Source organism: Desmodus rotundus, chromosome 3 (genome assembly GCF_022682495.2).
Source record: "Desmodus rotundus isolate HL8 chromosome 3, HLdesRot8A.1, whole genome shotgun sequence".
In the NCBI taxonomy this organism is placed as follows: Eukaryota; Metazoa; Chordata; class Mammalia; order Chiroptera; family Phyllostomidae; genus Desmodus; species Desmodus rotundus.
The window spans coordinates 61,769,378-62,057,735 of NC_071389.1; the positions used below are offsets into that span (position 1 = coordinate 61,769,378).

Genomic DNA, 288,358 nt, shown 5'->3' on the forward strand with positions numbered 1-288,358 from the left:
ATTCTTAGATTCATGTCTTTCCCTTAAAACACAGGTTACAGGTTAGGGCCAGATGGAGACATTTCACACAAAGATGTGACTAATCAGTAAGCATTAAAGCGTAGCTACCCCCTACCCCAGGATTGGTGATTTTTTTCTTTCTTCAGCAAGGAAACAAATCCGTAGCTAAAGAGCTGATGCTCCGTGGGAGAGAATGCAGATGTGGACCAGGCAGTGGGTGGCTGGGGGCTAGTTTCCTGGCTATGGAGCCATCAGATCTTCCAGACTGCAGCATGTATGGATCTTTAATACCCTGGCAGAGACTTGGCCTCCATTTCTAGTTTCAGCCAGAGAGGGAGAGGCCAGACCACAGAATCTGCCCAGGCCAGGTCCACAGCCACATCCCAGGAAGGCTCAGTTTACCCAGGGGTCACCGGTACCATAACCACCACCAAGTCAGCAGCCACAGCATTCCTACCTCCTTCTCCCCTCCAAAAAGGCTCATGAGAAAACATAAATGGCCAGCTGAGGGCACTGTTACTCCACAATTTTTCTGTACAAACTGCAGTCAGCTAACGAGGATGTCTAAGATTTTCTTTGTTTTGGGGGCTCAACCAAAGGATGCCTCTGGGAAAGAGGGGCAACACATGGTCCCAGACACTCACTGAAATGGGAAAATAGAGGTAGAAAAACTATATATTGTGAAATACCTCGATGTGTGATGATTTTGAAATTTTAATGGGGCACCCGCTTCATTGTGCAGCATGGAGTGATGTTGAAGCACCAGCCTTGCTGCCCCGACGACATCGGGGTGTGGGCCCCAGTGGCACACCCACTGGCTGGGTGGCTTGTCCAGTGACCGCGTCTCTGGGCTTCAGCTTTGTCATCTGCTTCAGAGGGCACTGGTGAGGGTGAAGGGAAAGAGGCATGGATCACTTCCTGGCATCCTGCCAGGGGCACAGAGCTAAAAAAGAACCCAACGCTATTATCACTAAATTCTATTCACCAAAATAAAAAAGAGACCAAGAACGTAACAGCTGCCTGCCAACCAAGTGGAGGTTGAACTGGGGTTCCAAGCTGTCCAACTGCACGAAAATGAAAGGAGTGTGTGGACAGAGGGATCGGCCAGGTCAGGCCAAGCAAAGAAAATGCCACCAGCAAGGGTATTTCTTCCTCCTTCTCCCGCATAACATTTTGCGTGGGTGCTGCATTCGTAGGCTTGCCTGGCCAAGACCAGGCTTCTTCAATATTGCTCGCAACCGTGTCACCTTGAGCGACTTTCATTGTCACCCCCCTTTCACTTACTCAGACAGCTGTTCACCCAGCCAGAAGGGCGAAGTGATGACACAATATAATGCGGGTTTCGGAACTTAAGAGGAAAGGAACAATGATCAGTTAGCAAATTATTATACAGCCATGTGGACTCCAGGGTGGGTTGGTATAGGAGAACTTGGTATGTGTGGTAATTATGCGCATTGAGTTGAGTTTTAGAAAACCATGTAAAAGAAACAGTATTTCCTCTTTGAAAAAGGCTATGATGGCAAGAAGCATTCTGTCAGCAATCATTATGCCACGCTATTTTAAGGGCTGGGCCTCTGTCAATGAGTTTTAACCACTACAGAAAAGGAAATCTAATTGGGGGGTAAGGTAGTTGCAGGAATGGCAGCTTATGAGTTTTGTACTGACAGGTGCTGGTGAAAAGCTGATTAATCCCATTCAAGAATATAATAGGCTACATTTGTTTAGCACTGCATAGGGTACCAAGTACTTTTATATAAACTCTCTCACTCGATGTTCCCAACCATCCTTTGCCATATGGAGAGGACAAAGTATTATTCCCTTCATTAAGAAAAACAGCTTTATTGAGATATAATTCACATAGCAAACAACATACCATTTAAAGCGTCCAAGTCAATGGTTTTAAGCATGAGTGCAGATATATGCAACCATCGCCACAGTTAATTTTAGAACACTTTCATCACATCAAAGAGAAACCCCGGTAGCCGCCACTCCCTCTGTCTTCCCCCTCTGCGCTTCTTCCCCTCCTCCTGGCCCTAAGCAGCCACTAATCCCCTTTCTGTCACCACAGATTTGCCACTTCTGGACATTTCATACAACTGTGTTCATATCATATGTGGTCTTTTGTGACTGGCTTCTTTCACGCAGTGTGATGTTTTCAAGGCTCGACCATGTTGTAGCCTGTGTCAGTACCCCACTCATTTTTATGGCCGAGTAACAGTCCAGTGCGTGGAGACAGCACACTCGTCAGTTGGTATACATCTAGTTGTTTCCACCCTTTGTTTTGCATAATGTGTCTATAGACATTCCCGTGCAAGTTCTGCGTGTGTGTGTTGTCATGTGCTTTCATTTCTCGTGCGCATGTGCCTAGGAGTGGAGTTGCTAGGTCTTATGGTGACTCAGTGTTTGAGGCACTCCCAGACTCTTCTCCAAAGGGGCTGCATTTTACATTTCCCTCAGCAGTGGAGGAGGGTTCTGGCTTCTCCACATCTTGCCAGTGCTTGTTATTATGTAACTTTTTCATTCTACCCATTCTAATGGGCATGAAATGGCATCTCATTGTGATTTTGAGTCGCACATTGTACAGGCCAAACATCGGTTCATGTGTTCATCGGCCACGTGAATATCTTCTTTGGATATATGGAGAGATGTCTTTTCCGATCTTTTGTCCACTTTAAAATTGCATTGTCTTTTTTACTATTGAGCTGTGAGAGTTCTTTATATATTCCATACATAACACCTTATCGAATCTATGATTTACTAGTATTTTCTCCCGTTTGGTTGGTTGTCTATTAACTTTTTGGAAAGTTCCCTTTGAAGGATAAACATTTTCAATTCTGATGACAAGTTTCCAGAGATCTGAGAGGTATTTTTAAAAGTAGTCTTCATCAGTTTTGTTGGGGACCCTGTTCACGGATCTCCTCATGCTGTCGTGGAACACTTACTACTGTTATTTAATAGATGGGAGCAACGTTCCTCTATCTGGGAGCCTGGGGGTGGCGTGGAGGAAGGAAAGTCACCCAGGACCATGGACTTTCAGGGGGGTGAGGGACGTTCGATGTTATCTGTACCGGATTTTATTGGATAGAGCAACCTCTCCACAATCACCCTTAGATGTGGTCCTTCAGTCTCTACGCGAACACCCCCAGGAGTGAGGAACTCCGTGCCACTCGTGTGGACTAAATGTGATCCCCATGAGCAACATAACTGTGGAAAACCCAAACAGCATGTGCCCAGCAAGGTCTGCTGCAGGTACAAACGAAAGGGGAACTGGAGAAAATAGGTTCTCTGGAACCCTAAGCAACCTTATGTCACCGGCAGGTCCTGGGCATGCTGTGAAAGGTGGCTCGCTGTCCTTGGACACCAGGTGCCAGACAGACCGCTCTAATTTTAGAATTAGCATAGTGCTTACTAAAGAGGTCCAGGACTCATGGGTCTGGAATGTGATGTCCTTTCACCCTCGGGCTCCTGTCCTGCTGTTCATTCTGCTCCCATCATTTTCTGATATCGAGAGGGGGAGAGGCAGACCATGGACCTGGCATGTGCTGGAGGGATTTGCCAAGAAGTATAATTCAAATGCCAGCCTTGAGAGACAGAGTTGGTGATGGCCACTCTCGGATGGGCTAAGAGCTTGTTTTCATGGTGGCATTGTGCTGATGAGCCTCTACACATTCCAGATCCTCTCTCTGCCCTCCTCTGCCAGCTCTTGGTCCCAGAAGGCTGACTCCAACCGGAGACATCAGCTTGCAGTTGCGGCCATTCTATGGGGGGCACCAGCAAATCAGAGAGGAAGGAGAGAGAGGCTGAGGTACTGCTCCTGGCTCTGGAACCTGACCTCTGGCTGGAGCTGTGGCCCCTACCCTCTCCCAAATCTAGCAGCACAATTTCCTGTCCTTGTCCTGTTGGGCCTAGGAGTGCCGCTGGCAGCTGGTTTCTGGGTGTCTCGCCATCTCTTAGTTTGTACGTTAACATCTATACCTTTGAAATAGACCTTCACTGAAGTCTCTATTAAATTCAAGTGTGTGGGGGGGAATTCTATATCCTATCTGACAGATTCCTTCTTACCATCTTGCCGTGGTAACAACGTTCCTTCCATCTCCTCCAATGGGGAAAGCAAGCCCAGTGTTGTTGTCCCAGCACTGACTCCGGGGGACCTCATAGGCCCATCTGGGTCCCAGGTAAACAAGACAGATGACTCTGTTCATATCCCACACTGGAATCTCAAGCCTCTTTTGGATGCACGAGTCTGTTTATTGCAGAAGCTCTTCCAGAGGTAGAAGAGCTGACATTTCTCCTTGGAGTCAGAGCTTCTTTTCCCTGCCTCAGTGTGAAATATGCGGAGTCTTTGTATCATCATAGGATAGGGGGAAATTTCAACACATGGCGCAAGGCATCCTCATTTAATTTTGATCAGTTTTCCTCTGAATTCTGTCCCCAAATCTGAGCTAATCAGTATGTTTCCTTTTTCCTGAGCAAGAACTAAAAGTATTATTTTTTAAAAAGTTTAGGCAGAGGAAAAAGCAAACTGCCTTCTAAGGTTGTGTTAATTCTCCGAAGCTTGTCCTTTGTGTTCTCAGCCAAATGACTAACCTTCTGTTTATAAATAGAGGGGGCTTCCCAAGACCTAGGGACCCATCATGTCACAAGCTAGCACAGGCTATATTTTTACCAAGTGGTTCGCTGGCATGCTGGCTTGAATCTTTTTATTTATTTATAGTGACAGTAACATATTTGGCGCTTACACATTCTCCTGAAAGCCCGATAACCCCAGTTATCTCATGCTGTAAGTGGCCCAGTTTTCACTGAGTTAGAAATGGGTGTTTGGAGGGGAAGGGAGACGGGGAACATCTTGATCTGCCCCCAGTTTCCTAATGGAAGTGTGCCTTTGGAGCAGCCCTGTCGGCTGCCACGGAAACCTGTGAGTTCTCCAAGGAAGCTGTCAGGTCAGCTTAGAGGCATCAGTGATGAAAATCTTGAGCTATTTCTGGAGTAGGTGATTGATGTTTCACAAAGAAGATGACAATTTGATGGGATCCAGGCTAGATGGGATAGGAGTTAATGAGGATAATGATGATGATAATGATATTTACATTACACCTTTCTTCTGAAGAACCTCTCAGCCCTTTTATCTCATTTGTGTGGAAAATGTCCCTTTGGAGGAGGGAAAGGTGAGAAAATATAGAGTTAATTGCCCAGCTTTTCAGTGAGAAGAGATGCTTAAATGACACCTTAAACGTGGAGAAATTAATCAGGAGAAACGCCAGTCTCAATTCCCGTTCATCCAATACAATGCTGCCATACCAAGCTCCAAGTAATATCCCTCCCCCGCCCAAAAGTCTTCAGGGGCTCCGCACAGACTGCAGAATTCAGTCTACCTTAGCAGGCATGGCCCGGGACATGCCAGCCTACACGATCTCACTGTGCTCTTATATTTCCCCATGTTTCAGCCAAACCAATCCACTCGCCTGTCCTGACCGCCTGCTCTGAGCACCCTGTTCTCCTTTTATACTGTTCAGCACACTTGGAATTAACTTGTTTCATACTTGTCTTCCTATTTGGATGTAAATTCCAGGAAGGCAGGGACTGTCACATTGTGTTTCCAGGGCCTAGCAGACTTAACTGGCACAAAGTAGGCGCTTCTGAAGTGCACACCCACCGCCATGCTTTTGCTTGGGCTCTTCCCTCAGCTTCCAATGCCTGTGCTCCCATCTCTGCCTGTTGAAGCCAGAGCTGTCTGTCAAGCTCAGATCAAACCCGACTCCTCCTTGGGAACCACCGCGCCGCTGTGTGTTCTGGTTTTTACCTCACCTTCGGCTGTGTCACACTCACTTGCGCCCCTGTGCAGTCTTCCTTCCCTGCCCCAAACTGTCAGCTCCTGAAAGACCGGAGCTGTACCTGGAGGCAGGCACACAGTGTGAGCATGTTAAACGTGTTTTCACTTGTTGAAAAAAAGGAGGGGGGGAAAGCAGCTCCCCCCCCAAAAAAAAAGAAAAGAAAACTATCGCTGGCCAGCCTTCTTCATTCAGAAAAATTCCCATTTCCAGAGTCTGCAGCTCATCCCCAAAGGGAATTTTCTCCCGCTTATCTTCCTCCATTCTACTGGAAGTCCGGGAGGAGGGTCAGCCAGGGAAACCTTGCCAACTCGTCCTTCACCAAGTCTCTCCCTTCTCTTTAAGGAGCAACCTGGTGTGGGGGTAGGGGCCCAGAGCAAGTTTGCAGGGGTAGCCGTTGGCATTTTTCCATTTCGTTGCCCATATCATTACCAACCTCAATAGGGGAGAACTAATCAACTGAGGAGATGTGAGTAAATCAGTGACCTCTCTGAGGAATGTTAGTACTGGTCTGTGCTAACAAATGGGGAGCATTTGCAGGCACCGTTCAGTTACGATAAGAAGACACCAGATTGAACTAACTCTGGGTATGTGTGAAACCTTAGAAGCAACACATTTTTTTGGCAGCTTGAAGACCACCTCCTCCCGCCCCCAGCTACTGGCAACACAGGCACACCGACATCTGTGTTATAACACTGCATGTAAGTTAGACAGAGCTGCTTCAAAAGCCGTGTCATGGAATATTCAGGGCTGTTAAAATTGATGCTGTGGATCTGCATTTATTGACATGGGGAGACGCCCGCAATGTATCGGTAAGTGAAGGCAGCAGGCTATAAACAGCATAATTATGTCAAATTATTTCATATTTATATCTGTATCTGTTCATGGATGTGTGGATATTCTCCAAAATGTTAATAGTAGCTATCTCTAGGTGATGAAATTTTGGGTAACTTTTTCTTTCCTTTTGTTTTTATAGTTTCTTTGTATTGTTTGAATTTTATTTTCATAGTGGGCAGCTATTTCTATTATCAGAAAAAGAAAACAAAGCTACTTTTAGCTAGAAAAAAATTGTTGAAAATAAAAAAGCCTTATTAAAAAATCTTCACATTTCCTTTTGATGTAGTCTCATTAATTTTCTTTTGTTTCTCTTGTCTGAGGAGGTATAGCAGAACAAATTTTGCTAAAAGAAATGTCAGATTTTAATGCCTATATTTTCTTCTAGGAGTTTTATGGTTTTGAATCTTACATTTATGTCTTTAATCCAGTTTGAGTTCATTCTTGTATGTGGTGTAAGAAGGTATTCTAGTTATATTTTTTGCATGTGTCTGTCCAATTTTCCCAATACCATTTATTAAATAGACTGTCTTTATCCCATTGTATGTTCTTGTTTCCTTTGTCACACCATCTGATTTCATTTATATGTGGAATCTGAAGAACTAAATAAATGAACAAACAAAACAGAAACAGACTTCTAGATACAGAGGACAGACTGCCGGCTGCCAGAAGGGAGGGGGTTTGGAGGACCGGGTGGAAAAGGTGAAGGGATTGAAAAGTACAGATTGGTAGCTACAGAAGGACGTAGAGTACAGCACAGGGAACGTAGTGAAAATATTGTAATAACTGTGTGTGGTGCCAGCTGGGTACTGGAAATACCAGGGGAAACACTTCGTAAAGTACATGATCGTCTAACCACTACGCTGTGCATCTGAAACTCATCCAAAATAATGTTGAATGTGAACTGTAATTGAAAAATAAAATTTAAATTCTAAAAATCTTCACATTTCCTAAAAGATGCTTCCTGTAAACCAAACAAAAACAACCCCCTCAAACTCCTGTATGAGAGAAGAAAATAATTGTTTAACTGCTTCCATAACTGAGCCATATAATGTACGGACCACAGTTAGGAGCCAAGTGAACAAGGGAAGCCTTTTTAAGCAGGAGCATGTGTGCAATCGAGCCCCCGTCCTAGCATGGGGCATGTGCATCCTGTTTACGTGCCTAAAGTACAAAGTATCTCTTCAACTATCATTTCACTGAAGCCACTGATAGCAGTTGATTCAGAGGTGCAGTATTTCTAACTCCTTAGCTTTAAGAGAAGAGAGAAAACTTCCCATCTCTGATAGCAAAGAAATGAAGACTTAATTCACCATTGCAGTTTCTGTTAAAAAACAGAGAGACAGACGCGGTTGGTCACAGTACAACTGACACTTTATTCCATTGCCATTGGTATACTTGTAGGGTCAGGACAGCAAGGGACTAACTCAGTGCAGAGCTTCTCTGGACTAAAGGGCTGTGAAAGGCATTACTGGTTTTGGCACACGGAGTGGGTGACCGTCCACTGGCTGGAAAAGATGGTCAGTGAAAGGAAACGCACAAACCTAACACCATGTGGAAATCATATCTGAGTTCTGTAGAATGTTTGAGTAAATAATTACCAGGACTAACATGCAGCTCTAGATAAGTCACAGTATTCATCTACAGGCTATTTGCTCCCCTTAGAGACGAGGAGACGGCCTCAGTAATCTATCTGTTCACAGTAGTTTAAAAGAGCAATCAATACACATTAGCGAGATCGGCCTCTTGATTTCTGTAGCAATCCATCACAGTTGAAGAAATAATGCTAAGTAATGTGCTTTCTCTATATTGTCCTCATTAAATTGAATCTGACTGACCGAGTAATTCAACTTTTACCTACTTAAACACAACTACTAATGTCTTTAAACTGTCACAAAGCAGTTTTTGTTAGTTTATCCCTATAGGTCACAACGGACGAGAGGGGGACCTATGCCGCAGGTTATTTCTCTCCTGCAAGGATGACGCTGTGCTGACGAGGACGCGAAAGCAGCACCGTTACCATGCTGCACATGTTCTAGGTTTGCACACCATCGCATCGCACAGGTAGCCCGGAGCGCCGGCCTCGTCGGTGCCGCAGCTGTGTGCAGCAAGATTCTGTGGAAGATTCTAAGTGATTTCTTGGGACAAAGCGAAGGGAAGAGGGAAAGCAGTAAAGGAGAGGAAAAGCGAAAAAAGCCTCCACAGGACAAACTGTTCAAGAGAAAAATCTATTCGCTTGCAGTTGACGAAACATAATAGAGGATAGTTCTTTAATTTGGGATGATACAAATAAAGACATTGAAAATTATGTGCCCAAACCAGCTGACTGGGTTAGTTTTTCCATGGTTGTTTTTGAGATGTTGAACTTTCCCAAAGGGATTTCTGCTTTTGCCAGCAAAAGGTCACATTGAACCCCCAAGGGCAACCCTAACTGCTGAGGATAATTGTTCTTTATTAACCTGGGCATCTGGGTAACATTCGTTCTCTCTCTGGTGCAAACGTATTATTCACCCATGCCAAGGCAGGCGGGAACATGACATTGACCGTTTGCTCATAGAATGTATATAATCAGATATTTGCATGTGAAATAAAATTTGAAGTTAAACAACAAGGGGGAGAAGGTGGAGAAGGAGGAGAAGGAATTTCTTTCAATTCTGGCAAAAAATCATCAAATCAATAAAAAGACAGAGAGTGGCTGAGGATGTCCCATTTACTAAAGGGGAGATGAAATGAATGAAGGTAATTATCTCTCAATCATCAGACATAAGGAATGTTTGATTACAAACATGTAGGTGAGCAGAACAAGGCTTGAAGTTGTATTTCTTAATCTCCCTGATTCTTATTTTTTAAAAACAAGCCACAGGCAATGTAGGAAAGGTGGAGATGACTAGAAAATTCAGTAACATGCCTGGATCAGCCACCATGCCTTGGAAAGTCCCCTTCCCCTGGCCTGCTAAAAGGCCAATTCTTTCAGACTTCAGTGAAAGACAATGCTCTCTCCCTTCGCTGTGGCATTGTTTACGAAAGAGCTCCGTGCCAGTGTAAGGTTGTGTAACTTAAAGGCTAGAGAGGAAGGAAGTTTTCACTGAATTCCACAGTAAATACTCATGGATATTTCAAAGAATTGTCCATTGTCAGCAGCTGGTTTCAAGCACCCAGCCTATCACTTCCTGAGCATGCTTCATCTGGCTCATGCTAGACCATTGGTAATCATTGAAATTTTAAAATTTATTGATTTCTAGAGAGAGGAAGGAGGGAGGGAGGGAGAGAGAAATATCCATTTATTGTTCCGCTTATTTATGCATTCACTGGTTACTTCTTGTATGTGCCCTCACCTGAGATTGAACCCGTGACCTTGTGTGTATCGGGATGATGCTCTAACCAATTGAGCTACCTGGCCAGGACCAATAATCACTTTTAAATGTGAGATCTCTTTTGAAAGAAATAACTTTGCTTGGCTGGGATAATTGCCAAGGGAAGAAGGCTGGAAATAGGATGAGTCACAATGGGGGGAAATGGGAATGAGCTGAAGAAAAAAATAAGACTCTTCCCCAAGGTCTATATATGGCCAGTAATGAAGCAAAAATCTGTGGAATGTAACTTAAAGACTCTCTAAGACATTGTGCCCATGCAGTGTTTCCAAGCTTCTTGATCTACGATTCCCTAGCAACCATCTCATGCTGAATTTACCTTCCTAGGTGTGGTGCTCGGCTTCTGGAATTTAGATCTCTGGGAACCCCTGCCAGGATGTGCCTCTGTGCCGTTAACTCTCCTCCAAACAGCTGCTCTGGGTTTGATCGCAGTTCTGTTGAGGGACCCAGGTGCCCTTCTGAGGGACAGTGGGGGGTGCTGGGAGATGTATCCATGAGGCAGAGGAGACTGACGGCACCCAGGGTGAACTTGCAGGAAGGTATCCAGAAGGCAAGACCCCTGATTTTATCCGAGGTGAAGGTGACTGCGTTAGAGGTGAGAAAAGCAAAAAAAAAAAAGGAAAAAAGTTTACAGAGTTTGCAAGAGAAAAAACAGAGGAAGAATCCATGGACCAGTGCATTTCACAGGAAGCTAAGATGAATAATGACATAAAGAAAAAACCCAGCTTATCTGACTGATCAAGACATTCTTCAGCATATATTGCAACTAAATGATTTTCGCACTGACAACGCAAACACTAACTGCATGTTTCCTTACGATCATTAATCACATTTCAATAATTCATCAGCTCTATATTTTCTAGGCTACTTAATTCATTTAGCAAATCCACAGTTTAGGTACCACCGTGAGGGGAGGGAGGGGAAGGTGCAGAACGAAGTAATTAAACTTAAAATCAAACTTTTGTACATCAGAGTTAGTAGCACAGTGGCACAGTAGATTGTCAATGAAAACGACAGGAGTGGGGACATTTGTCGGCCGGCCTTGTGAGCGCAGTATCGCTGGCTGTAGGCAGGCACTGCCACTCAGGAGTCTACCTTCTTGTTAATTAAAATCGAGCAGCAGGTGAGCAGCCCATCCACCTTTTCCATTTCAGATAGGCTCACGGGGATCAGCATGTGGTCCTTCAGTTTTTCATAAACCTACGGCAGGAATCAAGGAAGAAGAGAGAAGACTTATGTTCCTGCTCCTGTCTTACCACCTGCTCCCCACCTGGTGCAGAGAATTACCGATAATTTGTGAATTTAGGCTTTTCACCCATTTAACCCCAAGATGCGCATGCAGTCTAGACCCCACACGTGCCCACAGCCGTACCCACAGAGCTAGGCGCACTGGTTTACCACTAGCTCTGTGCTCTTAACCTCAAAGTCAGAGAGGTGTCAGAAAGTGGTCGGAACTGGAGATGCTGTCATTGCCAGACTCAGTGACATGGGAAAGGCGGTGGCCATGTTTTCAGTCTCAGTATTACTCTCTCTCCACACTTTTAAAACCCTCAGCTATATTTTAATGTTTCTTTCCTTATCAACACCACTCAGAAAAACTGGAGAGAATATAATGTAAGTGAAGCAATTTAGGTCAAACTGCCTTTTAATTACAGGTGAGAATTTTATAGCATTTTTGACCTTCAGAAAACATGTGTCAAAACCTCAAATTAACAGTCCACACATTTTTGTCTGATGATCAAACGAAAGCACATTAAAAAAACACTTGAACACACACCACCTGAAAACAATCTACCGTGCTTCTGCAGGAAGCATGTGCTCCTTGAAATTCACACTGCGGTTAAACGAGGGCTGGAGCCGGATGGAGTCGGGTGCGAACGCAGTTATGTCACCTGACTACCTGAAGCGTGCCTTCGGTCGGATTGCTTCCCGGAAAGGCCGGGACAAGCATGGAGCCCTTGCAGGGCTACACGCTAATGCATGGAGCGTGCCGGGCACAGTGCCTGGCGCGGGGAGCCCTCCACAGATGTGGACATTAGCCTTTCTGGCGATGCCAAAGGCTACATTCAGAAACCGCTAATGGTCATCTGGTTGTCAGCTGATCAATGTGGCTGGAAAGGCATGAAGGACCCAGAGCTGGGAAGCTCCGAGCGAGTTCTGTGATGCGAGTGCTTGCTGATATTGCAGATTCTAGGGTGGAGGTCCAGGCACCTGTAGTTTTAACAACCCTGATGCACATGAAAGCATGAGACCCACTACTCATCTGGAGCTGGTGAAGCCCAGTCCAGGACCAGGAGTTGTATGCTTTTCTCAGGTTCGCACGTTCAGCCATAGAAATAGAGGAAAACTGCCTATGGATGCCCCACCCTTTTCTTTCTACATGTTAAGAGGGAGGCAGATTATGAAGATAAGCCTAGAAATTAAACAGTATTGCATATTTAAAAGGTGGCATAAAAAATCTAAACATTTTAAAGCTTGAGGTGTAAAAAATAAGACAAATGGTCACTTTGGGATCTTCTGCAATATTTAGTATGAACAGCTTGTTCCTCTGGGCAGAGACGAAGATGCTGAATGCCTAAAGAATAGAGATACTTGAAACATCTGTGGATGAGCACTGTCTTATATGCTTGGTAGGATTAAATTGAAATACCAAAGTATACAGGTGAGACTGGCAGAGCACTCTATAGACAAAGAAGATTTTGTCCAGGAAAGAATTCCGTATCTAGGCACAATTCCCTTGTTGGAACACAAATGCAGACTCTTGGAGGGACCAGTTGGTTGATTCCAAGTGTACTCTGTTTCTTCCTGCTCTATTCTTTTGACAAAGAGTATTTTAATGCTCATTAGCTTCCTAGGATGTGCAGCCCCTTTTCTCTGCAGCCCTGACAATGAGCACCCACCTCTCTGGGTATGCCTCTGCCTTGAGGACCAAATGACCTTGTGATAAGGGGCAGCTCAGAGTTGTCAGAAAGCAACGACACAGTTGACCATCTAATTGCAGGGGTCTGTGCTTGTGTGGAAGCACATTTAATCAGAGCTTGAGCGCAAGCACTTACCGAACTGCTCCGAACACCAGGCACGGTTGTCTCAATCACTGTGCACGCATTAGTGACCAAGAACATGAATGAGAAGAGTGAGTTATATGCACTTTCCTTGTGCTCTAAATTATATTATCCTTTCTGCTTTCCTAATAATTTGGTATGTATAGAGGAGAGAGGAACCCTTATTATTTGTTATTCCATCATGAACTACCCCTGCACCCCGACAGGAAAATTATCAAGGAAGCCTGCCTGGCTGCAGTGGCCACAAAGGATGGTTTCTTACCTTTGCACTTTCCGGATACTCTTCTGGGGTTCGGTGCAGCAAGACGTGGCCTTTGCTGGGGATATTTAGATATATACAGTTTGCAGCTATGTCATCAGGCACAGTGAGTTTGTCATAGCGATGGTCACTCATCTGTTGCATGATCTATAAAGAGAAGCACGGCGGGATTAAGCCTAGCGTCCCCCCACACTTTCTCACACAAGCAAGGAGCTTGGGACAGGAGCTTGCGGCCAGGCCTAGGAGCACTGCTCTGGGCCGAAGCTCCCATCCATCACCTTCGGTCACTTAGAGCCAGAAGAGGAAAACTTGATGAAGCTGTGACTCTGGCAGAGCTGTAAGGGTCCTTGTTATTGTTGATTTTTTAAAAGTATTGGGTCTCTAACTTCTAAAAGGTTTTAAAACTATAATTTTTCTGGTTTTTGTTTATAAGACCTATCAGTAAGACACAAAATAACCACACATATAAGAGGCCCAGTGGGGTTTTGATATGCTTGGCTGAGGAAGGAGAGCTAACCAGGTCTATAGGAAAAAAAGACTGGAACAGTAATCAGAATGGTCAGAGATCTGATTTCGCAGTAACCACACACACACACACACACACACACACACAGAGGCACTTTCCTCTTATATGAACATTTAAACTGAATATGCTTCTCTGTTAGCACGTATGCTCTTAGTACAATTAGCGTAAAAATCACCTGGGCAGAATATGAAACTCATATTCTTAGACTTCATCCTCTCCCCCTTCCCACCACCTGCCTGCGGTTTGAAGATTTGGGGTGAGGCATAGAAACTTGCACTCTGAAAGGCCCCCAGGTAACTCTGAGGCAGGCCCCTGGACCACACTTGCCTAAAAACTGATTTAGCAGGTCTGTTTGTCAAATGATGGGTTTATTAATGTCTTAGTATAAATAACTTTAAAAATAACACAAAATGAATTCTGCACAAATTTAAATTATTAACGCCTCAACCTCACTTCCTCAACACAATTAAAATGAAATGCCCCCAAATAACCCCGTACCCAAACCACACACACAACAAAATGTCCAAACATCAAAGCAAAGCAAGTATTACTTTGGGCTTAGTCATTCAGACTTTTCCATTCTTTATCAATACCCATATGTTTTTTAAAAAATATTTTATTGATTTATTTTTAGAGAGAGGGGAAGGAAGGGAGAGGGAGAGAAACACTGATGTGCGAGAGATACACTGATTGGTTGTTTCTCACATGTCCCCACCTGGGGACGTGGCCTTCAATCCAGGCATGTGCCCTGACTGGGACTCAAACTGGCAACCTTTTCAGTTCACAGGCCACTGCTCAATCCACTGAGTCACACCAGCCAGGGCAATACCCATTTGTTTTAAGGAATCTATCTAAAAGTCATGTAATGAGGTATTAAAAAGACCTTTTCCACAAGCTGGTTCTAATATTCCTTTCCAGACAGGTGCCCCTTTACCCTTAAATATTTGTGTAACAATGTGTTTCATATTACTAGACCCCAGAAGTAGGTAGGCTTGCCCACTTGTCCATGGCGGCATAGGACGGTAAGATCTGTGGAATGGAAGCGTGGAAGAGACTGCATGCTCCCAAGAGAATGTGAAGAGTGGTATGTAGTAAGCCCTTCCTGACTCACCTATCAGGCAAACTGTTCACTTCTCCTAGTGAAATATGTCAAGGGCCGAGGGAGGCTAGAAGTATTATGATCCTTCATAGAGAAGGAAATGGGATGCGCTTATGTACTACATCAAGGCTGAGAGACACAAAGATGAGCAGGACATAGATCCAGGGTTTTTAAAAATTGATTTGAGAGACAGAGAGAAAGAGAGAGAGCATGAGATTTGTTGTTCCACGTATTTATGCATTCACTGGTTCTTCTTGTAGGCTCCCTGACCAGGGATGGAACCTGCAACCTTTGTGCATCACATTGGGACGACGCTCTAATCAACTGAAGTACCGGGCCAGGGCCTAGATCCAGTTTTGAGAGAGGCCACAGTCTAATCTAGTGGAGGAGACTGACAAAGAGAGATTACAGTACAATAAGAACAAGCAGGGCACCATGCTAAATATTTTACATTGATTATCAAATCTCAAAATTTCTATTTTATAGATGAAGAAACTGGATTTAAAAAGGTCAAATAACTTGCTCGAGGCCACCTAGATGAATTCAAGCCCAGATCTGTGCAACTCAAAACCTTCTTTATTAGTCCTCTCACTTTGCTCTCTTTCCTGACTTCCAGAGCTGCAGCGGCTCTCTCTCTCTAAACTACCATTAACATGTACTTTTTTTTCATTTGTTTAGTACTTATTATTTTATTTATTCTCTTGTGGTACCACGAACTCTTTCTTCATTTGTAATCCTCTTAGGACACGGTACAGTTTGGTGTAGCTGTACCAAATTTGACTAAACAGCTCTCTTGCACTTTCTAATTTGAATTGTTCTCTGAAACAGCAGGTCCACAGAGTACAGCAGCTGTAGGGTGGCTCCTTTAGAGCCCTGATAGAGAAATATTAGATCTTTTTGAATGTGTGAATTAAGAAGTTAATGACACTCCTTAAGATGAGCTATTCTAAGCAAATAAACAACATATTCAATTTAGCCCTCTTTATAAAATGGATATGCTCAAAAATAATATGAAGAGGCTGATACCAGAGAAAAAAATCTAGACCCAAAGAGTTCTGTTCTATTATGAGTTGCTATTTAATGCAGGCTTCCTTTTTGGCTGTTTTCAAAACACAGTAATAGTAGTTTCCATTTATTACTGTGTGGTGGGGGGGCACATTAAGGCCATCAACTCTGGAGTAAGACCTGGATTTGAGTCTCAGTTCTAACCTTTATGAGCTATGTGAAGTTAAGCTTTTTGTGACTCCTTGGTTTCCTCACCTATAAAACTGGGATAATAATAGTCTTTTATCCTCCCTGTGACCATTCAATGGAGATAATGTATATAATAAGGCACAGTAACAAGCCCTTAATAAGCCACTAGTATTTTATGACAGCATGAGTAGACAAAGTTCAAGTTTCCAGTCTGCAATCTACTCTTCTGGCAAGGTTTAACTTTTAACTTCAGTCTTAAAATAGCTTGTTTTGGAGGTCTATCTTTATCCTTAAAACCACATAACACTGTATCTGTCATATTCCTATGGTGATTTCTTTAGCGTCCTCCTTTCTAAGGCCTACATTATTTAAGAGGTAATTCAATGGTCTTGCAGGGTTAGCATCCCTTCTGCCTGGATCCCCTAGAGATAATTTCTAGAAAGTTCCCAGACTTTTCAAAACTGGGACAAATTTTAATATGAGAGTTTTTTATTTTTATAAAGTTTCTCTTTCATTTCCAATGGACTGCTAGCTCCTTGAATGCAGGTTTAGCCACAAACCTAAAGCAGTGAGCAAAGCGTGGGCTGTGGAGTCAGACAGTCCGGGTCTGAAGCCTTGCTCGGCAACACACGAACGCTGTGCCCTTGAGCAAGTCACTTAAGCTCTCCGAGCCTCAACTCCCTCAGCTTTAAAGTGGAGCAGCATTGAAGATCATTTCTTAAAACAGAACAAAACAAAAACGGATCATGTACATAAAGTGCTTAAATAAGTTTCTAGCGCATGCGAAGTGTGTAATAAATGTTAAGCATTCTTCCATCTTCATTTCTTGCAAGTCGCCTGGCATGTAGCAGGTGATCGAAATGAGTTTAAAACTAATGGATTAGTTTCTTCATTCCTTTCAAAGGATATAGGGAACTTCATAAGCACACTGGGATGCACTATGCGATCAGTTACCCATGTGAACAATTGCACTCTCTCAGGAAAACAAGGTATGGTCCACATCCAGAAATATAAATGTGATTCATTACTTAGAGTAAACCAGGCTCAACTCAATGAGGCCAAGCTTTGTCTTTTTCTTTATGCTCTACAGAAGGGCATTATACTCTGTGGTCCCAACCCAAATGACTTTGGATGTAAGACAATAATGGTGGACCTGGGGTGAGTGCACAGCACTTAAAGCATTAAACCAAAGGAAGGACAGAAAAAAACTTTGTGTATAGCAAACTAAATACATATGCCTGTGTCAGTCTGTAACCCCTGATTTAGTAAAATGGTACAGGAACCCAAAGAACAGACTGGTTTCTTCAGGATATAAATGGGGCTCCTTCTAAATGCAAGACGCAAGTTAGGATTTGTGTGACGTCAGCAATTACCCTGGGTCCATCTGGCCAGTGTCCTTCTTGCCTGGTACAGGGAGTAGGATTGCACTACGTCTGAGTCTCTGCTTATTGTGCCCTGTTGGAGGTGGGCCAAGACGGTCAGGCCGCCCGTGTTTGTAGTCAGACCAGACTGTCATCTCTCGCAGGGATTGGCCCTAATTTACCCAGGAGTTCTGGGTTTCTTCCAGACCAGGAAGGAGACAGTCCCCTGGGCCAGACTCCTACTAAGTTGAACCCCAGTGATCCAAGGGCCTCACAAAGATCCTTGAAACACGGTATATATAGCCATTACTTGGTCAACGGTGGACACAAATAAAACAAAACCCAGAAAATCTCCTATTTTCCATTGACTTAATTTTGTAAGCTATTGAGACAATTGTGGGTAGCATATTTTGGTCTATCCCATTCAGGCTAGTCGCTCCCGCCATTCATTAGCACTAGATAATTGCCAGTTGTTTTTCCAGGTTAATTCATGGTTCATAGATGATTCATTGCACTCTTTTCTCATAGATAAAGAAATCTCTTATGTATAAGATGAGCTGAAAGAGAAAGGAGAGTGGCAAGAGCACAGCTCACAGGCTGACTATACCTTCAATGGCCCTATAAGCAGTCTGGGCAAATTTCCCACCTCTTCATCTGACTCATGCATGTCCGGTGGGGACTATGAAGCAGGAACATGGAATGTTGTACATTCCAGAGGAAGTGTTACCAAGGATGGTTATCGGCGCTGAAATCTTGTTTATCAGCAAGGGAACTAACTAAAATTCCAAAGTTGTACCCACCTCAGAAAGTGCCTAGTTTTTTTGGAGTTAAGGAAACTGTATGTTTCCTTTCCCTATGTGCTTTCCTTTCTTGGGCTCTAGCTCTCTCCATGCTCCCTCCCATCACTCACCCTCACCTCCGTTTATTTTTTAATACTCACCCGAGGATATGATTTTTATTGATTTAGAGAGACAAGGGAAGAGAAGGGGGAGGGAAGGGGAGAGAGATAGAGAGAGAACAGAGACATGGATGTGAGAGGGAAACATCAATCAGTTGCTTCCCATATGCACTCCAACAAGGGATTGAACCTGCAACACAAGTATGTGCCCTTTCAGGGAGTGGAACCCACAACCTTTTGGTTACGGGATGATGCTCCACCACACGGAGTCACCTGGCCAGGGCCACCCTCCCTTTCTTGAGTGAACAATCCTATCCCTCTCCCCAGTTCCTATGTGCTGGTTCTGTTCTTCAGGTAAGGGCATTTATTTGACATTCTAATTGCTGCTTTTCATCCCTCTTTAGTGTTTCTCTATTTTCTGAGCTTTAAAGATACAATTTACAGCTTCTAGTGGGGGCATTCCTAAAATTACTGACATAAGGGCCAGGAATCTTGGAAACTATGGCATTGGAGAAAAGCTTTACAGATACCCTGGACCACCAGAAAGATGAACAAGTGGGTCCTAGAGCAAATTAAGCCCAAAAGATCGCTGGAAGCAAAAATGACAAAACTGAATCTGTCCTAATTCAGGCACATCATGAGAAGGCAGGGTTCCTTGGAAAAGACAGTAATGCTGGGAAAAATAGAAGGCAGCAGGAAAAGAGAAAGAATAAAGATGAGGTGGGCTGACTCCATTAAAGAAGCCATAGGCTTCCGAGCAGGAGTACTGAGGACAGGCCATTGTGGGCACCACTCATTCATTCATTCATTCATTCACTCACGGGGCTGCCAGGACTGGACTGCACAGAACACACACTCAGCCTGGCACTGTTTCAGGATAATTTAATTTTTTTCATTACTGTGAAGAATTATAATATCCTTAATGGGGAAATAGTTTAGTGCTGGGAATACATAAAGTAATTCACTGATAAATTCTACTGAGGGTTACTCTTAAAATAAATGTCTTAACAAAACCACTAAAGCCACCTTAGAAGTTTTTCAATTAATTTATCAAGGCCCCAGGGTTATCATTTTAAGACAGGTTAGAAAATATGGCAAAAGAAATGACTTTTAATAATAGAACAGGCCCCATTTGGAAGGGTGAGTGGTTTTGCTTGACTGTGGAAAGAAAAAAATCACAAAAGCTCTGTCAGGCATAGCTTTTCTATGTGAAAAGGATTTAGGAAGTGGTAACTATAGACAATAAAGAAAAACTGTTTTTCATGAAAAAGCTAAAGGTGTTTATTTTATTTATTTATTTTTACCTTCTTATCGAATTTATTGGAGTGACATTGGTTGATAAAATTACATAGGTTTCCGGTGTGCAATTCTACGATACATCACCTGTATGTTGTATTGTGTGCTGACTACCCCAAGTCAAGTCTCCTTCCATCACCACTTAAACGTGTTTGTTTTAAACACAAAGAGGTTCTATCTCTTGGGACAAAGAACAGGTTTCTTTTTTCCTGTCAGAGCGATTATTTTCCTTTCTCTTATATGTTACTGTCTGAATAAAACAGCTTGCCACTTATTTATAGCTGGGTTCAAAAGATACATTTATATGCACAACGCAGAGTGCTGGCCATTGGGGGGGAACAAAGGACAGAAAAAGATTCTTGAGGCTGTACATCTCCAACACCTTTCCCCTGTTGTGTTTAAAGGGGCACTTGGCAGGATGCGCTCACATGGCTAGCCTGGCAGGGCGTCACCTCAAAGAGCTCGGGCTCCCCAAGAAGAGCCAGGCGAGGTGGAGGAACAGGCTTTGTTCTGCTTTGTGGATGCACAGAAGCCTTTGTTAAAAGATGAGCATCATTTCCAATATCCCAAGAATGTGCTGTTGGGCTGTTTAGTTCCAGTGTTCCAACATTTTTTCCTAAAAAAGGGTGAAGGAGGCATATTGCCCCAGACATCTATGTGAAGAGCTCTTTTAACCACAGGCACTGTGCTTAGGGCTTCACACTGTGCTCCAGGACAGAACCAAAAGGAGAAAGCCCCCAAACCTCCACAGCAATACAAACTCCCCAGAGGCCCCAGATTGCGAATAATACACAGGAGACTTAAAGTACTTTGGGGAGGATCTGAGAAGTGTAGAGGAACATTGATTTCTTGCTCCACCCATTCATGCATTCATTGGCTGACTTCCATGTGCCCTGATCGGGGATCGAGCCTGCAACCCTGGCATACCAGGACAATGTTCCAATCAACTGAGCTACCGGGCCAGGGCTAGACGCTACTTTAAATGCCTTTTCTGACTTTTGCCATTTCTCCCAAGAAATTATTCCATGTAGAGTAATTATTATTGGGATTAGATACAATCATTATTCGGTTCAATTTGACAGTTCTTTATGGAGGTTCCACTTTGGGATAGGAACCATGGTGTTGGAAGGTGGGAAAGGTAAGATAGTCACAGACTCTGCCTTCAGGAGACAACCTGTACTTTAAGACAGGATGAGCATATGAAGGCTATGTTAGCAGGAAAAAGAAAGCGAACCTCACTTCTATCATAGGCGCCTCCTTAACAAAGAAGGCACGCAATAGAGAGGAAGTGGCTGTGAGTATCATCTTGGCCACGTCGTGGTCTGTTACACAGCTGGCGGTTTGGAGGAACCGGACTTGCTCCCCAGAGTGGAGCTGTCACAAAGCAGAGTGGGAAATGTCTGGCTTTCCGCCCAAGAGAACGTACATAGCTGGTTGCATTCACAACCAGGCATTTCCGGCAGTTCCCAACACTTCTGGGAATTTTCTCATCTGAAGGACTGGAAGGCAGCTCCGTTCTCCCACTTGTTTGTTACTCATAGTTTCTTTGTATTACACATTTAAAAAATCTTGGACTATGTTGTTTCACAGACCAATTTAGGCCTTACTGGTCAAACGCTGAAGCGAAGGTGTACAGAAGGTCTTCAGAGATATTCAGAGCACATTTTTGGCCTGCTCATGACTGACCTTTCTATGAAATATACATATGCACCCATCTCAACATACCGAAACTGAGCCAATATTAAAAGCAACAGATTATAGTTGTATTGAGATATATAATATATGATGCTCGAGCACACTTTTCACTGCTACTGGATATATAAAATTATTCATTCATTTATTTATTCATCCATCAAGGGTTTATTGAGAGCCTGACAACAGAGTAGGCATCAAGCCCGGGCAGTCCTTTTAAGGCTGAGTCAATATAGCTATGGATAAAATGTTAGAATTGACATCATGTTTTAATTTTTCCTAGTACTGCGAATCAGGTCAAAATGAGCAGAATTTGAGAGAGGATGGCTTTTAAACATTCTGTCTGAATTGATGGGCTGTACAGATTCTAAGAATGACGTTATTTGGTTCTTCTTGGTTCAATCTGGGCATACTTTCAACATCAGCTATTCCCTTCAAAGCTAGCGGCCATCTCCACAAATTCTCTCTCATATTTGGAACTGCTGCTTTTGCTCAGATATACAACCCACTGAACATGTGGAGGAAAGATTTCTGTCATTTAAACTACAACCAGAGTTCACACGAACTATTTCTGGAAGGGACCCTCAAATACAATGGTTTCTGTGGAAGGCTGGGAGAACCTCCCACACGGTTAGAGAACCACTCTGAGCATTCTGGGGAGAAGGCGAGGCCAGGAGGAACACAGGAGGCTCTCTGGGTGAGCCATAGCCCTACGTTTCCACTTTCAGGGGTAGAGAAGAAAGAAATTCAGGCCAAAGCAGCCCTTCCAAAATGGGAAATCTGGGATCCTCCCCTCCCTTCTAACCCCTGCCCATGCATTGTTTAAGACTAGCACTGCGGTAGAGGCAAATCCCCCACAGCCTTACCCTTGTGTTTTGTATGTAAGCACAGTACACAGCCCCCTCCCTGGCTATAGAAGCCATGTCCTGGTTACGCTTCCCCAGATAACTGCACCCTAAATATAGCACACTAAATGTCATCATCAAACATTAATTCTGGGTATTGGGGGCTTGGTGATCTTTCAGGTCTCCTGGGGGCATTTAATAGCAAGAAACACCTGCAGCATTTATTGAGCTATTTTTTATTTATTGATGGTTCACCTATTCTTCATTAATTTCTCAAAACAATCTATTTTTACAGATGAGAAAACCCAGGTCCTGAGAAATTCAGTTATTTGTTCAAGGTCACATGTTAAGGCAGTAAATCCAGAATTTGATGTCTAGGTACATCAACCTCCAAATGCCCACCTTTTCTTGTCACACCAAAATACCATGTTCCTAATACCCCTTGAGAGACGAGACTCTGGCCCTGGCTGGTGTAGCTCAGTGGATTGAGTGTGGGCTGCAAAACAAAGGGTCGCCGGGTTTGATTCCCGGTCAGAGCATATGCCTGGGTTGCGGGCCAGGTCCCCAGCAGGGGGTGTGTGAGAGGAGACCACACACTAATGTTTTTCTCCCTCTCTTTCTCCTTCTCTTCCCCTCTCCCTAAAAATAAATAAATAAAATCTTTTAAAAAATTAAAAAAAAAAAGACAGACGACTCTGGGCTCATGAACTGGCAGCCTGTGGGTTAATTTTTCCTATACATACAATTTATTTAACATGCATGTATTTTTAAAAAGTTTGCATTTAATTAATTAATGAGAGAGACAGAGAGAGAGGAAGAGAGAGAGAGAGAGGGAGGGAGAGATTTGTCATTCCACTTATTTATATTTTCATTACCTGATTCTTGTAGGTGCCCTGACTGGAGATTAAAGCCTCAACCTTGGTGTGTTGGGACCATGCTCTAACCAGCTGAGCTATCTGGCCAGGGTCTAGAGTTTGAGTCTAATTTTAGAGAAGACCTGGCCCCTGAGGCCACCTGAGTTTGCTACTGGACTCCACGGGCTGGTTTCCTCAAAGCTAGCTATTATGTCCTTTAAGTAGACGAAAGAGGAGCAAATTCATTGGGAATGCAAAGAGACAATGGGTGACAATGCATTATTGTTTCTTGAGCAGCAGAGCGGTGGGCTCCAAGGTGAGAGAGGAGAAATGGCCAAACACCCTCACAGTGATGTCCAGGACCAGCCTTGTTCACTCTGAGCTGCCACTGGTGGATGAATGCTTGTTCTCTGAATGAACAAATGATTCCTGGGCTAGCTCATCAGTAGGGCATGCATTTAAAATTTTTTTGCAATAGTTTTTGAGATCTCAGAATAATTTCTGAGATCCCTGAGATCTCAGTTCCAGGATGGTAAAGGTGGGGGAAAACAGAAGTACAATATACCCACATAAGTTTATTATAAATCTTACTAATAGAAAGGGTGGGTAGCATACAATTTATAAATGATAATATAATGTTCAATACTCTTGACTATACATTTTATATTGCCAGTTGATTCTCACAGAAAGCTTTATTTTTGTGTGTTTTCAGAGCTTGTGTCTCTGAAGCCAACCTATTGTTGCAATGGACAAGTCAGTGTAGTTTCAACATTGCTGTTGACTAATATTTTTTACACTAATGAGACAAATGAAACGAAGAAGATATACATTTGAACTTTTCTTGTTTGGCAATGATGTGAGTGACTGCTTTAAAACAAAATAGTTTTTAAACTATTATGGAACACTATTTTCTTATTTTTTCCAATGGCTACACACATCACTCACTTTTAAGTTTAATCTTCAGGTTTAACATTTTCTCCATCACTTTCTTATGTCTAGATAATCAATAAAATGATAAATCAAGCCCTGTAGCATTTGTTGATCTCTGTGATGAAATATTTCCCCCCATGGCCAAATTCCAGCTACCAACACGACATTCTGGAATATGGTGTTCCATGGCACACCATTACTTACTGTTACCATCATACATATACGGCAGAGGGGGGCAACCTTAAGAGCATGGCTAATGGTAAAATATCACATACTTAGGAAGTAATGAGTTTTAAATATTTGTAACTTTTTTGGTATAATTTATTTAACTGTAAGTTATATAACTTAATTTTTAATAATGGCTATATTTAACAATGAGCTGGCAAAATTCCTGAAAACTTGGCAATTGGCCCTTAGAAGCTGGCAGAAGCTAGCTTCAGCAAACCACTGCAGTACACGGATTTTGTGGTTTTACGATACTTGGTTCCTGGAGTTCGGTGTAAGTTGGCCTTAAATAGGAAATTACTTTAAGTTGCCCTCCACACTGTTAATGCCATGGAGAATGCTAGCTTTAAAATTTGGCTCTTGTAACCTTTGCTTCCTTACAGGCAGACAATATTTGAGGATTAATCCTCAATGAGTTTATGAAATACACTGATGGTATGAGGTATCATGAATCTAGGAAGGAAGGATGGCGATTGGATTTGCTGAACAGGAGCCTAAATTAGTCGAAGCCCTCAAACATACAGAAGACGGTTGGGTTCCCTCTCGACATGGACTGATTAGAACTTGAAGTCTTATTGATGGTCCTGTGGGTAAACAAGGGACTGAGCAACTCAGATCACCGCTTCCCCTCTACAGCACCTTTTCCTTTCATTTCTGGTTGTGCTTTTGCTATACTTCATGATTTTTTGTAAGAAGCTGTTATAAAATGAGGTGAGGTATGATTATATAATTTCAAACAGTTCTTCTAAAAACATGTTTCTAAACTAGAAACAAAAATACAAATTATGAACAAAATTATAAGCTTCATGTAGAAGATTCAAATATGAAAAGTTAAAGTTCTTGCTGGAGTTAACACAGCTGAGTACCTTTGTCAAAACTCATTGAACTGTACTTTGCAAATTTGTAAATTTTATTGCATAAAAATTGTATTTCAATAAAGTTAATTTAAAAAGCACAAGTCCTCTTTCTTCCCTACTCTGTCCCATCATTCTCTTCTCTCTTTCCCTGAGGGTAACCATAGGGAAAAAAGTTTGATATGGGTCTTTCAGATCTTTTTTCCTACACGTGCACACTCAAAACAAAACTTGTTTACTCCCCCCACCCCCCCATCCCCCACTGCATGGGGTAGTGAGGCAGCCTGAACAGCAAACGTCCCAATCAGAGTCCCCAAATTCCCCTTCTCTCACAGGCTGGTCACAAAAGCCTCTGGAGGCTTTGCACCCACGAAGGCAGTTCCGTGTGGCTGTGAAGTAATCTCTGTGATTACTTCACATTTATGAAATTTTTGCTCAGGTATACTAAATAGTTCCAATGCCTGAAAATAATATGTTACACATAAATCCAATACATATTGGGACTGTATATAGCTATTTAATTCCTTGCTATTGAAAAACACTCTTGCTGGCAGGGGCTCCGTGATTTTCCACAGTCACTGCTGCCCCTAAAAGCATCAGAAAAACATCTTACTCCGATGTGCTGAGAAATGGAAATTTCTGTGAAACTGGGTCGACAGATCTCCTTCATATTTTAGGACGGGGTTTCTTATGCTCAGCACCATTGATATTTTGGGCTGCGTAAGTCTTTGTTTTGGGGGCCACCCCCTGTGTTTTGCAGGGTACTTAGCAGCATCCCTGGTCTCTACCTACTACACACCAGTAGCCTCCATCCTCCCCCCCCCCCCCCCCCCCCCCGCCATCTCCGGTGTTGTGACAGAAGTACTTCTGGACTTGCCAAATGCCCCTGGGGACAAAGTTGCCTCTGGCTAAGAACCACTGTCTTCAGGAGAAAGCCACAAAATGTGCTCCTATTTTAGGAGAAGAGTAGATACCTACAGGAAATAGGAGAAAAAAACAGAAAAGGAAAGAGAAAGAAATCAAACTTCCCAATAAAGATACTGTTTACTCTTTATTCTTCCTCTGAATTAATGAGATCCCTGAAGAGAAATAGACTGGTGTTTAAGAAACAGCTGTTGTCCCCACGTACTTCTTACAAGAAACCCAAATCCCCTGTAAGTGACTGCAACTAAACCATGGCCAATGAAGAAAGCAGCCATCTGTACCTCGCCTACTCTTACATGGGGGAGTCACTGGGGCTCTCTGCATTTCAAGGTTTACATTTCCGAAATGGGGAAGCAAAATCTTGGTTTCTGCCTGGATACGGCCTTTCTTAGTGTCATCCAGTGAATGTTGATAAAGGACTCTGAGCACCAGGAAAGTGACGTCATTTTATAGAAAACTAAAAATTATATGTTTGGGAACTAGGCAGGAATTTGGAAATTATCATGCTCACTTCTCTTTTACAGAAGCACAGAGGATGAAAAATTAAGTGATTTACCTAAAATCACAAAAAGGTAGTAAACTGTATAATGAGGACTAATGCCAGATGACTCAGTTCAGGCCATTTCTCTTGGTCTTGGTTTGGTGGAGAGAATTTAAGAGAAACACGGAAGAACAATGTCAGCTCTTCCCGAACCCCCTCTTTCCCTCCCAAGTTAAGGGGTCCCTCTTCTCCTAAAGATCAAATAAGATTGCCTTGCACCTCTATTCCCTGATTACGGAATGTCCTAGGCCACTGGCTCTCAACCCTGGCTATAAATTAGAATAATCTGGGGAGCTTTCAAAAAAGAGAACTACACATTTCTGTGCCCCAATTACAGAGACTTTTTTATTTACTTGGTCCAGAGTGGGGCAAAACACTGGTATTTCCTTTTAAACTGTCCCCTCACCCAGGACACTCTAATGTGTGGACAAGATTGAGAACCACGACCCTGTGCCCTTTCCATAGTTTCTGCCAATTTGGGGAGTAGAAGGCAGGAGGAAGAAAGGAAACAGTTTATATTCTCATGTTACCTCTGGCCCTAGCTCCCACTGAGTTAGGTTCACTTAGAGATAATTATGTTTCAGGTGCTATCCGTCTTTTAAACCATGCCAACATAAGCAGAAACCTCAGCCATTCCTTACTGCCCAACCCCACCAAAACCCCTATTCATGTAGGACAACAGAGTTTTCCCGCGTTTGGCAGTGGGAGTGCTGCAGTCATAGAAACGCAGAATATGAGGCACTGGTGTGCTCAAATATTTGACAACCCTGCTTCGTGGTTCAGACCTCTCCCCACTCCCCTTTCTCTCCTCTTTTCCAATCTCCACATTCCCAGTGCTGCTGACAGAGGGCATTTCTGCTTTCTCTTTTGCTGCTCTGTCTCCCACTGACCCCAAGCTTCAAAGGTCTTTCCTTCACCCCAAAGGACCTGTCTTTTCCTAAACAAAGACAATTCTCCGCCTAAGAGGGGTTGAGGGTTTAGCTCTTCTAAGGGCCTAGTGATTGTTGTGGCTGCTTCCCCCACAACAGTTCCCCACTTTCTCGGTAACCACCCCAGTTTTCATCTGTATACCCACACTTCCCTGTGTAGTCCATATAATTGGGGAGAAGCTGATTTTACCCCTGACTCCAGGACTGAGGCTGCAGGCCAGAAGTTCCTTCCTTGATTCACAGTACCCATGGTGTCTCAATAATATGGTCATGGTGCTGCTAGGCCAAAAAGCAAACCCAAAACCAAAAACCAAAAAACCAGAAAACCCATCCCCCCAAAATAAACAAACTCCATCCCCCTCCCCCGCCACCCGGCAATCTAACACTTTTATTTATTAAGCAGTTAGGTCCAAACAACCTAATAGCAGAATTGTGTGTGGTACCTGACAGGTAACCTGTTCTTTCTGAACACTTAAAACACGCCATAGTGGCCCAGGGAGTTTGCTGTGGTGCCCCGCGGGCCTCAGTGCGGTCAGGGGGCTGTCCACCCCCCGCTAGGAGTCAGTGGTTCGGGACTGGGCAGATGACAATTCTGACTAATAAGAATGGATGAGATCTGGAAGAAGCTTCCTTCCTTTTCTGAAGGACTGTCGTCCCCCTCCCCGAATGTGGGTGAGGAAGCATGTAGCCAGAAGCTTCTGGCAGTCACTGTACTCCCCTGAACAGGAGCCAGCTTTCTAATGAAGCTCATCTGTGAAAGAAGAGAGATAAATGGATCCGGTTCTTCGATGACATCACTGAGCAGACAGATCAAACCTAAAGTCTGCATTACTTCAGAACTACGTGGACCGATAAATCTCCTTCATTATTTCGGTCAGCTTGAATTGGGTTTCCTGTTAATGGCTAGTGAAGACAAACCACCTTCATCAATTAAGATGACATCTGGCTGTTACAGAAACTACCTGCCCCCCAAAGAGACTTTAAAAACTTTGTTTTTCTCTCCTGTGAAAGGAGTTTTGAGGTCATAGTGTAATGTAGTGGCTTGACAGGCATCAGGAGTCCGGGGTCCTTCTAGCTTTTTGCTCTGTCATACCTGGGATACAGCCCTTGTCCTCATGATATGAACTAGCTGCTGGTGCTCCGCCCATCACGTCCTTTTTATCAAGTAGCATGATTCGGGAAGGGGAGAAGGCACAACTCCCTTTCATTCCAGGCTTCCTGGGTTTCACACCCAGTGCTGCTACTTTCACCTCACTGAGCAATACTTGCTCTCACTGTCATACCTAAAACAGAGGAAGCTGAGGAATGTGGACCTTATTCTAAGGGGCAATGTGCTCCTTTGAAATTCAAAGTTCAATTCAAAATGAAGGAAAGGTGGAATGGAAGTTGGAGAAGGCAACTAGCTGACTGTCATCAATTGATTCAGAGAGTGAAGTATATATATTTTTTCCATCACCACTATAGTACATATTTTGACCTTTGCTCCTTTAGGCAATTGTCATACTGTTTGAATTCAGCTGAGTGAAGGTATCCAAGTCCTCCCAGAAGCATGGATGATTAGAGAAAAGCTTCCAGCGAGGCAGAGTCCCACCATGGCCCTTTGTGCTTTGCAGCAGAGCTCGGCACGTGGTAGGTGCTCAGTACCTACCGGGAGCCCTGGGTGTGAAACCCAGGAAGCCTGGATTTGAAAGGCAGTTGTGCCTTCTCCCCTTCCTGAATCATGCTGCTCGAATGTTAAAGGAATGAGTGATCTCTTAGCAGTGCATTTCAGCATTTCATTAACTCCTTACATCCTCCTAAAATCTCCTGATACAATTTCCTAGAACACACACTCACTCGGAGCTCAGCCTTCAGTGAAGAGCAGAGAAGAGCTGTCAACCAGTACCTGTGCTGTGCTCCTCTGCGCCATCAATACTGGTCCCTCTGTTTGGACTTTCACCAACTCTGGCTGCTCTCAAAAGGCCCTTCTCGAATTCTATGTAATCAGCTCTGTGATGGGACCAGGCAAACTTCTGATAGAAAGAGAGATCTGGGCTTCCTTCCTCCTTCAACTATTCATCCTGCTTGAAGAATTTAGTATCATGTTTGTTTTCAAGCCACAGGACTTCAAAGTAAGGAAGGAACACTGACTTTAAAAAAAAAAATCTCACCTGAGGGTACGTTTTTATTGATTTTTTTTTTTTTTTTTTTTGGTGACAGCCAGCGGCAGGGAGAGAGAGACAGAGACAGAGAAAACATTGATTTGAGAGAGAAACATTGATCAGTTGCCTCCTATACACTTCCCGACTGGGGACCAAACCCACAACCTAGATTTGTGTCCTGACCAGGAATCAAACCCACGACTTTTCGGTGAATGGGTTGATGTTCCAACCAACTGAGCCACCCAGCCAGGGCAGGAACTCAGACTTTTCTATTCAAGTCCGAGGACCTATGTGCCTAATGAGAATTAGAGCAATAAGCACTCACTGCAGAGAGGCTGTATTTTAATATACAAATATTATCAACAGAGAGAAAGGCATTAAATGGAACACAAGATAAATAACTTTTATTCTGTATTTATTTCCCTAACAAGACACAGCATTTTAAAGAATAATTAGTGCTTCATAAGTATTTGTATTTCAATAATCTAGTAGAGTCCTGCATGGTTTTCTTCCGTACGAGAGTTATTTCTTTGAAGTGCCAGTTATTTTACTCAATACAGTATTATTCTGAGTGATATTAGGTGGCATTTTCTGTTCAAGGACGTAATTTACTTTTGGGAGTGAATTTTATCCCCTGCCCTCAAACGCTAGTGTAGGGACAGGGCCGGAGTGTCTCCCAGTGCGGTGTGTGCACCAACGCCTGCTTCCTTCCGAATCACGCTGCGCTCTGGGCTCCGTCCCAGTCTTGCCGACACAGAAAGTCTCGTGGTGAACCCCAGGATGTGATATGCATTTCAAATGTGTACCTTATGTCATTCTTGGGCACACTGAAGTTTGAAACCACTGACTTAGACTTTTCAAGTTAAAGAAACATGATTTCACACCTAACGGGTATTATTACCGCTACTGATGTTACAACTACTAGTAGCTAATCTATATCAAGCTCTTATCACTTGCCCAGGTATGGATGAAAAAGAAAAGGTTGACTAGGAAATGCACAAAATGTAATAGATTTAACACCTTTAATTTAACTTCTAAATTTTATTTTAAACTCTGAGCCATGAGTCATCTCTGGATGTGTGGTCACAGCTTCAAACTTGGCCTCACTTCGGAAAGAGATAAAAGGGGATGGCTGTTGCAACCTGTCTCCAAAGCTGACTTTCACATTTCAGACAGATAGAGTTTGAGTAACACTGGGCCCCAACCGCAGTATCCAGTGACCACACATATAAAACAGGCTTGGAAATATTCTTAAAGGCTGCTGGACCCATATGACATTTCGAAAGATGAAAACAAGTGCTTATTAAGAGTATGACGATACTCATGGAATGGTTTTGTAGGGAAGTAGTGGCAAATCCACTTTGTTTTTCTCGCGTGCCATTATTTCTAAGGATGGTCCAAATCCCAGTATTGTATTGGGTAGTGTGAATGTTTTCCCTACAGGCTGCAGAATAATTCACAATTAAAATATCACTTCTAATTTAGTGTCTACATTTTACCATATCCTTTATTAACCTTCAGCCAAGCAATGGGATACTCATCAACAACTAAGGTACTTAATACATGTGATTTCTGTGGCAAAACAGTAACCCAAACCTCCACCATCCTCCCTCCAGCTCAACTGACACATTTCCTAATCCCTTCAACATCCTGGGCGCTGGTGTTGGCAGGGCTGAGAGTGTCACACCAGTCATCCTGCAATGCACAATTTCAGCCCATGAGGCAGAAATCATCCTGGCTTTTTTCTTTTTTTGCGCTCTTTGGCCAACTCCATTTAGCCAAGAAACAATGGGATTCGGCTGGAGATGAAGTGCATGCAAATGTTGAAGTGATTTTCTCTTCTGGGTGTGCCCTGAGAGTGAGTAGATAAAGATAATAACAAATAAATGGAAAAGGGTAAAGGACAGAGACTCCGAGCTCAGACGAGCCACTGCCTGCTGCCAATGGAAACTGAAGTGGGAGCCAGCCTCGTTAGTGCCGCACAGGCTCAGCCTGCGGAAGTCTCCCAGAGCTGCTGTCAGCTGGATGTGTCTGAGTATAGCTCAATTCCCAAAATATGCACCTAGATCAGTGAAACCCTTCTGCCCACTGATTTCCTACGGCTTGTTCCTGTAGGGATGAGGTGAAAGGGAGAGTTTGAACTCTTTTCCAAACATTCCACCAAAGGCACCCTGTGTGGTAGTCATTTCTGAAGTCACTTTGTTCATCATTGTCCCCCAGGGCCTAGTACAGTGCTGGGTACACAACAAGAGTTCTACAGGTATCTGTCAAAGTGTGGCTCTGCTCCTTTTTATTCCCTTGCCCCCTCAAGGCCATCAGTCTCAATGCCTTGTTACTTCTCTAAGTGGTCCTCACCTTGCACGGCCCTTTCCATGGTCACGGCTACCTTCCTAGTCCAAATCCTGCCTGCCTTTATTTTCTGGACTGCGTGATTGTATCTGACTAGTTTTATTATTCCTAATCCTTCTCCTGTTAAATCATTATAGGCATGAGGCCAAACAGATCTTTCTGAAGGATCTGCAGCTTTACACCTCTGCTGAAACTCTGAGTGGCTCCCCACAGCCTGCAGACAAGAAAACACAGATGTCTTGACCTTTGGACCAGGATCAACTTATCCAGACCTTAAATCTCTTTCTTTCCCCACATACACCCCTTCTCTAGCCAGTTAGTGTATTTTTTAAAATCCCCACCTGTGTTTTTTTTTAATCCCCACCTGAGGATATGTTTATTGGTTTTTTAGAGAGAGAGGAAGGGGGTGGGGACAGAGAAAGAAACATTGATCTGTTGCCTCCTGTATGTGCCCTGACCAGGGATTGAACCCACATTTTAGGCATGTGCCCTGGCTGGGGATCGAACCACAACCTTTTTGGTGTGTGGGATGATGGTCCAGCCTACTGAGCCACACCGGCCAGGGCTAGCTGTTGTGTTTTGATTATAGAACAGGATGTTCTCCTAGTTGTCCTGTTAGCAGTGATCACTCCTCCACTGTGCCTGTCTACGGCTTGCTGCTCATTCAGGTCCACTCAGACTTTGCTTCCTGCCTCTGTGATCACTCCCTCCTCAGGACTCCTATCCTCTGCTAGGACCCTGTACCATTTAGTAATCATTGACCACTGTGACATTATTTATCTTTTAATGTCCCATCACGTTCATCCAGCTAAGCTGAAGGGGCACTGACGACAGAGGCTGTTTCTTAGGACAGATCTTTCATGCAGTTGCTGCTCAGTCAAGATTAATGTATCGTGTTCTAAAAGCCCAAGCTTCAAGCTCAACTGTGATCTCTTTTCAATTGCTGTTAAAAAGTCTTCTTGCTGAAGAGACAGTAATAAAGGGTTTTGGAAACCTTACCTCTTTTTCCTATTAGAATTTTATGTGGGCATTAGAAAGTGATGTCATCTGTTAGATAACCAATTTAATAGTTACATATGCCACTGAAGCCTCCTCAAAGAAAAATGGAACTAGCTAGGCTGGAGTCATCTGTAGTTTCCTACCCTCAAACAGGCATGGTGCCGTTTAGTAAGCACGTCTTCCATCACCCTCAGCCCCTGAGAGGACGATATTACAGTGGTCAAGAGTCTACGGTGACCCCACTTTGGAACTATCCTTATCACTGGTGCTTTATGTTATAATTAAACGGCTGCTACCTTTTGCCAAGTACTTGTTCACCCTCATGTTCAAGACATAGTCTTTTCACCTTGACTGCATGCCATAAAATTTCCGATGGACAGGAATGAAGCTCTCATTCCCTAGTGAGGCTGATTCAACTTTGTTTTTCCAGGATGAGACTGAGTACAGGAGACAGGGGTCACACAGGGAGAGCTGGAGGCAGAGCCAGAAACACGACTCGTGAATTAGGATTCTAAATTCTCTGCTTTGCCCTCTTAGCCATTTTAGCCTTCTAGACAATTGTGCTTCTTTAGTAGAATCAACATGTGATTATTGAAAAAAATAAGTTCTTCTCTAGTATCACTAATAGCATGCAGTGTAACCACTTTTTTCCCCTGGCACAGATCTTCACACATTAAGATCAGGTCATGCTAGATTTCTCTCTCTCTCTCTTTCTTTCTCCTTCTCTCTCTCTCTCTGTTTGTGTTGGGGAAGGGGATATGGAAACCTGAGTCAAATGCTAATATCCTGTTCCCAGAAAATGATAACATTAGCAATTTTTGGTAACTAAGGATATTTTAATAAGGAATATTAGCATGCCAAATTACTGAATGATGGCATCCAAGTTATTACTCAGTTAGGTATTATATTTAAGTTTATGCAATGTTGAACTCTAAGCCACAAAAAAAAAAAAAAAAGATAAGGAGTGTCTAGCTTTTTATGGCTTTAATTTGGATACCTTCTTTACTTTTACTCTACTTGGAATATATTATTTTGTACCTGTGGATGAACAAGGGCCCAATGCTAAGCCTGAGGAGCTTGGGGAGGCCTGAAAGGAGGCCTTACAAACACAAGACTGAAAGTAACCACACAGGACGGTCTGAACATAAAACCCCTAACTAGACCTCTACCTTCCTTGACAAAGGTCACTCTCTACCTTACTGGAGCCTGTCGATTGTCTTCTTTAAGATAACATACCTTTGAAATGTCATCTTCTTTCCAGACTCAGGACATGCCCACCACACCAGAGCAGGAGACCATGGAGCCCCTCATTGTTATCTTGCCCCCCTGCCACATCCCATCTCTCTGTGCTGGAAATGTTAATTATTGACTATCCTGGACCCACCAATGTAAAAGAAGTATGTGTTTCTCTGTTTTACTTTATATCCAATCCCAGAGATTTCCCTGCTTTGCTTTCTCCTGCCTCCTAATCTACCACCAATGGATTTCATGTAACTTCCCTTACATCACCTACTTTGCTTCTAATATATAAAATAAGCTGCAAAACTGCCATTCTCTGGAGCATTTTTGCAATCCATTGAGATTTTGTTTCCTGGCAATTGTCAGTATGGCTCAGATAAACTCATAAAAAGTCTCTACAGGTCAGGATGTTTCTTTTGACATACCTACAGTGCACAGTGCTTGGCTTCTTTGGGGCACACTATTCGGGATTCTGGGCCGGATGCTTTCGGAACTTGCAGGAGTCCTTGAAGGCAGTGGCTCTCAACTTAGACTGCGCCCCAGAATCACCGGTGGAGCTTTTAAAAAATGAGGCTGCTTGGGCTCCACCCCACACCCAGAACCCAAACATCAGGATTTTCTGACAGAGCCCCAGGGCAGTGTGTTTTCAGAAGTTCCCTGGGTGATTTTAAACTGCACCTCTCCTTAGGAACCACTAATTTAAGGTCGCTTAGAAACTTTCCCTTTTGTAAGCAAGAGTCTGAGATCAAAAGGCCCCTTAAAGGCCATTTCCTCAACCACCCAACAGATGCCGGAATTCCTCCTGCAACATCCCAGAGTCTGTTGAATACTTTTTGGTGTCCCAACACATAACGGACAAAATAAATAACACTTTAGAACCAAATAACTTCATCCTTTTCCCCCCTCTGACATTTTTCTTGTAAGCTCAAGGGAAAAAATAACGTTATTGTTCCCTTTCTCCTACTTGGCCAGTTTTGCCTTCTTCCTGCCTTGAGGCTAGGGCTGAAATTCAGAATGGTTGTTTGGTCTCACAGCTTCAGATTATTTATGGCCCTATTATGCCAAAGCTTTTTTGCTTTGGCCCCCCTCCCCCCTCCCCCAGTCTTGCTGGCAGACAGCTCTGGGAATAGTGTCAGATAGGGCAAGGGCTGCCAGGAAAAGGAGCATAAACAGTTGTTACAAACTCAAAGGTTATTTAGTTTTATGTTAATTTTTAAATTCAGACATGGTGGTTTCCTTTTGTGGGTCTGGTGACTACAACTGGACCAGACTACCAGATAATAAGACTGAATGAAGCCCACAATGGGATTGGCGGTGTGCCCTTCACAGCAGAGACCCAAGGTGGGAAAGCGCGTGGCTGTGCAGCATGGCTCCCTGTGACAGCGGCTATGGAGTCAAAGTCTTTCTTTTTCCATTTCATTCACGCTGTTGATACCAGTTAACTCGCATTCCATCTTTCGGTTTTTGCTATTGCCGTTCCAGTGTCATTAAAGGAAATTCCCGGCAATGAAATAACACACAAAATCAAAACACACTGAGGGTTTTTCCATTTTCATTTTTTATACGACCACCTATAAAATAACACGGACATTTCTGGACACAAAACCAATGCTGAAGCTGAGTCAAAATGAGAGGAAACGCTGTCTGAGTGACCTCTGTTATGTAGTCATTCAAAAGAAAAACACGCTGTGTGCTGTGCCATTTAAATTAGTTGCAAAGCAGCCCATGTCCTCATTTAAAGAATCTTACAAATGCTGGTTAGTTATTTCAGGAAGAAGATAAGAAGTCTAAAAGACATTTCCACCAAGGTGCATTATGAGGATTTTAATTAAAAATTACAAGTCTGCTAGAATTTTACTTACTGTATTTCAGCTCTATTTACCTGACCAAGAGACAAAAAATGGAGTGGTGATCCCATAATTCTTTTCTTACCACATCCTTTTAGTATTTCTATGAAAGGTATTTAAAAATAATAATTGCCTGTGATACAAAAGAATAGAATTATTAATAAAAGAAAGGCCACTAAATAAAACTGCCAAGGCCAAAAGCAGAAAATAACTAACTGGTCTCCAGCATGGGGTTAGGCCAGTGAGAATGCTCCTCTCGTGGCCTGGCCAGCAGATGGCACAGCCCCACAACCTGTTGGTACCACCTCCCCTTGAACTCTACCTCTGAGCCCTGGTAGGTCAGCAGCTTCTTCATCTGATTAGTTTCAGGAAAGTTTTAGCTAAGAGTCTGTTCCTTCTTACTTCCTTGCCTCCTTCCCTTTGTCCTTCCTTCCTTTCTCCCCCTGCCCCAATTTACTGGAGGGATGAATGCTTTCAAGGAGATTGAATTAAAAATCGTTACTGTGAGTCTCTCCCAAGGGCAGGAATTACAACCCATCCTCCTGTGACAGGAGTGTGTAATTAATCCAGGTTCCTGGAAACACAGTCGATTTGGGAATGCATCTAGAAAAAGAATGGGTGACATGTGGGGCAAATCTACTCTTTACCGCGTCATTTTCCCTCCCCACTTCATTGAAGTATAATTTACAATCACATATTGTATATATTGAGGGTGTAGAAGGACTGGGGGAGGGGAATCGGGAGATGCTAGTCAAGGGGTACAAAATTTCAGTCTTTTTTACCTTAATAAAAACAGGCTAGTCTGGAAAAGACAGGCATAAATGTAGATGGGGAAGCAGAGGTTTGAGAGTTAGACCTTAGCCAGTGGAAAATTATTTCTGTAAGTTAATCATAGCCCATTTCCAACAGTCTTATACATGTATTTTCCCCCCTAAGCTTTAAAAATTAAAGTAGAACATACAAAGTGGTTGTTTGGACCACAACTCTCTCCCTCCTTCTTAAAGTAACCATTCTTCTGATGGCTAACAGCATAGAATAGTTTTGTCTCTTGTTTAAACAAATGAAATAATAGAATATGGTTTTTTTTTTAGGTTGACCTCTTTTGCTCAAATTATGTTTGTGAGCAGTGTTCCAGTGTGCAGCAACTGGAGTTTTCTCTCATGTCTTGAGAAGGCAAACATTCCTTCTGCGAGACACAGGTACGTCTATTGCCCGTGCATGAATTAATTGTACACTATTTTCTTTTGTAGCTGCAGAGGGAGGGTGAAGGTGGTAGTTGCCCAAGGTCATGAAGGGAATAATGGAAAGTCTGGGAGCAAAACTATAGAAAGGACATATTGCTCTAAAGACTAATTTTGCTTAGATAATTGTATTTCTAAGATAAGACTCGATGTCAAATATCTTTAGGAATCTGTGGGTCAATCTAACCTCTAGGACCTTGGCCATATCAATGGTAAAATGCAGTAACAATATGTCCTCCTTCCTTCCTTCCCTATATTAAACATGCTCTGTGTTAAATGTGTATTAAATGTACCCTGTATTAAAAGTGTTCTGGGTTTTTAAGCACAGAGTTGCTAAAGTCTTCCTGGATGGATGATTTCATTGAAATATCCAGAGCACACACTACTAAATCTACTACAGCCTTAGACAGGTATGATGACTATCTCTATAAGAACCCACTTCATTAACCAAGAATAGATTGCAAGCCATTACAAAGTGTTTTAAAGGCAATAAGAAACCCTTGGGCGCTCAGCTTTGCATAAATATGTAAGACGTGGTTTTCAGACTCTGAAGGAAGCAAGTACTCTGCAAGCAGTGACAGATGTGGGAAGCAATCAAGTTTTCAGTGTGTGGTGCAGGAAGGCACAATTCACCTCTGTTTAAATGCCTCGCCCTTCAAAGAAATGCCCAAGTGGCTGGAGGCTTCTCCACAGAGGTAAGATGGAGACATCAAGATTTGCAAGCGGAAAACAGATCTCTGGGAACAAACTAACATCTTTACTGAGACAGGTCAGATCCTGGATACAAGCCAAAAATCAAAAAAACAAAGAAACGGGGTGGGGAGATGAGGGGGATAGTTGGAGAGAAGGCAGGGGAAAGGGGAAGATTATCTAGAACAAATCCATGGAAAATAATAGGAAAGGTTTTGAATAGAAAAAGAACGGGTGGACAGTTGGAGACAGGGGAATCAGGGCACAGGAAATTTGATTCTGAAACCGTAAGATCCTATTCAAAATGCTTTATTTAATCAGATCTCAGTATTTTCACTTGTGAAATGGAAAAAGTAAAACCAATATGCTTTCATTACTTGCAAATGATGTATCTGTTTCTATGCGTTTGTCTTCTTGCTTATCTACATCAGACTTTCTCTCTCCAAATTAGTAGTCAGACTTACCTCACTATCAATTTCATTGATTGTTCTTGTACAGGGAGGGGCTCAAGCTGTTCTCACATATATAAGAAGTGCTGTTCACTAAATCTGACTTTCACCAGCCCACCTAGTTCTGACCTGAGAACAGGTTCTCGCATGGATCTTGTTAGTCGTCAGTTCTGTTCGTCGTCCTGCTTTCATTACAAGGTAAGAGGATCTTTTTTGATGCTAGGAATATGACAGGTGATCATCTGCTAGCTCCACGGGCCCATGGTTTAGGAAGCACATTCACTGATAGAAAATATGATCTCCAAAGAATGCCTTTGTAGTCAGGGAGGATTATTTATAGCCTCTGACACAGAAGGTTTCAAGTATAGAGTGAACATCACTATTAACACTAACTCAAATGGGCTGTACAGGAAAGAGAACTATAAAGTCTTGGCCTTTTTTTTTTTTAGGTCATCATTGGTTCTTCTTTCTGACTGCAGGGTCTTCCCCCTCTGATTTTTTTTCTTTCAAAAGAAATCATGGTCCAACATCTCTGAAGCAATACAGACACTGCTTTTCAGAGCCTTGTGGGTACCCAGACTACTGCTTCATGGATGTAAATTCATCTTCTTCCACACTTCTAAGTCCCTACCTCTTCAGACTTCACCTACCCCATCCAGCTGTGTTTCCAGGAGCCCTCTGGAAAACCCTTTATTAATTAGTTGGACTAGTTTGTTTACATCTCATGTATATCCTTTGCTCAGTCTTTGTTTATACTATGTCCCCACCGGAAACATTCCCTCACTGAATCCCACCCTGCCAGAACTTTCAGACCCACAGCTAGCCCCATCTTTTCTCCATGAAGCTTTTTCTGAACACCTAGCCCTCAAGGAGCCCCCTTCTCTCCTCTGAATAACAGGGCTATTTTATGTAATGTAGTGCTTGTAAACCATATCGGATTATCTCTTCGTTTGTTTGTATTAGTTTCTCCAGGCTATTTGAGTTAGGGAGCAGGTCTACCCAGAATGGCAGATGGGGCTACTTTTTCCAATTTGTCTACCGGAGGAGGTGCTCTCTGCTGATTCACACGAAGGCACAGTATAAGCCAGCTCCAGCCTTCTCCTTCCCTAGTAATCACTTCTAAATGTGCACAGACCAACTCAGCTGCTACAGGCAGATACCACAGACAGTCCCCCGAGGGGAAAAATAATCTTCCTAGAGCCCCATGAGTGACACCATTCATCAAATTCTCTCTCTTAAGACACCATCTTTTTTATATGCTGGAAGTAGACAAAGCCTTCCAGATAAAGCAGAATACAAGGAAGCAAAGAAAAAGCCACCAAATTTGATTTCTGAGTCAGATGGCTCAGCAACACTTGTGAAAAGTTCTAGAAATACAATCAGATATACAGTTTGCGAATAGGAAGACAGAAAGGCCAGGTAAGCTGGCTGGAGAAATTGCAGATAATGCAGAGGGAGAAAAACAGCAATTGGGAGGCAGTGATTGCTTCCCATACAAACTGTAGAGGCTAGTACTGAGGTAGAAGAGTGAAGACCTGAAAGGGCAAAGAAATAAACTATGCACCTCGGGGCACACAGATTTCCTCTCTTTGCCTAAAAGGAGTTTTTGTCTTTGGTCCTTTAGTAAGTCATGCGACCACCTGACAGGAAGGGGGGTAGTCTCGACCCACCATTTAGTATTAGTCTTGTTATCTGGGGAGTCACTCGATCTAGTTCTCCTGTGCAAAATGGAGACCATATCCCCTCTCTTATTCATTTGTTCATTCTTCGTTCACCTACTCACCAGATGTTTATTAAGGCCTGCTGTGGGCTGAGCACAAAGGACCACAAATGGTAAGCAAAACAGACACAGTCTTCGCCCTCACGTAGAGTGCAGATCATCTCACGGGGTCGTTGGTTACAGAGAAGAAGGAAAGTGTCTCTGGGCTGTACGGCACTGTAACCGGGAAGGGCCTCTTCATTGTCAATGGCTTCCGCTCACGTTCTAGCTGTGCGACCTGGGCAGGTCACATTTTTCCTGGGCTTTCCTAGTCTCATCCATGAAATGAGAAAAGTTCCTGTCCTAAAACGCATGCATATGAAGAAGTTTTTAGGTACTTCTGAATCATGGCTCTAAAAGATTGCTATGGAACAGGTCAGACATACAAAAGGATAAGAATAATATAATGACCCCTTTTGTACCAACTAGTTGACATAAAAGGAACATTACAAGGAGATCCACTGAAGGCAGCCTCCTTTCCCCAGGGGAGATAACTGGGACGAGTTTGATGTTTATTCTTCTGAATCACGGCCTTTCTAGGATGCCTGATGTGTGGGCAGGAATGGTTCACCACTTAGGGGTTCCTGGTGCCGGATGAACGAGGAGCCATGACAGTGTCTGTCAGAGAAAGCTCAGGTGCCAGCCTGTTCTCTCCCTGCCCGCTCGGCAGACAGAATCAGGAAAACCATGTGGCAGGCATCACCTGCTGCACTTAGAAGGTGCCTAGTTTTTGCATTTACCTTGAGGGCCTTCTGCGCAGATTCACTGGATCCAATTGCGATTAGGTTAGGCCCAGCCATGCTGCAGAAACTCTTCAAATGCAAAGCGTCAGTCACTGGGACTGTGGAGACTGCATAGTCCTATGCAAATAACAGAAACAAGCAGTTTGGCATTGCAGAATCCTTTGAAAACACATTTAAACCTGCCTGAGTCATGCTCGCCCCTCTGGAGGCTGCCAGGGGCCTGCATGTCTGGAAGGAAAACTGGGATTTGCAGGTTTCGGTATTGCCAGGTAAATGAAGACTGCTTCTAAGAAGAAAGCGCAGAGCTGTCTTCCAGATGTGTGACTGTCGAGCTATGGAGTGGGCTCCTCTGAAAGGATGTGTCTAATATCCTGTGCAAACTAGAGCCACCCGTCTTCATGGGGAAGAGAGCTTTCTGGGGTTCTGTCCCTTCCTAAGCCAACCTGTTAGTGATCAGTGGAGTGAAGGGAACGTGAGAGGATGTATGTGCGATACCTAGCACAGTTTTCAGCTCCTAGCAGGCAACAAAGTACAGGTGATCCTTGATTCCAATCTGAAAAATCCACATCTTGGGTTAAAGTCAACTGAGTCTCCAGACTTTTTTTTAAGTCACTGATTGTGCCCTGAACATCTGTGGTTGTATGGTTATATATTGGGAGAAAACAGATGTCAGTGATGACTTTGTTGCTGGTGTGGTGGCCTAATAAAGCCTACTTATTGAGAAACCTGAATGTGATAGCTTCTGAAACATCTAACAAACATACAAATGTTCAGAATTAGTTTGCAAAGCTGGTGACATATAAATATCATTCATTATTCATGACTTAAGGACTCAGTGGTTCTATGAATATTTATTAATTACTCTGTGCCAGGCATACATTATCTTTCACTTACCTTAAAGGTATCAGCCAAGATTTCAGCACCCCGTTGATTTGTCCTTTTGGAAAGACCCACAAAAAATTCTCTGCCTATAACAAATGTCATGGGACATAGTGAGTGGGTGGCACCAGTGACAGCACACTATTTCTTCATTTATAAATAATGACCGTAAAGCACCACACAGCTCTTTCCTACCCAGAGGGCAGGTGTGCTTTCACTCTGACCTCGGCTCTTTTTACCCAAATCTGATATCAAGCCATTGCCCTTAGAAATAAACTTTTTCAAATTCATAGAGATGGAAAGTAGAACAGTGGTTGCCAGGGAGCAGGGGGTGGGGGGGGGTGTGGAGAGCCCCTGGGGAGTCCGCGTTCAGTGGTGGGAAGTTTCAGCTGGGGGCAGGGAAAACGGGCTGGCGATGGGCAGTGGCGATGGTGGCACAGCCACGTGAATGGGGTTAGTGCCTCTGAGCTGGGCACTGAAAAATAGTTAAATGGTAGATTTTATGTTAATTGTATGTGACCATAATAAGAGAATTAAGTTGTTATTTAGGAAACAATAGAATTAAAGACGTTAATAATCTGCAATCTGAAATTAAGTAATGATGGCAAGTTAGCAGTGCTTCCTCTTTCTGTTCCTAAAAGCACAATTCTAGACGTTCTTCATGAAGCTGGATTCCTTTTCTTGTGGCAATGAAATAAAGGCTGGAGAAACCGTCTGGGCATAAAGCGAGTTTAGTGCCCACTGGTTTTCAGGTCTGACTCAGAACTGTCTTTAAAGAAACTATAAATCCATTTATTTCAAACAAAAGCATCAAAGATGCCTATCTACAAATACTAAAGTTTAGGAAAATAAAACTTTCTTCTTCTTGGGTTTTCTGAAATTCCACAATTTTTCTTCTCTGAAAAGAAAACACTAAAGGAAAAAGGTCTCCTAGTTATAGGCAAACAAGCAATTATAGTAGATAGAGTTATGTAATCCATTAAGTGTGGGGATTTTTATCCTCCCTTAGTTCTCTGAAAGAAGAATTCTACATGAAAGGAGACACAAATAGTTAAAGAGAAATCAGTATATATTTTTTTGGCCCAGAAGAATAGGGTAAAGTGTAAGAAGAGTAGCCACGTAGAAAAAACTGCTTGATAGATTTTAGAAACGCTATGACCTTAACTTTCATGAAGTCCTTATAAAAGGGCTAAATAACATGGGTCAACTGATGTTATGATAAATTTCAGTGACTTGTGCTGTTGGCGGACACAGGAATCTTTGGTGGCAGATTGACATTTTGGGGGTAATGGTATGATTGTGTTGTCCCTTGAGAAAATTCACTGCATACAAGTGAAAACTTAAGTATAGCAAAGGTCTTTTACTTGACAAAAGTATGACTCAGTTTATTAATAAGTTAGCTGCAATGAAAAACAACATTAAATTTCCTTAATTAAGATACACATAGATTTATAAATTATACTTAATTTATAATGAAAAACATTTAATGCATTAAGCAAATTCAAACACATTTATAATAGGGCTTGCACACTATTTCCATTTTCAAAGACAGAGAAAAGATAGAGAGGAAAGATAGAGAAGTACAAAGAAAAGCACACTGTTTACCTCTGAAAAGTAAGTTAGACTTCTGTTTCTTTTTTTTTTTTCCTTTATTTTTATTGTTGACACTACTACAGATATTTCTACCCCTCCCCCCTTTACCTGCTTCCGCCCAGCCTCCAACCCATCCCCCTGGCTATCGGCACACTGCTGTCTGTGTCTACGGGCTATGCACGTATGTTCTTTGGTTAATCCCTTCTGTTTCTTCAGTTGGTGGATTAGATCCCCTAAATGGCCTTTCTGGTAAAATGAACTGATAAAAAGTGCTGAAATTGAAATATTTAAAAAATTGTTTTGGTTGTATGTTTCTTATGTCATTTTCTTCTACCAATTCACCCTCCTTTTCTTTTCCTCCCTCACGCACTCTTTTGCAGGAGAAACCAGGTCACTGGGTCCTACTGACTACCCTACATTCCAGATTTGGCTGATTGCTTCTGTGTGTGTGTATAGCATCTACCATTCAATTCTTCCTTTATGCTTGGTATTCTTGGTGAACAAAGTTTTATGGAGATACTTAATTAGATTCTTATATAATTTTCTGGCGGGGGTTGGGGATCGGACTACTTCAGGGGTGGGGCCATGTTTCTATTGCATCTCGTCATGAAGCACACGGCCGACTCACGTTTTCAGTGATACTAGGATGGTCAGTGTGTTCGGGGCTGCCGGCCTGCTTGCTCCATTATGAATTCCCCGTGGAGCTTTCATAGGAAGGTTTTAACATCTTCTGATAATCATTGAACAGATCCATTATTTTATTAGGGATCTACATTTACTGGATAGAATTGTAAAGAAAAACTTCCCTCAGTCAAGTTTTTGGTCTACTTGAAATAGAACTTATGAAGGAAAGATAGGCCACATGCCTGAGTTTTTGTCCCAGCAATTTAAAATAATGAATGATATGTTTTTAAAAAAACCCATTTTTATCCACTAATGAGCCAAAGAATAAATCACAATGGAAATTTAAAAAACATTTAGAAGTAATTATAACAAAAATATTACTCTCAAAACATGGAAGATTTAGCTAAATCAGCACTTGGAGGGAAAGTTACAAAGATGAAAGTTGCTTTGCATGTTTGCCCTAAGATAAGAAAAGGTCCAAAATTAAAGAGACATAATTCTATCTTGAAATGTAAGAAAAAATAACAAAATAAAAACAAAACTGAAGGAAGGAAATAAAGGTAGAAAAACGATGGAGAGAAATATACATGAGAGAGAGTTCAACAAAGCAAAAAGTTGGATCTTTGAAAAGATTAAAAAGATTGACAGATTTCTGGAAAGAAAAAAGGGAAGGCACAAATAAACATTATGAAATTAAAAGGAGACATTTCTACAGTTGTTGTGAAGTTTAAAATGGATATGTAGAGGATATGAATAATTATGCCAAACATTTGAAAACTCAGATAAAAGACATAAAATCTTAGAAAACAGAGTTCACCAAAACTTACTCAGGAAAACCTCATTAATCATACAACCATTAAAGAAACAATATGAATTTAGAGAACCAAGATGGCGGCGTAGGTAGACACACTGCGCCTCCTCGCACAACCAGAACTGACAGAAAATCTAACGGCAAGGAAGTCCGACACCAAGTAGATAAAAAAGAAACATACATCCAGACTGGTAGGAGGGGCGGAGACGGGCACTGGGGTGGACAGGACTCGCGTGGCCGTGGCGGGACCGAGACTGGCGGAGTGTGGGACAAATGGGGCAGGCAGTGTGACCACTAGCAGACCCTGCAGCCCCACATTCGTGCACAGATAAACCGAGAGGGCCGGACTCAGAGTGGTAGAGAATGGGGCAGGCAGAGTGGTGGGTAGCACCCCCTGGCCCCACATTCGCGCACAGATAAACCAGGACGAACAGTGGGGAGCAAAGCAGACCACGTAACCCAGGGCTCCAGCGTGGGGAAATAAAGCCTCAAACCTGAGTGAAAATGCCCGTGGGGGTTGGAGAGACTCCCAGCCTCACAGGAGAGGTCGTTGGAGAGACCCACAGGGGCCCAGAGTGTGCACAAGCCCACCCACTTGGGAACCAGCACCAGAGGGGCCCAGTTTGATTGTGGGTAGTGGAGGAAGTGGTTAAAATCCGGTGGAGAGTGGAGCGGGCGCCATTGCTCCCTCTCAGCCCCTCCCCCACGTACAGCGTCCCAGCGCAGCCACCAGCGTTACCCCACCCAGGTGAACACCTAAGTCTCCGCCCCTTAAAGTAACAGATGTGCCACGCCAAAAAAAAAAAAAAAAAAAAAAAAAAAAAAAGGCCCAAATGACAGAACACTTCAAAGCTCCAGAAAAAATACAACTAAGCGAGGAAGAGATAGCCAACCTATCAGATGCACAGTTCAAAACACTGGTTATTAAGACGCTCACAGAATTGGTTGAATTTGTTCGAAAACTAGACGAAGGCTATGCCAAGAGAAACAAAGGAAAATGTACAGGGAACCAATAGTGATGGGAAGGAAACTGGAACTCAAATCAATGGTGTGGACAAGAAGGAAGAAAGAAACATCCAACCAGAAAAGAATGAAGAAACAAGAATTCGAAACAATGAGGAGAGGCTTAGGAACCTCCAGGACATCTTGAAACGTTCCCACATTGGAATTATAGGGGTGCCAGAAGGAGAAGAGGAAGAACAAAAAATTGAAAACTTATTTGAACAAATAATGAAGGAGAACTTCCCTAATCTGGCAAAGGAAATAGACTTCCAGGAAGTCCAGGAAGCTCAGAGAGTCCCAAAGAAGCTGGACCCAAGGAGGAACACACCCAGGCACATCATAATTCCATTAGCCAAGATTACACAGAAGGAGAGAATCTTAGAAGCAGCAAGAGAAAAGGACACAGTTACCTACAAAGGAGTTCCCATAAGACTGTCAGCTGATTTCTCAAAAGAAACCTTACAGGCAAGAAGGGACTGGCAAGAAGTATTCCAAGTCATGAAAGGCAAGGGCCTACATCCAAGATTACTCTATCCAGCAAAGCTATCATTTAGAATGGAAGGGAAGATAAAGTGCTTCTCAGATAAGGTCAAGTTAAAGGAGTTCATCATCACCAAGCCCTTATTATATGAAATGTTAAAGGGACTTATCTAAGAAAAAGAAGATAAAAAATATGAACAGTAAAAATGACAGCAAACTCACAGTTATTAACAACCACACCTAAAACAAAAACAAAAGAAAACTAAGCAAACAACTAGAACAGAAACAGAACCACAGAAATGGAGATCACATGGAGGGTTATCAATAGGGGATTGGGAGGGGGAGAGAGGGGGGAAAGGTATAGAGAATAAATAGCATGGGTGATGGGTGGAAAATGGACAGGGGGAGGGTGGGGGTGGTGTAGGAAATGTAGAAGCCAAGGAACTTACAGGTATGACCCATGGACATGAGCTATAGGGGGGGAATGTGGGAGGGAGGGGGTGGGCAGGATGGAGTTGAGTGAAGGGGTGGAAATGGGACAACTGTAATAGCATAATCAATAAATATATCAAAAATTAAAAAAAAGAAGCAATATGAATTTAAAAATCCCCCCACAAAGAAAGCACCAGCCCACAGGGCCTCTTCATTGGTAAGTTATGTCACAATTCCAGGAACGCACAATTCAAATAGTATTGACTTTACGGAACAGAAGTGTAGGAAGTATTCCCTAATACATTTTGTCAGGTTAACATAGCTCTTTTACCAAAGCTGGACAAGGATTATAAGAAAGAAAAATTATAGGTCTCAGAAACAAAAGTCTTAAAATACTAGCGAACTAATACTGCAGTAAAAAGAGAATATATCATGACTGAGTTTGTTTTCATCTCAGGGATGCAAGTTTGGTCAAACATCAGAAAATCAATTAATGTAATTAACCACAGCAATACATTAAAGAAGAAAATCATATAATCAAACTGAAGCAAAAAAAAAAAGTTTTTCACCTGAAATTCTATTTCTAGCTGTTTAGAGAAACTCTTACGCATGTCTCCAGGAGACAAACATAAGAATGTACACAGCAGCACTGAAGAAAATAGACAAAAACTGGAAAAAGTCAAGCGGACATCAGCAGTACACTGAACATATCCATCATGATCTATCCTTACCACAAAATACCACGCAACAGCAAAAATGAACTACATGCCTCAAATTAGCTCGAAAGCAGAAAAATCACGCATATAATTTAGGAATGCATGTATTGAGGTGAGACTCCAAGAGAGGCAGCTAGTGGTTAACACCAGATTTGGGCCAGTGGTCACCTCAGGCTGGGAGGAGAGGGAGGCTCAGCCTGGGGTCCTGGGTTAGGCAATGTGGTCTGTCTGAAGCAAGGGGGTAGGCACCCAGGTGCTCATTTTATTATTGGTCTTTAAAGTGTACATAAACATTTTATAACTCTTTTTATATGCTCCTTGTTTCACAAAAATAAATACGTAAAAGGAGAAGTGAGCTGATGTCTATTTAAGGGAAGTAGGACTGAGACAATTGCTGCCAGCAGCAATGCACTGGGCCCACAGATCTCCCAGTGGGACTGCAGCTGGAGAGCTGCCTTGCATCTGTGTCCCCTGATGTATCGTTAATGAAGCTCCGAGTCACAGAAGGAAGAGGACGCAGAGCACAGGGACACACTGCAGATTTTGTTTCTTACCCGACTCTGCCTAATTCAAAGTTTCAGTGGTGACGGTTGTACGATATTGCGAAAGTAATCAATGCCACTTGAAATGTACCTTTAAAATGGTTAAAATGGCAAATTTTATGTGATATATATTTTACCACAATTTTTAAAAAGGAAAAAGAAATGAGAAGTAGGAAATAGAAGGCAGGAGTAGGTCTTGGATATGAATGAGGTGCTGAGCATAGATTTCAATATCCTAACTCGATCTCGGTTTTGAATAAAGGAACTTTTAAGATATTAATTTAAGTATTGTATATTACACAAATGTGTATAGACAATGTCAAAGGTGAGCCTCTGACACTGTGCCTGGTACTGAATCAGAAACTGGGGCAAAAGCATTAGGCTTGAGAGGCTGTGGAAAGGCCTTTGTCCACTGGGAGAGGTCTCTGGTACAAGTTGTGCCGTACAACACTGATGAGCTGTTAGGGAATCTGTTCGGCTGAGCTGTTAGGGTAACTAAATAGCTGTGAACACAGCTTATTTTAAACCTACTTCAAATATTATCAGTACCTGCTTACAAGTTATTGATTACATGGCTATGTTGTGGTAAAAAAAATAAATGAGCTTTATTGTAAGGAGGTGTGTTTTACACATCTATTATTCCACAAAAGCCTGTCTTCTAAGAGAAACAGGCTGTTGTTCTGTGCTGCCAAAAGGAATGAAAGTGCCATCGATGGGAACACAAAGAATATGCTCAGGGGAACTTTCTATGCAGGTTCAGAGAATGCCCGTGTCTGCGAGGACACATCCAGAACCAGGAATGCAGGGTAGGCCTCCTTGGCTCCTCGTTCTGTGTCCTTATGGCTCATGGGTATGCACACCCTACCCCAGGGGCAGCGCACTGCCCATGACAGTGGCCACACAGGCTGTGCAGTGCATAACTACAGAGATATTGCTCACAACCCTATGATAAGAATGATGTCTCCTGGAGCTTAGCAACACAGTGGCCCCACCCACAGGGATGTGATACCCAGCAAGGAACTATCCAAGTGCCAGAGGAGAAACCTCTTCCTCCGGGAATGTTAATTATATCAAAATGTAAGTATTACAAGATTTATTTAAAAAATTCAAAAATATGTTTATTGAGTTTAGAGAAAGAAGAAGGGGGGGAGAGAAATTGATGTTAGAGAGAAACATCGATTGGTTTGTTTTCCTCCCATATGCACCTGGACTGGGGATTGAACCTGCAGCCTAGGTGTGTGCTATGCCTGGGAAAGGTAGGCGTTGTCCCCCACCTTTTGGTGTATGGGACAACATTCCAACCAACTGAGCCACACTGGCTGGGGCCAAGATACTTTCATATTGAAATGAAGATGGCTATGTTTTGTCTATATACATGGCATTCAACGTATAAGACTCACAGCAACTAAAATATTAGACTTCCAAGAAGCTTCATGCTTTCAGTGGGCCACTTGGGGTGACATTCCCAGATCCCTGGGGATCAGCCTCTGTTGTCAGGCTGCATCTGTGAAACATGTATTTATTCACTGACATATGGAGGATAATAAATTATTACTATAAATTAAAATTATTATTGATTATCATGCTTATCAATACAACCAGGATGAATGTGGGCATCCAGAGATTGGCCCATGTGTTTACAAAACCATGTGATCATATAGAGTTGGGAAAGTTAAATGCTAAATTTACTCTTTAGTAGCTATACTAAACTTACTGTAAAAACTGATTCCAGTTAGATTAATAATATTAGGTATTTATATTTTGTTAAATTCTGCTATTATTCATTTGGCAGTAAGCCAAGTAAATTTGCATTGATAATTATTTAAATTCATCTTGCTAACTGGGAAGAAAATTATTTGTAAATGACACATTTTGAATTAAGAATCTTTTAAACACAAACTAGATATATTGTCACATAATGCAAAACCATGCAACCCATAAACTCATGTTGCAGAACACATAGATGAAACTTACAAAATGATACGTACATGCTGATAACATTCTTGTAAAAATATGCAAATACATGCATACAAAGCTACTAAAAGGACATATATCCAAATATTGAAATGTTTATCTTTGAATGAAAGTTCACTTTTGTTTTTTTCCCCTTTTGTGCTTCTGTATATTTTCCAATTTTTTTTGCATTTAGCATTTTTTACTTTGGTAATTAAAAAAAACTATAAATAAACAAATGAATATTAGCCAGGTATTAGAAATATTTTTGGATAGGTAAAAATAAATACAACTGTACCTGTGAATAAGACGTCTCCACCATCTAAGGTTGCGTTTTCATCTTTCATCTCTATTATATTGAGCTGAAGTTTTTCTAATGCTTCTTTCATCATGTCAACCTGTTGAAAATGATTCAGATTAATATCTTACCATTTTCTAAAAAGAAAACCAATCATCTAAAACTTCTGAACACTGAATCATGCTCCCATGTGCAAAACATGCACCCCCCCCCCCCTTGTGATACATGAATGTATGTAGTACATGGTGGGGTGTGTCCAGAAAGTATCCAGTCACGCACTATGAAAAAGACACATTTATTGAAGAAGATACAATATACAAGAAGTCACTGTACATAAGATAGTGATGTGTCAGTCCCCTTCAAAGTAGGCACCTTGGGACCTCATTCAGTTCTTCCAACTTCACCACAATGTTCCTTCTGCTCTGGTAGCAGAAGCCACAGAATGAATTTTGCCACAACACGTTTCATGCCAAGATCCTGCACCAAAATCTCGACACAATAGTTTTTGGAATCCCCAGATCAGCTTCTAGTTCTCACATTGTCAGCTGTGATCTCTGTTGATTGCAGCCCATATGTGTCCAGCATTCTCAGGTGTTCTGCTTGTTGCAGGCCTTCCAGAACGGGGTCACTTTCAATAGATTCTCGACCATCTTTGAAGCATTTTTGCCACTTTTATTTGTGCTGCTCTCATTGCATCATCCTGGAAAGCCTTCTGAATCATCTGCATAGTTTTCATGGAGGAATGTTCAAGCTTAACACAAATTTGATGCAGATTTGTTGCTCTACTGGCTTAGTCATTTTGAATGTGACAACCACACAGTACACATGCTCACTCAATGGCATCTACCACCCTCACTGACTAGTACAGTGAAGTTGTCATTGTTTACTCATGCACATTCCAGTCCACTCTCCTTGGCTGCCAGGTTACATCAATGTCACGCAAACCATTCTCATTATATTAACAATGGCTGGACTTTTTCCAGACCGACCTCATCGTTTGGACCACCGCAGTCATTTGCAAGAGAAGAAAATTATCTGTTAGAAATTGTCCATTTTGTCTTCTTCTAGTTTAAACTCAAGTCAATATTATAGTCCCTTTTTCTGTGGGGAGGGTAACTAGTTAGGACACTGTTGGAATAGCGAATAGTTAGGGCATATGAGTCAAGAAAGGTGGGAGGCAGAACAGCAGTCCTCCTACCCTTGCCAGAAAGTACAAGATTTAATTTCAAGCATTAAGTAACTCTAAGTATTGCACACACACAGAGTAATATGTGGAAGGAACACCAATGTCAGTAACCAGTACCTTGAAACCTTAGCACATAGATAGTCATTATTTTGTATTCAAATATTTTTTAAAATGTCAGACCATTTAAAGCTTCTCTGTAAATCTGAACTGTTATTTAAATTTAACCTAGGTCTCTAGAGGTGATGAACAAATACAATAATTGCAATCAAACCAAAGAACACTTGAAGATGAATTTTAGGGTCTGTAATTCCAGGCTGTAGTCTCAAGCACAGAGATATTCTGGGCTAAACTAGGGAATACTTTTAGTGAGGTCTACTTTAATACAAGAAAACAATTTAAGACATAACAAATGCCCTTTGAAATTCACAATTTAATTCAAGTCCTTCCAGTGGCTGAACAAAACAATTTATATATTTCTGGAGGTCTGTATAATCTTTAACATGGTAAAGACATCCATGGAGAACACATGAATAGGGCTATGGGATCACGTGACATTGAGAAAAGTCAGTAGTTCTACCAAAATACATGCTCAGTTCACATAGTATGCTGTCAATAAAGAGACATAAATACAGCAGAGTACCCTCTAAAGTAATAAAAATATGGAAATACTTTGACAACAACCCTGACGCTCGTGCAGTTAAAACAATGAAAAGGATACAAAATAAAATAAATATATCATCTCATCCTTGTCCTGGAACTCATGTAAAAATTCCACAAACCAGAGTGACTCAGAACAATAAAAATTATTTCCATAGATGAAATAGCCTTAATGTTGTAATAACTACACCTAGTGACTTCTTTTAACAGCGGAATAGGTTTTGCTATGAATCAGGAAGTGGAAATCATTGCTATAGCATAAAAAATAAGCAAAGCAACATTTACCATGACTCGCCGGGCTGCAGTGAACCCAGGAAAACACACAACTGTTTCTTTCTGGCTTCTGCCTCTGTGTCTATGGAACATTCATTCAGCTTCAACAGATCATGAGAACTGAGCTACTGTTACCTTTTGTTTCCATTAGGCTGTGATTGCTTCTGTTATGACTAACATTTCAAAGATTGCTAGGAATTCAGCAGTAAATATTTTGGTGTGAAAAGTTTAATGTAATATCTCAACTCAGGAACTTCAAGAGTTTAAAGAGAACAGAAGAAGGTTAATGTACCAGTTTAACAAACACTGTATTTCTTTAAAAGTCCTATGTCTTTCAAATTAAAGTTTTAGAGGATAAAATGCTTGTGGTTTCTTAAAAGTTAAAACAGCTGCACTGACATTAAAAAACTGGCTTTTGTACAAGGGCAGTACTTTTTAAAAATATTCATTCACATCTATACAAACAAAGTCATCAGGACAGGTCCATGGCACAAACAGTGATGATACTATATTACTTTCAGAGTTAAGGGTATGGACAAGTGAAATAAAATTAAAGGTCAAGTAAACAGTTTCGAGAATTGCAAGACCACATGGCATCAGATCAGCAATGCTAACCACCGGGAGATTTCTGGAGAAGAAACAAGAGAGCCCGAAGCGGAGGCTGTCCACAGAGAACTGCATTCTCTTGGCACAGGGGCTCCGCGAAGCCGACAAACTAGGCTGTAAACAAGGCCCAGTGTCGCCCTGACACAGGGACCCATCGGAAGCCAGCTTCTCTGGCAGTTAAAATGCTAAATATAACTATGGACGTGGGAATTTTTCAGGAGAAGATCCAAACCATGAGCCTTCAGAACTGCCCATTCTGTGGTTACATAGCCATGGCTAATGTTGACTTAATTAACTTTCAAGAGAGGGAAAAAAAAGACGAAGCAACACACCCACCTTTCACGGAGACACCTTACAGAGTGGAATTTAGCATTACTCAGAGTGGGGAAACCTGTCAGAACAAACAGTGTTAACTCCCAAGGCTGAGTTGAATGGGTCAGTGTAGCCCATGAAATCAGAAATGAAAAGGGTAAATTAGAGAAATGACCTTAATTAGTGAAAAAAGTAGCCATGAAACTTTCATACTCTATTGTAGAGACTCACAAGACATTTCTCCCTTCCCTTTTCACTTTACATGCTTGTTTCACCTTTTCACTTCATACTTGTATTTCTTCTTGTCCCGTCTTTTCTCCTCTCACCCTTTGCTACAGATTCCTTTCTGGCCACAGCGGCTTCAGATGACCTCTGCTATTTCTATTTGCCCATCTCACAAATCTTTCTTTCCAAGAGCTGGTACTAGTTTTGAGGTAATTACTTTTTTCTTTTCTTCTTCCCTCCCTCTTCTTCTGTATACTAATGTCAAAAAATGCAGAGTTACCGGCCACACACTCAACGTCCCACCACTGGAAACACCTGTATGGTGTGGTGTTCACATCAAGGCCCTGCGATTCCAATCCCAGCCCTGCCACTCACTAGCCAAGTGACCTCAGGTTGTGGAACTTTCCGAACTTCAGTTTTCTCGTTGTTAAAATGGGTGGTTAACCATAATGGTACTGGCTTCCTAGGCTCCTCCTGACCATTAAACACATGCAAAGCATTTAGTACATAGTAATCACTCAGTAAACAGGGGATATCTCTCTTTTTTGGATGAATACCAGCTTGTGTGCACCCAGTGACAAAGACTTGTGCTATGAAACTGACCCACAGGAGAAAACGGTTTCTTCTTCTCTTTACCTTTGGACAAGTTTCTTGAGTTGTGCCATCCCATGACAGAGCCCACCTGCTCTCTCGTAAATTAAAACTAGTCTTTTCCGCAAAACTGATATAAAGTTAGAGCACAAGCACTGAGGACACATTTAAATTTAAAGCATTCCGATTTGATTTCCTTCCCGCTCCTGGAAGCTGTCAGGCTATGTCTTGTGTTTCTCTGCTTTGAGATAGTCCCTGGAGGTACTACGTATGGTGGCAAATGGGCCTGTCTGGTAAGATGTCCCACAGGCCTCAAAAGAGTGTCAACCAAGATGATATAGAATGATTACGGTTACTAACGGCACTGCCACTCTACAGGACTCCGTCTAAAGAATGTCCCCTTTTTCTTAAAGCCTAGTCTCCCTTTCTTACCTTTTCTGCTCTACTCTCTTCTTACCTCTTTACGGCCCTCATTTTTGTTCCTTCTTTGTCCTATCACGTTTACATCATCGCCCCGTCTTCTCACTTCACTCCGTTTGGGTTCTCACGGTGAATAGAAAGAACTGGGGGTTTGAATACAGTTTCTGTTACTTATTAGCTATGTGACTTGGGATGAGTTAACCTCTTAGGGCCTTGGTTTCCTAATCCAAAAATGAGATAATAGTTTCTCTCCAACAGGGATTCTGTGGGTAGCAAATAAGCTAACACATGAAAAGCATCTAGTTCAGCCCCTGGCACATTATGATCAAAACCAGTAGTTGCTAAAAACAATCAAACAAACCAGTAGTGGTTGATATCGTTATTATTTTGTCCTAAATTAACTCAGTGCTTGGTTTAGATTACTTTCAAAAAGAAATAAAAGATAAAAACATACCCATATGCTGTGTTAAATCAAACATCTTTTATTCCCAATTTTCTTGTTCTTCTTGCAAAATTTTCCCCCCAAACAATATACCAAAACAAATATAAAACCTTATATATTTTTATTTGGGAAGCTATATTCAAAATAGCTTGTAATAGCACCATAATTAGTTTAATACTTTATTTAGGTGCCAATGTTGCCCCATTGGCCTCATCCAAAGTTGACTTTGCTGCATACTTTAAACGATGTCCACTTTGAATGTTTCACAGCTTCCCTTTGAATGTTGTGAATGTTCTCACGAGGCCTATGGAACAGTCTGTGCTGAGCTTCCATTAAGAACCTGCACCAAACTCTGTTTGCCAAACTGCCTTCCTTTAGCTGCTTTTGCTCACTGAGCTGCCAGATGTTTTCACTACAAACGAGGCGCTTGGCATCGGCCTGTCTGCAGCTGCTGAGTCCCAGCTGCCGCAGGTCCGCCCGGCGCTGGGGGCTGTGCCGTCACCAGCACCACTAGGTTTCCAATGCCCTTCAAGTGTTCTGAGTCCTTTTTAACCCATCCTATTATAAGAGCTTTAACATCACACTCACCCTTTTTATGTTCTTACCTAATTCTAAAGAGATGAACGGCAGCAACATAGCTTTGTTGGTAGTGAGGCGGTTTCATTTTGTCTACTTTTTGGTGATTTTGTTTTGCCTTTAGTGCAAAGTGTGACATGAAGATAATGCTCAGGAAACCCTTCAAGAAGCTGAGGTGATTGATGTCTCTTGAATGTCAACGGACAGCTGGCTTGGAACTCCCTGGTACATCGAAGTTACCCTGTCCTGGTCATACTCGAAAGGCCACGTTTCACTTGTTATGCCGCCATCGTGTTCTTTGTTAACCAGCCCATCTTTGCTCCTGTGGCCAATTAGACTAGTACATTTGGCTGATTTTATAGGAATACCTAATGCCCATATCATGCCTTCACGTCTATTTCCTCACTTGATTGACATTTCAGAAGTTAACAATCTGGTGCGGCAGACACCTTATGACTATATAGTGATGATAAAATGACATAGTTGTTGCGATGCTCACGACAGCCCCACAAGGTAGGAAGGGCAGGCATTAGTATACCCATTTTACAGGGCTGAACCGCGGCTATGCGAGGGACACTGACTTGCCGAGAGGTCTCTTGAGCCCACGCCCACGTGCACTCTCACTGCACTGTGTGATGATGACTCCCCCGAGGCCCCGTCATAGAGCACGGCCTCGTCAGGATCAGCTCCTGCCTTCTGTTTTCCAACTCCGTACATTTAAGTCCCCTGGGTATTACAAGACCCTATGCCAAGGTAATTTTGGCTTCCATGTTATATTCACATCAGAGAAGAATGACATTTCTGTAAATAAGGGTCTCAGGAGACTAAGGTACAGTGTGATTAAAATGTTAAGTAATATGGACAGAATGTACAAACCACACCAGGAATGGTCACCCAGGATGGGCTGCGTGTTAATTACTGCACTTCATCTGGGGGGATGCTTTAGGTTCATCTTCAAGGAATGTTCAGCGGTTCATTCCTCAACTTCTCCTCATGTGCTGATTAAATTACTAAAACTAGCCAACACTACCAAAAAAAGAAAAGAGAGGATCAAAAAAGAGGTTTCACATACTAAATGACTCAGTCATAAAAATTCCTAAGTAAAAACATACTGGAACCCTCTTCTAAACTCTAATTTTAGGACAAAGCTGTTTGGAAGAATTTCATTAGCAATACATTACAGCAAACACGAAGGTAGTCTTCCTGTGCGCCACTCCACTAGGAACTCCCATTTACCTTATCTGACCCCGGAAAGCTGACGAAACAAGTACAAACAGTACTTCTCTCTTACGGATGAGAACAGTGAGACAGGGCAGTTGACTTACCCAAGGTCTTCGAGCAGCGAAGCTGAGATTTGAACCTAGACAGCTGTGCTCTGAAGTTTGTGTTCTCTTCTATACCATTTGTTACTATCAGAAATACAATTTAGATATCCACTGTGTGGTCAAAGGAAAATAAAGGTTGAAATGACTGTGAGAATCTACAATACCTCTTAATTTATTTGTTTGAACAAAATGTAGACTCAGACATTCTGGGGGGATGAAGGACAGGGGCTGCAAATTGCAGCAATTTGAACTGAATTTTGTTTTCCCAAGACTACACAAACTAAGGTTAATGAATTTTGGGAGCCACTACTTCATCTTTCCAACATCTAGATCAGCTTATGAGAAGGAGCTATTTGTGGAAAAATCTTTAAACAGTCAACAATGAAGAGGGTATTTTTACTCCATTTTATGCTGCTGCCCCCTTTGTCAAATATTAATTGACCATAGAGACTTGGGTTTATTCCTGGGCTGTCTATTCTGTTCCATTGGTCTATGTGTCTGTTCGTATACCAGTATCAGGCTGTTTTGATTACAGAGGCCTTGCAATACAGTTTGATATCAGGTATTGTGATCCCTCCTACTTTGTTCTTCTTTCTCAAAGTTGTTGCAGCTATTTGGGGTCATTTATGGTTCCATATAAATTTTTGAAATGTTTGTTCTATATCTGTGAAATATGTCATTGGTACTTTAATAGGGATTGCATTGAATCTATACATTGCTTTGGGTAGTATGGATATTTTGATGATATTAATTCTTCCAATCCATGAACACGGTATATGCTTCCATTTGTTTGTGTTTTCCTTAATTTCTTTCTTCAGTGTTGGATAGTTTTCTGAGTATAGGTTTTTTACCTCCTTGGTTAGGTTTATTCCTAGGTACTTTATTTTTCTTGTTGCTATATCAAATGGGATTTTTTTTCCTGATTTCTGTTTTTGATATTTCATTGTTGGTGTACAAAAATGCCCTTGATTTCTAAATATTGACTTTGTATCCTGCTGCTTTGCCAAATTCATTTATTAGGTTGAGCAGTTTTTTGGTGGAGTCTATAGGATTTTCTATGTACACTATCATGTCATCTGCAAACAATCACAGTTTTGTCTCCTCTTTTCCAATTTGGATGCCTTTTATTTCTTTTTGCTGTCTGATTGCTGTGGCTAGGACTTCCAATGCTATGTTGAATAGAAGTGCCCATCAGTAAATGAGTGGATCAAAAAACTGTGGTACATTTACACAATGGAATACTACATAGCGGAAAGAAAGAAGGAACTCCTATCCTTAGCAACAGCATGGATGGAACTGGAGAGTCTTATGCTAAGTGAAATAAGTCAGGTGGTGAAAGACAAATACCATACGATCTCACCTTTAAGTGGAACCTAATCAACAAAACAAAAAAGCAAGCAAAATAGAACCAGAGACATTGAAATTAAGAACAAATGGACAGTAACCAGAGGGGAGATGGGAGGGGATATAGGGGGGAAAAGGGTGAAGGGTTCTCAGAAACAACTACAAAGGTCACATGGACAAAACCAAGGGTGGGGGGTGGAATCAGGGGAGGGAGGTGGGGAAGGCTGGGGTGGTGGGGAGAGAAGGGGGAAAAAGCAGAAAACTGTACTTGAACAACAATAAAATTTAAAAAATGGAAAAAAATAAACAGTCAACAATATATTTAAATTACAGCAGGGTTACAAAAGTATATGGACATGTAGACACACTTCAAACCAAACCAATTAACCTGGAGAGATGGGGAGGGCTTCTGCCACACTGGGAAGTATGGCAGGCAGAATTCTGAGATGGTGCCAAGACTGCCACACCCCAATGTACATGTTGAGCACAAATCTCTCCCTTTGAGTGTAAGAAGAAACTGCAAATATGATATCACTCTTGTGATTAGGTTACATTTCATGGCACAGAGAATATATTTTGCAGGTGTAATTACAGTTTCTAGTCAGCTGACTTGAGTTAATCCAGAGGGAGATGATCCTGGGTGGGCCACACCTAATCAGGTGAGCCTTTCAAAGAGGGTTTCACGGTTAGAGGTGGAGGAAGTCAAAGAAATCTTCTACTCTATGGAAGAAAGTAAACAACCATGTTGGGAATGTTTATGTAGGGCCAGCCTCCAGGAACTAAGAGTAACTTCCAGTTGATAGTCAACAAAAACCCCCAGCGGTCTTAGTTCTACAATTACAAAAAACTGAATTCTGCCAACAACTTTAATGAGCTTGGAAAAGGGTCTAAACTCTAGATCAGACCACAGCCCAGGTAACAACCATTTACACTGCCGAATAATAAATAGGTGTTTTTTTAAGTTGCTATGCTTATGGTTAAGTGGTGACATTGCAACAGAAAATCAATACAGAAAGCCCAAATTTATACAGACTATTTTTAAAAAATGCATTTGTAAAGTCCTGTTGTTAGGAGCAAAAAAGTTCACCTAAACATTCATTTCCAAGTTGTTCAAAATATAGCTCAACGATTCTTAAGGTCTTCCTAAAAAATTACCAAAAATACAATGTTTTAAATGACTTTGGGTACCAGACCCACCAACTTCCTTAATCTGTTATTTATTAAAATGTTGTACAGTTATACTTTCAAATGCTGAAAACAAGTTGCAACGTTATTTTTTTGGCTACGATTCTAATACACACTCAATAAAATTAACATGACAAGTGTGTGTAAATAGTGACACAAAGCAAAAATATGCCTTGAATCATCCCAATCTTATTCTTATTCTCACTCATTCAGTAAATATTGGGTGTCTGTTGAGAGGTAGACATGATGATAGACAGTGGTCCGTGACCATAGAAAAACAGACGTGGCCCCTGCCATCCAGTGTCCTTAGGGTGATGGTCATGAAAGATTCACACAAGGCAAAGTACAGTTATACATTATAATAAGGGCTTTGAAGGAAAGCAACAGTGTGCTTTGGGAAATAAGAGGGGACATGCTTCAGGGGGTCAAAGAAGGGCACTCTGAGGAAGTAACATCTAAGCTAAGAAATCAAAATGTTAACAGTAGTTACCTATTCCTGCTGCTGGGTCATCTGGAATTCTTCCTCAGAACAAAAGGGGCTTCCTGGATGACACTTAGATTATAAATGGCTCATCTTAGTCTATTAGCAAATGTAGTGAAGGGCTTCTTTCTCTGTTAGGAAAATGGTCAATAGAACTGGAAATTATTTAGTATATTAAAATCTTCAAAAATTATCAGAGTTAAGTAAATGTCACCAATCCTGTAATCATTCTGGGAACTCATGACATTTATAGGATGGTTAACATGTATGAAAGTGTTTATAGCCGCCTACCTCATTTTCCTCTTACTGAACTTTTATAATAATAACTGTTGTTAGTACATGAATATGATCTCCTGAAACATTTCCCACACTACTAAATATCTATTGCATTTTTTCCCGTTGGCTTCTTGGATTTTGAAACGTACTGGTTTATTTCTAGTGATAAGTTCTAAAAATGAACCAGGATACTTAGCATCTTGGTTTTCATATTTGTCAGATGAGGGGACAGAGCTTAAAAATGAGGTCATTTCCAGTTCTAGATTTCTGAGAGCTGTAGTCCCAAAACAATTTTTGGCATTTGTAAATGGGACTCTAACTGTAATTTTATCTCCCTCTCATGGAGTTTACTGAAAAATCCCAGGTGATTATTCATGAGTAAAGTATTCTGCTGTTTACTGAAATTCAATCAGAAGCAATGAAGCTGGGTATATGAATGGGGGGAAGGACACGGCAAACCCAAAAGTGGATAATAAAATCCGAGAAGGATGGAAATCCTCAGAGGTGAACAGAGGGGGATTCCGCTGCAGTAAAGAAAAACTACATCTAGAAACCAAGGTGTGTGGGTGTCAACATTAACTTATGATACTTATGTTTTATCTTATTTTTTCTTGAATAATCCAAGGTGCTTCTAATTACCTGCCAACAGTGAGTATAATTGTACTCTACAGAGCACCCATAATGCCTATCCCATGAGAAGAGAGATGTCAGGCCTGTTTCATTGCTACCCTCTCACACTTCCTCATATCTGTATATAGTATAACAGCGTTCATAAACTTTGGGCTCACCCGTGCCCAGTTCTCAGGATCAGTCATGACCTGAGAAAGAAGGAGCTAACGAGCTCCAGGCTCACGCTCTGGGATTCAGCCCTAAGTCGTTCTTTACGCTTTGTCCTGCTCTAACCACATTCCTTGGCACCACTACGGTTATTTTCACTGGGGTCCTATTCTAACAATTTATCCCAGTCTCGTCCTGTGAGAAGGGTACTTCTGTATGCTCTCCCTAAGGATTTGAACATTGTTCCTACAACCCAGCCCTGTAGGTGAGCTTTCCAGGTGCCTGCTATGTGCAAGCGGTCCTTGTCATCTCTCTGTATCTCAACACAGAATCAGTATCCCCAAGATCTGTGAACCCACCTCTTTACATTCACAACTCTGACCATCTTTAATAATTTTAATGCCACAGATTTAACTTATCATCATTAATATTAGGTAAAATGTATTAAGCTCTTTCTAAGGCCAAGCATTGTGCTCAGTGATTTTGCATGGATTATACCTTCAGATACCTTCTAGGCTAAATCAGTCATTGCTCGGGACTGGTGCAAATGACGTAATTTTGGCCACTGAGGGGGTGTCTGTTGAGAGGTTCCTGAAGGAACAGAGGTTCCTTTGGACATTGTCCTGTCTAAAGATGGCACCTGGAACTGGGGCTGCTCTGAGAAGACAGCCATCAAGGATGGCAGGGTGGAAAGATGGAAAGAACCTGGGACCTTGGTGACATCGTTGAGCTGACGAAACAACCAACCCTGGAGCCTTGGAGTTCTTAATACAAGGTGGGCAAAGGAGGTTGATAGTCGTGACTATGGTAAACAGAGTTCATTCTTATATAATTATTTATTAGTTATAGTACTATTTTCCATATGAATAACATTTTGCCCCACCCTGTATATGAAATTTTTATTTCCTTAACTACTTTTAATTGATTTTTCTGTGAGCTGCAGCTAAAAGCAACTCATTTACTCACGTAACGGCATTGACAAGCTGTATCCGAAGAGCCCGTAACAACAGGCCACATTACTAAAACTCTGCGTCATTCTGACGCAGACACAACTTCTCACGGAGCGTTTTTCTTTCTTTAGGAACATACCATGACTTGCCATTCCACAAATTAAACAATATCTAAGATGTGATTTTAACTGATAATACCTACTCCCTTGGCTGATAAGAATTTGATCAAATGACACTTATAATACTAAGACAACTCTGCTCACAGAAAACAGCAGATTACAACTAATAATTTGTAGGCCAAAGGTACCCCAGGAAGGAATATATACTTCAATTCCGTAGGTAAAACACAAGTATTACAGCTCCCTGTGTCAGAGTTGGAAGTTAACGTTGCGACACTCCTCTCTGAACCAGCGCTCAGACCTGGAGGACATGTGATTGGGGAGGTTAGACAGAAATGAAGAGGGAAAACCAATGAGGCCAGAGCACAAAGGAGAATGAAAACAGCTCTGAAGAAAGCTGGGAAAGACTCCTCTCAGAGCCCGGAGTGGACAGGACAACAAAGTGCTGGCTGTTCAAAGGCTGCTCCATAAAGAGGCGGCAGCAAGACAGTTCCCTAGAAGAAGGCTGGAAGCAACATTCAGCACTTTAAATGAAAACGGGCAGGGGCTCTGCTGGTCTCGTCACTCTTGACATATAGTGTACTAACTCAAGTGGTCCATCTCCTTGCTGATGTTAATGACACAACACGTGTATTGAGGATCTAAGATCAACTGAAATTCTGTCTCTGGAACACAAATAAAAATATGATTTTTCACCAAATACCAAATGAAAATCAGTGTCAAAAGGCCTGCAAAATTTAGTATGTTGAGAACTAGGAAACTGACAAATTCTTAAACTAATTTTCCTGAAAGTCAAAAAGCATACAAATTTGCTGTGCATGTAGTCCAAAACAAGCACCAGATAGCTCGAAGTGCTCGTAATTTTCTGTGAACTCGGGGAAGTTGCATGCTGCCATGTATGAAGGCAAACAGCCTTAAAGTATGAGAAATACCTCCTATGTTCAGCACACAATTAATTCATCATAGGCATTAAGCTGCCCTAGAAACCTTCCAACATACCCCTGTGCCCACTCCGGCTGTGGGCCCTGGCTGGGTAGATAACTTTCTGCGTGCTCCCGTGTCCCCCAGGGTATTCTACTAATTAAAATTCTGGCCCCAGTAGACTCTCTATACATGTGTTGAATGAAGAGTTGAACGACTTCACAAGGTAGACATAATTTCTGGAAATGTTATAAGAAACTTATGCATAAGGAAAAACAATCCACTTTGTTTAGCCAAACCATAGTAAGCAGGCAGGGTGACCTCCTCTAGACAACTCTTACAGCATTTCAAAGGTGAGCAGACTCATCTTTATTTCTAAAGAACTCCAAGTAAGAAACCACCCTGGATCTCTTCATCACAATAACCACTAACTGCCACTCCTCTCTTTACCTTCTCCAATACTTTCATTCACTTACCTAGTCAGTTGATTAATAACTATTCAGAACTTTTAAATATATTTGGTACTATTCTACACAATGGGAATACATCAGGGAAGAGAGAAGATTCTGTGTATATGTATTCTAGTGGGGATATGGTGAGATAGACAAGAAAAAATAAACAGAAAAATTATTAGATATATTAGATAGTGGTAGTACCATGTAGAGATTTAACTCAGGGTGCGTGGTATAAAAGGAGTAAGTGGCTAGTGTGGAGTGGGAAGTCAGGAGCAACCTTTCTGAAATGCAACATTTGTGCTGAGACCTGAATGACTGAAGGTTCCAAGGACCAGTCCAAAGGTCCGAAGGAGGGAATAAGTTTAATAACTTATTCAAGGAATAGAAAGATAGCCAGCGTGCATCTTAAATAAAGAGGGCAAGTGCTACAGGCTAGAACAATCCTCTACCCCAATTCATATGGTGAAGTCCTAACCCCCTTTATCGCAGAATGTGACTGAATTTGAAGATGGGGCCTGTAAAGAGGTAATTAGGTTAAAATAAGGTGACTGGCCCTGGCCAGGGGGCTCAGCTGTTGAAGTGTCGCCCCATATACCAAATGGCTGCAGGTTTGACTCCCAGTCAGGGCACATACCTAGATGGTAGGTTTGAGCCCCAGTTGGGCATGTATGGGAGGCAACCAATCAATGTTTCTCTCGCACATTGATGTTTCTCTCTCTCTCTCTCAAAAATCAATGAACGTATCCTCAGGTGAGGAATATTAATGAAAAAAATAAGGTGGCTAGCATAGGCCCTAATCCAATATGACTGGTGTCCTTGTAACAAGAGGAGGTTAGGACACACGCAGATACAGAGGGAAGACCATGTGAAGACACAGGGAGAAGGCTGTCGTGTACAAACCAAGGAGAGGGTCTCAGGAGAAACCAACCCTGACAACACCTTGATGTCAGACTTTTATACTCCTGAATCGTGGAAAAAGAAATTTCTAATGCTGAAGCCACCAGTCTGTGGTACTTTGTCATGGCAGATCTAGAATACTAACACAGCAAGGCATCAGGTAAAGCTGGGGATTCAGGAAGAGGCCAAATCATGCAGAATGCAGTAAGCCAGCAGGAAGGGTTGGAATTGTAAATGTTATCAAAGCCCCTGGAAGTTTGAAGGAGGGGAGTGGCATAATCTAATTTGCGAAGACATTCTGGCCAGCTGCATTGTGAAAATGGATTGGAAGGCAAGGATGGAGGCAGAGAACTTAGTTAACTGGCAGTTGCGGTAGTCCAAGTGAAAGATAACGGTGGCTTGGACAAGAGTGGTGGCAGCGGAGACAAGAATAGCGTCTCAGTTTGAGATGTATTTTGAAGAAGAGTTGATAGCATTTGGTGATGGATTAGATATGGGGGTGAAGGAGAGAAAGGAATCAAGAATGACTCAGATTTTTGTCTTGAGCCACTGGGTAGATGGTGGATCAATCTCTGATGTAGATAAGGGAGAGGAAAGCAGCACATCTGGGGAGAAAATTCAGGAGTTCTGTTTGGGCCATGTTGAGTTTAAAATGCCTTCTAAATAAACAAACAAACCAACAAAATAGGCCTTCTAGATATTCAAATGGAGAAGTCATCATACTTGAATATATGAATCTAGACTTCTGGGAGAGTACTCAGAACTGAAAGTAAGATTTGGGAGTCAATGACATAAAAACCGTATATAAAACTTAGGGACATCAGCACTCTCTCAAACTGTGGCTGACAAGAAGTGATGCGAAATATCTGGCCTTGACAATTGCTCTTGACAGCATTGCAAGAAAAACACTCCAGGATATGTTTTTGGCCCATTGCTATTGCAAGGTATGGTGGTTGTTTGCAGCAATGGATGCAAAAATCTCCCTTTGACAGGAAAGAACTGCTTAATGCACATTCATTATAATTGCAAAGATAAAGACCTGAGAACACATAAATGGATTGTAATAAACTTTCTAGATTTAACAAGTATGTGAAGGGTTCAAGTACTACTCTTTGCCAACTGCCTTACATTTTCTTTTTAAATTCAGCTTTGTGAAAGCTATAAAACATAACAGTAGTAGATTTTATTCTTTCAGAAGCCATCAATTTTGAAATTGTGATCACTGGCACAGGAGACAAGGTGAAGTTCATTAAGCAATTAAATAAGAGTAAGTAAAGCTACAGGAAGAACAACAAACATGTTTTAGGTCAGTTAGTTCAAAAATACATTCGTACTACAGCACCACAGGGCTGAAAAAATGCTTGCTGTGCTAATTAAAACATTCTTTTTTCCTTATTCAAGTAGGTCCCCTAACGACCTTGGCTCAGACACCCTTCATCAGTCTATCCTCAATGCCTGCTGCATGTGCTAAATGTGAGTAAGGCTGCATTTCTTTAAAAAGTATTATGCTTCTTAATTTTTTACCAATTGAAACATGCTTTCTTCATGTTTCAGTTGGTGCATGTTTAAGATGCAAGTTGGTGCTTTTTTGACTATACCACATTGCCCAGTGCCCCAGCACAATATTTAGGATGGTTTTTAGAATGCTGGGATTATTATTATTATTTTTTGGAATGCTGGTTTTAATTTTTTCCTTCCTAGTCCTGGGTGTGTGTGTGTGTTGTGGTTAAAGCCTTCATTAGAGATGGATGTGACAGGCTCCAGTCAGAGCTAGCAGAGTACACAGTCATTCATTCTGAGAAGTCGCCTTTGATGCCAGGCTACAGTGTGGCACGTCGTTCGGTAAATATTCACTCTTTGTCATATGTTCAAACATTTGCTTCTCTTTAAGCTTATTTTTAAAAGTTATGGAAACCACCAGCTGAATATTTGTATGTCTATGGACATGAAGTAAAGGCTTATTTCCAACCATTGTTGTACAAAGTGGTGTGTGTCAATAAATTATCCTTTTTTAACAGTTGTCCATATTCTAACATGATCATAACAAAAATAGTGAGTAATTTCTCATCTGTTATTGAATCTGAGCATGCTCAGCTGGACTGAGACTGAAACAGTTTGATCGTATTTTCCTAATAGAAAAGTTCCAGTCAACGTTTTACCAAGGAAAACTAATTGTCATCTAACTAATCAGTTTTGCCAAATTACTTTAGTAAAAGATGGTAACCTTCTTGCCCTTATGGTTTTTCCTCCTTTCAAAAAGAATTTATTCCTGCTTCCAATTATCACTAAGTATTAACTAATCTTCAAATAAAACATTTGTTTGAGCAATAGCTACCAAGGATATAACACAGAAGGGACTTCATATCTGGCTTTGAGTAATTCTCAAAGTAAAATAAACTTCATGGCATCTAGATTCTCTTCTTATGAGGCAGGCTGAGCATGATGAAATTAGATCTCATAAATGTCACTGCCCCTGTTTATTGTCTTTTCCCTTGAACCAGGGCTGAGCTGGCTGGGATCCACTGTCTCTCAACCAGACTGATTACGGATATGCATTCCACTTCACAACAGGAATGTACTTATTATAAAATGTACAAAACTTACAGTCTTGAAAAGCATACAATCTGTTGGCAAAAAACCCACTTTGTTTAACAGTAAGTACAGTTTGAGAGTTTTCAAATGTACCTAAATTAAATTTAAGATGACAAAAGTTGACACTCAAATCTGAAAATATATCCCTATTGAACACACTAATGTTTATGCTGTCAAAACTAAAAGCATTTTAGTATTATGCAAATACACTCCCATAGTATTTTTTATTGACATTGTATAGGTAGCTAGATTTTCTTGTTGGTTTAGTTTCTCCCAGATAGTAACTCGCAAACTTTGAGAAGTAGATAGATTCTTTCAGGTCTTCAGAGCACAATTCAACATACTGTCTCTTTAGTGATTATTGTCATTTGGTATTTGGTCAATGAATTGAAGAGTATCTTTATAAATACCAAGGAGAAACTAAGAGATATCTCTAAGAATAAGAAGAATGTGGACAAATTTAGCAGTAAGACTATGTAAAAAATAAATAAATTACAACAATTTTTTAAAAAGTATGCCTGTTAAAACTGAAAACTGAAAGGAAATATGTGAAAATAAACAGAGCTGTGGTTAGTTGGAAGATAATGCTTGTTGAGTCACTGGACACAGCTGAGAAATACCTGAACCTACAAAACATCTACTACCTACAACAGTAACTACTGCCCATTCTGGCTCCCAAGGCAAATCTATGCACAGAGGACACAGCTTGTCAATGCATGCTTTCTATTATTCTAAGCATCCAAATACTCCAGTGACTCTGGGTAAGGAAGGGTTAGACTGCTTATATAGCTGTACTGAACAAGTCTTCTTTGGTTGGGCTATCAGCCCCTGAGTCATCTATGTTTCACTCCATCCAGGCTCTCATTATTGGAGCCCCCCTTGCTTCCCTGGACTATCCACTTGTACTGGACTTGAAACAGACCCAGCACAGCTTTTGCTCCCGCACGACCTATTTCTAGTCCATGCAAACACTTCCACAAACTCTGGCAGAGCAGCTATGCCCAACACAGCAGTGCCCTTTTGGCTCCCTATCTAAATAGTTAGTCACTCAGTTTCTTGCCCTCAAGATCTTCTAGACTCCTGCTCAAGGTGTTTTCCAACTACAGCAAATATATATCAACTCTCTGAGGGGGTCTCTTTAAAGCCCACTCTCTCCTGACATCCTACCCCACACACTCAAGGTAGAAAGATTAGAAAGTACAGATAAGTAAAAATGAAGCCATTAAAAATCTTTGTAATCCCAACGCCATGCACAAATACCAATATTAACAACCTGTCACATAAACCTCCAGAATTTCCTTTATGTTTATGAAAACATTTTTCTCATACTATTATAAAGTTATACTATATGTCCACATATTCCATATTTAATAAAACATGGGACATTATTGTAAGGTAATGAAAAAATAAATTCCCGCTTTGAGATTGCTTTAAAGTGGACTTCCTGAAAAATTATCTTCTGAAATAGTCTTTTGTTGTTAGGTAATTCCAAACACTGTAAGTATAGCTCCTTGTAATGAATTTCAGACTATTTTAAGACTTAACCCTAAACAAAAATTCAGATTTTTATTGTGGTAAGAGAATTTGGGAACAACTTTTTAAAACATTTAAATATTTGAAGAAATACTTTAGGATCAACTAGGATACATGTTAAACTTTGAGTCTACAAGTCTATGTCAGAATTCATAGAGCCTTTCTTCTCTGAATATTCATGAATCAGATAAAAGAAACAAAAAAGAACTATTTAGTTATCAAAAATACTTTTTTTCCTGAGGCATCAGTAAAGATTTCCGTGACATGAAGTTTAAGTATTGAACCAAATGTAGGGAAAGTAACCTTACAAGTGCAAAATGACTAACAAACGTCGGGCAGGGGGAGGTCCCCTGTTCTTGTGGGTGTGCAGAGTAGACCCAGCATGCACCTGCTGAATCCAGGCCCTTGTTATTTGGAAGACACCTGATATCCCATTACACCCGGTGAGGCTGACAACTCCTTGTCCACACGGACTGCATGCCATGTACCCCATTTTATGACTAAGAAGGCTTTAAAATTCATGAAGCTTGTTGAAAGCTCAACTGTCACATTCGACTCACTCCAAAGTCTATGGGAAGAAAGAGTACAGCAGACATTTCAACTGAAGCTATTATTGTGCTTGAATAACCATATTCCATTAAATTGCTAATGACCTACTAGAAGATGTTGATCACATCAGCCATACAAGTTGCATTCCTTTCCTTTATACCAACTTGCTCAGTTTCATTCTATACAGTATACTCTTTCTGTGTCCTTTAGTCCAAGGTTGCCCAGAATTCAAAGCACTTATTCAGTAAGTTCGTAATTCAATTTAGTATGCTATTAACAGAATTCTTTAAAGAAAATCATGGAAAAAGAAAATCAAACTTATTTTTGGGTTGATGACCAATTTTAAAGGAAACACACACTAAACCAGTTTCAAGGAAAAGGTCAGAATCCATGAGATATTAAGGGGAAAAAAAGAAAAAAAAACATTAATTTCCACAATTTTCCGACATTCCTTAAAAATAAAAACAAGCTTAAGTATGGAGTGGCAAGGTCCCGTTTCCCCTGTACTAATGGTGGTGAACAATACTGCCATTCATAGGAAGCTAGAGAGCAAGGGTTTTCCTCAACCCCAGGGAAGTTTTGGCTTCCTTTCCCTTTATTTATTCTGGGGTTCAAAATTGAACATTATAAATCTTGAATTAGTCTCTCAGAACAAATAATAATATACAATGAATTAAATGCTTTATAGCTTGCTTTTTACTAGCACAACTGTCTCTTCATTATAAATGGTATATTAAGCCACTGTTGTATTAGAGTATTAAATGCTGAAAATATATAAAACTAAATATGCATCTTACAGAACTGGGCACTTTTTAAATAAGTAATATGTTACAAACATTGCCTACCTGATAACTAATTAGTTTTTTCCTCATTAAAGATTAATTGAAAATGTATGGTGGGAATTATACATTAAAATTAAGGGAAAATGTTTAATTTTAAAATTCATCAAACAGGAAGCAATTATTTTCCTATATTTTTTTCTAGTTGGTGTACCCGTCAAAGAGCCTTCGAAGAAAGGGTAGGTTTCTGCAAGCTCAGGGCACCAATATTTGTCTCTGTCCAGTCCTCCGCAGGGTACAGCTGGGGTAGCATTTCTTTCCATAGAGCAGCTGGTTTTGGAATAACATGCCAATGCACTCAAAATGTTTTTTTTTTTTTCCACCAGCACACTCAAGCTGAATAAAAGTAGAATTCATTTTCTGGATTATTTTATGATTATAAAAATATTTGTGTCTATCTTTTTAGAGTGACCAAGATTAGGTGTAGTGAAAGAATTTTCCTCTCTGAAACACCTTAGTGAGAACACATAAAAACCAACTCTAAATCACGCACAAAGCCAGAGTAGAGAAAAAGTAAATGTTAAAGCAACAATCATGTGATTCAACAAAAATAAAAATGAGTAATAGCTCAATATAAAATGCTGAGAAATTACAGTAATTTCACAATCCATCAGAAACAGCAAAACACACCATTACTTTAACAAATATTTATTGATCACCTAATAGATGTCAAAGGTAGATGAAGATATATATGTGGTAAATTTCTGGCCTGAAGAATTAAATGAAAAAAAGAACTTGCACAGGATATGTAACGCAGAGAATCATGGGATATTGAAATTAGAAGCGGTCTCAGTAGTCACACAGATCAGGGGACTGAGTCCCGCCAGGTTTAAGTAATTCTCCCCAGTCATGGGGGCAGAAGCAGAACTAGAACAATATCCCCTTACTTAAAGTATAAAAACATTTCTGGTTCAGTAGAAATGTTTTTCAGACAAAAAGTCATGATTAGGACCAATAATAAATAGTTGTTTCTATTTTTAAAGGTTTGAGAATAATGACTATAGTATGAAATATATACATATACATTTAAATTGTCTTCTTAGACTGAAGTAAACAAATGACCAGATTTCACTTAAAGTTTTCATATTGGCTGGGTTTCACCTTTCATGGCATCAAATAAGGAAGCTTCTGCCACCTGACAAAACCAAAGACCTCAGAATGAATATGGCTTGGCACTGGAAGACAAGAGTGAGGATATTCTCCTCTGTGACATTTTAATTATTTTTTAATTTTTTATATTTATTAAATCATTTTTATTGCTATTCTATTACAGTTGTCCCATTTTCCCCTCTTTGCCCTCCTCTGCCCATCCCACCCCCCCGCTCCCACAGTCATTTCCACACTGTTGTCCACGCCTATGCATCATTCATACATGTTCTTTGACTAGTCCCTTCCCCTTCTTTTCATCATTATCCCCCTCCCCACTCCCCTCTGGTGACTGTCAGTCTGTTCCATGTTTCCACGCCTGTGGTTCTAGTTTCCACACAATGCAGAGTTAATTGTCCAAGTGTTTTTCAAATGATAAAAAATTTTTTTAATTTCTTTCATGGAAAAAAAATCTCTCTCTCTCTCTCTCTCTCTCTCACACACACACACACACACACACGGTAAAACTTTTGAATAATCTGAGAATTGAAGACTTGGCTTCTCAAGTAAATTGACAACCTCTCTTATTCTTCATTAATATTTGAAGCCTGCTTATGTGGAAAATTGGAAAATATAAACTGTGACAAAGTTTTTGTATTCAGTTTCTAATTTCTGATAGCTGAACATTTTGAAAATATATCTAAAGTGAATATAAAACATGTCATATGAAAGTTGTCAGCATGAATATGAGGTAATAAAGTAATCAGACTGATTTTTGTAAGTGACCCACTGGATTCTATCTGGTTATTTCAACCATATTATGCATATTTGCAGTTTAAAAAGGACAAAAGTGAAAAATAATCTTGTTTAGTACATGTGGGTGGGTGATTTTAATATTCAAAGTTTGATAACCAGAAGGGATAAAAGAAGTTAATGAGAGTGAAATCTCCCCTATTAGAGGCAAAGTGATGGAGTAGGTGTAAGCTATTAGGGAGTACTTTTTGTATGTTCTCTTCTCCTTAAAGTCTGTTTCCTCATAAACTTTTTCTCAAACTTGCCAAATGAGAATAAGCTTCCCTTATGTGCTTAGCATGTTCTTATTAACAAAAATTTCCAGAAACCTAATGGGAACAGGGTTGCAGTCTATTCTCAAAAGCTTATCGAAAACAGTAAATTAGTACCTTGTCTTTGGAACCTGGAATTCTTTATGACAACTGAAAATTCTGGCAAGTGAAATACCCTATTTTTGCAAATGAAGTAAACATCCAGGCAGATGGTTTATGGCTTCACCAAACCAAACATGACAGAAGTCTCCCTACATTGATCTGAACCCTGCAGAAAATTTATCGTGACAGGTAAACAGAAAGGGCCACTAGAATGGGGTATACTTGAAATTATAAATTTAAAGAAATCTCCAGAGGCAAGTGTCAACAATTTTTTTTACCTTTACCACATCTAAATTTCTTACTGTGCTTTAAATGCAGAAATATGTCTTAGGCTGGACCCACAGATACTAGAAATGTGTTAAATGTCACTGATTTCTCCGTTAACTGTGAATGAATTATTTCCATTATGGCTTATCTGTAGCGAAGTTTTCTCTTAGCCTCAACACAGTCATGCCGTGGTATGCAAGCCATGAAGGGCCTCACAAAGAATTACCCAACCCCTTGTTTTCAGTGACCACACTGAGGTCCAGCTGAAACTCTTGGTCAAAGTCACCAGCTGTTATAGCTCAGAGCTGTGTCTTCGGTCGCCCAGGGAGGTGACCAGTGCTCTCCCCATCATGTCCTCAGCACTGTCCTCTCACCACCACCAATGGCTGGGTCTCTACCTGCAGCCATGGTGCCCTTCTATGCGCTCCACCTGGATGACTCTGGGTTCAAGCTCCATGAAAATCCATGAAGTGTATGCTCTTTTCACCGCCATTCTACAGAAAAGGAAACGGAGGCACTGAGAGCTTAAGTAACTTATGCAAGCGCCTGCCTCCAGAGCCACACAACGCCTCTGCCCTAAACCAGTATACTGCTGTTGACTTCTCTTTTTCTTCTCGGCCCCCTATATTCGGTGTGCTCTAAACTGAACTCATCTTTCCCACAAACCTGATGACAGTCTTAATTTCCAACTCAGCTACTGTCATCACTGTTCTCTTAGTCACCAAGCTTGGAACCTTGGAGTCATCTCTGACGCCTCCTGAACTCTTCACCCTTCTCCACATTGCTACCCCTGGAACGGCCCTTGAACCCGTGTGCACTGCCGTTGCCTGAATATGGCCTCATTCCCCACTGCCTGAACAGTGAAAAGGCTGCACGGAAACTGGTCTCCTCCTCATGCCTTCTCCTCTCCAATTCGTTATACACACTGTAGCCAGAGTAATAATAAAATTTACTGACATTTAGTGATTTTAGTAGTGAAATTTAGTAATTTTCTAAAACAACAGAAACCTCATTGGTTTAGAAACCTAAGCTTATCTTACATTCACATTTGAAACTTTCTCATAAATGTATAAAGTTTATTCCTCACAAATTACTCCTTAAAATCTCATACAAATGTCTGAAGTTGGTATTATTTTCCCTATTTCAAAGGTGATGAACCAGGCCCCATGACATTAAGTACTACATATATGTAGTAGATAATTTTAAAAACCACAATTCTGTTATATGAAAGTGTAATTTTATTTTCTTAAAACTTGGTATTTTCTAGAGACAGAAAATAATCCAGGTAAACGCAGTCAAATCCAGTAATTTCTCAGTCATTTAAAATTTAAACTCAGTTAAATTAAGGTCCTCCCCCTTCATCCCCACCTCTTTCTTTCTAGGTGACATGCATACTGAGCACTTATACAGAATCCCGTGCTGGCATCTTCCAGGATGTATAACCATGCCACCATTGTCCGAAGTTCTCAGTCACGGGCACTACCATAGCTGAAATATGGTCATAGTCTCATTAGTCAGTGTTTGGTTACATTGTCCATGCTTCCTTCGCTAGCCAAATATACCAGTCCCAACAGTAAGATCCCTTCGCATTACTGGCTCTTTTTTGCCTTCTCTGCTCACTCACAGTGAAGGGACAGTAAGCTAGGGATGGATGTATGAACCTCAAGGCCACAAGAATACATGTGTCACGCTGCTGCGACACAAAGCCCAGGATAGAATGCTAGCTATTACTACTCTACTAAAGACTTCCTATGTCAACATCTGGATTCTAGGAGGTTTGAAGCCTCTCTGGGCTTTGGAGCCCATGGGTTACATGACAGCAGCAAATGGTGTCTTTGATAGGAGGAGCCTAGAAGACCCCTCCTTGTGGTTTCCTCAGTGACTTTGAAAAGTGGGCAGGGGTTCTTCATGCAGGGAGTGTCTCAATCACTTAATCGGTCTCCACTTGGGTAAAACTGGCATAGTGATGTATGTTTGATAAGGATTAGAGGTAATACAGGTACAATATCTAGAAAAGTTACTAGCACAAAAACTCTTACCTACGATTCTGAAATACGAATATTCTAAAACCAAGAGTCTTATTTTTTATTTGGTAGCAAAATCTGACCTCAACTGATGTGAAGGTATTTATAGATTTATTTATCTCACCCATATTCTGGCTTTAGGGGTTTCAAAGAAGGAATTGTGGACCTGAAAGATATTTTCTCAGGATATAGATAATTCTAGGTTGACATTTTTTTTTAATACTTTAAAGATTATTATTACGTTATCTTGTGGCCTGCATTGTTTCAAATGAGAATTCTGCTATCATTCTTATTTTGGTTCCTCTATATGTGATGCATTTTTTTTTCCTCTCTGATTTTAACGTTTTCTCTTTGGACTGGTTTTCAGCAGTTGGATTATAATGTGTTTTGGTAGGCTTCCTTTATATTTCTTCTGCTTGAGATTCATTGAGCATTTTGTCTGTGGGCTTACAGTGTTCATCCTCTGAAAAATGTTCAGCCATTATTTCTTCAAGTCCTATCCCCACTTCCAGCTGTCTACTGCTTTCTTCAGTCTTTTTTTTCCGCTCTGTTTCATTTAGGAAAGTTTCTATTGTGATGTCTTCAAGTTCACAGAACATTCCTTGTGTAGTGTCAAAACTGTTGTTAATCCCATCTAGTGAGTTTTCCATTTAAGATTCTAGAAATTTCATTTGAGTCTTTAAAAATATATCTTTAATATCTTGCTGAATTTTTCTTTACATCATTAAGCATATTTATGAGATTTTATGATAGCTGTTTTTAGGTTCTTGCTCATTGCTTCCATCATCTCTATCATTTACAAGTCTCTACTGAATTGATTTTTTTCTCCTGAATATGGGGAGAAAAAATATTTGCCTGCTTCTTTGCATAACTGTTAATTTTTATTAGATTCTGGACACTGTCAACTTCTATACTATTGGATACTACATTTTACTGTATTTCTTTAAACATTGTCAGCTTTTGTTTTGACATATAATTAAATAACTTTCAGACCTGTTTGATCCTTCTGAGGATTACTTTTAGGCTTTTTTATGGTGCCTTCAGATCAATCTTTATTCTGGTATTGATTTTCCCTCACTAGATAGACATTATTCTTCTGAGGCTCTATGTGGTGCCCTGTATATTTTGAGATTGCTCCATTTTGGCTGGTGGGAATATGAACTATTCCCATCTATGTGTGAGTTCTGGAAATTATTTGGCCTATTGTCTTGTGGTTCTTTCTCCAGTCTTAGGTAGTTCCTCTTATGTATGTACAGAGTAATTCTCAGCCAAAGACTGAAGGAACAATTCTTTAGGTCTCTAAAATGCTCTCTCTATGATGCTCCCTCATCTCCAGTACTCTGTCCTGAAAATTCTACCACATTGGCCTCTCCAAATTGTGACCCTTGTCCTCTCAATTCAGCAACACCATCAGGCTCTATTGTGTTCCCCCTCCTCCCTCTGTGGCTGGAAACTGCCTCCAGACAGTAAACGGGGACAACTGCAGATCCCACTTCCCTTTTTTTCTTCCATCAGGGATCACAGTCCTACACTTCCTCTTGTACACTGTCTGAAAACTGTTATTTCATATAATTGGCCCAGTTTCCTAATTGTTTACAGAAAAAAGGAAATTCCTAAAGGTTTCAGGGACAGAAGTGGAAGGTACAAACCTGTACACTTAAACATTGTTCCATTGCTTCCTTGACAACTTCTGTGCCAACATTATGTAATTTCTTACAGCTCAAATGACTTTTTTCTCACTAAAATAATGAAGACCAACATTTCCCCCTTTAACAAATAAACATTTATTTATCTAGAAATTACTTTGTATAGTGATAATTTTTTAACTCCCCATTTTACTTTCCTATCATTTTACTTTTCCTACTTTACTGTCAGACCAAACAGCAGAGTAGAGTGGCTCTCAGCTCTGCAGCCCCCCGCCCCCCTGGAGTCTAGATCTACTATGAATCTTTTTCAGGAGATATTTACTTAACAAGGAGAAGTTACTGCAATCAAATAGGAAAAGGAGACCCAGAATACCTATAAACATTTTACCACCTAAACAAACCAGATCAGGTCAATTTGACAAAATAACCACAAGATAATAAGATAATGTTCCAATTAAGAAATGTGTAGGTTTTCTGTCTTCCCAAAACAGACCCTACTTGAAACTAAATAAATTGGGGACATAAATGTCAAAAAGATTTGAGCATTTTTGGGATTAATGACGATTATTACCATTATTTAGTTAAGCCCAAATTTATCATTTATAGCAAACCAGTATTTTCAGTGTTCAAAAGCAGGCAATCTTTTTTCAGAAACACCAGTTATACTATACCTTCTATATTTTATCTGATGCTAAAAGAAGTATGATTTTTTTACAGTGGTGTCACTGAGATAATCACAATTTAGCTGCTTTGTTTTTTTTTTTTTTTACAAAGTAAATGAAAATTATCTGTACCAGATATCCAGGACACTGGCTTTACTTAAAATTTCTACCAACAGCCAAACAGCTAAAGCAATATTAGATACAGACATACTTTTATTAAATAACTTCACAACAATTACTTTTAAGGCCAGTTCTGAAAATGTGATCTTTCTTTTTGCTCTCCTTGGATAAATTGTATAGTGATTCTTGACGACATTGGTGATGTTGGAATGAGAGGGAGTGGGCAGAGAGTACAATACTCTTTTAGTATTTATTTCAATGTTACTTAAAATGCTTTGCTCTAATTTAACTGTCAATGGGGCCTGGGAACTAATTAAGGAGGCCATCTGTACCTATACAGCAGTCTTTTTCCTGGAATGTATTTGGGAGATGGGCCTGTAACAAGTGATTAATTAGCAAATTTCACTATTGTACTAAAATTAACAGAGTCCCAGGAGCACAATTAATAATTGCTGCTGATTCTTCTCCTCTTCTCCTCTGCAATATCTGTTGAAGCTCCCGTATAAGACCACCTTGGCATGCCAGAGGACCTTTGCTGAGGGAGGCAAAGACATTGGCACAGAGCAGAGCAGCTGCAAACATGGAACTATAGCTACACCCAGGGAGCTCTTTTAACTTGAAGTAAAAACAAATTCAGAATGGCTGAGGAAAAAATAGTCCATTTAGGCCTGGTGAAGAAAACCAGGAACATCTTAGAAGAGAATAAAGCATTAGTAAAATAGATACTAAATTTTATCTTAATGATTCTTTAGTCATTAATGGTTCTTTAGTAATTTGCTTTTAGGAGAGCTATCTCATTTCACAACACATTTAAAAAAATATCAAATTGGAAAATGTACTGGTCTCTTCCTCCAATCATTTTGCCACCAGGAAACCTATACGTTTGGACCACAAGGCCTTACATAATGGTGGTTCAATGTCAGTTAGACCAGCCCTGCACAGACACTGCCTCGGAGAGTCATTGAGCTCATGGACATTGGAATTGGCCAGTCTGTTACTGAGGAAACCAGGGATCGGCCACCTGGTGCCTTTGCATATGACCGAGCAATTAGTGTTGAAGGAAACAGGTTTTTATTTACAGGGTTCCAACCTCAGGGGGGCCAAGAGCACTCTGGCTCAGAACCCTCCTTTTCCCCAAGACCCAGAACCTCCCTTGCCTCCCAAAAGGCTGCAAGCCAAAACCACACTCAGAAGTTCCCCATCTCCTCATCTGTCCAATAGCTGGTCCCACAAACAGAACTCCATCCTCTGGAATGTGCACTTGTGGGTTCCAGAGTCGCCTTCCTCTCAGAGAGAGCAGCTCTCTCCTTCAGGATCTGGGGTGTGCTGGTCTCAGCCTCCATGTAGTGGTTCAGGAAAACATGTGTCGTGTTACATGGCATCATGAAGGATTTCAGGGAGGCACACTTCCTAAGAGAGTGACTTCTCCATACATCCTTCAGAAAAGCAGAAGTCTGCAACTCAGCATTCCTGGTCACAGTTCAGCTCTAAGCATCTCTCACAAGCCTGGGTGGCTAGGTAGGTCCTGTATCTCCATTAGTTCTGCTGCCATATTCTCCAGTCAGACCTCCCAGCAGACCTCCTCTCTCACTGTCAGGCCTCATGGCAGACCCAGCTCTCTCTCTTTAAGCGCACCCTCATTTAAATGCTCAGCCCAAAACTTCCTGTGTGACCTCATATCCAGTCCTTCCTATGGCGTGTTAGTGTCCACCATTTTTGCCAGTTCCCCAGTGTTTTTTACCCTCTTTTGGCTGCCATCTTTAGTTGGGGCAAAAGTTTCCAGTGACAGACAGGTGTCTGGGCATCCGGGGTGGGCATCTGCCCCCTGCCTCTTACACAGGTGCAGTGTGAACCCCCACTCCCTCATGTTTTCACAGTCACATACATAATTTGCCCTGGGTGGCAGCCCTCTTTTCTTCAGGAAGGCATAGCTATTAACTTGCTATTGTTATGCAATGTATCTTGAACACAGTACCATCCCTTTTCCTTTCCCCCAATCAAGGATTATGGAGGTTATTCTCTGCACCCTGTTACAAGACTGCATTTTAACTGCACTTAGGAGTTGTGTGACCTTGCAATATCAGTCTACCTCTCCAACCCCTGCTCCCCTGACCTAGGTTGGTACTCCACTTCTCCAACTTTTGGAGTGCTTGTTTTTAAAGTGGAGATTATAATGGTGACGATCTCATAGGGTTGCTGTGATAATTAAATGAAATGATGCATGTAGAAGCCCTAGTCCAATGCCTGACATACAGAGAACTCAATTTTAGCACTGTTACTATTACTACTATTGTTAAGGGAAAAAACTGTCTTCTGAACACTAGCTTTGTAAATCCAAGTTACATAAATAGACAGTGAATACTATAAACTATGATATTATACAAATAATCTGAGTGGTTGAATGAAAAGTAATTATACACAAATAATTTCAACCATGTTCACTGTTTTCCTTTGGAGATGAAACTGGAAGCAACACATCTCATTTGCCTCAGTTTCCTGCACTACTCCCCACCCCTTGTTCCATTTATAATGGACATTGTAATGATTCTGTATGGTCCAGAATCATTAAGTCCCTTAGTAAAGTATAAAATTATGCTTTATTTTGAAAATTCATGACAATTTCATTATAAAAATCCAGAGGCATCTCTTCTTAATGTCTCCGGCTGTCACACCCAGGAGAAATCCTGGCAGGTAGTACCGTTCTAGGACAACCAATGACTCTCCGCAAAACGACAAAAAGAAGAAAGTGTCACTTTCACTGTGCTTCTGATGAAGATTTTTTTTTTCTGCTTTCAATGTAGAATATTTGGTTTCCTGACTGATAGATAGATGTTTCTTTGTTAAGGTCCCACTGGCCCAGGATTCACTAAAAGGAATTCAAATAGGCAACTCCTAGAGGCTGTAGAGCAAAGTGCTTAAATTCACAAGCTTTGGAATTGAACAACTTGGTTCAAATCCTTGTTCTGAGAGTTATTCATTGTTTGGGCAAGTTACTTATACTGAGACTCAGTTTCCTTTTCTGTAAAGTGGGTATTAAAAGCTGTTTTTCCCTGGCAGGGTAGTTGTCATGAATAAAATGGGACACATAAAGCACTTATCATGGTGTCTACCCACAGCAAATGTTCATTAAATATTACTTACTATCTATTCAATTGTAGTCTGGGAAGCCAGAAAATCCGAACTGACCGTGTACCACTGCCACCATTGCTGACTTACTCATCCACTGAATGGATGTGTGCGGAGTAGCCGATGCTGTGTCAGGCCTGTGCACAAGGCTTCAGCTACTTTGTTGAAACCCTCCTCAGGAGATCTGCACCAGAGACTGTGAGCTCCGTGAGGACAGCACCTCTGCTCTGACGTGGACAGCTGCATCGCTGTGGGCCTGGCATGGTGCCTGCCAGATAAGAGATGCCAACAAGATGTTGGGTGTTTTTGAATGGATAAATGAGCAAGGGATGAATGAGTGATACAAGGATGATAAAGATGAACTCCTTGACCCCAGGAACACATATTCTAGCTGGAGTGAGAATTAGGCCCCCAAAGGGGGAATGGAAGCAGGGAAGATAAGGAGGGCATTTCATGCAGTGCTATCACCATGAGTAAAATACCAAAAAATTCTATTAGAGTTATGCTAATATAGTTCAGCAATAATGGCAAAAGAACGTGGAACCAAACTTTGACATTTCTAACAAAAAACACAGGAATATCTTTATTAGTTATCATAGAAAAAAGAAACAAGTCAAGTCTATACCTCAAGTCAAAGGATAGAAAGGAATATACTGTCACGTACTCTTCTATGTTAGGTCACCAAATCCTGCCCCGGTGCCCCTATTCGCCTTTGGTTAGGGGTGTCAGTCACTACCCCTCTCCTCCACCCTAGGGCTAGTTAGGAAAAGACACAGGACAAGTAGGGATCAGGTATCAGCTTAATTCAGGGTAATGACCAAGTGGGAGAACTGGTAAGGTCTTCTACTTTCCAGTGAGAACTGAACAGCCTCCTCCAGCAGGGTGAATCTGATTAAAAAACCCATTTGAACTATCCTTCACTCCACCCACCTATCCTAAGATGTTCCAGGAGGAAACAGGAAACAGAGGTGCAGGACATGCTCTGCTGAGCAGAGAGAAAATGGTGGAAGCTGCTTCCCACTTTTGAAGCAAATGGCCTGCCAATCCACTAAAAAATGTGGCTGATCAAGGGGATTAGCCACTTCCTGGCATGCATCAAAGGGCCAGAATGGTTCACTGAAATGGTTTCCTTTAAGGAAACATGAGAAAAAGAAATAAAGGTCCCTGCCTCTTGCACTCCACATGCAACTTTTTATTCAGGAGAGAGAGAATCCTATATTGTTTTATGATGAAACAGATGCTCATTCTTCTCCTGCAGATAGCAGAAAGCCAAGCATTCTGACTTGACTTATTTTACCCCCTAACTAGGAATGGACTGATAAGACAAACTTACTAATAACAAAGTAATAACCAAAATAAGGGACTACAAATCAAATATCCTAAAACCGAAGTCATTTTATGGTTAATTTGCCTTATAAGTAATAATCTGGGGGAAATGGAATCATTTAGTTACCTGGGAGTGCATTCTCAAATAGCTCGTCTTGGAGACAACATAAGGAAAAAATATTGCCCGTATTCAATATGTTTTATTGAGATTTTATTTTGGTCATGAGGATTCCAGATATAGAACCTTACAATTTTTTGAGACTGCATCTATGTTAGCCCTGTTAAAGAAACAGACTGTGGGGTCATGAAAGCCTTCCCACATTTTTTTTTTTTGTCTGTGTGCCTGAAGAAGGCCTAAATATATTTTTTTCCTCTTTGGAAAAATCTTGGCCTTGTTCTGTTGTATCCCAGCCACTTTTTCATAATAAAATCTTGGGCTTATTGTCATTATTTATTGAAAAAAATCAGGGAGGACTGCCTGAAGAACACACAGTCTACTCATCCAGAAATTCTGAAAAGTACATTTGAATTAAGACAAGTACCATATGATTCCACTTATGTGTGGAATTTAATAAACAAAATAAACTAACAAACAAAAAGCAACAGACTTGTGGATACAGAGAACAGACTGCCAGTTGTCAGAGGGGAGGGGAGCTTGGGGGGCTGGATAAAAAAGGTGAAGGGATTAAGCCAAAAAAAAAAAAGAAGAAAATAAAAAAAGAAAAAGAAGAAACCTTCCTAGATATAGACAACAGTATGGTGATTACCAGAGGGAAAAGGGCGTGGGGAGGGAGTAGAAGACCGGGAAAAGAGGGGATAAATGGCGATGGAAGGAGACTTGACTTGAACACACAATACAATATACAGGTGATGTATTATGGAACTGTACACCTGACACGTATATAGTTTTATTAACCTATGTTACCTAATAAATGCAATCAAAAAAGTTTACCTACTCTAATACTCAATTCACAGGGAGTTGCACCTACAATAGGAATGTGATAGATGGCGCTATTTATATCATCACACACTGCCCATGTGGGGTCCCCAAGATGGAATTCGTCTCTGAGCTTAGTAGTAAGAACACTTTCACTTCTCCTAAGTAACTCATATATATTTTTTTAACCTTTGGGTCTTCAAAGGCTGAAACACCTACTTGGCTCACCTCTTAATGCAAACAGAAAGCTTAGAGTGAAATCTGTGACCCATCTGCAACAGTGTGTAAATCATGCATATCATTAATTGCATTCCCAGCTCTATGTGATGGTAATTATTCTTATTTTCTCCTTTATCTATATTTTGATTGATTCTACTTTGTATTTTACATATCCTTCTAAACTGTTTTATATCTGTGCAGCATAATGATACATAAATGGAAAACATAACAATGTATGTGTGATTCCATTCTTCAATGTTGTGGCAGGCAATTATCTGGAGTTTCTGGAATATTTGGGCTGGAAAGTGAACACTTCTGAGTCCACTAGACTAACACGCTCTTTCATTGGTAAAATTTGGTGCTGTGTACAAACTGCCTTCGAGTACTTAGAAGTAGCTATGAAAATATACTGTGTTGACACAGGCTAACAATAAAATGATGACGGAAATGTTCCCTTTTTCCAAGAGCCTAGAATGCCAAAGTGAGAAGGGAGACTACTATGAAAACTTGAAATTTATTAAAATTGAAATCTTCCATTATTGACACCTTTTTACCTGGATTTACTCATATTCTGGGAGCACGAGAGAAGGACTAAATATACCAGAAATACAAAAGATAACAGCATATACAGAATAGCATGGGTGCTATATATGTTAAGGAAAAAAGGATGTGATGAGGCTAAAATAAACGTTTATTTTGAATTATAAGAGAAGTAATTTTTGAGCTATTTAAAAATTTCTATCATTGAACTGTACAATCAGATATGGCTATATACGAATTTTCACAAAGAAGCATTATTACTCTTATTTGAAAGAAAACATTTTCATAAACTGTTCTGCACTTTGTTCTTTTCTAATGTCTTGAAAATCAAGTCTTTTAAAAGTTCACCTTATATTTCTCTTTTCCAGAGTCTAACTATGAAATTTTTTCCATAATCAGTCTTTCTTATTTTTCAGCTTTACCCATTATTTTTCTTTTTAATTTTTCTTTTTTAATTGTTGTTCAAGTACAGTTGTCTCCATTTTCACCCCACCACACCTCCCTGCCCCACCCATCCCCACCTCCCACCCTCAAACCTACCCCCTTTGGCTTTGTCCATGTGTCCTTTATACATGTTCCTTGATGCTCCGCCCCCCCCACTATCCCTTTTCAGTCTTTCAGCCAATAGTAAATGAGACTACTACCCAAATTGTTTTATAGACAAACTATTTTAAAAAGACAATATATATGAATTTCCCACACGATTTTAGATTCAGATTAATTTGATAATTTCTTCTGAAATCTATAATTTCAATAACAAGTACCACATGCTTTATAGATTTTCTGGTAACTACAAGTGACCAGAATTTTCATTTCTAGAAAACAATTAACTAATAAAAATCTTCTTAGAATTCTTGTTTTTCCTCCAAAAATATTAGTTTAACCCCAACAGATACCTGCGTTCTTAAGAGAGCCGTGTGTGTGTGCATGGAGGAGTGCCTGCTGCAAGCCATAAGAAGGGATCTGTGTGTGTTGGCCGTGGGCTGGGACACTCCTTCCTTTCAGGGCTTCTGAGGGTTTGATCTGGAGACTAACGATAGCAAGTTTGAGGGAATTTTAATCTTGGAAACGTCAACTCCCAGGTTAATGAAACAGAATTACAGAACAGAAGTAAAACAAAATAGAAAAGTTACATCCAAGGAAAATCTGAGAAGAACCATTCAAAACGTGCGAGACACACTACAGTTAAGATGTACTCGAAGGCTCAGTTGTGTCAGGGCAGCCTAAACATCCCCAAGCTCCACTATTCAGGAATCTTATTTCCAGGCACAGTGTCCTGGAGCGCTTGCAATTTTTCGGTTGGAACTCCCAGTACTTTTCTTTAAAAATAGCCTAAAGTCAGAAACTGAAGTACTGATCTATTTTTCAACCCCCAAGTTGCTCCTTAGTCAACATAACATTGAACATTTCTGAACGAAGGGATTCTTAAGGCTGGCTGTGGTTCAGGCAAGTCCTAAACTTAGTAAAGGGAAAAATAAGTTATCCACAAAAGAAAAAAGTTATGTCTCTCTTCAGTTGGAAAAAGATCTATTTCACTCTTAATGTTGATTTATGATTTAAATCACTTCAGATTTTATTTTGGACCATTGATCTGTAATTTAACATAATTGTTAAAAAATGAAAATTTTGGTGTATTTTGTCAGGTTGTTTACTAGAAGAATAGTTCAATGGGTAGTATCATAAAACATAGTTCCCTTTGTGTGATTGCTTACAAATGGATACACGGTGTACTCTTGGCAACAGTTACATGCTACATTTTAACAATGTAATTGTTGACAATAAGACATTAAGTTAATACAAAACAATTTCTGTATCTTAAATCATAGCTATATCCCTCCTGCTACTTTTAATAAGATAAAAAAATCATTCTATGCTAGTTTTAACAGTAAATCTCTAATATGTTTTAAATCCCACAGAGAAATATAAAACTTTATGGAATTTTCCTTTAAGAACTGCATATTGTATTTCACAAATAAAGCTAATCAAAAATTCAGAGCAACATTACAATTCATGAATATTAAGAATTCAATGACCTCCATTTGAGAGGATCCCCTTTTCAGAGGAAGCCACTGGGACATAAAGACCCATTATACATGCAACTTCTACCTGTAGGATGGCAGGTGACAAACCCTGCAAGACCATATTCTAGAAGGTACTGCTAAGCTTCATGTGTCCTTACCATAGCTGACTGCCATCAAACTGCCATCCAAAACTGCTTTAGGGAAGCAGTTCCTCCGCAATCTTTTCAACAGATTCCCTGTTTTAACATCCACCTGTGTTCCTGCAGAACAGTCTGACCCGGATTGAGCCATGGAGCAAATAATAACACTAACTGCAACTCCAGACAGAAAAAAATAGAAGTTAATTTTCCAGACTCTTGTGGGAATACAGAGCATGTCTGTTGAAACTGACTCCAAGAGTTCAATGATACTGTAGACTCAAGTATTTCTTTATATTCCACGTAATGGCTTTTCCGTTCTTGGTGTTTTATAACACACTACTGAGCCACGATTGAGAAAGTGAGGGAAGTTCTCTCTCCTTCTCCCTCCCTTTCTCTCTCTCTCAAGTTGAATTATACAAAAATCATAATTGCAAAGAGAAATTCTAACAGGAAGCCACAAGAGTTGTGCCATTTAGTGCTCTTATTGAATGCCACCACTGTAATTTAAGTCAGTTTATGCCATTTTCCTTATTTGCGGGGAACATCATTTCTTTAGGCATTAAGACTATATTTAATTTTTTTTTTTTTTTTGCCAGGGAATGACTGGCTCTACAATCTTGCCTTGGAGAACCTGATACTGCACCCTCACTGTCATTTTTGACTCTGTTCTATCTTCCTTTGGCAAAGACGGACAGGTTCTTTCGCTGATACCACTGTTAACCTACACAAGCCCCTCTCTTTTTAAACAGGGGCCACTAGGTTCTCTATCAGTTTTATACAGCTGCCACTTCACGTTTTTCCACGAGCAGAGATTCTGGCAATTCTCTTCAGTTTAATTCAGTAGGCAGGCCAAATGGGTTTGATCCCATTTGGTCTACAATCTAGCATAACAAAGATTACCTAAAAGAAACACGGGTTAAACTATATCTAAGATTATACAGGGAAACAGTCAAACACCTGAGGAAAAGCTCTTGTTTTTCCCTGACATTAAAAATTGTACTGTAAAAATAATGTACTTGGTTCTATAATGGGAGTACATCATCAAATTGTTAGTACAGACACAGAAATATTTCCTCTAATAAAACACAGGTGTCAGGAAGCTTAAGCATACAAACAGGGTCACTCATTTTGGGGAAGTTTGCTTTAACGTCTTAAAAAGTAATGTTCTGGATCGACAGAACAGGGCTGGTACTAAGGCATGGTTCATTCCCTGCTCCACAGTTAGCTGGGGAACACTTGTTCCTTGGCTGAAATTAAGGTGCCCTCGATGAAGTCCTACTTTATAGCAGTAAATAGTAAACTGGAGATGGCATGTTGGACTAGAAGTCTTAAAAGATGCTGGGGTCCACAAGGAGAAAGAGAAGACTTCATTGAGAAAGAAGGCCAAGGTGTGAGACTCTTCCATGTGCTCTTATCCCAAGTTCCCCCGCAGGAGATGAAGGATCTGTCCCACTCACCCAAATACATTTCTGTTGACATTAGACGTAAAACAAAAACACTAATGTTGCCAACTTCAAACAAAAAGCGTTTAGTTATAGGCATTTAAGAGCATATTGGTATTAGCCTCCAACAGTTTCAGAGAAGCTGAGAACTGACACTTATCCAGGACCCACTGTGTGCCAGGGCTATCATGTCTCCTCATATGAATCCTGCAGCAACCTGGTGTGGTGTGCCTTATTATGTTACAGGTGTGGAGGCTCGGGCCCAACGAAGATGTGTAACTTGTTCAAGGTTACACCATCTAGAACATGGAACAGCCAGATCTTAACTCAGGCAGGCCTGTCAAACTTCAAAGCCCGCATTCTATCTCAGAAGCTTCATCTTTATGAGAGATGTATGGAATAGAATTTTATCCTGGTAAACTATGAAAAACACCCAAATCCAATATGTGTTTTTAAAACTTGTTTTTCAGTTACGATATATTATGCTCACTTTTTTTCTTTAAATTTATAGTCAAAATTATCCCTTTCCTCTCATCAAAACAAATGATTAACCTCTATAATGAACTATAAGAGTCTCAATAATATAGAATTATCAATAAGTCCAAAAGGAACATAAATAAAGCAACTATTATACATTTTGTTTTATTTTTAACAACTCTTATATATTTTAAAACTTGAAATATTCAGGAATAATATATACATATTCAGGAACATAATATGGTTCACACATTCACAAATTATAAGTTGAAAAAATTACATTTCATTCTTTTATGGTAGTTTTTTACTTTTACATTAAAAAACTGTATCAAAGCTTTAAAATAAAATGCTAAATTACAAAGAACATCTTTATGACTGAAAGAGAAATGATAAAAATGTATTTAATAAAAATGAAAGAAAACTTTCACTTGAAACATATAAAAACAAACACACATTATATGTCTTTAAGAGTTTAATCCTTCCTAGTTGAATTTTTGTTTTTAGTATCTGTGTCCACTTTTTAATTATTTTTTTTAAAACAATTTTATCTATTTATTTTTAGCAGAGGGGAAGGGTGGGAGAAAGAGAGGAGAGAAACATCAATGTGTAGTTGCCTCTCATGTGCCCCCTACTGGGGACCTGGACTGCAACCCAGGCATGTGTCCTGACTGGGAATTGAACCAGCGACCCTTTGGTTCGCAGGCTGGCACTCAATTCACTCAGCCACACCAGGCAGGACTATGTCCACTTTTTAAATGTTTCCATTTCCACTGCACACATATTTTTGAAGAGTTAAAAACAGGTAGTTTTCTCCCGTATTTTCACAAGTAGAAAGTCTTCCAGCTGCTCATCAACTTTCCCATTGCCTCAATATTAAAGATGTGACAAAGTTTTAATTACTAATTTAGGAAAGAGGAGACATTTTAAAATTTAATGCATTTTGCCCTTTTCCATAGACATGTAGAATGAAGCCTCAGTACGCTTGAAAAAAATCTCTTAGCAACAGAGAGTGGAGCTGCCCAACAATGGATGATTCATTGATTTAGCTTGAATGTGCAGAATGTCTGCCAAAAGGTCTGAATAAACTCACATTGCTAGACACTGTGGTAAAATGTACCCTGACCTCTTTTAAAACTCTATCAGAGCGGAAAGTCAAACTTACAGCTTTCCAGCAATTCACTGGCATCTGGAAATACACTTGAATTATAATATCTGCTTTTACAATAACCGATAGACTTTCTTAAATTATCATTTTCACCTAATTAGATAATAGATGCTACTAATTGAAGATTTCAAGGGGACAATGCCACCGTGTTTATAAGCACTAAAAATAATGGTTGCCCATTCAATTTAAATCTGAAAGGAGGCTTTTTGAAATCTGACACTGAAAGAACTGATTGTTAGGTTTTTACAATATTGACACAAGAATTATGCAAGATTACCCTAAACAATAATTTATACATTTAAAATTGTTAAATATTATATAACAGATACCTAGTATCTGTTAGTTTATGCTTATATGTAGAGATTTATATCAGAATATCCTATTTTACGTTTACATGAAATTCAAAAGAGTTCAGTTCTTTTGCTTACATTTTCCACTTGTCTCTTCCAGCATCCTTTTTAGGGGTGAATATTATTTCTCCTGCTGAAAGATGATGCACATGGAATTTAAACTGTTTGCTTGAGCTCTTAGTTATTCAAAGGCAGGTCCAAGTTTACAATAAAGATTTTCTAGTTTAAGATTGGGAGTTAGATCGATTGCTCTACTTCACCAATCACAACTTTAGCAGCAATATTAAAAATAATCAATGAAACCAAATCCTTTTTTTCCAGTGTTTGACAAAGACATACTTTGTTTTGCTCTTAACAGACATTCCTTCTCCTTCTTTTCCTCCTCTTCCTCCTGCTCCTCCTCCTCGGTCTCCTCTCCTTCGTGCTCTCTGTCTTTTCCTTGCATTGTTTTTTTTTGGTAAAATATTCAAACAATAAAGATTAATTAAATGATTAATCCTCTCTCCATTTCTGGTCCTTCTCTCAGAGGTAACCATGTTATCAATTTGGAACATTCTCTTTCATACTGTTTTCTGGGCATTTAAATAATTATATAAACAGATGTTTTTTTAGATATATAATTTTGATTTGTTTTTCTCTAATATATTGTCACATTGTTCTACAAATTAGTTTCTTTTAAATTTTTTTATTGTTGTTCAATTACAGCTGTCCCCATCTTTCCCCCATTAGTCTTCCCTGCTCTGCCCAACCCTCTGTCCCCAACATTCAATCTACAAATTAGCTTTTTTTTAAACAAAAACACTGTTTGGAAATCTTTTCATATTTGCACATATAAATCTACTTCACTTAAAAATGCTTCAAAGTATTTCATAATATGTACCTTATTTTCTGAAAAGGGGCAAATTATACAATCCACTAAAAATGTAGCTGTTCTTTCAGCATAAGCTAGATGATAAACAGAATGAAACAGGAAAGTATGAAGAAGTATAGATAACTGAGGATATTTAATTCTTTACGTCCTTCACTGATGACAATTCTATGCACCTGATAGCAGTAGAATCATAAATGGACTTGTTACATTGGACAATTTGGACCCATCAGTTAAGAGGATGGGAATTTTGCAAGGAAGGGGCCATGTCCACTGGGGGATCACAAAAGGTGAAGAGGGCTTTCTGGAGCAAAGCTGAATAAATCCATGGTGGTTCCTCTCATCATGGAGCCAATAGCCGAACTGTACACACCCTCTGTCTTCATCTCTTCCTCTCCATCCCCACAGTCACAGTTAGTCCGAACTCCCAGCATTTCTAGCATAAATTATTGCAGGAGCCCCTAAGTGGTTTTCCTGAGTCTAGTGTTTTGACCTTCTAGTCCACAGCAGAGATATTCCCAAACAGCATGTTATGACCACGTTGTGGGACTTACAAAATACCTTCATTATTTTCCCTTAAACTAAAATATGAAGGGGGACCCCAAACACGGAATTTATTTATTAAAAATTGTATATTTATTCTTTTTAAATAGATTTTATTTATTTATTTTTAGAGAGAGGGTAAGGGAAGGAGAAAGAGAGGGAGAGAAACATCAGTGTGTGGTTGCCTCTCATGTGCCCCCTACCAGGGACCTGGCTCGCAACCGAGGAATGTGCCTTGACTGGGAATCGAACTTGCAACCTTTTAGTTTGCAGACCAGCACTCAATCCACTGAGCCACATCAGCTAGGGCTGTATTTATTCTTACATGTTTAAACATCAGTCACCTTCAAATTACTCTCCATTTGATGCAATACACCTATTGAGATGTCTTTTTCCACTGCCCAAAACAGTTTTTTAATTCATTGATTTTGATGCCTTTTAGTGCTTCTACCACTTTTTATTTCACCTCTTCCACATTGACAAAACATTTCCCTTTGAGGATTTTTTTCATCTGAGGAAACAGGAAACAAAAAAGTCACTTGGGGTGAGAGCGGGTGAATAGGGAGGTTGGGGCATGGGGGTCATACCATTTTTGGTAAAAAAACTGCTGAATACTCAGCATGGTGTGGGTAGGTTCACTGGTAAGTCACCCATCATGAAATGGGCAAATGCACTGAAAGAGTCTTCAAAAAAAAATTCAGTGATGCTGAACACAGCCTCTCACAACAACATCAGCTACTACGCTGATACAGATAGGTTCCTAGAACACTCACCTAACAGGAGAAGCCTGTACCACAGGGGGTCCACCCTCCAGAAGATAATTCTGCGTTTTCTGGGGGTTCCCCTTGTACGGAACAAAGCTTAACCATCTCAGCATGGCAATCATAGCTAACTTCCTAATTAGTCTCATTACTTTAAGTTCTAGCCAAATAGTTCTACCTACTGTTCTATAGAGATTCTTTGTTACACCTCTATGCTTTTCTTTACATACTGCCGAAAATATCCTCCACCTTTCTGCATCTGGAACTCCTACTCATCCTCCTAGACCCAGCTTAAACACTGCCTCTTTTGAGAAGGCTATCTAACTCCCACAGCAGCTGTTTACTTCTGTGCTCCCAAAGCCGTCTGCATTCACCTTGATGGTATTTCATGTCATTTCAGCATTATTGGTAATGCATATATGAGCTTCCAACACTGTGTACAGGAAATGCTACTTATTGGCTAAAACCAATTTTGAGGGTCCTATGCTAAAGTTTTCATGAAAACTTACTATTGGACATGACTCATTATTCCACCAGTCTTTATCCCTACTTGAGATGTTGGATTAAAAGTTAACTGGGCAGATTCAATGCCTATTGTGATCATAAGAATTCTCTTATGTATATACCAACAGGGAGTATAAAAAGATAGATCTTAAAAAATTCCTTCAAATTAATGTTTATCTCCTTTCACAAAAATGGAAAATGAGATTTTAGGTTTAGGTACTGAATGTGATTTAGTTTAGAATGTGTAATTTCATTACATTTTAAAAGATAATTCTGCAGTGATAGGCATGACCTAGTCCCAGGAATATTTTGATTCTCAATTTTACTTAACTTTATCTCATTAGTAATCAATTCTTTGCTTCTCTGATGGGATGCCAAAGCAAATAAGGCAGTGAGAGAAAGAACCCCTTGCTTCTGATGTAACAACCTTGGGGAATAGGACCAACAATGGAGGGAGACACGGCATCAGCACAGTCATCATCACAGGGCGGCGGGGCTGTTGTAGACGGTATTGCTCATCCACGGGGCTGAGATAATGTCTTAAGACCCAGTTCTATCCAATTATGTTTATCAGAGGTCCTCCGATTGAGCACCTGGCAGGAACCCAGACCAGCAGTTTTGGTCTAGCCCACAAAAAATCACAGCATCGCAGAACCCAGTGTGGGGCCTGTGAAACTATTCAGCCACTGTCACTCATGAAACAGATCAATAACAGTTTGACAGAGAAGCAAGAGTCCAAGAAATAGCAATAAATTGTTATGGATTGCTCAAATTAAATTTTCACACAGCTTTTTAGAATAGATAGAATTACTGCCTAAAGAAAGTAGGCTGGAGGGTTTTTGTTGTTGCTTTTGCATGGTTTTAAAAATAATTACCTTCACAAAGCAGTTAGAGGTGCTAGAACAAAGAATTATAAATTAAACATCTGAAACAATTGCAATAAGTAGCTTTGAGGAAGATTTTTAAAGCCAACTACAAGTATTCAGGTCAAGTAGGACAAAGAGAAGACTTCATCTAGCTGGAAAGCCAATTAGAAGGATAAGGGACCTGACTTAAGCAGGACGCTCCTTTGACTGACAAAGTCAATGTTGACTCTGATGGGGGGACTGAGAGTGTGTTGATTATCCCACTGTGCTGTCGTGATGTCTGTCTTTCATCTCTGGATCCCAGTCCTTAGCAAAATGACTGCTCAGTGTATATCTGTGTAGATCCAGACGCCAGGGCAGCAGACAATTAATTCTAGTGGGCCCGAAATGGAACGACTGGGAGAAAGACGTCTGCAGTTCCTGATCGCTGCCATGATGACAACTGCTGAGCCGTTTGAGGGCAAACTGTTGTGTTCACTACCATTCGCAGGCTCCCCATGGAGACTGCTGCTGAGGGATCCTTAGAAGTACTCTGGCCCTGCTGGCTTCTGCTCTGCACTGTACAGGCCAATCTATAGCTGGAAAAGGAATTAGAAAGGGATAAAAGCAGAATCTTTACCTTACCCAGGCCTGGAGGAATTTTCTGCACTGATATCATCAGTACTTCCTTCTAAATTATCCTGCCAATGTAGAATGTACTTGTAGAATTTAGGAAAGAAAGAGGCATTGGACGGATTTTTTAAAAAAATTCCTTAATGTAACAAATTCTAGGCATAGTATTAGTGGTAGAAAATTGAACTTTTTGAAAACTAATTTTAAAACATTTTGGTTTAAGGCCCAGAAGAGTCTCTCATTTATTGTAAACTCTCATTATAATTCAACTCTATCTGACAACAAGAATTTATTGAATGTGAAGTCTACTATACCATGCTAGATGTTTTAATGTTATTAGTTAAATGATACAAATGGACACAAAAATACTCTGCTGTTGGAACACCGAATTTCACCTTTTAGGGTCTTCTACCAATTGTTTCCTCTCTTAGCAAACCATAACGTCCCCTCCACTTAGGGAAGACCCCCTTCCTATGGCTATGGCCTCTTCATGATTGTGCCTCTGCGTGTTTGCTTGGTCATCCCCCTATCTAAAGTCTTCCCCTCTGCTTCACTATCAATCAGTTGCTAAGATGCAGCTCAAAGTCCCCCTTGCTTCTCTCCTAATCCCACCTCTTCCCACCTTCATTATGCGGAAGGCATCACCGATGATTGCTCCGCCAACAGTTGGAGGGAGATGGGGTGGATGGAAAAGACACTCTCTCCAATCTTGGGAAAGCACAAAGTTGGTTCTCTAGGGAATAATGAAGCCTCTCAAGAAAAATACAAGTAGTAAATGTATACTAATATAAAATAATTTGAGGAAAGGTTATTTTGTTAATGTATTTTGAAATATACAGCTGGGGTAAAATACAAAATAAATTCATCACTGTGTACACATGGGTAGAATGAATAAAAGTAAAGAATTTTTAAACAATCTATAATAGTACTCAGAACCCACATATCATCTCGCGACATGACTATTACCACTATCAAGTTCATTTCGATGGAATCAAGAAAACTCAGAGTTCTTTAAACTACTGAACCAAATCTCTGATATCAGGAAGTAAAGGAAATTTACTTATAGTTTTACCATATAAGGACACCAGATCCCAGGCCTGTGAACCTGTGCCTTCGCACATATTTTTTGCAGCTGCTGACACACTTCAGAGCCAAAGCTGAGCTTTGAGAGTTTGGATTCTTGTGTGTTGTGATAATCAGCTGGGGTTTGGAAATGCCTTAAAAAACCTAATGCTCTGGCACTTTAACAAAGCTTCTGAAAAAACAGTTTAACATCTGGAATCAAGTAGTTTGTGGAAGTCCAAGACCAACAGAGCAAAGAACATTGCTTTCAGTAATAGTTAAACTGTGGCACTTCCCTCTCCTTCATCAAATAAATGGGTTTATTTATAAAGGCTCTGAGGTGGTTTATAATAAGTAAAATACAGAACAGAAGCACGGTGTAGAACACTGGATGTTCTAGATACTTATCACTGAAAGTCTTTCCTAGATATGCTTCTTTATTTTTCACATAATTTTCTCTTTCAAAACTGAATTCTGAAAAAACCCCCAACAAACTACCAAAGTCAAGCCCCCTCCTTTAGCCTTTCTAAGAGACTGCAGATGGAGGATGGGTAAAGAAGCTATGGAGTCCATTGTTCACCTTGTCCTACAGGCTTCAGAAGAGGCAAAGACAATGACTGTGCATGTGTATTTCGTAAGTGTCTGATCAGATCAAGTACAAAAAGAAGTGGTTATTTCTACTGACTATTCACTAATTCTCTACAGAGTTCTAGGTATTATTTAAAACAACATATTAAAATGTGTTCTGTAGTAAAATAATAAAAAATGACGTCTACTGAGTGCTTAATATGTGTCAGGCACTATGCACTCAACTTCCAAAACAATTATTATCCTTTTCTTTTTATGATGAGTAATTGATACAGTGTGGTGTGGTGGAACTGGCAGAGAGAGACAACTAGAACAATGAAATAGAAGGGACATCCCAGAAACAGACCCACACATACATACAGGGACGTGACTCATTGGAAAGAGAGCGTTGTAGATTAGCAGGTAAAGGACAGAGCATCCAATAATGATGCCAGAAAAGTTAGTTCTCCACTTGGGGAAAAAAGGAAGAAAATGGATCCCTTCCTCATATAATATATATGAATACATTTCAAATGGAAGTAAGGTCTTAAATTTGAAAGACAGAATTCTAAGGCTTTTAAAAGATAATATAAGGAAAAGGATCTGACTACAGTAAAATTAAGAGCTACTATTCATCAAAAAAATATAGCATAGAATAAAAAGGCAAAACATATAACAAAAGATGTTTCCAGAACACATGAAGAACTTCTTTGAAAAAGGAAAACAACCCAATAGAAAAACAGGCAATCAATAGGCACAGATTAAAGAAGTGGAAAAGACCCAAACAGTGCCTGGCACATGGGAGGTACTCAAACAGTATTTGTTGAATGAATGAAAACACTAATGGTCCATAAACATGTGAAAAGATACCCAACCTCATGAATAATCAGAGAAATAAAACTCACAGTGGGACACCATTTCATATTCACTACACTGAAAAACACCAAAATCAAATAATACCCAATGTTGGAGGGGATGCAATGCAATAGGCACTTTCATCCATTGCTTGTGGGGACATAAATAAGAACAATCACTTTGGAAAACATTTTGGCATTACTTAGTATAGCTGAAAAAATATATATGTGTATGTGTATGTGTATGTGTGTATATACACACATGCACACACACACACACCTTACAACCCAGATGTACTCCTAGGTGTCAAACTGAGAGAATTTCTTGCATCTGTGGCCAGGGAGAGTTGTTTAAGACTATTAACTGCAGGACTGCTCATAACAGCAAGAAGCTGTAAACAGCTCAAATGTAAATCAGCAGTAGAATGGATGAATAAATTGTATATATTCATACTCTGGATTTACAATACACAGTAATGTTAAGCAAAAGAAGTCAAACAGAAAACATAAAGTATGATTCTATTGATGTAAAGGTCAAAACCAAACAAAATTAAACACTATCATATTTGGGAGGAAAAATGCATGGGTGATTAAGTTATAAGGAAAAACAAGGGACTAGGTTAACATAAAATTCAGATGAGTAGTTACCTCTGTGGGGAGGATTGTGACTGAGAAGAGGCATACAGGAGTCTTCTAAGTTTTGATTTCATAATCTGTGTAATAAATACACACATTCATTTATTATTTTTCTTTAAGCTGTTCAGTTATGTTCATACACTCTTCAGAATGTATAATGTGTTTTTTTTAATTCAACAACATATTTTTTTTAATTTAAAAAATCTTCTTTCAATTATAGTTTACATTCAATATGACAATACTTTGTATTAGTTTCAGGCATACAGCATAGTGGTTAGACAATCATCTACTTTACAAAATATTGCCCCTGATATTTCCAGTACCCACCTGGCCCCATACATAGTTATTATACTAGTATTGGATACATCTTCTGTGTTGTACTTCTCAATCCCATCACCTTTTTCACCCAGTCCCCTGACACCCCTCCTCTCTGGCAGTCGTCAGTCTAGGAGTCTGTTTCTATTTTCTTTGTTTATTTTGTTCTTTAGATTCCACATATAAGTGAAATCATATGGTATTTTTTTTGCTCTGACTGACTTATTTCACTAAGCATATTTCAATAATTAAAAAATGATATGTGGGCTGCATTTTTAAATAAATCAAATTCTACATGAATCCTACAATAGGAATTATCTACTTCTATAAATTATATCATGAAAGCCTTAGTAAAGCAAATAAAATAATTTTCTGATTTATCTATGTTATATTTATACTTCTGAGTTTTGAGCTTGCTTATGTTAGGGCATATTTACATAAAATTTACCTCAAGGTATGAAAAAACTAGCTCTTTCTTGAATTTTTTTTTTTTTTACTTTAAGCAAGTCACTCATGTTATCATAGTCTTTGTATGACTGTGATTTTGGTTTCCTTCTACAAATAGTATCTCATTAGTTTGATTATGCTCATGAAGTTTATAACATTCCCAAATGATACTGCTTTTATAAAGTCACCTCTAATTTCTAAAAAAGAATGAGTTTAGAATGGTGTGGTTAGATGGGGAGTGGATCAGACAACTGAGCTGGTGTTTTTAACCAAGCTTTGTTCTCTCCGTAGCTTTCATTGCATAATGTTGTGACATGTAACACCATGCAAGATAACATTGGATTATATTTTATTTTCTAGAAGACAATTTTTGTGGGTGAACCCCACCAACTGAGAAATAATCAAATTACCAGATGAAAGAAAAAAATCTGATTTTAGTGAAGGGACTCTGTTAGTACTTGGAGATGAAATCTGAGGCCTCCATAGCCAAGCTGGCTGGGCTGGAAGGCCGCGTGGAGCACAGCGCGCAGCCAGGAGCTGGCTCTCGCCAAGGACAGCTGTCTCCTGGCCGGGCTGGGTCAGTCCTCTGCTGAGTGAGTGGGAGGGGAGGAGAGGGAAGCCAGGCCTGTGGTCAAGAGCCCCATTCACAGAGAGGCAAGTGGGTTCAATATGATTGCGTTCTAGGAACTTCAGTCTCTATCCCTCCCATCATGCCAGTCTCATTCCCAACATCACTGCTCCAGACCCTCCAAACGTTGACAAGGCCCCCTCTTCAGGACTGGGTACCTGACCACTCTCACAACTTAGTCGACTGTAAAATCCAATCATATTTTCTGAGAATTTAAGCAAACAAGGAGTTTCCTTTGAAGGAAACCAAGGTTAGCCTGAATTCCATGCATTCCAGGGGAAATCTTAAAGCCTTAAAAATATTTCTCTTTATCAACCTTCATATACATAACTCTCCCTATAATCTGTAGCATCTTCCTGCAGCATTATCCTACACACATGAAATAAAACCATCTCCACTGTCATCTATACTCCTAAATGGCATCTATTTAACTTGTTTGCACTGTAAAAGCCATATTGCTCCCGAACTGAAGAGGAAATTTAGGAAGTCAACTGCAATGTATGCAAAATAATTGCAAAAACTCTGATTGAAAAACTAAAAATAAAACCCTCATGTCAGGCTGAGATTCTTTAAAAGATGGTCTTTAACAATGTCTTAGTAATGTAACTATCGAGTATATTTACACACCACATACCATTCCACTAATGATTACAAATTATGGGCGCTTTGCGGAAAGACTGTAGGAAATGGTGGCACAAGATAAGCTTTCAAAGAGTTTGATTAGGATGGGCAGAATGACCAAGTCTGCAGGGCTCTTTGAAAACATCAGGGAAAGAGGCTAAAACCGCAGCTTCATCTCTTTGAACTTCATTTGTTATTAAGCTTGCTGCTGCTGCAGACAGATAAGATCCGAGACGAAATACAAAAACATACATTCGATTCAGCAAGGGGCTTATCTTAGCAACTGGACCTACTCTGTTAAAAAAAAAAATTGGCCCGAGAAAAGCATTTTTCCTTTTAGCCCTAACAATTCAGGATCTTCCTTCAGCTTGAAAAAAAGTAAAAACATGAAAGGTTCAAATTTTCTTCTGTCTTGTTAAAATGAAGCCAATAAACCTCAGTAAAACCAAAAATGTACAAAGTTCCTTAAAAATCAAATTTGTTTTTATATGGTTTTCATTGCATAACTTGACACATCTGGGGTTTATAATTTATAGGAACAAAAAGTGAAAGAGCATTGCTTTGGTCTGGAACAGGGGAGCTTGATGGTCTCAAATCTACTGGAACACAATTTATGGACCAAACACCAGGAGAAGGTCTCACATTTCATGGGGATTTAATATTTCATTTAATATTTCAGTTAAATCCCCAAGTTTTCACTGTAGTCAACAAAAGTTTTTCTTTCAGGTTCTCACTCTAGTTAGCTGGAAAATGCAGCATTTCTTCAGATGCTGGAAAAGCTCTCCTCAGTGTTCAGAGACATTGCTGCTGACATTTTCACTGTTGTTCCCATATTCCTGGAGCTTTCTTGGCCCATGTGCATCGGTTCCTGGTCCAGAAGTTTGCAGCATCAGGACTGCTGTTTGTGCCATCCTGTGGGTCCCACCCCGAAACTGAGGTCAGGGGCGGGGAGAGGTCTGGAGTGCAGGTCGCAGGCCAGGACAGGAGAAGCCAGTCAGAGATCCCTAACTTGGCTCCATCTTCAGTCTCTGCAAGGATGTGGCTGGGCTGATGATGCTTGTTTAACAAGAGGGCGAGTGATGATTTTCCCACCTCTTAGTGAAAACACGGGTCACTGATCCAGTCCAACCATCCCCTCCTGAGGAAACCAGTGGAGTAGGATCGAAATCAATCCTTGAAGAGTTACACAGGGAAAACGTAAACTGATGTGTGGCAAACATCACCGTTGTTAGGAAAAAGCCACTAAAGTGGAGAAGTAGTGCAGGAGAGACCACTCACACTGAATGCGTAAGAATGGTGTTTCCTGGAGACGTGTAATGCAGCGACCCTTCGGACAGCAGCAACAGGAAAATCTGGGTAACATTTTAAAAAAATAAACTTTCTTTGTAGGTCAGTTTTAGATTTACAGAAAAATCATGAAGCTAATACACAGTTCCCATAGATCCCCGCAACCAATTTCCTTTCCAATTAACGTCACACGTTAGCATGGCACACCTGTTGCCATACATCGATGCACTGTAAATGAACTGATACAGTTTTATTAACTGAAGGGCATACTTTATTCACATTGGCTACATTTTAACCTAAAGTCCTTTATCTGTTTCAGGATCCCATCCAGGACACTATGCTACATTGCATTCATCATGTCTTCTAGGCTCCTCTTGACTGACAAGTTTTCAGAATTTCCTTGTTTTTGGTGACTTCGATAGTTCTGAGGACTGCTGGTCAGGTATTTTGTAGAATGTCCCTCAATTTGGATTTGCCTGATGGTTTTCTCATGCTTAGACTGGGTTTGTGGGTTTGGGGGACAAAGACCACAGAGGGAAAGTGCCATTTTCATCACATTATATCAAGAACACATACTGTCAACGTGACTTATCATTATCAACACTGACCTTGATCACCTGGTTAGGACAGGGTTTGTCAGGTTTCTGCTCTGTAAGGTTACCTCTTCTCCCTCCTTCTATTTTGTACCTTTGAGGAAGTCACTATGTACAGATCACAATTAAGCTGTGGGGAGTTTTTGCTCTGTCTCTTGGAGGGCAGAGTATCTACATAAGTTATTTGATATCCCTGATCATGGGAGATTTGTCTTTACTCCCACACGTATTTATTTATTCAGTCACTTATTTATAGCAGTATGGACTCAAGTATATTTACTTTATACTTCGTGTTATAATCCAATAGTACCTTATTTACTTTGTTGCACAGATTGTTCCATGAGAGCCATTGGAGCTCTCTCAATTGGCTCCTGTGTCCCTCTGACATACTCTATCGTTGTGTGTGTTTTTAAAAGTACTTCCAAACTTTCTGGCACTAGAAGATGCTCTAGGTTCATCTTGTGTGTTTCCTGATCAAGTCCTAGAATCAGCTATTTCTCCATGGAGTCCTGGTTCCCTTCATTGGAGAATGGTTTTGAAACCAACATCTGGGGATATGTGTGATCATTGCTCTTGGGGTGGTGTTAGTCTGAGTCCTCTCAGCTGATAGAGCAAGAAATATATTTGCATATATTAACCCATGTATATACATATATCTATGAATATTTCCCTATGTAACCATCTGTATTTACATTAAGCTAAACATGAATTCATACTGTCTCCGACTCTAATCTATTACCATAGAAATCATTCTAGCTTTTCTTCTCATCTGTAAACTCTAACAGCTTTCACCATCTGCCATCCTTTTCTTCAATTCTAGTACTTATGGATTGCAGTATTGGAATTGCTAACCTATATCTCCAAAGGCAACAATTTTGTCAACTACAGTGCTTATATGTACTTTTTCTTTTGCTTTTAATCTTATAGATTCCAATTACTTCCAAAGTTACTTACGTCAGCAGCTCTCTCCCCCACCCCCTTCAGTGAGGTGGTTTGTTAGTAGTTAGATTGTTTTTCTTACATTACATTCTGCTTTCAATTCTGGGCTCTCAACATCCTAAATGACGTTTTTAAAGCTTACATACATTAAAGTTTACTTTCTGTGTTGTAATTTTCTACGGGTTCTGACAAATTCCTGGTGTCATGTATCTATGATTACAGCACCATACGGAACAGTCCCACTGTCCCACAAGATCCCCTGTGCTTCATGTACTCAACGCTCTTCTCTCCCTCAACCCAGGGCAGCCAGCCACCTTTCACTGTCCCTAGGGTTTTGCTTTCTTCAGAATGTCATATAGTTGGAATAATACAGTCTATAGCCTTTTCAGGTTGGCTTCTATCATTTACCAATATGCATTTAAAATTCATTCATAGCTTTATAGTCCATTTTTTCCTTATTGTTGATTAATTATATAGAGGTACCATATAAAGGTCCATTCGCCCATAGCAGAACATCCTTGATGCTTCCAGGTTTGGTCCTTATGAATAAAGCTGCCATAGTCATATGCATGGCTTTGTGTGGTGTAGTTTCAAGTCAGTTGGGTAAATACCTTTGGGGCATGGCTGCCAGATTGTTATGTTCAGCTCTGAAAGGAGGTGCCAAAATGGCTGTGCAACTTTCACTTCTATTAGCAACGAATGAGAGTTTCTGTTGTTCTGGATCCTTGCTGGATCCTTGCCGGCGATTGGTACTGTCTTTTTTTGAAAAAAATTTTCACCATTCTAATAGATGGGTAGTGTTATGGCATTTTAAACTGCAATTCGTTAACAATGATATTGAGCATCTTTTCACAAGTTTATCTGCCGACTACGTATTTTCTTTAGTGAAAAGTCTGTTCTGACCTTTTGCCCATTTTTTAATTAGGATGTTTTCTTATTGTTGAGCTCTAAGAGTTCTTTGAATTTTTGAACATTCTTTACCAGATATGTGTTTTGCAAATATTTTCTCCCGTCTGTGCTTGTTTTACATTCTCAACAGTTTCTTTGACAGAGAAGTTTTTAATTTTAATAAAGTACATTTATCACTTTTCCCCCATGGATCATGCATTTAGTGTTATATCTAAGAATTTGCTGCCAACCCTGAGGTCACCTATATTTTCTCCTATGTTCTCTTCAAGAAGTTTTAGACTTTCAGTCAAGATGGCAGTGCTGGCAGACATGGCTCACCTTTTTGTACAACCACAGCAAAATTACAACTAAAATATAGAACAACCATCACTCAGAACTGTCAGAAATTGAATTGAATGGAAGTCTGACAACTATGGAATTAAAGAAACCACATCCATCCAGAATGGTAGGAGGGGCATGGATGTGGAAGGGGTTGGTCCCTGACCCACATGTGGTGGATAAAAATTCAGGAGGGATATCTCGGGAGCGAGGAGTCACAGCCCCACACCAGGCTCTCTAGCCCAGGGTTCCAGTGCCAGGAAGGTAAGTCCCCACAACTTCTGGCTGCGAAAACCAGCAGGGATTGAGTTGGTAGAAGAAGTTTCTGGAATCCCAACCAGTTCCTCTTAAAGAACCCATACAAGAACTCACCTACTAAGACTCATTTCCTCTGAGCTCCAGCACTGGGATAGCAGCTTGAAAGGCAATGATGGTACACAGGGAGAGACTGAAGTGTCTGGCATCAAGGCGAGCAGAGGCCATTGTCCCTTTTCTAAACCCTGCTCCCACAGAGCTGGCAAGCTGGTACCATATTTGAGACTCCATCAACCTGGCTAACACTGTTTGACTTGACTTGGATATCCCCAGAGACTCCACCCCACCCAAATTACAGGCCTACCCAAGCTGCTTTTGAGAATTACATTAGTTAATACATATGAAACACTTAGAACAGTGCCTGGCACACGGTGAGAACTCATGAAATATTAGATGCCATCATCATCGTCATTATCTTCTTCATCATCAGAGGACATTTAATTTTCATAAAAAGTTTTCCTTTCATATTTCCCCATTCCTTGTCTCCTTGGAGCCCAGAAATAATGGATTGAATTTAGTGTTATGTACATCACTGAGTTTCAATTTCCCTGCCTGTGAAATGATGATAATATCTTCCCTCTCCACTCCACAGCACTGGTGTGAAAATCAAATGACCTACAGGGGTGGGCTAATTTAATATTGGCTATCAAATTACCTGAGATCTTAAAGGTGTTGAAAAATCATTACATTTTCTTTGCTCACCCACTTGGGATAAAACTTCTAAACCTCCTTATTATCTTCTGGATGCTCTAGTTCAAGTTCCTTATAAACAGCTGAGGCAAATAAGGCTCAGAGAAGCTAAGTAACTTCCTCAGGATCACAGCTATTCAGTGTCAGTTTCCACTTTATATTTGAAGATAAGTACATACTGGGTGTGTTCACATATAAAATAAGATACAGTTCTCCAATTATCACTCAAACCCTACTCAGGGTGTAAACAGCTGATTATTCTTACAGTTCTGGTTTTTTCCCTTTTTTTTTTTTTTTTTTTCAAAAAACGTAGAAGAGACCATGGAAAAGGATTTAGAGAAGAGAGTAGTCCATATTATGGCACGTCAGAAAATCTGTTCACTTTCTGAAAAAAATTTGTTTTAAATCCTCACTCAAGAATATGTTTTTTGATTTTAGAGAGGGAGGAAGGGAGAGAAACAGAGAAACATTAATTGGTTGCCTCCTGTTAGTGCCCTGACTGGGGACTGAACCAGCAACCCAGGTATGTGCCCTGACCGGGGATCAAACCTACAACCTTTTGGTGTATGGGAGGATGCTCCATCCAGCTGATTTACCTGGCCAGGGCCATTTTCTGAAATCTATTAATGTGAAGCTTTAGATTTCTAGGAGTCAAGGAGTCTACTCAGAAGAAACAACCTAGTTATAAAACTTTGTTTAGGGCTTTTTTATTCCAGTTGCTTCATATGGTAACTTGGATTTAAGCAAGACTTTTACAGCTGCATGATCCGTATATAGAAATGGCACATGCAAAATGCTTGTGTCTTGCCAGTCCACGCAGGGCCAGCTCAAACGGACAGACTGGAAGGGTCATTTGTCTTTTTTCCGTGATTGTTAAAACTGGGTGTGTTTACATGACTGTTGCCAACTGCTCTGGGAAAACAAACAAATAAACATGGTGTAAATATTATGACAGAAGTAAGAGGAAAAAGTAGAAGAGATAGAAAAGGTCACAACAGGGGCCCCTGATATTTGAGCATATTTTTTTCTTTTTGCATCCTTCCCATTTTACTTGATGTGTTTCCTAATGCACTGTGCCCCAAACATCCTCGGTGAGGGAGGGTGTGGGAAAGGGCCTGGTGCTCAGGTGTCCAACATCTCCTCCAACACTGAGGTCTGAACATGAACAAGAAAAGTATAATCTGAGGTTCTGAGGCCCAACTCTTGTATTCATGGCACCAACCCATATCCCGGTCTTAACTGGTTATAGAAGGTTCCAGACTGCTGTGGTAGTCAGATATTACCCAGCTGAGTCCCAGCTAACTGCCATGAAGTTGTCTGTCCATATTAAGACCACAAGTCATCTGTGCCACCCAAGATCCTTCAAGTTATCCATCTGCCTTTCCAGGCTTCTTAGAATCAAGGCCCAGTAAAGGGGTTTTATTGCATGTGCGGAGGTTTGCTTGGAGACAAATGCTACTCAAGAAGAGTAAGACTGTTGCCAGGTCAGTGAACAGATGTCTGAGAGGGCGGTGGGAATGGCCTGTTTCCCACCACTGTCCTGCAGCAGGCTCAAGACAAGTAACTGCAGATACACAAACAGCCGGCAGCCTGCCTGTTTACTCCTGCTTGCCTGGACAGCGAAGAAAGCAGCACTTTCATTCAGGATGATGAAGCATTTTAGCCCCAGAGGGCCAGGGCGCTGCCAGACTACAGTTTTCTAGTGAAAGCTTCTCCTCTTGAGTATGTGTGATAAAGGATGAGAATTTGTGGCCACGTGGATAGATAAGCAACATGGAGAAGTGAAACAAGCAAAGGCGGCAACTGCTGAAGTCCAGAGCTACAGACTAGAAGGCTGGGAAGCTGGGGAGGGCTGCGGGGACAGAAAGCTTCTGAATCCTGCTGAGGATAGCTAGGATGGGTCTGCAGAGCAGGGCCCTGGGCAAATGCCTCACCTTCCTTGCATGATGGTGAGAAGACAAAGTTCCAGGGACTGGATTGGACCAGGCTACTCCTTGAGCTAGACTCCTCCTCCTGTGTCTACTAACCAGGAAAACTTTCATTCCTCCTTCTTTTCTTTAATGAAGTTCTATCACAGTGTTTAAAAACACTTCCTTACATCTTCCCCTGTGCAGTAATACATATGACTATCAGGCATCTTTTGATCTGTTACTGGGTGAGCAACACCTCCACCCTGACGAAGCTGATGTGTGGAAGCATAAGCAATCTTCCTTACATAATTAATTTATAGCCTCTTAGAAGGAGCAGAAAAGTTAAACTAGGTGAGGTGAATGGTCTCTAAGTGCCCCTCCATTTCTCACCCATGAGGTTGCTTTTGGAATCAATACAAGAGGAGGCAGGGCACTCAGAGGGTGATTTACTTTCCCACAGTCTCAGGCACTTAATTTGTGCTAATACCCCTGGGGGGTACTATCTGTGGTAACTCAAACGTTGTAAGCTTTATGGCTCAATATTTTGTTCATCTCTAAGTACTGTAAAAGGTGGTTCTGAGAGAGCCTCAGGAAATGTGAGGTGACTTTGCAGAATTATACTCACGGTTTAGTTTCATGTCCTTTGCAACCTCTCCTTGACTAACTCTGTCTGGTAGTCCTGGAATGTGAATGAATGAACAAAGGTTCAAGATAGCTACATTAAAAACCACCAACATGGACTCCTTGAGGACATGGCCTCTCCATCTTCCATTTTCCCTTCCCGATGGGCTAACACAATACATGGTATAAAGCAGACACTCAGCTAACCTATGCTAAGTCAGTGAGAAGACTCCCCAGTATCCCTCCCAAGGCTATGATTCTGAGATGTCTAAGCAACATTACGACACAGAGATAATGCAAATTCTGTTGTTACAGATGCTTCTAAATATAGTCAAGTCTATTTTATTTTTGTGTGGATTATTCATGGCCAATTTTTATTCCCAGTGGGTTCCACCCTGCCCAGAATGATGAAAGAATAACACATCCCTTAATGTCACAATTGAATTGTACTCAGGAAATACAGTTATTTTAATATCATTGTAAACCAAACATAATTAGGAATGTAACTCTTCCCAGGAAAATGTCACATGACATACTCCAGAAACAAGTATAAATGAATTTTTTAGTTTACATGATGATTTAGTTTATCTACTTTACCTTCTATTAGTTAATTCAAATGATTAGTATTTAAGGCATCTATAAAACCAACAGAATGTCTCACTTTTAAATCTAGTGTTTTAGTATCTTGAAGGCATGGTGTGGTGAAAGCCAACTTGGGGGCATGAGCTGGTCAAAACTTGCAGTGACTCTTACAAACCCAAACCAACAAAACATGACAATACTGCAGACCTTATGAATCTCCATTTAGCTTTGGCTTAAACTTATTGGCTCACAGAAGATGACTCCAAACCATGGAATCCACTTTATGACACTGATATTGATACTGTGTGATACCAATCCATGTAAAAACTGGTCTGGGGCAAGACTGTATGCACCATAGTATTCATTTTTTTAAGGCCCTGTATGTGCCACCTAGTGATTTTTCAGGGAAAGGCTGAGGTGCCAAGAAGAGTTGTAATTAGGAGGTAAAACATCAAGGACCTGGCATGGGACCCAAGTTGGCAGACCCAGAGGAAGGGAGTAGCAGGAAAGTAGTGTGGATTTGAGTTCAGCTGGAGGGTTGGGGAGAGGAATTTTCTTTTTCACATCTGCTTATAAAATCTACCTCCCCTCAATGATTTCTGGAAAATGCATCAAGTATTTTGTTGATGTTTGTAGAGATTCCTGCCCTTAATTTTAAACAACAATGACAAGTGCAATAATATACATCTAGCACATGGTCTGAGAACACCATTGGAATTTTCTGGAGAAGGCTAATAAATACACAAAATTACAAGCAATTTCACATATATTATTGGTAATTGGACAACTAGGCAAAAAGGTAATGTACATATAATTTGTACTGAATTCTTAAACTGAAAAACAATCAGCAAGGTTTTAAAAATCTCATGCTTCCATATTTAACACCATTCTTTAATAAGAATATCATTAAAACCATCCATGGTCTTTCATAAAAACAACGTCGACAAGCTAACAACCACGCAGTACAAGCTAGGTGTGTTATTTGTAGCCAAAGCTGTGTTAATTATGAAGGGAAACTTTAAACTGAGGATGAAATATTTTATTATTCCTGATTTACTTACTTCAAAATCCATGTATAATATTAGATGTTTCTGAAATTTGATTTTGTAGAAGAGAAACACACATACACCTCAGGTAACTATTTCAGTTATTTCGAGCTAATGTAGGGCTAAAATGTAACAATTCAACATTTGTGTATACCATATTTTTATTAATTAAAAATCAATTTAAAGGATGTTATTAGGGTGAAAAGTATATCAAAGTGATTGATTTTCCCATTATAATACCTTTCCCTGTTTTACGTTTACCCTGTTCTCCCCATTCCCTACCCTGACAGCACGGAAAAATGATTTGTTTCTCTTTTCTTCCACGGATTACTTTTTAGGTTGACATTTAACATTTTGAACCATCTAGAATTTATTTTGATGTCACATGATATCCAATTTAAAAAATGATTAATTGGTTGCCTAGCCCACTGATTTGTGATGCCTCTTATTAATCACATTTATTAAAGTCTTATGTGCCCTTGAGTTTGGTCCTAGACTATCTATTGTGTTTCATTAATTTTTCTGTCTATTCTTGCAGCAGTATCACTTGAAGCATCACTGTATAATATTCTTCCTTAATACCTTATAATAAGGGGAATTCTGTAATCAAACAGAATCCTCCCTTCTTTAAAAGTGTTCTTGGCTATTTTACCCACTTATTCTTAAATTTAGACTTTTAAACTTTAACTCATCTGTGAAGGCAAAAAAAATCCTGTTGGGATTTGATTGGAATAATATTAGATATATAATATTAAATAACATAAACATTAAAGATTATATAAATTAATTTGGAAAAATAGAAATCCTCACAATATATAGTGATATTTAGTAATCATCCAGAAACATACCCTTTTATCTTATTCTTATTCTATGTCTTTAAGTAAAGTTTTATAATCTTTCTTATATAAGTATGTCCTATAATTTTTGAACAAAAGTTTTTCCCAAGCATTTGATATTTGCAGAGGATTCAAAAAATATTTACTAATAGATTATTGATACAAGGTAAGAGAGAATAACAAATGATCTTTCCCCCGATTTGCCTATGAGTGTTAATAGCTCTCTACTTGATTACCTTGGGATTTCTAATTAGACAATTGAGCAAGGTAAATAATCATGATTTTGGTCTCTTCCTTTCCAGTGATTATCTATCATTCAATACATACATGTTGAGCATCTATACTAGGCATGATATTAGACAATGGGAATACCTATGTGAGTAATGCATATGGGAAGTCCTGCCCCAGTGGGGCTTACATTCTAGTAGAGGATAAAAACAATAAATAAAACAATAAATGAGTATAGTATGTGAGAAGATATTTTTTTCTGGAAAAATAGGGCAGGGTAAGGGAGACAAAGCATGTAGGAGGGAGAAGGTTCTGCATTTTAAATAAGGTGGTCTGAGCAGACCTCCCTGAATGGCTTGATGAAGAGAGGGAGTGCGCCACGCCTACATCTGAGAGAGAAGCGTTCAAGGCAGACAGAACACGCAGTGAGCAACCCTGAGAAGGGAGTGCTTCTGGGCAGTACCAGATGGGAGTGAGGACGGGGCATAAAAGTAAGTGACGTAATGACACATCTGATTGTGCTGGGCCTCTTACTTTTGTTTTATATTTTATTGGATTGGCTAGAAATTTAAGAACAATATTAAATAAAGGTAAAAATAGGTCTCCTTAATTTGTGATAATTTTTAATAGGAATACTTTTATGTTATATATTAATCATCAGTTTAAATAGTTATTTATCACATTTTAAATATTGTGTCAGTTCGCAATATTAACAGAATAAAAAAACCCCAGATGATAGTTCAATGGCTGTAGAAAAGCCATAGGAAAACATTTAATACCTACTGGTGAAATATAAAAACTCAACAAACTAGGAATAGAAGGAATCTTTCTCAATCTGACCAAGAGCATCTGTGAGAAACTTACAACTAACATCATATTTAATGGTGAAAACTGAATGCTTTCCCCCTAAGAGTGGAAATACTTTAGGATGTTCATTCTTATGACTTCTTTCAATGTTGTATTCAAGGTCCTAGAGAGAGCAATAGGTCAGAGAGGGAGAGACAGAGAGAGAGAGGAAGAAAGAGGAGGAGGAGGAGGAACACAAAGAGGAGGAGGAAAAGAGAGGAAGGAAAAACAGAAAGGAGAAAAGGCATATTGTTCAGAGAGGAAGAAGTAAAATCAATTTTTTTTTTGTATGACATGATCACGTACATAGAAAATCTTACAAAGTTCACACATGAAACTACATTAGAACTGGCTCAGTGGATTGAGTGCCGGCCTACGAACCAAAGTGTTACAGGTTCGATTCCCAGTCAGGGTACATGCCTGGATTGCAGGCCAGGTCCCCAGTAGGGGCCACATGAGAGGCAACCACACATTGATGTTTCTCTCCCTCTCTTTCTCCTTCCCTTCCCCTCTTTCTAAAAATAAATAAATAAAATCTTAAAAAATATATTAAAACTAAGTGAATTTAGCAAGGTTGCAGATACAAGGTCACTATACACAATTTTGTTTTTCTAATTTTTTTTAATCCTCACCTAAGGACATGCTTATTGATTTTAGAGAGAGGGGGAAGAGGGAGAGAGAGAGGAAGAGAAACATTGATGTGAGAGAGAAACATCAACTGGTTGGCTCTAGCACATGCCCCAACTGGGGACCGAACCTGCAACCTAGGCATATGCCCTGACTGGGAATAGAACCTGAGACCCTTCTGTTTATGGGTATGATACTCCAACCAACTGAGCCACACTGGCCAGGGCACTATATACTATTTAATCAATTGTATTTCTATAACTAGGGAAAAACAACTGGAAAAGAAAATTAATTTTCATAAATAATAAAATTTATAATAGCACCAAAAATATCAATGAAATAAGTAAACTACAAAAGAGCAAAACATTGCAGGGGCACTGTAAATACAACTTAAATAAATACTTGAGTCTTCTTTGTGTAATTCAATATTGTTAAGATGTCATTTCTTTTAAAATTGCTCTACTGATTCAATGAAATATTAAACACATAGGTAAATATGAATGAAAAAAATTGCCGACCTTTTTCATAGGTACTTAGGAATACTATGCATATAATGGATTTTTATTTAGAAATAAAAAAATGAACAACCTACTGATACTGGCAATGACATGAAGGAATTTCAAAGGTTATTCTGAGAAAAAGAAGCCAGATACAAAAAAGCCTCACCTGGCAGAATAAAGCTGTGCCTTCATTTTTTCCTTGCCAGAACAGTGGCAGAGGAAGCCAGCTAAAACAGAAGGTCTAAGTAAGATCCAGCACCTCATAATATAATACCGAAAAGTTTCAATTGAAACTTTTCAGGTTTCAATTGAAAATCATGCATCATCTCCAAAACAAGGAAAACTGTAATTTGAATTTTAAAAAAGGCACAACTGGTACTAACAGTGAGGTGACAGAGGTGTTAGAATTATATGACAAAGATTTTAAAGCAGCCATCATAAAAATGCTTCAATGAGCAAGTACACACATACTTGAGACATATTTTAAAAACCAGAAAGCTGAAGCAAAGAAATAAAAGATATAAAGAAGAACCAAATGAATTTGTGGGGCTATACCAAAAATTCTAACACTCATGTCATCAGAATCCCAGATGGAGAGGTGAAAAAAACTAAGGCTGAAAAAGTTATCAAAGATATAACGGCTGAAAGCTTCCCAAAGTTGGCAAAAGACACAAACCTACAGATTCAGAAAGCTGAACAAATTCCAACCAGGATAAACTTAAAAAAAAAAAATCTTCACCAAGACACATCACAGTCAAACTTCTGAAAACTAAAGATAAAAAAAAATCTTAGAAGCAGCAAGGGAGAAATGACAACTTATCTATAGAGGAAACACAAGTCAAATAAAAGTGGAGTTTTCATTAGAAACTACAGAGGCTGGAAGAAAATGACACGTTTATAAAGTATCAAAAAAAAGTAGTCAATCAAATATCCTATATACATGAAATGTCCTTTAGCAACGAAGGAAAATCAAGACATTCTCAGATAAATTAAACCTAAGAGAATTTACCACCAGCAGGACTTACCTAAAAAAAAGAAGACTAAGAAAAGTTTTCTAAACAGAAAGGAAATAATAAAAGAAGGAATCTTGGAACATTAGGAAAGCAGAAATGGCGTTAGAAAATAAAAATATGAGTAAATTCAATAACATTTTCCTCTTGAGTTTCCTAAATAATACTTGACATTTGAAGAAAAAATTATACTATGTGATGTGATTCCAAATGTAGGTAGAAGAAATGATTAAGACAATCATATTATAAATGAGGGAAAGTAAAGGAGGGATATGTTTCAATAGTTCATTCAAACTGATAAAATGTCAAAACCAGTAGACTGTGGTAAGTTACGTACATGTAATATAATACCTAGAGCAATCACTAAAAAAGCTATACAATGAGATACACTCAGAAACACATAAATAAAAAGGGAGGCAGTAAAAAAATGCAGAGTTATAAAAAAAGAACAACAGAAAACAAAAAATAAAATGGCTGACTTAGATCTAAAATATCAATAATTATATTACCTGCAAATGGTTTAAATGTACCAAGTAAAAGTCAGAGACTGACAAAGACTTAAGACAGATCTCTGACAAAAGACAGAGATTTAATCCACAAAGTGGATTAAAAAACCTAAGTGGATTAAACAACTATCTGTCACCAAAAATTCACCTTGACCATAATAATATAGGAAGGTTGAAAATAAAAGAATGAGAAAAAGGTATATCATGCAAACTTTAGTTAGAAGGTCACAGGACTAGCTATATTAATGTCAGATAAAATAGATTTCAGAGCAAAGAAAACTACCAGAGATAAAGACACTATAAAATGTTGGAAGGGCCAATCCATCAGGAAGACGTAACAATTGTAAATGGCTGTACACCAAACCACAGAGATGCAAAACATGTGAGGTAAAACTGATAGAAGAGAAAAGGGAAACTGACAAATCAGCAAGTATAGTTGGTGATCTCACCACCCCTCTCCCAACAATTACTAGAACAACTAGACATAAAATCAGGAAGCATACAGAAGAACTCAGCAACAGCAACCGACAGAATCTAACTGATATTTATAAAACACCCAACAATACCAGAATACACATTCTTTTCAAGATAGGTTTAACTTAGTACATTCTGGGCCGCAAAACAAACCTCATCAAATTGAAAAGAACTGAAATTATACAGAGTGTGCTTTCTAACCACAATGGAATCAAACATGAAATTAATAATAGGAAGATAACAGAAAAGGCTTCAAATACTTGAAACTAAACGACACATTTCTAAATAGTAAATGAGTCAAAAAAAGTCTTAGAGAAAACTGAGAAATACATTGAAATGAGAGACAATGAAAAAACAAAATATCAAAATTTGTGGGACAAAGCTAAAGCAATGTTAAAAAACAAAGTTATAGCACTAAAGGCTTAGACTGGAAAAGAGGAAAAGTTTAAAATCAATAATCTAAGCTTTCACCTCAAGAAGATAGAATAAGAGTAGCAAAAAGCCTCTGTGATCAAAGCAAGAATAAGGAGAAAAATAATAAACACAAGAACAGGAATCAATGACATTGAAAACAAAAAAGAGAGAGAAAACGCTGTTATAAAAAGCTGTTTCTTTAATACCCATGACCCATGGACATGAACAACTGGTATGGGGATTAACTATGGGAATGGGGGGGGCTGGGGGGAGGAGGACAAAAGGGGAAAAATTGGGACAACTGCAATAGCATAAATAATAAAAAAAGGTTAACTTTAAAAACAAAGCTGTTCTTTGGGAAAAACTCGATAAAATTGACAGTCATCTAGCAAGACTGAAAAATAAAAAAAAGAGAGAAGATACAGGTTACTGATATCAATATTACCAGAGGGAAAGCGGGGTGGGCAGAGGTAGAAGAGGGGGGATAAGTGGTGATGGAAGGAGACTTGACATGGGGTGGTGAACATACTATACAATATACATATTATAAACCGTACACCTGAAACCTATATAATTTTATTAACCAAGGTCATTCCAATAAATTCAATAAAAATTAAATTAAAAATGAAATAGGGAATACTACCACAGATTCTGAAGACAAAGAAAAATAAGGGAAAATACTACAAAGAACTCCACACTCATAAATTCAACACTTAGATGAAACAAATTAATCCTTGAAAAACATGAATTACCACATCTCACTTAAGATTAATCAATCATTTCCATAGTTGTATACTATTAGGGAAATTTAATTGGTAATTTTAAAACTTCAGAAAAGAACTGTTCTGGCCCGGCTGGTGTCACTGAAGAGTTCTGCCAAATGTTTAAAGATTTTACACCAGATTTATACAGTATCTTCCGGGAAATAAAAGATGGAACATTTCCCAATTCACTTTATAAAGCTAGTATTATTTTAATAACAAAACCAGACAATGCACAGACACACACAATCTATAGACCATATCTCTCATAAACATATACACAAAACTCCATAATGAAAGATTAGCAAATAGAATCCAGAAATATATAAAAAAGAAATATATCATAACCAAGTAGGCTGATTCAATATTCCAAGAATAAATCAACATAATCTGCCATATTAATGGATTAAAGAAGAAAAATCATATGACTCTACCAATAGATGCAGAAAAGCACTGAAAAAATGTCAATACCCACTTACAAGAAAACACTCAAAAACATAAGTAAGGTAGTAACAGAGGAGAACTTCTTCAACTTGATAAAGATTATCTATAGAAAACTTTTATAGTTGTCTGGTTATTCTTCTTCCTACCCCTACCCCAACCCCAGTCGACTAGGGTTTAGTGCCTAGCACACTGAATGCACGTAGGCCTCTTATCATAAGAGCTCGCTGGATGACACCACCACCCAATGTCTAAAGGGAGTTGCCATCAGAACTTTTGTGGTGCAAACGCATCTCGTAGTTACTGCTGTTAGGTAGCTGACAAGGCTTTGAATCCGGATCTGCACTGCTTCCATGTGGGTGCCAGTCTGGGAGTCTCTGCTCTCTCCTTTCTTCCCTTAGCAACCTTTTGGAGAGATGGAAGAAGCCCCCTTCACCTGCCAGGCTTTTAATTTTTAAAGGCATTTCTTGTTCGCTGTTACTCTTTTTACTAGAGTTGCTCTTTCAGTTTCTCACAGTTTATCATCTCACTGAACGATGCACAAGTCTCCCACAGTCTCGCTCATAAAATTGTCCCATTAACACAGAGCAGTGGGAAGCAGCCTGCCTGGGCCCTTCCTCCTTCATCCACAGTCTCAATGCAAGGCTAACTATCAATTCCAATGCGTCCCATGAGTTCAGTTCAATTATAGAAGCATTCATTATGTGGCAACACAAAGTCACTGAGCCCTTCGGGGCTTATTTGGCCCTCATGCAAATAAAAACTCTGTGAGCTCTGACTTCTGTTTGGGTTCTCTTACTATACATGTGTTCTCACAGTGCAGGAGAGAGAATTTATCTCACAGCAATACCACAGCAAAGAGCAAGCATTTTGCATTACAATAAGGTAATCACTGGGAGGGAGGTAAAAGGACAAAGAATTAGTAATTAGTAATTAGTAATGATTATTATGCAATAGAATATTCAGCTAAAAGCAAAGAGTGGGGAGTCAAAAAGCCCAGCTTAGAATCAAGTTTTCACCATGAACTAGTTGGCAATCTTGGGCACATCATTTAATCTCTCAAGGCCTTGGTTTTGCTGCTTGTAAAATATGGATATTAACACCTATCTCAGAAGATTAAATGAGATCAAACATTTCAAGTCCCTGGCAAACAGTCACTCACTGAGTGGCCACTGGTGATGGTCATAGTCAGTTGTGTCTGAACTTGGCCTCATCACCTGGCATTGTAGTAACACACCAGGACCCCTGGTGTAGGTGACTGCATCCTCCTGGAGAGCAAAGCTTGGAGACAGCTGCTTGTGGAAGTAAGATTAAGTAGCATTAGACCCCACAGCTCATGTATGATAAAATGATTAAGAATTAGGAAGTAAGGGCCATGTCTACACTCCCCATACCAAGTGCCATATTTTAAAATCAGAAAATGTACTTGGCTGGTGCCTTTATAGACCACTCCACAATTTATAAGATGATTAAAATCCAGGTGCAGGCAGAGTCATTGGCCCCCATACCATAAATCCTGCAGATGACTTCAGCTTTGAGAACACAATGAAGATATGTTTGGGAAATAAAGCAGAGGACATGATAGACAATATAAACAAAACTATAATAAAATAATTTCCTTTAGTAGCTCATGAAACAGTATTCCCTATTATTTCTCAAAGCTCTAAGATGGTTTAGTATTTAAGTTTTATTTTCTAAAAATGAATTTTCACAAACTTGAGAGAAATGTGCAGCAAGAATTTTGAAAATACTGAGGTGCTGCATTTTATCTTCCAGCACATTGAAATCATTGGGAGAGCCAGAGAAGAAAAATCCTGCTTTGTCCCTGCAACCACTGTATTTTTCCTAGAAGGAAAGCCCACCTCTTTTCTATTCCATCGAACAGGTATTTGCCAGACCAGAGCTAATATCTATCATATTATTATAGTACTTACTATAGTACTATTATTATAATAGATATTATATTAACATCTATTAATGCCAATCATGTTGATTTAATATTTCAGGAAATGTGAGAATGTAGTGTGCCAAGGTGGACCATGAAGGTTTTGGTAGAAATATTCTTGGAAAGCTATGGCATATCAGTAATACAAATGAAGAGAAAGCAATAAATGTATCATGTGCTATGGAGATAGCACACCATGAGCTATGGTCAGAGGAGGCTCAGGCACCCGGTGCTGCTGATGCTGCAGGAGCTCTATTGACTGCATTGGTAACGGTGCCCAGCATCTCTCTGGGCTTCAGTGTCCTGGGTGGAGATGAGGAGGAGTGTGCGTTAACTGAGCTGGAAAGTTCTGAGCTTGGGAGAGCAGAGAAGCTCTATGGCCACACAGGGCTATTAGTAGTGGGAAGAGATCCTGAAAGGAAGTGAAGGCCACATTGTGGAGTGATGGATGTATCTGGCAACACATACTTCTTCCATATTTCTGCCAACAGCTCACCCTGTCACCCAAAGTTGAGATGGAGAAAGAGCTACTCAAGCAAGGTTCATGATACCACTGTAGTTTTAAAACAAGTTCACAAATTCTTTGACATTTTTCCAGCAAAATGTAAAGACTAATTCCCTTTCCCTTGAACATGGGTTGGCCTTCGTGGCTTGCTTCCAATGAAAAAGAACTGTGATAGTGAATGATTTCCGAGACTAGGCAATATACAGGGTCCACCTGTCTTTCTTTCTCTCTCCTCTGACTCGGTCCCTTGGGTGTCCTGAGCCCATGCATAGGAAGCCCAGCAACTCTGACACCACCATGTGGAGAGAACTAGTGGAAAGTCCACACAGAGATGGAGAGAGATGCTGGTAGAGTCTCATCTGTGCCAGCCTCCAGCTGTTTGAGTCTTTCTAGTATTAAGTACCAGAAATATAAATAATTATTCAATTCCTCTTGGAGCCACCCCAGCTGACAGCAAGCAAAGCAGAAACAAGCTATCCCCACTAAGTCCTTCCCAAATTGCAGATTTACGAGCAAATTAAATTCTGTCACTGCTTTAAGCCACTAGTTTTATGACAATTTGTTATGCAGCATTAAATAACCAGAACAAGAATCAAGATGATGATGGGGGAAGATCTGTTTTCAAAGGGCCCTTAGCTTTTGAGATACAACATATGGATACCTGGAGAGCTCTGTTGAGCAGACTAGGGTAGGCCAGAATATAACTTCTTATGAGAAACTAGTGGAGAAGGTGAGTAAAAAGTTCTGTAACAGGACGATAATTAAGAGGATGGGTTTTGGACCCAAGACAGACCAATCTGAATCTAAATAACTTCAGTCTTTACTAAGTTTGTGATCTTAGTCAAGTTACTTAACTCCTCTGAACTTTAATTTGCATATCTGGAAAACTGTGATTATAATATCGAATTCATAGAGTTGTTGGAAAGATTAAGTGAGCTGATAGTAAGTACTTAATTAATGATGACTGTTATTACCATTAAGTAATGATGACTTATTAATTATTTCCAGTTTTCCTATCATTGCATTCTACCATAATTAACAGTGGTGGAATACTCGTGTTCCAGCTCATGCCGGTTACCAAAGCATTCTTTTATGCAGACATTTCACCAATGAATCAAAAATCTCCCCACTGTATCCTCTATATTCTGGGCATTGTGCTAAAACTACAGAAACTACAGAAGAAACTACAGAAGAATGTAGACTGTCACCCTGGAAAGCCAGCAATGCAAACATCCCAAATTGAGGTGACTTGCTGACCAAGTGAATTCAACTTCCAAATAGTCTGATGCAATTCTAATCTCCAGGTCTTCCTGCCTAAGAGCCACAGCACTGTAGAAAAGGCTTCCAATCACAATCCCTGCCCGCAACAGAGAGTTCTGCATATTATACACATCGTGAGTATTTAGCAATCAGTGCATTATACATTATACTTTTCTCTATTTTCTAACATCTAATATTAATATCTAATATCAATATTTCTGAAACTGTCTTGTTTTAAAGCAAATTGTAATTGGCTAGCTACTACACATTAAAAGGTGCTTTCGGGCTCTTTCTCCCTGCCCTCTGTCGGCAACTCTCCCCACCCACTTCCTTCTCCAGGCTCTCCAGAAGGCAGTCTCTCTCTCTCTCCCCCACCCCATCCCCCAAGCTCCTAGGGCCTTTCTTAAAAGAAAAAAGAAAAATAAAGTGCTTTCTATGTAAGATTTAGAAAGAACACAACATATAGTTCAATTAATGTCTATTAAGACCCAGGTATTAAACTGAACCCAGGCCAGTGCAGCTCAGTTGGTTGGAGTCTCGTCCTGTACACCAAAATGTTGTGGGTTTGATTCCTATTCAGGGCTCAAACTCAAAGCCTGGGATCAGGGCACTTAACAAGAAAGCCACTGATCAATGTTTCTCCCCCTCTCTCTAAAAGCAATGAAAAAATGGCCTCAGGTAAGAATTAAAAACAAAAAACAATTAAACTGAAATATAAGTTCAATATAGTACCTAGGGTCTCATAAGGATAACAAGACAATTCCTTGGTAATAAATAAAGTTGGATGATTAATTTTCCTATATTAATAAATGATATTTTTTAATAATAGAAAAGCAAAGTTTAATTCATAATACTAATAATACCATAGCATTTGTTTATTTATTTCTATAGTTATTTCTTTGTTATTTTTGTCCTCACCCGAGAACAGTTTTTTGTTGCTTTTTTAAAGAGTGAGGAAGGAAGAGAGAGAGAGAAATGTAGATGTGTGAGAGAAACATTAATTAGTTGCCTCCTGACACAGCCAGACGGGATTTTATACACCCCCTGGATTTGAAGCCACAACCCTTCAGTTACAGGGAGATGCTCCCATCAACTGAGCCACACCTGCCAGGGCAACCACAGAATTTTAAATGCATGTGCTAGCAAACAGTTCAGATAGCAGCCTTTGATATGATGTCTCATAGGTCTGCACGGAGGAATTTATACTTTTCTGAAAGAAACACCGCGTTTTAATTGAACACTGGATAATTATCCAGGTTGAAATAAAACAAAAGCTACCATAGGCTTTAAAAACTTTTAGATCCACATAAATTTTGCCTAGCTTATGAAGACTTTTGTTTTTCTATTATTGTCCAGAGTAATGACTATTGAGTCTCTGAGGTTTATGAGAGTTATAACCAAAAAAGAAGCACAAAATATTGTGGTATAATAGAGGCATTTAAAATTGTTTATTATATATACTGTTTCCTAATGAAGAGCATGTTTTTTTCTTTAAGTCAGAGCTGCCTAAAAAAAATTTTTTTAATCTTCACACTAGCATAAATATTTTTTAAACTTTATTTTTAGAGAGAGGGGAAGGGAAGGAGGAAGAGAAGGGAGAAACATTAATGTGAGAGAGAAACATTGACTGGTTGCCTCTTATACACATCCGGACTGGGAGGAACCCACAGCCTAGGCATGTGTCCTGCCCAGGAAACCAACCTGCGACCTTTTGCTTTGTGGAAGACACCCAACTAAGTGAGCCACACTGGTCAGGGGGAGGATGTTTTTTATTATTGATTTTAGAGAGAGGAAGGGCAGGGCAGAGAGAGAGAGAGAGAGAGAGAGAGAGAGAGAGAGAGAGAGAGAGAGAGACATTCATGTGAGAAACATCAATCAGTTGCCTGCTGTTCCAACTGGGGATTGAATCTGAAACCTTTTTGGTGTACAGGACAATGCTCCAAGCAACTGAGCCACTGGGCCAGGGCTGATTTTTTTTTTTTTATCCCTGAGTCAAATCTTCAATCTTCTCTGCAGTTCCAAACAACTCCAACTCCATTTCTTTTGGTTATTAGCCTCTCTCCTGTCCAACTTTCCAATATTCCTCTGAAACCGATCTGTATTACCAAAATTGCATTGTGAGTTTATAGGGGTCTAATCAGTGGTGAGTAGCCAGGAAGGATCACTATGTATAGTTCTATGAATTGTCTCCTGAAACTTGGAAGTTTATTTCTCATCTCTGGCTGTACACAGTAATACTCTCAATAACTTCTGTCTTTGAAGGGGCTGGACAATGTTATGTAAAACTATTCCAGCTCCAACTTTTCATAGGTCAGAAATACCCAGGGGTTTTGGTTTTTAATGTAACTTCCTTAGATAAAAACCTATTTCCGTTTTCCAATCCGGGAAGTGGATGTCTGTAATACAACATAAATTACACAGTTTCTGATTTTACTGTCTAGACACCATCAACCCCCTTTACACTACCTTCTCTGTCAAAAGTCTGGGCATGGCCCAAAAATAACTGATGTCCGGCTAAACTCGGAAATATATTCCTTCCAACTAAAGCTGGCAGCACTCTGGTGAGCACAGTTGAAGCCAACAAAAAGCAGGATTGGAAAATTAAGAATGGCTAAAAAAAAGAAAGAAAGGGCAAGTACAAAACCCTTTCGCAAATTAACAAGGCTCAATGGCATCAAGTATTTGCAAGGTTTCCATCTTCCCCTCAACTTCCAAATAAAGAAGCTCATCGGCCTTGTAGATAAATACAGACATTTTTATAGCCTCACCATTCTCAGTAGAGGCTCCACTGTCTGACAGACACAGCAAATAAGAGAATTAAGTGCATTTTCAAGGAAATAGCAACGCTCACCTGATTTTTACAGCTCCTCGTCACGGCACTCACGTCACCCTCACAGCACACAAAGTGAAGGCTGGAGTGTGGAGAACGGAGACAGGAAACCAGCTGCCTGTTCAGGGATGGACGGTTACAGAACTACACAAGGGCTGAAGATTTGCCCCTCGTTTCAGGTCGCCCTACCGCTTTCCTTGGAGCACGCCGAGAAAATGCTACATCATCCCAATAGTGGGAATCACAGCAATGGCGGCTCTTGTTCACTGAGTGCCTACTGTATGCCAGGCGCTAGACTGATATTTTGTATTTATTATTCTCACAACAGCATAGTTTGCAACTCTAGGACATGTTTGCTATGGAGCAGGATTCAGCAAAAGTTAAGGTCTGTCTTGGGTCACACATCTAAGGAGGATTATTTTCTGAAATTCCAAAAAGGATGATTTTTGATGATATCATATATATATATATATATATATATATATATATATATATAGCACTTTAACATTACAAAGACTTTGCACATTTTTTTTCATCTCATCTTCACAAAAGCCCCGAGCAGCAGGAATCATCATCCCTATTTTACATATGAGAAAACTACAGCTAAGGGAGACTATGACCAAAGACATGCACATTCATGAGGAACAAGGCTGAGGGCTGCAACACGGGTGTTCTGACTCCAACTTCTGTGCTCTTCCCACTACACCAAAGTTGCCACCTATGACAACAGGCCTTGAGAATATGGTGAATGCCAAACCACAGTGAACATATATAGTGCATTCAATTCAACTAACATTCATCAATTACTGACTGTATACCATTCACTGTGCTCAGCGTTGGAGGCTCAGAAGTGAAAAAGTCACAGGTGATGCAGGAAAGAAGTTCCTAGATTACTGAGGGAGACCGTCGTGCAAGTAACTGCAATACAGAGTGGTATGTGCTCACCAGAGTACAAGGGACACAGCGACTGTAGGAGTCTGTGAAAGCTTCAAGGAGGAGGGACATCTAAACTAGGCTTAGTAGGTTGAATTCAGGGGTTCAGCAAGCAGACTCTGTTTTAATTGTCAGAAAAGAAGGGTAAAAGATTAGTGATTTGTGCAACATAAAGCACTGCGCCCAAGGCCAAATATTTGGGAACTTGACATGTGTTGCTTTGCAGACCAGATCATGGACATCAAATCAGAAGAAATGGTTAATGTTAGAAGCAATTAAAGATACAAAAAAGAATACAGCAATCCATCTCTTCTTCCTAAAGCATATTGCTCAATGAAAATATCATGTTATGTTTTAAAGCCAGATAAACTCATCCCAATAGTTAAATGTCATCTGCAACTCTGATCATTTGTTAAAATGACCAACCAAAGCATTACAGCCCAATAGAGATGTCTGGAATACCCAAATGCTTTGTTTTCTGGTGTATCTCTAGTTGGTGCTTGTTAGAAGTTAAGACACACATGCTGAGCTGTACTGCCCCAGAGATTGTTCATGAACTTGCTACACAGGGGCTTTCAGGAAGAGGGAAAGCTGAAAACCAGATTAGCTCACAGTTGTTCAGCTCCATCTCAAGCCTACCTTCTGTCCTATCCTTGGGCAGTGTTATTTCAAAGGCACTGAGGTGGAATTCCCACCTTCTGAGGCCCACTATCCCAAACCCTCTCCCTCATGTTCTCCCACTTGTTTTAGGTCCACCTCCCCCACCTTCCTTTCCCTCAAAGCCCCTATCATCATCCCCAATCCTGTAATTTATGGCTTAGTATCATGAAGATGTACCAAGTTTCTGGCGGAATTTGAGGATCTCATTTCCAGCCAGTTCACCCCCATTCTTCTCCTTCTCGCTTCCCATTTGCCTATTTTTCTTCTCAGTCTCTGCTCTCCTTGAAGCCTTTTATATTATGTCTTAATTTTTACCCAGGGGCAGGACAGAAGTGTTCTTCTCACTAAAGGGATATAGGACAGGCAGGCCACCTTCAACAGGGGGGAAAAGAAGGTCATCGTCATTGAATTTCAAAACTCGAAGGGTAGAAAGACAAGACGGTGGTACCCCGAGCACTTCTTCCTTCACAAGGGTTCAGTGTTCAGATTCACTTACTAGCAGGAGGAAGCTAGCTACACCAGAGACACAACCATTGCCTGTCTGTTCATACGCAGCAATCTGCCCTGTCCAGAGACTCTGCTGCTCTACGCACACTGACTCTGGTCCTTGATCCTGAAGCACAGCTGACTGAATACTGGGCTCCTGACACAAATCCAGTTTTTTCTTGGGCTGGCCAGCTACCTATGACTTGGTTGTCTGGCTCAGAAAGTCAGAATGGGCCCATGAGACTCCTGATCTGGGAATCCGAATTTAAGGAACTGTAAGTCTGAGTCAGCTTGATACGGCAACTAATTTATTGGGATATGAGGTAAATTCTGGACCGCAAAGAAGCTGAAGTTACGAGAAAACAGAACAGAATGAAGCAGATCCACAGAGAGGAGAGAGAGCATGAGGAAGAAGAGACACTCCATGTTCCTAATGATTTTGTGGTTTCAATTTGAGTAATCCTTGCATTTTTCCTCCTTTTTCTTGCAGTAGATGTGGATAGGTTTCTGGGGATTGCTACAACCCTAAAAAACACTGACTAGAATATAAAATCATTGACCCAAGAATATGATTGCTAGTCTTTGCCTGGACATAGATCTGATCGTTCTCTATCAGGCTAGTCCCAAAGCTTTCCAAAGATTCAAATCAAATGACTAGGAATTGTAGGTTTAGTCAGTCTAAATTATGCAAAATGTTAACCAAAAGTTACACTGGCCTTTGCTTTCTGAAGTTCCTCACCAACAGGCTAATTTTCAATGGATATATTGGAAAGATTTTTCCCCTGCAATACTACCTTCTTCTTTCACATTCATCATTAAAACAAGCAGGCTGTGCCCCTGTATCCATCACTTATAATCAACCTGAGGAAGACATGGAGACCTTGTACAGGGCTATGTGTTCAGCAGTGAATATCAACCAATTATGATCAGCAGCCAGAATCTTCATCATCCTTTCTTGTGAGAATACCAAGGTCTATTTGTTTGAAGTTGTTACCCTTGAAACACCTATCAAAATTCATGATTTTTATTATTGCTAATCTTGCCCTATAATTCTCTCAATCACCTCTGTTCTAAAAGATAAAGAATGGCAGGAATTGAGTGAGAGGTTCTGAGAATCTGGTTTATTTTAGAATTCTATGAAGGATTCATTTCCTTCTCACACCACTGGCCTTTGTTTATAAGCAAATGTCTCTCTATTGCTCTCCTTCAGGACAAATACTCACATGAAAAACATCTACATAAATGAGTGGTGTCATAATCTGAAGAAATGTGCTGCGCATCAACAGCAGCGCTAAGTCCCACATGGTGCAGGACAGCCAATGACTCAAATGACCTTTCTGCTAAAGGATTTGCATCATTTCCTTTGTTCTTGTTTTGAACTATATGGAATTACAATAATGTGAATAATTTTTCTTCTACAGAAAAACAGCACAAAACACAGGAAATCTACACAGTTTTGACAATTGAGACAATCACTTTTTAACTTGTCTAATTAAACACAGTAAGATTACCTTTCTACCAGCAAAAACCAATTTGTTAAACTGTACTAAACTAAAGTAGGTTTAGTGAGAAATATCAAGAACAAATTCATTAAATTGAGCCAGAAAAGTAGCATTTAATTGATAGCTCATTATTATAGGAGGTGGGGAAGGAGAAGGAAAATTAAGGGTATGTAGTCAAGCCACCTTACCTCAAACTTCCTAATAGGTGGAACCTAATACTTTAAAATATATGGGCATGTACTGGGTCTGAGTTCCAGCCAGCAGAATGGTCCCCCAGGGCAAGGCCAGTGACCAGGGATGGTTCCAAGTGTGGGCAGAAGGAAGAAGAATCAGAATGACACTGGCATCGAAGGCCCCAGCAAAAGCAACCAGATTGATGAGTTGACCCTGGCATAAGGCAGGCTGGTGTTGGGCCTGATACATTTCCCAGGCAGATATATGAGAGGGCTGGTATGACATGGCCCCAGATGGTGTGGCAGTAAGTTTCAGGGATTCTCTCACACAAGGACTAGAGGTCACCCTTGAGGTCTTTTGTGGGGGGATCTAGGCAAAAATATAAGCAAAGGGAGTCAAGATATAAAACAGGTAATGGAACCAGGTGCAACTTCAGCCTATGAAATGAGCAAGGGTCATATCAGAGCAAGGTCAACAGCAGAAATGATCAGGCTTACCCAGTGACCTAATGATCAATGGGTCCTTTAATTTCCTCTGCTAATAGCCAGAGTGCTCCAAGGGCTTGGAACAGGAACAAGGCAACTGGTGAGAATGATAAATTTAAAGTGCTGAAGCACAATAAATACATGATAAATGATCTTATTATTGCTGTTATATATTGTGCTTCACACACTGCATGGGGTCCTGAAGGGTACCTCAAAATTAGACCCAGGCGCACAGAGAAACATGCTTGGTGGGTGGAAATCCAGGCAGCTGCGGCGGGCTCCAGAAGTCAAAGTTATCCAGAGGCAGGTCCCCATGGGGCAGGGCTCCAGTCCTCTCCAGAGGGGAGAGGGAATATTCATATGAACAAAATAAGAGCTGTACAAACAGGAGCAACAGCATGGGTAGGACACTGATTTCTCTTAAATATGGGTAACACTGGCCTCCAGGGCAAGACTGAAAAGAGAGGAAGGGTAAGAAGCTAAGGGTTTAGCCAAGTCATCACAAAAGTTAAGTGTCTTGGTTCTGAGGTTAAGGGATGCTGGGACCCAAAGCCAGGCATGCTATCCTACCTTCCCTGCTCTAAGGTACAGGGAGAACAGCATCTAGGCATACTCTGTGCATCCCTACTCCCTCAACTAACACACAAGCGGGCAGGAATTAGACAAGGTACAGCTTGCTTGTGCTATTTCTAGTATTGTGGCTTGTAATATAGTTTGTCTTTTGACTTGGGGGGTTTGTCTCAACTGAGTTAGGGTAACATCTATTTTCAGAATAGTGGCAATCTGTGCACATATTTTTCATGTAATTTTCACCTGATTACACTCTGGGGAGACTGAGAAAAACTTAAGTGTAGGTATATGGATAGGATTAACTCTTGTTTTCTACTCCAAAGAGCCAGGGAGCACCTTGAGCTGGGGCCATTCCCAGGATTCCTGTTCAGACTTACTCAGCGTGTCCTCCAGTGTGTACAAGTTAAGGTCAAGGTTCTCCATGGGTTGTTTAATTATTTGGCAAGGGACCCTGCCACCAAATATCAAGCCCAGACTAAGTGCATGGCTGGAGATACTGGCTAGCCCCTCTATGGTTCTCCTGGGTAGGGCGGATTTTCCTGCGCTAGCCTCGTGGATGGGGGGTACAGGGATGCATAGTTGCTAAGCTGAAACCCTGTCTTCAGAAAGGAAAGCCTTTGTCTCTCGATCTTCTTGGTGCCCCCACCAATAGATGGGAGAGCTGTCCCTTGATGGCATCAAGCCTGTGGCCGTGGTATTTGTATCAGTATGGTTTCAAACTCTCTAATGATTGGCCTGCTAGTTTGTGCCTTCTCTGTGGTATGCTGGTCAAATGCCTGGGCTTGGGAATCAGAAAGACCTGGCTCCCCATCTCAGTTTCACTACTTAGTAACTCACTGACCTTAGGTAGGTTGTGTAACCTCTCCTCATCTGTTTCCCCATCTGTAAAATGGGGGGAATTGTATGGGTGAGATGAAGTAGGATAAACAAAGCAGCACACCTAGCACACAACAAGTGGTAGTTGTGTGTGTTCTCAGAGCCCACCTGGCTCCCAAACTCCACTTACAGAGTGCGTATTCTGATATGACTAGTCTCCCAAGTCTCTCACAGCGACAGGCCTCTTCCCCAGGAGTCCCATAAACTAGCTAGTCCCTTAACATGGGGAAAAAGCCAGGCACACTCTGTGCCACTTTTGGAGCACAGATCCTGCTGTTAGAGTCCTGAGAGCCATCTGAGGTAGGCAGGGGGTGCCACAGGCCGGTTCGAAGGCTTCTGCAGAAGACCATGGGTCTAGGGACCCATCTTTAGCTGTCATGGCAGGTGGTCTGTGGGCCAATTCCTATGGGTGCTGAGCTTAGCGATCAGAAGCAGCCACTGCGTAATACCTACAACCATGATCCTTCCAGGGGGCTTTCACATTCATTTATTTAAACATCAGCACAACAGAGGCTGGATGGGAGCAGCATTATCCCCAGTTTACAAATGGGAATCCTGAAGACCACAGTAAAAACCTCAACTATACTACTTTTAAATAGAAGTTTTAAGACTTCTAGTTCAGGTCCTGTTCAATGTCAACCAACCTCTTTACTGCCTGAGAGAGGGTCTCTGGTAGCACACATTAGGCCAGCTATTGCTTATGTGATCAACAAGCATGTATTGCTTACTCTTTAACAAGAAGTCTTATTTAAGAACTAATACTCAGGACCTTTCCAGTTAAGGTCTCTTATTAATTTTTTACCGCCTTCTGGGGCAAGTCATCTTTTTCCTTTGTGGCACTTAGCACTGTTTTTAAGTACACATACATTTGTAATTATTTATGTTATTTTTCTCTCTACAATTACATTGTAGGTTCAATTAGGGTAGGTGTCATTTTTGTTTACTTGATTAGTTTTATATATAGCAGGCACTCAACAACAGTTGCTTGTTGGATGAGTAAAAGTCATATTATCCCTTCTTATAGATGATAGAACTGTCCCCAAAAGTTATTTGCCCGAGTTCACCTGGCTAATAAGTGGAAAATCTGGCTGTTAGAGTTCACGAAGCTTTCTAAGAGTAGCCTCTTTCTACCAGGGCCCCTCTCAAAGGGTTTTAAGAGCTTAGTGATAATAGCAAGAGGGACACTGGTCAAATCCAGTCAGTGAGGAACATCAAAAATAAGCTGGCCATCTCCAGTCCGTAAATAGTCATGTTACTACTGCCATTATGTACAATGTAGCACTCGTCACAACAATGTTACTGGTGTAATCACATTTGTATAGGGCATCACAGTATTCAGAACACTTTGATCTTCAATATCCTTGGGAAGCAGGCAGAAAGATATTTCACTGGAAAGGGAAACTTGTAAATTGCCTAAGGTGATGTAACTGAGAAGTAGAACCAAGACTGAAGTTCAGGTGGAATTTCACCTTGCAATATAAGAAGAATTTTTTAAGTTCTTAAAAATGGGAAACATATTAAATGGGTAAAGTTGGAAATGTGAATTCAAATCTAAGCACCCGTATACAAGCAGTTCAAGATTAAATGATAAGTTTAAAGGCAAACATTCTGTAAGTATTCATTCACTGATTGGAAGGATGAAGAGAAATGATAGAGAGGGTGATTCAGTTGAGTGTGATGACTTACTCCTAAAAAGGTGAGGTGGAGGGAAGGCTAGTGCCCACATTAGATCTGCTTTTAGGGTAGTACAGGGGCTGGGGAACTGGCCCAACTGCCCGCTGAGGCTTAAGCAGATGCTTTTAATGTTCTTCCCACCCCCCGGCATGTTTCAGGTAGTGTCAGCACAGGAGTCCAAATATAAGGGCCATGAATCCCAACTGCTGCACAGAGTCTCAAGGTCTGGGCAGGCCAGAGACAGCAAGGCCACACAGACAAAGGGATAGAGATCTCCAGTTTCCAGGGAGAGAAAGTAGCAAGAAAAAAGCACAGCCTGGATCCTTAAGGATTTCAATGACTGCCCTCTAGAAAGACAGAGAAGATAACAGCAGAAAGAGGAGGGTTGACCATGGATGGAAGAGCTACTCTTGCATGGTACTGCTGGGCACTTTAACATATTTAATGCTTCTAATCATAACTAAGTGATAGAGCAGTCAAAACCATGCCAATTTTTACAGATGATGAACTGAAGCTCAACTTACTCAAGCCTACACAGCTAATAAGCAGTGGAACCACAATTTGAATTCACAGCTGTCCTCTTCCACCCCTCAGGGTACATACAGGGGAAGGAGGAGAAAGCACAGCTCAAGGAGTGTCTATACAGAAGTCAGTCTGCCTCTGGAGTCAGTTTAAAAGCATGTGTCTCTAGATAGCAGGTTCTGTGAGACAGGTACACATGCTGGGGATGATGATGATGATTGAAGTACCTGAGATTATGTGACACCTCAAATGACCATGGATTTGGGGAATGGAGCAAGCTGAGCCAGATGCAGGTGGGCAGATCATGGGGAGCACGGGTACGCAGAATCAGTGGAAATGAGGCTGGGGTCAACAGAACATGAAAATGTTCTGGGCTCTAGTATGGCCCTTTTAATAAGAGGTGTGCTTTCTGAACAGCTGCCATCCTGGGCTGTAATAACACAACATCATAGTTTGGTTTACAAATGAACATATCACTTCTAAGTGTATGTAAATACTCTATTGCATTTACATGAGGGAATCCCTCATATCTGAAAATGTCTATTCACTGAAAAGAGCCCCAGACTTCCCACCGATTTTTCACCATGTTTCCACTGTTCGCTTTTCTTGTCTTCCTCTCCATCTCCTGCATTGTGCTGCATTTAGATGGGTGGCTTTACCATCCTGCCAGGTAACAAAAGGAGTGTCTGCGACCAAACTGCCCATTTGCTCAATGAAAGTCAAGTGTCTCAGACATTGACACACCAAAATTCAACTGTTGCTGCAACCGGCAAAGATTGTCAACAAAAGCTAACGTGATAGCATTTATCTAAGTTTTGTCTTGGTCTCCTAGATAAGTAGATTTCAATGACAGTGACACACAGTAAGAAATACACTTTGCCCTGGAATCCACAACACACAAGGGAACACGCATATGCTTGTATGTGTATAAAAGAGATGAAAGTTACACACACACAAAAAAACCCCTGGCTGTCTTATGGGTAATGAATGCACTCTGATATTGCAATATTTTCAGTTTGATCCTAGTTCATCTACAAAAAAAACAAAAAGTGCAGTGACCCACTAGGTGGACTTCCTGATCCACTTTTGAGTTGAAAGTTGTAACTTGACAATCACAATGCAGACCCAGAATGTGAGGATAAATCCATGCTGTTAGAGGAACACCCCGAACAGGTGAGTAAAGGAGGGTAGAGAAGGCCCAGGGACTGCCTGCCCTCCTTCTCCTCCACTGACAGCTCCAGAAAAGGGTGAACAGGAAGGGCAATGTGGAGGTGACCACAGACTGAAAGAGCCCAATGAAAAAAGGAGAATTTATGTAAAGTATTTTTCTCCTGGCTAGTGCTCCACCAAGATAATGTAACTCAAGAACCCCTCTAATCATTTTTGATGACCCACATTACTACCAAGTGTTGTTTACAAGGGATGTATTGTGAGAAAACTGATTTCATCCAAACCTTACTTAGAATGAGTATAAATTCTGTGTGTGTGTGTGTGTGTTTTAAAAACAGGCCAAAGGATGGCAGCTGTCACATCTGCAGAATTCCCAGTTATTAGGCTGACCTCAGGGCAGGCGAGTGTTTTAGGGAGCGTGTACCAGATCATAATGGAGCCCTCAGCCGCGCTGAGGCCAGTGAGCTATATCTTGTATGTTTTTCTGCATTTAATTTCAATAAAATGTTCTAACTTAAATCCCTGTCACTCCTCCCCTCCCCAAGAAGCTTCTCTCTGGGGTCCAGTTCAGAACAATATTCTCATTTTTTCTTGCAAACCACTTAGAGGGTTCAGTTACCCAACTCAGTGCTCACAAAGAAAAATGCAGACACAGACATGACAATCTCACTACCCATTTTTTCTCATGCAATTATAGCTCCAAGATACACAATCCCAAGCCCTTTTCCTACAAACTCACAATTTCTCCAGTCACAGTCACACCTTGTTTGCCAGTCATTACAGTCTCTTATCAACATCTTCAAACCGCTCCTTTTGCGGGGGCCAAAAGAGCATGTGTGAAGGAGTGCACTCCACTCCTAGTACTGGCTGCTGGGCTGTGAAAAGGGCTTACACTGAAAATCGATGCTGTGTCTCCCTGTAGCCACAGACCCACTCATTATAACCAGTCAAATCCACTCTCAGAATGAACCACAACCTGTACGTCAGTCTAAATGTCTCACACTTAATGAGCACTATCACCAGCAAATATGGCTGAAATAGGTTACCTGGGGAAGAAAATTAAATTTGCCTTGGGCATTCTTCTGTAAAGGCTTGACGGTGGATTTCCACCTATTTAGTATTGCAGAAGTGTGAAGAAAATGATAAAAACAGTGTTTTTCAAGGTCCCTTCCTAGGCCTAAAGGCAGTGGTCTGAGAATGACATAAACATAATTGTTTTAGCACATTATGTGTTTTCACACATTCTGGGATTCTTTGAACAACAACAAAAAAATGTTCTCAGTTTCCCATCCTCATTCCAAGAGTGTCCACCACCAAATCCTGACCTTGAACCCTCACGCTGCTGGTAGGAGGAAGATGTAAGAACGCAACCCCTCCTGAAGCAAGGGGCGTGGGGTTCAGGGTGTGCTGCTGCCCTTGCATTGACCCTCAAAAAAAAAAAAAGAAAAAAGATGCAAGTTCAGATGGAAACTATGCTTTCCTGTCTTAATCAATGTCATCTTCCCTTAATTGGTTTAGAATGTCACCAAAGAAGCAGAGTTAGAATTAGCGTCTAGCAAATAGTGAAGACCACCATCTTCCTCCTGCTACTTTTTTTTTTCTTTTCTTCTTTCTCTTCTTCTCTCTCTCTCTTTTTTTTTTTTTTTTTGCTGGGTGGACAGGGGTCCAAACAGCCAGGACATTACCACTATAAGGAGTGAACCTAGGCAAGTAGAAATCAGGCATGACTTGATATGCTAAAGAAACACTTGCAATTGTGAGCAGGATTCCCAGACCATGCTGGCACGCTGGGAAACAGGCATGGCCCTCTAGAACGTCTATGGAGAAGCCAGGTGGCACAGAGTGTTTGAAAGGATTTTCACAGTATTTTTCTTAACCATAAAGAGTAACAAATATATGTTACATACCTAATCAGTACACATACACACACATTTGTATACAAATGAAAAGAGTTCTATAAAACAATATTGAACCAACTACGACATTTTCTATTGATTCTATTGCAATAAAAATGAACGAGCTGGTCCTGATCCAATAAACTGATTTCATGATCCCACTGTAGTCGGTGGAAAGCAGCAATCTGAAAGCCCACAGAGACACACAACCATACAAAAAGCTGGTTTTGAAGCTGTGCTCTATTCAGAGTTAACTGCTTGGGGTGACTTGGGAAGCTTGGAGATTAGGGGAGGCCTGAAGAGAGATTTAATTTGAGAGTAATGTGACAAAAAATTAAGTGATCAGTCTCCTTTCGGACTAGGGCCCCTCTCCTTACCACCATTTTCTCAGAGAAAGGGGAGCTGGAAGGTCAGAGCCCTGGAGGAGGACTCGGATGGCATAATAGAAGTTAGAAGAGCACCAAAAGCAAGAGCGAAATGGTTTGAGTACCCCAAAATAAAGCACTAGGTTTAAATTTCTCCACATAAACCTCTTGAATTATAAAATATATTTATATCACAAATGGCCTAAAATATGACCCAATATCAAACTGCAGTTATATTGTTCTTTCTTCATGAAGTGATGGTTCCTTTATGACTAAAAAAAATAATAATTAAGAAAATAAAGTGGATGTGTTTTTTCTATTATTATCTTATAACTGCACCAAGATGATTTAATTAATTCCAGGTTTTCTTAATCATTTCAGGCTAAAAATGCCTATGTTTACCATAAACGTATCTGCAAGTTTAAAAGAATTACATCAAAACTTCTGTTCACAATTTTAATTTGTGCACAGCTTACTACAGAAAGCCTACATTTAAATAGTTATCTTTTACTTTTTTTGTGTTCACTCAGAAATATAACTTTATGCATTTTGGAAGACCGAAGTCAAAGTTTTTGACTTTTGAAAATGGAACTCAATTTTAGCACCAGGAATGGAAATCAGCACATGTGTGGAGGGTTTATAAGCAAGAACTGCCCTAGGCAAGTTGAAACTTTTAGTTATAACAGAAAAACACAACTTACAGCACATAACTTGTTCCCACTTGCTCTTCATTCCTTTGAGCCATTGATTTAAATTTACCACAGACACATCAAACAGGATACACTGACGAAAGTGATGTGTGATGGTAGAAATTATGTGGGTTTAGCACTCATGCTCTTTCAATGGCTTTTACTTAAAGTTTTCTATAGGAAAAGTTATTTAGTAAATGTGCTATAACTGGTTGAGTAAGCAGAGCTTTTGAAATAGAGCTAGCAAATTCAACTTCACTTCATAGTGGATTATCATTAGCAAGGCATGAGTTTATATGACTGGTTAATTAAAAAGAATAAGTATAATGTCTTAGGATGGATAAAATTCAATATTTTTTATCCATTAAACCATATCCCACATCATAAATATCAGTTATCATAATTTCCCCTTCCATTTTTCCCCATCTCCTTTTTTCCTTCCCACCTTCCACGTCCACCCCAAACACACCCTGAGTTCCAAAAGGAAAGCACAGCCTCTCCCAGCTGGAAAGAATATTACATCATATCACTAAAAAACCCCCCCCAAACTATGGTTCCCTAACCCCTAGAACAGTGTTCTGTCCCTACCACGCTGCTTTCTGTAGCAAGTACAAAATGCAATCCATAATCACAGATTCACGCTTAGTTCAGGCTGCACCTGATTTATTAGTGTGAGATTCAGTGGTGTCTTCTGACAAGATGAAGATTTGTGAATAAAAGACACTTCAATATCAAACAGAAAATAGTTGCCCTTACCTGCCATTGACCCTTGAGCAACACGGGTTTGAACTGCATGGGTCTACTTGTGCATGGATTTTTTTCCGTGTATAATATATACAGTTATATAATAAATATACAGTTGGCCCTCTGTATCCCCAGGTTTCACATCTGTAGACTCAATCAACCACAGATCAGTATTTTCCATCCATGGTTGGGAATGTGCAGATGCGGAGGGCCGACTATATGCATTATTCTATGCCATTTTAAAAGAGGGACTGAAGCATCTGTGGATTTCAACATCCACAGGCGTCCTGGAATCAATCCCCTGAAGACGCTGAGACATGACTGAGTTTTGGGGCAGTCAAAAGTTATAAATGAATTTTCGACCACTCAGGGGTCAGCCCCTCTAACCCCACATTGCTTAAAGGTCAACTGTACACCTATATTTTACAGATGCCAGATTTCCTGACACACCCTAATGTGGCAAATTGTGGCCAAAGGGAAAATACTGCTGTCCAGTCCAATGACATCATTCTACCACCTCAAGAAATGGGTCTCAAACTTGGAGTCCACCTCAGGAGTTGGTTACACTGTCCCATACTGTGCTAGTGAAGAATCCTGGAAGGGGTGCCAGACGCTTATGGAGCAGGTGAGAAGAGAAAAGATAGGAGTACAGTGAGGAAATTGGGTGTGCTAAGCCCGAAATCTCTCTAGACCCACAACAGGAAATACAGTTAAAGATGCGGTTCCCTTGGTGAACTTGGACCTGGGGATCCAAAAATCTCAGAGATCTGAGAGGGCACAGGAGGGCTTTTTTCAATCCTGCATCCTTTACAACATTAATGCGATTAGTTCTTACTGCACTATCACCCTCATCCTATCGCAATACTCTCTCTCCCTGAAGGAGGCCCCTCTCTGCCTTCCCCTGGAAGTTACTACTAGCTCAAAAATTGCTTCTTCTGAGAAGTCCTGGCATGGGTCAGACACACTTAGTGCCGTTTCCATGGCACCAGACAGAGCTCTGTCATGAAACCAGTCCTCTTGCTCTGCGAGTGTCTGCCACCAGTCTACCTCCCTGACTGTGAGGTCCTTGTGGGCAATGGTCAAATCTAATTCATGTACATCTCCCCAGCACCAAACATTGGGTCTGGCAAGTAGTAGACGGTTGCTGAATGCGCAAACATGTATGATTGATACAACTCTTATTCCTTCACCTTTAAAAAGCACAGTAATTTTAATGCAATCATGGCGCTCATAATTACTGCCATAAGGAAATTAGAAAACTGCAATATTTTTTAAACAAAATAAGAACAAAGGAATCAAGGCAAATTTTTAAATGAAAGCAAAGGTTTGTTTATGTATGCATATTCAAATCAAGCAAAATATTGATGTGTTCACCTTCACTGGAATGACAACTTGCCCATCCAGCTGCAAAAAGGGGTGTGCTTAAAAGTTGTGTTCCCTTTAATTTGCTAATCTGGACTAAGTCACATTTGCCCACATGAATTTGTTGAGAAAAATTAAACCAACTCTGTAATAATTTGTACTTCTGTCTTCATACTCTGCTGTGCTGATTTCTCTGGACATATCTGCCTGGGTGATCTAGACATTTAGAAACACAAGTCTAAAGTCTGGTGATTTATCTTCCTTTCTGATCCACCATCTGCAGTGGAATTGCCGCCAAGATGCAGATTTTCATGAAAACCCTTATGGGGAAGACCATCACTCCTGAAGTTGAACCTTCAGATACAATAGGAAATGTCAAGGCCAAGATCCAGGATAAGGAAAGAACTCCTCCTGAGCAGCAAAGACTGATCTTTGCTGGCAAGCAACTGGAAGATGGATGTACTTTGTCTGACTACGACATTCAAAAGGAGTCCACTCTTCATCTCGTGTTGAGACTTCGTGGTGGTGCTAAGAAAAGGAAGAAGTCTCACACCACTCCCAAGAAGAATAAGAGTGAGAGAAAGAATTTAAGCTGGCTGTCCCGAAATACTACAAAGTGAATAAAAATGGCAAAATGAGCTGCCTTCATCGGGAGTGCCCTTCATATGAATGTGGCGCTGGAGTTTTTATGGCCAGCCACTTTGGCAGACATTACTGTGGCAACAGTGGCCTGACCTACTACTTCAACAAACCCGAAGACAAGTAATTGTCCATAGGCTAATAAAAAACATGAATTAAAATTTTAAAAAAATAAATGAAGTCTGGTGATTTATTCCTTTTCACATGATGCTCCTGCAGCTCTCAGCTTCAGGAAGACAGTATACATTTTCAAATATTAAATTACTTGACAATGACGAAGTGAACTTAGGATGGCATTACATACATGCATTTTTAATGGAATTTGTTGTTTGAGATTACAAATCTGCCACTCTGTTTGAATGCAAAGCACCTGATGATGAAATGAGCCTAAGGACGCTGACAAATTTAACACCTAATACCAGTTTAGGGAAAGCAGTGAATGCCAGCCTCAAAGATTAGGGGAGCATTTTCACGAAACATCAGGGATTTAGTTATGATAAATAAATACTGATTGACTACTTGGGGTGAACAATCAACACACTGTGTTCTGTTTAAGATATAAACTTTTCAGTCTCTCATTAGATTTCAGTTATTTTGTCTTTAATTACGATAGTCTAGACTGGGGAAATGAACTCTAACATATGCCCAGATCTCCGGTCAGAAAACTGGGCTTTCTGAAGTCGCTACAGATTTTAATAACAAATGCCATAAAGTAAATAATAACCATTACTCACTTCTTAAATATGCATCTCCAAATTTATATTGAGGTTCATGAGAGGCCATGAATAATTAATTTATGATGGAAGTAAATCTGTTTGTTCAAAAATCTTAAGTAGATTTTTGTGTGTTGTGGTTTATATTAACAGATGAGTATCTGCCATTACTATAATAAAATTAATTTTGAAAAAATCTGAGCTCATTAAGAAATAAAAAACATGCAAAAGCAATTTTCCAGCATATCTGAATTATAAGAGACCCACCCCTGCCTTCTTAGTCTTATAATGATTCTCTAATGATTCTAGGAATCTCTGCAGAAAGCTCATTTTCGCTAATAGTATCTAATAGAAGTTACTCCCTACTCATCATGTTCTTTATTTCAAGGCTTTCAAGATCAACTGCATAGGAATAGGTTACATTATTAGATGCATCCCAGTTTCCAAGACACATCAATTTTCAAATGCTTACTGCTAAGGCCATGAAGAAGAGCTGCAAAAGGAATCCAAAGGCAGCGGTTGTTCTCAGCAGCTGGAGGGGACAATTTATCAAGAAGCATTAATCTGCTGCCATGTGAGGGCCTCCAGCAGGTTCACTTTCCATCCTGGTGAGAAAGTGATTTCTAATTATGGTTTATGGTAGTTTTCTCACCTGAAGTTACACAGAAGTTTAAGGAAATACGTGTATTTAAAAAAGCAGTCATCCAGTCTTCTGGTAAGATACAACTATGTACAACTGTGCCCAGGCAATTTGGGGGTTTCAGGTAAATGACTGAATTATTATTTTTAACTAAAATGGAAACAACCTAGAGAAGGGAAGTCAAATAATTCACTTAGTTAATATCCAAGTTAGATCATATATTGTTAATGTGTAAAAAGGGATTCGGTTAGTTATTCCACTTTAATATATTGATTTAATGTTGTATAATGATTAACCACAATTGGGAACAAGCACTTCAAACAAAAATGACCTTCACATTCTCATGAAGACCTCAGCTCTGTCACTTATTAGCTATGTGTGATTTTGGATAAGTTATTTAACCTTTGTTACCTAAGTCTCAGTGTTGTCTTTTAAATAGAGTTAATAATAATAAATACAACCTTTTGGGATTCTCTCTCACACACACACATAACTTGGTACATGTTAACTAGTTATTAGACATGATCTTGATGCTCACCTTGCCTTTGGGATCAGCATAATTATGCTTTTTCCTGACCAAAGAACAAACCCAGGACCAAAATACATAGGTCTGAATAGTTAGGTGCCCCCAAAGAAGGGGACTTTCTATCCAAATGTGTATTGCTCATCCCTTCCATTTATGCCCCTATGCCCTAATGTCCCACCCCACGTCTAATTCTACTTTGGAAATTTATTACCTTGTGCTAGGCACTGCTTTCTTCCTAAGAGGTCCCTAATGATGCAAATGCTCTGGGAAAGGGTAATTAAAGCCATTATCACTTTGTGAGGATGAGTTTGTGTGTTCTCCGCCCTACCCACCCCTCCACCCCCCGACAGAGTATCTGACACATTCACACTGGTACTGGGGAAAGGAGAGAAGAGCTGTGAAAGAAGGGCGAAAGGGCACAGGACATATTTCACAATTTTGCCTGAGTAAGCTTTGTCACATGGTCGTGTATTAGGCACTAGCAACCTTCTAGAAGGAAACTGAAGCAAATGTCATTAGTAGCTGCCTCTGTGGAAAGGAACTGAGTAGTCAGGTACCAGAGCGGGGGATGGAGGGTGAGGCATGCTTTCAACGCATGTCCTCTTGCGCCTTTTGGTACTTCAGGCAGGTAAAATCTATGCCAAATTTTTAGTTAAAAAAAAAAAATCCTCACACCCTGTCACTTATCTTACTTCAATATTTAGATATTTGTTTATAGGACTTTGACATTTAGAAATTGACTTTTTTTCTCTCTAAAAAGTTGGAGTCAATTAAAATATGATTGGTTTACCAAGGCTAATGTATTTATTTCCAAAGTATTAAACATATTAAAATATTCATATGCCTGGAGATACAAAGTTATTAGACAATTAACCTTTGCTGGCTTTCTGTGTAGACAGTCTCTTCACTAAAACTTAAGCTTCCTGCAGACAGGACCTGTGATTTATTAATCTCTAGAGGCCCCATTGTGGCAAACACAGCTTTTCTAGAAGATTGCTTTCTTAAGTTCCGTTCTCAGGCCTTTCTTCCAAGGAAGAAAAGTCATTAAACATAACATGATGCTTTGATTAAGAAGGAAATTCTCAGGAATTTTATTAAAACTAAACAACAACAAAAGGGAGAGACAGGGAAAGGGAGAGAAAGAGAAAAATCTATACTTGTAATGAAAGTTTTGGGATTCTACTGAGTGGGAATGCGTGCAAAACACCAGCTATGTCATGATGAGGAAAAACTAGGTTGGTCTAAAATCACTGACACATTTGTTCAAAAATATACTTGTTGCATGGCTATTGCGTGCAAGGCCTTGGGGATAAAATGTTGAACAAGGCAGACATGACCCCTGCCCTCACGATTTTCATAATAGTGGGAGATTCAGCAAGGTAAACAGGCAATTACCATGTGGTGTGATAAGCACCATAAAAGGGAGGACAGAGGGTTGGTTATAGGTGCTCATAAAAGGGGAACGAATCTAATGTTTGGGAAAGTGACATCTAATATGACACTGATTGGGACTAGAGCTTGGGAGTCCTGCAAACCTGAGTTCAAATCCTGGTTTCAATCTATAACCTTGGCCAATTTATTTAATCTCTGCAAGCCTCAATTTCATTAACTTTAAAGTAGGAACAATGCTACACTGAGCTTAAAGGGCTGATGTGCGCACGCATTGAAATTCATGTCACAAATCTCGCAGAATGTCTGGTAAATGGCAAGCACCCGATAAAGATTTGCTAGTAATATTAATGGGAATTAAGAACTGAAGCATGAGTACAAGTACGTAAAGTGGAGGAGAGGAGGGTAGAAGAGCGTCCCAGGCAAAGGACAAATGCATACCCAGAAAAGCAACACCATGGTGAGCTTGAGGCACCTGGGGTGGGGTCAGAGGTGCAGCTGAAGCTGGAAAGGCAAACAGAGTTTGCCTTTTCAATGGGTTTGTCAAGTTCATTAAAGGCCCCTCAAGACTTTTAATCATAGGTGGGACAGGATCAGATTTGAGTTTTAGAAAAATCGGGTTGGCCACCTGTGGAGAATGGAATGGAGGGTGAGGAGACAGCAGGCGAGGGCATCAGGGATAGTCATTTGAAAATAATGCTTGGCTGTGGAATTTCAGTTAGGGAGGCAGGTGTGACATCAAAAATATACCTAAAAAACACTCCAGCAAGGGCCTTAAAGTAATTATTATCAGCTTGTTGGTATTAGCTAATTAGCATTTCATTCATTCATTTATTCAGTCACTGGACAAGCACGAACACCATTGAGGACGAGAACTGGTGCTCTAGAGTTCAAACAGAGCTGGTTACTCTGCCTGGCCTGCTTTCCAGAAGCACACATTCCCAAACGACTTGGCCAGAAGGTCTGTTACTCTGGTGACCCAGATCGTGGGCAATGGCAAAGGTGTTTTTCGGAGAGACCACACACCAGCAGGAAACTCAAACTGGGAGGCAGTGCTACATAGATTAGGATGGAACCTAAGGCGTGAAGATGACTCTCCTTCACGCTGGGAAGGGGAAATGTCATGTTAGTTACAACAGTGTACATTAGACTTCTTACTGCTCCCGAAAGAGATCTTTCATGACCCAGTGTTAAATGAACAATAACCAATGTTCATAGAATGTCCTGTCCTATAAATTTCAGGTATATTAATAAATTCATTACAACAACTCTATGATGTAGGTATATGTCCACTTTACAGGTGAGAAAACTGAGGCAGGAGATACTCCCCAACATCACAGAATTAAATACAGTCCGATGTTTGTTTCCACTACATTATGTGGCCTCTGGCAGTGGACCACCAGGCTGATGTAAGAGTAAACTCAATTTAAAATGTATGTCTCAAAAATCTGACAGGGAAGAAAGATTACTGCCTACTTTAGTATCAGGAAGCCCAGAATTTGGAAGGTTTTATTATAGGAATAAATGAAATGGATGATTAAATATGTGACAGTCTCTTAACAGGAAACTGAACTACTATGCTCATTAAATGAGTACTATTTTGAAAGGGCTTTTGAAATCTATTTTACCCCTTTAAGCACAATCCACAGCTCTGCTATATGGCCTAGGACACATTAGGAAGTATTCAAATGGAGTTGTATGCTTACTAGTTTAAAATAGAGTGGGTCATCTCACAGACTCAAAGATGGAGAGGCATGGCAAAGGAGATATAAGAGCTAGGAGAATCAGACCTGTTACTCTTTCGGTTTTCTGCTAAGGTACGCTGAAAAAAAAAAAGCTGATTATCTCATTGAGAAATAAATGGAATATGCTTATTCCCTCGGAACATGTAAGGTTCTATCAACCAAGCAATGAGGCATGTGTAGAATATGCTCTATGAGGCATTTGCAAAATGAATTGAATAAAGGCAAAATAGGGGAGGAAAACCTTGACCCTCCAGATACGAAAGAAACCACCAGCTTTCTGCAATGCCACTTCATGCCAATAGCAATAGAGTCTTGAGCCTGAGCTCTCAGAGGGCAATGAGAGAAATCCCAGCCCATATGGCATTTTAAATCCAATCTCACTCTATTTGTCTCTTCCCACAAGCCCACCTTGTGTTTAAAGCAATCACGGCCATGTTCACAGCTGCAATCTTTTAAAGTAGTCACTATCCCTTGAGAACACAAAAAGATCTAATTGTTACGAATTAAAAAATATTGAGGATAAAAACTATGGAATTTGTGAAACAACCATTTCTAATTAAACACACACATGCACGCACACACACTGAAAAAGCCGAGTACAGCTTTTCAACTTAGCCTACCTATTTCGTGCTCACACTTGACCCCAGCTCACCGACAAACCACTATCCTCGTATTCATTCACTTGCCAGTCCCTTTCTGAGGACTCGCTCTCAACCCTGAAAAGTAACTTGAGACATCCTGCATCTGTGGGCACCTTGACACCCCGTTAATTCACTTGACCCGCCCTACTCCCAGCTCCAGGCAGAACTTGGGGGGTCCAGTGTCACCGGGTGGCATTACCCCCTGGAGTCCTCGCCCAGCCTCCACCCGCCTGCTTGGAGCAGCACCCTTCCCTGGCAAACGCTCTGGGTTGTACTGTCTTTGCTGCTTTGTAATCTTTACAAATAAAAATGCTTGTAAGATGGATTCCCCACCCCACCCACCTGCCCGAGTCTGCACAACCACACTCAATCCTGTCCTCTCCGAGACCTCCTTGCTGCGCCAGCGGCTGGGAGGCGTGAACAATGAGCTTCTCTCTTTCTGCCTCGCGCACACACACACCCTCGCCCCCAACTGGGAAGTTTTGAACTAGCCCGGGGGCCAGTTCCGCGATTCCCCGGGCAACTCCGTCGGGAGCATCGGGGGGAGGGCCCCGCGCGCGGCCCCGGCCGCGCCCCTCGCGGCGCCGGGCGGGCAGTTACCTCCTTCCTCCGGCTCGGAGCCCCGGGTCGGGTGATGAGGGCCGTCTCCTCGCACACCACGGCCACGTCCTCCACGAACACGCAGTCCGGCAGGCTCTCGTCGGCCGGCAGCGTCACCACCTGCAGCCCCAGTTTGCTGCCCAACACGCCCACGTAGAGCTGATACTGCCGCTCGGCGCGGGCGAAATCCACCTCGTCGCCCTTGGCGCGCCTCAGCGCGTGCTGGCACAGCGACTCGGGCAGCGCCCGCACCACGGCGTGGGTGGCTCGGCCGAAGGCGGCGGGGTGGCCGAGGGATGCCATGGCTCCGGGCAGCGGCAGGTCCTCCCGCGAGCGGCGCGCGCCGAGCCTGCGAGCGCCCGGCGGCTCCCCGTGGCGGCGGGCGGGCGGACGCGGTGCCGAGGGAGCCGCTCGCGCCCGGAGCCCTGCCCGCGCGACTGAGCATGCCCAGAGCCCGGGGCGCCGCGGGGAGTGGTGGTGGCGAGCACCGCCCGCGAGTGGGGCTGGGGGACGCCGCCGTGGAGCCGGACGCGTGAGAGGTGGGCGCAGGTGCGGGAACCTGTTGGGCGCAAAGTCCCCGAACCCGGGCTGACGCCGCCGGGATTCCGGCGCAGGTGCACAGTACTCATCTGCTAGGCGAACTTGCAGATGGCAGCCGGAGGGCTTCTTGGTGGTCAGGCGGCAAACGATGAATTACTCTTTCGTGGATACATACTTTGAGCTCTCTCCCTACTCTCCTGTTCTCAGGTTGCCCAGCACGTGGTACCCTCCACCCCCAGTTCTGAAGGTGAGACTGTCTCCTCACCCAAGTCCACATTATCTTGACTTTCTTTGCAAATGGTCCCTTACCCCACGTGAGATGCAAGATTGTGAAAAGATTGACTTTCCGTCTTTGAGAAAGAGAAAGAGTCCACGAAACACAAAGAGAAAAAAAGATACTCATAGATACTCAACAGTACTTCAAGGACAATCAGGTCTGACAATGTGATTCTGGCACGTTTGCCCACAGAGGAAGGGAGGCAAAGACCAAACGTGCTTTCCTCACAGCAGACGTGTGCTCACCTTGTGCGGTGTCGCAGGTGTAGCATCACCATTCCTCACCATTGAGTGAGAGGGTCTCCACCCTCCTCCTTGACCTTGCTCTCGCGCCGGCACACCCCTGTGGAATTCCCGTGGTGTCTGTCCAACGTTTCTTTTACCATACCCCTCAGGGGGGGCCTTCCCCTTCTTAATAGCACTGAACTTTTTCCCATGGGTTCTGATTATTTTGGGGGTGGGGGAGATGTCCACTTTAAAAACCAGGTTGTAACTACAAAATAATCTCAGATGATAATCTTTTCTTCGCATTCTGTAGAACATTTCTAATTTAAAGATCGATTAGATCCTAGAACATTAGATTTGAATGGGACCCTGGAAATCCTCTCATCTAACTTCCTATTCAGTGTCCTTGAATTACAGTGAAAACATCTATGGCCGTCATCGATCTTTACTTAAACATTTTAAACCTCACGTACTTAGAAAGTGCGTTCCACTTTTGAAGAGCAATATGGTTAAAAACTTCTTCATTTGGGGCTTATATCCCAGTGGTTCGAGTTCTGCCTCCTGATATTACCTAACATGATAGTGTTCCTTCACCAGAGAGCACACACATGTCTGAAGACGGTTCGGATATCCTGCCGGACACTCTTCCCATCCACCATCCTGACACCTTCCAGGCATTGAGTCGGAACCAGCAAAAAGTAACTAGATATTCGGTTTCTAAGCCCCTTTGACATTCTGGTCATCTTCCTTTTGATGCACACCAATAATCCTTTTAAATCATGGTATCCTGAAAAGAAACATTTCCGCCTGTGTGGTCTGACACCACACAGACTACAGCAGAAACTTGGTTCCAGATGCTAGGCTTCTAATAGAACTGACTAATATTGTATTTGCTTTTTTGGTGGTCTGCTGTCAAAGGTCAGGTCACAACCTTCTTACCAGAACCCTGATCCTAGATTTTGGGAAATAAGGGTTTCTAGAAGCAGATCTGTCTGAGGATGGTGGAACAGTTGTGCCAAGTGAGCCCAGAGGAGATGTGATCTGCTTTCTCTCCCTTCTCCCAAGGGTAAAACTTAAATTTACCCAGATGATGTGACATTTCTCACCTTCAAAAATTAGGGATCTTGCTCTGGCTGGTGTGGCTCAGTGGATTGAATGCCAGCCTGTGAACCAAAGGTTCACCGGTTCCATTCCCAATCAGGGCACATGCCTGGGTTGCGGGCCAGGTCCCCAGTAGGGGATGGGCCAAAGGCCACCACACATTGATGTTTCTCTCCCTCTCTTTCTTCCTCCCTTCCCTTCTGTCTAAAAATAAATAAATAAAATCTTCAAAAAAATATTAAGGGCCTTATGTGAAGGACAGCTCTGACCCTGACACTGGGGAATGGGACCAAAAGGAAAATAACAAACCTTTTTACTAGGTTCTACTTCTGAGACAAAACTTAAGGGGACCCAGGCTGCCCCGCTGGCACCAACTTAGTGTCAGAAATCACTGAATGGTGTGCTCAGACAGTGCATTCCAACCAGTGCTACAGGTGAACGTTGGCCCATGTGCTGAGCTTGTCCAGATTAAAATATGCAACTTGGTTCACACCTCTACCCCAAACTGAGGCTCCATCCACCTCTAGCTGGCCTCTTCCCAGAAACCTTAGTTCATGCCTGAACCTTGTTACAAGCCTTAATGCTTTGCCTGACACCCAGTGCCCTGAGCCTAACTGTGAACAGAGTCCTGTATACCACTTTGGGCTCATGTCAGCCTTGCAGCCAATTAAAATCTGCAAGTTTTTCTCTAAACATTAATGTTGACCATATTAAATTGGGCTGCTGGTTTTAAAAGTCTTAATTTGTACTTATCCCTATTAAATGTTATCTGGTTCATCCCAACTTGCCTAGTTTTGATTCTGGCATCTTGTGCATTATTTATTACCTCTCGCTTTGTGTCATGTGAAATTTGATAAGTATGCCTTCTGTCTCCTCCAAGCAGTTGTCAAAAAGTGTTAGAGTGTGTATATCAGTGAAGAGAATAATAAAAACACCAACTGCAGTAAATTATAGTTTACATGCCTTCCTGCTTGAGCAATGAAGTACTGTTTTTAAGAAAATGGATTTTATTGAGCCTAATATACTTATAAATTCATTTTCCCCACAAGTACTTATGGAAAATTCCCAAGGCATAATATGCACTCTGAGTCGCACAAAAAGCATAAAAACATGATCCTTGACCAAAAAAGCATAAAAACAAGAACTCACAATCTCACTGGAAAAACAAGACATCCAAAATTGGAGATGTGATAGGGTACATAACAGGTAGAGGCAGCAAAATGCTACAGGAAGTTGGGGGAAAGATGTATCACTGCGGCTAATGGGAATGGAAGAAAGCTGCTTAAAGTCAATTGGACTTTATTTAGGCATTAAATAATTTTTAGAACATTAATAATTAAGAATTCTAATGAAAAGTGAGTGCTAAAGCCATACACATGCTCAAAGACAATAGATCAGCTCAATTCATATATGTATCAGTTAAGGTAACTGTAGCTGCTGTAACAAAACAACTCCAACACATACATGGCACAAAATTGATAGAAGGGTATCTCTTGTTCTCTTGAAGTTTAACACACATGTTCCCAATTGGTTCCCAACTTCTCTCCAGCATTCAGGGATCCAGTCTTCTTCCATATGGTGGCTCCAGCTCTTCAAAATTTGGCATCAAGTTCACTATGCTCACTTTCCTCAAGCTGAAAGAATGAGAAAGAACAGGCAGTGCTATGTGCGAGAGACTTAATGCACATCGCCCCTGCTCACATTCCTCTGGCTAGAACTCAGTGACATAGCTACAATAGCCACGGGGAAGGTCTGGAAAATATAGCCTCTGTGGGCCCAGAGGAAGATGAAAGATGTGAGGGAAATAGCTAGCTGCTTTCTTCCCCAGAGTACAATGGGGAAAATGGGAAGTAAAGGTAAATAGGTGCACTAAGCTTTTATCACTTGAGCAATGGAGAGACATATGGTATGGAGAATGAGTACAGCTTCTGGAGCCAGACTTTGTGGGTAGAAGCGTGGCTCTCCTATTTATATTATTGTATGATCTTAGACATGTTGCTTAAAAGCTCTTTGCCTCAGTTTCATACTCATCTGTAAAATGGGAAACAATGACTACATTATCATAGGGTTATTATAAAGGCTAAATCCATAATTCAAAGTGCTTTGAGAAGTGCTTATAATAATAGTACCTAGCACCTAGTAGGTACTCAATGAGTATCGTTCTTTGACAGGTTTGAACAGAAGGCTTTGAACATGATTTCCTGCCAAAGGCCAAACCACATATTCACATTTATTGAATTATCAGAGTCATATAGGCATCCTGATGTTTTCAACAGAACCCATCATCTTCCCAGGTTGACTGACCAAATCTCCCTCATATATTTAATCATAGACTTAATATATATTTATTGAGCCTTTACCATATGCAAGGTATTGTGCTAGGCAGTGCATGTAATTGTGAATGATAATATGGGGCTTATGGTCAAATTGCTCCTTTTGCTCTTCCACACATTTCAAAACCTTTGTGATTATTTCCCTGTTTAAATCCCCTCTATTTAAAATACCTAGAGTTCTTCTCTTTTCCTGGCTGAACGCTGACTGATAGAGAGACATTTTTTCTTTTTCATTGATAATATTGCTGGTATTTGCCTTTGAAATCAATTTTAGATAACAAATATTTCAAGATTTAACAGAGATATTCTTGCCTTATTGCTTTCTTATTCCATTCTAGTAAATACACGATTTACTTTTATTGGTGATGGGTGTTTGGGGTGGGAATCCTGAAAGAGACTGAGGACTCAAGGATACACTCATCCATCCCAAGTGCTAGAAGTACTGAATCAAGTAAGCACCATACGTCTGCAATCTGACACTAAGTCCTAAGTGTCCCCACATGGGAGTCATTAAATTTGACATATAAACCTTTACTGTGACAGAAACCCATTGGTACAGAGTCCCTTCGACATCCAAGGAGTGAGTGATGTTTGGTTGAACAGGCAAGCATTGGATTACAGACTAGGAGATGGCTGCTTTCATGGTAGCCAGGGCTCTGATTCCTAAAGTCAAGATATGTAGCCTCCTAACCTTGGTTTCTTCAACTTCCATCTGGGAATTCATTCATTAAACAAATAATTACCAAGTACCTACAATGTGTATGGTAGAGGAATATGTAAAAGCAGTGACTAAGGCATCATGCACCTGCCTTCGATTCCTGGCCTTTCTTCATTCTAGTTGTGTAAACTTGCTGTGCCACAGATTCATGCTCCACCATTTCCGTCTTTCTCTAAGCCCTGGAGGACAGACCTTCAAGGTGGTATCACCTGGGATCCCACTATTGTTGGCTTTGGCTGATGGGAGACACTTACAGGAGATTAGAGGGCAAGAGGAGGGAAAGGTCGACACATTAATTCCTCTCACTGCATTCCTGCTTTTTCATGGTTCTTGCAACAGCTGCATCCTGCTATAATCACAGCTTCTGCTGGTGGTTCCTGGCTGGGTTCTAATAACCCAATGCAACCACCTGCATGGAAGTAAGTAGTGCATATTTCCAAGCCTGCTTTTAGCATGTGACATTATGAATATTCTTTAAAAAAATGCAAAAAAGAAAGGCAACTCAGCATTTTCAGAAAGGGCATTTGGCAATGTTTAGTGCACCAGGAGGCTGTGCTGGGGCCATCCACTCTGTCCAGCTCCTCACGGTGTTCCCTTGTATCGCAAATGCTGCCATCCTGAATGTTGACCAGCAGCTGCAGAAGTGATCATCGGGTCTGACATAACCATCCAGTACATGTCGATGTAAAGATGTTGATGAAAGCAGTGACGTTAGAATTCCTAACTTCTATGATCTGGAAAGAAGCGGCCAATGCACTGCACTTCAGCTTGAACTGTTTGATGATGGTCCTTGAATTATCTACACCTACGGGTGGTAATGGCTCCCTGTTTTTGCTAGTCCTGGGTGCCCCAACATCCCTTGTTGGTTGTATTTATATTGTCTATACCTCTAAAAACGTGAGGGAGGACCCAAAGTACCCAGGATTTATTTATTAAAAAATTGTGTATTTATTCTTACATGTTTAAACTTTTCATCTTTCAAGTACTCTCCATTTGATGCAATACACCTATCAAGACATTTTTTCCAGTGCTCAAAACAGGTTTTGAACTTGTCGATTTTGATGCCCTTTAGTACTTCTGCTGTTTTTTGTTTCACCTCTTCTGAATTGGCAAAATGTCTCCCTTTGAGGACTTTTTTTCATCTGGGGAAACAACAACAAAAAAAGTTCTCTCAGTGGCGAGATTGGGCGATAGGTAGGGTGGGGCACGGGCGGGTCATGCCATTTTTGGTCAAAAACTGCTGAACACTTAGTGTGGTGTGGGCAGGTGTGTTCGTAAATCACCCATCATGAAATGGGCAACTGTGTTGAAAGAGTCTTTAAAAAAATGCACTGAAGCAAGGTGCAGCCTCTCAGAACACCACCAGCTGGTACCCTGATACAGGTGTGTTCCTAGAACACTCGCCTAGTGGGGGAAGGCTATATGACAAGGGGCCTGCCCTTTGGAAGATAATTCCAGCTTTTGGGGGGTTCCTCCTTGTATCCTTTATTAAACATTCTCTTTGAAATTTTTAGCAAGTATGCCATTTGTATTTTACCAGGGGCCTTACTTGGGTGACTCACTTGAATTTATGTGTAAGTAAGACCTACAATACCTTGTTCTCTTACTTGAGTTGTTTTGAGGCTGAAATGTGGCGGCATGTACAAAAAGTCTTTGCATATACTGGCATCAGGAAGTATTCAATTAACATTAGTGGTTACCCTAATATTAATAGCTATCGTGCATTTAGTGCCAGGCACTATGATGAATACCAAAGTTTCCACCTCCCTCTGGGTAAAATGCCCACTCCTATCACTCAAAACACGCCCAAGTTCTTCAAATGAGGTAACACAGGAAGTGTCTACCTCAGGAATGCGCACATTGAAAGCACTCAGTAAGTGCTCTCAGCTCTTCAAAGCTCAGCCTTTTCTTCTTTCCGCGCCCTCCTACGCAAGCGATATTTTTCTTTTCTGAGTTTCTGTAACACTTTCTGTATGCCTCTCTTATGCCGCTTATTCCTTTCTCTTAGCAGTGCAATAACCCGTTGGTGCCAGAGCCATCTATTTCATTACGACCACATTAGGGGCTAATGAGATCATCCAAGTATACTGGGAAGTACGAAGTACTGTGTAAATGTATTGGGTTTGAACAACAAGTTTGTGATGGATGATGATGATATCCAGAGGTTAGTGTAGCCCTAAATTTTTATAATTCCTTTCAGTTTCTCAGAGCTTTTTGCAGCACTATCTTTCCAGAAATATTTTTAATGACTTTTTTCTTACCCAAATGTATGTCTGTGGGGGAGGAAATAGATTAAGGGAAAAGCTCTTTCAAAGTTTAAGTAGTCTAAATGAAGAAAAGAAAAATGTTCTTTACATATGAAATTGTTATATATGTGTGTGTACATGCATTCCTCCGGGGCTCTGATTAGCCCTCTTCATTTCCTCATGAAATAAAGTTGTTTTGTTTCCTTACGAAAAACAATGAAATGTCAGTTTTTCAATACCAGGGCATCGCCAAGCTCGCTCTTGTGGTATGAGCCCACAATTGTTGGAACAGAGCATCAGCACGCGCATGTCCTGGGCACCCTGCCCCCTGCTTTCCTCTTTTGCATCAGCGATACTGCTCTCTCCGCCTTCTCTCACTTTCCCTTCCTCCAGCCTTACATACTCCCTCCTGTGGGTGAACTAGTCTAGGCCTGTGACTTCAAATACCACATCCATCCTAACAATGCCTAAGTCTTCATTTCTGGTCCTGTGCTCTTTTCTGAGTTTCAGAACAGCCTAGAAGACACCCCTGCTTGGCTGCCCCACAGGAACTTCAAAGTCAACATGCGCAAAGCTGAATTCATGCTGTTCATCCCAGAATTGCTCTTTCTCCCCTTCCATTCTCTCTTCTGTTCACACAGAGAATTGCTCAAGCCAGTAATCCGAGTGTTATCCTTAATTCCAGTTTTTCTTTTACGTCCCTTTAATCAATCACCACGTTCTGACAGATTACTCTCCTTAAAATGACTCAGATCCTTCCATGACCCTTCACCCACTTTGCCACCACTTGTTCCGGAATATAATTATTGGTCTCCTGGAGTATTTCAACAACCCACGTATCCAGAATGGTCTTCTTAAACTGCAAGTACGACCATGTCACTCTCTTGCGAAATCCTCCAGTGGCTTCCCAGTACCCTCATAATGAAGTCCAAATGTGTTACCATGGCCCACAAGTCTCCCTTCCCCATCCTCAGTCTGGTCACTTCCCCATTCTCTTACATGGGCCTCTGCACATGCTGTTCTGTGACCTGGAATGGGGTCGAGCCATCCCTGCTTTGGTGACTCCTAATCCCCCTTAAGACACAGTGAAGGCATCACTCCTTCCAAGAAGCCTTCCCCGGTTTCCCCAGCATGAATGTGATACAACTGTGTCCCTGATTGCCCTCCCATCCCATGCTACTCTATTATTTGCTAGTCTGAGGAGCACATCTTTTTATTGCTCAATCCTCAATTCAGCTATTTAGAGAATGGCTTAAAGCAATGAGTGGCATTCACCTCTCCCTACTTTCATCAGCCCATCTTCATAGGAATGGGTTTCAGTTCTTACAAAATAAGAGGATTATACCAAGTCCCCTTCCAGTTCCAAGAGTCTATGATCCTATTGCTCCAAAAGCCTGTTAATTGCCCTGGAGTTGTAGAGAGTTCACAGTTGGGGTTTGAATCCTCCTTCTACCACAGCTATGTGATCGCACACAATCTGCCTAACCTTTCTGAGCTTCAGACCTTCGTGTGTAAAATGGGAATAGTAATCCCAGTCTTAGATGGATGTGAAGAGCATAAAGTAAAATTAAAACTAAACAACATATGAAACGATTTCTCTGTCCTTCCCACTGGTTAACATAGTCAGTATTTAGATGGGTTTTTGTTCAGATCCTGTCTCTACCACTTACTCTTGTATGATTCTAGTCAATCAGTTTTACACACAGAGCTTTGATTTTCTTCATTGGTAAAATAAAGATGACACCTACCTTATGGTGTTATAAAGGTGAATCAGATGATTCATGTGGAGGTTTATAGCCTATAGATAGAATAAGCACTCAAATGTTACTGGCTTCTGTGATAATGATAATGAACAAGAACAAGCAGGAGAAGGAGAGGAAGAGAATATGCAAAGCCAGACAATCCTCCTTTTCCTTTCCTGGAAAGCTTTCCTAATCCATTCTAGGGTCAAATCCCATTACAACAAAAGTTGTTGCCCCATGTCCCCTGATAAATGGGAACTTTCTTATATTGAACATTGGTGCAAATTTACTGCATTTTTAAAAATTAGGTTACTTATATTCCATATGCTTGACAAAGTAGAGGCACAACTCTTAGAAATACAGGTCATATAAAATCGTGTCAGATTATTTCCCCACATTTATTTTTCTTGCCAGCACCATTACAAAATTATATTGGATTGGCCAATAATTCCATTTAGTTTTTTCCATAAAATAAAAGACACATATTTTTTTGTTTTCACCATTAACTTCATTGACTTGATATTTTGAGTATGTTGGCTATCTCCCGCATGGTGTAACGTTGGTTGTTCTCAATGTCTCCATTTGAACTCTGGCAACCCCAACCGGTCTGCCTGACTGTGGAGCATCACCCAGTGAGAAACCTCCAGCACAAAACTTCGCAGGCCACTTTTGATACGTTTGATCTGTCACAGCACCTTCTCCATACACTGCACAAATCTTTTTTTTGCATTTCAGTTGTATTTTTACCTTTCTTGAAATAATAAAGCCTAATATGCTGAAAATATTGCATATTTTCTTCCATTTTCAATATTAAAATGGCTACACAAAAACTTACTAATTTTGATCAGTTTTTTAAAAAAGTGCACGCTGATTTGGCAGCTGTCATAATACAATCTTACAAAATTGTTTTGAATTAAGTTAAAGACAACTAAGCGCTCCTTACGGAAAAACCCAAGTGAACTTTTTGGCCCACCCAGTAGTAAGGGCCCTGTAAATTAGGACTTGCACAGTGGATAAACAGGGAATTTACAAGTTTCTAGTGGTTTTATGGAGAGAGCCTCACTATCCTCATCACCTGAACTCTCACCTCTGAGGTGTTGTTGCACATTCCCCATTTCACCTGTTTTCTCCTCTGATTTATCTTTCCTCAGCTCCTCCTCGTTATGAATTTCCTATTCTCACTCTTTGTTCCAGTTATCTATTGTTGCATAATAAGCTGCCCTGAAACTTAGTGGTTTGAAACAATCATTTTATTTTGCCGATGATTTGTGATCAGGAATTTGGGAAGAGCTTGTCTAGAAATCTCCGACCCACAAGACATCAGTGGGGGCAGCTGAAGCTGGACGATTCACTTCTATGATGGCTTCCTCCCTCACATGTCCTGTGCCTCAGTGTTCCTTGGTCTCTCTCTCTCTCCACATAAGTCTCTTCCTCCAGGGCCTCTGCATGTGGCTTGGACTTCTCATAACAGGAGGTCTCAGAGTAGTCTCACTTTGTAATTGGTGGTTGGCAACTTAGAAAGGAGGTGTGGACACTGCCAGGCCATCTAAGGGCTGCAGGGAACCAGCCTGGCATCACTGTTGCCATTCCATGTCAGCAAAAGCAGTCACAGGCCTGTCCAGGCCCAAAGAGAGAGGAAACAGAGAAGACTTTATTAAAATTGAATTTCTTGGGGCAATATTGGTTAAAAAAATTATATAGGTTTCAGGGGTGCCATTCTATAATACACCACCTGTGTATTGTATTGTGTACTCACCACCCCAAGTCTGGTCTCCTTCCATCACTGCCCTCCTCTACCTCTCCTCGCCCTCAACCCCTTTCCCCCTGGTAATGGCCATGTTGCAGACAGCACCTCTTGATGAAAGGAGTGCCCATCACTAAGCAGCCACAATCTTACTCTCCCGGTTCTGTTATTATTCCAGTAGTTACAGGACTCTTTCAGAGAACTTGCCTTTCATTTCCTGAGGTTTTGCTAATCTTTTGTGAGTTAAATCAGGATCCATTCATACAGATTTATTTACACAGCTATCACTACTTACTGACTAGTGCTAGGCACCAGTACTGCCTAATGGGGAAGAGAGGTATAAAGCAAACAATCATATAATTAAATACCCATAAACTAAGTGCTATAAAGGAGAAGAAAAGGGTGTCCTGAGCATGTATAATAGAAATTCCATCTATTTGGGAGATCAAGGAAGGCTTCCCTGAGGAGGTGACTTTTGAGCTGAGATTGAAGTGTTGGTAGGGATAACTAAAATTGGAGAGAACATTCCAAACTAAGGGAACATATGAGCCAAAGCAAATGGTGAGAGGGAGCTTAATGTGTCTGAGGAAATAAGAGAAAAATCCATGTGCTACAGCTGGAAGGTAGGTAACATGGTTAACTTCATTTTAAAAGTGCAGAGACTGAGGGTCAGTGCCCAGCTGAGAGCCTGATACAAGGTAAGGGCTCCACCAAGCATGTTTCCCCAATGATGGGGAGTTTGCTAATGAGCAACCTGCCCTCTGGCCTCTTCCAGGGGTTTCTACAACTAGAAGACTTCCCACTACAAACCTAATTATGTCTTATGTGAGAATCATCTAGACTCAGAGAAATCACCCTAAGGAAACATTATTGGCAGAAAATATACATAACACATTCTACATATTACATATAAAAGTGTAGTTTAAATGTAAATCAAGAACAACTCCTGCCAAGATTATCTAACTCTTTAAAAATGATATATGATTCACACTACTATCTCCATTATATATATTTCAACTTTTATGTGACAGGCGGAGGAAAATGGTAATTTGTGTTCATAGAGCTCACATAAGTAGCTACTTACTAAATTTTTCAGAATTTATTCAAACACTTCATCAAATTAGTATATGCATTAACATAAAATACTGCACAGATTATCTATAATTTATTGGTATGGGATGTTTTATACGTTTATACTCTAGTAGTATAAGGACTTCAGTTTTCTGCTTAGTTCTTAAGTTATTTTTAATGTATTTAGTATAATTGAAAAAATTAATGAGCTATGCCATCTGTCAACTCAAAAGTGGAAAAAAACTAAAGGCCTTTAAAGAAAGACTTTAAAAAATATATAGAAAGAAAAAAACCAAGATGATTGTCTTGGAAAACAAATTTTTTCCTGTGGGACTGCTGTGATAGATACATCCCTTTAGTTTAGGGGGAAAGATGACACAAATATTATAAAGTAGCACCCCCCACGCCCATATGTGTGGCTTCGCTTTCTGCAGTTTTAGTTACTAGAGGTCAACAACCATCTAAAAAGTTAAATGGAAATTCCAGAAATTAAAAAAAATCCTAAGTTTTAAATTGTGAGCTGTTCTGAATAGTGTGGTGAAATCGTGCCCCGTCCCATGTCCTGCCTGCGGCGTGAACATCCCTTTGCGCAGCGTATCCAGCTGTGTAGAGGCTGCCCACCCCTTAGTCGCTTAGCAGCCATCCTGCTGATCAGATCAGTTATCAAAGAGAGAGACCACATTCATATAGCTTCATTACAGTATATTGGTACAACAGGGGCTCCAACGGGCACTCTGGAGGTAGAGCCCATGTGAGCATTGTGGTTTTATTATTGTTGTTAATCTCCTACTGTGTCTAATTTGTAAATTGATTTTTTTCATAGGACTGCTATGTATAGGAAGAAAGAGTGTGTATAGCGTCCAGTGTTATCCACAATTTCACGCATCCACTGAGGGTTTTAGAACGTATCCTCATGTGTAAAGAGGGACTACTATATAGAAAAATCAGAATTTTGCTGTTATGGAGAATCCATGAGTTCCCACAAAAGGCCACATGATGCATCTTTAACAAAAAAGGGAAGAGGTCAACTTTAATTTGCTTTTGGCCAAGAACTTTTTCTGACAGCATAATTAAAATTAGGGATTATCCTTTCAGTTGTATCCTCACTTTCATGACTTAATTAATATTTCTTGAGTTTCACAATATTGTAACATCTGCTTTATTGCAATATTGTTCTGATTCTCATCAGAAATTATCATTGACTGGTAGGGTGGACATCAGGGGAAGAAGCTGGGCATTTTCAGGAAAGACTGATGAATGTCAATTGATAAAGAATGGGCTGTTAACATTTTGGGAAATAGTCCTCAGGACCTTATATCACTCTATAATAGTGCATTCTATATAATTTTTTTGGTGGTTTTATTTTTTAATACCTTAAAATTTTATTGTTAGTCAAGTACAGTTTTCTGCCTTTTATAATTTTTTAAAATATATTTTATTTATTTATTTTTAGAGAGGGAGAGAGAGAAAAAGAGGGAGAGAGACATCAATGTGTGGTTGCCTCTTGAGTGCCCCCTACTGGGAATGTGGCCCGCAACCCAGGCATGTGCCCTGATTGGGAATGGAACTGGTGAACCTTTGGTTTGCAGGCTGGCACTCAATCCACTAAGTCACACTAGCCAGGGCTGTAATCTATACAAGTTTATATTGTTTTATAATATTTATTCTAAGGAATATGGTGAAACTAATATACCCTGTGAAAGGAGTTAGATTTTCATTGCCTTTTGAAAGTTTAAACATAATTTTTGTTTCATTTTAATTTGCATTTTGCTTTTAAAAGATCCATGTTTTGCTATAGCCCAAGAGGTAGCAACTAAAAAGCTTAAGATATTTAAAAGCCTGAGATTATTTTCCCTCCCTCTTGCTTCTTTTTTATTTAAAAAACAAAAAAAACCAGAAGGAAATTAAATGCTTAATTAAATTAAATTAGCTGAATACTAATATTACCATGACCAGTGTTTGTACCACTGTTTTTTGAGAATTATGGCAATGTTCACACAGTTTGAAAGTAGAGTAGGAAAACAGGCATTCTGGAGGTAGAGCCCATATGGGCATCAACAAAATGCCAGACAATTAAACATTGCTCATTCAGTTTGCTGAGTCTTGTCTTAGTACCTTTAGGGTGAAGTGGTGCTTCCAGCTTCATGTGCTTGGGGGAGAGTTGGTGGGTTGGCCTAATCATATTTCCTGGAAGAGATCTGACTTGGGAATTTCCAGAAATGAGTATACTCATCTTAACACATACTGGAATCTAAGAAGATAATATTTCTTTGTTACATCGTTCTAAAGCAGACATTCAATTAAATTCAAAGAGCACATGTCTGCTCTCATAGGAACAACTGCGAACAATTAAAAGAGAAAACAGAACGTGTGACTTAACAGCTACTTCTTCAGAAGAGTAGGAGAACGAAACCACTGCAGACAGCTCAACACTTCTATCAAGTAGGTCAAACTGTGACATAGTCAAGATTCATCTAAGTTCTTCAACACTGCTCTTCCAACCCACACACTGGTTAGCAACTCCCGTTCCTGCTTTGCCCCTGTCAGCTGTGGCTTAACCTGCTCTCTTCCATCACCAAGATGTACTGCTCTGGAATTAATTTTCTCAGATTCCTCTTAAGTGTCTAATTAAACATAATAAACCAATTTGTGCTGGGATCCTAGTTGATGAAAATAATTTTAATCAATTCAATTCTTTTTTTTTTGAGTGACTGAGTATGCTTGGCACTGTGGTTAATAACCTGCTTAAGAAACAGTTTTTTACTTAATAAATTGGGAACAAATAGGCAGCCCTACGATAAGAAAAGAGTTAAATAAATCATGGTACATCTATACCTGTGGGACACTCCGAAGGCACTAAAAAGAATGCTTTTGCAAATAATGCTTCCAGCCACTATGGATACTAACTAAATTTATTGTGGTAATTGTTTCACAGTGTATATATATATGTATGTGTATATATATATATATATATATCGTCATTATGTTATGCACATTAAACTTAATACAGTAGAGTATGCACATTAAACTTAATACAGTAGAGTATGCCAATTATACCAATAAAACTTGGGGAAAAAGGCAATAATGCTTTAGTATTTATGATACCAGTTGCATTTAAAAATTATACATAGGAAAAAAGACAATAAAAGATTATAGTAACTTTGGTTAGTTTTAAGTAGTGGGATTAGATATGATTTTTATTTTCTTCTCACTTTTATGTACTTTCCAATTTTTTTCAAGGGGCATAAACATTATTTCTAAAGACAATTTTTCCCTGGAAGAGTTGTCCGTCTAGTCCAGAAGATACTAGTTTAAATAAAACTATTAGTATTTTATGATAAGTATTATAATGTAATTTGACCAAGGTGTTATGAGAACAACTAATTACCCCATACAGGTGAAGGGAGGGTTAATATGTTCCTGCTTCTGGGAATTTTGTAAAAGTCTTTAGCATTAAAAGGGAAGGCACAATTCACAATCCCTATCTAAAATCTTGGTGCCATAGGTGTTTTGAGACTTTGACTGTTTGGATTTTAGCAAGGTAATAAATATGGTGAGTATATACATTTACACAACACCCCCTCCCAGGGGGTTTGGGGCAGCACCTCATAATCCCATAGGTTAATATTCCCATTTAGTGAGATGGGACTAGTAGAATAAAGATTACGAACTTCTCGTCAATTTAGGCCATCAAATTTGTTACTAAAAGCCCTGCTTTCCAGAGCCCTCTGGATTTCTGAATTACAGGTAAAGGCTTGTGCACCCGTATAAGAAATGTGGGGACTCAGTACGAGAGCCTGTGCAAGGTGTTGTTTCTTATCTATGGCTCAGTTCCTGGTCAGCAAGCCGAACACTTGCTCTGACTGCAAGAGTCATAAAACGATTGTGATTCACCTCCGATTGTGTGATCACGTCCGGTCACAGACCGGCTCCCCAGGGGTAGACAGGCTCTAATTCTACCTTGAAGACACACATACTTAAGGGATCTGTGGTTGTTTTAAACCAGAAAGAAATGTTACCATAAACATACTTTACAAATATTTTAAAAACGTCAAGGAATATGTGGGTCTTATAAGTAGAGGTAATATTAATAGACTTGGCAAAATGAATTCCTCAGTACTTGTTAAAGGTTGTCTCTAAGCCAAACATTTCTTAGTTACTCTTGGAAGAACACTGGCAGCTAAGTGCCCAAAGGCTGTGGTTTCAGATCTTAACTATAAAACTGCTGAGTTTATTGATATATAGCCAGTTTAGGAGAAATTTTATTTGTTTATTTATTTATCATATATATTACACGTAATGTGTTTTTTTTCAACTTCTGTGGTATACAATGAATTGTGTGTGATGTCTGAGCTAATATTGCATACCACTGAGGACCAGTAGCAATTTTCACAAAGTGACACATAAGTGACTTTAGGGGGGAAAAATGCCCAGGATGATTCATTTGAAATCAACCGTGACAGTTTTCCTGCTGACAAGGATGAAAGAAGGCAGGACTAGAACAAAAGTTAAATTCTTCAGTTCTAGGAAACTGCTTTGTCTTTAAGGCTGCCTCCTCCAAGTTCTGTTAGTCCATCAAGATGAGCTATTTAATTTTCTCTTGTGGATGCAGTCAGGCATACCATCCTGAGCTCTCGACAGGAAAAGGAATTTCTCCATGGTTCTACAAACAATGCATTCAATGCCTGTTGATTTGTTAATGCAAATTGACCATCAAGATTTAAATTCCACAATAAGCCCTCAAAATAATGATTTAGTGATCATTGCCAGCTTCTCTTTGAGTACCCTTGTTACCAGGACTATAGGTATTTGGAAAACTGGCTGATCTGACCTCCCGTATGCCTTTTCAGCCTCTCTGAAGCAGAAGCATAGTCCTAGGGCAAAAACAGGAGGGCGACTCAGGGGCCACAGACATGTGCCTCATAAGTCATTGGGAGTTGGCTATTTTGAACACTTTTGTCACTGCCTTTACATAATTCTAAACTCTACTTAGCAACTGATACAACCAGAGCTTCAATAAGTTCCTTTTTTTCGTGTTAAATTCACATCCTATCAGCCTGCTATAGATTCTTGCCTTTATCATCATCACACTAAAAATAATTACCTATTTAATATTATATAATACTGTGTAGGCTCCATAGAAAATAAATTAAGTATACTCTGGTCTTGTCTTCTGGGACCTTACAATTCTGAGCAGATGGTAACACAAAACAGAGACACATGAGCTGTACAGTAAACAATTGCAAGAATTAACTAAGTAAAACATTACATTACGAAACGAGACAGTTAGCTTAGGTAGACCTTTAGCTGATGAGTGAAGAGGCAATTATAGAAGCAACCCACAGGGAACTGCTGGTTTTTAAAAGAACTTAATTAATTATTTAACTAAGACACTTTTCTGCAGGAGGGCGTATTCAGAAATTTTACAGATTTGGCGACTACAAAATAACTAAAGTTCTGGGCTGGGAGAAATATTCCAGGACTTCTATTATTTTTATCTCTAAACCTTGCAAGAAATGGCCTCAGAACTAAGGTTCAGCAAATTCTGTTGGATTTAAATTTTGCCTTCAGCCACACGTCACTAAGAACAATGTGTGGTTTATATTGAGAGAAGTGTCAGGGTTGTGTATTGAACCCAGGCTTGTGACAATGCTCATTAAGGTGAACACAAAGAATACATTTTTATGAAAAGCTAACCATAACCTCACACACACACAAAACCACCCACGTACCTAGTGGCATTGCTTTGTATTTTTGCAAAGTGAAGGACAGCTGGATTCTCACATTTTCTTCTGCATCCAATCTGTTGCAAATCTTGTTTTTTTAAATGGCAATTGTATATATTTGAGAAGACAACATGATGTTTTGCTATCCATGTACATAGTGAAACGATTACCCCAATCAAGCGAATTAACATATGCATCTTCTAACACGTTTACTATTTCATTTTTGTGGTGAGAATATCTGCAGTCTTCTCTCTCAGCAAATTTCTGTTACACAATAGAGTGTTTTATAAAGCACAGTCATCATGCTGTACCTTAGACCTCAAGATACTATAGAATACGAATCCCAACATATTAGATACATCAACGGACACATTTCAACAGCTTTGGTAGGACAATTAAAGCCAATGAACTCTGAAAACAAATTACTATGAGGCCATATTTATGTAAGTACATCTGAATAGCTGGAGTTCAAGCATTTATTTTATCTACCTTGTTCAGGGTAAACTGAATTAACAAAAGATAATGGGCCTAATTAAAAAATCTGTCTCACCAGTGCCTCCTTGACACAGCCCAAACCCTCCAAAATTAGCTCCTTTTATTTGGAAAGTGAATTCTTTCAGGTAGAAAATATTAATGATTTTTTTCCTGCAAATTTCTCATTTTAAAAGAACATGTTTTGGAAAGACACATGAGAAAGAGATTTAACTACAAAGGGGTAGAGCTCACCCTGCTGTCATCTGGCTCTCGCGGGCAAGCGAGTGTAGACCCAAGGGTCTAGCAGAGGGCGGACTTCCACGGGGTGACTTCTGTAGCTATGTAACTTGACCACAAAGCATGAGCAATGTGGTTTTCTGGAAATAATTCTAAAAATTCACTGGATCGAGAGCCGTCATCTATGCTTTAAAATGTAGGACACAAAATGCTCTTAAACAGAAAAGATCATCAAAGCGATGCCTTAGTATGAGAATGGCCAGCAGAGCTTTCAAACCACTTACACACAAAAAAAATCTACAAAATAGAAACCTTTCCAAAGAATCAAAAGGCTCACAGAGAATTGTCCTGACAGAATCCAGCTCTTATAAATCAAGCAGGAGCTGAATAACAAACACAGTTGCAGCTCAGAGGTGGAAAACTCCTGCAAAGCATTTTCCGTAAGCATTGGTTAGGATTTTCTTATAGGGCACTATGATATCCTTGTCTTTAACGTATCAGCCAAACTCTGTATTTATTCATTCATTCAACCATCAAGTGCCTACTGGATGTCGGCTTTGCGGATACAAAATGAATATGCTCTGGCCCCTGAACTGCTTGAATCTGATGGGAAGAACAAGCACATAAAAGAAAGATAAACAAAGTATGCACCCCAAAACAGTATGTTAGGAGACACATTTTAAGAAATTATATAAGTTGAATAGTGAGGAAGTAAAAATCAAGCAATACTTTATTATTTATTTTTTATTATTTTTACATTAATTTTTTAACATCATTCACACTTATTCTTTACTTTCATCGTTCAATGAATCTGAACTTTCAGAGCTGCAGTACCCTGCATGGCATGCATCTGATTGAAAGATAATGGCCACAGGTTCACAAGTAGTCTCTCAGTAATGTCAATGTGGTCTCGTCTTCAACTTTCCGCAGCTGGTGGTCCAGGACAGCAACCGCTGAGGAAAAGACCTACTCATTCATTTGAAAGAGGTCAATGCCTCTTCTGTGGGCAAAGATAATAACTTTTTAAACAGTTTACTTCAGCCAATTAAACATCCAGTTGTTTTAGGAACATTATATATCACACTATGCCAGGATTTTGTTATTATTTTTAAATCCTCACCTGAGGATACATTTATTAAATTTAGAGAGAGAGGAGGGGAAGTAAACGAGACACTGATAATGTTGATTACCTGTTTAAGGGGGATAGGAACTTGGCAGATAGAAGTTAGAAGTGGAAAGAAGGTATTGCTGTTTATCTTCTTATGCTTTTTGATACTTGAACTATGTGAATGTCCTACCACTTCAAGAAATTAAAGAAATAAAAATTAAAATTTTATTTGTTGATTTTAGGGGGAGAGATAAACATCGATTTGTCATTCCACTTATTTATGTATTCCTGGATTGATTCTTGCATGGGCTCTGAACAACTTGCATGAACCCACAACTTTGTTGTGTTGGGACGACACTAACCAACTGAGCTATAATCTTGTTTTCCACTTTATTTGGAATAACTGGTTATATTGACAGGAGACTGCTGATTAACAGTATAATTACAGCATAAGTTGACATTTGTGCAGGCACAATTTGAAGGAGTATCAGCAGTGTATTAAATTGCTTTCTCAGTCAGTTCTTTAATAATCCCTACGACAATGTAGACAGTTCTTATTGTCTACTGCCCTTTCCTTGAATCTACATTGGTTAATAGGATCATATAGGTTTCAAGTGTACATTTCTATGTTGCATGATCTGTATATTGAATATATATGCTTTATAGTCACAATTTTTTGAGATGATTGTGGGGTGAAGAAGAAAGACAGGATAGCAATGCTCTTTCATAGTTATATTCCACTTTAGAGTAACAAGAGTACTTCCACATAACGTTACCTCTTTTGATAATATCTCAAGAGCGTGGTCTTAGAGGTAGGTAAGTGGAGAAAGATGCAGGGGTGAGGGATAATGGAAGACGCAAATAGAAGATGAAGTAGTGGCTGGAGTTAGTTTTCTAAGGAAGTGAAAAAGGGAAGAATTTAGTGTTGAAAAAGAGTAGGGATACCTCTAATTTTCAGATAGAAAGAATAAAAAGTGAGTTGGTAAAAAGACAAACTTAAATAAATTTTTCAAATTTTTATTTTTCAATTATAATTTATATTCAATATTATTTTGTATTCATTTCATGTGTACAGCAGAGAGGTTAGACAATCATATACTTCACAAAACAGTCATAGAGATATAAGTACAACATAGGAAATATAGTAGATAATATTGTAACAACTATGCATAGTGCCAGGTGGGTACTGGAAATATCAGGGATGGGTGGGGCACTTTGGAAAGACATGAACATTTTGAGGTAAATAATAGATTAAAAAGATTTATGACCTGAAAGTAATCAAGGTAACCTTGAGCTGAGGGCCCAGCTGGCAGGAGAAATGTGAAACGAGTGGGGAAATGATGATGTTGGCAAAAAAATCAAAACCCTGCCTCTTCACCCTGTCACAAGTTCTCCAGCTCTCTAATGCAATAGTTCTCCCATTAATGTAACGGTGAGTGGACACTGAAGTACTGGAGCCAAGAGCAAACAGTTCAATATCTTAAATAACCCCAGCGAGGACTTTAACAGAAGTTCATTTACTATGTAATTCAATTTATAAGGCAGCTGAGAGCTCCCATCCCCAGCCCACTCCACAGGAAGGAAAAGCATTAAGCAAGCTGTTAAAATAATGCATTCCCACAGGACAAGACATCCTGCAGTTTTTCAAATAACAGGGATGTCAGTCTGTGGTCCAGCCTCCAATCATCCTCTGTAGAGAGTTCTGCTTTTTCTGGGATAGTACCCAAGTGTTTATAACTTTTTCCATTAAAAGATATACATACGAAGATATAAATGTAAGTTTGTACTCTACGAGCTAACATATTGGGAGACAATAGTATGATAGGCTTCCCTTCTTGGCTGCAAAATCCACGTGGCATGTCCACTTGGGCCTGGTGGTACCTTAACCAGACATCTGGAGATTCTAGCCTTTTGACTCTTTAAATCAACCCTACCATGAAAATACTGATTTCTTTATTACATGCTATAGAAAGTAAAGATTACTATCTATGTTTTCTCAACTCACCTCCCTCCATAAAACAAACGAACAAACACACATTCTAATGACAAGGGTGGATATGGGCTCTTGATCGCACCTGTCATATTACCCCATCCTGTTGGCTTGGTAATTGGTTTTGTGAGAAATAGTGACCTAGGTTGATCCAGTGCACGTAACTCCAGATTGTTTTCCGGCTGGAGCCAAAGAGGAAGAAATCCTCTTTCATTGCTGGTAGAATTGCTGCTAGGGGGAGAGGAAAGAACAAGATTGCCAGGAGCCATGTTCTCCATGGCATGGAGAAAGCCATCTGCAGTAAGAACCAGAGACATGAGTCAAAAGTAGAGAGTGTGGGCCCTAAAAGTGTTCCTGCAACTGAATACAGACGTCACCAGGACCAGTTCCCTGCATCCTGTGTTTGGGTTATAGCACCCAACAGATATCTCTTTTTGTGTGGGCAAGTTGGGATTCCGTCACTTGCTACCCAAAGTGGCCCAACCTGTGCACACAATAACCTATATTTACAAGGTGTTCAATACATATTTATGGATTATCAGGTCACTTTTGTGCCAGTGTTTTTTCTATACATTTGGCTTCTATACTTTGTGTCCTACAACCTCATTCTCAATAAGTCTTGATCAAAAGTAAGGCTGTAATTTTTCAGTAATAAATGGGTGCCATAGCCCCTTGATGCTGGCCAAGGTCATTTAATATATTTGTTTCAGTTTCCTAATTTGTAAAATATGAAAAATAATAATATCACCTACCTACTCAGTGTCTACTACATCCCAGTAGAATAACGCACATTATTGCGTGTCCTGCAGGAACTCTGCGGCACATGCACAACGGCCCCCATTTTAAAGATGAGGAAGCCGAGATGAAATGAGGCTAAATGACTTGACCAAGGTCATACAGTCTGAGTGACAGAATTCTGATTTACACCCAGGTTTGTCTGAGCCTCTGAGCTAGTGCTCTTTCTAATCTCCTATAATGCCTTATTCAAAAAGCTTGTGTGTGCATAATACAATGATACAGGAAAAGTTGCTCAAAAAATCAAAAAATAATCAAAAATCATTCTTCAACTGACAACCAAAAAATATGGAAGTGGGCCCAAACATTAACAAGGAAGGTTTAGGTTGTGAAGAACATTCTGACTACACCAATTATGGCATCAGAAACAGCAAGTGAAAAAATAAATGTTGAATCTCACATAAATGAGAAATTTTATGAAGACAGAAAGTGCAGCCAAGATTCTGTTTCATTTCTGAAGCCTCCATAAAACTCAGAAGGATGTAAGTAAGCTTCTCTGAGCTAGAGAGAATCAAACCTTCATTCTCATTTCCCTCATCAGACCACCAGTCCCTAAGACCTGCCACATCCTTTGTGGCCGCATTGGGGAAATTGTGTTTCTAAAAGATGGACATTTTGACTCACAGATCTGGAAGGTAATATCAGCAGCATTTGAAAGGAACAAATCTATAATCACGCTGTGTATCATTAAAATACATGCAAACCCTATTTTTGTATAAATATTTACTATATCTTATAGTAAAACTCCTATGTTCTTCAAGCTATAATCACTACTTCAAACAACTTTAAAGAAACCACATTAGGAACTGTTTTATGTCTATTTTCTTCATTAGCTAAGTGCTTTGGACATAGAAATTGTGCCTTATCATTTTTTATCTGTAAAACCTAGTTTAGTGAAATTTGGCGTAAGTCACATTGTAATTTTTATGGGTCTTGGAAACTTCAGTCTTTATAGATGTGTTCCTCTATAAAAATATTAAGAGTCATATTTTGTGGATATTTTATAAACACTTTTTTAAACTGAAAATCTCTTTTTTTCTTCTGATTAAGAAGTTAAAATATTTGCACAGGCCCTACATGTACTCCAGGTGCTACGTTACCTTGCCTGTGGATAAGTCAGTCCTGATGTGTGTTAGATATAATTTTGTTGAATGAATGAAATAAATAAGTGACTTAAAATGAACATTTATCTGGTGATTCTTAGAGTTTCAAATTTAAAGTGACTTTTATTTGAATACTTTTCAAAAGCAACTAATTAATAAAATAATCATAAAGTCCTAATACTCATTTAATCTGCAGCCAGCTATTGAAATGTACTACTGTAAACAAAATGAAAACCTAAGAGTAGGTAGAAGTCTGTCAAAGCGGTAAAATAAATATTTTAAAATAATATCAGAGGTTGCTGTAATTTTGAACAAATACAGCACACCTTTTAAATAGTGAAATTTAAATATTTTCTCTTTAAAACCCTGACCTTCCGAGAGAGTCAGTTCATAAGGTAGACGTGTAAAAAAATGCGGGTTTATACTTGTGGCCGCATAGTTATTGACTGTAATTTAGTTAAACATGCGCCCAGAGGCTGGACCTGCTGCCTTTCACAACATTGCTTTTGGAACTCAGCATCTCTCCACTGTTTTTTCCCAAGACGTCTTTTTAAAATAGAAAATTGATTGATGAAATCTTAGGCATGAATAAATGCTAATGCATACAATAAATTAAAATGCCATCATTTTATAAGAAAGGTTTTGTTGGCTAACTGTGCTGTTTCTTCTAATAATTCTAAGTCTAGTGTTTAACTTGTAGAATGAAATGAGGAAATCAATTATTCCATCCATAGTATTGTAAAACTTATTTTCAAAATTATGTTTTCAGAGGCAACCAGACTGACTTATTCACTGACTTAAAATGCAGAGTGTCATATCTGAGGTTTTTTCCCCTCTTCAAAACATATTGAAGCATTTTTGTATTGTCTGGGCAGGGTTGTGTGCAAATTAATATCTGGTTAATAATTTGGATTCACCCTTTCAAAAAGGATATTCTACATGTAAAGTAGTTCTAGTATTTATGGGATGAATAGTTACCAGAACAGCTCTTAAAGGCTACATAATAAAAGTGCATTAAAGCTGCCGAAGTTAATTAACTATAGATACTGAAATGGATTCAGCTAATGGATTGTGCCTCTCCAGAGAGTGCCCTCTTTTAATAATAAAAAGGCCAAAAAAATAAAACCCCGTACATGTTTTCTTCCTCTCTCCCCTCTTTTTCATAACAGTCAGCCATCAAGGCTGTTTTGGCCAAGAGTAGGAGGTGGACTGCCCACAGCACCCTTGAGCCAGCAGGAGGGAGAGGTCATCCAGTGATTGGACACTCTTGCTTTTCTCCAAGGGCAAATGGGCTGCCTCAGCAGCTGTCACATCCTGCTGCCCTTTGATACAGGAAACCAGTCTAGAGTTTCAAACTTATCTGCTGCATTGCATTACCAAACTGGCAGTTTTGCCAGATCCTTATAAATAAATGCCTGTTATATAGGAAGGTGGTAAAGGTTTGGGAGGCTGGTGAACAGGGAGAGCATTTGTGTGTGGTCAGGGGTACTACCTGCCTGGCTCAGCTAGCTGCCAGCTACTGGATGACTCTGGAGATGAAACAAGCCCAGAGAAAGAGGAGGACACGCAAGGTCATTTGGTCTATCTCATGTCAGTAGGTAGAACCACATCCCTGTGCATAGTTGAAACAATAAGGGGTCTTGTGTTGAGGCTGCTAGTTATCCAAGGCACATAACGAGGAGCTTCAAACATCCCTATTATGAACTCAAAAACCACAGTTATTCACCTAGCTTTTCAGTAAGAAAAGTCTCTTGTTTTCCTACTTTCCCTCTACAATGTTCTGCTTTGAGCATCTTTTTGCTCATTAGCAGTTCCAGCAGAGGGCAGGCAGGGGAAAGGAGAAGAGGTATATATTACAGCAGATGATCTAGAGTCTTCTGAACATGTCAAGGCAAATTTTCTGGGTTATTAGGAGCAACAAAGGTTTCTCTGTCCAAATTTTATTTCTGTCTGTGTGTCTATATAAGGTGATACCAGTTTTCAGTGTCTCTTCTCTCAAGGAATTCAACGTTTGCTTCGGGAAAGCAAAATGAGGACACATGGAATAGTGAGAAAGCGTGCTCAGAAGCCATCATCCCAAGCCACCCCCAAGTAAAGTCATGAGTTTCAAGAGAAGGAAGAGAGGTCTCCGTGTGCTGAAGTTGGTGACAGCATGTAGAGATTAAAAGTACACATTGAACTAAATAATTAGTGCAGACACGTGAGAGTCAATGTTTGAGCAAACGTAATTGCTGAAAATTTCTGAACAGGCTTGGGTGACAGCCTCACAGAGAGAAATCATGGGCTTCCTGTTAGAGTTTGGTTTATGTACAACAGGTCTCCTTGGATCTCAGTACCAGGCCTGGGTGGTAATCAGCCAGAGTGAAAGGACTGGTAAGTCAGGATTGGTTGGCATTCCAGGAGGAAAAGTACTCAGTATCTTTCCATATCATTCTTTAAGGTCTGTGTGACAATGTGGTGAGCAACCCACTATGGAGAGGTCTTCATCAGATAAACAGGGCTGCAAAATTCATAGCCAAGGAATGCGGGCTGGAGAGGCACTCCCAGGCACAGCTGCTACCTGCACACCCAGGCCTGGCTGGGAACCAAGGAGACATGCTGAAACCAGGAGCCTCAGCAACGAATGGCAACGGTATAGCTGCTTAATCCTGAAATGAAAAGTAATTGCTTCTGGCTTAAAGAATAAAGGAAAACCAAGATCAGCCTTGGCTGAATTACATAAAAAAACAACAACAAAAAAAACATGCTGTAGACTAGGTTCTAAAACCCACTTTGTATTTGAAAATGTGAGGAAATGGATATTTTCTATCAATATAATTTAAATCCACCCAGAAGTACTGATATGTAAGAACACTTGAATGCAAATACATTTTGATTAACATGATTAAACCAAATGTTTACTTTTAGCTATAAGGGATAACATCTAAAATTTAATGTACCTAATTACAATTTTAGAAAGTTGGTCTTCAAAATAGCTGTTGCTTTTTAAAAGGCACTTCCTACTGAAAAGTCTTAGCAGAAGCTGCCAGAGCTCCTTTTCTGTGCAGATCGAATTGCAACTGGAGAAATGTGGAAAAGGGAGAGGGGGAAAGCATTTCAATACTTCTGATGTAGTTCTAAGATGGAACTGTCTTCTTTATGGACAGAATAAATCATAAACATTCATAAAGGCTGAAGCTGCAAGTTCAGATTATTGTTAGACTGAGCTAAAGATGACTTTAACACACAAGGGAGTAAGTAATATTTGTGTTTTCACTTGTTTACCTTGAGGAGGCTACAGAATGGCAAATGTCAGGAGATGTCTCGATTCTAGAGGCTTCATTTCCTTGAGGGTGAAGGAGCAATAACAAAGAGTAAAAGCAGAGCAAGCATGAGAACAAACAAATCTTGCCTTTCAAGTTCCCATTTTTAAAGTACATGTATTAACTTAGAATATTTGTGGCAGGCTCACAATAATGTAGAGAGAACTAATAAAAAATGTACCTTATCTCCTACATAGAGCCATATAAAACTGCCTACACAAATAGCAATTTCAAATGGTTTATCATAAGCCCTCACAGGATTATCATCAATCAATAATAACCAATAAGAAACAAAATCCAGTTTGTCTTCCTGCCATCGTTCTGTATAAACATTAATATTACCAAACTAATATGACACATGGTATCTTCTTACAGGTGCGAACATTGAAGATAGTCCTCATAGAAGATCCAAGGCTATTTATAAACATTACTCATAGCTTGTGCTTTAGCTTTGTTAATTCAAAACAGACAAAAATAATTTTTTGAAACCAGAAGTTTCTTGGATAACATCTGTTTTTTGAATTTAACCTAAGAAAACAGCACCGTGACACTGACACCTGCGGCCACTTTCCCATGAGCTCAGGCCAGGGGACAGCTGGAAGGCCAACCGCAGACCTAGTAATGACGCACAGTAGTCTCAAACACAAGGCCTTTTCTAAATGAAAGGTGTCGTTCAGCCCAGGAGGTAGAGGAACAGCCATGAGCAACACCAAGAATGCGGAGAACGCCCACAGCTGATGAACTGGGCTCTCTGCTAGCATGTGACACAGCCAGTGACCCTGAAAGCCACAGTATTCCCAAAGACGAAGGACTATGATACTTAGTCACACTTTGAATATTTTTTTAAACAGCAGTCTTTTTCACATCAATACTCCATCATTCTATGCTAAGAAAGGGCACTGAGAGTTGAAATGGCCCATTTTCTTTTTAACGATGGACGTGATTCAGATGTTAGCAAGGTTTCCATCGCCATTATTGAGAAGCCTTAGAGAAGCTTTCTATTCTCGTGAAATATGAAACATCCTCCCCAAAATACACATTTAAAGTATAATGTAATCATATATTTTAATTGAGATACATAGTGACCGTAAATATTTAGATGATTACGAAGTGTATGATATGTTGTTGGATGCAATTGTAACCCAAATATATCACTTGTAGATTCAAGGAAAGCTCAGTTTTCTATGTAAAAACAAGCAAACAAAAAGACCCTTAGATTACAAAAACATAATCCCTTACATCAGATAATATTTAAAAAAAATTAGCAATGATACCCCTTCTTCCAGTGCCTGTATTCCCACACCAGATGACCCGAGGGACAGCAAGGTCCTTCTTTGCCCAGAAATTTCAAGTGAAGATTCATTCTTTAGTACTTGCATTTTGCTTTCTGGACCTAGAATTAGAATTACTGGCAAATCAAATATAATTATCAGTATCTCCCTAGGTGAACTAACCCATAAGTGTCTTATGACTTGCTTTCTAAAAATAAATATATCTTTTCAAATTGTATTTCATAAAAAGTTAAGCTTAATGAGATTTTTTTTTGCTTAATGAGATTTTAAAACAGACTTAAAAGAATTTCGTTTTCCTCATCCCCTTGCTAGTATTTGCCCTCCTCTCTAAGCATCCTATTCTCCTTTTTTTCTAGTGTGAGTTTTGAAGCGATTCTGAGGAATAGCCATTGGGACAGCAGTTGTGACTTCACAGAAGGATTGCTTCACCCAACCCAGCAGGTAGAGATGGTAAAGGACCCCACATGCTCCATAAAAAAAAAAAACATACCAAGTACATCACAGTCAAATTTCTGAAAATCAAGGATCAAAGAGGAAAACCTTAATAGCATCCACAGAAAAAAAAGATGTATTCTGTCCAAAACATAGGAGAGACTTCTCGACAAGCCTAAAGACAATGGAATAACATCTTTAAAGTGATGAAAAAAATAAATAAAACCTATTAACCTAGAATTAGAAAACTAGCGAATAGATCCTTCAAAAATGAAGTGGGGAGAGAGAGAAACATTGACAAATAAGCAAAAGCCAACAGCAGTCGTCAACAATAGACCAGTGCTATAAGAAACGTTTAAGGACGTTCTTTGGACTGAAGAAAGTGGTACCAAATGGAAACTCAGACCGAAGGAGAGTGCTCTTGAAAAGTGAAGAGTACTGGAAATGGTAAATATGTAGGTAAATAGAAGTTGTTTTTTCCTGTTAATTATAGAGCGGAGTTTTTGGTAGACATTAATGCTTCACGTCCTCACTCATTGGTACATATTTAATAAATGTTTTCTTTTATCACTGTTAAACATCTTAAAAGGGCTATATACCCACTGTTCTTCAAATTTAATATGCATATGAATCACCTGAGTATCTTGTTAAATTCAACTACAATAATAAAGGCTTTGTGGTACTAGTAAAGGAATAGACAAATAGAACAATGGAATAAAATAGAAATATATCCTCTTTTCCCCTTTTGTTTCCAACCTATTATATCTTTATGCTTATACTGGCCAATTAAAGCATCTCTTTTATGAATTGTATAGAGTTCTTTCTTGTCTTTTTGTTCAGTTTTATAATCTCTGCATTTTAATTAGGATGTTTAGTCCAATTATATTTAATACAATTTTTAATATTTAATTTATGTAACATATTGCTATTTGTTTTCTCCCATCTGTGTTTTTTGTTACTTTGTTTCTTCTTTCCTTCCTTCTTTTGGATTTGTTGAGCACTTTCAAGTATTCTATTCTATGTCCTCTGTTAGCTAAAAATCTATACCTTTTTGTTTTATTTTTTAATGGCCGATCTAACAATTGCAATGTGCAAACTTAATTTAGTAGTCCACTGTGATTTCATATTGTATCACTACATGTATTAAAAGGTGTACTTTCTGTTCCCCAACTTGCCCTTTGCCCCATTATTTTCATACAACATATTGTTACAAATGTTATAAGCCTCACAATAAGTTGTTACTATTATTGCTTTAAATAGTCAATTGTCTTTGAAAGAAATTAAATAAAATCAATATTTGACCATCCTGGAAAACTTCCTAATTTACTCTCTGCTTGCTTTTTAAAGAAAAAATTCTTTAAACACATTTATAAGCGCAGCTATAAAGTTCTTGCTTGCTAATTCTAACATCTCTGTTATCTCTATGCATGTTTACTTCTTGAAAATGATACTGAAAGATAAATAAAACCCAAATAACAACACAATCAATTACTTGGACTGAGATTACACATGCTCTACTACTGACATTCCAGGTCCCTGAGTCCCTTTATGTCACCTGGGAGAGTGTGAGGGGTCAAAAACCTCTCCACCACTTGCTTGTCTCTGTAATCACTGCCTCCTTCCCAGGTCCCATGGCTTGAGCATGGTGGGAGGCTGCTTCACATGTCAGTCCCTCCCTGAGTGTTGTTCTTGTGGCAACACCATTGCTACCACCACCACCGCAGCCATCCTTTCTGTAGTGCTGCAGCCACGGGCCCACGGCTACTCCAGGCCAGGCAGCTTCTTGCTGTAGCCTAGACCAGTATTAAAGAGTCTTCTGCTGCTGCTTCTCCTCTGGGTGCTCCAGATGATGGCCCTGCCTCTCCTGCTTCCTATTGTCTTTCCCTGCAGAGTTGCAGGGAAGCCCCAGAGGAGCCAGGCTGCCAGAACACTCAGCGACTCTCCTCTGCCATTGTCCCCAGTGTTAGGTCTACTTCTCCTCCAGCCAGATTTTCTCACTGTCCACAGCCAATGGTCAAAGGATCAATTTCCTCTTGTTGGAAGCTCTTGTTGAACAAAGACTCTTAAATAGCTAAGTATCTGCTAAGAACTTTTTATGTGTATAGAATCCTACTAATTGTCAAGAAATAAGGGAAAAGAAGTAATCAAATATGCAAGTGAATAAGTTAAAACCAAATATTATGTTTGATAAAAGAGTCCTCTGCTTTTAAAAAGTTGACTGTTGGGAACTGCCGTACCTGGTTTCAGAAACTGTAACCCCTCATGGCTAAGTCTGAGTAAGAAGACCTTGGGACCAGAAGCCACTTAGGAGAAAAAGCTTATCTTCCTTGTAGGGGTACCTCCTATGCCCCCTTTCACCTCACCCTGCTTGGCCCCAGGCAGATAACTAGTTAGCCAATGACAGGTAAGATTCCTCAAAGGAGGGATGACCTAAGACAGGCATGGTCGTGAAGGGGCCCTCAGGGAAGGACTTGGGGGGGTTATAGAAAAAGGGGGTGATGGACCCTGGCCCATTGGCTTTGACATAGCCTGAGTCCTCATTCTGTCTGCAAGAAGTTTCCTAATCTCTTGGCCGCCTTACTTCCCCTGCGTGACTTAAGCCTGAAACAATTCCTTAAGCCTGAAACAATGCCTGTGCTGGAAAGGGCGGGTTCCCTGGGGTGATCAGACCTAAGAAAGAATGCATAAAATCCTATGAAACCTACTTTGCTAATACCCTCAATATCAATTTAAATGATAAGGGTCCAAGCATGAAATGAGTTTGTTCCCCAAAGTTTTATGGCCCTTTAGCTATCTGACCCTGACTCAAAATAAGCCCCCAGAGTTCTTTGAATGTTATCTATTGTTTGATCATTACTGCCTGACAATTATTTATGAGCTTTACGTATAAGCCCTGTACTCTTATGCAAATCAAACCCAATAAAAGCCCATTGAGGAAAAGGCTCCTGGTCCTTCTCCTTTGAGAGACTGGCCACCTTTCCTCCCCAAGCAGATCATGTCTTGGTAGACTTATTCTCATCCGTGGCGGACAGGGGGGTCTCTGCGGGTGGAGCATCCCCACAGTTGAAATCTACTGGATTCTGTAGGTGTTCTTTATTCTATCTGTGAAGTTCATTCATTGATTTGACAAATACATATCAAGCAAATGAAATGTATGAGGTTCTGTCAGGTATACTTGGAATACAAAGTAGACAAGATGCCTGCTCTCATGGATTTTCAATAAACAGATAAGCTAATGCCAGTTACTGATATGTGAAATATCAGACAGTGGTAAGTGATCAGAAGAACACAAAGCAGAATAGAAGCTAATGGGAGGAAAACATTGGATGGGAGGTGAAGAAAAATCTCTGAGAAGGTGACATCTGGGTTGAATAACATGAACACCAAGGGAAAAGGAAGTCCAGGCAGGGGGGACAGTGAAGTTATGAGCATGTAGTAATTCAGAAAGCGGATGACATAAGATGATGTCAGAGAGACTAGCCCAGACCTTCAGCTTACAAAGCTATGGCCCGGAGTTTGGGTTTGTTTCTAGATGCAGTGGGAAGCATTGGGAGATTTCAAATGGGAATGACATCCTGTGGCTACCTTATTAAAAGGTGTGTGTACTTCAATAGTTGTAGAGATCATGACTATTCACACCTACATGCTCACACCCCAACACCCATCTCCCCAAAATAAGATTTTCTTCTATATCACCACAATGTCATTATCACATTTAAGAAAACTAATATTAGTTTCTTAATATCACATAATATTATAGCATTTGATTTACAAGTTCATATTCAAATTCTCTTCAATTCTTTCCAAAATATTTAGCTGTTTTTAACAAGCCAAGGCCCAATCAAGATTCATATATTGTATGTGGTGGTTCTAGTCTTCAGTCTCTTTTAATCTAGACAAGTCCCCTTACTCTTTTTCTCACTGATAATGACCTTTGGAAAGATCCCCCCAAAATTGTCTTATAGAATATTTTACATTTGGGATTCTTCTCTAGGTTTTCTTATAATTTGATTGTTCTTTGATTCCCTGTAATTCCTATGTTTCAGGTCTAAAGGGTTAACTAGATTCAGGTTAAAAATTTTGGTAAGAATAGTTTATAAGTGATTCTGTGAGTTTGATCTGCATCACATCAGAAGGAACTTCATATTGTTAATGCTAAGATCGATGACTCGGTCAAAGAGGTAACTGCCAGATCCCTCATTTCTGCCCTTGGCAATTAGTAAGTAACCTGTGTCGTGATGCTTTGTCACTGTGCGAATGCCCAGTTCTTTACCATTGATAACCCTTGCCTGAACCAACTTTTTCACTGGGGGTTACAAAATAGTGACTTTCAAATGCTACCACTCTTTCTTTGGCATTCTTTTTGGAAGATGAATTTTTCCCTTATCAACTAGGATGATACATAGTTCCTCCTAGAAAAGCTAGGCAAATGTTTAGATATTTCCCCTTTACTACAAATTTCAGAGTAAGGATTTATTGAATAGTCGTCTCCAATGGTGCAAATGAGTTTTTCTCTTTATCTTCATTTTTTTTGATATTCAATGTTTTACAAACAATTATAGTCATCTTCAAATTGTCCAAATTTGTCTAATGAGAACCTTTTCAAACTAGCTCCTAAGTCCTTTTAACATGCCCCCATAAATCACTGAACACTTCCTTGGTTTCTGGCACAAAAAGATATCCTAAACTCACCTTGTAGTTATCCTGTTCAACAACTAGAATCAGCTATTTCTCCAAAGATCATTGTTCTTTTTAGTAAGTAATGGTGAGTAGAAACCAAAATCTGGCTTCAAGATATGCTTATTGTTAGAGGAATATCGTAGCTTCTATGTTCTTTCAGTGGACAGAGCTAGAATAGATAGATAAATAAATAGATAAAGATAGACATACCTGTATATATTTTTATTCATGAGTCCATGTCAATATTTCCCATTAAAATTTAATATTATAGTTTAATATTATAAGTTTTTTACCATTACATATTTTAAAGAAAGAATGAACAGAAGTGAGTAATGAGTAGGACGTTGGCAAGGAAAAGAAAAGACCAAGACTGGCTCCCTAAGTTCCCATCTAAGAACCGGAGCCTGAACGGCTGCTGCTGTTGCTGCCATTGTAACAAGATGGGAAGTAAGAAACAGGAGAAAAAAATCTTGGGTTGGGTGTCAGGGGTGAGAAATCAATGATACATATAGTTCATTGTTTTATTACTCATAAAATTAAAGGATCTATTTAATAACCGACACACACAGATGAGTCAGTGACAAGACAATGATTTTACACAGGTGTAGAAATGTAAACTATATGCAAGTACCAGTCAAGATTCATGTAACATTGGCTACCCCACAAACTCTAATAAAGAAATCACTCTACCCCAATAAGTAGATGAAGCTTGACACTTGAGTATGACTTATTAGGGACAGAATAGGTAGCTCAAACAAAGGAGAAAATAAAAAAATGAAGGTGAAGATCTTTTGGGAAGTAAAGGAGAAAACTTACAACAACCTTGGATTTAAAGCATGGTACAGTAGCTCCCTGCCATAACAAACTACCACAGATTGGGTACCTTAAACAACAGAAATGTATTTTCTTACAGTTCTGGAGGCTAGTAGTAGTTCAGAGTCAAGGTGTTAAAACGTTTTTCTTCTGAGGCCTCTCTCCTCGTCTTGCTGATAGCCACCTTCCCCTAGTGTCTCTCCATAGTCATCCCTCCATCTATGTGTGCGTGTCCTAACTTGTCTTCTTACAAGGACACCAGTCAAATTGTATTAGGGCTGATCAATACAACCTCATTTTACCTTAGTTACCTTTTTAAAGGCCCTACCTCCAAATAGTCACATTTTGAGGTACTGGGGTTTAGGACTTCAACATATAAGTTTAGGAAGGACACAATTCAGCACATAAGACATGGGATTTTAAAAAAGCTATGTGATAGAATGGAGACACATGCTTGAGAAAGTTAACACCTCTTCTCAATGGCTGGGTCTCATTTATGAATGGGCAAAGACAGTTCAGTAGCATTATTAGTCCACAATGGCTTGAGTAAATTAGAGATGATGATTAAATGATGAGCCACACATTTATCCACATTTCCATGGTCAATGAAGAACATACACAGAGGAAATTAGAGACAGAAGTATATATCCACTCCATTTCTGCCAAGATTTTCTAGGCTTTGAACTTGAGTCATTATGCTTAGCTTGCTTTCTGCCAGGGGGTTGGCATTTTAATCATTGCTTTTTCCTTTTTCTTTCAGGACAAGTAGCCCTGTGCCAACTGACTCATCTGATACCAGCCTTAACTGTCACAAAAGACATGGGAGCGGCAGGTTTCATCTATCTTAGTATAGGAAGAATTAAAGAAGAGGAAATCAAGTTTTTTAAAAAATGCTAGAAGACTGACACTTTTAGAAATAGGAAAAACAAAGGCCAAGGGCAGGGCTGGTGAACTGACTGGCCCAGGGACTTGGGGACTTGTCCAGCTAGTTAGCGACACTGAGGGCTCCCTCTTTTGACTCTTATCCAGTGTTCTTTCTACTTCACCACCACGAAGTAGGCCTGAGTTTAATTTTTTTCTGTTTAAAAACATTCTTCGAAGTATTGCTTATGAATGATTGCTTACCAAAGGACATCCTTGAATAGTTGTTAAGAGTACAGGCTGGTCAAACAAGCCTGTGTTTGAATCTCAGTTTTATCGTTTACTAGTACATAACCTTGAACATGTTGTCTAACCTCTTAAAGCCTTGATTTCCTCTACAGTGGAATGGGGATAATAATAGCACCTACCTCGCAGAATGGCCCTAAGAACTTTAACTTAAAATTCTTTTTAAAAAGTAAATATTCATGTTAATATTCATTATGTTACCCTAAAACTTATCAGAATTCAACTTTTCCATTCTGATTTCCTAAGTAAAATGAAGCAAAACTAAATAAGTAAACACACAAACTTCCTTAGTAAGACATCTCTCCATTTCACAGCTAAGAGAATGTTTATAACAATGTTCGGACCTAGCAGCTGAGCACAAGGGTACAGAAACAAGTATAACAATTGAAAAAAAAAAGTTTCACAACTCTAAAGATGGAAAAAGACAGTCTCAGGAGAAAACCAGAGTCTCCGAGGCAGTAGATAGAGTAAGAGGAAAAGAAGTTTTGAAACAAAAGAGCGAGCGTGGGAAAAAAGAAAATATATTATCAGATCTACAAGCTCAACAAAAGCACTGGTGCACGCCAGCAGTGAAAGAGACTACTTTCCAGATAAAAGAATGGACTTAAGACGCCCAAAGAAAAGTTATTTCCAGCAAGAAAGACTCCTTGTCTTTCAGAGCCTGGGATCCCTTAATGTGAAGAGGTTTGTTCTGATGTAGGGTCACGTGAGGAACTGGTCATTAAATCTTGAGGGGCCTTCTTTGCTGACTCCCATAAAACGACAGGTAGTCACAGAGCCCATGCACTTGAGCTGGTTGCTATGCTAATTTTTTTAAATCAGTGATTTCTTCCAAGAGTTGGGTTCCAGGGCCCTGCTGGAAAGCCTATCATTCAAAATTAATGAAATGCTATTAGTATTTTAAAGTATCTCATTGTGCACATGGGAAACTTTAGCTTCAGCTGAAGTAATAGAACACTTTAGAATGCATGTGTAGTACAAGGGATACTTACTAAAAAGGCTATTTATTTTTGTCGGTCTTTATTTTCCATGAAAAAGGCTATTTATTTTTGTCAGTCAAAGGCCAAAAAGCAAGACCCAAAAGTAAAAGCACAAACTGAATTTATCCCCAAAGTGTATAGAGAAGACAGACCCAGAGGGACTCTCTGGGACAGACGTTTGCAGCATCTCCAGTTGAAGTGAAGGAGAAAACTTCACTTCTTTGCTTTGCTAAAATGGTCACCAATGAGCCAGATCCAGCCATATTTTTTGTTTATCCTTTTCCTGTTGATTTGAATTTTGTCTAAGAGCTGCATTGGGAACATTTTGCAAGGCAATCTGGCAGTATTTATAAAGCAAGACCCATATCATATATACGCTGCATTTAGGAAGTATTTCTAAAGCAAGACTCATATATATGCCGTCTACAAGAGGCTCACCTCAGAGCAAAGGATACACACAGACTAAAAGTAAAGAGATAGAAAAAGATATTTCATGCAAACGGAAATAGAAGAAAAAGCTGGGGTAGCAGTACTTACATCTGACAAAATGGACTTTAAAACAAAGGCTATAGTAAGAGACAAAGACAGACACTACATAATGATAAAGGTAGCAATCCAGCGAGAAGATACAACTCTGGTAAACATTTATGCTCCCAACATAGGAGCACCTAAATATATAAAGCAAACCTTGATGGACCTAAAGGGAGAGACTGACAGTAACACAGTCATAGTCGGGGATTTTAACACCTCATTAACATCAGTGGATAGATCGTCTAGACCAAAACAAAAAAGTTTAATGCGATTATCCTTTAAAAAATTTATTTTTTACTCTCACCAAGAACATTTTTCATTGTTTTTTAGAGAGAGAAAAAGGGAGAGAGGAAGGGAAAGAGAGAAACATTAATGCAAGAGAGAAGCATCAGTTGGTGCCTCCTGTACATGTTGATACCTGCACTGGGGATCATACATGCCCAGTCCAGGAATGCATGTACCCAGACCAGGGACCGAACATGTAACCGAGGCATGTACCCTGACCAGGAATCGAAACTGCAACCCATCCATTATGGGACAACGCACCAACCAGCTAAGCCACAGAGGCCAGGGCTAGTGTGATTATCCTTTGGCCCAATACTTACACTTTTTGGAAATTTCCCTATAGAAATTCTGTCAAAGTATTTGAAGATACAGGTATGAGAAAATCCCATGGTCTGAAATACTGTAAATTGAAAATAATGTACATGTTCATCAAAATGGACTGTTAGATAAATCATGATTTAGCCGTACACCTGGCCTGGAGTCAGACCACCTGAGATTGAGTTCCCATTTCATGGCAACTTACTAACTGTGGCCTCATATAGCTGTTTTTTACTGCTGCCATTCAAATTACCACAATGTTAGAGTTGTAAAATGATACAAGTTTATTATCTTACAGTTCAGTAGGTTAAAGATCCACAGTGGGTCTCACGGGGCTAACAGCAATGTGTCTGCAGGCTTGAGGTCCTTCTATAGTTCAGGAATCTCATTCCTTGGTCATTCAAGTGTTGGCAGAACCCAGTTCCATGTGGCTGTAGGATTGAGGTTTCTCTTTCCTTGCTGACGGCTAGCTGAGGGCTGCCCTTAGTTCCTACTCCTTATACACAGATCCTTGTATTTCAAAACCAGAAAGTGGTCACTGAATCCTTCTCCCCCTGCCCTCTCTCTGGCCCTGCTTCCACCATCACATCCGTCTAACCCAGTGGGAAAATGTCCCACTTGTAAGGACTCAAGTGATAGATAGTCCAGGACAATCTCCCCATGTCAAGGTCTTAACTTAATCCCATCTACAAAGTCTCTTTTGTCATGTAAGGTAACACATTCCCCGGTTCCAGAGATTTGGACACGGATATATTTGGGGGTCATTTCACTCACGATACCTCTTTAAGCCTCAGGTTCTTCATCTCCAAAATGGTGCTTTTTTCCACATGTGTTTCCTGTAAACTATAGAGGAGATAAGCTCTTGGCACACAGTAATAACTCTGCCAATATTAGTATCATCATTGCTATGTATACATAACAAAATTGAGACAGCACCATATCACTGACATAGAGAGATGTTCAAAAGATATATTTGAGAAAAATAAGCTATAGAAGAGCATGTATAGTATAGCCATTTTTTTTTTGTAAAAGAAGGTAACGGAAAAAATAGATATTTGTATTCGCATGAGGAAAAAAAATGTTTAGATGGATACCAAGAGATTGAAATTGAAAATGTGAGTACAGACTTGGAATATTTTTAATAATGTGTATTTTAAAATCTAAAGTGGTAACATTAGGAAGATAACTAGTGTATATTGTCCAGATCAGTGTGGAAACAAAAAGGAAATAAAGAAACAATTAGTCATAAAATGACTACAAAGAAGAAAAAAAGCATTGAAAAATATTGGTAAACAAAAAATTCTAAGGTGCTGGGAATAATTGCAAACATGTCGATAGTCAGAATAAATGTAAACAGATTATATCTTTTTATTAAAATAGAGAGTTTCTCAGATTGGAGAAAATATGTCTAGATTGTGAAGATACCATTCAGGTAAAAATGTAAAGCACAAATATAAATACATATATTGATTATAGACAGGTACACATTTAGTAAAAGTATAGGAACAGAGATGGGAAGTAAAGTGCCAATTTAAAGATTATGGTTGCTTCTGGGAAGAAAAGAAAAAAGAGAGTGTGAGAGAGGGTTGCAGAAGGCATATCGACTACCTCTGTAATATTTTCTTTCTTTCTAACAGAAATTAAGTATCTAAAATACACGGCAGGTTATTTGCCCTTTAAAATCCTGGTTTGTTACATTCTCTATTTTTCTGTGCATATAAAATATCTTTATAAATTTTTTTTAAGAACTGTACTGAGAAGTTAGGAATAGGGGTGAGGTCCTGATGGCACATGTATTTTGGGTTCTAGAAAAAATTCTAAAATTTTAAAGATAAACTTGAAATTAGGGTAGAGAAAATTGTATTCCCACTTCCTGTTCATCAGTAAAGGTCAACCATCTATGGAACACTCAAACTAGGCTAGGGATGACACTGTTTGAAAATGCCCAAAATATGCATACAAAGATGCTTAAGAAGACTTAAACAGAAACATGTAGGCACATTTAGTAAGTTCTTTAAATGTTGTCAAGAAACAAAGGAGCAAATGGAATAGTGATTAAGTTTCTAGAAATTTAATTTTGAGCCACATTCTGAAGAAGAGGATCATGGATTTCTAAGAGGAAACAATTCAGAGAGAAAAATGGCCCATGCTGAGGCACAAAGAAGGGACTTCATCAGCAGAATGCAGGAACAATAGTAGATTAAAGTGGTTTGAGTAAATTTCCTTCCTGAAATCCTAAAAAGCTATAAAAACAGATATAGGTATTTACATGAACATAAGCACAGAAAAAAAAAACGCTGATACGCAATTAAATAGAAAATTTAGGCTACCAGGAAAATAGGTCTGGTATCACAGATTTACACTGACTTTGACAATCCCCTTGGGGATTTACAAGCGTCTTTGAGAGAATAAAGGGGCATACTGATGAACCATGAGCGAGCCTCAGTCCATGTTCCATTGGAAGTGTTAGGATGACCTCTCTGTAATTTAATCGATTAACACAGATAAATATCCCTCCCCCAAAAGGACAACCTATTTTGAAAATACCCCATTTAATGTCTTCAAAATATTCTAACATTTGGCTAACTTCACCTTTTTGCCTTCAAATTAATTTGAGCAAAAGGCTCAACCTAATTTCTGTCAGGGGCGTAGGTGGCCACTGACCACTCTTGGAAACTGGAGTCGGTCCGGATCTGTGGCTTACAGCACAGACGGTGCCGCATGTGCGGCCGGTCAATCACCAGGTCCCGCTGCCTTTGCCTCTTTTTTTTAATATATTTATTGATTATGCTATTACAGTTGTCTCATTTCCACCCCCTCACTCCACTCCATCCTGCCACCCCCTCCCTCTCACATCCCCCCCCTATAGTTCATGTCCATGGGTCATACTTATAAGCTCTTTGGCTTCTACATTTCCTACACTATTCTTACCCTCCCCCTGTCTATTTTCCACCTATCATCTATGCTACTTATTCTCTGTACCTTTCCCCGCCTCTCCCTCTCCCACTCCCCTGTTGATAACCCTCCATGTGAGCTCCATTTCTGTGGTTCCGTTCCTGTTCTAGTTGTTTGCTTAGTTTGCTTTTGTTTTTGTTTTAGGTGTGGTTGTTAATAACTGTGAGTTTGCCATCATTCTTACTGTTCATATTTTTTATCTTCTTTTTCTTAGATAAGTCCCTTTGACATTCTATATAATAAGGGCTTGGTGATGATGAACTCCTTTAACTTGACCTTATCTGAGAAGCACTTTATCTTCCCTTCCATTCTAAATGATAGCTTTGCTGGATAGAGCAATCTTGGGTGTAGGTCCTTGTCTTTCATGACTTGGAATACTTCTTGCTAGTCCCTTCTTGCCTGCAAGGTCTCTTTGGAGAAATCAGCTGACAGTCTTATGGGAACTCCTTTGTAGGTAACTGTTCTTTTCTCTTGCTGCTTCTAAGATTCTCTCCTTCTGTTTAATCTTGGGTAATGGAATTATGATGTGCCTTGGTGTGTTCGTCCTTAGGTCCAGCTTCTTTGGGACTCTCTGAGCTTCCTGGACTTCCTGGAAGTCTATTTCCTTTGCCAGTTTAGGGAAGTTCTCCTTCATTATTTGTTCAAATAAGTTTTCAATTTTTTGTTCTTCCTCTTCTCCTTCTGGCAAAAATGAGGAGAGGCTTAGGAACCTCCAGGACATCTTTAAATGTTCCAACATCCGAATTATAGGGGTGCCTTTGCCTCTTCATCGCTGCTCACAGCCGGACTCCCACCTCTGTTGCTCCAGATCTGGCCTCGTGTCGTTTTGCCCAAACACCAAGGCAGAGCCCCCATGGTCGCCCGGCCATACTGACTGCCAGAGTGATTCCCCCACCTCAGCTGCTGGCACACTCCGGCTGCTGCACGTCTTCACTCAGATGCTCTCTCCTCTGTAAATCCGTGCTCCAGACTTCCCCAGCCAGCGCACACGGTTCTCCTGCAGCCTTGCTGCCCTTTGAATAGACTTCCGAATAAGACTTGTCTTGTCTGGTTGCAATCGTATTCAACTGTCTCCCACTCTATCATAAGTTCCCAAAGGACAGAGACCATGTCTTATTTCTTTTTATCTTGCCAGTAAATAGCAGCTTCTGGTACATTCTAGGCACAGTGAACGCTAATGGATGTTGAGTGAATAAATTAGTGCTCTACCACTGATGCAGGGTAAAGAGATTGCCAGTTAATTAGATCAATGATTTCTACCCCCTCCCCCCATTCCTGGTATATGTGGCACCAGAGAAAAACCTTTCTCTCTAATTATGCCACATAATGCAGTCCCATGAAGTCTCTGCGTTTTGAGAGTAAAGGCTGAAGGATATTGTTTTCTTTTATAAAATGAAAGACCTTGATTATTGGCACAGAGAGGACACCAGATTCATTAGAGAGGAGAGGGGTCCAGCAATTTTTCTGTGTTCTCGTAACTAATTACAGATAAGTAATTAAAGAAAATTAGTCTCCATAAAAATCGACCACAAACCAATAAGGACGATGAGTTGAATCATAAAAATTCCATGCTATTTATATTTCCCCCCACACACTCAGTGCATTTATTCTAAATGGAAAAGTACAAATATTGGGATAAAAACATTTAAACTACAGAAACAAGAAACTCTAAATGCTAATCCTGCCTAACAGGCAGAATTTAATTCTGTGCTAAACTACTGTATGTGGGATTAAGAGGCATGGTTAACCAAACATTTGAGAACAAGTAATTACACTGAATCTCTCTATCACATATTTGTCTCACACATAATTTATACAACAAGCCCACAGAGGGGAAAAATAAAATGCTGTTTGAAACAGTTTTTTCTAGCCACAAATTCTTCCGGCTTACTTTCTTTTATCCTCATTGAAAATTATTTACTCCTATGGCCTTAGGTTGGAGAGCAGTGGGATATTTTTTCTCTGTTATGCAGGGACAAAGAAATAACATCCTTATCTGTTATATCAACCTGTGTCCTTCCAGCCCATCTAAAGCATCTAAATGTGGAGGAGCAGGGTCCCTGAGGTTGGCTTATGTAATACTTTCAGAGGGAAATGGACTGCAAGGGAACGCTTTCACTTATTTATTCATTTGTTCATTCAACTGACATTTGCCCAGAGTTGTGGTGGTAACATCTCAGGATACCAGGGAGCAAGGCAGTGTACCCACCTTTGATGAGCTCACATTCTAGTAGCAGAGACATTTAAACCAACAATTACAGTGACAGAAGCATACATAGGGAGTTGTAGGGACCTGACACTTGTCTGGGATAGTCCTGGAAGGCTTCCAGGGAAGAAGTACTAAGCTGCATCTTCAATGATGCGTAGGGCCCTGATGGAGGGTAGGAAAGGGAAAATTTCAAAGCTGAGGAAAGACCTGGGAGAGATCTGAGTATGGGAGGGAAAATGGGAGCAGATGAAGCAGGGCAATGCTTATTGATAGAGCAGAGAAGATATTTACAAAGATATGGAGTCGAAGTCTCCAAGTAAAACTTTCTGTGCTCAGAAGCCAAGCAATGGCTTCTCCAGTCCTCCTTCCCTCTCTACCAAGGGACGCCTACAATAAAGAGAAAAGCTGAGAGCTCAGGTATATTTAAGAGACACATTAAGCATCTGTGCAGCAGCATCTTAGCTGCATTGATTCTGGCATTTGCCCTCCTGTTTGCATTTTGCACGAAACAGGAAGATATGTGCCATCAAACCATAACTCACCTGAAACTTCAGCCCAGCTTTGGCTGCATGTAATTCACTATCTGGCAAGAGCCTGACCTGGGGCAAGGGACTGAACCTCACTGTCCCACAGTGCCTCATCGTTAGAGTAGATTGCAGAGAGAATTAAACAAGTGACGGCACATGAAGTGGTCAGAACAGAGCCTGGCACAAAGCAAATGTTCCATAAATATTAACCTTTATTTTACTCTACACATAGGAAGATCCAATGAAGCTATTTAAATAATCAGTTATTTAAATAACCAGCACATCATTTACAGGAACTGGGCTCAGGAGTAAAGTGCTGTTGTTTAATGCCTTTGACGTTAACAGGAGATTAAGAAAGTTAACCCTGTGAATACAAAGGCTGAAATTTGATGGCCTTTCAAAAGAGTTACAATGGAATTTTTGTTTACATCCATTCATCAGCTGCTCGTTATCCCCACATTCACTGAGTGTGTACTGAATGTTGGGCCTGAGGGTACAAAGATACCTGAGTAGGACTAAAAATCTATTATTCATTCAATACAGGCTTAGCAAGTGCCGAGAAAGTGCAAGTAAGCGCTGAGGATAAAACGACGCACCAGACTTTCCAGCAGAAGTTGATATGTGCTACAAAGAGGCAGGGACAATAATAAAGCCATTTGCTGAATGCCTTCTTTACACCAGGCTCTGTACTTAGTGCCTTACCTGGATTATCTCCAAATGCTGTGAGAGTTGGGAGGATGGAGGCAGGGTTCCAAGCTGGGTGATTGAAAAACCGTCATGGAGGTGGGGGCATTAAAACAGTATCTTAGAAGATGCTTGACTTCTGGAGCATTATACTCAACCCTGAGCATTATACTCAAGCCTAATGGGTCCAATGGCTTTTTCTAAAGATGTTTCTTGGTACAAAGGTTATTTTAAACAAAATGTCCTACGAAAGGGGACAGTTTCTGCTAAAAACTTTCATCTGAGGACAAAATGGAACTACTACCATGAATAAGAGTCTAGCTGTTATTTAAAAATGAACAACTCTGCACTGGCTGGGTGGTTCAGTGGGTGGTGGCATTGTCCGGCACACCAAAAGGCTGAGGGGTCTATCCTCGGGGTCAGGGCACATACACAGGTCGTGGGTTTGATCGCCAGTCGGGGCATGTATGGGAGCCAACTGATTGAAATTTCTCTCTTTCTCTCTCTCTCCCCCCTCCGCTCCTTGCTTCCTCACTCTCTAAAAAAATCAATAAACATATCCTCAAATGAGGTTTAAAAATTTGTTTAAAGTATTAACAACTTCCCATTGCATTATCAAGGCTGATCATCGTCATCTTGCCTGCATCGCAGTTCCCATTTCATTTCTCTCTCAATACTCCTTTTCTCCCACACATCGCTGGGAACATGTTTGCAGCGCAGTCTGCAACCCTGTTTCCAATTATTGGTTGTGTAATTTATTGATAAAGCAAAGCCAAATATGAGTAAGAAGGAAAGCCTAATTAGAAACGAAGCGTTCGGTGTCCCAATAAGGAAAATTCCAGGGCTTCAAAAATAGAAAAGCAGTGATGCATAGTTTAAAGGCTTTGTCACCGAAGAAGTAATCCCAGTACTTAAGAAACCAGAAAATGGATTAAACAGATGGGGCAAAGTTATCAGCGGCGGAGAATGGGCACCTACAGAGAAATCAAATGACTTAGGATCGAAGTGATTTTGGCACACATGAATACTGATTCGTGTCCTGAAGTGAATGTTACAGAAAATCTGTATGGGAAGGAATATAAAATCAGTCACCAAGAGAAAACAATAAAACAGGTTATGGGCTGATATAAAAATGCAGGAACCCTTTTTTTTAAATTAATTTGCCAATTCAGTTAAAGAGTTGATTTGTATGACCTTTTTCTTTATTGAATTCACCACTTGAGTGAGTCAACCAAAACGATAACTTTTAGTAGAGTTTAGATTTGGCTTTATTCTGATAAAGTTGCCCTTAAATATATAGAAAACCATTTATTATATTATATATAATAAACCATATCTTATATATAATAAACCATATCTTATATATTATATATATATTTAAAAAAACAGGGGAACCACCTCAACACCACATGTGTCTACACTTTCTTCCCTGCCCACACCTATCTGAACATGTTTCTAATTAGTTGACCACCTACACTTAGGTCACCTTGTAGGAGAAAGAGCAAAAGTCCAGTTTGTTTACAAGTATTTGAAAATTATGGGACCCAAAACTCAGTTTTGAGCGTCAGTGAGCTGCTGGCTGACCCTCACTAGATCACTGAGCTTTTCTGATTTCTAGTCACGCTATTGCACAACACGGAGAACCGCACACACGCACCACACCCCTGAGCACTGCGACAATAGACTGAGCAGGAGCCCTCATATCTGCGAGAGAGAGAGAACTAGAAACAAGAGTAAAACACAGCTTCTGAGTGATGGCATAACAAGCTGCTATTTATACCCCATTCTCCATCTGCCGATGTGAACGAGGGGTCTTTCCCTGCCAGAGAATAACTTTAGGGAATGAGCTTCCTGGTGAGCTCACAGCTTAACACTGCTTGTCTCACCATCTTGAGTCAGCAGTGGGTAATGCCGTACAGAATAAACTAATTTTAGTCATCTGTGGGATCCTTGTAAACACTCCATAGTGACTCTTTGAAAAGTCAGTGTGAATTTGCTATCTCGGCTTCATTTCCTGCTCCCAATAATCCGCTAGGGGTATTTTTAGGTGATGACGTCTTATAGGACTTGACTAGGTGAATTCCTCTGTTTCAGAGCTGGCATTTGAAAGTTCTGCAGCAGATGCCAAAGTCAGAAGGCCTCCTGGCTAGGTGAACTAGAAAAGTGACTGACAAATATGGCAACAAAGGACATGGACATGTACGTGTCCTATACATGCTGTAGGGAAGAGTGCTGCCCACCTTACTCTCTTTTTTTTTTAGATTAAAAATAACTTTCTTCCAATCCATTGTTTCAGTCTCTTTTGGGCTGTTTGTGGAAAACAGATACTGTTACTTAATAAACACTTTACATTGAAATAATTTGTGTCAACCCACATAGCTCACTGACAGGTAATGCGATGGACAGGGATGGGAAGCAGTTGAGTGGCGTTCAGGTATCTCAGGAAATGCTATCCACTGTTGAGTGTCTTCACCTTGACATCTCAGAGGCTGGGTGTTGTTGCTGGTGCCACAGGACTGCAGCTGTGACTTCAGATACTCTAAAACAGTGACCCCAAAGCCAGTCCGAGGGGATTTTCTTGTAAGTTCTAAAGGGATTGGTACTGATTACTTCTGTTCATTCGACAAGCATTTCTGGATCATGTACTCTTGTAGGTGCTCCTTACTCTCATTTCAGCACCATTATCAGCGAGCCAGAGCCCACAGCTGCATGGAGGGAGAGATGAGGAGAGAACAATGCTTATCCCTGAAGCTAATAGCGCGCCTTCCAGCTACATACTGTAGATTTGGAGTGTGAAATGATCCCTCAGCTTCTTAATCATCTCCCCAATCTGTGAGGCATCCAGGGCTGTGAGTCACATTTCATTGGCAAACACATGCTGAATATAGAGCACTTGTAACCTGTTCAGCATCTCATGGGTCACCAAGAAAAAATAGGGCCCGAGGACAAATTCCACTGGTCAGATCGCCCAGACCCACATGTGTCATCACCACTGGTTCCACTTGGTCAAGAACTCATTTTGTGGAGGGAGAATTGTGTGTAAAACCTTGCACCAGGGTTTTGTGTTTCTGAGAAAGATGCTGGGTTTGGATGTATTTATCAAGGAATGTGGAAACCAAGAGAAGGGGTTGAATAAGGAAGAGGAAGTCAGGAGAATTCACTGAGGTTGTCAGTGAATCACCCATCAGCCGGGAAGAATGTGAAGGGACCCAGTCATACATAAAAAAAGATTTTTCATTTTTTAAAAAAATCCTCACCCAAGGATACGTTTATAGATTTTTGAGAGAGAGGAAGGGAGAGAGAGGGAAGAAACATTGATGTGAGAGAGGCATCGATTCATTGCCTCCCTGATGTGCCCCAACCAGGGATGGAACCTGCAACCTTGGTATGTGCCCCGACTGGGAATCAAACCTGCAAACTTTTGGTGCATGGGACGATGCCCCAGTGAACTGAGCCACCCTGCCAGGGGCAAAAGTATTTTTGGTTTTTGTCTTCTTGAAAACCTGCAACCCTGGGATGTTTGATATCAGTATTTCTTGGTCTAAGCAGGGGTGTCCAACCCGCGGCCTGCAGGCTGCATGCCACCCAGGATAGCTGTGAATGTGGCCCAACACAAAATCGTGAATTTATTTAAAACATTTTTTTTGGCTCAATAGTTTTCGTTAGTGTTTGTGTATTTAATGTGTGGCCCAAGACAACTCTTCTTCCAGTGTGACCCAGAGATGCCAAAGGTTGGACACCCTGGAAGGAGAGAAGAGAGAACTTAAATGAAGTGTATGAGAAACAAAGGGAGAGAGAATGAGGGAGGGAGGGAAGAAGCAGAATCGGAAACAGTAATAGGGAAAAAGAAGGAAATGGATTGTCCTGTAATTATTTTTATAAGAAAGGCAGCAAATAAGAGTTCCAGTGTAGAATTTCTATTTCTTGAACTTGTTAAAAGTTAAGTTTGAGACTCTTAGATTTGGGGGGCCAAGACTTTGCTATAGGAAACTTCATGTAAATGCCTCTTTCCAAAGAAAATACACATCACACCAAGATATACAATCTCTGTGTGGCTCTGCTGTGCTGCTGGAAACTCGGCCCCACCGATTGATTCTTCTTTACCAGAAATCCCAAGTGTCCTCATTTAGCCCTCTAAAAGCAAGTTTGATGGACTCCCGCTTGAGCACAGCAAGTCTTTCAGAGCAGAGAGGCAGCTGCCGCTGCCTGGCCCATCGGCTAATGAAAGGCGTGTGCAATGGTCTCCATGAACCACGCAGGCAGGCAGGCAGTGCTCCTGCAGGAGCCTAAGAAACCAGCCTTTTCAGGGACATTGTGTTAAGGAATGTCTGGAATGTTTTTAGTACTGCGAGTTCCCGGGGAAAGCCTATATGGCCCGTGATGAAGAATGGGCAAAACAGCATCACAGAGTTCAGCAGGTCAGAGTGGAGAGCTCAGGGGACCAAAATCATCAAGATGAGGGATACGATTGTCTCTTCTCAGCCATTAAATGCAATTCAGACTGTTTTTGGATTCCAACTGCATCACACAGACCATCTTCTATGGCCTCAAGCTAATGAGAGGGTAGGTGCTAAATAGGCTTCAAACTAAACAAGTCGCAACTACCTGCACTTTTTTTCATATTGGCCTTTAGCTTAGTATATGAATGAGTGAACACTGTTGAAGTATCAGCATAACTGTGCCTTTGATTTTACATTATTAACAACGGTTATTCATGGAATCAGGAAATTCTATTTCTAATTATATTTTAAAGGCTTTAAATATATTTAAAGGTTCCTAAAATACTATTTATAGGTAGGTGCCTGTATGCCCATATATATACACATATATGAATACATTTTGCCTGAATGCTTCTTTTGTTTATTATAACTGTAAATTTGCTAAGGCTGAATACATTGCTTCAATAAATATATTTAGTATTTAAAATCACAGTTAGTGCGTACAGTGACATTGTCAATTTATTTTTTACCTTGAATTTTGAATATTCTCCATTTTAGGATTTCTCAGACTTTTGTCTGTATTGTACAGTAGGAGATACATTTAAAATTTTTAAATTTTGATTCAGTATGCTTACATGTATACATTGATATACTATTTATATACATAAACAAGTATGTGTGAATATATACAGGAAACAAATGCATTGTGAGTGTACATACATATGCAACAAAACCTACCCTTACAAAATATGACACACTCTGGGCTTTGCTATTTTGTTTCTTCATTTGCATAAAATATCGATCATGACAATTTTCGTACTCATTAATGGGTCTTGACCTGGAGTTTGAGAAACACTATTCTCCCTGGCCCTTTACATAACTCCATAATCCTATTTAAAAAATAAAATGTTATAATGCAATAATATGGGTACTCATTTGAAATTATTCAAGGAAATAAATGAATGCTAATAAAAGGACCTTGCATCTTTTCCAAAGCTAAGTTATGACCATTATTATGTTATCTTATTCTGAAGAGTAGTAATTTTTTTAAAAAAGAGACTAGCCATGTAACTCTTTCTTCTTTTTAAGTAACATTTTCCACAATCTTTCCAACTTTAAAATTAAGCTACCTCCTTTCTTTAGGGTTCCCACTCTCCCTCCCCAGTTTTTTTAAAAGAAAGATAATAATACTTATTAGAATACAAAATTAAGAGTGAGAGTCTGGGTTTTTCCAGAACAGACCTTCTAGGTCACTTTAGATTTATAAAACAGGCCGCATGCAGCATGCGGATAAACGCAGAGTCGGGCTCTGGGCACTCGGTCCCTTGGAACTGACCGATAAATTTAACTTTTGAAGATAAGATCAGACACTAATTACCAAAAAGGGGAATTACTAAAGGAACTTTGTGGTGACTCCAGCTGGGAAAATGGAGAATCATTCCGCAGTGTGAACAATTATTCCTTAACACAGAGGTCTTCTACTTGATAAATTTGATGGGCAGGTCAGAACCCGGTAAGCCCAACACACGGAGAAGACGAATTTTGAAATAGACTGTGTATTCCACCTTAATATACCTGGTTTGTAAATTTAGATTTTTGCATATTGAGTAAACTGAAATGGGCCCTCCTTGTACTTTTTCTTGATGCTGCCCACAGAGCCGACAGGTTGCTGTTGAGAGAGGTATTGTAAAACACTAAATACCACAGGGTGGATTCCCTGGGTGGTAAGACAGACTGCCCTGATAAGAGTGACCCTTGGAGAATTGTCTCACGGGACTGGCCCCCTCCCTTGGCAGGTGGGGTGGAAACAGGAAACACTGTACATACCTCTTTCCACCCAGAGCAGGAAACTTGCTGACACAACTCTCCGCGTGTCCTTCTGTTCCCCACCCGCACCTGGCTTCCTTCACACAGCCTCCCCTGACTCACCCACGGTGGTGTTCGCCACGCCCAACCTCAGTGCCTATTGGCCTCTGCCTTCCTCTCAAGACTCTAAATTGCAGAGGGCAGACAGGCAGGCTGTCTATCTCATCCACGGCTGCATCCCCAAACTGACACAGTGAACTGGGCACATTTCGGGGACACTCCATAATGGCGTGCTAAGGGAAAGAATAGATGAGTGAATGAATTTTAATTAATTACTCACTTTAACTTGTAATGCCCTTGGAGAGTCAGCCGTCTCCATATACCTTGGACTGGTATGAAGCAAGTGCCAAGCACTGCTCAGGTACATCCCCCACAACCCTCTCCCCTCACCCACAAGCCACCAGGGAGCTCACTTCCATGGGGCCGCCAGGGGCATGTGATTCTGACTTCAGCTCCATGGGAGCAGCCCTGGGAGTCTCAGAGTGGGTGGAAACTGCTCACCCAGGCATGGGAAATCCAGGAGCATTAGAGGTAGTGGCACCCAGGGTCTGAAAGAACAGGTCAGATGTCATTTCTTCTTTGGTATTACCTTCCTCCAAACTTTTTGCGGCATGTATGTCATTGCTAAAATGCGAGGAAGGAAGGTGATGTTTTATAGGTAACTTGCCATGGTCAGTACTGTCCAAGGCATATAAAAAGCTTTCCAAACACATTTGTTAAATGAAGATACAAAACAGGAGAATCCAGTCACTACACATAAATTGCCCTCCTTCAGGTATTAGAAAGATGTACCTGAACCACGTGGAGACAGGTGGCATTTGCAGCCCCTGACCTATTAGACTGAACCATAGGATACTGTCATTTTAGTAGGCCAAAACCAGTCCAATATCAGCAATGCCATATAGTTCGGCCTGTTAAAGGTTTAAATGTGCCACCTCATTGCTAGAAACAAGTCGAGGCTGAATTCTGCTGATAATAAGAAAGCTTGAGTGGCCTTAGCAGGCCATTAACAACCTTTTGGGAAAAATAAGGACTGAAACAGGCAGAAGGATGCACAGTTGCTCTAGGTCAATTCTTCCAAAGTGTTATTCTAAGGCATTCTGGTTCCTATGACATTTTATGAGGAAAGAAGAAAATGACTGATTTAGGAAATGCTGCAAATAATATTCCTTTCCTAAAATTTCAAAATTGGTATTAAAGTATCATGTATCAAAGAACCTGAGTGGTTCCACAATAACGAAAGTCACTTAACCATGTTTAATGCAGGACATTCTAAATTTATTTGACTAGTGAAGCCGTATTTGAAGACTTCTAGATGCCTACTATCACGGTTAACCATTTGGGATTAGCAGGACTAGTTCTGTCCCATGATCCAGGCCTCTCCCAACCCCTGACTCCTTAGGCCTGAACCCATCACGTACTCTACCCTATAGGAGAAACAGAGCCCCCCAGCAGAAGCCCATTTCGATTCTCCTCACTGTTTCCAAACAACGGGAAAAAGGTAGAAGCTCAGATCTTCCACAGGTCTACATACAAGTTGCTTTCTACTGATTTTACATTCAGTGTGTGTATGTCTCAATCTAGCTTTTAGGTATCACAGTGAGTAGTCTTAACAGAGACTTGGGAATAATAATACCTGCCACTCACTGTATGTCTACCACGTACTTTTCATACTACAGCATGCTTTACATTTTCAGTATCTCTGGTGTGCATCACATTGCTCACAAGGAGCTAAAAATTAGGTATTTTTGCCCCCATTTTATAGATAATCTCTAGTGTCTCAAAGATGTTAGGTTTTGTGGCCCAAAGTCCACAGCTGGGATTCAATGACTCCAGTTCCTATGCTCCCTCCACCACATCAATAAGAGTTACACTTACACAGTACTTACTATGAGTCAGGCACCAAGTTTTCACTTACTTAATTCATAATAAGCCAAAAAAAGTACTATAACTATCCCTACTTTACAACTGGGGAAAACAGCTGAAAAAGTTAACCAATCTGCCTGAAGTCACACAGCTGGGAAGAGGCAGGGCTGGAACTCAGACTAAGGCCAGTTACTTTTTGGTTGGACAATAAAGAGAGCCATTTAACCACATGTCACCCAGGACTTTCCAAACTTTTTGACTACAGGATCTTTATTTGTAGGTCACGACTATTATTACAGATAACAATTTGGGAGACACAGTTTGGGAATCACTGAACCAACTCTCTCCCCCTGATCCACACACGTGCAGCCTCTCCCAGTCCAGAGTCCATGCCCCCACCAGTGTGCTCTCCCTGCCTCCTGGAGCCCCTGTGGCCTCCATTTGCTATCTCATTAATGAAGCCTCCCAGCTTCAGAAACCGGAAGTCAGAAACTGTCCATCTGTGCTCTTCATTCTCTCTAAAGTCTGTATAATGTGGCCAAATCAATTAGCATGTTCATAAAGATTAATGCAAAACATATTATTTTAGAATATGAAGTAACTTTCACCCCCAATACCCATGTAGAGAAAAACAATCTTTTATGCTTTGAGTAACTAATAAAAATACTAAAAACCTTGAGGTCTCTAAGGACTCTGAAACCACAAATTATAGTGTGAATATCAAATAATTCTAGGAAGGTCATAGAAAAGAACTAAGTTCAACATGTCACCTTCAATTTCACCGCTATTGGGGTAGATAGAATCTAACATTTATTGGATGTTTATTACAAGCCAGGCACTCTGTCATGTGCTCCCATAGATATATTATTTCACAACAACTTTATATGATAGTCCCATTCTACAGAAGCAAAACACAAGGAACTATGAGTTTAAGGAACTTTCCCAAGATCGCACAGCTATCTAGCAAGTGGTGGAGCCAAGGTATGAAGGGAGAGCCTAGTTTTTAAATGTCTCCAGCCATTTTAAAATGCTAACTCTGGGGCGCACAAAGCAAAGTCAAGTATGAGCCCCCAGGTTCTAACAAAGTGATCATTTGCTTTTTGCAAGCCCTACATTAAAAGGTACATGACATCTACCAAATAGTTACCCTTGGGGAACCTTCAAAATCTGTCAACTGGAAATAAGAGTCCAGATGGGGAAACCCTAAAGCCTTTAATTGCTCCAAGATGATATGTTGGTTTGGCAGATCTGGCTCATCTTGAAAGGAAGTTTTTTTTAAAGATATAACTGAATAATATGGCATTAAGAAACATGACTCGAGTTCTCATGCTTATAAAATCATAGTTGTCATTTCTAAGTTTCCTGAAGGCTGCTTTGCAATCTCTTGCTAAGTTGGAGAAAACCAATACTGTACATACTTGGGTACACTCTGCACTTTCCTTCCTTCACCAACGAACCTCACAGGGTTTCCGGTACTCTTAGTTACTCAAACCACTCCAGAAACAGGATCGTTTTTCTCTATGAGGACATTAGAGGAAGAAATCATTTTATATTCTAAAATAATTTACTTTACGTTAGTCTTTACAAATGTGCCACATTGATTTGGCTACTTTACAAAGCTTCAAGAGAGAATTAAGACGGCATTAAGAAGTGTTGAAAAATCTAAAATAACTAGAAACTCAAGCAATTTATTGTTTTCTTTAAAACTACAGATGGATTTTTCAAGGAGGTAAGAGATAAAAAGAGAAGAGCATTTAGTGAGGCATAGAGGCAACCTTGAGAATGTGTATCTAAAGAAATATCTGAAGAATGAGCCAAGTAGAAACACACTCTTGGACTAAATCATCATGGGAGGCAGTGTAACCTGGGTTTAAGGAAAGGCTCTGCGTCCCCCAGCCTGGGTTCACTCATTAGGTATGTGCCCCTGTCCTCCCCGTACTCATTTCCTTTCTATTTAAATGAGGTGGTTCATAAAAACTACCTCATAAGGTTGCTTGCTGTGAAAATGAAATAAGACAATTTATAAAAAGCCCTTAGGACGATGTCTGGAAAGTGCTCAATAAATATCAGCCATTGAAAGCAGAAAATGTCATTATCACTGCAGCACATGTGAAGGGTGTGGAAAAAGTAAGTTAAACAAAGTTAAAACAAAACAAGGGCCCTGGCTGGAATAGTGCCGTTGGTGGGAGCGTCGTCCTGAGCTAGGCACTGTGGGTTTGATCCCAGAGCACGGCACGTGCCTAGGCTGCGGGTCCAATCCCCTGCTAAGACACATAAGATGGTAGGTCTGGGAGCATATGCCAGGCAACAAATCGATGTTTCTCCTTCACATTGATGTTTCTCTTTCTGTCTCCCTTTCTTCCTTCCTCTCTCTCTAAGAGCAATTTTTTAAAAATGTCCTCACGTGAGGATGAAAAAAATGTCTTTGGGTGAGGATAAAAAAAAATTTAACCAAAAAACAAACAACAACAACAACAAAAGGGTTATTGTAGGTCTACTGCTGAGACCTAAATGATAGGATTGATGTTGTAGGTGTTTAGTAAAAATTGAATGAATGAATGAATTAATTAATGAATCAATCAATCAATCAATTGGTGAATGAATCAATGAATGGAGTCACAGAAAGAAAAGCTTACCTTCTGAAAAGCTTACTTCTTTCCTTCTGCAGGCCCCATTATTCCCTCTAATCCACCAATAAAGTGAAAGTTACCCACCATAATTCAGAAGAGTCTTTTTAGCCCTCATGCAGCATCTCAGTTCAGTGTGGTAAGCTCAAACATTTTCCAAAACTAGACTAAAATATGCACGAGGACACAACAAACTAATAAACAAAAACCTGTGACTTTAAGTGACCTCAACATCATGACAAGAGAACAAGATACTAAAAAATGAAGTAATATTTAACACTTATTTCTATCTAAATAGTGTGATTTGAAATATGTAAATGTTCTGTGTGGGGGAGGGGAAAATATAAATATAAATAAATACATATATATATATATATATTGCAAAAAGATAACTAACTATAAAAGAAAAGGAATTGTACTGAGTGAGGGAGTGGAAAGAGAAAGCCAGGACATTGGTTATTTTCTGCCTCTTACTCTATATCCCTTCGATTTAGTCATGTACCTTCAGAAATTACTTTCGGCTTCCTTCCAATCTTAACCATGAACAAAATCACAAACACATTCAACAACAATATGTTCTTCTTGCGTAAATGTCTCTTCTAGGCCACATACATAATTAAAATCCTGTTGACTCAGGCGTAATGTCTCAGAACTGAATGTCCAAACTCTGTAACTTGCTTCCTTTTCTAACCAGACAGCACAGCTGCCAAGAGCTTCTGGGCCCTCTGCCTCTTTTCTCCGTGTATAATTATTATACATTATGTAGCATATACTTGATTTGCCATAGCCTGCCAGAAAAGGTTCCTGTGACTACTCATTTGAACTTTGTTGTGTATACACGTGACCAAAAACACAGTGCACCAAAGCAAAAGGGAAACAGAGGTGGGGGAGGGATACAGTTAGCAGTTCTTTTTCTCCATGGAAATGAGATGAAAGTCTTAATGCAAAACAATATGAATGTATTGTTTCAAAACGAAAAACTCACTTAAGCTGAAAGAATATTTTAAAAATTAATAATGCCATAGTATGACACAAATTCTTGGTTTCCAATATTTAAAATGAGGAAATAGACTTTAAAAGGTCTTCAAAATATATATGAGGCATAAAATAAAGCATTTTGGCTTTTCTTCACCTTTGGGCAGCACCCGACCTAAACCAGACATGAAAATCTACCCTATTTTTAAAGACCTCTAGAGAAGGAGGTTGCGCAATGTTTCTTAGGAAGTTGTTCCAATATTCCTCCCAGCCATAAAAGCCTTACGTTCTAACCTAAATCCCTCACGCTCTGTTTTCAGCCATTTCCTTTTGCTCTAAGTAGGGTTGAAGAGCAGTTGCTCACTTAGCAAGTCAACTTAGCAAGGATATTCCCAGTGCTGTGTATTTTTTTCAGCGATGGAAATTAAACACACAGCCTACAGGTAGTTGCTTGGATCTCCTCTCTATTCCGTCAAAAAGCAAGCAAACAAACAAACAAAAAAACCAAAAAAACCTTTGATGTGATATTGATTCTTTTTCAGTTATCTGAAAGTTCTCTATTGTTCCACAAATTTTCAGAAAGTCCAGTCCATTTTTCAAAGTCTTTACTCAGTTATTTTAGTACATGCCTACAGGCAGCAAGTGATTGTAAATTATAGTACATCTAGTTAATATAATTTTTAAAAAGTTCCCGACTTATGCTCAGTATTCTGTAACTTATTCTAGAACTTATTTCAGAAAAACAGTTATCATCAAACTTTGGTGTGCCCTGGAAATTCAGGGAAGCTTCTTAAAAATAAGGTGCCCAAGTCTCGATCCAGACTGTTGGGCGCTGGAATCTTTCAACTGCTCTCATTCAAAAGTCTTAATTTTCTTTCATTATCATGGGCATTTTTAAAAAAAGTTATCAAGCCCATTATTAAAAATAGGAACAAATCCAAGCAAACAAAGGAATAAGTGTGCCCTCGCTCTGTTTGGTAAAGCCAATTCTGCTTTTGCACTTAACACTGGCACATAAACCGAGTCCCATATGTGGTGCTGCCCCGAACGTAGACATCAAAATCCCCGTTAGCAGGAAAATCAAAAACCAACCTAAACCCTGCCTACAAGTTTCCCACATTGGAACTAAGTGCACTGCCAACAGGCAGGCAATGTATAATACATTGTCACATGAAAATGTGATTATGACAAATATGAGACTACACTGTCTGCAAATATGTAATGCATTCAACATAAGTCACACAAAGCTTTTCAGAATTCAGTGAATATGAGCTCATTTATAAGACCCTGAATTGCAAGGTAAAGACAGAACCAATTATTGTATAAAATAACATGGAAATAGAAACATCAACATAGTGGGAAGAGCTGAGGAGGAGGTGGAAGGTTTTATGTGAGAGGCAAGAAAATCTTTTCCAGGAAATTTTAAGGTGAATCAGGGTAAGTCTGTGCTTAGATCCTAACCCACATGATATTATTACTAGTGTTGGACTGCCATAGAAGGGGAACCCCAGGGCTGCCTCAACAATGTGCCCAGGTGGGCTTGGTTTCACTTCTTCCTCAGACATTTCTGAGCACCAGTGTTGGATTATTTAATGGGCTGCCTCAGACAGTCTGTGCTCTGCATTTTCCCATAAGCAAACAGGCAGGAGGGTAAACAAAACAAAGCAAAACAAAAACACTCCATGTTACCAAAGCAAACACAGAAATGCAGGTCAAAATTAAAGGGTTCAGAAATTGCTGCAAAAGGGAAAAGTGAAAGCAACAAAAAGGTGGCAGCTGAAGGCCCAGAGATATTCAAGGACAACTCGGGTGTGCAAGGAAGGAGGTATCTTTTGTGGTACCTTTTAATAGAACTTTTAAGATCAACTCCTTTAGCAACTTTCAAATACACAATACAGTAGTATTAACTATAGTCACCATGTTGTACCTTATATATGCAAACATCGAATCATGCGGCACACCTGTAACTAACACATCCTATGTCAATTATATCTCAATGGAAAAAAAGAGGTAGACCTTCAATTTGTCCATGTGTGACTTTGGGATTGATTATACTTAGCATTGTTAACTAGCTTTTCTTTTTTTTTTCCTTTGGATTCAGAATCATAGTTCTTTTTTAGTTCTCCAAACTTTCATATTCTTCTTTATCTGGTTCCTTTGTTTTCTTTTCGATGAATTGTCTACATGTTTTTCTCTAGAGTTTGCATTCTTTTCTCTTCTCTTTTCCTTCTACATCACCTTGCTTTAGCAATCATATCTGCATCCATGGCTTCAACTATCACCTATGTGAAAATGACTCTAAAATTTTATCTTTAGCCCCATCTCTTCCCTAAAATGAAATAACAGGTTTTGAAATGCCTCCTACTACCTCCACCTGGAATTAGATTCAATATATCCGAAATCAAATCTATCAGTTTTGCTTCCACACCTGCTGCTTCACACCTGATCACCCCCACACCATCAAGCAATTCTCAGGACTCCAGCCGGTATCCTACTTCAACTCAATTATGACATAATCTACCAAGAGCTATCACCAGATTCCACAGGTTAAGGGTTCAGTCCTACAAGAGGACTCCTACCACCACCCCCTTTCAGGTGCCAGTCAGAAGCCAAGGTCATTACCTGTGCTTCTGACTGGCTATCTATAGATTGGAGGTTCCCATGACCTCCTCCTTGGGTTCAATTAATTTGCTAGAGTGGCTCACAGAACTCAGAGAAACATTTTACTTACTAGATTACCAGTTTGTTATAAAAGGATATAATTCAGGAACAGCCAGATGGAAGAGATGCATAGTGCAAGGTGTGGAGAAGGGCACAGAACGTCTATGGCCTCTTCTGGTGTATCATACTCCCCATGCCTCCAGGTGTTCACCAGCCTAGAAGCTCTCTGAACCCTATCCTCTTAGGTTGTTATGGAGGCCTCAGTACGTAGATGTGGTTGATTCAATCATCTGCCGCTGGTGATTGATTCAGCCTCCAGGCCCTTTCCCCTCGCTGGAGGTCAGAAATGGGACTGAAACTTAAACCCTCTAATTACATGATTGGTTCTCCTGGCAAACAGCCCTCACCTTTAGGTGAGGTTCAAAAACCTCCTCATTAACATAAGAGGGGACACCTTTGTCATTCTCAATGCTTAAGAAATTCCACGGGCTTTGGGAGCTGTGGTCTGAATGAACAAGTACATACTTTTATTATAAATCACAATATCACATCCCATATCTCCTATTTCTGTTAATAGGACAATCCTCTCAGTCATATCTATTTCTCCCTCTTCTGAACCCCATCAATTAGCAAGTCCTGTTGCAGCATTTCCAAGGCAAGTCACAGGTCACGTCACGTTCACTGGTTCACCCCCAGATTAACCCTTCATTAATAATGTAATAAGTGTCCGAGGTGGGTTCCATCCATAAATTGATTTTTGAATTTTTTGGCAGGGGATTTCAATGTCACAATTTGATTCATTTTCTCCTCCTTTTGAAAATCCTCCTATTCTTCTCCATTGCATATCAGACTCAGACCAACTTTATTTTTATAAAAATAGTAAGTTTATTGAGCACACTATGTGACCAGTGCTTTATATCTATCATTTTACTTATTTCTCCAAAAATCTTATAAAGTGGGTGTTTGTGTATGAAATATTAAGGTATTTCCACCAATTGTGGATATACCGTTCATTCAACAATCTCCTTTTAGACAACAATGGAATATTACACTAAATAAACACATTTACTGTAAGATTTTTCTTGATTTCAAAAACATTAAATTGAGGGGGAAAGGTGATTCTTTTCAAGGAAATACATCATCCTGTTTTACACCAATGCAATGCTCTTTCCAATATGCTATGTTCCTTTTTCCTTTGGTGTAGGGTTCAACTTATAGTCTTATTTCCTTCTTTTCATGCTCCTTACCTTTACCTTCTCCTGTGCCTTGGCCTTGATTTGTCCTATACCAGAAATACGTGTTCCTTCTCACTCCACTTGTCCAAACACAGCAATGCTTCAATGCCTAGCTCAAACACCCCCTCCCTGTTAAGTCTTTCCTGAGTGCCACATGTAAAGGACCTCTTATTTCTCTGAACTATCATACATTTTTGCATTCTCAGATTAAACTGCTGCTTATTATCTTATGAGAGGGTTGTGGGTACTTTACCTCTCCATTAGTGTTAAGTTTCTTTAGATCCAGTCTGTAATTCATACATATTTGCACAACTATCCCAATGCCTCCCTCCTATCTGCATTATAAAGCCTAGCAACTTCTTGCATATACCAGACTCTTAAAAATATGTATCAATTGAATGACTAATTAGAACATATTTAGTGATTTTTCTCTCATTCATTAGGACCAAAGGAAGACTCATTGTCCCCAAGCATTTTGCCACTACTCAGCCAAGAATCAAAGTGTAGTATTTCAAGAAAAGTTAATTTTCCTGCCACAATCAAGTCACCACTTGATGGGCCTAAACAGCTGCACTTTTTCTAAACGATAAACTTTTTATTGCTCTAAGATTAAAAATTTTGTTAAAGGAGCCAATTTAGAACTTAAGCTAAACCAACCTTCCATCTATAATAAACCTCCTAAGCAGCAAATAGAAGAAATGCCCTGTATGCTAAAGTGGAATTTTTTTTTTGTCATTTTGTTCTTGCCATTGACTGAGGGGAAGCTGCTGAAGGAGACCTAAATATTTCTTGGCCTTGGCCCTTGCCCAGATATTTCACAGGAAAGTGTTAGATTGGGGAAAAAAAGTATTTCACAGGGCTTTGTTTGTATTCTTCATATTAGAGTCTCAGACATTAGGAAATGATGCTGTGCAGGTTTGCATTTGTCCATTTATTTGTTTATGTTTTATAAAATATAGCAAAACCTTGTGATCTACTACAGAAATTCTTCATTTTCGTGGAAGAACTTGCAAAAATTCAAAACACATTTTCTCATTTAGTGTTTAAGACAATTCTTGGGTGTAAGTATTAATATACACAGTTTGTAATGGAATCAACTGATGTTCAGAATTATTAAAGAATCCTTTTGCTTAAATCACAGCAGAGGTTGAGTTTGAATCCATGGCCTAAACATTGTCCATAATTCTATGGGAGGTCATATTAGAAACTGGCATTTTTAAATATGACAACATTCATGGGAGAGTCTGACAAACTGCTGTTGTTTTGGCCTTTGAAAAGACACCAAGAATGACTAATTCTAAAAGCTTATAGCTTGGACATGCAAGAATCCATGTGATTTTAAAATGTGTTTCCTCAGCCCATTACTGCTTAGATTTTGAGGACATCAGAATTCTGTACCCTCTCAAACCTCCTCTCCAAGTTCTATTCCCAGCTATCTGGCTTGGAATCCCTGACACAAGAAGCCAGGCAGTTTATGTCACCTCATATCTCAATTTCTGAAAATCATCCAACAACATAAATCCAGATAAATGGTGATAAGATGTGAGGATCCAAGAACCAGATTACTGGTTTTCCAGTCTTTTAATGGAAACAACCCTCTGTCTATGCATACCCTCAGCCAACATATTGACTTAAGAAAAGCCACTCAGCAGGATCCAAGATGGCAGAGGATTAAGTGGAAGCCATACTAACCTCCTCCCAGGACCAATCTGGAATTACAACTAAATTGTAGAGAAACCATCCCAAATAACCAACTGAAAACTAGCTGGGGAGAAGACTTAAAACCAAGGACAGACTGAAGAAACCACTTTACCACAATGAGACTGGGAGGGAGTTCATTGGAGGCACAAGAGGGCTGGCTGGGCTCCCATGGGCAGCAGCTGAAGATCTAGAGGGATATTTCAGCAGCTGGAGGGGTACCCCCTGAGAAGTGTGGGGTCTAAATCCCAGGCTGGGCTCCCCAGAGCCTGCAGCACCAGAGCCAGAAAGGAATCCAGATAACATCCAGCTGTGAAAAGCAGCAGGGTTTCCGTCTGCCAGGGAGAGATGGCTGGAGATGCAGAGAGCCTCTTAAAGGGCCAATGCACACAATTTCATTTGCAGCCACATACCCTGGGCTCCAGCAGAGGGAGGGCAGAGTGGACTAGAGATGCTGGAGGACAGTCTGGGGTTGGTGGATATGGGGAGAGAATGGAAGGAACAGTCACCTAGATCTCTGTGATGAGTCATTCCCCATACTGCAGAAGCCATCTTTCTCAGGTGGACCACTCCCCTTCCAGTGGCATCAGCCTGAGGGGAAGCAATAGCCCTGACCACAGAATTTACTCTGCCCCACCCTGTGGAGCTTAAACTGGCTGCTGATACAGCTTGAGGCTATATCACTGGTCAGTTTAACAGCTAAAGCAGAAAATACAAAGAAACAACCAAAATGGGAAGACAAAGAAACAGACCCCCAGTGAAAGAACAAGAGAATTCTCCAGAATAAGAAATAGATGAAATGGAAGCAAGTAATTTATCAGATAGAGAGTTCAGAGGAATGATTATAAGGATACTCAACAGCATGGAAAAAGATATAGAAACCATAAAAAAGGACCAGTTATAAATAAAGAATGCAATATCTGAGATAAATAATACACTGGAAGGAATAGACAGTAGGAAAGATGAAATAGAGGATCGAATCAGTGTTTTGGAAGACAAGATAGAAAAAAAAACACCCAGGAAGAGAAGCAAAAAGAAAAAAGAATTTTCAAAAATGAGAGAGCTTAAGAAACACTTAGGACAACATGAAATGTAACAATGCAAAAATGCACCATGGGAATACCAGAAGGAGAAGAGAGAGAGCAAGGAAGAAATCATGACTGAAAACTTAACTAATCCAGTGAAGAAAAAAAGATACACAAGTCCAGGGAGCTCAGAGAGTCTCAAACAAGTTGAACCCAAAGGGGCCTACACCAAGATACATCATAATTACAATGACAAGGCTTAAAGACAAGGAGAGAATTCTAAAAGCCACAAAAGAAAAGAGGTAGTTACATACAAGGGAGCACCAATTAGACTATCATCTGAGTTCTCAACAGAAACCGTTCAGGCCAGAAGGGAGTGGCGTGATATATTCAAGGTGATGAAAAGCAAGGACCTACATCTAAGGCTATGCTACCCAGCAAGGCTATCACTTAAAATAGAAGGAGAAATAAGGAGCTTCCCAGACAAGAAAATGCTAAGGGAGTTTGTTAACACCAAACCAGTGCTGCAACAAATGTTAAAGGGCTTGCTTTAAGAAGAAGAAGAAGAAAAAGATAAAGAAAAAAAAAAAGAGGAAAACAGTCTAACAATAAAATGGCACTACATAAGTATCTATCAATAATCACTTTAAATAGAAATGGCTTAAAAGCGTCAACCAAGAGACAGAGAGTAGGTCAATGGGCAAAAAAACAAGACCCATATATTTGCTGCCTCCAAAAGACAAATCTCAGATCAAAAGATACACACAGACTAAAAGCAAAGGGATGAAAAGAGACATTTCATACAAATGGAAAGGAAAGAAAAGGTGGGGTAGCAATTCTTATATCTGACAAAACAGACTTCAAAACCAAGCCTATAGTAAGAGACAAAGAAGAATGCCACATAATGATAAAGGGAACAGTCCAACAAGAGGATATAACCCTAGTAAACATTTATGTTCCCAACATAGGAGCACCTACATATGTGAAGCAAATTTTGATGGACATAAAGAGAGAGATCAACAGAAATACAAGCATAGTCAGAGATTTTAACACCCCATTGACTTCAATGGATAGATCTTCCAGGCAGAAAATCAACAAGGAGATGGCGGCCTTAAATGATACACTAGATCAAATGGATTTAATTGATATCTTCAGAGCATTTCACCCCACGGCAGCAGAATATACATACTTTTCAAATGCACATGGAAAGTTTTCTAGGAGAGACCACATGTTAAGACACAAAATAAGTTTCAGTAAATTTAGGAACATTGAAATCATATCAAGCATCTTCTCTGACCACAATGCTAGGAAACTAGAAATCAATCACAAGAAGAACACTGAAAAACATGTAAAGACATGGAAGCTAAATAAGATATTATTAAACAATGAATGAGTCAACAATGAGATCAAGGAAGAAATCAAAGGATACCTTGAAAGAAATGAAAATGAAGATACAACAATTCAAAATATGTGGGACACTGGGAAAGCAATCCTATGAGGGAAATTCATAGCATTACAGCCCTATCTCAAAAAACAAGAAAAAGCTCAAATAAACAATCTAACTTCACACTTAAAGGAACTAGGAAAAGAACAACAAACAAAGCCCAAAGTGAGTGGAAAGAAGGAAATAATAAAGATCAGAACTAAATGAGAGACTGAAGGAACAATAAAAAAGATCAGTGAATCCAAGAGCTGGTTCTTTGAAAAGATAAATAAGATTGACAAACATTTAACCAGACTCATCAAGAAAAAAAGAGAAAGGACCCAAATAAATAAAATCAGAAATGAAAGAGGAGGAATAACAACTGACACCCCAAAAGTACAAAAGATTGTGAGAAAATGTTATGAACTACTATATGCCAACAAACTGGACAGCCTGGACAAAATGGGTAAATTCCTAGAAATGTTCAAACTTCTGAAACTAAATCAGGAAGAATCAGAGAATCTGAGTAGACAGATTACACCTAATGAAATTGAAGCAGTAATCTAAAAACTCCCAGCACACAAAAACCCTGGGCTGGAGGGCTTCACAGGTGAATTTTACTAAACATTCCAAGAAGAACTAACACCTCTTCTTCTCCAACTATTTCAAAAAATTCAAGAGGAGGGAAGTCTCCCAAACTCATTTTACAAGGCCAGCATCACCCTAATTCCAAAACCAGATAAAGACACTACAAAGAAAGAAAATTATAGGCAATATCCTTGATGAACATAGATGCTAAAATCCTCAAAAAAATATTAGCAAACCAAATACAGCAATGCATCAAAATGATCATACACCATGGTCAAATAAAATTTATCCTGGGAATGCAAGGTTGGTACATTTGCAAATCAGTAAATGTGATTCACCACATAAACGAAATGAAGGATAAAAATCACATGATCATGTCAATAGATGCAGGAAAAGGCATTTGATAAAATCCAGCACCCGTTTATGATAAAGACTCTCAGAAAAGTGGGATTAGAGGGAACATACCTAAACATAATAAACACCATATATAACAACCCCACTGCTGGCATCATAGTCAATGGGCAAAAACTACAAATGTTCCTCTTAAGGTTGGGAACAAGACAGGAATGTCAGCTATCACCTCTCTTATTCAACATAGTACCAGAAGTCCTAGACACAGCAATCAGACAGAAGAAATAAAAGGCATCCAAACTGTAAGGGAAGAAGTGAAACTGTCATTATTTGCAGATGACATGATACTGTACATGGAGAACTCCAAAGATTCCACCAAGAACAAGAAACTACTAGAACTGATAAATGAATTCAGCAAAGTAGCTGGATACAAAAATCAGTATCTACAAATTAGTTGCATTTTTCTATGCCAATAGCAAACTAACAGAAGGGGAAATTAACAAAACAATACTGCTCTGGCTGGTGTGGCTCAGTGGATTGAGTGGGGGCCTGCAAACCAAAGGGTCACTGGTTAGATTCCCAGCCAGAGCACACGCTTGGGTTGTGGGTCAGGTCCCCGGTAGGGGGTGCTTGAGAGGCAACCATACATTGATGTTTCTCTCCCTCTCTTTCCCCTTCCCTCCCCCTCTCTAAAAATAAATAATAAATAAATAAATGAATAAGAAAACAATAACATTCACAATTGCTACAAAAGGAATAAAATACCTAGGAATAAACCTAACAAATGATGTAAAAGACCTGTGCTCAGAAAATGATAAGACACTGAAAAAAGAAATAGAAGAAGATACAAGTAAGTGGAAGCACATATCATGTTCATGGATAGGAATAATTAACATCTTTAAAATGCCCATACTACCCAAAGCAATCTATAGATTCCTATCATGATTCCAATGAAGTATTTCATAGAACTAGAACAAGTATTTCAAAAATTTAAATGGAACCACAAAAGGCCCTGCATAGCAACAGTGATCCTGAAAAAGAACATAGTTGGAGAAATCATGCTACCTAATATCACACTATACTATAAGGCCATAGTGATCAAAACAGCATGGTACTGGCATAAAAACAGACACATAGATCAATAGAACAGAATAGAGAGCCCAGAAATAAACCCACACCTTATAGTCAATATTTGATAGAGTAAGCATGCACATACAATGCACTAAACAGTCTGTTCAATAAAAGGTGTTGGGAAAATTGGACAGGTACGTGCAGGAAAGCGAAACTCGACCACCTTCTTAGACCACACACAAGAATAAATTCAAAATGGATCAAAGAGTTAAATGTAGACCCAAAATCATAAAAATCGTAGAAAACATAGGCAACAAAATCTCGGACATTGCTTGTAGCAATATTTTATCAGATATATCTCCCCAGGCAAGGGAAACAAAAGAAAAAAAAATAAACAAATAGGACTGCATCAAACTAAAAGTTTTTGCACAGTAAGTAAATCATCATGAAAATAAAAAGACAACCCACAGAATGGGAGAACATATTCACCAATACATCTGATAAGGGGTTAATATCCAAAATTTATAAAGCATTTATAAAACTCAACATCAAAAAGTATCCTAATTTAAAAATGGGCAAAGGTCCTGAACAGACACTTCTCCAAAGAGGACATACAAATGGCCAACAGACATTTGAAAAGATACTTAACATCACTAATAATGAGAGAAATGCCAATTAAAACCACAATGAGATCTCATCTCACACCTGTCAGAATGGCAATCATCAATTAATCAACAAATAGGAGCTCTGGCCAAGATGGAAGCATAGGTAGAAGTCCTTCACTTCCTTGTACAACCAAAAGGAGGATAACAACCAATCTAAAATCCATAAACAACCAAAAGCTCCAGAAAATCAAACTACATGGAACTCAGACAACCAGAATTAAAGAAAAAATCAACCAGAACAACCAGAGCGGTAAGGCAGTAGACTGTTTGGGCTGACTCAGAAACACTGCAGGAGATGGCAGACCCTGAGGGTGGGGCTGCGTGCCCAGCTCCGTGGGCTGCGCAGGAAGGGCTGACTTAAGGGGAAACAGAGACTCAGAACTGTCTGTGGGGTACCGCTGGGGTTGCTTCGGTGGGAGATACTCCCAGCCTCACATGAGGAGTCCATTGGAAAGTGGGCTAGAGAGGAGCAGGCAAGCCCACTGTTCCCTCTCTGGCCCCTCCCCCATAGGCAGCACAGCTGGGAGGGCTGCCCTGCCCAGGTGAACACCTAAGGCCCCGCCCCCTTACAACCTATCAGCTGCGCCAAGACAAAGAAATATGGCCCAAATGAAAGCACAGAGCAAAGCCTCAGAAAGAGAACTAAGCGAGGAGGAGATCCCCAACCTATCTGAGGGAGAATTTAAAGCCCTGGTAATCAAAATGCTCACAGATCTGATGATCTTGGTCGAAAAATGAAAACAAAAAATGAAGGATACCCAAAGTACAATAAAGCAAAATATTCAGGGAACCGACAGTGACAGGAAGGAAACCAGGACTCAAAGCAGTGATTTGGAAAAAAAAGAAAGAAAGAAACATCCCTCCAGAAGAAAAGGAAGAAAAAAGAATCCAGAAAAATGAAGAGAGACTTAGGAACCTCTTGGACAACTTGAAACATTTCAACATCCAAATTATAAGGGTACCAGAAGGAGAAGAACAACAGCAAGAAATTGCAAATTTATTTGAACAAATAATGAAGGAAACTTCCCTAGTCTGGCAAAGGAAATAGACTTCCAGGAAGTCCAGGAAGCCCAGAGAGTCCCAAAGAAGTTGGACACAAAGAGGAACACACCAAGGAACATCATCATTAAGTTACTGAAGATTAAATATAAGGAGAAAATCCTAAAAGAAGCAAGGAGAAAGGGGATAGTTACCTACAAAGGAGTGCCCATTAGAATATCAGCTGATTTCTCAAAAGAAACCTTTCAGGCAAGAAGGGGCTGGAAAGAAGTATTCCAATTCATGGAAGGCAAGGACCTATATCCAAGATTACTCTATCCAGCAAAACTTTCACTTAAAATGGAAGGGCAGATAAAGTGCTTCCCAGATAAGGTCAAGTTAAAGGAGTTCATCATCACCAAACCATTATATGAAATGTTAAAGGGACTTATCTAAGGAAAAGCAAATCAAAAATATGAACAGTAAAATGACAACAAACTCACAACTATCCACAAATGGACCAAAAAGAAAAGAAAACCAATGAAAACAAAAACTAAGCAAACAACCAGAACAGGAACAGCATCAGAGCAATGGACATCACACAGAGGGATTTCAGTGGGGAGGGGGAAGGGAAGAATGGGGGGAAAAGGTACAGGGAAGAAGCAGCATGATCAGTAGGCATAAAATAGACGGGGAGAGGTCAAATATGGTATAGGAAACAGAAGACTCAAAGAACTTATATGTACAACCTGTGGACATGAACTAAGGGGGTGGGGAATGCTGGAGGGTTGGGGGGCAGGGTGGAGAGGGGATAAAGGGGGAAAAATTGGAAAAATAGTAATAGCACAATCAATAAAAAATACTTAAAAAATAAATCAACAAATAACAAGTGCTGATGAGGACGTGGAGAAAGGGGAACCCTTCTGCACTGTTGGTCAGAATGCAGATTGGTGTAGCCACTGGGGAAAGCACAGGGAGCTACTTCAAAAAATTAAAAATGGATCTGCCTTTTGACCCAATGATTCTACTTCTGGGAATATATTTGAAGGAACCCAAAACACTAATTTGAAAGAACATAAGCATACCTGTGTTCATTGTAGTGTTATTCATAATCGACAAGATATGGAAGCAGCCAAAGTGCCCATCAGTAGATGAGTGGGTAAAACAACTATTGGACATTTACACAATGGAATGCTACTTGGCTGTAAAAATTAATAAAATTTTTACCCTTTGCACAGTATGGATAGACCTGGAGAACATTATGCTAAGTGAAATAAGCCAGTCAGAGAAAGACAAACACCATATGATTTCACTCAGATGTGGAATCTAATGAAAAAACTGAACTAACAAGGAAAATGGGGACAGACTCATAGATGGGGAGCAGGATGACAGCTATTGGTGAGGGGAGGTGAGGGGTTGGAAGGACTGAGCCAAAAGGAAAAAGGGCTCATGGACATGGACAACAGTGAGGTGATTGCTGGGGAAAGAAGGTATAAGGGGACTAAATGTTAATGGAAAAAAAATACAATAAAGATTAAATTTTTTAAAAAAGTCACTTACAAACAAGGAGAAAAGTAACACCACTAATCAGGCCCACCTTGTCTAATCCCAAGTAACTTGCATACATACGCCCTCCAGCCATTCTCCATTCCCTTTCCACAATGGTTAGTATTATTTGGCCAATAATCATTAAAGATAAAATGGGAAAACACAGGTTTTCAGATCACAGCAGAAAATCATTATAACAAACCAATTGTTTGTTGGCTAACACTGGGTGATTTCACATACATTTATAAAATATATGTTTAATTTTTATAATGATCTTTAGAGATGGGCATAATTATTCCTGTTTTTTTTTTTTTAATGAGGATACTGAAGTTCAGCAAGGTTAAATAACTCACCGAAGATCATACAGTTAGAAATTGGTAGCGTTGGGATCCAAACTGCCTTCTTTAAAGTCCATGCTGTTAATGATTACACCACAATGCTTCTCAGATTTATTTTTATATGCCATTAATATGCTATATAATATATCTCCAGATTATCCTTCCAAGGAGCCAGTAAATGTGGTAACAAAACGGAAATAATGATTCGGGCCTCCCATTGGTTTCCATTTCCTCTCTCCTTCCTGCAATAACTCTTATTTAAATCGTTAGTCACAACTATCTATATACATATCTAATACAGTGAGCCTTAAAACAACAGCAGCAACAGTTCAGACATTCTGTTGTTTTGAAAACAACAACAACTGCAATATATGAAGGTCACCTTGAGGTCTCTCTGGGTGACAGGCCTCTCCCAGACTGGGAGGAGGCAGACTTGTTCGTGATGCACAGGAAGCAAGCGACTGCACCTGCCCCTGTCGTCCACCGACTGCTGCGGTCCGGACTTTGACCAGTGCCAAAACTTCCATCATTTCAAGAAAACATACCCACAACAGCATGCGATCCTGGTATCTGGTAATGCCTGGGGTGGTTTAGGCAAGTTGAGAGAACTGTAAATACAGGAAAAACATGGCACTTGAATTAGCCATGGTGAAACTGGATGATTGGCGGGTACAGTTGTTCTGTTTGGGCAGCGTGGTGCCATCTTTGTACGAGAGTACTTCTTTAATTATTTGAATATTTTGATGGGTTTTATCTGCATTCATGTAGAAAAATGGGGCTTCAAATGGAAAAATAAATTACTGATACTATTGAAAAGAAGGGTAAGTCTCATGAACTTAATACAATTAGAATAAAGATGGAACACAGTGGCCAAGCCAAAACCAGAGAAACCTTTGCCTCAACTGAATGACGGTTGGACTTCAGTCATTATACCCTGTGTCCAATGGTGAAGGGAAAGAATTAATGAGCACAAACAAAATGCTAGAAACATGTAATTAAAGGCTATTGGCAACAGATAAATGATTTCAGTGTTGCAGATTTGTTCATATTTCCAGGAATGCATTATGTACAGATGTACATAGAGGACTGCTTGTGCTTAGCTGCTTTGTCTCCATGTCTATTCATTTAAGCTAAACAAACAAATCGGATGTCAGAGGGATGGAGACTCAAAATAAGCATAAGAAAAGCAAAACAACTTCAGATCCAGGAGCCAGGGCAAGCATCCAGACTTCTACATGGGGAAGAACTAAGGTTAATGCAGCTGCAAACCAACACCCAGCAGAGGCTCAGACATAGGCGGTGCTGCTGGAGGGACAGAAAGCCTTCATGGTTGCTGCCTTCTTCCACATGCTATAGGGAAAAGCAACTAGGTACGTGAATTGTGTTCAAGTTCACATTCTAAAGAACAGCTAAATAAACAACTCAGAGCACAGTGTCCTATGCCTAGTCTCAGGAATTTCTTGAACTGTGATGAAAGTCTGCCAGTGAGTGCCCAATTCTGTCTACAATTTGCAGTCACAGTTTTCTACTTCGCTCAAACACCAATGGTTTTATTTGCTACACCTACCTTCCTTCATCAGCGAGCCTTTCCTCACACTAAATAAAGTGGAGAGAAAATTTCTACCCACCCTCTCATTTGGGACTACAAGACTCAACTCACACCCTGCAAGCCTCAGGATGGACGGAACATGAATCCTTTTAACTACCTGGACACAGTAGCTGACTATCAGGAAACTGCCTGTGGCTTCTACACGTCGCCACACTATTTACACAGCTGATGGAAGTTTGCCCTGGTGGAGGAATTTGGCTCTAGAGGATTCCCTTAGAATTCCCAAAGGGCCCATTCACCCTGCACACCCGCACAGATGCCTCTGGAGATAGGAACAGTGGGGTTCATTTTCTAACTTCCTCTTCACACACTATAATTCTACACATTTATTTAAAAGTGGGGGAGGGGTCGGAGAAGGAGCTGCAAAACCTACATTATATGAAATATTTGCAAAAAATATTTTAAGTAAAGTCAACAGCCCCCATCCCCTGCCAAACATTCCTCTGCTTCATTAGGCAGCCTAAACTCTTACCCTCCACGTTCCTAAGCACGAAGCAGGGCTGGGACGAGCCTCCCAACAGAAAATGAACCTTTCTAAGGCAGAGAGAGGGAACCTCAAAACCTCGACCAACTGTCAAAGCAGCAAGGAGAGAAATAGCTTTCACATTCTTCTCCTTTAATAATTTAAAGCCTTGCTATTAGCAGGGCAGAGAAAACATCAGACATAGGACTTTATCATGACACAGCAGAGGTCATAAGATAGAGGGAGTAATTTCCTAAAGCTGTGTTAAAGATAAGGATCAATTTTTATTCTGTCAATTATTAAAATATGTTAGAAACGAGAGTAAGCTATTAATTTCTCCAACTCTCCCAACTGTGGCCGCAGCGGCAGTTGAATCCTGCCAGCGGTGGGGCGAGCTGTTCCTAGCTGTGAATGAGCTCTTTCACTAAGAAATTGGTCAGGAAACAACTCTCCATTCGGGGAAGAGGTGTATATGAGATGTAAATGTATATCCAGAATGTTCCCTTTCTTAATTTCCTTCTCTTGCTGCTAATTTTCTCCTAGCCTAAATAATTAATCTCCCCGCACTACTCAAATAAACTCCATCTAAAGCAGCTCAGCTTGAAAAAGACGACAGCGATAATGATGATGGTGATGATCAGGAAGAGGAGGAGAAGCAGAAGGAGGAATGGGGAGGGGGAGGAGGCTGATCCTCCCACATATATCTCACTTTTCTCTTTTCGGGGCGGGGGAGGAAGTAAAAGTGTAAGTTTAGGTTTTGGTGCCAAACTCTCAGAGTGTGACTCTTGACTCTGCTAAATGACTGCAGCTTTGGACAGATTACTTTCATCTCAATTTCCTTATTTGCAATATGGGAACAGTAGTCATTTCTAGCTTTGGCGGTGGTTGTGAGGATTAAACACGACACACCTTGAATGGAACCTGAAACAAAGTGAGCGCTCAAGTAAAGCTTCAGATTATAGTTACTGGCTCTTCCGTCTCTAGACGATCAGCCTCAAGCAGACCACACAAAGACAGAAGGCAAACAACACCGATTAGAGATAGAAAAGTCACATATACAACAGGTCTGAACTCTTGGTGGGGAGGACGCAAATGAAAGTCAGTGTAGTCATCCTTTTATGAAAGTCCAAACATGATACTATACTGGTGATGACTTCCAGGCTAATGATTGAAAGAGGTGGGGAGAACTGGTCTTTCTGTACACATGTTAATAGACAGGTTTTTATCTGAAAAAAGTAAGGAGAACTTAAGACAAAAGCAATTTAAAAATGGCCCAAGAATTAAAAAAAGAAAGAAAGAAAAAAGAAATGCTTAAAAAAGAAAAGGTTAATGAATAAGCAACAAACTAACTTCCTGTTCAGCTGATCTCCATAATAATGCTGGTGTTTGGGAACAGAAGTAACCTCATATTATAGGCTTTTGGGGATTCAAGGAGGGACTTGCACTACAAATTATCATGTACTCTGGGGATTGAGTGAGACCCACAGTGCAACTCAATCTCTGCCTTCACACATTTCTGAAGGTCCAGCTTAAACCTTTCCCATACCCTCAAAAGAGAAATTTGGCCTTGTGATTAAGAGAGAAGAGGTCAGAGAAGGGAACACTGGGTGGGAGGACTGGAAAAGCTTACCAGCTATGTGGTTACATAAGCTCGCTGAGCTTCAGTGCTCTCATCTGCAGCACGGGGCCACATCAGAGGGTGGGATGAGCACTGGATGTGAGAACGCATGATGAGGAGGAATGTCTCCCACCCTGAGGGGCAGCAGCAGAGCCTAACCAGGTTGTTCACTTGACAGGTAAGAAAACTAAGATCTAGAGAAGTTAAAATGTAGCCGAAGGTCACACAGTGAATTTGTTTTAAAGCCTGGATTAGAACTTAAATCCTGACTCCTAAGTCTGTATTTTTGCACTAAACATGCTTTCTCCTACACGGAGCTTTGCAAAAATTCTCCCACATTGATTTTGTCCTTTTCTGAACATGAACTTCATTTTCAGCCAATGCCATCACTATAGCACTCGGATACTCTCAAATAATTAATCTGTTCCTTCAAATACATTATAAGTTCCTTGCAGTGACAGAAGATGTTTCAAGTGTCTTTTATCTATCCAAAGGTGTTTACTGACATGCTGGGTCCACAACAGTGTTAACTGATATAAAGAGAGGTTTCTTCAGGAAGAGGCTTTCCCCTGACCGGCTGCTCAGGCCTGCAGAAGACCAGATCAGAGGCAATGGTTTCCAGCACGCCCAGGCAGACACAGAACAAATTAACTGCAAGGGAGTTTAAACACAGGAACAAAAAAGGCTGAATGCTCTCCCTCATGTAAATGTTTTCAAAAATAGACAGTCTATTTTTAGACAAAAAATAGGTTGACACAGGCCATTGGTTCCTAACCTGTCATCAGTAAACCCCAAACGTTGAGGCTACTGCAAAGGATCTGCAAAGTGATTTGCACATCAAACACTGTAGAATGAATAAATAATGTCTTTTACCTAGATATACAATAATACTCCCCCTCGCCCTGCAAGTGCATGGGAAGTTTAATTTGATCTAATAAAATCCAAATTCTTTAAAGGCACCGTGGATTTGTTTGTAGCTTTTGTCCACTATGTAATTTTTTAATTAATCAATAAAACCTCGGCTAATGTTCATTAAGCACTTGCAGAATGGCAAGCACCGTGCTATGTCATAGAGATTATTTTGTTTACTTTTTACTGGCACCCGGAAGGCAGATACAATTGTTATCCTCATTTTGCACAAAAGAAAGTGAGATTTATAGAGTTTAAGTAAGTCACTCTTTGGTTTTACCAGTAATAAATAGTAAATAAGCCTGGAATCTAACTCCAAAGCTTGTGGTGTTACCCATTGATAGGCCGCTTTTCTAACTGAAAAGTGTAAAACAATTTACCTGATTTCATGCATGTGTACGTGTGTGGGAGAGAGGGGTTTAACTCTGAAATCTGATGTTGGAAAAACATTCTCACATCTGCAAGGGTTACTAACAGCACCAACAGGAGGTAGAAAGTAGCTCCTCCTGTTTAAGCAAGCAAGGTGCTCAGAACTGAGGGGTTTAACTGATTGATTTCTAGAAAACGCTTCCAGCTAGAAATTCTAGCATGTTATACTTCCGATCAGCATTTCTGAAAGTAGATCCTGAAGAATTCTGGTCCTGAGGGATGCGCCACAGAAAAAGTTTTCCATGCATAGTCAAAGTAGCTTGAGAGATACCACAAACTAAAAGAACCACCTTACACAAAAGCGTACCTCCCCTTTTGGAAAATCGAAATTACACTTTCACGTGTTAAGAGCTCTGAGAAGTTCTGCACAGTACTGGATTGCATAAAATAAACATGTTCTCTTTTTGTAACACTTCTCGGCAAGGAAAACTTTTTCATTTTGTGTAACCCAGAGTACTCGAAAAATATTTGGGCATCAAACCCCACCTGTAGATAGCTATTTCATAGATCTAGTTCCGCCAAACTCTTGTAGGCTGTGACCTACCTTGGGCAGTTAAAACATGCTGTAGTAGGGTATGAGAAGCGACCTTTTGAGAGTCTTCCAAACACTGTCATTCTATAGTGGCCTTGGCTTTCAGAAAACTCTCTGGTCTAAAGGTTTATTTATCTAAGAATTATTATATAGTCTGTTAATTTTTTTTTGTTTCTCTTTAAGCATGGAATAAAATTTTTATAACAATGACACTCCGAAGGTTATGTTTTTCTATTTTGCAAAATCTCTTCTGGACTAACAGTTCTCAAATTGACCATCATCAGAGTTCCCTGGAGGGCCTGTTGAAACAGGAGTGGCCGAGCCACACTCCAGAGGGCCTCATTCAGTAGGTCCAGTCGCAACCTGAGAACTGACGCGACTAACGCGCTTCCAGATGCTGCCGCCTCTGCTGGTCTGCAGGCTCTCCCACTCACCTAGACCTCTTGTGTGAGATTCAGGTCGTGAAGTAGAAGACAAAAGATGTCTGGTCCCTGCTTCCGTCATCGAGGGCTGTTATCTTTTCTCTTACTTTCCATAAGCTCGATTCTAGGATATTTAGCCACATATCTATGGTGTTTTCTTTGTACTTTAAATCTTTCACTTAGAAAAGTTTCAAAAGCTTCAGGAGTCGAAGATGAAAAAAGGAGTTAGGAGACTGGAGTGCCTGTGATTAAGCTTTAATGGAAGGTATTCTGAAAATATTCAGTATTAATCTACTTAAGAGCTATCTTTTATTTCTCATTTAATCATATGGATGAAATTTCAGTGGCATGAACTTATTTTTGTCTCTTCGAGGAGTGATTAATATTTTGTAATTACAGACAAGTTTTCTATCACCGACACTTGGCTGGGAGCTCATTCACTGGAACCTGTAGGCCTTTAATTCTAGACCTCCAATTTCTACAACAGAAACGGCTATGATGCTAGAGAAGCTATAGAATCAAGGGGCCCTTTAAAACAACAGTGATTATAAGTGTCGCTGCAGAATCACAAAATTGCCACTGCCGGGTATAATAGATGCATTCCTGGGAAACTGCAAGTCAAATTACCATCATTTAGATCCTATTTACATATTCTAATTTTAGGTATGCCCATCTGACTCTGTTTCCTACCTTTTTAGCTTGAAGTTTCTGCTCCTTAAGTCCTCCCTTCCCATCCCTATCAACCTGTCAGGGAAGAAAGGACAGACGCTAATTGAGCATCTTCTAGTGGTTGTATCATTTCATCTGTATCAAATTGATCCCCAGAAAAGCTGAGGCCCAGACAGGTTCTGGTCACATGGCTAAGTGGCAGCATTAGGACAAACGCCAGCTGTAACCAACCAGTCTAAAGTACTCTACTTCCACCCCTGTCCCAACCCCTCCAGCTACTGTGGTTCAAGTCCTTAATGATCCTCAGATGGAATAGGGGAACTCCCTCTTTAAGGACAGCTGTAGGGGAGGATTACATATATATAGTGTTGGGATGAAGTGATGATAATCTATAAACTTTTAAACAATCATTTTCACATCTGTGTCACCACAGAGTGAAAATATCTGAAACTGAAGAGAGGCAGAATGGGTGCTAAGTGATGGATAAAACTGAATAAAAATCTTTCACTCAGAAGGGTAAAAAATGTTACACCTATACAGACTCTTGTTTAATAAGCCCAGCACACACCCCAAGGGTGTAAAAAATTTTAAAAAGGTACAATTTACAGATTCTCCATGAGCACATCTGCACCAGTCTGAGGCCTGGAAGGCACACGCAGCATTTGTCTATCTGTTCTAACCACACAGAAACACCACCACCAACACGCTAGCACTGCTCTGGTTACATAAGGCAGATCTTGGCCAAAGGGAAAACATCCCATGTACCCAGGCCCTGAAACGCTGCACAAACAAAGTTCTCCCAAGTAAGCTGAGCTCTGCCCACAGAGCATTCTTTAGGGCTTACTGTATGTGTAAGCTGAGTTCCCCACAATTTTATGAAAGTGTGACCTTAAGTTTTAGAAGGAGACCACAGAAGTTGACAATGACCTAAACCACCCATTAGCGCCAGCCTTTCAGCAGAAGAGAATGTTACTGATGAATCCAGGGCTGATCTGCAGCTCTGGAACCAGGCAAGGAATTGCCTGTTTTAATAGTTGCTGGGTATGAGAGACACGATGATTGGGCTGTTCATGATAACTCTGGGAAGCTGTTTGTTACAAATAAGCCAGATTTGAGACTAGAGCTCCACGACTCTGGGATCTGGTTGATTTTCCAGATTACTTTCATAACCTTATGTCAACAGAAACCCAGCCTCTTCTGAGCAGCCTTAAATGCCACTATTCTGCATAGATTGGTACCAACTCCTTGTTCAGTCAGTGTCAGGGTTTCTACATCAGAAACACAGACCAACACTTACATTAACAAGAGTTAAATGAAGTTCCTATTTCTTTTGTTCATGTAACATTTACTGACCACCAACTCTTATGAGAAACACTAGTCTCTCATAAAACATGGTCTGTTCCTTCAGAGGGCTCAATCTAATCCACTAAATAAACATGAAATGCACATGACATGGTAATGGGACAGATGTTACAGTGGAAGACAGAACATCACTGGAGACCAGACGATAGCAGCCTACCTGCTTCACAGAGGCAACATTTCAGATGGGTAATAACTGACAACTACGAACGTGTCCGGTGGAGAACAGGCTGACAGAAAGGGCTCTGTAGGCTGAGAGATCACATACAAAGTCGTGGCATTTGGGTAGGACACGGCATGCCAGGAAATGGTGAGAAGTTGTGCGTGGTTGCAGCAACGAGTTTGAGGGAATGATGGAAGAAACAATAGACAGTCTCTCAGGGGTGTCCAACCTTTTGGCGTCTCTGGGCCACACTGGAAGAAGAAGAGTTGTTTTGGACCACACATTAAATACATCGCAGCACGTAATCACAAAAAAACCTCGTAATGTTTTAAGTAAATTTATGATTTTGTGTTGGGCTGCGTTCACAGCCATCCTGGGCTGTGTGCCGCCCACAGGACACAGGTCGGACACCCCCTCTTAGCTAGGGCAAGGGTTTGGGGTGGACTTGGAACATTGAATCTATGCTAAAGCATAGATTCACTGGGTTTGGGGGTAGCAGATGGGATTCACTGGGATTCACTGGGTTGGGGGGTAGCAGAAACTTCAAGGGAATAACTAGTTCTACCAAGTATCCAATGCAAATACATCTGGACAAGTTTTTGCTGAAGGAAGGGCCAGGGCTAGTGATGAACCATATTGGTATAAGCCATCACTTCTGGAGAAAGAGTCACTGCTACTCTTTCTCTTACAGATCAGGAGAGAGAGAAAGCCCTCTCCTTTTTTTTTTTTTTTTTTTCTTTTCCAAAAGGATAGTAAATTACCCCTTACATACACTGGCCATTTCCCCCACCCCCTGCAAAATCTCACCTCTCCGATGTATCTTCCACATTGCTACCAGAGTTGTCTTCCTAAAAGACAGTTTGGAAACCTTACTTCCCAGTGGTTACAAAGTCTGAAGCTTAAATTCTTTAGCAGTCTTAGCTGTTCCTCATGCAACATACTTTCCTACACTTCTGAGCTTTTGCTCATGTAGAAATGACATGCCCTTCTCCCCTATTCTCAACCTGTCAAAATTCTACTTGCCCATCAAAATCCAGCATTATGGCCATCTCCTCAATAGAACATTCTTGTTATGATTATTCCTTCCTGCTAGACACGTAACATTTTACTGGTCCCTACTAAGTACCTATTTACTCTGCTTGTATCTTAGGAAGGTTTCTTTTCTTTTTTCCCTTCCCCTTCCTTCCTTCCTTCCTTCCTTCCTTCCTTCCTTCCTTTCTTCCTTTGGGGAAAAGGGAAAGAGGGGAGGGAAGAAGGTTGGCTTCTGAGTAGGCACAGTAACTGACTTCAGGAATCAGGTATGCAGAGGCAGATGAGCAGTAAGTGAATAAGACACAGTTAGAAGTCAAAATGGAAGATTGTATTTTCCAAAGATGGCTGCAACAATATCCCCCAAGCTCTTCTGCAGTGTGGCCTGCCATCAAGAAATGAAGCTTACTTCCCTCTCCTCGAATCTGGGATGGCATTACGACTCTCGTAACCAACAGAATGCTGCGGAGGTAATGCCGCGCGACTTCTGAAGCTAGGTCAGGAAAAGCTATTGCAGTTTCCTCCTGGTTTTCTTGGGGTGCTTGCTCAGCCTCCATGTAAGAAGTCCAACCACCCCGAGACTGCGGTGCTGCGGGCAGCATGTGCAGGTGCTCTGGTGGGCAGTCCCAGCTGAGCTCGCTCGCCCAGCCATCCCCACAAAGGTGCCAGGTATGTGAATAAAATCATCTTAGGCTCTCTTGACTAGCATATCTGCCCGCTGAGTACCACTGAGTAACCTCAGCCATCTCAGGAGGAACAGAAGAATCTCCCAGATGAGCTCTGCCCAAATTCCTGACTCTCGGGATCCATGAGTCAACACAATAAATGGGTACTGGTTGAAGTTCCTAAGTTTTGGAGTGGTTTGGTACACAGCAGTACATACCATAAACGCCCAGAAATGAATCCCTGGTCCCACCTTTTGTTCCTAAAGCTAATTGGTCTTCTGAATGAGTTGTCACAACCGACCAATTCATGATGAAAAGTTCTGGACTCTCCTGAAAACATTTCGGGTGCTTGGCGAGAACCAGGGAGTGGCTTGGGTCCCTACTGTGAACTCGAGGCCAGAAGCCACTGGGGACACAGAGGGCATCAGCAAAGGGCAGTGTTGCCGATCTAACCAGTAGAGAGTGTCCCATCATAGGCCTGCAGAAGCTCGCTGTGCTTTGTAGAAGCATAAATCAGAGGTCAGAGGCCTGAGGAGATTCTTCATGCCAGGCTCGCGGTAGAGACTAGAGGCTCCATAAATGTCTGTCTCTGAATCGGCTGAATCTAGGGACCAGCAGTAATATGGGTGCTACCGTTTACTGAGAGGCGATGGGCAACGGAGGCATCCTGGGTAGCCATAATGAGCCTGAACTGGGTCTGTGATGCATATCTGAACGCTTTCTTTTGAGGCATTTTAGGGAGACTGCTTGTAGGTTGGAGGGTTGAATCCAGGCTGCTGGACTCCTCTGTGGAGGTACTTTCTGAAAATTCTGGCTGGAAGTCTTGATGTCATAAGGTAACCAGCCTGCATGCCTATCATGGGCATCTTCACTTGAAGGTTATCCTTGTCACTCACACAGTAATTCCACTCCTCTTCCCCTCATTCTGTGGTAATCATTAGCCAAGTGTTAGCACCCACAGCTCACCCTAATAGTTTTCAACCATTATTCTGAACATTAAATGAGACATTTCTTGTTTCTGAATTCACAATAGCTTCTTTTTCGGAAGGACCAATTTAAGATCTCTCACACTGATTTGAAGCTATTAATGCCTAAAGGAGCGGCTGACTCCAGACCAGTGTATGGGCCTTCCTACTTATCCTGAAAGGGACGCTGTGAGATTTCTGATCTCTTAAGCAGCTTTCTTCTACTAGAAAAAGAGATCAGAATCATTTCATTTCTATTATTTTCAGAAGATGTTTAACATTTTTATTCAAGGAATATTTTTGAAGCCATATTTCTGAGATTGTGCTTTAAGTTAAAATTTTGCAAGGGTAAGATTTTCTCACAATTTTCAAATGGCTGGACATTTTATTAGCCAAATCCTATTTTCATTAAATCAGCAACAAATTACGTAATTTTCAGGATTATAACTGCTTTATTTTCCTACATAAATATTAGGATTCCCAGTCTCCTGGGGGAATCTCAGCTTTGTCTCTGTTTTTAGAATAAAGTCAGAGGTTCCTCAAGTGCACTGCAACTAAATGTTAAACAAAGGAGGCTTCCACTCATGGATTCAGGCTAAGAAAGACTTGAATCAAAACCAATGGGGAAACTGGCCTTCGGGCCAGACGATCCATTGTTTTCAGGTCAGTTTTCGTTTGCGGAGCCTAATGAAGACTGATCACTCAACAAGGGCTGGGATTCGCGTGCTGTCAATCATCATTAATCACTGTGGCCCCTCAAAAGGCCTATCTTGAGTTAAGACACCTTTCCTTTCGAGTGAATTTCTTAATATCCTTGATAATGGCATACATGTTAATTAGTCTATTAACAGCCTAATATATGTTAATTAACTTGTACATAATTATTTAAATATTTAAGAGGGACTGCTGAATCACTTTTAAACCATTTTTATATTTCAGTTACTGTTGACATACAATCTAAATCACTTTTTAAATGTGGTATTAGGCTCCTTTATGCAGTCATTTGAAGCTAAATTTTAAAAATCAAGCTGTGTGTTTTTTTCAGCACTTTATCTGCATCCTGATACCCTAAGTTCTTTGAGGGCAAGATCTGGGTATGACTCACCTTTGAATGCTTCTTGGCGCCTGGCACAGAGCCTTGCACACTGGAGCGAAGTCAGTAGTTTGAGAATGAATGAAAAGAAGGCTTTTTGAATAGGAAAGGGGAATTCTTCTTCAAGGCATGGGCTGGTTCTCTGACAACCATGTGATCTGAAAGGAACATTTGTGCAACACTGTAGTTTGCAAGCATTTGCACACATTTACTGTCTCAAAGTCAAGTGTCAACACACTTATTTTACTGTTGAAAAAATTGACCTTTAGAGATTATGGGATTAATCCCAGATTTTCTGCTTTCCTAGTCTGTGGGATTTGAAACAAAACCACAACACACACACACACACACACACAAACACATGCAAATACAATCATCTGTCAAAATTCATTCAAGGCCCATGTTTTCAACATCACTCAATCTACCCGCCTTATTATTATCAAAGCTATATTTATAGGAGGAGAACATTGGACAGAATATCTAAATACCACTTTCTTCAACTGCAGCCAGATCCGCCCATACGCCATCCCACAGAACACACAAGTGGCTGATAGACGCTGATGGGAGTGAACCTGCCAGCCCCTTTTCTAGTGTAAGCGCATAAAATTCAGGCTTGGCTTTGCAAACGCTTAATCATCAGGTACAATGTAGGGGCAGTGAAAAACCAACTTTAGCTTTTAAACCTAAAGATCTAGTCCAGAAGAAAGCCGAAAGGAAGTATTCTTGATCAGAAACGTTTAGACTTTTTTTTTGCAATATTAGGAATGTGGCAGTTAGGTAAAATTCTCCATAATGTTACTTACTTTGACATGTTTTGAAGCATCATATAAATATACTTTTTATTGAAATGATTTAAAGGCAGTCAGCACCCAGGACAGAAAGATGTGCTCACCAACCCCCCACCCCCTGCAGTTCTGCAAGGGCGGTGTGAGTGGCAGGTCCAGCAGAAGGCGAGCGGCCTAGGGAATGCTGCCTCCTCCTTCTGTGACTCAAAGCCAAAAAAAAAAGGCCCCTTGCCGCTGCTGGTCCTTTGATCTCTTGCGCCCTATATTTAGAACTCTCCCATCCAACATCCTCTGCCCCACTGCCATGACCTTTCATGACACACTTCTCCTGCTGGTTATTTTGGGATCATATTCCTTCCCCAAAGTATTACTTCAGCTAGAATTAATGTATGAGGTAGATCAGCACAAGTCCTTGCTTGAAAAAATACCCAAAGCACATGTTCCCAAATGAGGGGGAGAGAGCTGGTGTACAAAGGACACATACATCATCCATATTTTTAGTCATCAAAGCATTCTAGAAGGACTGCTTAATGTAGTAGATACCACAACCTCACAGGACAGCACTATCTAGGTGCAGAATCTGGGCATGTGGATCTAGGAAATGTGTCCGGCACAGCTAAAAGGGTGGGAGTATGTGCGTGTGTGTGTCGTTTAAGGGATAGAGAAACAGTAGGTAATCATAAAGAATATTTAGGATTTGTCACTTCGGCTTTCTTTTTCAGACCTTACCTCTCCCTAAATCTACAAACCATACGTGAGAGTCAGTACCCACAATAAGGGAAGGGCAGAGAGGTCGAGCATGATTTGACTGTTCAGAATCCCTTAGAAAAATATTCCTACAGGGAACTTTTAAGAGGAGAAAGAAAGTTGCCTCAACATAAATAAAAACAGCACATAGATTCAGGGGGGAAATTCCTTCTCACTGAAGACAGATACTACCTTTTGTGTTCACCACTATATATTTTCTGTCAAGTACAGTGTTGAATAAATAGCTACGTGAATGAGATACTTGACATAACAATAACAGCTAAACTTTACTGAGCACTTAGTACAAAGCTATATGACAAGCAATGCCCACAAGATCTTCGTCAGTTAAGTCACTGAGCGCTTGCAATGAACCTATGAGATATGTGCTTATATTCTCCCTTTTTGAGAGCTGAAGATATTGAAGTGTAGAGAGGCAAGATATCTTGGCTTAGGTCAAATATCTCTTAAAGAGAGAGCCAGAATTCAACATCAGGCACTTTGCATCTAGAGCATATGCTTGATAAAACAAAGACAAAAACAAAACATTAGTTTTCTGCCTCTGCTACATCCATGAGCAGTATGAAGAGAAGAGCTAAATTTACTCAGTATTATGAACTGAACTGTGTCCCCTCAAAGTTCACATATTGGAGTCCTCACACCCCCCTACCTCACAATGTGACCGTATTTAGAGATAAGATTGTTAAAGAGGTAATTAAGTTACAACTGAGTCATCGGAGTGGGCCCCAATCTAATGTGTCTGGTGTCCTCCTAAGAAGAAATTTGTACACAGACCTGTGCAAAGGGCAGACCATATGAAGACAGGAAGAAGGCCATCTGCGAGCCAAGGAGAAGCCTCAAAAGAAACAAACCCTCCAACACATTGATCTTGGACTTCCAGCCTCCAGAATTATGAGAGAATAAATTTCTGCTCTTTAAGCCACCTGACTTGTGATCTTTTTTATGGCAGTCCTAGCAAACTAACACATTCCATGTTAATGCTTAAAACGGGAACCAAGGAAAATGCATGGTCCAAATCAGTCCAAACAAAGAAAATCAGTCCAAGACAGACAGTCGCTTCCCTTCCATGGACATAGGCTGACCAATTATGCAACCTTTACAAGTTTCCAATTAGGTGGGAGGTGCTATCACGACGTTCCTTCTGATGGCCCACGCAGACTCTGAGAAGTGTAACTCCAGGAACAGTTTGTTCTGGGTATGCGGTTTCTGTGTCTGTAGATTTTTCTTGCTTTCAGGTATTTCCATGTTCTGTGGAGAGCCCTTTCTTTTCTATATACTCATTTCTCAGATACGTCATATTTTAAGGTAGGTTTTAAAATAAAAGATATGCTAAAGAGCAAATAATGAGAATATAAAAATCAGTCCTAATCCCATTATAAAAAGATAAATGTTATTAACAAAGAAAAATATGTATGTATATTTATATAAAAGTGAGATCTTAATGTATATGGAATGTTTGTCCTGCTTTTGTTTAATTAACATTGTTTTGAGAGCTTTTTCCCAAGTTGCTAGTTTTCAAAAACACATGATTCTCTTTTTTATTGTTATTCAATTACAGTTGTCTGCATTTTCTCCCCATCTCTCCACTCCATCTCTGCCGAACCCACCTCCGTCCCCCACCTCCACCCTCCCCCTTGATTTTGTCCTTGTGTCCTTTATAGTAGTTCCTGTAAACCCCCCCCCCCCACCGTCCCCTCCCCACTCCCCTCTGGCTATTGTTAGATTGTTAATGGAATTCTACGCAGCAGAGAGAAAGAAGGAGCTTCTACCCTTTGGGTCAGCATGGATGGAACTGGAGAGCATTATGCTAAGTGAAATAAGCCAGGCGGTGAGGGACAAATACCATATGATCTCACCTATAACTGGAACATAATCAACAAAAGAAAAAAGCAAACAAAATATAACTAGAGTCATTGAAGTTAAGAACAATCTAACAATAGCCAGAGGGGAGGGGGGAAGGGACAGTGGGGAGAGAGGATTACAGGAACTACTACTATAAAGGACACAAGGACAAAATCAAGGGGGAGGGTGGAAGCAGGGGAGGGAAATGGGTTTGGCTGGGGTGGGGTGGAGGGATGGGGAGAAAATGCAGACAACTGTAATTGAACAACAATAAAAATTTTTAAAAAAGTATAAATAGTGTATTTACTATTAAATGCTATATTTAATAGTATATATATTTATATTTATTGGAAGAAGAAAACTATCAACCTAGAACTCTTTAAAAAAAAACAATTCAATGAATTCTTAATAATTTGTGTTGTGTTGTATTTTTCTTTAAACATTTTTTTTTGAAACAACATCTTTAACGTGCTCAAAGAGACGTGGGAAGGGGAAGAAGCCTGTTAACCTACAATTCCAACTCCAGCCAAATCCATTCAAAAATTAAAACAAAATAAAAACTGTTTTAAGTGAACAAAAGTAGAGAGAACTTATCATCAGCAGACCTGAATTACAAGAAATGTTCAAGGAAGTTCCTCCGGCAAAAGGAAAATGACATCAGATACAAAGTTGGATCCACACAAAGAAATAATGTGTTAGAAATGATAAGTATGTGAAAAATGTGAAATATTTTTCTCCTCATTTTAAAATTTCTTTGAAAGAAATTGACCATTTAAAGCAATAATAGTTGCCATGAACTGTGGAGTTTAAAGCATGTAGAAATAAAGTGTATGGCACACTAGATAGAGAATCAGAGAGGGAATAGAGAAATAAACTGTTGTAAATTTCCCCTATTATGTATGAAGCAGTATAATATTATTTGATGAAGAACTGTTATAAGTTGATTAATGCATATTGCAAATACTAGAGCAGTCAATAAAAAATGAATAGTATTAGAATGACTTTCACACTGAAACTACACAGAAATGAATAAAAAGCATAAGGTTTAACCCCCTTGGAGAAATTAAGAATTGATTCTGACTTATCAGCTACTGTTTATAAAAATCCTATCAAACTAGTACCAAAAAGTGTGCCATGAAAGAAATATCTTTAATTTACCTCTCAGTAATAATAGTTTATAAACCTTAAGTTAGTTTTTCTATTGATTCTGTATTTTTTTTCTTTTTCTTGGAGAACAAAATTTTATTCTAAAAATAGATCTCAGTAACAATGAAAGACCAAAAACTGGCCATCATAATAAATAGAAAAGAAGTAAGAAAAATTGGCCTTAAATTTTTTTCTGAAAATTATAAAATTATCACTGTAATATCCCACTGACCCTCATTACCTGTATTTAAATTATGTCTTTCAGTGAAGAATAAACAAGCTAATGAGCATCTTAAATGTAAAATAGATATTAAAATATATGATCTTTGTGCAATCAATCCTATATTATGCTATCCTATATTATCAAATATTAATCTACTTTTCCTGAAAAACTTTTCCTGACACAACTTTAACAAAAAAATAAGTGACTCCATTTCAGGGAATGTGTCCTAGTTGTTTATGTATAAACTCCAGTGCCTGATTGCTGGGGTTCCAGTCTCAGCTTTACCATTAGCTAGAGCAGATTACTTAACATCTCTGTATTTGAGTTTCCTATAATACAGGAATAATAGTGCCTACCATAGAGAATTGTTATAAAGATCAAGTGAATTAATATATTGAAGGCACTTAGAAGATAGTAAGCACTGTAAGAGTACTATGTATTATTATTCATAAAAACAAAATACAGCTAGAGAACTGAGATCCAAAGAGATAATAAATATAGGAGATGTAAAGAAAACTCCCTGAGAACCCGGAGAGCAAGCTGTAGTTCCACCCTGTCACCAATCAGCCGTGTGGCTGTAGACGTGATGCTAAAGCCAGAAAGGGACTTCTCTGCACTCATTCATTCGTCTGGTCCTTCCCTCCTCATTTCCTACTGTCATCTCTGCACAGATACTTACTGAGTACCCAGTATATTTCATTATGTTAGGCATCAGGATATTTGTTGCCTAGGTTCTCAAGGTTCTGTGGGGGAAGAAGTCACATAAACGGACAATTAAAACAGTACAACATGTTGAGTATAAGGATGGAGATCTCAGGATTCACCGTCACTACAGGAAGCCTGTGGATGTACCGGCATGATTACACACTTATTATCACCCTAAAAAAGTCACTTTGGAATGTAGGCTCGTATGACCTCTGTTATAATTTTGATCCTGCTTCTGTCATTGAGATTTTAGCACTAAGTATTATTAGAGATTGGATGAGTAGCCAAGTGATCCCTTTCTGGCTTTCCTTTAAAAAGAAGTTGTTAATGAAACCAAGGGTCAGAGTATTTGTCTGAGTTCCTTCTAATCCCTCCAAATAATGAAGACTTAATTGACTATACATTTTGACTCTCAGGCAAGAAGCTACTTTTAAGATAGCATCGAAGAAGCTGATTAGTACAATTTCCATTTTTAATCCCTTCTAATCCCTAGTAATCTTTCTGGCCCATGGTACAACAGAAGGCCAAAAAATTATGATAGCTTTATTATTTTTTTAAACCCAGCAAATATGAGAAGTTTTAAAGCAATAATTTCAATGTATTAGAAAAGCATATTTAAGAAAAGATAAACATGCAGTTGATTTAGAAATTATTATAGCTGTCCTAAACACTTGATATTTAAAGATAAACTAATGAGACAGAGTATTTTAACAGTTTACCATAAAGATCACCTTTGTTCTATTTAAAATATTCTCTAATCAAGAAGAAGAATAAAAGTTTCTTTTATGGGTTGAATTGTCCCCCCCAAAAAAAAGGTATGTTGAAATACTAACCCTTGGTACCCGTGACTCTGAACTCTTTTAGCAGTAGGGTGTTTGCAGATTGCTGGGAACTGAATACCGGTATCCTTCCCTGCCAGACTCATATGTGAAAGCCTGAACGGCCACTGTGATGATCTTTGAAAGCGGAGCATTTGGGAGGTCATTAAGTCCCGAGGGTGGAGCCTCATACAGGGGATTAGCGTCCATAGAAGAAGAGACCCAAGAGACGTGATCACTTCCCCGCTCTTTTCACTGTATCTTCAGTGTCCTCAGGTCGTCAGCAAACCAGGAAGTGTGTTCTCACCAGACACTGGGGCTGTTGGCACCTTGATCTTAGACTTCCCAGTTTTCAGAACCGAGAGAAATAAATGTTTGTTTTTTTAAGCCACGCAATCTATGGTATTCTGTTACAGCAGCCTGAAAAACACACATAAGTAATCAAGTTAAGATGAGGTAATAATGGATTGGGGTGGACGATAATTCAATGACTGGTGCCTTTATAAGAAAAGAAAATTTGGACACAGAGACACAGGGTAGAAGGGCATGTGGAGACAGAGGCCGACATTGGAATGATGCATATACAAGCCAAGCAACACTGAGGGTTGCAGCCAACCACCTCGAAAAGGCAAGAAAAAATTCTTCCCTAGAGCCTTTGGAGGTGGCATGGCCCTGATAACAGATTTATTTTGGACTTCTAGCCTCTAGAAGTGTGACAGAATAAATGTCTGTTGTCTGGAACCACCCAGGTGGTGGTTTTCTGTGACAGCAGCCCTAGGGAACCGATAAATTTTTCTTCAGCAAAATTCCAATTGCAGGTCTTTCATTTGCAGTGAAAATCAGGGGGGAAAGTGACTGTATTTGCCTTCCTAACTGGAACAAATAATAACACTGGACCAAATATATGAAACAACGTTTTGTAGAAATAGGACATAAAACAGTACGTAAGATAGTGATTGCTTAGAGTGGGGAAATAAAGGAGGTGAGACCTACAATTACTCCAACCTACTGATAGAAAAGACTATGGCACAGGTGAGAGGAACCCAGTGAGAGTCCAGAAATCTCCCTAAGGTGACCAGACAGAGCTAGCTGTTTGGGGAAGCCAAAGTGTCGGAGATAAGAGGGCAAAGTACTGGTCAGAGAAGAGCTACACAGAGAGAAAGCCTCAGAGATCTGAAAAGGATAGCCCTCGTGTCTTCAACTAGGCACTTATCAGTGCATTCAGGTGAGGAAACAACCCAAGGCTGAGGAAATAACTTCCTAGAAGGGGAAGAGGAAGCAACTCTGGAACCGGACATAGAACTTGGAATAGTTTGTGTTCACACCAGCCAGAGTGAAAAACTTAAATCGTGGGACACAGGTGGAGTACTCAGAAAGGCTTTGCCTCAGTAGGAGAGAGGGATTAGTCCTAGACTAAATGCTGCTTCGGTCCCTAACAAAGCTTAAAAAACACTTAAAAGTACTAAACTGTTTCCAACTAAGTTAACTATGTTCTAGAACAAAATCTAATGTTTTTAGGAATATAAATATATTTAGCACCCAACAAGGTAAAATTCACAATGTCCGAAATCCAACAATTACCAGGCATATAAATGAGCGAGAAAATATGATCTGTATTGTGGAGAAAAGTATCAGTCAATAGGAACAGACTCAGAAATGACACATATGATAGAATTAGCAGGTAAGGACATTAAAATAGTAATTATGAATATATTCCATATTCCATTTATTCAGTAAGGTCATAGAAAGATTAATCATGCTAAGTAGCAACACGAAAGATATTTTAAAAGACCCAAATCAAGCTTCAAGAGTTAAAATTACAATGTCTGAGATTTTAAAAAAATACAATAAATGTGATTAACAGCAATTTACTTAAGATAAAAGAAAATTTTAATGAACTTGAAGATATGAACATTCGAAATTATCCAGAATAAAACACAGAGAAAAAAATAAAAGTAAAATGAACAGAGATGCAGTGAACTGGTAAAAACTCAGAGTAACCTCTTACGCATGTAACTGGAGTCTCCGAAGTGCGGACAGGGGCTGTGTTGAGACCAAAAAATATTTGAAGAGATAATAGCTGAAATTGCCCCCCATATTTGATGCAAATTCTAAACCCACACATCCAATAGTCCCAAGAACAGGAAAAACATTGAAGAAAACTACACCAAGGCATAGCAGAATCAAATTACTAAAAACTGTTGATAAAGAGAACATTCTTAAAAACAGCCACAGAAAAGATACATTACATAAGGAAGAACAAAGAATGTCAGCAGATTTCTCGCTAGAAACTAGGTCAAAGCCGTGGGACAACAGCTTTAAAGTAATGAAAGGAAAAAGCTGCCAACATAGAAGTCCAATATCCAGTAAAATTAACTGCCAAATGCGAAGGGGAAGTGCACAAATGAGTACGCGAAACAACTGGCAGAAAGCACTGTGCTCACGTCCATGTCCCGGATTTGAGGCAATACTGCCGTTGTAAGATGCCACCGTTGGGGGAAGTTGGGTGAAAGGCTAGCGGGAACCGTGCACTATTTTTTGCAACCTTCCATGAGTCTGTATTATTTCAAATATAAAAGTTAAAAAAATAAAACAAATACTTTTTCAGACATACAAAAGCTGAAAGAATTCATCACCAACACACCTGCACAAAAAACATTAAAAGAAATGCTTCAGGAAAAAACAAAAATAATACCAAATGTGAATCTGGATCTAAATAAAGGAACGAAGAGCATCAGGAATGGTAATATATGTGGGTAAATAAAATACAGTTTTAAGTTATTCTATATGTCTTTAAAAGGATAGTTGACTATTCAAAGTCAAAATATTAACAGTGTATCATAGAATTCATAGCACATGCGGAAGTAAAATATATGGTAAAAATGTACAAAAACAGAAAAAAGAGAACTGGAAACATATTGTTGTAAGCTTCTTATAGTGTAGGTGAAACAGTATAAAAATCAATTGAATGCAGACTTTGATAAATTTAAAATGTATACTATAAACTCTAAAGCAACTACTAAAATAAAACACAAAGAGTTATAGCTCATAAGCCAATAAAGGGAGCAAAATAGAATAATTAAAAAATTCAATTCAAAAAAAAGAAGGAAAAGTAAAAGGCGGAATACGAACAGATGAGACAAATAGAAAACAGAGAGATGATAGTTTAATCCTAACTATGTCAATAATTATACAAAATGTGATTGGTCCAAACACCTCAATTAAAAGGCAGAAAATATCACATTGGATAAAAAAAGCAAAACAAGAAACCAACTTTAAAGACACAAATAGAGTAAAAGTAAAAGAATGAAAAAATAACATGCTAACATTAATCAAAATAAAGCTGGAGTTGGGAGTAGATTTCAGAGCAAAAAATATTACTCATAATAAGGAGGGTTAAAGAGTTGTACTATAAGGAACTGGCTCACGTAAGAACGGAGGCTGACAAATCCAAAATCTGCAGCTGGCAAGCGGGCGGGCTGATGGTATGGTTCCAGGGCAAAGATCAGCAAGCAGGCTCAAGACCCAGGAGGAGCAGATGTTTCAGATCAAGTCCAAAGGAAAAAGCTGCTGTCCTTCCTGGAAGGCACTCAGCAGGGGAAATTCCCTCTTACTTAGCTTTTTGTTTTATTTAGGTCTTCAACTGATTGGATGAGGCCCATCCACACTGGGGAGGGCCATCTGTTTTATTCAGTTTACTAATCCAAATGTTAGTTTCATCCAGAAACACCCTCACAGACACACTTAAAATAATGTTTCACCAAATATCTGGATACCTCATCTGTCAGTCAGGTTGACACATAAAATTAACTATGACAGAGGGGTCAATTTATCAAGAGAAAGTAGCAATCCTAAATGTTTATGTACCTAACAACAGAAGTTGGAGCATCGCCCTGATGCACCGAGGTCGCAGGTTCGATCCCATACAAGAATCAACCAATGAGTGCATAAATGAGTGGAACAACAAATTGAGGTCTCTCCCTCTCTCTCTCTCTCTCTCTCTCTCTCTCTCTCTCAAATCAATAAATAAAAATTAATTTTAAAACACTGACAAAGCTAAAAGGAGAAGTAGACCAATCCATAATTGTAGGAAATTTCAATATGCCTCTCTCAATTTCCAAGGAACAGGTAGACAAAAAAATTTTAATTAAAAAAAGTGAGTATATAGGACATTTGTATAATACTATCATATAAGATAACCTAACTGACATTTACAGAGCGCACTCCACCCATAATAGCATAGACATTCTTTTCAAGATAGTCCATATTCTAGGCCATAAAACACATCTCAATAAGTTTGTAAAGCTTCAAGTCATACAGTTTATTTTCTGACAACAGTGAAATTAAACTAGAAATAAATAACAATGCCTGGAAAATATCCAAATATTTGAATACTAAATAACACACTTCTAAATAACCCAGGAGTTGAAACGAAACTAGGAAATCTTTTAAAATGGATAAAAATAAGCACAACATAACATTGGTGGGATGCAGCTGAAGCAGGATTAGAAAGAAATCTATAGCCCTAAATGTTTGTAATAAAACAAAGATTTTAAATCAAGTGACCTCAGCTTCCATATGAAGAAACTAGACAAATAAGAGAAAACTAAGCTCAAAGGAAACAGAAGAAAGGAAATAAAGCCAGATGGCACACCCCAGACAGGGGTGGAATCAAACAATACCCTAAAACGCCACCAGATGCAAGGGAATCCTGGAGTACAGTAACCCTACCCAATGTGTTCTCCCTTTTGGTCCATGTCCATTGCATCTGGTGGCCTAGGAGCAAGGCTTCTGATAACTGAGCTCACCTTTAAAACATGTAAGAAGAATGTTGAGATTCACTATGCACTGTTTCTGGTAAGGCCAAGAATATAATTTATATATTTCATATCTATCATTAAAACACCAGAAGTTTACCCCAAAAGCTATGAACATCAGGAAGCCTGGATTGCTTACCAAAGGGAAGTAGAAAGGCAATCAAAAGAAAAATACCCAACCCATTATTAATGAGAAGTTGTTAGAGGTCCCTCAAGGCTTATGCTGATACTAGGTCCTAAGCATAGTCAATTAAACGCAAGCAGAGAAAAACAGTTTATTTTTTCAAGCTTTACAGAGGACGCACTGGCAGTTCCAGGAGCAACACTGCCCAGTGCAATAAGATCTCGCCCCTAGTATGGGGCCCTGTTCAGTCAGGGACCCTCAGGCAGTTTGTTCACACGGTACCTTTATGAAGGGTCTTATTTCACAGTATTTACACACACGCATTATTTGCACATGTTCTCACCCTTCCGGACTGTGCTATCCTCAAAGTCAGGGACCATAATTTAGTCATCTTTGTATCCCTACACCCTAACATGGCTTGATCACTTAATAAATGTGCTTTAAAAGGCAAGCACGAACCCCTTGAGATTTAAAGGCTATAGACAGTGGTAGCCTGGAGACTTAAAAGGAAACGAAATAAGGCTTCAGGTTCAAGGTGAAACCAAAAAAATGCTTATTATATATTTTCTTAGTTTAATTATATTTTTTAATCATTTCAAAAATGGATTTGTTTCTAGCCTTCAGTGAGGGTGGGACTGAGTTTTATCTAAACCAGTCTGCCCATCCTTTTCCCACGGTGTTCTGGAAGAAAGCAGAAAGAGATGACTCACAACTTGGCACATGCTTCTTAGTTCCTATGCACTCACATCAAATTGTGTTCCAAAAGAGAGGCATTTACGAAGGCTCAAAACCTGGATGCCCTGGCCTTAGGATGTGGTTTGCATTATATACACTTTCCAACCTGGTGCTAAATTAGCTGCGTTTGGTTCCAGATAGTTAATGAGTATTAAGTGGAGAGGTGACTTCAAGTGGAAATTGGCTCAATTCTCACTTTATGTCACTTCAGAAGTCTTCTGTAAGTTTGTTCCCACCCCACTCTCATCCCCTCCCTCCTTCCTTGGCCACCTCCACCCCCAGCTTTTAGGCTTGTAAGCCCTTGAAAATAGTGTTTGCAGAATGTCCCAGCTATGAAAGTAGGCCCTTTCTAGTTCCTTTTGTGGACTGAGACTCAAGAATGTCTATATTCAAAATAGCAATGAGCTAGAAAGTGCACACATACACCTCAGGGTACTTGCCTAATACCCTCCTCATGTGGTCATCTAACTTCCTCTCAGCTCAGCCTTCCAGGTTACACCAGTACCCTAGGGCAGCCGCAGGCAGCCATGGCACTTCCCATCTGTCTTTCAAACACAAAGTCCCCCAAATCGTACTCCCTTCATTATTTCTAATTCCACATCTTCTGGACCTGCCATTTGTCCCTAGAAAACAGAAATCACATGCATCTAAATCATTCTACACAGTGCCTAGCAAAGAAACAAATGTAAGTGTGGGCTTATTACCGCCAAGCTTGTTCTCTGATTACATCGTATTTTTCGGACTATGAGATGCACTGGACCATAAGATGCACCTAGGTTTTAGAGGAGGAAAATGGGGGAAAAAACCCTGTCCCGCCCCCCCACCCCCGCCACCAGCGGGCCAGGTAAGGTACATTCGGACTATAAGACACACCCCCATTTTCCTCCCAAATTTGGGGGGGCTGCGTCTTATAGTCCGAAAAATAGGTAATGAGGATGAGGATGTTGTCGACATGATGCTAATGATCCCATTCACTTTCATTTGCACCTGATTTTAGACTCACCTGTGGCTCAAAGACTTCAACCTCCATATTGTGAGAGTGCTAAGGAGAAGCTAAAGGGCTGGCTCTATAAAGGCAAGGTGGTAACAGTAAAAACAATAATAGAAAAAGAACCAACACTCATAAAGGGAGTCGAAGGTCAGACAGTGTAATAGAACTATACAAAGGGCGCCAGCTTTGGAGTCAGTCCTGGGTTAGAATCCTTGCCTGGTCACATTCTGTCCTGTCTTAACTTCTGTTAAGCAACTTAACTTCTCTGAACCCCTATTCCCTGAGCTTTAAAAGATATTAAAATATTCATCTTAGAGGATTATCTTGAATATTACCGGTAAGTGAGATAACCTAGAAAGCATCTGGCTCATGCCAGGTGCCCTATAAATGTCAGTTCCCTTCCCTTGCCCCTCAGAAAGGAGAAGCTACAGTGATAAGAATTTCCAAGAGCAGCCAAAGAGTCTGGAATAATGCATTTTAAAAGGCTCATCCTAAGGTTCTCACTTTTAGCTGTTGTCTAATGTCTCACGAAGACGCACATGGTCTCTGCAATTGCCAACTTCAAAGGGAACGTGTTTGTTAGGGAAGGATTGTGCCTGACCCACCCCATCCCCATGAATCAAGATATACAAATCCAACAAGACCTCACATCTTTAAAGGATGGGACTCAGAGTTAGACATCCCTTGTCTGTATCCCCAAAGCAACTTAACTGCACTGTACTTGGAGAATCAATCACTATATTCTATTACCTGTTTAGGCATTTGCAACTCCTCTAGGCTGTGAGAGCTGTGAAGGCAAAGTCTACATATTATCCCCCTTTGCTTCACCACCTAACAGGAGGCCTATCATAATTGTTGTATTTATAGGATTGAACTGAACCATCTGTCTTCAGGATCTACAGTGCTCTACTGTGTGTTCTCCACCTTGTAAAGAATTCCCTCAGCAGCATTTCTCAGAGCCTCCAAAGTTTCAAGCCCTGACCACCTATTTATTGTCTTTGTCCTTTAAGAATTGACTATTTAGGTGACCAAAAGATTCAAACTTCCCATTATAAAATGAACAAGCTCTGTGGACATAATGTACAGCATGGTGACCATACTTAATAAGACTGTATTGTATCTTTGCTAAGAGACTGGATTGTAAAAGTTCTCACCACAACAAAAAAATTGTAATTATGTGCGGTGATGGATGTGAACTAGATTTACTGTGGTGATCACTTCACAGTATATACACGTATTAAATCATTATGGTGTACACCTGAAATTAATATAATGTTACCTATTACAATCTCAATTTTAAAAAAAAGAAGGTCCAAACAAGTATAAAAAAGAATTTACTGTTTAAAATCAGCTTTTTTTTTCTTTTGAAAGCCAAAACTTAGAGGAGAGGAGTAAAAAATTTTAAAGAAATGCCTCGGATTCTAGGCCATCTAGGTCAAACCTCAGATCACACCGTGCTTTTCATTTATCACCATAACCTTGGGCACCCCACCCCCACGTCCAAGTCGGGGGACAGCTTTCGTAAGGCACTCACAGGGCATTCCTGGTGAGTGCCTGGAGGGCTCTGTGCGTGGTAGCTGTTGTGAGAGTGACCACAGGTCATGGGAGGTGGCGGCTCCATCTGCCTTAGGGAACAAAATCAGTGCTGATGACTGTTAGGTGGAAGTATCTCTCAATCTCTGAGTCCCTCCTCAGGTCTGACGCATCTCTTTTTCTTCAGAGGAAATAGGAACAAGCTCAGGCAAGAGTCACTGAGGAAGAAACCCTCTTTTATTGTTTAACTCATTCATTACCAGACTATCGTGGAGAAACTGGGGTGCAGAAACTGGGGTGTCTGTCTCCATGGCCTCTGGAGACAGACACTGCTCTACCTTAACAGCTCTGTTTCCTTGCATGTGTTACTGATTCCAGCTAAGCCTCAGTTTTCTCATTATTTAAATAATGAGAAAACAACTACAAGGTTGTTTATAAACATTAGATGAGATCTTACTCATCTATATATACTAACTGCCCAGTCTTTGGTAGGCAAAACCCAGGCCCCACAGACGTAATTATCCCCACGGGTCCCCAGTGCTGAGGCCAAGTGTCAGCTGGCATTAGTCCCCAAGCAAGACATTTTGTACCTGGCTGACCCCAGGGGCACCTGAGGGCATGACCTCTCAACTGAAAGGGCCCGTTATCTTTTAGATGTGGAGAACAAGAGAAAATCTCCCATGGCTTACCACTGCCTGTAGGCAAAGTTGCAATTCTAGGACAAGGAAGGCCATTTGAGTACTTTCTTTCTTGAGTACTTTCTGGATGAATCTTTTCAATTACATCATCTGTATGCCATTTGTCCAATGATTTTATAAGTAGAGTTCATCTAGTTTAAAGAGTATAGAATATTCCCTAGAGAATAAGGCTAGCTCATTCTATGCTAACTGCAGTAAAAGTGAAGGTAACGGTGGTGCTTAGCAGTAAGATGATTGTAATTTATTACGCACTTACTATGTGTCAAGCATCCTGCTGAGCATTAAACATGTCTTATGTCTTATTTCACACAATCAACCCAACTGCCAGGATCCTCCTTTATACTTAATCCTCAAACCTGGAAAAGTTGGCACGAATAATTGGCTTCAATCTCTCTGCAGGATCTGAGTGCTCATATACTGTGGCCAAATCAAATCTTTTCTAAATGCTGAATGTAGTTTGTGTGGTTTTAAGTGGGCAATGAAGAGACAGGTATCTTTGGAAATAAAACATAGGAGGCAGAGGTTAATTCTTATTCCCTTGACTCTCGTGCCAACCCATTTGATAGTAACTTATAATTAATATGTTTCATATTGCTCAATCATGTCTAGAAGATGGATTGCAGGGTGGAGTGGGAGAGGTGCCTTCCGGTCCATTCCATTGAAATGTTTATGCTATGCAGTATCACAAAACAAGGAGTTCTGTAAGGTAAGGGGGTTAGAAATGCCTGGCTTCCTGTGGACAGATGCCAGGTGGAGCAAATAAACAGATATAGTTCCTATTGGATACGAATGCCCTTAAAAAATTTGATTTCTGTCACGCTGCCAAGGCAATGCCAGCCGCGTAAGACATAAACTCCGGGAGAAAAGAAAGAGGGAGACTGAACAGTGTTTGGGGAGTGAGTAAAGTAAAAAATAAGGAAAGAGGCTTACTCCAATTTTGTTGATAAACTCTTACAACTGAGTCAAGGGGCAGTCCTGGTTCTAAAACACATGAAAACCCAGCCAATTAAATGAAACCTGACAATTAAATGGAGCCCAGCGTGCTATTCCTGAGATTTCATGAGTGGCTGAGAGCAACAATGCTGGAGCAGGGCGCTTCTGGGAGACATTCAGTGTGGCCATCACAACTGGCAGCCCTCCAACATTGTCTTCTTTGGGTTTCCTACTATTAACTCAGATGGCATTTTAACATTGTTTTCCTTAGTTACCAACAGTTTCAAAATTAAAACACTTCACATAAAAATCCATACCTGTGGTATATCTTAAAAATGAGAAAATAGGCAAAAGCTGGACTTAGATTTTCACCTACCAACCACTCAGCTCCCCATAGGTAGTCCCCACTGTCCCCACAGCTCCCCAAAGCTGAGGTCAAGTGTTAGCTGGCACTAATCCTTGCAATGGCATGTTACTATCTAGCTGATCCCCCGGAGCCCTTAGTGCATGTCCCCTGAGCTGGGGCAACCCCATCATCTTATAGATAAGGAAAGCAAGGCAGAGCCCCACGTGGCGTACCACTGCTGGTAGGCAGGGTCCCAGTGCCATGGCAGGCAAAGCCATTTGCAGAATGACTTCTCTCGCCAGTTCCCACAAGTAACCCGATGGTCCAGCCACCCTCATCACGCAGGGTTGCGGCTCTGTTCCCTGTGTCTCAACTGCTCTTCGCAGTATCAGAGTCTTGCTCATTTTTTCAAACTCAGACCAGTTCCATCCTCACTCCCCAGGCAGAGAAATGAACACATGGCACATCATACTCACTCTAGCAACAGACTGTAGAATCCTCAAGGAGAAGCTCAATGTTAAAATCCTCTTTTTTTGTCACCAGTGCTTACCACAGCACAATGACACATAGTGTAAACTCAGTAAATCTGGGTTTCAGAGAGGAAAAACAATGTGTCCTCAGATACCTGGGTAATTGTACTCAACACATAGTTGGAAAAGACAGGTTCAAAGCATATTCAGCCCACAAGGCACACTGAGACTTCTGAATGTCAAGTGACATCAAAAATATTATCTCAGTGACAAATGCAGTTCTCAACAGGCCGAGTCTTCCTCCAGAAGTAGGGACTGCCTGATCCGTGTAGCTGGTGAAGTGTAAGAAGGGCCTCTAAGATCCCAGACATCTTCCCTATCCGCCTGCCAAGGCGCCAGAAAGTCCACTACGTCAACTTATTTGCATTAAGCCTTTTTCTGTTAAAATGGAACACACCTTCCTCACTCCTCCTCCAGAATCCAGTATATTAGGCAACTCTCCAAGGTCAGCACAGCTTTAATTAACTTATCAACTAATTTCCTATCTGATGCACTTACCCTGGAATATCTGGGTAAGTTGGGATAGAATCACCCAAAGGTAAAACTCCCAGCAGAGGGGGCAGGTCTGCACGTCCGAAGGAAGAGATGGGGAGTAGGCAGTATGCACCCTGGTTGAATGCAAGGCCCCTTGGAACCAAGATGCCTTAGCCCAGTTCTGCTACCTGCTTGGTGAGTGCCTTTTGGCTAATCACCTACCTGCATTTCTTCATTTAGATAGAAAAAGATGTTAACTGACAGGATCCTCTGCCTCAGTGGGCCATTGGAGAATTAAGTGCGTCAATACATAGGAGACATTCAAAACGGTATGTGACATAGAGTGAGTCCTATGTAAGTGTTTGTCTCTGTCATTATTAGGAGAGGTTGGCATGAGATTTAGCCCTTACAGGGACTGCTCCAGTTTTACAACCTGCGGTCTCCTTTCCCAATTTACTGATGAAGGATGTAAGGCCTAGAGACGACAGCAGCTGACCGAAGGTAGCAGGCTAGTGGATGGCAGAGCTAGGGCTTCCTATCCAGAGGTGCCTCTTGCCCCGACCCATGGAACTTCCTGATGAAGAAAAGAGGAGGGGGTTGAGGGAGACCAAGAGAAACCAAGATCCAGCTCTGGTATCTCTCTCTCTTCTGGGGATACTAGGACCAGGCGCTTTGGGGCTTCTCCCCAGGGTCAATTCCTCGTTCCCGCTCTCGGGAGGGCTCCACGTCGGAGCAAACACCGCCCTCCGACACACACACACCCATCCCCCTGCGCCTGGGCGTACCCTCCAAGTCTGGCACCGCGCGACCACTCGCCGCCCCGCTGGGAAGACGAGTCAACGGCGGAATGGCCGGGAAAAGTGACACAATCCGCCCAGCGCTCCCCGCGCCAGCCTCCCACGCAGCGCGGGGAGGCCCTCGGCCCTCGCAGGGGTGCTGACCGCGGCCTTGCGGCCGGGGTCTCCCCGGGGCCCGCGTGCCGGCCCGTCACACCGCTCGGGGCCCGGCGGCCGAGCCCTGGGCGCGGGTACTTTTCAGGAATGCGGTGGCCCCCGCAGGTGTCTGGCCAGAAACTAGGACCGCCGCCCCCGGGAGCTGGATGACAGAGTCAGGAAAGACTTTCACCAAATATGGGCTGGGGCTGGAAACGTCCTGCGCCGCCGGAAACCTGGAGTCAAGGCAACCGCGGCGCCTTCGGGCGAGCGGGCCAGGCAGCCGGCAGGGGGCGGCTGGCGGCGGGCAGTGCCGTGCGCCCCGAGGCTGCGGCCCCGGGCCCCCTCCCCGGGCGTCTGCCACCCACTTCCCGCCGCCATCCTGGCTTCCTCCAGCTCTCCTTGCGATCACCCCACCGGGGGCTGCTGAGAGGTTGGAGGGGTGCGGAGTGAAAAAGGATGGCGCGGGGCGCCACCTTAAAGGTGGCCTTTCTCAGTCATCATAAATTGTTCTGTTCACTAAGGAGTATAAAAAGTGGCGTTGTGAGACGAGGCGTGCGGGCGAGTATTAAGCACTCCGGTCGTCCAAGGCAGTGGTTCTCAGGGCGTGATCCCCCGCACCAGCAGCCGCACCATCACCTAGGGACTTGTTAGAAACGTAACTAATAAGATTTCTGGGATGGGGCCCAGCAATCATTCTTTAACCAGCCCTCCAGGTGATTCTGAGACGCTTAGGTTCGAAAACCACTGGTCCAGGGCTAGGAAACCGGAGTCATCAAGTTTAAGGTGATTACTATTCTCAGTCTCCGCCAAACAGTGAAGCCTTCTTTTGGTGACCTAAAATTCCCTGGCAGCAGCGGGCGAGAGACGTCCGCAGCACTCAGCCCAAAGCCCGGCGCTGTGGAAGACAAGCAGCCCCTTCTCCGTGCCTTGTAGCCTAAGGAAACAAGGCGGCTCCTTATTCCCTCGTGGGGCACCCGTATAGGGAGGGAGGGAGGAAATAGAGCAAAAGAGCCATGCAGAATTAGCGCCAAAGCAACACATACCCATACACGTTTGCACACTTCCCTCCATTCTGTCAACGCGAACTGATTTGCAGAGGAGGCTAGAAGGCGACAGGACGTCGGGGGGGTTCTGGACAGTCCTTGAGCAGGACCTGAGGAGCTGCCGTTTCTCTCTCCAGATGCCTTGCTTTACTACCAGGCGCACCAGGACATAGTATATGGAAAGGCTGTGAGCATAAGTTACTTCTGCCTCTCGGCTCCCCCACCTCCTGGCCCTGTTTGCTACAGCTCCCCAAACCCCCTCCCACAACACACGGCCCGCTTTACACGGGCAGCAGACCATAGGGTTTTCTAGGTTTCTCCTCTGGTTCAAAAGCATCCTCCAAGATTCGCTAGTTAAAGTCCAGAGGCAAACTCACATACCCCTCTCAGAAAACTTTCATCTGATTTTTAAAGGAATCCCTGGAATGGCATGTCTGAATGCTATGCAGCAAACTGAATCTCTTTGCCTGATCCCCCACCCCTACCTCAATAAAGGAAAAAGATATACACACGGGCCAGTTGGATCATCCACTGTGATTTTATTTTAAATCATGATAGACAGATTGCGTGAAAAACAAGGAATTCCGAAGAATTTCCTGCTCTGGGAACAGAAGTTAGGTCTATATTTAACATTTGAAGCTGTCAAGAATGCTTTGTGGTTGGATAACAGGCAGAAAAATGTTAAAAACGCAGGCTACTGCTATACCCAAATATGGAAATATTGTTACGTCTGGTGTCTGATTCACCATCTGGAAATACTTACAACCATGAAGTCAAATAGAAAAGACACCACAACAGAAGCCAGGAACACGCCTCTCCATCCATTCTCTTTCCACCACCCCCTCCACCCTGTACTGCCCCTACTCACTCTGGTCCCAGCCACTTCATTAAGAAGGAAACAACAATAAAACTCTAACAGAATAAAATTCATTTTTTCTAAACAATAACTGATGGGTTTACCTGGGTACAATATAGGGTCTAGACTTTCCTCGCTTTATTTGCATAACACCTGACAATATCTTGTCTTGAAAAGACAACCCCCCCCCCCCCACCGAAGTCTTAGAGATCCCACTTCTTCTAGCAAAAGCCTCAGACAGGGCACTTCTGAATGAATGAAACTTCACTCCTTCCTGCTAGTTCTCTTCATTGGAGAATGTTTTCATTGCAACAGCTTCGCATGTGCGTATCCATCACAGAAAGGTCAGCACTGAATACCTTTTTAAGCAAGACTGTTAAATTATGAAGACTGAACAGTAAACATTAAAACGGACAAAAGAGCAAAAGAGACATGCAATTCTCCTAAACCACATGAAAAAGGGAGATTGACATAATTACTTGTGTATGTTTTTATTAAAATCACACAAGAAGGTATTTTAGCAACTTTAAGGGAAAGTTTTCAATCACACTAATGATACTGATGCCGTTAAAGTAAACTGTTTTGTAGTGGGGGGAGTCTTCTGCTGAATGTGTTGCAGATAGAATGGAATCTTAAAATCTGCTAACATTTTTATGACAAGAGTATTACATCCTAAATCTCTTATTTCTCTGTACTTGGAGAGAAAAGCATTGCAATTCACTTGAACTGTGAGGTTTCTAAGTGGTCCCAAAGAAAGCATTTAAAAATTCCGCAAAACTTTCAGCTTTAAGGAGTCTATTTCCAGAGTTCCATTGGGCACAGTGGTGCTGGAATCTGGCTCGGCCTTGCAGCACATTCTGGTGATGCTCTCAGTAGAAAGCTCTCCACGGTGGTCCCTTCCGCTTGGCTGGCTGCTGAGTGTGCATTGCTTCCCGCCCGGGCCGGCGGAGGGAGGCTGGAAGCGCCTACCGGTTCTCCCGCATCCGCGAGGAAGTGTAAGGCAGCCTGCCGGACAACTCCCTGCGTTAGTTTCCTCTCGGGCTTCCAACCCAGGCAGTGGGCTGGAACTAAAGTGGGAACCTCCAAAAACAAACAAGTACGACAGACCGAAAAGGGGAGGGAAGGGGGCGGGGGGGGGGGTGTTAGTGCGGAAGAGGGAAGACCTCTGCCTGGAAATTTGCCAGACAAGGGGGACGTCGATTTTCTCCCCTTGCCATTCATAAATGCCACTGCGGGTATTAGTTTGCAGTACACTTATCTCGGCTAATAAACACCATGCCAAAGCTTTGGGACTTGATCCGTGCATGCCTCTATGAAGTCCACAAGTATCTAGATGACTGGCTCGGAGACACACTGCCCCTTCCCCCTTCGCCTCTCTCAAAAGATAACTTGCTTCTCACCTTCCTTGTAAACAAGCAAACAGCTCTCTGCCTTCCCGGTTGAGGGCTTCCAAAGCTGCCGGGTCAACACGGCATCACCAAACAGAACGACTTTTGTTCCTCCCTCTCAGGTCCTCCCACCTCCCAGTCCAGGCAAAGTTCTGAACTCGCCCCGCTCGACCCCTTCCACCATCATCATACCAGAAAGAGCTCTCCCCAGTACAAGTCGTTATTTAAAGTGGAAAAACGGAAGATTGTTTTCTTGGGGCCAGGACCAAAAAAGCGGGCGGGTGGGGGAGGGGGGAAGGTGCAACGGCCCGGGGGAGGGGCTTGGCAGCAGCCCGCGCCAACCGCATTCCTGAGATGTTTGAGAATTCTGGAACGCGCAGACAGAGCCGACGTCACTGCAACACGCGGCGCCGCAGCCGGCCCGTATAAAGGGCGGGCTCTGCGCGCTGGAGCAGACTGCGAGCGAGAGCGCCCCGGAGCAGTATCCGAGCTCTCCTCCGCTCCTCCTCGGGAAGGACCCCGACAGAAGGACGTCCGCAGCCCGCTCGGCGCCCCGGCCCTCGCCCCCGAGCCGCCCGGCCCACCGCACCCGCGGCCCCGACCCAGCCGCGCAGGGTCCGTACGCTGCGCACCGGTGTGCTGGCGTCTTTGCTTCGGTGCTTGCCTGGACTCCCGCGCGCCACAATGAGGTTCTTCGCGGCCAGTACACTTGTCGCCTTCGTCGTCATCGTCAACCTGGACAAGCGGGTGAGTTCTTTTGCCTCCGCTTCCGTGTCCGCTCTCCCAGCGCCTTGGCCTTTCCCCAGATTACCCATAGCAGGGGGAAAAAAACAAACAAAACTAAACTAAAAAGTTCGGGGGCGTTTCAGGGTAGCTTTTTCTTTAAACTCCCGGTGAGGATGTGTCTGGGGCCTCCTGGCCGATGCAGCCCTGCCCGGAGTGGCCCGGCTGGCCAGACGGGATCAGAGACTTCCCCGGGTGCTCTCCTGCCCACTGCGCCGAGTCTCATCCGAGTCTTCTCCCTCTCCAGGCGCGCGCCACCTGCCCCGACGCCTGCCACTGCCCCCTAGAGGCGCCCAAGTGCGCCCCGGGAGTCGGGCTGGTCTGGGACGGCTGCGGCTGCTGTAAGGTCTGCGCCAAGCAGCTCAACGAGGACTGCAGCAAAACGCAGCCCTGCGACCACACCAAGGGGCTGGAATGCAATTTCGGCGCCAGCTCCACCGCTCTGAAGGGGATCTGCAGAGGTAAGATGCTTGTGGTTTGGCCCCTTTAAAAAAATAATAGTCCCCGTAGTCCAGAAGTTTAGTAATTTTGAGACCATGTATGGTGATGCTTTGTTGTTGGTAGCTTGGCAGAAAGGCACATGATTTCAGCAGTCTGGAATGCAATTCAGTGTGTCTGGGCCCAACGAAAAGCGCATACGGAAAAGTGATTCCTGACTAACTTATTGTTCTGGTCTGGAGTCTCTGGGGAATTGTAGGGAACTTTACCATAAATTGAATTTAACAGCAGAAAATATGTATGAATTTCAGGCCGTGGCTCGGAATCTTAACTTGCTTCTCTTCTCCCTTTCTCTTTTGGTGCTCCTTGCAGCTCAGTCAGAAGGCAGACCCTGTGAATATAACTCCAGAATCTACCAGAACGGGGAAAGTTTCCAGCCCAACTGTAAACATCAGTGCACATGTATTGATGGTGCTGTGGGGTGCATTCCTCTGTGTCCCCAAGAACTTTCTCTCCCCAACCTGGGCTGTCCCAACCCTCGACTGGTCAAAGTTACTGGACAGTGCTGTGAGAAGTGGGTCTGTGATGAGGATCGTGCCAAGGACCCCATGGAGGACAGCGATGATTTCCTGGGCAAGGGGCCCACATTTGATGCTTCTGAGGTGGAGTTAACGAGAAACAATGAATTGATTGCATTTGGAGAAGGTGGCTCCCTGAAGCAGCTCCCCGGTAAGTTGAGACTGAGCCCTTAAGACACAGTACTGAAATACATTCCTAGTTTGATGCTCTATAGAAGTGAGGACTTGAATCTGTTGTCAGTAAGCCTTTGAGAAATCTTCCCTCTTATTTGTCTCTTTAGTGTTTGGAATGGAGCCTCGCATCCTATACAACCCTTCTTTACATGGCCAGAAATGTATCGTTCAAACAACTTCATGGTCCCAGTGCTCTAAGAGCTGTGGAACTGGTATCTCTACACGAGTTACCAATGACAACCCTGAATGCCGCCTGGTGAAAGAAACCCGGATTTGTGAAGTGCGGCCTTGTGGACAGCCGATGTACAGCAGCCTGAAAGTAAGTGCCTGCGGTGGCAGGTGGACTGTTCCCGGATAGCTGGGTGAGACATGAACCTCTCTTCCAAGAAAGAGAACCATTGCCCCTAACTTTTCTTCTCTCGTCTTTCTTACAGAAGGGCAAGAAGTGCAGCAAGACCAAGAAATCTCCCGAACCAGTCAAGTTTACTTACGCTGGATGTTCAAGTGTGAAGAAATACCGGCCCAAGTACTGCGGCTCCTGCGTGGATGGCCGATGCTGCACGCCCCAGCAGACCAGGACTGTGAAGATGCGCTTCCGCTGCGAAGACGGGGAGATGTTTTCCAAGAACGTCATGATGATCCAGTCCTGCAAATGCAACTACAACTGCCCGCATGCCAGCGAGGCTGCGTTTCCCTTCTACCGGCTGTTCAATGACATTCACAAATTTAGGGACTAAATGCCACCTGGGTTTCCAGCACAAGGGTGGACAAACGGGGGAAGAGTGCCAGAATCACGGAGACATGGGCGGGGGCGGAGGGGGTGAAGGGGCTCATTGTAGAAGGGATGTACTGCTCATTCTCGAGTAGTATTAAGGTATTTCGAAACTGCCAGGTATGCTGGTGCAGACGGACACTAATGCAGCCGCGATTGGAAAATACTTTGCTTCATAGTATTGGAGCACATGTTACTGCTTCATTTTGGAGCGTGTGGTGTTGATGACGTTCTGTTTTCTGTTTGTAAATTATTTAGTAAGCGTGTTTTCCTGTAGGCTTTTTCCCTTTCAGTCCTGCAACTGTAAAACATAAGATTATTTGGACAGTTAAAGCCTTCATCCTTTGACAGAAATAAGTGGGAGGGGTTCCATCCCCTCTGAAGGTGACACTCTGGGAGTGTCCGTGAGAGGCAGCTACCTGCACTCTAAACTGCAAACAGAAATCAGGTGTTTTTAAGACTGAATGTTCTTATTTATCAAAATGTAGCTTTTGGGGAGGGTGGGGAAATGTAATACTGGAATAATTTGTAAATGATTTTAATTTTATATTCATTGAAAAGAATTTATTTATGGAATTAATCATTTAATAAAGAAATATTTACCTAGTATCTGAGTGTATGGCATTTGATACTTTTAGAAATCGCCCAAAGTTCCTCTGGCTTGTCTGTGCAATCATTCAAGCAGGATGTACTGAGTGTCTGTTTAGTGCCCGGATCTGTTCTAAGTACTTGGGATAGAGCAAGGAAGTAACTTACGAACATAAGACAATGGTTGCTTTTCTATCATCAGTAGAGAAAGATTTTTGCATTTAAAATACTCTGCATAAAAAACTGCATTTGAACACCAGGCATTGAGAAGCACAAGAACGAATCTGAAGCTAAGTTTGTGATTTAAGTAATAATGCCTTGTTTATATAAAAAATCAAAGCCTAAGGGTCTCCATCACCCAATCTCTGTGAGGTTGGTATAGTGGAGTCATTTATCATTTTAATCACTAGGTTATTGTGTATGTAGCTTCAGTGGAGGAGAGAAACTTTAATGAAGGCAGCCCACAACCAAGCCTGCACGTATGCACATTGATGGGTAAGATTAAGTGTGGTTGGATAATGTATGATAAACGGTCACTTGTTTACAACTTCATATTTTACCGATATTGTTTTGAAAACTTAGGTGAACTACTAAAACATCTGTCCTTGGTTGGATCAGAGAAAAAAAAATCTTTGCGTCTACAAGAGTCAGTTTATCTTCATTGAATAAGCTTGAAGCGATGACTTGTGTTAACCCTAATAAGCTGGTGATTAGGTAAACATGCTGTTAAATGCAAAGGAATGCAAGGAATTCCAAGTACTTTTCCAGTAGCGTGAGGACCGAGCTATCCCATCCCCCTTTCCTTTTATAATATACATTATACTGGTGGAGGAGGGAGCAGTTAGAAAGAGTTGGCTGTCCAGAAGGTCAAAGGCTAGATGCAGGGCATTCCTGAAAGAAAAGGACCTGAATCATAGGTCTAGGAGAGGTTGAGAAGACTGTGCTAATGTTTGTGAAAATGTTGGTAGCCGATTTTAGAAAAAACTACATCTTTAGAAAGCGCTGACAATAAACCTTTTATAGAGAGAAGTTTTCCTTTCATCGACCTTCTTGGCTCCTGTTCAAATCCATAGTGAAATATTTCAGTCTGCACTTGGTTAAGAGAGTACTTGAGTTTTTAGGCAATAAGAGAAAGTGCTTCAAAAGGGGAGGAGGGGGACAACTCTTGGGGTCCTGTAAGGGTGATTTTTCAAAATAGTTAAACCCTGGTGCTTTAATGAAGACCTGCAGAAAAGCACCACCTGAGCATCTGTTTTAAAGGCTTACTGAAATGCATAAAAGTGCGATGCTACAATCTACGGGCAAAGGCCCTCACTTCTGATTTTGACAATGTCTTGCCTGAAATACTACAATTTGTGCCTACCGAGTAGTCAGTTTTTCTTGCCTGAGGCATGAAAAGGTATTTGGGAATTTAAACACCACCTGGTTCGGTCTTGGATACAATTAAACTTGTCAGTGCAATATAACATGCAAAACCTAATAAAGGTGTGAGGTTTCTGAGGTGCAATTTTGTTGAACAGACATCTAAACTCATGGGTAAAATTTACAGATTCCCACACACCAATACTGAGATATTTTTCTCCAACACTCGTGGCTAGCAAATTACTTCTTACCCAGAGATCAAGGAGCAATATTTTACAGATCTTTTAAGTATGTAAGGAGGTGATATTTGTCCAAATAAGCTCAAATGTGAAACAAGATCTAGCATGGGAAAACACTGGACCTTTGGTCATTAATCTTACTGTAGTAAATACAATAAGTAATGCATGAGTGCTGATTCTGTTTAAAGAAAAATGCTCAATTAATTAAAAAGATGAATAGGCCCTGGACAGTGTGGCTCCGTTGCTTGGATCGTCGTCCAGTAAACCAAGGGTCATGGGTTTAATTTCCAGTCAGGGAACATGCTTAGGTTGTGAGTTTGGTCCCTGGTCGGGGCACGTGAAGGAGGCAACTGGTCGGTATTTCTCTCTCACACCATGTTTCTCTCCCTCTCTCTCTTCTCTCTCTCCCCTTCCCCTCTGTAAAAAAAAAAAAAAAAAAAAAAAAAAAAAAAAAAAAAAAAAAAAAAAAAAAAAAAAATCAATAGACACATCCTTGGGTGAGGATAAAAAAAAAAGAGAAAAAGATGAATAGATATGAATTATTTCCATTTTGTTTGGCCATAGAAAAAAGTGAAGAAATTTAAAATAGTTGAGAATGAAATTACGTCACTTAGAACACGTAACTTTTATCTAGCTCTGGCATGGAGCTCTGCCTCCTGCAAATACCGAGCAAACAAACTAAAAAACCATGCACCTGCATATATGAAATAGAAGTTACACACATAATAAACATCCATCATAATATATATGTGCCCGTCTGCACACAGTTAGTAGCGTGTGGTGTTCTCACTTTCCAATTCAAACGACCTTAGTGGGTTTTTGTTAGTTTTTGATAGAGATATAAGAACTGAGAGTTATAGGATGACCTCAGGGTCTTAGAAATTTAGTGAACTTTAAGAAATATTCAGGTGAACATTAACAAGTATATTAAATGTCCAATTCTGAAGATTTTCACATAAATGCGCGTCCACTCCACAAAGAGATGTGACTGGGTCAAAATTAACGAAGCATATTTCAGTTATTTTTCCAATAGTGGCACCAGACTTGACTTGTTCACAACCTCTCCTCCTGCCATCTGGCAGTATTTGAAAGTCAGCTGAGCAATAGCAAGGGTCCAGGAGGACCACAGTGCAGAACAAGGCTGTGTTCTGCTCAGAGCAGCAGGTGATGCAGTGGAAAGAATCCCAGATTGGCATCTGGAGACATGTCTTTTCCTACCAACTCTGCCATTAATTTACTGGGTGAGTGTGGGCAAGTTTCTGGATGGTTCTTTCCTGTTTAAAATGGAACGACAGCTTCCAACATTTTTGCCAAAACATTATTTTTCATACACTATCTTTGGTGCATTGATTCCTGTACCTTGAAAACTTTGTCTCCTTAAGCAACTGAACCTATGAAGTGAAACTGCTCAGGCCTTTCTGTGGGCAGGTGAACTCATCTGTACGAAGCCTTTGAAGCTCGCCTGGTGTAGGACGTAGCAATCCTTGGGTCTCACGGTCAATAGGTCCATAGGTTCATCTCCCTGTATAGCCCTGATAGCTGGGCCTCATTAAGTCCCTGCCCTAAATAACTCATTCTTCGAAACAAAGCACACTGTGAAGCATGACAATGATGCATGTGTCCTGTGAATAGAACAGACTTGTTTGTGACTTACTTTATTGATGGTGGGCAGCACTCATTCATGTAATCTTATAAAGTGCAATTCAATTAAACTCAGACGCATTTGTTAGTGCTTTATAGTTCTATGTCCTGTTCATATATTCTAAGTCCACCCCTTATGTCCAAATCTAAGCCACCATCATCTCTTGCCTGAATTGCTGAAACGCCCTCCTCACTTGTGGCCTATTTTACTCTCAGAAGGTGGCTGCAATGTCTTCCAACTCGCATCGCTTTCTGTGATGTGACTCTTTGACTGCTTTAACCAATGAATATCTCGGAAGTGATGCAATGTGGTGCCAGTTCCAAGTGGATCATGGGCTAGGAGCTCCTCCTTCCTTTCTCTTGGAAACGAGCTTCCATGTAAGAAGTACAACTACCCTGAGACCAGCAGGCTGTGAGAAGCCCACACCACACAGTCAGGCCCTAGAGGGTGAGATGCCACATGGAAAAAGAGAAAGGTCAGGGAGTACCTGGGAATCATATATGTATGACAAAACCATCTTGGAAGTGGACCCTCCAGCCCCAGCTGCCTCACAAGCCAATGTCTTATGAATCAGAGATGAACTACCAGTCAAGTCCTTACCAGAATTCATGACCCATCTAATAGCAAATGAATATGGTTATTTTAAGACCCTAAGTTTTACATGGTACACAGTAATAGATAACCAAAACGTGGCTGGGTTCCGTTCTTGCCCCGCAGCCATCCATTTTCCTTGCAGGAGACAGAGTGATCCTTTAAAATGTAAATCAGAACACGTCAGTCAATTTTAGCTTAAAGGCTCCATGGCTTCCCATTACTTTTGGCAGAACATTCAACTTCTTACTTGGCACACAGGTCCTGGACCCTGCCTACTTCTAACCACTCACCCTCAGTCACTAGAGTCCCACTTGTCTTTTCCTCTTTGAAATAAGCCAAGTAAATTACCCCTCAGGCCCTTTGCACTGGCTGTTGCTCTGCCTCAAATGTCCTTCTCCTTGACCTAAGCTTCTTGTCACGCAGGTCTCAGCAGAAATGCCACCTCTCAGTGACCCACCTCACCACCTGGTCTAAAGAGTTCATCGCATTAAGCAGTTTTATGTACATCATGGCATTTATCACTGCCTGATAGTTTCTTGTTTATTATTATGTCTGTCCATCTACAATAGCCCATGCGAGAGCCAAAATTTTTGTCTCCTTTCTTCACCACTATAAAAGCATCACTTGACACTGTGCCTGGCACAAAGTAAGTGCTCATTAATATAGAATTTATGTTGCCTTTAGATGAAACTAAATGAGTTTCACTGGCACGATGTCTTCCTTCTGTTTCCCCTTGGGCTTTCCTCTAGCTTGTTAGTCAGCCATTCATCCTTCCATTTGTACATCCACTCACTAAACGCTCGTGGGCACCACTGTATTTCAGGCACAGTGCTATGCTGCAGTTCATAAAGCATGGTTCGTTTACTTTGTGGTGGTGGGGAGACATACACGTAAGCAACAGTTTGTTAAGGTTAGGTTCAGTTGCAAGTAACAGGTAACTGAAGTAACAATGTTTAAGTAACACAGAAGTTTGTTTCTCTCTGATGTGAAAATCCAGGTAGGCCATGCTGGGCTGATAAGATGCCCCAAGGATTCACGGACCAAAGTTCCTGGTATTTTGTTGTTCACCCTGTGTGGTCCCCATTCCCAGGTTCACCTCATGGCACGTGGCCTCACTAGCTGCAGAGGAGGCTAGGAAATGTAGTTTTTATGCTGGGTTGCCATGTACCCTGCTAAAAACAGAGATCCTGTTACTATAGAATGAACAACTTGTAGCTGGTACCACATAGCCAAAAATATGCTGTAAGCAATATAATGAGGCACAGAAGAGGCTTGAAGAGAAAGCTACCAATTGCCCAGGGCTGGGGTCAAAAAGGGCTTCTGGGGGAGTTGTGACCTCAGTTGTCTTTTAAAAGATAAACAAGTTGGAAACTATGCAAAAGTCTTATTGCTTAAGTTGAAAATTTTTGATATAACCAGTGATACCTTCCTCATTTCAGCCATAAGGGAAACCAAAGACACCTACACCACTTGGGCTTAGAATCCTACAGGCCCTTAGTATCTTAAACAGTTTGCACTTTTGCTTTGGACTCGGTAGTATCACGAAAAAGGTACCTGTATTGCGGTGCTCCAGGGAAACTAAATCAACAGGGGGATATATACATCACGAGAAAGAGAGATTTATTTTGAGGAATTTGCTCATGTGACTGGGGGAGGGGGGGCTGGCAAGTCCAAAATCCCTAGGGCAAGCCAGCAGGCTGGACATGCAGGTAAGAGTTAAATTTTCTGGTTAGGTTATGTGGCTGGAAACTCAGGCAGAGTTTTATGGTGCAGTCGTGAGGACAGATTCCTTTTACATTAGTAAATCTTGTTTGTTTGTTTTTTTCCTTAAGGCCTTCTTCAACTGATTGGCCAAGGCCTATCCGTATTATGGAGGATAATCTGCTTTACTCAAAGTTTATTGATTTAAATGCCAATCACATCTTTAAAATACCAACACAGCAACATCTAGACTGTTTTTTGACCCCCAAAATGGTAACATAGCCTCACCAAGTTGACACATAAAATTAGTGATCACAATACCTGTGTGGTAGACCTTTTGGGGGCAAGAAACTTACATCTACTCTCTAAAATGGAATGAATTTAAGCAGAGTCAGAAAAGAGCAAAAGCTTTGCTAGTTAAGTCTAAGATTCCCCTAGATCTATTACTGTGCTTGTATATGTGTGTGGGGGAGGGCTCCAGGATCAATTTTGCATTGACCAGATTCATGGGGCACCTCAAGAAGGCTTCTGAACACTGATCCCAAGCTCCATACAAAACCGGGAAGCCACCTCAGTCGGGAGGGCTGCAGGGCTGGAGAGTGGAAAGAGACCCTTACGAAAGCTCTAGAGAAAGGCCTTTTCCAAATGTGCAGGGATGTAGCAGGGCACAGTCACTGCTTGCACACACCCTACGACAGGCAAATAGTGTCCCTTTCTCTGGTCCTTCATGCAAATCCTCATTGTAGCAATGATACCACCACACTATGACTGGCTGGCTAACTGTTCGCACCAGATTTTAAACTCCTTGAAGAGTCTTGTCAGTGCATGAGTACCAACGAAGACAAGATTGAAAGGAATTTGACAGCTCTCTTCCACCATCTTCAGATCTTCATGAGGAGGAGAAGTTTGTTCTACACTGTCCCAGGGCAGAAGTGGCAAGCTGGTGGCTCAAGGGGCGGAGGCCAAGACATAGACATGTTTTGTTCAGCCTGCACAGGGTTTATAAAAACTGGAACTTGTTGCCGATATTTGAAAACTGAAAGATGAAAAAAAGCCCACATTTCTGGATTTTTTGGAAAAATTCCTACATCTGGCAGCAATGAAACATCGTTTCTACATGGCAGTTTCTCCCTGGTGGGAGCTGAGTTGCAGCTTCACGAGAGTGGGTCCTCTATCACTCACCAGTGCAGACCAGTGGAGGAGAGACACACGTGTGGCTGGCCGAGTGGAAAGGCAGGAAGAGAAGATCTTTAAAAATCCAGGTTCTTTCTTAAAAAGGCAGAGCCTAGAGCACCACTTTTACTACAACAGTGCCTGGAAAAATAATTTTAAGCATGAAAACACCAAGTTACAAAACCAGGAAAGAATAGAGACCACTAGGTTCTAACCGTCGTGGAGCTGGAAGCATGCCCACACTTCCCGGCTTCCTTCTACGTGTTTAGCCTGTGCGTTTTGGTGAAGCGTACTTACTCCATTTATAATATATCATGTCACATTTTCCAACACACGCTGGACAAGTTGATCAGAGATATATACTGCATCCTGACCCCCCGCTGAATTTAACCATCTATTTTTATAGTAACCCAAGAACCTTTCCAGGGGAACTGCTACAGATAGCCAGGGGGGGTTGCTCCAGAATTTTTCCTTTTTCTTTTTGATGACTCAAAGTCCTTCCTTCAAGTGCTGTCACAAATAGTAGTCATTTTTCAGAGGTGTTCAATGAACTCTGGCGAAACTGAAGACTTGCCTATGTAGTTATAATTAGCCAGTGACAGAGTGGAAGGTAGACCTCAGGGGATTTATTCTCTGAGCTTATCCCTGACAGAGGCATTTGGGGAACAGGAAAGCACTTGAGTTTCAGGAAGATTTGGCTGGTTCTTGGTGTCAACATTGCTCCTGGGAAGATTTCCGGCCTGGATTTCCTACAGGTGAGTCAGCATCGTCAGCATCTCACAGCAAGGATGATGCCTTCCTCCAGCAAACAAACAGTGATCCAGCATGGTCAAAATCGGGATCTTCTTTTAAGGAGACTTACTAAAAAAAATGTTACTCATTCATGGAGGGAGTTTAAATTCTGGGCTCATGAGCAAATCTTTCAGGGAGGTCCTTCGTGCGTTCCAAACTAGTTTGTTCTTAGAAAGGGGCCCATATCTTTATTTGACTTATTGCATTTAAAATGATACTGGGCTGCTTAAAGTGTTCTCTTCAATGTTTGCTTTCGTCTTCACAAAAGGAAGGCAGGTTTATATAAATTTAATAGTATAAGAAATACAGAATGCCAAAAATGAAGGTCCCTTGTAAAACCTCTTCACATGCACGTGAGCAGAGGCACACATAGCCACTCTCAAGTGCATGGTGGGCACTATTCTGAAAGGTTTTGAGGTATGCCTAACCTGGCATTTTCTAGTATTATCATTATGAACAAAAAAGGATTAGACTATACATAGAATTTACATTTACTCGAAAATTTACCTTAGGAGTCAATAATCTTGATTCACGTAGTTCTCCCTCAGTCGCTGCAGTGGTTTTATAGAACTTCATTCTGCTATTGATATGTCATAATTTGTTTAAATACTTGGTGTGGGAGACACTATTGGATGCCCACTCAAGAGCCATCCCCCCACTTCCTTGATCCCTTGCTAGTAGCACCCCAACTTTGTTCAGGTGTTCTCCCTGCTGGGTGTGCAAGGGAGGAAATCACTGTCTCCACCCCAAGGATGGCCACAGCACTGGGCCCGGCCAGCACGATGGGCTGGCTCATCTCCTCCTCGGGATTAGGGTTGCCCCTTCATCCCGAACAAGGGCCCTGAAGGAGAAATCTTCTGGGGGGAAGGGGAGTTTCTAAGAAACAGTTTCCTTGACAATACATGGAAAGGAAATGCCTTTCTTCTGTGCAGGATGTCACCCGTCCTGAGCCCAGGAGCTGACACATGGAGGCCGGCAGAGCAGCGAGCAGGAAGGCCTGGGGTCCCTGAAGGGGTCACTGAGCTGTTGGACCACCCAACCCTGGGCCTAGCTGACATCCAGACCTTGTTTGCTGTGAAAATAAACCTCCTGGTGTTTAAACTATTTTTGTTAAGTCAGCTGTTACTAACGGCTAAAATCATCCTAACTGATGATTTTGCACTTGGCCCTTTTGGAGGCCTGTGGTCTTTATAAATAACATCACGATGACCGGTTCCAAAGGAGAAGACAGTACATTTAGATGTGAATGAACAAACCAACAAACATATATTTGGCAGGAATAGAATCCTTTTATTTATTTGCCTTACACTTAGTGAGTACATAGCGCTTGGCAGACCCCTGGCCAGGCAGACATCGGCAACCAACAAGGAAATAATGAGACATGATTGCTGGCCTCAAGGATGTCACATCCAGCAGAGAGAGTAATATATACAAGCAATGCTGTCCAAGAACCAAGGAATATGAGAACACAGAGGGTAGTCAGAGAAAGCTTCACAGAAGACAAAACAGCTGAACTGGGTCTTGAAGGATGAACAGGAGTTTGCTCTATGGAATTACCTCCAAAATTGGAAAACACTAAAGTATTTGAAGCCTGGGAATACTGTCAAAGTCAGCACACTTACAGACTCAGACAAGACCTGAGTAGCAGCCATCTTTTTGAATCTTGGTTTTTATGGTTGTAAGAGGAAAAGTGGCCCTCAGCAGGGACCTGTCAGAGACATGCCCCGGTGGTGGGGCAGGTCAGTCCCTTCCACGGCAGTTGCCATTGGAGATCCCCGTCGTGACAGTAGTAAGAGCTGTGAATTGGCATGGGCACCAGCTGCTACGAGCTGGAGGCGCTGGAGTACAGCCACTGCACCATGCCACCAGGAGACAAAGCAGTCTGCTTCTCCCGCATGATGGCCTCAATACAACAGGTTGACCTTCGGCCGACAGGACCCAGCCTGGGCCTGACTCACTGGGGTCACCTGAGATGGCCCCAATAACTACTTGGACTCAGCAGCAAAGTAAAAAAAAAAAAAAAAAAAACAACCCACAGAGAGAAGTAGCCTAGGTGACCTGGTTCCTGCCACCTGACACTCCTGTGTTTGTGCCCTAAGTCAGATTCTCCAAGGAGGCCAGCCCCTCAGTGGTTTCCGGTTCCTTCCAGAGTAAAGCTCAGGTTCACCGCTAGCTGCACACAGCTCTCTTGTCCTGGATTTTAAAGCCTGCAGTAATATGACAAGTGAACAAAAGCACACAGGGGCAGCTCCTTGCTGGTGCCTTAAACCTCATCTATTCTTCCAGACACGAAAGAACTACCAAGCAAAGTGGATGTCAAGAAAAGGCCTAACTAAACAGCCAAGTGTCTTTAGATTCTGTATGGACAAAACTGTAAAGGAATTCAGTCTTTATGTGCTACACCAATAAATAGCTGCATTAAAGGATATGGATTATGTTATTATGTTAATGCACTTGTTCTAAACCATTCCAGGTATCCATACACGTTCCCAAGACCTTATTTAACCCTCATGGTCATCTGTCTAGAAGCCGTACATTCTCGTTACGCTCTCGACAGTCAGGCCAGGTTTCTTGGCATGCTGCGGGAACACAGCCACTTAAACAAACGGAACGTAGCAACAGCTCAGCACCAGCCACAGGAACCCCTGCTTCTCCGGGTGAGGAATGGAAAGGAAAGAGAACCCTTACAACATTGGACAGATTGTAAGAAATTCTTCTGAACTTTGGCCAGTAAGTCAAGGTTAGCAGTCACGTTGAACTTTTCTTACAATAAAATTTTGGCCTCAATAGCAGAAATTCATTCACATCTATCTGCACATATATTTATGCCTATATCTACTATCTACACACACACATGCACACACAGATGTTTATATTCCTGTTTACTTCACGCCAGGCACAGTACCGGCTCCTGGAAGGGACAGATGACCGAGGCTTTGCCATCTAGGGGTCTGAATCAACACCAATTTTCTCATTCCTGAAGGGCTGCTACCCAGACCTGTTTTTGCTACTCTGCTTCTCCAGTTTTCTTAGGACTTGCATGGGCAGGAATCAGGGCTTGGTCACTATCATTTCCCACCCTCAGCATGGAGGAAGGATGAGGGTTCCAGCCCAGCCTCCTCATCCCTGGAGAACTGTGGAAAAGGGATATTATTTCAACATTATCAGCCACTTTCTCTGCAAAGTGAACCCCATAGGATGTGTTTACACAGGGGCCCAATTTTATCCTTCAATAACCACATCCCACTTAGAGTTCTGCAGCATTAACCTGTTACTTAGCACCTGATATACGCTGTTTCATTAAGACACTGCAAGATACACCATCATTTTACTTACCACTAAGAAAAACCCAGGCAGTGAAACTACATTATACCATCTGCAGTAAGATTCATTCTGATTTCAGAGATGTCAAATGGTAAAAAATGTACTGTCTAGAATCAGTGACATCAGGGGCTTGTCTCTCTAACTAGACTGAGTTCCTAGAGGACGGGAACACACCTTACGGTCTTGTCCACTTTGCTGTGCTTACTGCAGGTCATGCCTGCAGAGAGGACTGAGTGCGCACTCTTGAGTGAATGCATGCGCGAGTCACTGATACAGATCCCACGTTGCCATACAGGAACGTGTGCTGAGAAATCAGTAACCCACTCAAGCAGAGGTAGAAAGGTCCAGATGGGCCGGGCTCTTCCTGTCCCACCTAACACTGGAACTAGCCGGGTTCAGACAATGGACAGAGCTCCCAAACCACAGCTCCTCTGGCACGGCTGCTGGAGGCCCGTTCACCTTAAGGTCTGGTCAATGCGCTGCGGGCCAGACACACTGAGACGCCAGGCTCCCTGGGGGCCTATTTATGTTTCTCCTGAAAACCGGTGTGTAATATCAAACTCCTGAAAATAAAATCACGGTTTAAGTGGCCTGTGGGAGCTGGCTATTTAGAGGAACCTGCTGGGGAGTTGTCTTGTAAAGTCAATAACCACCCCAGGTTTATCTATTTTATGACTCTGGATTTTCTGTGTATCGCATTCCCGAGGAGCAAGGTCCACCCTTCTATTGAGTTTCCCCACAGTAGAGTCATTGTGCTGGGCCACAGCTTGAGGGTTTGTGCCATGACTGGCCTCTCCCCCTGGAGGATTTCTGGTCTGCTCGGGCCCCAGGTAGACTAGCCCCGCCCCCAGGTGCCAGGGTTTCCCTGTCATGGAAGGAGCAAATGGAAACCACAATTTCCTTTGTTTCACTTACTTTAGAACGGAGTTATTTCTGATAAGGACTGAATTCCACTTAGAACGATGGGCCACAGAGATAACGCGGGTACGTGCTCTGCACCAGGTAGAGCGTAGGCGTGCATGACAGGCATGTGGAGGGAGAGGGAAGTCACTTCCTATGTTCGACCATGTGCACCGAGCACAGGAGACAATTGCACGGTCTCCAGCGAACCCTAAACTTGACCCCCCAGCTCTCCTGTTTCCTATAGACCTATGAACCTGTGGTCCTCTCTCTAGTCTTGGTGCTATTGGCGCTGCAGGACCCACTGACAGAAAATGGGGCCTACAACCCTGAAAACACTTTTTCCCCTATAGTTTTGCAGGCTAGAGAGGGAGGGAGGCAGAGGAGAGCCAGTTAGGTTCCCTGATGATGGTTTTGGAATAGGGCTGTGATACCCAATCAGAAATGCCAGGTGATTTCCTTGTCCTTGCTTTGTCCCCTTCCCTCATCTTTCCTAAATTGGCACATGCTTGTGAAGTCTGCAGGCTCCAACTGCCCCTCTGAGTCTGCCCCAGCACGTGCTAACTAATCCCCGGAAAACACAAGTTCTCACGACCCCTGCAAAGTGGTGAGAGGCTACGAGGAGGTGCCAGAGGAGGCAGCGGCTATGGGTCTCTGAGGCTCGACTCCTCATATCCCTAACCCCTGCACTCAGTCTCTCGCCGTCAATTCCCTCACTCACGATTGGAAGGCGGGTGTCCTCTGTTTTACTTCTTAATACTATCCAGGCACGATAAGGATGACAGCACTCCAGTGATGAAGTGTGCGACCTTACACTTGGCAGAGGCTTAGGGGTTCCTGGCTCCACCTACTGCCAGGACTCCTTCCCCATCTCCTAGGTAAGGAACAATCTAGGCCTTTCTCACTGGCAGCCACGCTGCCCACTCTGCCTCTCTCTGCAGTTCATGCTCCAGAAGTGCCAGCCATTCCTGTGACTATTAATTTGAAATCCAGCTTGCTATAACTATTAGTAACTGAATGGTTCTCCTTCTGGCACTCCTCAGCATGCATTTAATCCTCTCATATTCAAGTCCTCAAATTTCTGGGCTCCATCCTCACCTGCGCCTCTAGCCTTTCTTTCCTTTTCTTGTTCCCCCCCACCGCCCCATCCTCCCCCCCAAGATATACATTTATAGTGGGTACAATTATTCCCCACGTGATCTGGTCTTAAAGCCATCGTTTCCCTAGTTGCTTGCTTCCAGATACACTTGAGTTTGTCAAAGCCATTCAAAAAATGGGATATAGGTGGGTTCACAGAGTCCTCTAGATCCTCCCTAACTGTCAAATCTAGAAGGTCTGTCAGCTCCCTTAAGGAACTAAGTGTTCTTTTACTTACCCACCCACCTTCCCTCCTGAACTGTGCACTCACTCTCTAGTGGTTCCAGAGCTCAACACAAGTACAGACTTAAATTTCATAATCTAAAAGGCAACACGGTACAAGAGAATTGGGTCTTAACTTTCTTGTATCCCCAGGCCCCAGCACAAAGCCTGTAACTAGCAGGCAAATAATAACTACATGGTCAACCAACAAATTCATTTGTTTAATAAAAGCAGGCTAAGCTGGCATTCAGTTTCTTAACAGTATGTCAATACTCAACTGAAATGTGATGGTCTATTTCATATGAACTTCTATGAGGATAATCTGCCATTTCTACTTGTACTGTTTGCTTTCCTTAATGTAAATTAGGACTTGGCATTTGTGCAAGAAACACACTCTTCCAAAATATGGTGGCTTAAAACGACAATGATTTATTATTTGTCACAATTTTGTTGGTAGACCAGGTTCAGCTGGGTGGGTACACATGCAGTTACTCATGCAGCTAGATGCTCGGCGGGGACTGGAATGTCCAAGGTGGCATTTCATCCTCCAGGGGCTCTCTTCTTGTGGCTTCTCACCATTCAGTGGTCTGGCTCAAGTTTTTTAATAGTCAAAGAGTTGGCATTTAAGAGAGAGTGTTCCAAGAGGACAAGCCCCAATGTGCAAGAGTCTATGAAGTCTCTGAGTGCTTCACAATAATGCTTCATTGGTCAAAGCAAGTCACATGGTCAAACCCAGTGTCAATTTGGGGGGGGACTGAACAAGGACATGAATGACAGGAGGTGTGGTTCATTGGGGGCCACCAATGTTATGTCAACCATGTTCATCCTTATTAAATTTCATTATTATTCTTTTGAGAGGAATACTTTTTCTCATGTCTTTACAAAATCCAAATTTTTCTGGATATGAGCAAGCCTGGTGATGATGAAGATGATAAAGAAGATGCATCATTTATTGTCTACAGTGTGCCAGGTTGTTCTTTACATATTTGTAACTATAAAATAGTCCCAAGGACAGAACTGTTGCTCCCATTTTATAGGTAGGAAAAGTGAGGTTCGGAAAACCTCCTGTAAGTTCCTCAAATTTTCACAATTAGTTGAAGGCAAGATTTCAACCTAGGCCGTTAATTCCAAAGCATTTTTTGAAATCACTGTATCACACTGTCTCTCAAAGTCTCAAGTTTTGACTCAAAGAAATATGCAATTTCCTACAATAGAAATATTTTTCAGATTCTAATAAGGAACCCAAGGAGTCAGATAAAGCAAAATAACTTTTCTTTTTAATTTGAGTTCCTAAAGTGTTTAAACCTCATTTTGCCCAAGGGTATTTTGGTTTCTTTTGTTTTATACAGTTAATGCCCCTGAGCAGTGAAGGAGCCCTAAAGTGCTGCTCATACAGTAGGGCTGGGATGTTTAAATATCTGAATGGAGGTTCTGATAAGGCTTTATATACATAGTTGTAAGGCAGGGTTCCTATACAGAAAAGCTTGATTTGAACTTGAAGTCAATCTTAACTCCATCCATACTGTCTGAATTGCCAGCCTAATTGGCCTCCAAGTAGAAAACTATGCTTTTTTCTTTATCTACTCTGGTAAATCATTAAAGGGCTCTTCTGCCTAGGGGAGATCATTAACTGCCTGGGAGGTTGCAGAAAGCATCTGGCAGGTGCAGCAAGGTGAACCAGGGCAGCTCCAGTTAGGATGGCCGAGCAGGTTGGCCAGAATGCGGGAGAGGCCACGAAGGGGTGTGTGTGTGGGGGGTTAGGGTGGGTGGGGACAGGGCCCGTGCACAAGGATGGAGGCAAGGTCGAGATGGGGGAAGATGGCTTCTCTTGTTTAACCTGCTAACAGATTTTCAACTCATTGGGTAATGAAAATTTCATTTGCTTGATATTTGCCTCATTCAATGTGTGCCATAGGTACCCATACTCCCTCCTTTCTCTTTCAGGGGTGGGGCTGCATGTGGGGTGACAGCCCTGTTACATGTAAAAGTAGAGGCTTGGGCTGGGGCCCAGATTTGTCACTGGAGAAACATTTGTGTAGGTGACACAGGAGAACAGGAGGAGTGGGCAGGAGTATCGAACCTCACCTGACCTCTTCACCAGTTCTATTTCTTCGTGTCACAAATGAGGTGACATGGAAGGTTGCTTGTCAGGGACGAGGCCACTGACTTCATTACTGACTTCGTTACTGACTAGAACCCACACCTCCCACATCTAGGGTGGGGCTTTTCTCAGCATTGGTGCTGTTGCCAATCTCAATGGCTGTAGTGAGTGTCTCGGGCAGATAGTTGAACCGCTTTCCTGAAGAAGCCAGGGAGGGGAGTATCTAAATCTTGGCCTTTAGACCAATAACTCAAATCTTAATTAGTCCCATGTCCTCATTCCATCCTTCACTTATTGTTCCTTTTGGAAAGTGGTGCAGTTATTAGAGAACCTGCTCTCTCAGCTTTTCCATCCACGCCATGGGACCAAGTGCAACCTCACTTGCTCCCCGTGCGAGGGTCTAGGAAGGATTGCTGATGTAACCCACAGTTCATCTTGAGAGTCGTTCTCCATGATTCACCTGTGCAGTGCCAGAGCTCTGCCCCATGCAGCCTCCGGTTTCTCTGTCCCTGCAATGCACGCACAAGAAAGCATCTTCCCCCCCCCCCAACTTAGTGCATGGCACTTTCCCTTTGTGAGAGGCTGCATGCCATCCCAACTGTGGGGTTAAAGTTGGTGATCAAAGGGATGGATGGAGGCACAAGCCAGGAAGAAAGATTTGCCTGTGATTCTTTAAACTTATTTAATAGACATGTTAATTAATCTCACTGAGAACAGTGTCGCGGGTTGAAAGTCTTGTATGTCCAAGGTCACCATCTGTGGGAGAGGATGATAAAAACAAATCATTTTAATTCACGAGGAATGGTGTGGGAAATTACATGGCATGATCGGGTCCAGAGACGGCACGAGAACCCGCATCTCGCAGGACAGGACGTTTTCTTCAACCTTGGAGCTGCTGCCAGCCTCAGAAGGTGTAACTAGTGGTGTACTGGGCAGACCATGTCATAAACACTTTTCTCTAGGAACCAGGAGTTTGGGAGTGAGAGAAGGTGCATGGAGCTCTGTGGAGCCAGCCCGCAGAGCCTCTGCTTCTGCCCGGAGCAGCCGGAGACAGAGGTGGTGTGTCAGCTGAGCCTTGGAGGACAAGCAAACCAAGGCTTAGGGAAAGGCATTCCAAGCAGAAGGAACAGCCTGAGCCAAAGCAAGGAGGCACCCTCAGCAGCCGTGGGCCACACTGGCTGGTGATCTCCTTGAAGCCCACACAGCACACACAGGAGCCAGGTGCAGAGCGTTAGCCCTCACCTTCTTCCTTGTGGGGGGCCTTCCAAGGATGCCAGAGAGCTCTGCCTCAGGTTCTTATTGTCTGAGGTCACCGAGCCTCCTGGAAGTATTTCAGGAATGTGGAGGCCTGACTCACTCTCTTCCTTGAGTTCACAGTCTGAAGTTCATAAAACCACTTTCCTCTTTAGTCATTCTTATTCAAACATCGGCCCACATGCTTCACAGATGGAGCTGGCAGGAGGAATCCGGGGACACATTTCTTGTTTGGGATGTGAAAGTAGATGAGGAGTTAAGGAGAACAAGGAGAGATTATTCACCAACAGCTGGGCCCCTTTGGCAGGGGCCATCCAAATGCACAGAGAATGGCTGGCTTGTTCGGAGAGCAGAGACCCCCGGCAGAAAGGAAAACTGTGGAAGTCATCCTCTCTGTGCCTCAGTTTTCTCCTCTATAAACAGGGACAATAACCACACCTACTTCAGGGAGTTGAGATAAGGATTAAGGGAGTTAATCCATGTAAAGTGTATAGACTATTGCCTGACACATAATAAACACCCAATAAATACTAGTTTACTATTAGTATTATTATAGCTCATCGTTGTTTTCTAAACACCAAGTGATGGGGGAGAGAGGAAGTCTTCTGGGATGAGCACTGTGTGGGTTAGACCTGAGAGGAAAATGTCCCCGGTGGTGTATGGAGTTGTCTGGACAGGAGGACTTTGGACGTGACATACACACTGTGGACGAGGCAGTGCCAAGCTGTGGAAGAAAAGATACCCAAGTGACTTAGGGCCAGATCCAAAGATAAAGTTGCAACTAAAGTCGTTCTTCCAGGTTGGAGAAAGGTATCAAAATAGCCAGGGAATAAACACAGGGGACACATAAGAGATATTTGAAGCATGGGCTGGGCACACAAACGGCCCACTGCAAGGTTCCAAATTGGTGTCAGTCACCTTATGTCTCTGGCCTGCCATGTGAGCAATGAAGTGAACAGATCAGAGGCTCTGTCTTCCTCCTCTCTGACCCCATCAGCACTGCCTCGGAGCTGACTTTCAGATCTGTCCTGGGCACATCATCTGCTGCCCTGACGCCAAGGTTTGGGTCTCAGTGGTCTCACTGCAGCTGGGATTTTCTGTGGACAAAGGTGAACCTCTCTCTGCCTTTCAGGATACTCTACAGGGGAACTCTCACTGCTGCCCAACTTAGACACACACACACACACACAAACACAGGACACTCGGCACCCTAGTGCAGACACAGAGGAGGGGAAGCACACAACCCTGGGAAGCCTCTGGAAATCACATACCAGCAAATTGCTTTCTACCTTCCTTTTCCCTCGGTCCCCCCAGCCCTCATGCTCTCTCTCCTCCCTACTCTAACTGGAAGGCTCAGCACCTGCCACTAGGTGCAGCTGTCATTACAGTGACCACAAAGTAAGAATCCTACATGAATTTGAAAGGCCTGTAAGAAAAGTAAAATTAGTCCTAGTGGAGGAGGTGATTTAAGGGTTTCAATGAAGGGAATTGAAAAGAAGTATTGCTGGCTCAAAGAAAAAGATGATTGACCAATAGGAGAAGGCGATGTCTGCCCTATTTTCAGCCCGATGAGCAGATAGAAACGACACGACTCTCTTGCTTCAGAAAAGTAACTGGAGAGTTGAGACAAGGTGATTCTTGAAAGAAGGAAAGGTTATTAGATTCCTTGCTATTAATCATTAAAATTCCTCAATTTTTTATTAACCAGCTTTTCCCCCTAATAACACAATACGCGCTTATGGCAAATAATTCAAACTGTAGAAGGGAATAAGGTGGAAAGCAAAATTCCTTTTCTCCACTCCATAGGCTCTCCTCCACACCTCTCTAAGTCCCACTCCCCAGCAGAAACTACCCTTAACAGTTTCTCCCCCATCTTTCTAGAATTTTCTGTGTACATTTCAACCTCCTCTCACACTCCTCTCCTTACTCACCCACAAGAGGGCTTCACACCTGAGCTCTCACAGTATTCTACCTCCTTTGTCAGAAAGGCTCTTTTTGTCTTTGTATGGCTGGCTCCTTCAGTATTCTGCTACTGTCTGCTCAGAATTGTCACCTATCCTGTGACCTCTCTATTTAAACAGGAATCATATCGCTATCCCCACACCCCAGGCTCACCACTGCCTACCCAACCCTCAGACCAACGTCTGGCACGCAGAAGGGATTTGATAAATGCATGCTGGATGCACAGGTGAGTACCTCAGGTGCATCACACACACAGGTTCTTCCCACTAACTATACATGGGGGATATTATACATAGAATTCTACAATTTACTCCTCTAAATAACACATGAAATGACAATAATTAACATTCCTTAAGTACTTATGTTTCCAGGACTATTCTAAGCTTTTTACATGAATTCTTTAATTCACTTCTTACAACAACCCCATATGACAGGTATTATCATATCATCCCACTTTACAGACGAGGAAATGAAGAAGTGGAGACACAGGGAGGTTAAGTAATTATTGTACCTAAAGCCATACAGCTTGCAAATGAAAGAGCCAGCACGTATAAATTTACCTTAATCTTAAAATGTCTGTTTAGCCTTAATTAATACAGGGTCTGGCAGAAGTAACGCCATTGAGTGTGGGTGGCGGGGTACGTGAACGTCTCGCACGAGGTGGACGGCAATTTGAACATTTCCCCTAAAATGTCGTATGGTGTGCTTGAGTGTGACATTCTCATGTTACAGAATTACATGTTTATGATTTTGTAATGAAAGATTTTTATGTAATAAAAAAGGGGTGTTATCTGTGCCAGACCCTGTATACTTATTTTTTACTTGTGGCAAAATATACATAATATAACATCTATAAAATTTACCATTTCACCCATTTTTAAATATCTAGTTTAGTGGCATTAAGTACATCACACTGTCATGCAGCCACCACCACCATCTGTCTACAGAACTTTTTCACCTTCCCAAAAGGGGACTCTGCACCCATTAAACAAAAACTCCCGCCCTTCGTCCTCTGAGCTGCTGGCAGCCACCGTTCTATTTCCGGTCTCTATGACTGACAACTCTAGGGACCTCATATACGTGAAATCATACAGTATCTGTCCTTTTGTGTCCTTTGGTGGCCTATTTCACTTAGCATAATGTCTTCTTTAATTAATATTTTAATGAATAACTTTATTGAATAAAATATTCAAGCACATGATACAAAATTCAAAAGGCACACAAAGACATAAAGTAAAGAAAAAGTTCTCCTGCCTCTGCCTCCAGGCATGCTGGGGGTAAACACTCTTCCTGGTATTCTTCCAGAGATGTCCTCTGCATATACTTTTATATGCCTACATTTCTTTTTGCACAGATAATAACATATCCTATGTATTGTTTTGTTTCTGCATGTCCCGCTTAACTACTGTATATACCTTGGGTGATTGTACATAGAACTGCCTCTTTGGAAATTAGTTTTTATTGAAATATAATATACAGAAAGAAAACTACATGTACTGTAAGTGTACAGCTGGGTGAATTTTCACAAACTGAACACACTTGTATAACCAGAGCCCTGATCAAGAAACAGAATGTTACCAATTCTCTAAAAGTCACGCTCGTGTTCCTTTCCAGACACCACCCACCCTCTCACCAAAGGTAACCCCTCTCCTGAGTTCTTAACGGGCTAGATTAGCTTGACCTGTTTACATAGTTTTGTAAAAAGAATCATACTGTACACACTCTTCTGTCTGGCTTATTTCATTCACCGTTATGCTGGTGAGATTCATCTACCTCACCGAATATCAGCTGACACTTAAAACCTTTGAATGAATACGTGAAAGTCACGTCCATTGCTGCTGCCTACGATACCACCGCTGCTGGCTTGGGGTTTTGCGTGTCACACACACATTCTCTCAATCTCATGCTTACACCTTTGCACTTCTTTATGTGGCTTTGCAAATGCCTTACAGAGTCTACAGATAGCCAAAGTCCACCTGCAGATGTATCTGATGACAAGAAGCCTTTGTGGAGGTTTGTGTAAAATGTTCTTCCAGAGTGAGGAGACAGAAGGGAGGGGCAGCAGCCTTCCTTTCTGGTCAGCATCTTTGCAGCCACAGCTCAATATGACATGCTTCCCGAGGCCTCACTCACTCAGCCAAGAACTCAACTCTCAAATTCCCTAAACACAAGGAATCATGACAAAGCACTGGTTTGCATTCCCTTTTAAAGTGGAGTCAAAACTACTTCCAAGTAAAAAGCAAAGCAGCTTTAACTAATATCAGCAAAGGGCCCAAGAAAAAAGATGCAGCTAATGGATCCCATCTGTTTGCTGTCTTGTGCCCTAAGACTCAGAACAAAATACCAGTTTGGGAAGGGAATCATAACACACAGGGCAGGAACAAGATACAAACAGGCAGAGTTGGACACACTGTCCAACTTGTGTTTCCCACTTACGAATTTGAAATCCCAAACTGTCGAACCAGACCCCAACCTCACTGTCACCCCTGGTCTGGCAATGACAGTAGTATCTATTTCCAGATATGAGCTGTTACACAGCAGAACCAATCTGCACATTCGTGTGGAACCAATCATCACTGCCCTGATCCGATTGGGAGGCAACACGCAGGACTGCATTCTTGTGGTTCGCCCCTTCGGAAGGGCCTTTCCCGAGCACCACACGCTGCCTGCACTGGGTCCAGCAGAAGCGGGGGAGGCGGAGACGTACCCTATGGCAGACTGTTGGCAGAACAATACCGCCCATCTCGCTTTAGCCCATTGCATTCCCTCTCCTCACATGAGCCCTCTCCTGGAAGGTTTTATTGCATGGACCCCACAAGACCTCTTCTCTATTTATGGAGAAAAGAATGAAGGTGAGAAATGGCACAGGGAAGGTTTTCAAAGAGGCCTGCAAGCTTAACTGGCTGGAATCTGAAGAGGGCAAAAAAAAAAAAAAAAGAAAGTGGAATGTTAATCCTCCATGATTGAACAGGAGATAAGCAAACATGGGGTGTTAGAGCAAACACACAAGGGCTATCATTCTTGAATTAGTCTTGAAATGGGAGGAGGTGCTTACTGACTCTGGGGTATCTGAACCCAGTCTGAGCAAAAGCTTCAGTTTTGATTCCTGGGAGAACAGTAGAGAGTGCAAGGGTCAAGGAATTTCAGAGCTGGTAGTGTCTGAAATTGGCCTCATGTGAAGAGAAGTTCCAAAGGTCAACAGTAGCTGATAGTGCAAAACTTCTCCAGGCTTGAGGATGGCAGGATCCTTGACTATTAGTCAGAAGGTATCTTAGAGATGGCCCAAGGCCAAGGCCTTCACTTTCCAGATGAAAGCTGGGTTCAGAAAGGGTAAAATAATGGTCCAAGGTCACACAGCTGGTTCATGGCACAGCTGGAGCAGAGCCAAGGTGAGCTGACTCTCATTCCCATGCCTCAGTCTCTGTGTAACGCAAGGTCAAAACAGTTGGGGGTGGGGTGGGGCAGGAAGAAGCAGAAAAGCTATGGGCTTTGAAAGTCATTAGTAGCCTTGTCATTAGACACACAGTTAACATCATTAGCCAGCTAAACATGCTAATGTCTTTAATGCAGGAGGCAATGTCTATTATGCTAATGAGGTGACTGGTACCATCAGCCATTTGTGGCAGACATTTTTTTCAAGTTTAGGGTCCCAGAACTTATACACACATGGAAAGATTTACACAGCATATAGCCTGTCTAAACACACACCTTGGCCATTCTATTATATAGACTGAATGAGTGAACATTGAATGAATGAACATTTGTCCCTTAAGTTTGCCAGATAAAGCAAACTTCAATTGAATTATACACAGAATGATGACAAAGTTATATGGCTTGAAGTTTAAGAACAAAATTGGTCAGTCCTTCCTCACCTTTTCACAATTTATTAGTTTTTAAAAAGTGACTTGGGTCATAATGAAGGTGTTGAACAAGCAGACACAAACACGAAAGTCCATTCAGTTGGTCCCACACAGGCCCCGGCAGGGTGAGGAACCATTGGCCCACTTGTGGAGTCCCTGGGCTGGGGCAAAGAAGAAGGGCATGCCCATGAAAAGCATAAGTGAGCCAGAATCTTATAGATGATTATTGCTGAGGGCCCTTTAAGGGTCTATGGGAAACTAGATTGCCAGTTTGAGAGAGAACACAGACTTCTCTTCCCATTGCTTCCTAATGTAGGTTAGAATCCAATCCCCACCCCCCCAACTCCATGTTTTCAGGGATGTTGGAATGCCAACAGTCTAGAGCAGAGGTCCCCAAACCCCCAGCCACGGACCAGTACCTTCTGTCCCTGCTAGGGACCGGGCCGCACAGCAGGAGGTGAACTTCAGTGCAATGTGCTTGAATCGTTCTGAAAACATCCCCATCCACCCACCCTTCCCACCTCCACCCGCCATGGTCTGTGGAAAAATTGTCTTCCATAAAATGGGCCCCTGGTGCCAAAAAGGTTGGGGACCTCTGGTCTACAGTACTGAAAGAGATCTCTTGTATTCTATTCAAGATAGGCAAATGACATGCAAAGCCACTTAGGTCTAGAAGGAACTCAGAAATCACCTAATCCAGCATCCTCGTTTTCCAGATCAGAAAATTGAGTCCCAGAAAGATCCAGTAACTTGCGTAAAGTTAGCACAAGTTCTGAGTGTCATTTGTCAACCTCTACTGTGTTTCTCAGAGAAGGGGGCAGGGGTGGCGGTAGGGCAGACAGCATTCCAATCTGTCTGTGAATCTTTCAAAGTGCAAGCCATACAAAATGTGTATATGGAGTATTGCTTCCCTGGCAGGTTTCAATCTACAGGAATTGACTTGTAAATGAAGACTTTAAAGTGTTACAATTAGAACAATTATCCAGCCCTCCCAGTGTTCACTCAGAGTGGGTAGTAGGTGTGAAGACTTTGGAGATGGGTCTTCTGTCTTCTCAGAGGAGCTGGAGCTTTGAGGGGCTAGACCATCGCTGAAAATATGGAGTGGGGGGATTGGAGCCAGGTGCTGAGAGGCCACAGTGCTCTACCTGGCAAGTGTCACCAGCTTGCTGCAACTTGGCACCTTGGGTCTCTTTGACAGCTGAAGTCTATACTTTTCAATGATCATCCAGTCTGATGACAACTACCCACAAAACCAAGTCAGCCAGACCTGAACAACCTTGGCTTCCCCAGGGTGCCTGGGGCTTAAGGCCCCAAAGATAGATTGGAGAATGAGACTAAGTGGGCCTGGAGCTTAAGTGGGACTGCTGTCACCGCTCCAGGGCAATGGCTGCATTTACTGAGCACTTACTAGGAACAGGGCTCAAGACCTGTTACCTTGCTTCCACTCAACAACAGCAATGCACAGAAGGAGTATGACTCCCTGTTCCAGAGGGACATATCAAAGTTCAGCCATGGCCCAGTAACTCGCCAAGGTCACCTGGCCAGTCAGTGGCAGACTGGTGAAATACTTGACTGTCTCACTCCATTCCCCTGCCTTCTGGGTTAGGGCCCAGGCGGGTGGAGCGACACCCATGCACACGTGCTCCAGATGCTGAGGTACAGTCAAGATCCTTCTTAACTCTAATAGTTGTTTGGAGGCCTGTTTTCTGAAACTTCATGTTTGTTTGTCATTCATACATATGACTTCCTCCAATTTCTCTGCAAATTTCCACCAAATAAAACCATATGCACTTCCATAGCAACACTGCAACACAAACATGGTGTAATCGTTGTCTGTTGCAGTACACAGCTCGAAAGATGTTTTTTCTAATAAAAAAAAACTACATCTGTATACAGTTGAACCCAGTCCCATGGCAACCAACACAAACATAAACTTGGGTTCTGTTCTTTAAATCTTTTCATTTAATCCTTTCTTTTGTTGTCTGTTCTTTGCAGGGTAATAGTTTGAGAACAGAAACTGGGTTGCAACACGTGAGTAAGCCAGCCCCAATGCAGTAACGGATGAACCGCTGCCCGCGCGTGGGCCTTCTGCCGGACCATGGCCACTGCTGGACGTATGCCAGTCCTGGCCCGGGAGTTCTTGCCGCCGCTGGACGCACGCAGAGACCCCGGGGCCCTGTTCTGGGCCTTGTGGAACAGGAGAGCAGTTGCCAGGGATGTCGCTGTGGAAGGCTGGGCGCCACACGGCCACGTGTGGCTTAGGGCGGCAGTGGGCCCCAGCTCCGCGAGGCTGCGATGTCCCATCCCTGCCATCACCACCCGCTCTCTCCGCACGCCACGTGGGGGGTGCTGTGTCCCGTTTTACCTTGCTCGAGACCCTCCTCCCAGGTGATATTAATAGCCACATTTTACAAATGACAACCTCATGCCCAAGCTGACATGCTGGGGAGGAAGAGTGGGGAGATTTGAAACCAGCCCCCCCACCCTTTATTTTTATTTTACTCTACTTCTTTGGTTCCTGACTCCTAGCACTTGGGGACCTATCTGTGCTCCTATTGGATTTCACCAGTCTGCCACTTACTGGCCAGGTGACCTTGGTGAGTTATTGGGCCATGGCCAAACTTCCATATGCCTCTCTCTCCAGCAGCAGCCCGGATCGGGACCTCCAGGGGACGGACTATGCCAAGTGGTGCAGGTACAGGTAGCTTTGTCTGCAGTCCTTGCTTCTTCCCTCAGATTCTCCTTTCTCCCTGTGAAGCCCCCCTTTTTAAGGCTTTTTACACCCTACAAATGGAGACGCCACAGATTTGAAGCTATTTCTGAAGAAACTAGGCAACTAGGGCTGAGCAGGGACTTGCTCCCTTTCCTGTAGTGGAAGGCCCAGCACTCACTAGCTGAAGGGGGGAGGAATTTCACGTGGCAAGTGCTTCTCTGTGCTTCACACTCATGAACCGGAGAAATTTGTCAGGACCAGGTGGCATAACCTGAAGAAAGGTTCTCCAGCTGCTTCCTCACTGGACCTGCGCTGAGGTGACGGGTAGAGGTTGAGGGACAGCCACCTGGTGATGAGAAAACCTACTATTTCTGGATACTTGCTAAGTGCCAGGTGCTCCTTATAACATTTCGTTCTCACAAACTGAGGAGGTCGATAGGATTCTTATTCTTGTTTAACACCGGAGAGATCTTGAGGTTTATGAGGTAGTCTGTCCTGTCCAAGATTCTGCATTGGCAGAGCTGGCTTCTGCCCAGGGCTTTGGGCTCCAGCCCCTGCTCAGGACTGATTTCCCCATAGACGGGGAAGGGGCCACTCAAGGGAGACACACTAATATTGTGCCAGGAGAGAACATATTATTCCTCAGACTCTCAGGCACACACGAACCAACTTTAGGATATGAAAGGGGGAGAGAAGTGGGAACACCCCACGTTTCTTGTCCAGATTCAAAGGGGATCCAAGGTTCAATCAGGAAGCCTTTTTTTAAAAACCAATTGTTTTTTATTTTCAGAAACTGAAGTGGAAATGACCCAGTGAGGAAGGAAAATGAGCACAGCTTGCCCTGGTCACACAATTAAAAAAATATACTCCAGCCAAAGATACATCACACCTCTCCTCCCCCCACCCCCAGGGCCTTTTTCTGACCTGGAGGCCAATTAAAGCATTCCACTGGGGGGTTCTCCGACCCTTCTGAAGGGACGCTGCGAGAAACCCTGTTCCTTAGAATGCAGCTACGCAAAGGGGATTGTGCAAATACCGAGCGATCATTCTGTAAATGCAAAGAAGCCTAAGGGATGGTATGTGAACAAAAGCTGGACAGAGGATGCACGCCCAGATGCTGTCTTGGCCAGGTTGCAATTTGAATGATCTAATGTTTTCTGGCTCCTTCTTGCTTTGCTTTTCCAATTTGGTTTGAATATTTGCATTACTGAATTACTTTCCCGGTACAATTGCTGCTGTCTGTACACAATTAGGTCATTTTCAGAGTTGGGTGAGGAGACGGTTCAGACATGAGATGAGCTACAGGTGGTAGTGGGCTCCCTCCTGGGACGTGTATTTAGATCCCCATTTGGTTGGTTCCGAACCCTACCTACACCCAGGAAATGAGAGTTTTAATACATGTCATCCAACCAAGTGGAAAGAACCAGGACATCCCTTTATAATGGTGGGTGAGCACATCTTGTTTCTATAAATTTCTGGTTCATTTGCTGATTACACTGTCCCTAGGGCCGAATCTAACCCTGTATTGTTATGATCCAGACAAAAGAAGGGACTGTTTCCTGGCAGCCTGCGGCTTCTTGGTCAGTGGAAAGTCTGCTGAAATAGACCTGGGCAAGGAAGAAGGAAAGGGAAGTAAAGGGTGAAGAGGAAGGGCAAACTGCCCCTAGAGGTGAGGCCAGAAATGCATGTAGGTGGTCAAGGGGTACAGAGGCTGGATATCGACCTAGGACTTTGAAGAAAGAAAGGGGATCCCAAAGGAATGGAGCCTTATTTTGCACCTGAAAGCCAATTAGGGCCACTTCCCAAAGTGCTTTACACCTCACCCTGTAAACTCTCACTGACATGCTATTAATCCGGCTTTCCCTGGAGTTGACTCCAGAGTTTACTCCTCTGGAGTGGACCTTTGGGCAAGGCCAAGGCCAAAGTTTATGTTTGTGCTGCCTCTGAAATGAGTGGGTTAAATGAATGGGAAGTATAAGATATGATTAAAGTTCTGCGTGGAAGCCCCCTGACTCTTAAAGTGCTTCCTAATCAGACACGACTGCCCCAGCTCACTGAACACCCCTTGTGCAGGCCCATCTCTCTGGCTCCGCCTTCTCATTGTTTCTTGTGTGCTTCCTCTCTCGGTACCTTAGATCTGAATCTATGACACTGGCCTTGTTTCTTCTCTCTTCTTTCCTCTTTTTCTGTAAATCATTAGATATCTTATCACAAAATATTTGATCACCTTCTTTGTGTCAGACGCTGGAGTTACAACAAGCGAATAAGGAATCTCTGCTCTCATGGGGCCCACAGCCTGATGAGGAGCACTGATGATACAGTGTAACAGACGAGGTGGGAAGGGAAATCCAGGTCCCGGCATTGAGCAATGGCTGGATGATGGGGCAGCTAAGACCCAAAGAGATGGGTTACCTTATCCACGCTCTCACAGTTGGCTGATGACAGAGCTGGAACTAAAGAGATCATCCAGGAATAGAAGCCTGGCCTCCTGCCTTCACATCCTGCCTTGAGGGTCCCCAGAGCCCCACAGTGGGATGGAATCTTCTCTGGTTCTTTCTCATCCAGTTGCACATAGTTCAAACTCACCCTTCTCCAAGACTAAGTTATTCCCACCTCAGATTCAGATCAGCCATTCACTAAAGCCATATATCAGCCCTCTAAGAGATGTCATATCTTTAAGAATTGATGTGCTGATAAATTGAGCTAATGGATGTAAAGGTGCTTTACATCTATTACATCTATTTTATTCAGTGTATGGATGCAGTGACCTCATGGAATCCAAGCACAATGTAGCGTAACAGCTAAAAGCTTTGGATCAGGACTCGAACTGCTTGAATCTGTATCTAGGTACTGCCAATTACTTTCTGTGTGACTGGGAAAATCACTCAAATTCTCTGTGCCCCAGTAGTAAATTTGAGATGCTACATAACAATACCAATTTTATGTGTTGTAAGGATAAAGTAACCATACATGTGAAGTGGCTGCCATAATGCCTGGCCCAGAGTAAGCATGAGATACAAGTTACATGCTGTTATTATTATTCAGTTCCAACATCTTTTTATCTGCAAAGCCTTCTTAGACCCCCCCAACTAGAATTGGTTTCTTTTACCTCTGTATCTTTGCTTCACTTTGGGCATGCCTCTCAACACATTTTTATGTGTCCTCGGTCATTAGCATCTGACACAGAACAACCAATAAACGTTGATGGTTGGTTGGATGAATGGGTGTTTCTGTCTCCCCAAAGTACATCACATGCTCATAAAAGGCAAGGAGTATTGTGTTTCTAGGTCTAAGGCAGACAGAACTGGATATTCTAGATAAAGTATAACAAATATGCTTTTGAATGCAGTCAGTCTCATGTAAATGAGGGAGAGGCTCAGGGCCACACACACACGCACACACACACACACACACACGCAGAGAGACTGGAGGTCAGAGAGGTGAACCGCCACTGAGGCTCTGCTGCTTTGGGAAGTCTGTCTATTTCAGGGACTCTGCAGCTTTATTTTGGGGAGGACAAGAGACAAGTACTAGTGTCCTCAAAAGACGGGGAGTTGGAACTGAGAATTCTGCATAAAAGTGAGACTCACAAAGGGATACATACTAAGGGAAAAAGGTAGACTAGAAAAACACCTGCCTCTCTGTAACAAAGAAATACAAGACAACCTGTCTGTCTCGTCCTTGGTTCTTACAATGTTAAAATCACAGACTTCCCCTCACACAGGCTCAGGATTTGAATTTATATTGTCTACATGGTCTTGGAAACTTCAGCTGGAAAATTAGTTTAAATGGGTCCCAGGCTGGTAGCCTCCCAGAACACCTGGCAGAAGCAGCTCTTCTCTGGGGGGACAGTCACACAGGCTTCACAGGGGTCTAATAGATATGGCCCCGCTAAACATGAGACCACCATCTGAAATGACAAGCCACACTAGGAAACCAGCTACCATGAGTGAAAGTCAGTAAGAACACAGTTAGACATAATATAACAGTTATCACATACTAAATATAAATTGTTTAAATGTTTAAAAGAAAAGGGAAAATAAAAACATGAAAAACAAATAAATAAATACAAAAAAGCCAGGCAGACTTGCGAAAGAACCAGATACTACATATGGAAATAAAACAATATATGATTATGAAAATTAGGAACACAGTGAATGAGTAAAAGTAGATACCAATGAAAAGAGAACTAGGACACTGGAAGATAAATCTGACTCAATTGCTCAGGATATAGGGGAAAAAAAAAGAAATGAGAAACATGATATGTTAAAAGAGTCAGGAAGAAAAAAATAGAATGTGAAAAAGGCAACTTTTAGAGAAAATTGTAAAAATGTTTCCAGAATTAAGGGCAAGGGTAGGACTTATTTAATCTTTGAATCTAAAGCACCTGGTACATAGTAGATGGCCAATAATTTTTTTTCTTTTTATTATTTGAGAGTACATTTATTAAAGCTCGGGACAGTGAAACAAGGAAGGGCTTAGGACAGAGGAAGCAACAGGAAGGAGGCTAGGTGGGGCTGCTTTGCCTCACTGAGAAATAAAAGTCATAGTGAAAGAAATGAGCCGAGGCGGGGCTGCTGTCAGCTCACTGGGTAGTCAGAGAAAAGGGGGCCTTGGAGACAGGTTCAGGGGGTTAGCAGTCACTGCCCATTGCTCCCCTGGTTGCAAGTATTGTGGGGTCCCTTAGAGTTTAGGAGATGCATGCCTGCGGGGGAAGGAGAAGAGGAAGGAAAAGGCATCGGTGTGCTCAGGGAGGGAGAGCATGCCCAGTAACTGTTTTGAGTAGAAATGATACGTATGCTGTAGCATTTGCTTGTCCCCTATTTTATTAAAGTAAATATTCATCAGAGATAGAGTTGTAAACAGAAGAAAATCTTTGTCTTTATTGAGCTGCTATTCTGGATGAAGAAGGCAAATACTAAACAAGTTAACAAATGAATACTCAAGATACTTCTGGATTGTGAGAAGTGCAGTGAAGGACATAAAGGGGTTATTTAATAGATATACTGGGAATAGGATTTCACTGGAGAAGGGATCCCTCAGTGATAAGAAGTCAAGTGGAAACATTTCAAGCAGAGGATAGAGCAAGCAAAAAGGCCCCGAGTGAGAAATAACTTGGCATTCCTGGGGAAGAGGAAGAAGCCAGTGGGTCTGGATCTCAGTGAGTGGCATGGAGAGCGGTATGAAATGTGATCTGAGAGGTAGGCAGGAGCAATGGGATTTTCTTTCTGAGAGCAGCAGGAAGTCAACAGAGGGCTCTCAGCACAGGAACAGCGCTCCGTCACCCGGCTACTGTGTGGTAATGGCCTGCAGTGGGGGCACGAATGGAAGCAGGAAGCTTAGCTAGCGAAATCAGTCGTCCAGGCAAAAGATGCCAGCAGCTTGCAGCTTGGACTAGGATGATGGCCATCGATATGGAGAAAATGGATGGATTTAGATACATTCCGGCAGTAGAAACAGGGTATTTGAAGTAGATGTAAAAGATGGAGGAAAGGGAAGGAGGGATCAAGCATGATTCCTAAGTTTTGGGACTGAGCAACAGGGTGGACAGTACAGTCTGGCTCCCAGCACTCCTCCCACCAGCTCAGAGCATTACATCCAAGAGGTCCGAGAGCGCAGAGTCAAGAATATGACGCATCAGGAGGTACAAAGAGAAAGGAGATCCCAGCATGAGGTAACGACTGAAAAATGCCAAAGCCTATTACATAAGCGAAAGTGAAACCTCTGAGGAACAAATAAACAAAGGGTATCATATTGATGTAAAAATACAAGCAGCTCACTCTGTGGTTGCTGACATACATCATTGTGGAAACGAAACCATGTCCTAAGTGACTCTGGTTAAACTTGGAACCAGATGACAGGAGCTTTAGGAAGTTTCAAAATAATCAAGAATAACTTGAATAAAACAGGGTTCTTCCCCAGGCTCGTGGCCTAGAGAGCAGGGACAAACACCCCTCTGGAAAGGAGGGACAATAATACAAGGGGACCAAGTGACCCAATGTAGTTCATGTAAAAGAAAGACACTACTGCTGGCTAGAAGAAGGACCACAAATTGACTGACACTGGTTCAGATTCAGCTCTCACGTCCGGAAGACCTGACTAGGATATTTTTTCTCACCTCCATACTTGCACACATGCATGTATGTGTGTTATTAGCATGTAGCTTGTGTGACAACCTCACTGTTATTAGACCTTTATTTTTCTTTTACCTCGTGTTCTGATTTTTTTTAAAAAAACCTCTGTATTTGACAAACAATGTTTTCGAATGTTGCAGAAAACAAACAAATAAATAAACTTTCTGCTCACATAAAGCAGCATGAAAAGCAGGCATCTGGTTGGGGTATGACATCTCACTGAACTGAAGAGCTTCTAATTACTGTTCATTAGACTCTCACGGCGGAATCATTAAGTTCATTACAGAGGTGGGAGTCTTGCTTCCACCGTAACAGGGTGCCAAACTGAAGGGTCATGAACAAAAGGAAGAGGTATCAGGGTGAGAAGGGCCTAAATCATCAGGAATAATCATAGTGCACAAGTGCAACTCCTGTAAGTACTGATTTTCTCCTGGCCGGGAAAGGCTCCCGGGAGCTCCTTTGGCCTGCATGGGTGGGTCTCCTGTACAAGCTCCGCTGTGCCCCAGGCACAGTTGGTCTCTCGGATCCCACCTCTGGGGATCGACCAGGCTCTTTTCCAGACAAGTGGCTAAAACCCATCTCTGACCTCCAGACAGGTTATTTTGCCTGCTTTCTGATTATTTATGTACATTTGTTTTATTTATTTAATCTTTATTGTATTTTTTCCATTACCATTTAGTCCCCTCAGACCCACCTCCCCCCAGCAATCACCACCCTGCTGTCCATGTCCATGAGTCCTTTTTCCTTTTTTCTCAATCCCTCCACCCCTCACCTCCTGCCACTAGCTGTCATCCTGCTCTCCATCAATGAGTCTCACCCCATTTTCCTTATTAGTTCAGTTTGTTCATTAGATTCCACATATGAGTGAGATCATATGGTGTTTGTCTTTCTCTGACTGGCTTATTTCATTTATTTTACTAGAATTTATTCCTGTTTTGTTTTTTTATTTAAATTACAAAATTTTTCTAAATTACAAAAGTAATACAAAGGCAATAAAAATTCAAGTAATACCCAACACATAAAGTATACAATCAAACTTCCCGTCTTTCCCACTCTTCTCCCCTTCTATTGTTCCTCCCCATTCATCAACAGTAATCACCAATAATGGTTCAGTATGAATAATTCTGGATCTTTTCTATGCACATTCAGACATACACACACATACCCCTACCTACACTTAAAAAGTTACGTGTATAGCTTTATTTTTTCAAAAGAAATTTTTTATTCACACTATTTTGTAGCTTGCTTTTTGCACTCACTAAAATATTAAGTTCTACCTCTACTGCACACGTACCAACCACATTTAAAAAGAAATTATTATTCAATTACAGTTGTCCCAATTTTCCCCCTGCTACTCTCCCCTGCTCTACCCACCCCCACCTCCCACATTCAATCCTCCCTGCTATTATCTTTGTCCATGGGTCCATTATACATGTTTCTTGACCTTTCCCCCTCCTTCATTATCTCCCTCCCCCCTCCCCTCTGGTCCCTGTCAGCTTGTTCTTTATTTCCATGTCTCTGGTTCTATTTTGCTTGTTTGTTTGTTTTGGTGATAAGGTTCCTCTTATAGGTGAGATAATATGGTTTTTCTTTTAACAAATGGCTTATTCCACTCAGCATAATGCTCTCCAGTTCCATCCATGCTGTCACAAAGGGTATACGCTCCTTCTTTCTCTCTGCTGCGTAGAATTCCATTGTGTAAATGTAACACAGTTTTTTGATCCACTCATTTACTGATGGGCACTTAGGCTGTTTCTAGCACTTGACTATTGTAAATAATGCTGCTGTGAACATTGGGGTGCATGGGTTCTTTTGGATTGGTGTTTCAAGATTCTTAGGGTAGAGTCCCAGCAGTGGAATTGCTGGTCAAAAGGCAGTTCCATTTTTAGTTTTCTGAGGAAATTCCATAGTGTTTTCCACAGTGGCTGCACCAGTCTGCATTCCCACCAACAGTGCTCTAGGATTCCCTTTTCTCCACCACCTCGCCAGCACTTGTTGTTTGTTGATTTGGTTACAATGGCCATTCTGACCAGTATGAAGTGGTGTCTCATTGTGTTTTTAATTTGCATCTCTCTGATGGCTAGTGATGCTGAGCATCTTTTCATATGTCTCTGGGCCCTCTGTATGGTCTCCTTAGAGAAGGATCTGCTCAGGTCCTTTGCCCATTTTTTAATTGGGTTGCTTTTCTTCCTGGTGTGGAGGCGTGTGAGTTATTTATATATTTTGCCCATCAAACGCTTGTCCAAGGTATCATCAACAAATATATTTTCCCATGTGGTTGGTTCCCTTTTCATTTTGTTGATGTTTTCTTTAGCCATGCAGAAACTTTTTAATATGATGTAGTCCCATGTGTTTATTCTTTCCTTTATGTCCCTTGCTCTAGGGGACATATCAGTGAAAATATTGCTGTGTGGAATGTCTGAAATTTTCCTGCCTATGTTCTCTAGGACTTCAATGGTGTCATGACTTATATTTAAATCTTTTATCCAAGTTGAGTTTATTTTTGTCTATGGTGTAAGTTGGTGGTTGAGTTTCATTTGTTAGCATGTAGCTGTCTAGATCTCCCAACACCATTTGTGGAAGAGGCTATTTTTACTCCATTTTATGCTCCTGCCTCCTTTGTCGAATGTTAATTGACCAGAGAGACACAGGTTTAACCACCTTTTTATACTGGCTCCTGAATGAATCATGAGGTCATCGTAAAAATACTCCATGAGGTATTTGGTCTTTTAAGGAACATTTAAGTTGTTTCTAGTATTTCAGAAGTACAAGTTAATGTTGAAATGAACATTCTTATACCTCTAATCCTTTTACTTTTATTTCTAAGAGAACTGCTGGTTCAAATTGTATACATGTGTCGAATTTTGATAAGACCACCAAACTGCCTTCCAGAAAAACTGACCAATTTACACGTCTATCAGTAATGAAGGGTGCCCTTTGTCCACATTCTCATCAACAGTGGACACTGCCGGTTCTTAAATGTTGGCAGAACTGATCGGCAAGAACAAGTACTATTTTAATTCGTCTTTACCCGATCAATAGTAGACTGATCAGCATGTTTAGTCTTCCCATTTACTATGGCTGTGATGAAAGACGAAGCTGAAGGTGTGGTTTTAGTTTATTTCTTTTAGATTCAGTTGACTAGTGAAAACAGTGATATTTTGAGCTACTGATTCCTAAGGAGATTCCCATCTGAATGTCCACGTTTCCATGTTAGGAAAGTCAGTCATAACCAATTTCATAGCGGGCATAGCATGGCTGGCGGTCACCTCCACACAGCAAATGTTTTAAGTTTCTTGATCTCTGTGCTCAAGAATCTTGAGGGAGAAAGATTCTTATTGGCTTGACTTGGGCCTCAAGGGAAGGCAGGCTCTTACTTATAGACCCAACAGACTGAATCTAACAGGAAGAAGATCCTTCAGAAGGAATTAGGGCATTGTTAGAAAGTAAATGGGTGCTAGTCAGTCAAAAACAAGATAAAACAAAACAAAAACAAAACAAACAAAACTCTCCTCTACACTAAACTTTCCAATCGCCATTTCTTCTCCCCTCCACCTTATAATCCTGTCCAGTTCCCACAGTCACCACACACCACTGGACAGATAGCATGCTGCTCACATCCAGAAGGACAGCCCATGGGGCAAAGATGGAGACCGTCACATTCTGTGCATTTTGTGCGATGCTTGATTACGTGCTTTCCACTATTCCAGCCTTGAGATCAAGTTATTTAAGCCTTAGAGTAAGAACAATCACCCTGAGAGGTTTTCATATTGACCTTCACTCATTCTCCGTTCTCCTTGATTATTCTCAAAGGCACAGAAATTCTGTGTATTCACGTATTCACTCATTCACCCATGCCGCCACTGTTTATCGACAGTGAACTTGGGCTAGCCATTGTTTTAGGTGCTGAGGGAACAGCAGTGTCATGGAGAGACAGGGTCTTTGTCCTGGTGACAGACGAGGCTGGAAGAGGTAAACACGGCTGGAATTTGAACTTTGAACTGTATCTGAAAAGCAGTAGTAAGCTACTCAAAGGTTGTGGGCAGGTAAGAAACATGACCATATCATATTTCAGATACACCGTTCTAACTGGAGTGCAGGGCATGGACTGCAAGGGGTAAGAACAGAGGCCAAGATACCAGTCAGAGGTCCAGTGAAGTAGCTAGATGAAGAAAGATGGTAGCCCAGAGCAGTTTGGTAGCCAAAGAAATGAAGAGGTGTGAATAGAATAAAGAGATTCAGGTGGTAGAAGAAACATGATCAAGTGGTAGGAGAGTTACAGGAAAGGAAAGAAACAATGATAACTCTGACCCTTCTGATCCGAGCGACTGAATGAGCGGTGACGACAATGGGTACCCCAGGGGAGCTGCTCAGGAGCAGGCGGAGAGGATGGATTAGCCGTGGGTCTCACTGAGAACATGTGGATTCTCACGTCAGCAGTTAGGTGTTAGGTCAGAAGTTCAGGAGAGAGATTCAGAATGTAAAGTTATCAGTGGTCTCTAAATTAAGGATTTAGAAGACATACCACAAGGAGAAGATAATAAACAGAGAGGGTCACCAATACTGACCTAACATTTTAAATGAGGAAACCCTGGAATATCTGGCCTCAAGAACTGTAACTTCTGCCTTCTTTGCAGCCCCACATAATTCTTCTCTGCTGTAGTTTTCTGTAGTCTTCAACACAAGCCAGTCCCTTCATGAAGAAGGTTGGTAACATAGGCAACGTTCCTGGTGGATCCACCCTCTGGGGACCATTCGTAAAAAGATTCCCAACTAGCTTTGTCAGGTCCATCGAGTTTGGAGGCACAGGCATTCCTCACCATGCCCACATCCTCACACAAACTGTCTAGCTGAGTCCCTCAGCGTTGGTTCAAGGGCTTATAGGTTTCCAGGGCCATCGGACCCAGGGCTACACAGGATATGTGGTTGATGGTGGTGGGATAGTAATGTCCATTAAAGATACACCAGCCCAACTGAGTCCCTTCAACTCTGTTCCCTGGTCTGCGCGGAGGATTTGAGGATCCCATCCCCTCCACACAGTCCTCTCTGGTCTCACTTACCCCTCGCCTGCCTCCCTTCCTCACTCCAGTGCTGGGTTATGCAGTCATTGGCTATGGGAAGACTGCACTGACCGAATCCTTTGGGTCTTTGTATCTGTTTCCATCTCAAGTGCCCTTAGGTACCAGGAAGAGAAAAGAAGAGAAAGGAAATACAGAAAAAGGACATTAATAGGCTGGGCTAGCCCTTTGGCTACTCATGACGGTTACCTAGACAAATGATTCAGGGTTCAGCCAAGCCAGGAGTGTCTCAGAAGGCTAGAAATGTGAGCAGAAAGATCAAACACCCAAGCTGTTGAAAACCACACAGTTTTTTGGTAAACATATGCACAGTTTCAAAAATGTATTTGCAAAAACCTAGGTGTCTCCGGTCCAGCCCTCCCTATTAATCAAAGAAATTGCTTAAGCTTTGTGGCCCAGTCTGTGATCCCAGCTCTGACCGCTGCTGCCCCTGAAGGCCTCAATGAATTCCTCTCAGAGCCTCCAGACTTCCTTGGCTGGAAACGTGTTCCTCTTGGGACAGCTTTCGCCTAAGCAGAGCAGCCTGGTCCCCAGCTGTGCTGGGCCCTCTGGGTAAGAGGCACTGCCTTCAGCTTAGCCCATTAACACAAACATTCAAATGCAAACATTCAAAAGCCACAGATCACATTCGAACAAATAAAGTAAGATTGAGAAAAGCTTCACCCCATGAAACCAAAGGGGTGTTTAAAAACTGCCCTCGCCTTCCAAGCAGGCAGGCAGCAAAGCCGCAGCAATTCCAAAGGCATGTGTGCTTGGTAGACCTGGGTGGCTGTGGCCACAGGCCTTTGAAGAGGAAATGCCATCCCTGGGACAGGCAGGCAGCCAGCTCCTGAGTCCTGAAAGTACCAGAGAGAAGCAGAAAGCAGCGGCAGGGAAAAGGGAGCACAGTTGGGAAGCAAAAATGGGGAGGAAGGTGCAGGGCAAGTAGGTGGAGAGATTCTTCCTAAATAGGGTCGCCGCACCCAAACCGAAGAACCAGGAGACAGAGCAATTCACTGTGCCCCTGAGACAGAGCTGGGCACACAGACAGTCCTGGGCGACGGGCACAGCCCAGGGTGACTAAGACTTCGAGGAGGGGCGTGAGTCGACGCTGAGGGGTGGAGAGGGGTGGTGGTGTCTGGGCTGAGAGATGCTTTTGCTTTGAAAGCTTCAGAGGAAATTAACTTTACAAGGTGCCTCCCTGTCTCCCAGAGTTATTAAAAGGAAGGAGGGAGCAAAGAAGAAATGGAAAAATGGTAATACCTAAGGAAGGGCTGTGTGATCCCAACTGAAGGAAATGGGAGGCAGATTAAGTGACTGACGAATGTGCAACCTCCCCTCAGGGAGGAAGAGCTCTGAATGTGACCTTGTACAAATGGAAATAAAAAGAAAAACCTCAACCACCAAAGTGGCCAAGGACAACACACACACACACACACACACACACACACACACACACACCCCCTTTGAATATCTAGAGATGAATGACTAATTAAGTACCTCCAAAATCCTCCAAGGACAAAAAAGTCTGTTATGTTAGTACTCCTGTGTCAGTAAGGCAGAGCTGAATGCTGTAGGAATGGCAGGGAGTGGGGGCATCGGTGTGAATCATGGGTGGGGTCATCAGAAGGTATTAGCCTAGCAGCCTCTGAGTCCTACCAATGGGGCCCATGGATGGACATATATGCATTGATTGCCCTTTTGTTGATGGAAAAAAAAAAACCCTAGATCTAAAACCCTTTCAAAAAGGGAAGCCAACTGAAGCCATCTATTTCAGAGTAGGAAGCCAGGTGTTTTGCTGCATGTAAAAAACCTGGGATTTAAATTTTTAAAACCCTCCTGCCTGACAGTAATCCTCAGATCAAATGAGGCCCCCTCGCCCGGTGCTGGCAAGCCCACTCGGTGTTTGAAAGCACAACCCGTGGAAGCTCATGCCTGCCCAGACACATGCAGCAGCGACTTCTTTCCATTCAAAACTCTGTTGGGTGGGATGGCAAATCGCAGGGTTAAAAACAATGTTGAGAGAGAAATAACCCATCCTGCTACTCCTTTTCCGTCTCTTCACTTGAGAGTCCTTTGGTCTCTCAAAACCCCTGTGGATGCAGAAAGTCTAGAAGGACTTTGATGCCTCTGGAGGTGACAGTCAGACTGAGTGGCCTCCTAATGGAGGGAGCGCCTTCCAGACGACGTGGCTGAGCCTATTGGTGAAGGAAACATCGCCTGCTGGTTTCTGCTGCTCCTTCATCAAAGTTGCGCTCTGGACCTCATAGATGTGCTCCTCCCAAAGGGAAAGCCCTAGGAGGGTTAGGAATTTTTTCAGCAAGTTTACTGACTAAACCAAAGTTTACAAGGGCACAGCTCCAGTCTTCATAGGCTAATTTTTATTTTTCCTCTTTTCTAGTTATTTTGTGTAAGGGAGAATTTTCTAATGATCAGAAATGCCAAAATGCAATGTGCTGCCTCCAATGGCGATAAGCTTCCCATCCTTGTTGGTGTTAGAACAGAGGCTGGATAACCACTTATGAGAGGTGTTTTGGGGGGGGGGGGATTCTGACATTGGAGGTGGCGATGATCTCTAGGATATCTTTCAGTTTTAAGATTTCACATTTATTCTCTCTCAACCTTTACTTACCATCTGAGAAATCCTCCCAAAAGTTACTAATCTCTCAAAGCTTCAATTTCCCCTTAGGTAAAAGCATTACATAAAACCTGTGAAATTACAAGTTTGACGTGAAAACCCTAGTTGTACTTTACTAGGATTCATTATAATAATTATTAAAATTTAAAAATATTCATGAGTCACCTAAAAATCACCTTGCTTCCCCTCTGAGGCACCTTGGGAGGGCCCTGGCTAGTTGGTCTCTACACTCTTTAGTTCTAAGATCCTAAGATTCTGTGGTTCTGCAGATTTCCATCATATATCTTGGAGGTGACCACAAGGGAGAGCTGTTTGCAAAAGATGACAGATCACTGAAAAGTGGTACTCGTTTAAATTTCTCCACACTCTCTGTATCCCTCTGTATTAGCAACTTTGTTACTAATGTTTTGGCAAATGAGAGGGAAGCACTCCAGAATGACTAGAAAATGAAAACAAAATGTTACTAGGATTCATGCCTCAGCTTCCATGTTGATTCTCAGCCTGGCTCCCCTTGCGGCACCCAAAGTGGTTACAGCAGGTCTGAAGCTCACATCCCCACCTGAGTTAGCCCAACGAGGAACAGAGATGGAGCTCTAGCATTCCCAGGGAAATCTGGGGTCTCACTCTGGCATGGTTTACATGGCCATTCCCGACCCAGTTATTGTGGCTGAGAGGGCAGACTGGGGAGGGGGGCGTCAGTCCCAAACAAACCATATGGCTGAGAGTGAGGGAAGTGGCTCTCCACAGACGTATGGAGAACCAGATAGGACTAAGCAATGTTAGGCAATCCAGCCACTGAGTGTCTAACAACAATCCACAGGTTCCACACATACAGGTTCCACCCACCCCTCCGCCACTACCCTAAAAGGGGGGTAAGATGAAAACTCATCTAGTTACTAAAGCTAGATCCAAGTCCGGTATTTCATGTCAATGTGTAAATCATGTCGTGACTCTTCACGGTTCCGTGATCTGTGGGTAAATAAGTTTAACCACACCCTACATCAAATAGGAGAGACAAAATGGAACTGCAGTAAAAATTCCAATTGTTAAGGGGAGAATGTAAAACATCCAGGACCGTTAGTCCTCCCACACAATGCAATCTTTTTGGGTGGAAATGGCAGACTCCCGACTTTGCAGTGAAGGGAAGGTCTGGGGCTGCCTCAGTTTCACTCTCCGAGAGGATCTCCCCTGTCCGTCATTTCTGTGAGAGCCTCTTCAGAGGACCAAAGACCTTTAGCAGCCACTGCTTGTCGGGCCCGAGGACTGATTGAGGGGTTGGGCAATCACTTTTGTCAGAGTTGGGGCTGTCTGGGATGTAAATCTCTCATGACTTTAGTTGACTCCACTCTATGTGTTTTTGGTTGTGATGGTTAATTTTATTTATCAACTTGACTGGGCCACAGGATACCCAGATATTTGGTCAATCATTATTCTACATGTTTCTATAAGGGTGACTTTGGGTGAGACTATTCAAATCCGAAGACTGAGTAAAGCAGATAGCCTTTCCTAATGCCAGTGGCCTCAGCCAATCAGATGAAAGCCTGAACATAACAGAAAGGTTGACTTTGAATTGGGATATTCCTTCAGGTTTGAAATGAAACATCAGGTCTCTTGGGCCTTTAGCTTGCCCTCTTACCCTGCAGATCTTGGGACTTGCCACTTCCTACAATGAATCTATTTCTCCCTCTATATGCACACATCCTATTGGTTCTGTTTCTCCGGAGAACCATGATTAATGCACCAGCCAATTCCATGGGTTAGTAACTACAGACCTCGTTGATTGTTTCATTTAGAACACAGGTTTGGGATGGCTGTAAACTTACGGCTTCTGATTCCACACCAGCCTCCATGTGGGACAATATAGAGCAATGGCCAGGACAGGGAAGGGTCAGCTACTGTCCCTTTCCCGGGAGGCTGCACACCAGCTGTATCTTTTCAAGGACATGGAGGCACTTTCGACAGGTTGAAGGATATAACAAGAGGATTCTAGAAGAGGCCTGGCAGATCACACTTATTCCAAGTCCTAATCTTTATCATACTTTCCCCCTCTCCCTTCTGTTCTTCAAACTAACAACTTTAGGAAGGAATTTGGCTTTTCCATTCAGTCAAGGATCTGGCTATTACACTCATCAACTTAGACCACAGATCACAGGTAGAAAGTGTTGCTTGCAGCAAGGCCCTATCTCATTCCTTCTTGGTTTCTAGAAGCGTTAGTTTCCGAACAAATCTCTCTTCCTTGGAAGATTTACAAGGCCTTCAACCAATACAACTTATAGCCTGAACTTCTTGTTTAAGTCCCTTAATGCTGCAGCCCAGGGAGGCGTATGGTCTGATGGTGCAAATGTGCATCAGACAATGTAGTAACCAGTTACGGCAGGGCCACAAGGACAGAAGTGCCACTGGCCAACTGTGGCAAAGA

At 41.1% G+C, this 288,358-nt stretch overlaps 2 protein-coding genes, 1 long non-coding RNA gene and 1 pseudogene across 4 annotated transcripts; 2 read left to right on the forward strand and 2 right to left on the reverse strand.

Moving 5' to 3' along the window:
* Positions 1–8,152: 8,152 nt before the first annotated feature.
* Positions 8,153–141,674, reverse strand: DDAH1 (dimethylarginine dimethylaminohydrolase 1). Of its 2 annotated transcripts, none has more exons than XM_045199586.3 (6): positions 141,232–141,674; positions 50,310–50,409; positions 41,874–41,947; positions 40,977–41,096; positions 13,358–13,501; positions 8,153–11,233 (listed from the first exon to the last, which is right to left on the reverse strand). In XM_045199586.3, exons 1-6 carry the CDS (start codon positions 141,532–141,534, stop codon positions 11,117–11,119), a joined length of 858 nt encoding a protein of 285 aa, XP_045055521.2. In that variant the 5' UTR covers positions 141,535–141,674; the 3' UTR covers positions 8,153–11,116. The 2 variants fall into 2 exon arrangements, with proteins under 2 accessions (XP_045055521.2, XP_053776929.1); XM_053920954.2 differs by lacking the exon at positions 141,232–141,674 and adding an exon at positions 95,840–95,860.
* LOC112309336 (ubiquitin-ribosomal protein eS31 fusion protein-like) lies at positions 134,638–135,104 on the forward strand (annotated as a pseudogene).
* A 76,746-nt stretch (positions 141,675–218,420) lies between the features above and the next one.
* LOC128780524 (uncharacterized) lies at positions 218,421–228,514 on the reverse strand. Its single transcript, XR_008426439.1, has 3 exons — positions 228,414–228,514; positions 222,127–222,272; positions 218,421–218,613 (listed from the first exon to the last, which is right to left on the reverse strand). It is a non-coding gene; the product is annotated as an uncharacterized lncRNA (long non-coding RNA).
* A 15,723-nt stretch (positions 228,515–244,237) lies between these two features.
* CCN1 (cellular communication network factor 1) lies at positions 244,238–247,152 on the forward strand. The gene is made up of 5 exons (XM_045199624.2): positions 244,238–244,548; positions 244,832–245,045; positions 245,395–245,751; positions 245,882–246,093; positions 246,209–247,152. The coding sequence occupies exons 1-5, from the start codon at positions 244,486–244,488 to the stop codon at positions 246,509–246,511; spliced, it is 1,149 nt and encodes a 382-aa protein (XP_045055559.2). The 5' UTR covers positions 244,238–244,485; the 3' UTR covers positions 246,512–247,152.
* The last annotated feature ends 41,206 nt before the right edge of the window (positions 247,153–288,358 follow it).

Excerpts from the sequence above, each read along its gene's own strand:
- DDAH1 (XM_045199586.3), bottom strand. The coding sequence starts at position 141,534 with ATGGCATCCCTCGGCCACCCCGCCGCCTTCGGCCGAGCCACCCACGCC. Across the intron at positions 50,410-141,231 it reads CTCCGAGCCGGAGGAAGGAG|GTTGACATGATGAAAGAAGC; the intron begins GTAACTGCCCGC and ends CATTTTCAACAG. Across the intron at positions 41,948-50,309 it reads TGGAGACGTCTTATTCACAG|GCAGAGAATTTTTTGTGGGT; the intron begins GTACAGTTGTAT and ends CATTTGTTATAG.
- CCN1 (XM_045199624.2), top strand. The coding sequence starts at position 244,486 with ATGAGGTTCTTCGCGGCCAGTACACTTGTCGCCTTCGTCGTCATCGTC. Across the intron at positions 244,549-244,831 it reads TCGTCAACCTGGACAAGCGG|GCGCGCGCCACCTGCCCCGA; the intron begins GTGAGTTCTTTT and ends CTCCCTCTCCAG. Across the intron at positions 245,046-245,394 it reads TCTGAAGGGGATCTGCAGAG|CTCAGTCAGAAGGCAGACCC; the intron begins GTAAGATGCTTG and ends TGCTCCTTGCAG.